At 36.0% G+C, this 236,939-nt stretch overlaps 6 protein-coding genes across 6 annotated transcripts; 4 read left to right on the forward strand and 2 right to left on the reverse strand.

The window, feature by feature from the left end:
- The first annotated feature begins 26,391 nt into the window (after window positions 1-26,391).
- LOC136974463 (U20-hexatoxin-Hi1a-like) lies at window positions 26,392-27,817 on the forward strand. Its single transcript, XM_067269372.1, has 4 exons — window positions 26,392-26,415; window positions 26,484-26,511; window positions 27,337-27,561; window positions 27,635-27,817. Exons 1-4 carry the CDS (start codon window positions 26,392-26,394, stop codon window positions 27,793-27,795), a joined length of 438 nt encoding a protein of 145 aa, XP_067125473.1. The 3' UTR covers window positions 27,796-27,817.
- A 600-nt stretch (window positions 27,818-28,417) lies between these two features.
- Window positions 28,418-29,602, reverse strand: LOC136974489 (uncharacterized). Its single transcript, XM_067269399.1, has one exon. It carries the CDS (start codon window positions 29,600-29,602, stop codon window positions 28,418-28,420), a length of 1,185 nt encoding a protein of 394 aa, XP_067125500.1.
- A 1,304-nt stretch (window positions 29,603-30,906) lies between these two features.
- On the forward strand, window positions 30,907-39,622 carry LOC136974490 (U20-hexatoxin-Hi1a-like). Its single transcript, XM_067269401.1, has 5 exons — window positions 30,907-30,917; window positions 38,020-38,185; window positions 38,281-38,314; window positions 39,101-39,352; window positions 39,428-39,622. The coding sequence occupies exons 1-5, from the start codon at window positions 30,907-30,909 to the stop codon at window positions 39,577-39,579; spliced, it is 615 nt and encodes a 204-aa protein (XP_067125502.1). The 3' UTR covers window positions 39,580-39,622.
- A 9,579-nt stretch (window positions 39,623-49,201) lies between these two features.
- r (carbamoyl-phosphate synthetase 2, aspartate transcarbamylase, and dihydroorotase rudimentary) lies at window positions 49,202-235,413 on the forward strand. The gene is made up of 45 exons (XM_067269235.1): window positions 49,202-49,335; window positions 70,684-70,774; window positions 88,676-88,945; window positions 89,020-89,078; window positions 92,687-92,770; window positions 101,656-101,797; window positions 114,343-114,514; window positions 117,278-117,463; window positions 117,530-117,631; window positions 117,710-117,869; window positions 117,960-118,091; window positions 123,175-123,408; window positions 123,483-123,704; window positions 128,698-128,886; window positions 128,958-129,191; window positions 139,692-139,829; window positions 140,339-140,506; window positions 142,801-142,883; window positions 146,039-146,285; window positions 158,224-158,322; window positions 158,386-158,487; window positions 176,406-176,528; window positions 189,465-189,647; window positions 190,645-190,863; window positions 191,007-191,177; window positions 191,253-191,435; window positions 192,816-192,920; window positions 193,033-193,275; window positions 197,865-198,113; window positions 198,795-198,959; window positions 200,395-200,526; window positions 200,598-200,796; window positions 206,500-206,615; window positions 208,782-208,997; window positions 209,084-209,185; window positions 214,113-214,209; window positions 214,867-215,063; window positions 215,252-215,329; window positions 215,407-215,548; window positions 220,734-220,804; window positions 232,538-232,663; window positions 233,478-233,633; window positions 233,703-233,804; window positions 234,979-235,073; window positions 235,152-235,413. The coding sequence occupies exons 2-45, from the start codon at window positions 70,690-70,692 to the stop codon at window positions 235,252-235,254; spliced, it is 6,681 nt and encodes a 2,226-aa protein (XP_067125336.1). The 5' UTR covers window positions 49,202-49,335; window positions 70,684-70,689; the 3' UTR covers window positions 235,255-235,413.
- On the reverse strand, window positions 66,347-67,387 carry LOC136974491 (uncharacterized). The gene has a single exon (XM_067269402.1). The coding sequence runs from the start codon at window positions 67,385-67,387 to the stop codon at window positions 66,347-66,349; it is 1,041 nt and encodes a 346-aa protein (XP_067125503.1).
- LOC136974492 (uncharacterized) lies at window positions 67,463-68,470 on the forward strand. Its single transcript, XM_067269403.1, has one exon. The coding sequence runs from the start codon at window positions 67,463-67,465 to the stop codon at window positions 68,468-68,470; it is 1,008 nt and encodes a 335-aa protein (XP_067125504.1).
- Window positions 235,414-236,939: the final 1,526 nt, after the last annotated feature.

A 236,939-nucleotide genomic window follows, 5' to 3' on the forward strand; every position in this document is an offset into this window, starting at 1 on the left:
AAAATTAGCCCATATTTAGATTACGGTCGTAAGTTTCCTTTTATTTCCTAATTCCTTTTATTTTAATAACAATTTTCTTTCGTTTGTGCGGGACGACTCGTAGGCCGTTTATACTTAAACGGACATTTTCTTTAGATCGAAAGGACCGGCGCTTTTATTAATCCGAATCCGGGTGCGGGTTAGCTCGGAAATTTCGCCGGTGGGATATATCTCGATACGGGCCCGTCCACCAATCCCAATTTCGTCCCTCGTCGCTCGAATACTCTTTTATTGTCGGCCGAATCGAATCCGTAATGCACTGGCGAAAAACAAATGCTTTTAGAGTTTTCTGTCGGGTCGAAAAAACTTTAAAACCGTCGCGATTCTAAGCTTTTGTTTACGCGAAAAGTTCGATTTCGTTGTCGGCGAGATATACGGCGACGAAACTGGCGGGTCTTCCGCCGAGAGAATTTTCTACGGGAAACCGGCCCTCGTTTAGGTGTGGAAAACGCCAAGACCGACGAAAATCCGAGTGCCGATCGATTTCGATTTTAGCGTAATTATCTTATCGCCGTGCCGAAACCGGTTTACGAGATCCGCGCGTATTTTTATTTATTTCCGGTTATTTACGACGGGACCCCGATTATTCGAGGTATCGCGGATAAAACGGATTAAAAATGACGAATACGAAAGACTCGTTCGCTCTCGTTACAAAAGAGACGCGAAAGAACTTATTTGGTGTCTCTTTTATATTTGGCGAATTTAATCGCCTATCGGAACGACAATTTTCTCGTCGTTTATCGTTCGGCTAATGCGTACCGTAAGAATAAAAATGTATATCGTCGTAGTTACATTTCGGTACGAACGGTTTGCCCGGCAACGACGAAAGGTAAGGGAAACGAATCGTTTCGTAATACGTACCATCGTTTTAAAATTGTTTTTCGATCGCGGTGTAAGAAACGGTTAATCGAGTCCGGGCTAATCGCGGGTCTACCGTATATAATCGTAGCGATTTACGTTATTTATTTTTAATTGTTAATTAAATTATTTTCGATCGTTCTTATCGCCCGTTACCAATTTGTTATTCTAATTATTCGGTTTTTATTCTAATCGTTATACGACCACGACGTCCGCACCGACGGCCGAAAACATTGAAAAAATAAGAATTTTCTCCCGATAAACGCTTATGGCTTCCCGGCCGTTATATCTAACGGATGGATTTTTGGACTCGGGACACCTCGAAAAGTCGAGAAATGCAATTCGGGTTCGGGGTTTTTTTCCGTACGTATGGAGGACAACTATAGCGGAATTAAAGTTATAAAACAGAACTATTCGGCGCAAAAATGGCGCGATTAGTTTGGGAAGAGCCCCGGAGGAGCCGTATTTCCAAATGTCCCGGTGGATAACTAAACTACGCTAAAAATTCTCGATTTTCTTCCGGGAGTCGAGGAGTAGACTAACGCGTCGAGAAGTCCGATCGGGCTGCCGCGCGTCCCGATTTATCGGAATTTGACCGGTTCCCTTAACGACGCGCTAATATATTTCTATATATCGGTGTTTTTCCGTCGTCGATCGAGTCGATAAAATTGTCGCTCTACCGATCCGAAGGATCCGAGTCTTAGCGTTTCGCCGCTAAGATTCGGATAATATCCGTTCTTACGAGAACGACTCGACGAAAGAGAGAAACGATACGATTCGTCGACCCTCTCTTTCGTCCGTCGGCCCGGTCGAATCTACCGAAGGCGTTTCAAAAAAGCACATCTTAGTGTCGGCGAGGTCGAAAACGTTAAGAAGAAAATCTACTTTTGTTCGACGGGTTTCCATTTAGTCGTTAATCCGCTACATCTACGCGCGTCGCCGTATTTTTCGACGTATGAGAAAGTATTAAAAGACCGGTCGAAAACGGGGCGAGTCTTATACTCCGGCAAAAACGTTAGTTTAACCGTCTCGCTATGTAGACATTTTACTCGTTTTATACACGAGACGCTTTTTCGACCACCCGTCTTTTTGCAAAATTATACGACCGACGTCGTATCGTCGTATCGATTCTTATAAATTAGAATTAAATCGATAAAGACCTAATATAATTTCCGGAGGGACGGACCGAACTCGCGGGGTTTCCCGCAGAGCCGTTTTACTTTTATGGCTTAATTTTACGGTCGTGGAAATAAAATTGCGTACGGACGAACGATTTTATTTAAAACTTTATCCGGAATAACGAAATCCCCGACCGTTTCCGACGATTTTACCCAACGACCGTGGCCGGCGACGACCGAACCGCGCGTCGTCGTCTCGGGTCCGGACGTAACGACGCGATCGTTAACCAAAAAACGATCTCGATCCGAACGAAAGCGTCCGAAATGTAAAAAATGGCGACGATTTAATTAGACGACGGTCGAAGGTCTTTCGTTAAAAGTTTTTCTTCGGCGAAGATAAGCTCGGCGCTTCGAAGCGAAATATATAAAACGACGATACGGCTAAAAAATGTGGCGCGCGCCTCTTCGAAGCGCCGAGCTTAACTTTATCGAAGGGAAATATTCGCCGTCGATCTTTTTACGATTCGCCCGTTTTTGTTCGCGCATTTAACGTTTTCCATCGTCCGCCGCGTACTCGATTATTTTTAAAACGCGGTGGATGACGGAAAACGTTGCCAGCCCGTCGGGTGTCCGGTCGGGCGTACGGTAGAAATTTTTCGAGTTCCGCCGAAAATTTCCCGGGATTTTTCGACCCGTCCGCCGTCGATTCCGGGTCCCGAGAGAGACGAACTATCGCTTAACCACTCGGCCGTGGCGTTCGAACGTTATTACGACAGGCGGGGCCGGATTTACGTAAGGGCGTTTGGGGCCGGTGCCCGGGCCCCCGCAAAACTACGTTTAAACATAATTTTTTTCTATTATTGCCTCGGCCTAGTTACGGCCTAATCGCGAGAGCCACGGGCGGAGAAAGCCAAATCCGGAAAAAAACCTACGAAACGTATCGGAAAATTTCGGGAAAAAATTTTACGCGGGTGTTTTTCAATTAAATTAAAATAATTAGTTTTACGCAATAAAATATATTCGTTTACGATAACCTTATTTTCGAATGAAATTTACAAGTTCCTAGTCGAAACCTAGTCGAACGTACGGTTTTTGTGTAAATTTTCTAAATCGTCAAATTTGCCCACTCTTAAAGGGGCCCCCGCCGTATTTGCGCCCGCGGGCCTCCGATTGTTAAATCCGGCCCTGCCGATACGCGTTAACGTTCTTTTAAAATGTGACGTATACGACGCGAAAGAGCCGAAACCCGAAGGCGATAAGCGACGACGGCGATCTTTTTAATGGTCGAACGGCGCAAAAAGCGACGGTGTCGACTCGAAACCATTTACGATATAAGGGACAACGAAAAAAGACAGAAAATTTATTATTTTTTGAATACGATCGATACGTTTAAAAGTAATCGAGGGTAATAATTGTAACCGTTCGATTAAGTGTACGTCTTAAATTAAAAACGTAATAAAAAATACTTACTTTCCTTCCAAACATAAAATGGGTAGAACGAGAAAATACTACTCTACTTAAGGCTAAGTTTTGATTTCCGAAAACAATCCGCCTAACCTTTTCTGCCGTTTTACGAAGCGTGACGGTCGATATACTCGTGTGAGGTTGCCGAATTCGAGATTTCCAAATGTCAGGACTTATCGTATGTGGGGTGAAAGAAAGTGAGGTAAATAGCTGCAGTGACAAACAAACCCGTTTATTTACACTAAGTCTTACAATCTAGTGTGTCTTGCGTGTCTTGTCTTCTGGTGGCTCTTGATGGTTCGGTTGTTGGCCCCGGGGCAGACAGTTGATGCTCGACCGTGGGAGGTTGTGACGAATGGTGAAAGCCCGAAGTTCAATCGGATGGTGTCCACTTGTAGAGGCAGGGAAAAGTCTGGACAGTTGATTATAGTTGTTAGCTGGGGAAAGTCTGAACAGTGGTTGACACGGACAGAAGCTGGGAGAAGTCTTCACAAGGGGAGGCAGAGAAAAGTCTTCACAAGGGGAGGCAGAGACAAGTCTCCTTTGCCCTTGAGATCCAGGTTTTTATAAGATCTTTCTCCCCTGGATCTCCAGCTCCTGATTGGTCGGTTTCCTGTCTCTAGGCAGACGACCGACCATTTCGAGCTATCAAAGGTTTAAATTCGACACTGTGTTTTATTCCGATCAAGGGAATTTAATCGCAACTTGAAACCTCTGCTCGTATTCAATTGTTTCGAATTCTTATAAGTCTGATACATAATATCAGCGCTGCATCTCCTTTTAAGGTTAAAAAAAGAACATTTTTCTCTCGATTAATAGCTTTAATATTTCCCGATTTAAAGTATCCTTCCAATTTCTACGAGCATCAGAATCAAAAGCTTGTTCCCTTGATTTGACATTTTTATGATATCAAAAACACATGAGCTCGAGTATCGCTCGGGCTTCACACTCGCGCCTAGCGAGTATATCGACTGTAATTCTATTTTGTTAAAAAATAGAATTTACGAAATAAACATTAAATTAGTTGGCCACGCAAATTCGCTTTTGCACGGTCGATTAAAGTTGCATCTCGGATACGTAACGCTTAGCTCGTAAGATCGACGGGACAATATCTACGTAACGAGACCTACCAAACAGAGCCTACGTAAAATTGCCCAACTAAGCTCTCGACAACGCGCGATGGGAAGCCTCGGAAGCGGGGCCGGATTTACCAATCCGGGGGCCCCGGGCGCAAATTCGGTGGGGCCCCCCTTTAAGAGTAGGCAAATTCGACGATTTAGAAAATTTACACAAAATACTGTAATTTCGACTAGATTTCAACTAGAAAGTTGTAAATTTCATTTAAGAAAGGTTATCGTAAGCGTACATATATTTTACTGTGTAAAACTAATTATTTTAATTTGATTGAAAAATACCTACGTAAAATTTTTTCCCGAAATTTTCCGATGTTTAATAGGTATTTTCTCGGGTTTGGTTTTTTTTGCGTGTGGCCCTCGCGATTAGGCCACACTGGGCTGTCGCGGCAGTAGGAAAAAAAAATTACGTTTAAACATAGTTTTGCGGGGGCCCCGGGCACCGGCCCCAAATGTCCTTACGTAAATCCGGCTCCGCTCGGAAGTTTAAGAACCGTGTTTTAAACATTCGTATTAATACCGTAGTTTAATAATTAACAGTATTTCGTGTTATTTCCAGACTTATTACATTAAACACGGGGCAAAAACATTCGATCGGAGAAAAACGAGAAATTAATAATGTCCTCGATATAATAAGTCCGCAAAGAGAATCGTCTTCGAATTAAGTGCGGCGGATTAATAAACGAAAGACTTATCTAGACAATACGCGATATTAGAAATTACTATCGATTTTGGTTTATTTTCGCGCGGTATTAGAAAAAAAACTGGAAAAGTTTTATTTTCCTTTTACTTACATTCGTGTTTTGCCGAAAATTTTCGTACGGAGGCCTCAAAATTATATTTATGCCGACGAAAAGTCGGCCTCGTTTACCTCCTTATTTTATTTACGGTATATAGGAGAAGGTGGTATTACGGAACCCCATTTACATTATAGTCGATCGTAAACGAGGTATCGTAACTACGCCCACATTTTTTGCGCGAAAAGTACCGGTAACTATTAAACTAAAAATTACTAATTGGATTTTTCGCTAGGGTAACTATACGTACGGTTTTTAAGGCTCGTATAAAAAAAGTCGAAAAAAATACGGAACCCCATCGTACGTTTTCAAAAAAATTCTTTCGCGTATTCAAAAACAAATAGAAAAGTACAAAGAAAATTAATTAATTACAAAATCACTTACTCCGACGTATTTTATCGAAAAAATGCTTTAATAATAAAAGATACGACCTCCGTCGACGATATACCGGGTATACCGTAATCCACCGGCTCTCTACGAAGAATTGGCTTTCTACCCGGCGTCTTTTTCGCCAATCGCTCCGGACGAACGTCCGCCGGCAAAGAGAGAGTCGGCGAAGTAGTTTTTGGCACCCGGTAACGTTTCGCGGCTTTCTTCGGCTCCGTTTTCTCGTCCCTTACCGTACTCGCCGCCTCCGCCATTTTCTCCCGGCTCCGCGTTTGTCTCTTCGGGTTTTTCTTCGGCTCGTTCGGCCACGTTCCGAGCATCCGAAAATTAAGAAGAAATTAATTCGAAAAAATCAGTTTAAAACAACACTTATCTGCCCAGAACAGTTTTTTTAACCAAAATAACTTCAAAATTTAACTAGATCTACTTATTTATGGTTTCGGGTATCCGTTTCTAATTTTTTCATTCGTCCACCGCATACTTTAACAAAAATTATTCCGTCGTTCGAATCGGTGGGCGATACGGAACCCCGGAAGAGTCGGGTTCCGTATTAAAAGCACCGACGGGGTCCGTATTTCGCGCGTCGCCGTCTCGGGTTAACTTAACTTTCGTCGACACCGAACTTTAAAAACGTCGACGTCGGACGGAGTAAGACGTACACTACCGTACTTTTAGGCCTCTAGAACGGGACGCGCGCACCCGGGAACCTACGACTACGCGATTTATATTTTAGAAGTAATTAAATTCGCTCGGCATTCGATTCGGAACGGCCGAGAGCCTTCGAACTCGTCGGTCTCGACGGCGTCCGCTATTCGGAGATTACGCCGTAATTAGTTTCCGGTTACGAAGGCCTTGCGAGTTACGATACGTACTCGTAAATATTTACTTTAGTATTTTGTTTAATAACGCGCGTTAATTCGACTTTAAAACGTATCGTTCGCATTCGATTTTCGCGAGTAGAGCGCGATTCGCTATACTAATAGTATATTTTTAACTGGTATATCGCGCCACCTTACGACTTTACGCCTTAAGTTACGAGCCGGTCGTTCCGACTTAACAAAACGGTAGAAAACGTCTCGTAGTTTGTTTCGGAAAACGCGTATTAAATCTTAAAACGGGCCGACTCGGGCCGACGTAAGCCATCGCGGCTAAAGTATTAAACGATAATTATAAATGCCGAAGATAAAATAAATGTAAGGCGACGGAATTTTTCGAATCGAATATCGATTTCGTTTACGGAAAAAATACATGGAAACAATTTCGAATACGTTTACTTTTATAGTTACTTTTTATACCGGATTTAGCCGTAATCCATAAAAAGGAAACGGCGAACGCATTCGTGTTCGTATCTCTCTAAAATAATTACTAATGCGTCTAGTTTCGGTTTTTTAAATCGAACTTTTAAACCGTCGGCCGCGATCGCCCGCCACGGCCCGAAGTAAGAAGTAACGAAGAGACCGCGGAAACGGTCGGTTTTCGATCGTTTTCCGTATTATCGGAACGATTTATCGCGTTAAAACGGCGCGGCGATATCTTTAGAAATAACGCCCGAAAGTAGGGCGACGCGATACGTCGTCGGTGGTAAACGACGATACGGGCCGCGGTCGAAGCCGTCAGATCCGGTAGCGCGTCGCGACCGGAAGCTAGTTCTCGCCTCGACGCGGCCGGAACGACTTTACGAAATAAAATTAACGGGAGGTCGGACGGCTTCGACCGCGGAAGAGGAAAAAATCGTTAGTCGCCGTCTCGTTACGGTGTCGCAATTCGGATTTTTATTTCGAATCGTAAAGAAACAAAAATCTTTCGTCTCGGAGATACGACTTTAAAACGGAATTTTTACCATCGCGACCGGCGATTATTTATCGCCATATCGTCGTAATTCCGGGCCGCAATTTTCGATCACATTTTTATCGTATTTAATTTAAAATGTATCCTCTCCGCTCCCGTACGTCGAACTTTTACGTTAGCGACGGGGTCGCTTCGGTCGTCTATCTAAATCGGTTCCGGGAAGAAATCGAATTAAAATAACGCCGCTTCTAGTCCGAAGCGGAAGTTCGTATACGTTTAATCGGGCCTCCCGCCCCTAAGGCTTCCGTATCTCGTCTCGGCTTTCGTTCTCGAGATTAAGGAAAGACGGTCGGACGGACGACGATTTATAGGTCTACGACTTTTTCGAATTGCGGCCCGACGAGCGGATAGCTATTCGGACGTCCGCTAGTATCGCGGCGGGAAGAGGCCCAATTTCTACCGAAACTATAGAAGAGTTTTACCAGAATTCGACGGATACGTCGGACGGCATCGAAGCGGATCGAATTATTAGCGCGAACGATCTAACGGGGTTCGAACTCTCCGGGAAAAATATCGAGAGTAAACTCTAAAAATGCCCTAGTTACCGCGACGATAACTAGCGGTTCTTATCGGAAGCGGCCTACTAAGGAAGCTATATCCTACGAAAATAGAAATATAATTCGGGTTATACGAGAACCGAAGCTCTAAAAGGCGAGGGACGTTTTCGATCCCCGAAAAGAAAAAGCATTCGCCAACGACGTATCCATCTATTTTAAATTTTTGTAATTTTGTAATAAAACTTTTTGCCAAACAATTTCGACAAAAAATATCGCTTACGATAATTTTCGACGATAATAGTAACGTCGTCTTTACCGCCACGACGCTTCCGTTAACGTTACGAGAAGAACCATCTCGGTAATATCTGTGTCGTCGAAACGCGCGCGATACTTTTTATCGGGAACCGTATTTTTAGGTTTCGCGTATCTTTTCTGCGCCGCGGCCTGGCGTCGAAAGTTCCGAATTGGCGATTATTTTATCGACGCGGGTATCCGAGGCCGAATTACGAAAACCTCAAAATGCGTATTTGAGAATATTTTGGTATAAAGAACCTAAATTCGGCGTATTTCGCCAATTTCCTAAAAACTTCCCTAGCCGATCCGCCCTCTTCGACCCCCGGGGATCGCGTCCCCCTTTTCGAACCGGCTCTCGTCGGTCCGTTTCGCGATCGAACGATTAACGTCCCGCGGCCACCCGCGGAAAAATACCGGAAGGTATTTAACCGCCAACTTGGCTATCTAGGCCGCGCCTCTCCTTCTTCCTAAAAACTATTTATAGGGCGGGGTCGCTTTCGTTTCGTTAGTCGGCGACGAGCGGCTAAAGACTCGAGTCGGGTCTACGTTATCGGACATAGATGGAAAATGCCGAAAGTACCGTCTCGGAAATCGTCTCTTCGGCCGTCTTACGTCGCCGAATTCGGAAAGTCCGAAATGTTTAGCGCCGACGGGAAGTTCCGCGCCGTAACGCGCGTATCGTCCGCGACGGGAAATCTCGAATTCGACGGCGAGTGCGAACGGCCAAAGGCAAAAACGAGGCGAAACCCGAAGAAAACGCCGAGCGCGAGCGTAAACGATTATTTATATGGCGACGGCGGAAAAACGGGATCGATTCCGCGCCAAACGATAACTTCGATTTCGAATTTTGTCGGGCGATGCGCGAAGCGGGAATTCCATTTTCCGAACTATCGCGCCCGACACTTAGATCGTTGGCGGAGAAATACCGGCGTAGGACGATTCCCGACGCGTCGCCGTTAAGAAAGTCCTACGAGGAAGACGCGTTTCCGACAAAGCCGGGAAAGTTACGAAACGAGTTTTAAAACGAACGGATATACTCGGCGGCGGGCGAGACCGCGGACGAGCGACGAAATACGGTTACCGCCGTTCTACTCGCGGCTCTTGGCCGAGACGAATGTAAGGCGCTTAAACTACCGAATACGGAAATACTCGAAACGATAACGGCCGGTGCTTAATTAGTTTTCGTACGCGCGAAACATTGGCGTATTACGATAAATCGACGAGGCGGCGGTAAAGCGAAGGCGTATTTTGAGATTTTAGACCGTATAATACGCGCTTAAAATGCGATTTTTAGCACCCGCTTATTACGCGATACTATTTCTAATATCGTTTTGTTTCCCGTCTCGTTTTACGTAGTTCTTAACGGTTTATAAAGTCTCGAACTTTAAAAGCGCGACGTAAACGAATGGCTTTAAAAATATTTTCGCCGTCGTATTCGACTTATAGAACGTTTAGCGTAAAATGCGCTTTAGAAAGTCGGGTCGTACTCGTCCGCCGTAAAGGTTTTCGAAAATACTCCGGCACGTAATTTTTAAGAAACGAAAATGTTTCCGCTTTTCTATCCGAGATACCGTCGAGTCGCTAATATTATTATTAACGTATTCGTCGTAATTCTACGTATATTAGTTTTAATCTCATTTTTCTGAAAAATGAGATTAAAACCCGAGTCATCCGTTTTACGGTAGCGTAATTCTAACCGGTTTGGCGCTTTCGACGAAATACGAAGACAAATTTAAGTGGAAGTTTGGATCGTTTTTAATTTAATTTAAGACGTAGACTTAAATACCGTGAGAATGGCGGTTAATTAGGCGCTTCCCGATCGGATAATAAAAAACTCGAGATTCGCGTAAGAGCGAACGTAACTTAATTTTATACTTTTTGTAAGCGAAATTTACGATTTTTCGTAGATTTACTTTCCGCTCCGGCATGCCGTTCGAAAAGTCACAAATTAGCGTCGGCCGTCGAAACTCGGTCGTCGATCTTCGTACGACCGGCCGTTCCTACCGTCGAATCGGAAAATCGACGGAAATTTCCTATCGAACCGTTTTCTCCCTCGTTAAAAACGTAAAATGACCCGTTCGGTCGTCGGTTCGCCGGGACGCGGCACCGGCGCCCGCGATCGAGCCGTCGTTCAGAAGGCGAGGAAAAATCGATACTTATTTGCCCCGCCACCGGCGATCGAGCCGAAAGAGAAATTCGCCAGCGATTCGAAATCGCATTCGACGAGCTGGATTTGGAGACGCGTGGCGAGGAAGGAGCCTTTCTTCGGCGACTGTCTTATAGCGGGTCGATCGGCATTCGCAAAAAATCCAACGACCAGTCGCTTAATTTAACCCGGAAACGTTTAAAATCGAGTTTGTGGCGCGATCCGTTACGATATTTTATCATTAAAAAATTTTTCGTTTCGAGTTTTGTAAAATGGCGAGAAGCTTAATTTTTGGGTACGGATGGTTTATAAAAAACCGTAAATGCTAATAACCGGGAAAATCGTCGTTAACTCGCGTCCTACTCGAGATATAACGCGCGACTCCCTTTATCTCCCCACCCTATCGACCTTTAACCGCCAAAATTTAACGACGTTAATCGTCCTAATACGTAAACTTCCCCGCGTAAAACCTTTCGGAAATTCTCGATAGAAAGCGCGGGAGTTATTAAGCTTCGAAGTAGATCGGTGGTTCCCAAAGTGGGCGCTACCGCCCCCCGTGGGCGGTGAGTAAATCTAGGGGGCGCTGGAGGCGGAGTACCGAACGGCGACCGAAGGCAAAAGTCGGGGGCGCCGACGGCCGTTTCCTTTCCTCCGTTAAATGGATGAGAGGAAGCGTCGCGTTTAATGGTTTCGAGATGTCGAGAACGATGTACGGTAAGGGCGCGGTGTGAGATTCGTAGAAAAGTTTTCCTAAGAATATTTCCAATCCTTTCTCGCGCGAGAGAAAATGGGTTATACTTAACGTGACCAGACGTCCCGTTTTGAACGGGGCTGTCCCTTTTTAGAGTTACGAGTCCCGGTGTCCCCGAAATGAACTCTGGGACGCAAAATTGTCCCGTTTTCTGAAACCGCGCGAAAATTTGAGTAGTCGAGCCGGCCGGACGGCCGTCGCGCCGGCGGCCGAACGCGATCGGTGCGCGAGAGCAAACCGCGTCGTCGGTTGACGCGACCATAGCCGAGAGTGGCGAAGACGTCATGGCTCGCGCTTTGTTGACTAATTGTTTGGCAGATTTTTCGTTAGCCCACTTCTCGACATTTGTTTTGTTGTTGTTTGATGCTCGTGTACCTAGTAAATAACTTAAACTTCTTTTGTTTTGGAATCGTAAGTTAAAATGCCGAAACGCGAGTGTACGTTCGATGTTAACTTACGAGCAAAATATCCGTTTATCGAGCAAATAAATACTCCCTCGGATGTCAGATGTGAAAAGTGTCGTACAGAATTTAGCGTTTCCCGTGGTGGTGCCAGTGATATCGAACAGCATTTAAAGTCTGAAAAACATAAAAATGCCGATCGTACCGCCGCTTCGAGTTCTTCGATGTTAACCTTTTTCAAGAAATCGGACGCACCAACTTTGAAGGATTTGGATATCGCCGCGGCAGAAGGCGTCTGGGCTTATCACACGATACAAGAAAACCACAGTTTTCGCTCTAATGATTGTGCGTCGAAATTAATTCAATCGTGTTTTGATTCCAAATTTACATGCGCGCGTACGAAATCGGAAGCTATTGTAGTAAACGTTTTGACGCCTACGGCAATGAAAGAATTAAAAGATGATCTTGATAAGTCCAATTGTATTACAATACTAAACGACGCTTCAAACCGCGGTAACAAGAAAATATGCCCTATTCTACTGCGCTTTTTTCAACCTTACGTAGGTGCGCAAGTAAAAATTTTAGATCTCCAAGACCAACCGGGTGAGACTTCTGACATCATTTTCGATTATTTAAACCAAGTGTCGACAGATAATAATTTGACAGCAAAAGTCGTGGCATTTTGCGGAGACAATGCCAACGTCAATTTCGGAGGTGCGGCTAGGCGAGAAACTAACAATGTGTTAACGAAATTGCAATCATCACTGAAAAAGCCATTGATAGGTATTGGATGTGGAGCCCATGTAATTCACAATGCAATAAAATCTGCTGCAGACAGGCTACCCTTAGATTACGAAAGCATTATTGTGAAGATATATTCATTTTTTTATATTTACACGATTCGAGTTGAAGCTCTAAAGGAGTTTTGCGCCGAAACTGAAACGGAATATCAACAAATGCTCGGCTATAGCAAAACCAGATGGCTCGCTCTTATGCCTGCCTTGGAAAGGGTTTTAAAAATGTATCAGCCATTTAAAAAAAACTACTTTTTGAGTATTGAAAAATGTCCCCCGTTACTAAAAAACTTTTTTGAAGATCCCACATCCGAATTGTGGCTTTATTTTTTACACGCTCTGTCGGCAAGTTTTCATCAAGCTGTATTGAAACTGGAAGGTCAGACTGTATCGGCAATTGAAGCTGCAAAAGAAATCAATCAACTAAAAGACAATTTGACTCAGAAACGGACCAATCAGTTTCTTCCATTTATGGTCCGTCAATTAATAGTGAAATCGAAAGATAATGTTACTGACATAGATGAAGAGTTTGTGAAAGGGCGGCTACAGAATTTTATCAAACAAGCCGTGAATATCTGGAGCAGTGGACTTGCTTTCTCACCAAAGAAATGGAGATATTTTATTGGGCAGATTTAAAAAAGGTCCCCGCATGGGAAGACGTTCAAAAATCTCTGGATGTATTAATTGAAAAGGAATATATTGACTGTAATAAAGATGCAGAAGTTTTTGACGAATTTTCGTTAATTTGTAACTACATTACATCGGATAAAGTAACCGAATGGAATAAGCTAAATGTTTCCACGGAACTCGTTGGGTGGAAGTATTCAAACACTTTCGAGCCAACAATCTTCGGTATGAAAACTTTTCTATTTTAATTGAATATATTTTATGTTTGCCCGCTACAAATGCTCCAGTAGAAAGAGTATTTTCTATGATGAACAAATTGTGGCCATCTGAGAAGACCGTTACAAATTTCAGTTCTAAAGGCGATGTTGATAATTAAGGTGAATATAAAAAAAAACGTGCCAAGAGTTTCATTCTTACTTAAAATCATCACCAGCTATATTAAAGCAAATTTGTTCCTCTGATAAATATAAACATAACTAAACGTTTCGGGTATATATATTTTTTAATTCGTAACTTTTAAGCTAACTGACTTTTTCTGAATAAATAACTTTAAAAAAGTGTTTTTTTTATTGACTACCTGTTAATTAACCTAAATAAACCAATGTCCCGTTTTGAGTCAAAAAATAAATGGTCACGTTAGTTATACTACGTTCTCACACAATCCTCGACTAACTTCGATCTCGATTTACCTACAATCTGGATTGTGACTGTCGCTATTCAAACGTCGTGCCGTTCGCACGGGTAACTCGCTTGAAAATAACCCGGCTATTGTAAGCGATGATAAAACTGGCATAACTACTCGGTAAGTCACAAACACCAACACACAAAATGGAAGTTTTGATTAGAAATAAATACTTTATCTTGCCATATATCTAATAATAGACAGATGTCATCGTCTCTCCAAACATCTTTTTTATTTCTTTGCCGATAGCCCGACACGTGTTCTGTAGCCATCTTGTATTTTCTCACGCGCGTGGGATTGTGGGATCTCTCTTATGGCTGGATCTAGTTTCGAGAACTCTCTCCAGTCAGTCGCGATTGAACGTCGTTTCGGTCGAGATTGAAACGGTCGAGGGTGTTCGCACCAAGGCATAGTTGCTGACCTTGGTCACAATCTAGATTGAAATGCTCGGTGCGAACGGGGTATTTTTTTTTAACTCTTTCCGCCCTGTGGGCACTAAGAGGGCCTCTTATAGACGGCCCATTGTGGGTTCGGCCAGGCCCACAATGGGGCGACCGGGTGGTGAGGGACGGGGCCCGACATATCCGAACGGACCACCCCCGAAAAATTCCTGGGGATTATTCGACCCGTTCGGATTCGATCCCGGGTCCCCAGAGCGGTAGGCTGCCACCTTGACCGCTCGGCCATCCGGCCACGCGAACGGGGTATTAGGAGGCGTTGGTTATAACTTTACAAAGGGGGCGGTGGATCGAAAAAGTTTGGAAATCACCGAAGTAGACGAACAAAGTTGTGCCCTCCCCCCCACACACTACACTAACATCCATACATACAAAAAACCTCCCAATTTTTTTTTTTTTCATTTCTTGACGTTTCAAAGTGCTCCGAATCCAGAAATGTAAAAATCTTGGGAATCGATTTTGCCATAATTTCCCTCTGTTATATATAACAGAGCCGAAAAAGTAAAAAGTACGTCAACACGCCCGACGCTTTTTGGGAGGAAGTTTCGTGCTCCGACGAATCCAAATTTTCGACCTACGTTAAGACGGACCCGAGAAAGTCTGAAGGAAGCCCGGGGAAGAGTTTTATTTGGCACATACGCGTGGTACCGCCAGATACGGTGGTGGTAACGTCGTGGATCGAGACTCCGCGGTAGCCAGGGTGTTGGGTAGTTTGAATTTATCGAGTCATTGCGAACACCTAAGTGTATCGTCGATCCTCGACAAAATCCTCTTCGTTTCCGAGGCAAAAGTAAGCGTGGACGTTATTTCGTCTTTCGGCAAAATAGCGACCCCGAGCACACTATCCCGCATTGCAAAGAATTTCTTTTTAAATCGAGTCGACGTTTCGACTGGAATCTTATCGAGCATCTACGGGCTATTTTAGACAAGCCGCTGCGGACAAAAGATTCGAGACGAAAGAAGATAAGAAAAGGGTGTTATTCTCATGTAATGTGTTATTTAATACGCATCGATGTAGAGATGGCGCATGCAATTCTCTTTAGAATATTTTTAAAAACGTTCCAAAGTTTGTTCGCTTTTGCAAATTTTCGATGTGTTCGATTTTTTCTTTTGGATATTTTCCTGAAGAAGGTCGTTTAACACGACCGAAAACGTTCGTACCGAATAAACACGGCTGCATTTTATAAGGTGGCATATGTGTAGCTTTTTTTAATTTTTAACAGTTGTGAAATTTAACACATTATTGCTAATATAAGATTGTATTTTTTTAAGCTTATTTTAAACTTTTTACTTCATATTTGTTTGAATAAAATCAAGTCGAAATATCATTCGATAACGCATATCTTTTTTTTTAAACTCTTTCCGCCCTGTGGGCACTAAGAGGGCCTCTTTTAGTAGACCCATTATGGATTCGGCCAGGCCCACGATGGGGCGACCGGGTGGTGAGGGACGGGGCCCGACATATCCGAACGGACCACCCCCCGAAAAAGTCCCTGGGGATTATTCGACCCGTTCGGATTCGATCCCGGGTCCCCCAGAGCGGTAGGCTGCCACCTTTACCGCTCGGCCATCCGGCCTCGATAACGCATATCGGGTATATTATTCTTTATGAGTTTCGGAAAGGATATAAAGCCGTACAAACAATTTAAAAAATTGTAATCTTTATGAAGACAATGCTCCTAAACTTCCAATATGCAAAATATGCTTTAAAAAGTTCCGTGGTCCGAGAGTGTCCGCGAAGAAAAGCTGCAAAAGAAATTGTTAAAAATTGACGAACACACAATACAGTCAAACCTGTTTTTGTGCGGTCTTTTTCTGTGCGATTTGTTTTGTGCGATTTTTTTTGTGCTGTATATGAAAATTTCAATCAAATTGGAACATAATTGACTCCTGTAAAATTTTTGAAAACTCTATTGGTTGTTCTCTATGACATCAGCAGGTTTTTTCATTTTTTATTCAGTAAAATTTTTTTCTCAGGTTTATTTCGGTCCCCTCATATTTTAATAGCGTAAAAACCATAAATATTATGTTATATTTGAACAGATGTCGTAAGTTAGCTCCCCTCCGGCTTTAGACTGCGGGTGTGAAATTTCACGCCTTGTTAAATGAAATAACACTTCCTGCAGCTATATTATCAAATAAAATCATTATTTAACGATTATTTTTAACTTTTTAATGTTAGATTCGTATTTAAGTGGAAATAATTAATTAATATAAAAATTAAAATTCTTAGAGGATTTTTTCCCCATTAGGTGTTGCAGAAAAAGGCCCGAGGAGTTAAAAAGCAATTCCTGGTTATTTCGTACGGTTTCGAGTTATTTTCTACGTGAGACTTTTTTATGCGGTCCCTATTCACCGCATAAAAAAATATTTTTTTAATTGTGTTGCGAAAACTATTTTTTATAGCCACTCGTAAAGTTTCGCGCGATTTTTTTATGCGGTCCCTATCCCCCGCATAAAAACAGGTTTGACTGTATATATAACCAAACAGGTCAAAAATAGAGGGTAAAAAAGCACTGAAAACATACGTTTCGAGTGCATTTGTTCACTGCGCGCGCAGTTCGAATTCCGAAGCGAATTTTTCCAAATTTAGCATTGGAGCTCTTGTTTGAAGTACGAGTTACCACTGTATTTAAATAAAATTGAGATTAGAGAGACAAGCTTGGGAAATGAAATAAGTGTATGCAGGATATGTTTTCGCTATGAAATTGCATTGCAACGTAATTCTTCTCCGATTTATAACATAATTATATTAATAAACAAGTAAAATTATAGAAAACTGTATTGTTAAATTTTTATGTATAAAAATTTGAATTTTTAAAATTTAATAAGTTTTTAATATAATTTTAGGAAAAGACATTTACTGTGTTTCTTGTGAGTCAGTTATGTACTAAATTTAAATGACAATTATTATTATTGGAATAAAGGTATAAAATACATAATCTTAAACAATTTATAATTTTTTTTAATTTTTAAATATGCAAATATGATTTTCGTGAATCTTGCAAAGCGTATTGCATGTGCTGAAATCTTTCTAATCTTTTTTTTATTTTTTGGAATTTTGGGATCGTTTTATTACAAGAAAGTAAATAATTTGTTCCTGTATTTATCTTAACAACAATTGCTTTCTTTTTCGGAATTTACTTTTACTCGAAAATTCTAGCAGCCTGTCAAATGGCGAGAGAGATAGCGTTAGAAAAGCAAATATTGTCAGAAATTATGCCAGAATGTGATAAAGACTGTAATTATGAAACCAAACAATGTACTCTCGAGGCATGAGTGTCGATGTATCAAGGAGGAGAAGTGTCATCCTTGGGATGTCTGTTGACATCGTAGCTTAGAGATCGTGATCTTGACCTCGGTAAGTATATTTTGTAATATTTTGCATTTACCTTTAATTACTATTAAAATGAATAACATTTATTTATAGATATAAGCGCAATTTTTATACCCGATTGCAAAGAGGATGGTACAGTATCTATAGTATCAAATCGTGCTGAGAATTTATCGGTAACTGCTGGTGCGTGGGTGAATAGGCTACAGAAGCACTGTAGTAGCAGTTATTCTAGATTGTTATTTATTGAAATCGTGTTCCAACATTATCAGTTTATATACTGTTTTATTCGAACTAACAGAATTAATAGATATACGTACTTAACACCTTACACTTGCCGAGAAAAAATATATTTATTTGCAACAAACACGCAAAAGTTTTCAGCCTGATTCACAGGCCATCTTCAGGCTTGGAATACATTTGAAATTTCAAATGTATTCCAAGCCTGAAGATGGCCTGTGAATCAGGCTGAAAACTTTTGCGTGTTTGTTGCAAATAAATATATTTTTTCTCGGCAAGTGTAAGGTGTTAAGTACGTATATCTATAATGATTTGCTGAGTGCTTTATAATATTAACAGAATTAATACCAATCTTACCAATATTTTCATTGTAATTAAAATAGCAATATATAAATGTGAGAATCTGAAGAGAAGGGGCAAGTAAGTTAATTATTAATTTAATGAATTAAAATAATATTTCAACTCGATTCTAACCTCCCGCTCCCCAAGAAGAGACGACGAAGCAAAAACAACCAAAACCCACACACATTCTCTTTCCTTTTTAAATTCCTACTGTTAAATCGTTCTAAAGTTCTAGTGCACGGATTTTTTGACTCGACTGATAGAGGAGTGTATTGCTTTCGCTTACACTCCGGAAGAACAGGAGGATGATCGCGCAGCGACCGAAGAGTCGGCCTTATAGAAGACGGCCAATCCGGGAAGACGGAAGAGAGGTCACGGACGCGACCAAAGCCGGCCTTATAGGAGACGGCCACCGCGAGAAGTGGGGATAGAACTGCCTTCAGGGAGAACTTGGGGGAAGCTGGCCCCTATTCAGGCGTCATTGGCAAGGAGGAAAACCCGGAAAAACTTCCGCTGCCAGCTCGTCCGAGTGAGGCGCGAACCCCCGATCGAACTCCGATGTTTAGGGTCTGGTCACTATTAGTTCACACTCTCCCTATATATATATATATATATCTTGTTCAAATTTTCAATCGTTAATAAAATACTTTTTATTCATCCACTCAAGTTCAAATACATTAAATATATAGAAGTCTCTGTAATCCGAACAAGATAGTCTACCGATTTACAAGTATATCTTTCAGCCAAACTGCTAATAACTTCTTTTATTTAGTATGGTAAATGCATTTCGGTCCTATTTTACATCATGGACCCTCTTCAATACCTTCATACTCCCGGATCTTATATGCGCTTCTACTGCACTAATACAGCTAATATACATGTAAATATTCACCCAGTTGTTGACTGTGGTGCTAAAAACGGTTAAAAGATTACATTTAATGTACAACACTAATTTGTTATAATTATATGTTATAAAACCGAATTTAAAAAATTGAAAAAAATACAAAATTACATACGTTTTTGGTGACCGTGGAATCAATTCCGTACAATATATATATATATACCAATAAAACATCACTGCGGTATACAATTTTCAGTGGTAATACGTCACATAACCAACCCGTACAAATTTACACACTGTAACAATCGTTATACAGCACTATCTCACTGCGCCATCTATCAGAGGGTACCATCTCTGATCAATTTGCATACCGTTAGAAATGTTGATCAAATTATTATTTTTACTATTGTTGTATTTTATTATTTCTATGTGTTCTTTAAATTTGCGTTTATAAATATCCCGTTCATTATGTAAAATTTGTACACTATTTCTATCAATTTGACAATTATTATTAACAACATGAGGGTACCAAGGAGAAATATTAGTTTTCAAACGCATAGCTGCTTCATGTTCTTTAATTCGTTTTTCCAATGTACGACCTGTTTCCCCGATATAAACATTCGGATTCTGACAGTTGCAATTAATTTTATACACAGTACCAATCTTTTTTTCCCTATCAATTTTAATTGGGTTAGTTTTTACTTTAATATTATTTAATATTTTATTGGTCAAGGACGGGGCCAACACAATTTCATCATTTTTTAAAAAATTTTTACACTTATTATATATAATATCCACATAAGGGAAACTATTATAGAGATGTTTTTTATTCTGCTTAATATTAAATTTATTTCTTTCATAATTAGTATGCCATTTCTTTAATATGTATTGTGGGTAACCATTAAGAATAAATTTTAAATTTAATTTATTATATGCTATGATTTGTTCGTTATTATTAGTGATTCTTGTGTATATTTTCCTCAGTTCCATTATGTAAACATTCTTTTTAAAACTTATTGGTGCACTTGAGTAATAGTTCATTGTTTTTTGTACATTGGGGGATTTTGTATAAGTAGTAAATGAATATTTATCATTTTCTTTGATTATTGTTATATCTAGAAAATTAATTTTATTATTTTGTTCTAACTCTATATCGAATTTTATATGCTGACTTATGTTATTTACAATCTTTAAAATCTCTTTTTCATTTATGATTTTGTTGTTAAAAATTAATAAGTAATCATCTACGTACCTTCTTACTATTTTTACCCCAGGTATATTTTGTATTTTAACGTCAATATTCTTCATTACTAACTCGGCAAGTTTTGGCCCCATCCTTGACCCCATACCAATACCGTCAATTTGTCTATAATAATCGTTATAAACTTCAAAATAATTGTTTTTATAAGCAAACTTGATTAATTCAATTAGTACTGGATTGATATTATTTTCAATTAAACTATGTTCTACTAATTCCCATTTAATGTTAGGGTACATATTTTTTATGTCTAAACTCATGAGGGTATCTGTGTTCTCTCTTTTAATTTTAAGGATAGTGTTGATAAATTCATCCGCATTTCTAATGCTATTACTAGAATTATCAATATGTTTTAGTTGTTCTTTTATGTAACTTTCTAAATTATACAAAATAGAGTAACGAAAGTCTACTAAGGGTCTGTATTGTTCTATTTCTTTGTGTGTTTTTAACCGAATGTTTAATTTCGGGGTTCTATTATTTTTAAAATATAATATCTTATTTTTATTTATTTCACTAATATCATTATTTGAATAATTATTTTTAATTAATTTAGTAAGGTCTTTTTTAATTTTTTCGTATGGATTGTTATTGAGTTTTATATATAGATTTTCATTTTTTACTTGTTCTTTAACATTATTTTCTAAGTCATAATTGTCTATTAATATGAGTTGTTTAGTTTTATCCGCTTTAATTATAGTTAAATTATTTTGTTTTAAAAAATTTATTGTTATATTTAAACTGTTTTTATACTTTTGTACTTTATATTTATTCATTCTATATCTCAATTTTATATCATGGGTAGCGATATCTATAAGATTATTTTTTCTTTCTTTTTTGATAGGTAAATCTTTAATGTTCTTATCTATGTTAGCGATAATATCTAACGTTATTTTATCAATAGGAATGTTAAATTGACTTCCTAAAGCTAAGAAATGTATTATGGGTTCAGGGATTTGAATATTAGTGTTGTTAACAATTAAGTTATTCTCCCATATATCTTTTTCCTTATTAGTTGGATAATTGAAAAGTTTTCTTAATTTTTCTTCTTTTTTATGCTTATAAGTATGTGCTATTCCTATATAAGGGTTTGTAATACAATTTTGTTTTCTTAATTCTTTCCTTAGTTGATAAGTTAAATTACTCTTCTGTTTAATTTTACTTCTAATGACAGATTTTATAATTTTTCTTTCAATCTTCCATATCGTGTGTTCATATCTTCCATATCGTCCACATTTTTTAAAACTTGTAGTGGATGACACTTGATGTTAATACAGTTTTTTCAAATATTGATTTATTAACTAATTAAATTTAAACTGTAGCACCCATCAGCAACATGCCGATTCAGACCGATACAGGGCGCGAGGAGAAAAAAAGCAAACTTTGTAATTATTTAATAAAAAGTAACTAAAATAAAATTTTTCTTCGTTAACCTAAGCAGGAATTGACTTTATAATTTATATATATATATATATCTTGTTTTTTGATAGATAAAACAGTTGAATATCAACAATTATTACTAAGGGTGCAAGACAAATCTTGACTTTAGTCACCTATAGCTATTAATTCACTTGTTTGACACTTGTTATCAATTTTATGAAATAGAATGAGTAATAATACCAAATGGAAAAAGTCACAAATTTTCTGACATTCAATTTCTGACAGTTACCGTACTTTACGGACTATAAGACACACTTTTTTCTTCGAAAAATTGCCTCCAAAATTCAGGTGCGTCTTATACTCTGTAGCATCTTATAGGTATTTTTTTAAAAAAATTGATTAAAAATTAAGGTGCGTCTTATAGTCTGTAGCTTCTTATAGTCCATAAAATACGGTAATATAAACAAACTCTAGACCTAAAATCAAACTTAGAACACATTACATCATCCGATGTATTAGTCAGCTCCCCGAAAACGGGTATAAAATGGAGTTGGACACAATCCTCTGGGCAGACCATCCAGAAGAAGCCAGGATGCAGGCTCTGTCCGTCACCCCTCCCGACTCCCCAGCCGACCTTGTATGAACGAGATCTCTGAGGTAATGAAGTAGATCTATGTGACTCTCTCTCTCTGTGTCTAGATTTAGCAACCCTGCATATTGGGTGGCATACGAAATCTTTGTCGCGCAGGTTATATCTTCGTATCGTTCCATCGCGTATAACCACCATCTTTAGCCATAACTTTGTAAACTCCTGTATCTTAGTTTAGAGATATTAAATTGTTGTTGTGTTTATGTTAAACCTGTCTCTTCCCTGAGTATGGCTGACACCTTATCCTGACCTTGCTCACTCTCCCACTAGATTTTTCCCTCCTACAGCCATCCATTGACTTGGTGACAGTCTTTACCAGACCGTGCTGGTAAGCAGGGTCAAGGTCATTGCTTAACCCCCTTGGTTCTCACAAAGTGGTGTCAGGATTGGGATAAAGCCAACTTTTTGGCTGTGGATAGGTATCGGCAATAGACGGGTTTACTGTCTTAACCAGGTTCTAGTTTGTAGATTAATCGCTTCCTTACGCTAGGTACCTATAATACAGGGCATAAATAGATTTCTCATAATTATAATGGAAGGTGAAAATCCACACGCTACACTCAAAGGACTAACTGGCTTGGTCCCCTTGCTGCCTTCGTTTACGGGCAAGCCAGAGGATCCTTGCATAAGCGAGTTTTTCAACTTAACGGATATAGCAAAATTAGCTAGCTGGACCAAAGTGCAGACATTAGCAGCTGCTAGACTGAAACTTGCAGGGATAGTAAGGGAATTTGTTCGTAAAGACAAACGATTAAAGGATGTGGAGAATTTTGACACCTTTAAAGAAATCCTGATAGAACGATTTGAACGTGTTTTGTATCAATTTAGATTGAACAAATTTTATGCCTGCACACAGAAAAAGAACAAGGACATGCAAACTTTCGCGACCAGGTTACAATCCCTTGCTGTGAAATTGAAATTGAACAGGTCAGAGAAAATAAGGCAGAATCAGAAATAATTCAGAGAGTACAAGATCGCGAATTAGATGGCCGATTACAGGCCCAATTTCTGAATGGCTTAGACATGAGAATAAGGCAGATGGTCGTGTCTCGCAAACCGGATACCTTTGACAAAGCGTTGCAGGCAGCAGTTAGCGAGGAGGAGATAGAAAATCTCACTACCCACCCTCACGGGATTATGAGGACAGTTACGGAGGTTTCCCATCCAGTGGAGGACCCTTAGGATAAATAAGAACAAGTGGCAACTGCGTTAAAAAAGCTAAAATTACAAGTGGATGATTTAACGAGGAAAGCATCTCGAGGTCGAGAAAGATCAGAATGTTGGACAAAATAATAGACCCAATCTAAATGTCCGACCAGCAACGATTGGCTGACAGCACCTGATCATCGAGTGAATAGATCAATTGTTCCGATCAATCAGAACTGGCGCTTCCTCCCGAGGCCGCCAATAAATAGAAATGATCGTTTGAACCAAGCAAGAAATATTTCTCCCGTAAGGCCAAATGTTAGAAAGGATCGAGGCAATGAGCAAAATAGAGTCCAATTTAGACAAGAGCCTGATATGAAATGGCAAGGCAGAGTAAGCACAGTCTGAACCAACCATAATCCTGTAATTCTCGTTTACATAAATAATCTTCCAGTCAAATTTACCATAGATCCAGAGCTAAGTGACATGTTGTTGTTGCCAATCAGATAAAAGGGAAAGCACCCGTTAAATTTGGAACAGAAGATAAGGAAGGCTGATGGAGGAGAAGCAATCCAGACCATAGGCATGACAGTGCCTATGTTCAAGTTGCGTGGATACAAATTTGCCAGATCATGTAAAATCGTCTAATCAAATAGTATCGCCCCCTACGAAGGAGTGATTCAGGGTCAAGCTCGCTCGGGCCGGAGGGTCCCGTGACCGCCGATGTCCACCGAGGAGCGATTGGAAAGACACTTTTAGAGCGATAAAAATTAATGCTCAATCGAGGCAAGGGGCAAATTATTTTACCAAATGGTAAACATTTGGTAACATTTGGTTAGTCATTTTTGTTCGTGAAGGTAGCTTAAAAAGACAAGATATAGAAGAAAGGCAACAGCCACAGGACAGAAGACGATACAAACATACTCCGCTTCACGAAATCAATTCCTCCACAAAATCAAAGGGAAGATCAACACTCGGCAGCCAAGGTCAACACAAAACAGACTCAAGATCCACAAATGATCCAAATTATCCGATCAAGAATCCCGGTAAGGGACAGAAGACCTGACCGAGGAAATAATGTCAAAAAGGAAATAAAATTGGTCAATGTAGAAACAGGGGAAACCGAACCTCATTCAGAACAACCTTCCGAGTCCCAAGAGGATACACCGAAAGAAGTAGGTCAAGGTGAAGTCGTCGTACATCGGGAGACAACACTTCAAACCAACTCAAACATTCTAGCAAAATGGATTCGAACCTTGTTAATCATCATTTTCTTGATAGGAGGACCATGCATGTCCATAAAAGATAAACCGGGACGAACCGTATCACTAAACCGACGTCGAAGTCGCATACCCGTTAGATGTTATACAGAAACAGATATCCCTAAAGGAGGATTCAGGATCGTTGAAAAAACCAATCCGTGACTGAGTTCACAACTCCATCTCAGGTGTTGCATCCTGCTCCCCGAATCAAATAAGGTGCCGCGTGTTAGTAAGAGTTAATTTGTAAACTTCGTTCAAACACCGAGAAGGAACATTAACACCCTCGGTTTTCACATAAAAATACTAAATAGCCTGATAGTTTCTTTACACGGCATGTTTGGAATTTTCCAATATGCGTTTCTGCAGAAAAACTATCTTTGTTAACATAGATATGTTTTTCTCGGCAAATAAAGTGTTAGTGAGTTTGCTGATTTCGTCTATTAAAATAAAAATATTCGTCATTAACCGAAAATTTGTTCGGTCGAGTACCGAGATATCTCTGAATCTGAGGCGGTAGCATCCAGGGATTAATTAACCGCATTAATCAAAAGACATCTGTATTGTGACTAAAAGTAACATTTATTTATTATTTACATAACTATTAACAGACGTCTTGGTTTTAACAACATAAAAGTTAAAATTTAAATACAATTAACATTAAAGAAGCAAGCTCGAGAAATGAAATAAATATTAAAGGTTATGGTTTAGCTATAAAATTGTATAATAACGCGATTTCTCTCGGATTTACAACATAATTATATTAATAACCAGTAAACATAGAAAACTTCATTCTTAAATTTTTATACACGTACGATATAAAACATCGAATTATAAAAGTTAACACTTATATCTATCTACAGATAATTCCACCATTGGTTGGGATAATAAGTGCACTCTTCTTCACAATCAGACATATAATTTCCTGTTAGATCTATAAATAAATGTTATTTATTTTAACAACAATCAAATATAATTACAAATATTATTTACTTTTTTCGGATAAAACGGTCCCGTCCCTAAATTAGTGTCAAAACAGTAAAACATTAGAATTTTAAAAGAATTTTAGCATATGCAAGATTGCCAATTCAAAGGAATCACACATTTATATTTACTTGCGAAAAGTGCAATTTATGTATATATATAAATCAGTTTAAACTCACATATTTTATACTTTTTCATAATATTAATTGATATTTAAATCTTGCAAACAATTGACTTACAAGAAAACGAGCCATTAGAGACACCGTATGGCTTGACCAATCTGCGAATTTTTCTACAGAATTCTATTTGTGTATGCTTTTGTAATTAAAAAGTCCTCGACATTATCGTTGTAAAAACACTGTGTTGTGGAATTATTAAACAGAATTCGAGTTTCTCTAGATAAAGTGCGAAACAACTTTTATCAATAAAAGATAAATTAACACGTGAGAATGCACAAATGTAAAGAGATACGAAATTATAAAACGGTGGTGAAAATCAACATCGAATTACAACTGTGTCGGATCTGGTAAGTTAAATTATTTTTCTATTCCATTCAATATTGATCTATTTTAAATCCGAAAAATCGTTGCGCTTAATTTAAAATTCAAATTTGTTCGTCTATAAGCGCCTTCTTATATCGTTTTTGATATATCTCAGGCCTTAAAAAATGAAGTCTGTAACTGCTCTCGGGGTAAGTATTTTTATAACATTTTTATTGCAGTGCATTCGAATTTTATAGCTATTTAATTTGTTTTTCAGATTATCATCTTTATTATTTACGTAAAAGGTGAGTTTATTATTATTTACAACTTAACATCAGTTTATAATTAAACAATACAACAGGGTCCTTACCGGCTATAATATGACTAATTAATTATTACGATGTTAATTCATTTAGACTAACAATTGGCGATAAAGCCGTCATCTTGTGTTAAAATTTAATTGTGAGACGGCGGCTTAATCCTCTGTCTATAGTCCAAATTACTTAGTATCCTAATTAATTAGGCATATTATAACCCGTTAAGAATCCAGCTGCATCGTCTCGACTAAGTTGTTAGTAATGTAGACGACACGACGTCACAAGGATCACCGTGATAGATGGACTACCGAAGAACGCCAGTACGTCGTACTTGCATACAATATACTGTAGTTCGCACTTGTACTATATATTTACCGCGTGTAATTATTCACAGCAAGAAACACGACAATGTTTTGTTTATTTTAAAATTATTGGCGTACGAAAACTAAAAACAAATACACAATAATAAAAATTCAAATAATAAGGGGGCGAATTCGGTTCTGTTTAATATTGCGGAATGCGAAATATTGTTCACCAAACACAAGAAAGGCAAGCCATCAAACAGTGGCAAGAAACAGATTGTTTTGAATATTTATAACATTTTCTGTGTTGTGAATAATTTCAAAATGTAAGGACTCCCCTAGATATAACTATATTCTGTGCTAGTATATTGGCGTTCTACGGAAATTCGCTTATCCCGGTGATTTTTGTGACGCCGTGTCGTCTACGTCACAATCAAACTTGGTTAAAACACTATAGTAATGTTTTAAACAAATTTTGTATTCGTAAATACAATACGAATATTTTGTAAAGGTGAGACTGAATGTGAAAAACATCGAAAGAGAGAACAGAGTCACGATGCTGTAGGATTAGTGGTCCCAGAATGCGACAAAAATGGCGATTACAAAGGACTTCAGTGTCACAAAGATCATTCTTTTTGTCAATGTTGGAACAAAAAAGGCATTCCGCTGACTGCACCATCCAAAAAAATCAAAGCTTGCGAATGTCCCAGAGATAAAGCTTCTGCCGAAAAAGATGGTAAGAATCTTACGCACTTTTTATACGTATGCCTCATTCCGAGTGTTTAGGATTTACTACGTTTTCTTAATAGTTCTATTAGGCTCTTACATTCCTCAATGTAAAGAAGACGGTACATACGAACGAACGCAATGTTGGGCCAGCACGGGAACTTGTTGGTGTGTCGATAAACGTGGTAATAAAGTTTCGGAGCCGAGCACGGATGAAATCGAATGTGACGAAGAATGGTTTTAATAAAGAATTTTAAGAAAATGTTTATCTAGATTATAGAAAATAATCTCGAATGATAGAGCCGAGTTAACTATAGTGCTATAACCTGGCTAATTAATTATACAGATGTTACATAATTTTGATCAATGTTGCCATCTGTACGACAGATGGAAGCGCTCCAGGCCGGATGGCCGAGCGGTCAAGGTTAGCAGCCTGCCGCCCCGGAGGACCCGGGATCGAATCCGGACGGTTCGAAAAATCCCCAGGAATTTTTCGGGGGGTGGTCCTCATAAAGCAAACTCTTGCCCTGCCCCGCCTATTGGCACTACAGGGTTCAAAGAGACTATGCCTTAATCATAGGCTTTGGTCTCATACCATTAGGTAGTCTTTGACTCTTTTAGTTGGGCCACCAGGTACTTCTTTCGGGCTCCCATCCGTTCCTTTAGGCCCAACGCTCTAACTCTGGCATAACTTTTGTGTGTATATATGCAGCTTGCGCCGCATTTTAACTTTGCTCTGTCATTATTTTATATTATAATTCGTACAGACACTTAGATTTATAATTCGTACAGACACTTAGATATTAAGATATGGGGCACTTCTCCCTACAGGAAGAGAGCACCCCGCCCAGTGTGGCTGCTGGGTTCTATAGATCAAGTAGATCTATTACTTTAACCATCAATTCCTTTAGTCTCTTTAGGTTTCCTTTACTAGCTGCTAGCGTTCTAAGTACTTGTTCAGGGGGCATTCTCCAGTTAACCTGGTCGGCCCCTAGGCGGAAGTCCTCAGTGAGAGGACAGTCAAGCACATAGTGCCTCGCGTCTCCGCGAGGACACCCACAGGAGCAGCTACCATCTCCTTGTCCAAATTTGGACTTGAAATGGGGAAACCTCCCGTGTCCGGTCAATATTTGCGTCGTATACCAACACAAACTCACTGGAGTAAGGCCAACATCAGGCACGAAGGCATAGGTTGGCCTACCTACTGCACTCTGAGTCCAGCTCTCTTGCCAGCATGTCATCGATCGTCGCAGCAAAGTACCTTTTATGTAAGTTTCCGAGGGTTCTACCGTCCTCGTTACAAATGGGCCTCTGGCCCCCGCCTTAGCCAGATGATCGGCACGTTCGTTACCCAGGATCCCGGTGTGGCCTCGGACCCATCTCAGAGCAACGTGTCGCTCGTGCCTCGCCCTCAGTACCTTGCCTCTGATCTCCTTTACCAACGGGTCTTTGTGGTATCCATCGCTCAAAGCCTGAAGCGCGGACTGGCTATCTGAGTAAACCGTGACCGGCTCTGGACCTGGATGTAGTAAGATCCACTGGGACGCCCCCACCAGGGCCACCAGTTCTGCCTGGAACACGGACGCTTCCTCGTTCAGTCTGACCGACTGACAGTGCACTTCTACTCCGTCAGAGAAGACGCAGTACGCAGCTCCTACTAAGCTACCGTCTTTCGAGCCATCGGTGTATATTTCAACGCCGATATGAGTCGGTTCACCGACATCCCAGTCAAGTCCAATCCGATAGGCCGGATGGACCCTCAGTACGTCTGTCCGACGTCTAAGTCTGACCGGGTACATCTGATTACAATGCTTTGCCTCAACGCCCTCCACAGTTGTCCTATAGAAGGCTGCCTCTTGACTTACGACCAAGGGCAACGGGAGCAGCCCGGCCAAGACCAGGGCCGCCTCCGTTGACACAGTTCTGTATGCTCTGGTGATCCGCAGGGCAGCGGGTCTCTGTATGGTTAGCAATGTTCTGCTCTGTTTGACGTTGGCGGAATCTTTCCACCAAACCCCACAGGCATAGCAGATAACGCGCTCTACACTCATCTTGTAGATGGATCGAAGCGCTTCTCCACTTAGCCCGTAGTCCTGTCTAGCTAGTCTCGATAGTGCCGCTATCGTCTGGTTTGTTCTTTCACGAACACTCCTGAGATGTGGCGTCCAACATAGTGTCTGGTCGATGATTACACCAAGGTACTTTAACTCGTTCACCCTTCTGATGGGGTTGCCCCGTATCCGGTATATCGGTCGGCGAGCCAATACACCGGTCCGGGCCACCGTCAGGGCCTCTGATTTCTCAGGGCTGAAGGATATCTTGTGCAGCTGTCCCCAGCGAACGAGTCATTCTATTGCTTCGTTGCCACGGGTCTCCATCCCGCTACGACTGTAACCGGCAACTACTAGCAACAGATCGTCAGCATATGCTTGCAGCTGGACGTCGTCCGGTAGGACTAGTCGCAGCGCCGTGTCTGCTAGAACGTTCCATAGTAGGGGTCCAATACAGGACCCCTGCGGACAGCCCCTTTCCAGTATCCTCTCATACTTGTTGCTCTGTGTTTGATAAACGACGCAGCGGTTGCTCAGGAAGCTCCTGGTAAGTGCAATGAGGGTGGTCGGCAGGTTCGCCTTCCGCAGCTCACCCACAATGGACGGCCACCAGACATTGTCGAATGCCCCCTCGACGTCCATCGAAACGAGAGACGTGTGGAGGCCCTGCGAGCGATTCTGGTGAACCAGATTGATCGCTCGATGTAGTGCACGGCAGGTCGACGTGTCCGGGCGGAATCCATATTGTTGCGGGTGTAGCATCCCTCCCCGCTTCAGATGGTAATATATTCTGTCACTGAGGATTCTGTCGAGAACCTTCCCCAGGACTGGCAACAAGCTGATCGGTCTGTAGGACCTAGGTTCGTTCTTCAGGCGCCTACTCTTATGAATAAACACAAGACGCGCCCGCTTCCACTGCACTGGGAAGTGACCCAGGAGTAGACACTTCTGGTACAGTACACGGAGCAAGCCAGGACGTTCATATTGCAGAACTTGTACCATTTCGACCGTGATTCCGTCATCGCCAGGTGCCTTCCTCTTTCTTAGGTTGCCGATGGTGTGGGCTACCTCAGAGTCAGTTACCGGCTCTGTCGACACGGCCTCAGGAACGGGCAACTCCGCATCGCTACGAAGCCGCCTCTGTTCCTCGGTGTCCTCAGACTGCTCATCACACGGAAAGTGCGAGCGGAGCAGTACCTCTATGGACTCCTCCTGTGTGGAGGGGGGGGGGTGGTCGGTCCGGATATGTCGATCTCCTTCCCTCACCACCCGGCCGCCCTATTGTGGGCCCGGCCGAACCCATAATGGCCTTGCTGTAAGAGGCCCTCTTAGTGCCCACTGGGCAGAAAGAGTTACAAAAAAAAAAGATGGAAGCGCTTATCGTACTTTTACGATTATTTCGTGCGCCATACAATATACGATCATTTCAGAAATGCGCTTTATCCCAAAATAATCGTTAATTATTGAAAAAGTCCAATTAGCAATCACCATTTTTGCATGTAGCGCTTTCTCGTTGATATTTCGTGTTTTTTTTCCACTAGAGGGCTACTAAATTTTTGGAAGTTTTTACTTAGATTGGTTATATTTTCGATTATAAGGCGCATCTCTTTTATACTTTTCGAGACTGCTAACTGCTATACTTTTAGACGGACCAATAAAATTCTCAGATTGATACGCAAACAAAATCTGTACAAATAAAACGTTCTGTCAAAATTCCATTACGCTTCTACTTATACAAAATATGGGTACTGTACAATATTAATACGCTCAATTACAGAGTAGTTTCCATCTAGTGAGCTGTCTAGAACTTTTTTGACATAGGGCAGCATTTCTTAACTAGGGGGTTGCCACCATTCTTGTCTGGAATAAAATTTTAGACGGTAGCGAAAGCTTGGAGAAACTAAGGCATATGAAATAAATACGATACATAAAGAAACGAATGTGTCGCATAAATCTTTTGTTAATCTATATATATAAATGAGGATGTTTGCTTGTTTGTTCGCTACGGCCGTTCGACCAATTGCTACGAAACTCGGAAATTACTTTTACGTATCCCTAACTTAGATCTTGTCGCGCTTCTCGTATTAAAATATTGACGAATTTCCACATATCAATTAATTTGTTGACATTCGATTTTCGGCTTTACGTGTAGCGTCGTCTATTGGCAAAAAATTTAACAAAATAATAAACTGAATATAATTCTTTCGGAAAGGGATAACATTTTAAATACATACAGTATATATATTATATTCACTTAATTACTTTGACAATGATATAGTGCGAGATAGACGCGCTATTACGCGCCATTATGCCTTTACTGCCACGGGTACACGTAGCACTTGCCCGGGTAAAGCGGTGTTTTGCCCCTGTACATCATACTTTTCCCGTTAGCAATTGAGTCGTGCGGTTATACATCTAACTCCGTTCGGGGCGAAAATTTTCAATCGAAATAACGTGACTTTCGGTTTCTATCGGAAGTTCGGATATGGTTAATTAATCTGGCCTCTTTCTTTCTCTTACGATTTCTATATCTGATCTCGAGTTTCATCTATCTAACTCCGTTCTCTAGGTTAAGGACAGACACATGACGACATTCGGAATTCATAGGTTAACATTTTTTTCAAACTACAGTCAAATAAGCACTCTCCAGTAACCGATTGAGTAAAACCGCCGGACACCGGTAGTCGGTCGTGAGATCGCGCGTGGCCAACCAACTTGCCACGTGCAGTTTTCTGGGTTTTCTCCACGTTAGTAACATCGAAATTGGGGTCGGCTTTACGTAAGTTTTAGAGATGCATCCTTCCTGGCAGATCGCTCATCTGTCGCGTTGCCGTAACCAAATAAACCGAACCAATTTTAATAATTTTTCTGTAAACGCGATATTCACGCGGACATACTTAACTCCCACAAAACAGGATACCCCGCCCCGATTTCATCTTCTCTTATTAAGTCGTAAGTCCATCGCCTCAAACTTCCTTCACTGGTACTGCTTAAAGATGTTCTAACGTTCGGCCAAATTAATGTACAGTACGTACAACCGTTTTAAGGCATAAAGCGCGAAGTCTCTTCCTGTGTCGAGGTTTATTTTTCCTATTTATTATCGTGGCGACATTGCATCATTCATAATTTCCTGTAGTTGTAGTTTGTGTCGTGCGCATTTTATTCACACGTTGAATCTTACTGTCAAATCTGCTTCCGGTATGCTTATGCCACAACTTTCGAGAGTTTCCTTTACTTCGACGTTTTTGCCGAGCTTTACTTTTTCAACTTGGATTCGTTAGTTATTTTACGGGATCACATAAAAACAATTATTCTCGCATTTTTACGAGATATTTTTATTCTAACGAGACGTACGAAGTCTTTCGAACGTTAAGGTTAGCAACTTGGGTCACTTGCAGGGCCGTCACAACCTATCCGAGACGGATCACTTTTCAAATATTAAATAAATGAGCATGATCTGTATATTATAAAGAGAAGTCGTGAGAACTTCATTGTAAAATTGGGGTGTAAACATTTTTTGTTGTAAGAAGGGGTTGGAGATTAAAAGTTTAAGAGATTCTAACTTTATTGATAATTAACTCAACAACTATTGCAGTCGAGTCTTGTAAGTAATCACCATCGATACAAATCATCTCGTCAGTATAGAATGACTGGGGTTGTTCTTTGAAGAAAGTCTCGAGCATCGGGTAAAGTCATTAAATTATATATCAACTTAGGAGATTTCCCTCTATATTTACGGAAAATGCAGTTTGCCCGTATTGGTTAGTGGAATTTCACCAATATTTTTTCGATGTACCGCGCATCGCGCCTGGAACCAAATTACAATATTTAGGAGAAACGTGTTTCACTTTTAAGAGATCTCTATTAGCTTTAGAGAAAATTTCGGGTCGATTTGGGGGGTTTTCACCACAGATGGTTGACAATCTTATCTTAACGTGTTATATAACCTGCAGCAGTTTGGTGTTAGTTCGTGCTTTGTTTGCTGTAAAAATTTAACTGTAAATAATAAAAATACTAAAGTTATACGTACAATATTTAACCTTTTAAATACAATCGCCCACCCGTCGCATTGCCGTATACAAACGAATCGTGCCACGCTAATTTTCAATAAAATCTTCATTAAGTCCGATCCCACACAAGATATGACACGTGACACCCTCGACCTTTAACCCCAAAATTTCGTAGCCTCGATGTTCCTCGTATTCGAGCTACCTTGCCAAATTTCCTTTTTTAATCATTACGCCATCCCGAGTGACTAAACGAAACAGATGCCAACACCTGCGTACGCAAGCACGTATATATACATGTTGGTGGAATCTTTTTGACTTTTTGGGTTCGGGTCTCAAAACGTGGAGATTGGCGAAAAGAGCCGGAGAGTCAAATTTGACACGATTCCAATAATTCCCCTTGCCGTGTACACGTAACAGCCAGGAAAGTAAAACTCGGTAAAGTAAAAAAGCTTTTATCTATTCTGTTCCTCGATGGCTCGTTCCGATCGATCTCGTTTTTTCATCGTCGAGTGATGTTTACTCGTTCTTGGGTGTAACTCGACTAATATGGGAATCCGACCCAGACGGTCCATCTCTAAACATATTGTTTATTCAACCTTATTGTGTTTATTTTACAAAAATATTTCTATCTCAAATTTTTACTCTTTCCGCTTTGTTATAAATAACAGAGAGAAAGTATAACGATTGGTAAAAACGAACCCCAAAGACATTTACATTTTTTAAACTCGGGGACGTCGAAACGTCGAGATTCCAAAAAATTTCGGGATTTTTTTCCCGTATGTATGGATTTAGTGTGTGTACGAGTGAAACACAACTTTGTTCGCCCTCTTTGAACTTTAATAACTCGTGTGTCTTTTGTCGAAAATAACTGATATTTTTCAGGGAGGTTCGTTTATTAGGGGGATCGATGCTATTAAATTTTGGTGATTAAAGGTCGAGGGGATGGGAAGATAAAGGGGATAATGTGTATCCCCAGTAGGATAGGGCTTAATAACGATTTTACTCGTTATTAGCATTTACAATTTTTTATAATACCTTCAAAATTATGCTTTTTTGCCGTTTTATAATTTAAATTTTTTTTTTAATTTTTAAAATAAAATATAACAGATGGCGCCACCAAATGTCGCGAAGAAAGTTAAGCAACTCGTCGCTGGATTTTTTCTTTTATAAAAGAATTTTAAAAGAGACTTTATCGAAGGTCGGGACACCGTTCGGAGCCGCACATAACGGATTTCGCAAACAACGAACAAAATCAACTCGTTATAAGGCATTATTGGTCCTATTAGTCCATTATATCCACGGTCAACAATGTATACAGTTCTATAAAATAGAACTGTATATATTGTTGACCGTGGATATAATGGACTAATAGGACCAATAATGCCTTATAACGAGTTGATTTTGTTCGTTGTTTGCGAAATCCGTTATGTTATTACACTACATTTACACACATAAATGCAGATTTTTAACGTTACTTTTCGTTTATACGTATAAAAGACATTTCTGATGCAACGCTGGTTGGTTGTTGCGCCATCAACAATTGCGAATGTGCCACTAGCTCAAAAAGATCGAGCGCTACCGCACTAAGGATAAGTGAAATTTATCGTCGACACATAAAATGCGACACGTTATCTGTTTTTCGTCGCGTGTTTAGATTCCGATAACCATGCCGATTAAAAACGTACGAACAACAATACGCAAGCTCGCATTATCACTCGGATTATATTTACGGAATAGCGTCGCTTGTGGCAATACAGTATTACGGAATTATTCGGGAATGCGCGTAATGATCTTCTAGAGTTCGTGACCCGCTAATTGATAAATGTTTAATCATCTCGACGCGTTAATTATGTTTACAAGCTTACTTTAATGATATTAGGTCGATCGAGTTTAATAGGCAGATGGTATATTTCACAATATAAAAGTATAGAAGAAACTAAATCGTCTTCAAACTTCCATTATGTTAAATCACCGAGAAGAAAACAGTCTTCGCTGGGCAGAGACGACCTTTTATTAGAGGCTACATCTCCGCAAAATTGCGTAAAACAGAAAGTTCACCGATTATAAGCCAAAAACCTCCAAGTATATATACATAATTTTTCAGGAGCGTAACCTTTCGTAGAAGGGTCGTGGCTGCAAAGTGGATTATTTTGTTCCGGGTGATTGGAAACGAAGGAAGTTCGAAGACGATATAGTTTTTTCTATATTTTTATATTAGGTCGATTGATCGATTTTACATTAACGCCAAGCATCGGTACGCTCGTTCGCGATAAGGACAATATGGCTATCTACAATCGTGTTTCTTAGAGGTCGATCCACCCCGATAAGACCAATCGGCGCGATACGGACGAAAAACGACGTTAGCGGTGTTAATTTTTGGCCCGTATAGTGCGCCGTCGTTACGCGACAATGTTTAAACGGCGACGTCGTTGGCTCCCCCGGCACCACCCCGGAAGGATTTAAGTGGAGACAACATAATTAGTCAAATCTTTTTTAGACAAGCCATATTTTATATCAAAACCTAGAGATTTCGTGCAAATAACGAAGCGGAATGCTTTAAAAAATAATTTCTAACGCCGTTGTTTATATCGATAAAACTCGATTACACGAATGACATTTGTTCCGAAGGATGGAAAAATGCTTCTACGGATAAAGCTACAGTTGGGCTTCGTACGTTACTTATACGAATACATTAATGGATAAATATTAGGCGATGTATTAACGAGAGTGTTTTAGAAATTGGAAACTTTGGAAAAAATGCAAACGAGATCCTTATAAATATTCTTATTTCGTAGTTTATTCAAAACGTTCGTCGGTTCGACGGATGTTTAAGGAGGTACTATACTTCGCGGGATCTGTTCGGATACGCTTACCGGTCGGTTGGTCGGTAGCAGTCGATGATGCGAAGGCCCGAATATAAGAATAACGATATTCGATTTAAATTTTTTATTTTATTTACCAACCGATTTTCGAAAGTTAGGGTTAAATCAAACACAGAAACAAAACACGGAAAAACACCCGACAAATTTTCTCGTAAAAATTTGTCATAAACCATCGTTCCCACGGTAATACTTCCTTGTAGAAGACGAGTTAACTGTCGAAAAATAATTATATCGTGTAATTCACCATTGGTCAAAAGGGACTTCCACCCTTGACGCGCATCGTGAAATCTCGAACCCTAGATCCCAAAAATAAAAGGAAAACGAACGATGACGCAGAGAGAGAAAAAGTTTCGACAACTGTCAAGTGTGTGTGTGCCGTGGATTATCATTCCCCGCCGTCGAAGCCGTCCATCCCATCTATCTACAGTCCATTGACTCTTATTTTCGAGCGAACTCTCGTTCCTCGGACTTTGCAAATCTCAGGATCACTAAGGTATTTATCCTACTCGCGATGTTTTGTAAACTCTCTCTCTCCAATCGATCGAGACGCGGTTTAATAATTCGATTCGATGATATAAATATTCCAAATATGTTAATTGATGTATTCCCTATCAATCTCAAAATAAACGGGTATTTTTGTTTAAAGAAGAGTGTGCGTTTCTTCCTCCATTGCCATCGTCATCGGCATCTTATGATTCCGAAAAACGCGTATCTATCCGCGAGAAATTGATAGATCGGTGTCAGTTCCCGACGTGAACAGGATCCTACGATCCTCGTCCATAAATAAACTCTAACCGCTCGAGCCCTAATCATCTTTTCGACAACCGAGGTCGGACCTCGAGGTCTTGTGCCGTTAAGAGGTAGAGAAGATAGGATTCGTCTTTTATCTCCTACTCTCGGTTAACCTCGCAATAACGTCGTCCACAGTCTGTCAGTCACTCCCTAACCTGCACTAGATGGGTTAATCACCGAAAACTTTATAGGCGACGCCCGGTCGAACCGATAAGCATTTCCATACGGATCCCTAATAGCTTTCTCTCCGAACAGATATAAGGTAATGCCTACCCAACAACTGGTCGAAAAGTGGTTTAGTCTGCTCCGACCACTACCGACTTATCTCGGAAGGGCAAAGTGTACCATAAAATAGACAAACCGTTTTGCATTTTGTAAATTAAGCGAGTTTTAATTTATCTAAACGCATCGAAAAATAACAAATATTGCAAGTTTTATAATTACAAAGCGCTTATCGAAAGACGGAACAGAAAAAATGTGTTTACTAAAATAACTTTGAGAGAAAAATTTCTGCCGAATGTGTCATAAATTTGCGATAAATTTGCAATTTTTTTTATTTAATAAACTATAAATTGAGAGAAATTGCCTTTAATCGTCGTTAGAAGGAATGAATTACAAATTTGTCGCGCTGAGTTGCTGTTTTTTCCTTTCCGCAGCCAGGTACAGTACATCTTTAGTCGGCTGCATCTTAAAAAATTATTTTCAAATTGAATTAATTATGTTGTTTTTCAAGAAATATCGACGTCTGGCCGGGGGGAGAGTATCTCGACGACAGTGTAGACGTGATTATAGAGGATGACAACGACAAATTCGAAATCAAAGACAAGGATGGAGGACGCATAGATAAAATAAGAGCCACGGGATTTTTGCTGAATGAAATGAAATTTAATAATATGAAAGTTAGTACTCGATTTTAATATTTTAAAGCGTTTTATACGATCTCTAGCCCGAGAACGAAACGTCAATATTTTTATTTGCGTTATTCTAATTTCAGATATTAGTTATCGCCGTTCGTTCTCGGCCAAAAGGTAATTAATTTTTAAGTTTTTCGACCGACGACTCGTCTTCTTCGCGGTATTCGCAAACTATCCGGTAATAATGTCGTAATACCGCAATTTACCAATCTTTAATCGCGGGATCAAAATTTCCTAAACGATGTTACGGTTTCGTAAAATATGATTTAAATACAGCGTACGAGGCTCGTGGAGCTAATATTAAAATCACTTTTTTGTACTTTTCACCCTGCGGACACCGAGAGGAACTACGTATACGGGACAGGGATCGAAAGGGATTCGGCGACTTAACATCTAGGAGATCCGCGAAGAGGGGTGTTTCCCGGGAGGACTATCCGTAGAAAACTGGCGCTTATTTAGGTGTTAGGCGCGTGAATAAAACCTGGAAAACTCCGCGCGGCCGGCTAGTTGGTCGGGCGCGATCCCGCTACCGACTACGGGTGTTTTATCTACGCAACCATCGGTGGGCAGATACTCTTCCGGATTCGATCCCGGTTTTCCAGAGCGATAGGCCGACTCCCTAACCGTTTCGGCCACGGCGAAATTTAAACTTCGTACGGTTCTAAACTATAACGCGAAAGAAGCCCTCTTCCTTCGTCAAATAATAATAAATTTACAATCGAAAGGCTCGAAATTGTATTTTCTTTAGAGTAGGTGAAAATCCGGTAGGTCGTCGGCGATATTTCGGTCTCTGCGGTTTCACGGTACGTCGTGTCGTTTAGAAATTGCGAAACGTTTATTTAAATTAACATAAGTTTAATATTACTATTCGATTAATCGAGAAACATTATTTTTCCGTAGGTTTAGCTTGGGCCGACACTAACGCTCTAACCGATTGTTTGAGGCGGAGAGAAGAAGCTCTGAAAAACCCTTTTCCGCAACTAATTCCGGAATGCGACGCAAACGGAGATTATAACGAACGCCAATGTCTCTACAGCGATAAGGAACAATGTCAGTGTTGGAGCGAGGACGGAAGACCTCTCTCCGATACCTTTCGCAAGATGGAAGATTGCAAATGCCAGAGAGAAAGAGATAAGGCTAAGCAAAAAGGACGTAAGTACTATTATAATACGAAAGATTATTACGTCGTTAGAACGCATTCTAATGCCAACGCGTACAATTTTTCAGTGATAGGAAACTTCGTACCGCAATGTAACGAAGACGGAACGTACACACCCAAACAATGTTGGTCCAGCCCCGGTCTATGTTGGTGCGTAGCTGCCGACGGACGTCAAATTTCTCGGCCTACTAGAGAAAACGTTCGTTGCTCTTATTTGTAGCGCCTAATACACAATACGCAATAAAACAAAAGCACTTTTCAAATATTGCGCGGACCAAATCTTTGCGGATGTCGAAAGTTAGAGTAACTATCTCCAAAAACATACCCGTAAACATTACGGGTACAGAAACTGCCGTATATCGATTGTTTTCAAATTATTACCGTTTTACCTTAGATGTATACGAAATATAGTAAAATACGAAACCTTCGTTCGACGACTACGTTTTACATTCGTAATTATTTGGCTACGGAAAGTTCCGACGTCAAAACCGCGACGGCGACGTCGAGAACTTTTATTAAATAGCGAAGCTGCGGAGTGGCGTAAAAATCTACCGACCGGGGGACCTATTCCGAGAAGTATCGTTAAGCTAACGAATACGATAAAAACCGGTTTCTATCGGAAGCGCGCGATTGGCGTTTAATCAACGGCGAAAAGGCTATTCCGAGCCGGACGTTTCGTTTTTCGGTGCCGATAGCCACGCGCGATAACTAAGCTTCCGTTATCTGTCACTCCGGAGCTGCCGTTAGGAACGTAACGAAAGCGGCGTCTTTTGGTGCAAGAATGATTTTACTTCACGAGCAATTGGAGAGAGAGGAAATAAACTACGTTGTCGTATCGCTTAAAAATAATTACCTTATCTGTTTACGAATATTGTACCAACGACGTAATCGCTTTCTTGTTCAAATTTCAAGTAAGTAGCTATAGCGCCAACATCGTTTCTGAAATAGGTTTCGTTCGCATACGTTTAAATTAAAACCATAGTCATATATTTGTATTGTATTTAAAGCTATCATTTACTTTTCGCCATCTTTCCGGATCTTTTTGCGGCACGATTTCTGGCCATCTTTTACGGTAAAGGACATTAATTTAGGTTGGCTCCACAAAATTAACCAGCGTCTCGAACTGGCCACTCGTAGTTCGCCGGCTTCGTTCTCCTTTCTTCGACATTTTTAAAACAAAACTATTTCGCTAGCGCCGATACGCGACGATGCTAAAACCGCGCGCTTCGCTTAGAAAATAGCGGGGAGCAGTCGCGTGACAAAAATACGACGTTAACCAAGCCGCGATCGGTCGAAGCGTAATAACTATCGATAACGTGAAACCCGGACGCGTCTCGACCGACCACCCCTAGCGAAACCCGCTTAACGCGGAGCGGAGAATGGCGATTGTCTTATAAGGTTCGTTAACTGCCTTTCGCTAAGGGAACTTATCGAATGTCCGGTGTATCGCCGTCGTCGAGTTAGCGGACGAGCTCGGAATAGGTCCCCGGGGCGGACTCGTTACCAAAATAGGCCCGGGAATTCCGATGTCGTCGCGTGACCACAGAATAAGATTCGATAAATAGTGCCGATAAAAACCTTTTTTACTCCAAAGATAAAAGACTCCTCTAAGTAATGACGCGGTCGATATATAAATATGTTCTGTATTCGATAATTTTACTTTCCCGGCTGTTATATATGACGGAGGGGTAGAGTAGCCATCGGTCAAAAAATGACCTCCTCCAATTTTTACCTTTTTTGACTCGAGACGCGAAAGGATTCGGTTTCTTTTCTGTATTCCGGATGTTAGACTGCGCGTGTGGGGCACGGCTTTGTTCACTCGTTCGAAGCTTAATAACTTCTGTGATTTTTAAATCGGAGTCGGACGGTTTATTAAGTTTCAAAGTGGTCGAACTAAATCGCATTCTAACATCTCGGGCGAGAACGTCTTAGCGGGTTTTACCGTACTATTATAAAATGACAAAATGCTTAATTTTGAAAGTAAAGACGAGATTTATAAAAAAAATTGTGAACGCTAATAACGAGTGAAATAGTCGTTAAGTCCGGCCGCGCTGCAGTACGACGCACGACTCTTCCTATCTTTCCGTCCCGTCTACCTTCGATTAAGGACCGAAATTTAATAGCATTAATGTCCCCTCTATACGCGAGCTACTGTGCCAAATTTCGTTTCTTCGACTTTACCCATTCTAAGATATTGTTTAATATCTCGGAACGGAGAATAAAGAAATTAAACAAATTACACGCCAACACAAACGCGAATTTTCTCCTTTATTTGACATTTTTCGAGTTCGAGAGGTCTTCGAAAGTGTAGATTTGCAAAAAACTCGGAGGATCAAATGCGACACGATTCCAATACTTTACCGTTTTATATAGGTAAGTGGGGAAGTAAAAGAGAGTCGAAGTCGACGGATTTTCGATGACTTCGCAGCGCCGTTATATAGTTTTGGTATCGGTGCCAATGTCGTTTTTAATAAAACAATATTTGGGTTTGCAAACGCGCAATCGACGGTGCAATTTTTAACCATCGCAGTTCCTTTCGCCGTTGCTTTAAAGTGTACGATGCGATAATAATTCTTTCAAACTGTTTATAACGAAATAAACTTTGGTATAATTAGCGACGAAATAAAGTTGTAACGCGCCGCCAATTCCAGTATAGTAATACCGGGACTCGGGGAAAAATATAGACTTCCACGAAATCCGAACGCCTCGCTCTCCTTCCGATACGAACTCCTCCACACTGCGGTTTGTTCGTTTAGTTAAGTTACGGCAACGCGACACTTGGCCGATCCGTCTAGGGGATGCCTTCCGGGAAATCTCGCGTTCTCAAAAATTCTTTACTAGATAAGTGGTTAAGGGGGTTAAGGTGGCAGCCTACCGCTCCGGGGGACCGAATCCGGACGGGTGGAAAAATCCCCGGGAATTTTTCGGGGGCCGAGTACGTCGTCCCCCGTCCCTCGCCACCGGCCGCCCCATCGCGGGCCGGGCCGAACCCGTAACGGGCCCGCTAAACGAAACCCTTTTAATGTCCGCGGGACGAAAAGAGTTTAAAAAAAGAAAAACTGGTCCGTACCGACAACCGTTCGTCGTCGACGTACTGTACTATACCGGGAAGCTTCACCCACTCGTTTCCAATATACACTATTAGAAAAATACTTAGGCGATTATTAAACCCCTGGCGAGGAACAAACCGACCCCTATTCGCTTCGTTCTCTTCCGTCGACCTCCCGCAGTGTCGGCCACCCAACCTTCTACCCCGCTCGCTTCGCGCAATCGAATCACCTTCGGCTTTACTCGATCGCACTCGTTAGCTTCCTCTTCGGACCGACATATTTTTCATTTCTCTTACTCGTTCAAAAATTTCGTGATTATTCGTCGATTCTCGGTGTCGCCGTTTTTATTTTTTCCCCGCGACCGAATAAAAGGTCTCGGCCATTTTAAGCTAAATATTTTGTATAGAGAGAGTAAATATGTCTGCCGCGTACAGCGCGTATTAGTAATGTCATGGTGGAATAAAGAAGCGCGTTTCGGGGTTGGCAATTTCGCGGGACTGGCGTGAGACGAATGTTCGGATCGAGCGATGGGCGAACATTGGCGCCGCAACTCTTTAGCGAATCGGCTAGCTAAAGCGGCCTTCTAATCTTACGCGACGTTACTCTTCGGCTCTTTCTCGAAGCAGTTCCTCCATTGTTCGAACGAATATTTACTCCGCTCGGAAAAAGCGCTTACGGCGTAATGTCACGTAAGACTGGTTTAGCTAGCCCGGTCTCTAAAGCGCCGCAGCGCCGCTATTTGCCGAATACATCGGTAAAGGGTAAATAGGGCTAGACGAGTTTAAATTTTTCCTCGTCGTATAACGAAAATAATAATTGTTGCCTACATTTAAGAATGTATTAATTTATCGTCCAAGTTTTTATCGTTTGGAGAGAGAAGAAACTTGGCTTTATTTACTATCTCGTCGCGGCTCCTTAGATAATATTTTGTACTTTTTAACATAAACTCTTCGTATCCGATTATTAGCATTTATGCAAATGCAATTGCTAACCGATCGGATCGTTGTCGTTAGTTTCGTAATCTAAGGAAATTTCGTATAAAATTCTCATCGCAGCACTAATATTATTACGTCGGTCGCTTACACCGAAAAAGTTAAATAACTACAACATATTACTAAATACGGTAGCTTCTAGTTGATTTTCGAGTAAAAGTAATGAATATAGGAAAAAAAACTTCTATTTATTATTTTTACTGGCAACTGTATTTTATGCGAAGATGGCGATAGCACCGGAGGACGTTTTAGCGTATTTGCGTTTTATTGCGGAGGCGGTAGCCTCCGAAGAAGAGTCGCCTCCGGGCTTGCGAAATTACGGAGTGTCGACTGGAGCCAACGACGGACGAATAACGGAAGCAAAGTATTTCGTTAAGCGTTGCAATTTTATATTTATATTTATACAATCGAGTGTAATGAAATTCTAGTTGATCGATCGATCGATAGATCGATCGGTTAACGCCAGGCAAGAGGGTATTGTATTGGATCGAACAATTATTCCCGTAAAGGCGAGCCCGATCCTTTGTGGCAGCGTTTTCCAATCTGTAGAGCGCGAGGCCGTGGCGAGGGGGCGCGCAGCTTTTACCAAATTAGGCCTATCATTATTTTAAACACAAACAGAGTCGAATCGATGTTGAAAAAATGAACCGACGAAACGATTATGCCTAATTCAAAAACCCTCGTCCGAACGACTCGAGTACGAATGCTAAAAATCCATCCACACTTGCCGAAACGTCTCGACGAGAATCGAACCCCCGACCAACTTTATTTAATAAAGTATGTTGTTTTGTAGGCGATTAAATAAATTATAAGGATAGTATTTATGAAATTAGATTGTTACGAAAATTGAGGGGGGCAATAATTTCCTTCTGATAAAGAGAGGGCGGAGGCGCAGAAAGTTTGGAAACCGCCGCTTTATTAACTAACGCGTGTAAATGATGAAAAACGATACCCCGACAATTACGTAATCAATTTTGGAGTTTGGATTCGGTTCGCTCCTGGATTTTTCGTGGTAATGCGGCCTCGTTCGTCGTGACAAATCAAAAAATTTAAATAAATTCCGAATCCATTAAGACCCTTACAAAATATTCACACGATCGATTCTCGCTAACTCGTTAATACGAAGGAATTTGTTGGTTAAAATTTCGAATTGGGAATACGGACCGAGCATTGTATCAATTTGTGTCGAGCCACTTCGTCGCCAGACTGGCGTGACGACGACGAGTAATTATCTATCGGTTTAATTTGGTTCGTCGGAAATACGGCAAAACAACAGTAGGCGATCTTCCGAGTGGGTACGGTACAGTACGTCTACCGGTAGCCGAGTGGATAAAACCATTAAACACTGGCAGGCCCGACGTAAGCGGGCGTGCGAGGCGTGCTCCGCACGCGGGCGCCACGTCCAGGGGGCGGCATATAGAGCGCTCGATCACGTAGTATTCAAAGTCGTTGTCGTAATACCCACTCCATCTATAGGATAAGAAATGTCTTCCCGACGGAGAAAAAATTAACAGAGAATGGCTCGTTTACTCTATTTCGGAAGATTCGGTCTATTGTTTTTATTGTAAAATATTTAATAAAACTGTAAGTAGTTTGTCCGCTTTGAACGGTTTTTCTGATTGGCAGCATTTATCGTTAACATCGAAAATGTCAAGTCCCAAAAACGAGTTAACAGTAATTATTTATATTAGAAGATTGTTAAAACGAATGTAGAAAATCGTCCATTGTTACAAGGGACAAAAACCGATCGAAGATCGGATTTGACGCGTTAGTCACTTGAAACCGCGACGCATAAAAAAAAGGAGAAAGATGTCGAAAGACAAAAAAACCTAATGTAAAATGAAATGCAATAATTGTAATGAGTAATGATTGTAGACGAATGTCCTCCAGTATAGATGGACCTTTGACAAGTCGCTCGTATACGAAATTTAGATCAATTAATATTCGAAAAAGGGAAAAGTTTTCAATAAAAAGGAACTTCGTATCAAAGCATTGAATTTCAAAAATCTCTCAGACTAGACGACAATAGGGAAAATATGAGCGCAAGTTTCAAAGTTCCATCAATTCTTTCCATCCTGAGTAAACGGAGGGTGTCAAGTAGATTTGTATAGGCGGTTCTTTCTCGTGACTCGAACAGGGGTCGTTTTTCGCTTGGAAACAAGCGAGGGACCAGTCGAGAAGAGAGAAAGGAAGGACGTGGAGCCAATCAACACGAACAATACGAAAAAGAGAGATAGAAGTAATCGCCGAATTGGAAGGACAAGAGACTTTTCCGAGAGGTTTCCAGGGAGACAAGAGGTGTTCCAAGGTGTCCATCGAAAGGTCCGCCGACACCAACCGACGAGTCGCTGCACCTGCCGCTGCCCCGGGGCCTTCTATCGAGCGACGATAGGAAACACATCGGCACAAAAACGTTCGAACGTTCACCTTTGTAACGATCTGTGCATAGTGTGAGTTGTTTTATGTTTAAATAAACGGGTTTCTTTGTGAGACACTTATTGTCTGTGTCATCTCCCTCACACCCACACGCGAACGACCCTAGACCATCCTGTCGCGGGATTAACGACTCCACCCCTAAAGGTCGGCGAAGTTACAAAAAGACACGAACAAGCGCTTCCCACAGTGAAAATGTGAAATCGCGGGCACAATTGAATAATACGTTAAAAAATAAAACTACCGTAAATCAAATGCAACCGAGACTATTAGAATTAGAAAAAAAACAATGGTGCGATGTATTACAAAGAATCGTAGCCGTTATCGAGTTTTTATGTCATCGGTGTCTGGCTTTTCGGGGATGGTCGAAAACATCATACGAGCACGATTACGGTAATTTTCTAAAAACAATAGAAACGATAGCATCCTTCGATTCAGTCGCGCGGGAACATATTCACAGAATTCAATCCTCGAAATCCGATTCGAGTCGTACGACTCACTATTTAGAAGATCAAATTCGGAATGAAATCATTGATTTACTCGGCACGACCGTAAAAAAATTATGTACTGGACAAAGTCAGAGAATCAAAATATTTCTTCGCCATATTGGATTGCGCAGCAGATGTAAGTCACACAGAACAAATTACAGTTGTACTCGGACAAGTTCGTTTAAACAACGAAACTAAAAATATTGCGATATGCGAAAATTTCGTCGGTTTCTGTCCAATCACCAGCACGGGCGAAGGTCTATTAAATTTTGTTTTGGATTTATTTTCACAATTAAATCTCGACATTCAAATCTTACGCGGCAATGTTAGCACAATGGTTCTAATACGCGTGGAAAACACAATAGATTGCGAAAAAGAATTTTGGAAATCGATAATCGCGCATTTTACGTTCCACGCTCGGCTCATAGTCTCGATTTAGTAATCAACGATGCAGCAAATATTACTGGCGAAACTGCGAATTTTTTAAATGTAATTCGAGAAATTTACGTTTTCTTCGTCTACAAAAAGATAGTCGATAATTGGCAAACATTTACCGGATTTCGAATTAAAAGCTTTAAGTGCCACGCGACGGTCTAGCGGAATCGATGCGGTCAAACAATTACGGTATCACCCGAAAAAAATATTCGACGCTTTGCCGGAAATATCAGATAATTCGTCGGAATGGGATTATACTACGTCTCGCAAAGCTCGTTCGCTCGCTTCGAACATTCAAAATTATAGATTTACCGGTATTTGCTCGGTCGTAATTTGGTTCGATACTTTAAACGAAACGATGCGAAGTCCCACAATAAATGCTCAAATCCGCATAAATTTGTTAAATAAGTCGATCGATAAGTTGACAGAATATAGCGCGGACGAACGCTTCGAAAGGGTGTTAGAAGCTACCGATGTGGCTCACGAAGTGGACGTAGAAACAGATTTCCCACCAATAAACACAATTCGTCCAGGAAGAGAACCGACACAAATTCAATACGAACGTAGCGACCAAGTTTTACTAGACCCCGAAATCGAATACAAAGTAGAGTTTTTTTACAATTGTAGATTAGACATTAACTTCTTTAAAGGATAGATTCGAAGAGTTAAAAACATTTACCGACCTATTTGGCTTTTTCGGCAATAACTTATTTAATTACTCCGACGAAGAATTAATAAAACGTTGTAAATATTTAAATCCGAAGACGATTCGAGTAGTGAAATAGACATCGACGGCATCGATTCGTTTAACGAAATCGACGCTTTAAAGTCGCATTTTGCAGAAAATCAATCTAACCATCCGCAAACCCTATTACGATATCTTTTTACTAACCACTTAATTTCGACATTTCCGAATACGGCGATAGCGCTACGAATATTACTTACGTTGCCGGTTTGGGTCGCATTTTTTTTTTTTTTTTTTAACTCTTTCCGCCCCGTGGGCACTAAGAGGGCCTCTTTTAGAAGGCCCATTATGGGTTCGGCCAGGCCCACAATGGGGCGACCGGGTGATGAGGGACGGGGCCCGACATATCCGAACGGACCACCCCCCGAAAAATTCCTGGGGATTATTCCACCCGTTCGGATTCGATCCCGGGTCCCCCGGAGCGGTAGGCTGCCACCTTGACCGCTCGGCCATCCGGCCGTCTATGGGTCGCATTCGGTGAAAGGTCCTTTTCAAAGTTACAAATTATTAAAAACTATTTAAGATCGACCGTGCACCGGCACTAAGTAAGTAATTTAGCTATAGTTTCGATTGAACGCGAAATCTTAGACAGCTCGGATACAAGAAAATCGATAGCGGATTTCGCAAACATAAAAGCGAGAAGAGTTCAATTTCTGTAGATAAATATTTATGTCGTTTTACACTTAAGTAAACAAAAATAAATAGTTTTTCTTTATAAAGTATTTCTTTTCTTTTTTCACAGCCGTATGAGACGACGCTAAACAGCTTTTCTGGCAAGCTCGGTGTAGGTAGTCGTAGTTAAACGGGGGCGGCATAATCGATATCGCACGCGGGCATTCGAACAGCTAGCGGCGCCGCCGAACACTGGGAGTTCGGTCGTGGGTTCGCGCTTCGCCGGTGCGGGCTGGTCACGTGGAGTTTTCCGGGTTTTCTCCGAGTCTGTAACGCCTAAATAGGGGCCAGTTTCCCTTAAAAAGACCTCCCGGAAGTCACCTCCCTAGACAGATCGCCCGAGTGTCGCGTTGCCATAACTAAACATTCGAAAAACTGATAATTGCGACGACTCGTAAGAAATAGACTGACAAAGATACTGATTACGGCGCGATCGTCTGGAAGCCGATGGCCATCGTTGCTATGACGGGCAAAAGCGCATTTTTTAACTCTCCGCCCGGCGAGCACTAAGAGGGCCTCTTTTAGTAAGCCCATTACGAGTTCGGCCAGGTGGTGAGGGACGGGTGCGAGTCCGTATTCGGGCTTCTGCTCGCGGAACGTCATTCCCCCTGATTTAGTATAACTTTCCTGTGGAAGGTAACGTATAGATAGTTCGTAAATACTTGTCCGAAAAGAAATCTTGGCTAAGCCACGGCCGTGTCGGTCTCTATGGCTTCTCCTAAGGTGAAAAAACCCGCGGTCGAGTAGGTCGTCACGTCTTGCATCGACCCTGGCCAATTTAGCCTACCGGACGATCGGAACACCGTCCCTAGAACGAAAACCGAGGGTGAGAACGATAGCGGCTCTCCAACCGGTTTATTAAGTAACCGTGCAGTGGGTGACTACATTCGTTCGTACATTAGCGCGCAATTTACCACAAATATTCATAAAAACTGATTAGTCCGTAATTAAAATACATTAAAACTATATGAAAATGTTTTGAATATTAATATTTAATTAAAAGTAAATATTAAAAAAAAGGGCTCCTGAAATGTAGAGGGAAGTACCGTCGTCCACGTGGTAAATATGAACTTTGTGCGGGAGAGTAACGTTGTAGTTTAATTTCGTCTCTTTTTAAGTTTACGAATAAATATTTTATAAAGTTCGCAACTCAATTAACAGGTAATTTTGTTTTCTTAAAATATAAATCGTATTAATTTATAAAGATTATAATCGGCGTTGTTGTTAACAAAAATATTCTATATGTAAATCGGGGCCGGATCATCGCGTAGACAAATGAGACAAATGTCTAGGGCCCGGTCAAACTGTCTATTTCGAAAAGATTTGTAAATAAGATAGTTCACTTTTTTGTTGGACAACTGTATATAATAAATATATATTGCTTCTTATATGGTTATTGTGAATTCTAAAATCTAAAGAACGTGTGGGTTAATGTTACCCTAGGTATCGAGATGGCGGCTCGTCTCCGATTCCGGAAAAACGGAAGCGAGGAAACGGTGGGGACGCACGTTCTAACCCAACCTAACATATTCTAATAAATTACCGTAATTATTAGAATAGGTTAGGTTAGAACGTGCGTCCCCGCTGTTTTCTTTCTTCCGGTCGTTGGGATCGGAGACGAGCCGCCGTCTCGATACCTAGGGTGACGTTAACCGATGTAAGTAACGAAGATTACGTGAGGGGTACGATTCGAGCTCCGGACGAGTTGGTCGAGACTTTAATGTCGGAGCCGTAGAGCGTACCCGTGGGAGCAAAAATGTTAAAGGAACCGTACCTCTACCGGTGACCTTTCGCGAGATACGGCCCCGAAATCGGGTCGCTCGAGATCGCGAGTTGCGTTGCCGCGATGCGACTCGTGTTTAACCGTTTGGCCCGTGCGACCGTGCCGGTTTCGAGTGGCCCGCGTTATGTAGTTTTGGGGGACGTGGGGGCTCGGCGTCGAGTGCGCGACTACGCGTGGAGCGTCGGTCGAGGCGAGCGGTAGAATGGACGGTATACCGATATGTGTTAAAAACTGGACTTTAGAGGCGAATGTCTCGCAAAGGGTTGTGTATATAGGTGTGATTCTTTTGACTTTTTGTTTGTACGGGGGGTGTAAAACCCCTCGTTCGGAGTTCGAATCTTACCAGTTAGGCCTATATTTATCTTGGTATATATTTTTATATTAAAGTAACAAAACCGATTGCTTTGGTGTCGGTGAGGTGCGTCGTAAGGACCTCTCGATATGCTCCCGAGAGAACGCGATATAATACGATTTATCTGTCGGTTCGTGGGAACGCGTGTTTACCGTGACGATATATTTGATGCGATTCGAAATTTTGTGACGTCGGATTTAATTTTTTTCCGAGGTTTTATATAACGATTAAACTGTATCGGTCGACGAGGAGGTTAATTTTGTGCGAGTCTAGATGTGTTTTTATATTGCTGAGGATTTTTATGTTTAAAATTGTTTACAATCTATTAGATTAGATTACTTATATATGTAGATAAAAAATTGTATTGTGAATAATGTAAGATTTGTATCAATTGTATTTATGAGTCAGCTTGCTTTAATCTGTGTGACCTTAATTTTTTACTTCAAATTACATTATACTTTAACCCGAGGAAGGACACGGAAGGCGTCCGAAAACGTTTGTTAATTTGAATTGATTATTTTCACGTCGGTCACGGGCTTGAGTAAGTTTTGCAGTTATCTAATATACACCCCGGCGTGTGTGAGGAAGATACATTATACTTTCTATTAGTGATGCACCAGTAAGCATTTTCACTGAGTATCTGTTTACTGATTATTCAGCAGTTAAAAATCTGCCAACTTATGATATAAATAATTAATATATGTTATTAGAAAAGTTGTCTGCAAGTAAATGTTTCATAAAAGTAAAATAAATTTTTTAATCGGGCAATAGAAAGTAAGAGATTAAGTCACACGACTTCCTACCATTATTCTTTTAATAGTATCTCTATTACAAATACTCTGACTTCAGTTAGCAAATGCATTCATCTGTTTATAGAATGAGTGCAAGTAGTCATTTAACAATTAATGTCAAACTATTTTTAATTTGAAATTTGAGTGGAATTTCTAGTAAATCATAGCTATTGATTTTGTAAAGAATCTGATTTACAGATTAAATTTTTTAATTAATAATTAACATTGTTTTAATTTTTCAAAATCAATAAATTGTTAAAAGGTATTTTCCAATTATAAGCCATACCTGTAAGCTTGGTAAACAGTTAAAATATTTAATTATTTATTAATGAATAATCTATTTTTAAAAACTACACAGGAATTTATTAGGAAATGTTTTGTACAACTATGTGAAATGATACGGTAAACAGGAAATTTGCATTTACGATACATGTTTTAAGCTATATTTTTGTCATGTAATCTAAAATGATAATTATAATTTATTAACAACAAATGATGTACATGTAGATTTGCTAGTTACACATATTTTACATTTACTGTGTTGGTTTACAGAGATGTGAAAAAATTTTCTATTGAGACATTATTAATCCAACAATACAGTTATTCAATACTGATTCTGTTATTAACAATTAATACTGGAGTTAACACTGAATAACTTTGGAGAATAACAAATCACGCAGTAAAGGCATTGTTTATATATACGTATACAGGTATCCCTCATATAACGTGGTAGTTACGTACCAAAAAAGTGCCATGTTATGCAAATCTTTGCTATACGAAACAAAGGACTAATACAAAACATAGGATTACATTCCAGAAGTTAGCAGAAGTATACTATTTTTTTCATTACTAAGAGAAATTTGTTTATTAAAGCAATCAATAATTTAATTTCCAACAAGTAGGCTAGTTAACTAACAATCACAATTAAAAGTACCGTATTACACGTTAATATTAATTTTAGTTAAATGAGGGCATTTCTTTTTACAAACTATCATTGTCATCTCGGCTATTTTGTTGATCAGAAGTATCAGCTACATTTTCATATTCTTTATTTTTATCATAAACAATTTTTATGGATGATGAAAATAAAAATGTTATTAATGGAAAATTTGTTCTAGCAGGTTGTGTTTGTTTAGTCGAATACCAAGCAACTTTTTTCCCAGAATCTGTGTTCGAGTAGCAAATCGTTTGAGTACCGAGATACCACCGTATTTCTTTCATCATTTTATGAATGCTTACTTACCTACAGTTAAAAAAGTTTAATAGCACTAAAAATGTTTAAATAAACTTTACTAAATACAAAGATTAATCTATAAAAACAAAATACAGTTGGTCTTAAAGGCTAAAATCTGAAAGCAACAGCAATGACACTGACACCTGGTTAATAGGAAAGCTAGAACAAGGAAGGAAAAATTCTATCAATTTTCATTAAAGTAAATATGGCAAAAGGCACAAAACAAATTGAAAATTTCAATATTCTGATTCATATTCAATTAATATAAATATTTTGCTCATTTTCAGTTCCATTTAACATTATTTTCAATATACAGTAGAGCGTCATTTATCCGAATCAATTGGAGACTGGGGTTGTTCGGATAACCGATTATGTACGAAAAAATATATTAACCTATCCCACGTTGAAATTTTTTTTCGTTGCGTGTCGCTTTGCGTTGAATTTTCGTCGATTTTAAGCCAAACGAAAATTTTTATAATAATAATCGAGGCTATTGTATCGTTAAAAATTATTTCTTTATTTTGTACAAACAAAATAAATATATTGAAAAATATAAAAACAAAAAAATTATACTTTAGAAGTTAATCTAGTATCAAAAACGTTCGATTTGGCACGACACGGTCCGACCGGAAAGCTTTCGGTTAACCGGCTTTGAGATAAACGACGCTCTACTGTACTTTACAATAGGCCTATTCTTTTTGTAAATTATGGTTGACACTAGTATTTTTTTTTGTTTTCTTGTTCATATATCAATTTATATTCTAGATATTTTTTCAATGTTTTATCCTCTTATGGTTGTGGTATACTATAAGCCATAATGTATAAAAAGAATTTAAAGGTTATATTATATTATATGGAAAATCCAATAATAAGTTGCTTAACTTTCCTGGCAACATTTTGGTGGCATCTCTGTTATCATATTTTATTTAAAAATCATTTTATATTTTTAATTATTATAAAGTAGCAAAATGCTTAATTTTGAGGGTAGGGATAAGTTTTATTAGAAAAAATTGTAAAAGCTAATTTACATAAATAAAAATGAAATGTTCGTTTGTTCCTAATCTCAAATTTCTGAAAGTTCTTTACCGATTGCTTTGAAATTTTGACACGACGTTGCTTTCGAATATGTGCATGTTTTAATATAACATAGATGTTGAAATTTTTTCGCATGGGGAGGGGGACAAAATTAAAGCTTACCGTGAAGAACTCTGCTTATATTATACTATTTTAGATGCGGTTTTTCGCGTTTTTGATTGCGTTTTAATAGGGTACGTCGAGAGAATGTACACTAAGAAGGAATTTTTCGAAATTTCCCTCGCGGGGAAGTGTTATACATTTATAATAGATACATTTTGAGCCACGGCAATGCATGGCTGGGTCTTCTAGTAATGAATAAAATTCTTATTAAGTCCAACTGTACACAAGATATGACACATGACTCCTTTATTTCCATCTTGTTGACCTTTAACCACCAAAATTTAATTGCAGCAATCCCCCTAATGCACAAACCTCCCTGCAAAATTTCAGAAAATTTTGACAAAAAGCACAGAGTTATTAATCTTCAAAAAGGTGAACAAAATCGTGCCACACACACACAAACATCCATATATACAGAAAAAACCCAAAATGTTTTTTGCATTTCTTGAGATTTAAGGGTCCAAAAGTTTAAAAATCTAGGGTGTCATTTTTCGACCAATTGCTGTACTTTACCTTTGTTACTTATAACTACAATCCACTTTTACTTCTTTGGCTCTGAGGGACAAAAAGTGCCTGAAATGAATATTTTCTGACTAAAAGAGACTCTTCCTGTTGGATTGTGACTTTCTGAAGGAAGAAACTACTATTGGGTTGTTCAGAAAGTAATTTTGTTTTGTTTTTTTTATGAAAAAAATTTTCTTATAATATATAAATATTTTATTGAATTATATATTGGTCATTTTGGTCCAATACACCGCAAGCATGTACTTGAGCTCACGCATCTAATGTGCTACAATTCGCTGTTTAGGTTCGGCAGTACCACATATCTACAAAAGAGGGGGTACCCATGGGGAGCCCAATTTCGGGCGACCTATGCGAATTAGTATTACGGCGGTTAGAGAGAGAGAAGTCATTTCCAAGTTCACACCTGATATTATTTTGTACCGTAGGTACGTGGATGACGTGATTATCATATGGAAGAGCGAGCCGAAGGTTGATGATTTTTTGCACAGCGTAAAAGACAACCCGTATGGCCTAACGCTCAAGCTTGATCAACTATCAGACACCAGAGTGCACTTTTTAGACGTTACCATTCAACTCAATATGAACAATATTGAGACGCGGGTGTACTACAAACCCGGCTACCTACCTATGTACAGTACATATCCGCTGGGTCTGAAGATCCATATACATACAAGATTGCGGCGTTCAGGGCGTTAGTAAGTAGGGCATTCACCCATAATTCTAAATAGAGAAGATATGATCACGGAGCTTAAACACATTGAAGACATTGCCGCTAGTCATGGATACGTAGGTAACCTTATCCGTAGTTTAGCCCGTAATTTCCTTGATACAAGTACAGCGCGACACGCCTCCACGGTGCGGAGTGAGTCTAATTTGAATCCCGACCAACACCAACGCACTGTTGTACAATACAACAAACGTCTGCATTCCTTATACAAGGAAATAGCGCTAAGGAAGGGCACCGAGTTAGCATACTCGAGGACGCGATCTATCTACTCGCTTCTCAGAAACGCTAAAGACAAATCAGATATGTTAAGGGCACCAGGGGTGTATAGTATCCCGATAAGAGATCACAGGTTCCAAAGGGACCAGGTATACATTGGGTCTACCAAGAGATCTGTTCAAAAAAGGGTTTCTGAGCATAGATATGATGTGGCCAAAAAAAGACACACCACCGCCCTGTCGACGTACGCCACGGACCCCGATATAAGAGCAGACTTCGATAACACCAGACTCATTAAGAGGTCGTTTAAGATGGACCACATCAGGGCTTTGGAGACTCTTGAGATTTACAAGGCTACCAAATCGGGGAAATGTATTAATTTCAAGGAAAGTAACGTATTATCGTGCGCGTGGCGATATGCCTCTGAGATGCATCCGCAGTGGTAATCATGTTTTACTCCTGTCTATTAAATTTACGTTGTTTCATTCGTCATTCATTCGTCATCTTGTGGAAGACGGAACCGAATATAGATCAATTCATTAAAGCGATGAACAAAAATCCGTACGGTCTGGTAATTGAGGTGGAGCAGCATAGTAACTCTAAAATCCATTTCTTGGATATAGATATCGCTTTGGAAGGGCCAAACATACACACTTCGCTGTATCACAAAACTGATACTGCCTCCATGTATATTCTGATAGGATCCTGTGACCCATTTCAGTATAAAATAGCGGCCTTTAGAGCATTGGTTAGGAGGGCCTTTACGCACTCCTCCTCTCACCAGGCACTAAATCAGGAGATCAAACATATAAACGAAATAGCGGTAGAACACGGATACACCAACCTGATAAGGGGACTATGTAGAAAGTACAGAAAGAGCCAGAAACAGTGTAACAATCAGACAGAAAGGCACTTAAATATTCAAGAAAACAATACTGAAAGGATCCCTATCACTTTTAACCCACGATTAAAATCGATATATGCTACGATATCCAAAAAACGTCAGGTCCGTATAGCCTACAGAAGATGCCAGACCATTTTCCAAATACTCCGTAACGGAAAAGATCCTCCGAACCCAATCAGACTACCGGGAATATACTCCATCCCCCTCAGAGACCACAGATTTGACAGAGATATGGTCTACATTGGCTCCACCAAACGTACAATGGGAATAAGGATTAAAGAACATAAGGCAGACATAGCACACAAAAGGCTCACAACAGCTCTCTCAACATATGCCACCGATCAAGAAGTCACGGCGGACTTTACCGCGGCTCGCATTATCCTCACCACTAAACCACCCGGAACATCTCAAATTATTGGAAGCTATGAAAATATACAGAGCAGGATGTAACACCACATGCATCAATTTTAAAGACGAGTTGGCCCTTTCAGCAGCGTGGCAGTTCCTGCTGGAAGATAATTTTTAAACATTAACATCATCGCCGCTTCGAGGCGCATGCGCACTACACAGAACGGCGATCGTTTCATTTAAAAATATGTTGGAACGTTTTCACGTGACGGAATTCGAAACTCGGTTCTTTCAAAATGGAATATATTCGAATTTATTACTACTAAGCCTGAAGAAGAGCCTAGAAGAGGCTACGAAAACGTTTGCGTCCCGAATACTAACCACTCCGGTTATCTGGCTTTACGTAAGTGTATTTTTTGATTAAATTCTCTAACCTAAAAGAACTGGCAATGAGCATTACAGCTGCAATGGGATCCATCTATCTCTGTGAACCTTTATTCTCAAAATTGAAGATTGTTAAATGTAAAAGTCATAGTAGATTGACTGATGAAAATGTAAAAAACTGACTATGTTGTACAATGTCGAAAATACCTGTTGATATTAAAAAATTAAATGAAAAAATTGAAAAACAAGTTACACATTAAAATACATACAAAATACTGTATAATTGTAAATGTTTTGTTGTATTTGTTGTTTGTTAAACTCTATAGGGTTCAGATACACGGACACTTGGCAATGTTCATCTTAAATTTATTTTAGTCGAATTGTTTTGTTGTAAACAAACATGTGAAGCCCACAGTGTATTTTTATTTTTGGTTTTGGCCCAGTAAATAATTTTGGATGGAACCACTGCTTTAAAGCATCAAACAGCTGATTTGGAGAGTTTCCAGAAGAGCAATTCAATTGCTTTTAAGAACATGTCAGTGAATCAGCATATGTTCCAGAAGAGACAGTAGCAGTAAGGACTGAGACTAAAGGCTCTGATGCACTCAGAAGAGTTGCTGGCAACAATTATATCTTGCTTTCAAAAAGCAATATTTTTATGTAATGATGAGCAGGAGGAGGCAGCTGAAATTAGCAATGAAGAAACTCTGCAGGAAAATCTACTAGAGTTGCAAATCACACCTAAACTCAAATTTTCCAGCAAATAAACGTAAAAAACTTAAAGATTGAATGTTTGTGGCCAAAAATGTTTGATCTGTAAGTTTTTGTTTATTTGCTGGAAAATTTGAGTTTAGGTGTGATTTGCGACTCTGTATGTACGGTTCCAGTTTTTGACGAAGCTATATTTAGGAAAATCTAAATCATGTTAACTTTGCAAATATCCATGCTGAAGATTACATAAGTATTGACAGCAAAGTTGAAACTGAAAATGATTTAGAGAACATAGTGCATTTTGTGAATGATCATTAGCATCAAGAAGATAAAGATGAAGATGAGGAGTCTGATGTTAATGTGGTTCCTTGCACAGAATCAAGTCTTCAGTTTCACAACACAGAGCTTCAGCACTTTGCTCTTATTTGAAATGACTCAGTGCTTCTTTATTTGGATGGTAAAGCAAAAATGTTATCAGAAGAATGTGATTGTAAGGGAAGTTCAATGCAAACTAGTTTACTTCACTACTATTCCAAAACCTAAATGTCCTATTTTGTTACGAGTAATGTACTGTACAACATTGTGTTAAGCAGAATAAAGCAGTGGTTAGTTAATATGCCTTTGTGTCCTTATCTTAATTTAAACTTATCTCGTCTACTAGTACTTTATCAATTAACAGGACTTATTATATTGGACTTATGGATGCAGCAATTAGGTCTTACAGATCAGAAATAATATTGAATAAATATTGTTTATTTAAATAACTTGATAAAGTAAATATGTAATTACCAAAAACACCAGCAATAATTTACTCCCAAACGAACGTTTTCTACTGTTTTAAACGGTCGTCATCGGGTTCGATTCCAAAAAATTCAAAAATTGCATCTTGAAGTAATGCATTGCCCAACGTAGCCCTTTTGTTAAAGAGCTATGTCGGGCATGCGCATTAGGTGTGATTTGCGTTATTACAAATTAGTTCCGTAAGTGAAAATACTTTTTTCGCGCAGTTGCCAACGAGTCCGTTTCTTTGAAATCGATGGCCATTCCCTTCTCGAACGCTTTAAATATCTCCAGCTGTTTGAGATATTTTAGGCTGCCCCGGTGCTCACACCATTGTATTAATCGTGCATTATCAAAGTTCACCCTAACGTTGTCATCAAAAGAAGCCAATGCCGTAGTGGAAAGGCATTTTTGAATAGAGTATTTGTGCTCCTTGATCCTTGATGATTGTATTAAATCACCTGTAACGGACAAGAAATAATGAAAATTGAAGACATCACAGTATTCACGGAACATTTATTATTGAGATTTCCAGAAGAAGAGAGAGAACAAATAAGAACAGGTATGCAAAAAATAATAAAAAATAAAAAACTAAACAAAAAATGCAGAATAAAGTTAAAAATTATAAGAGAAATTTAAATAATGTTAAAACATTTTTAATTAATAATAATTTGGAAATACAGTAGAGCATCGATAAGTGGAACCAATTGGGGACTGGGGTCCTTCCAGTTAATGATTTGTTCCAGTTTCCGACTTTGTACGAAAAAATACATTAACCTGTCCGATGTTCAAATTTTTCTCCGTTGCGTATCGCTTCCTGTTGAATTTTTCTCCGTTGCGTGTCGCTTCGTGTTGAATTTTCGTCGATTTTAAGCCTAACGAAAATTTTTATAATAATCATAGAGGCTATCGTATCGTTAAAAATTATTTCTGCATTTTGTATAAACAAAATAAATATATTAAAGAATATAAAACATGAAAATTATACTTTAGAAGTAAATTTAGTATCAAAAACATTCGATTCAGCACGACAGTCCGACTGAAAATCGTTCCACTTTCCGACCATTCCACTTACCGACGTTCCACTTATCGACGCTCTACTGTACTTCAAGGTGACTAAACCAAACAAATAATAATTATGAAAAAAGAACAGAAAATAGAAGTCATCAAGGAATTGATCGACAGGTGATTTAAATAAACAATATTATTTCTGATCTGTAAGACCTAATTGCTGCATCCATAAATCCAGTACAATAGGTCCTGTTAGTTGATAAAGTACTAGTAGACGAGATAAGTTAAAATTAGAATAAAGCAGTGTTTTGCATGTCTTTCCTGAAGTAATTGAACCTTTAGTTCAATTACTTCAAGGACCTATTCAATTTATTTGCAAGACATTTTACTTGTAGTAGGTAATCTGTATACAATGGAAACCTATCTTCTTTCTTCCACAAAAACCTTGACAATCCAGTGTTAGGTGTTTATACAACTGCTAACGTTTTCAACCCCGTCGGGGTCTTCATCAGGCACAGCACAAAGGTAGTTTCAAATGGCAGTGAATGGAATCAAGAAATCGAAGCGAATTCTATTCCAATTTTTGAAATCATGGAATTGAAAGATAAGATGGAACATTATGCTCGAGCTAGGATGTTATCTACACATGCGTGCAATTACGCTCGCCGATCGTTGGATGTAAAACAAATTAATGCAATATTAAGTTATCTGTGGGTGTGCACTTCCCTCATAGCAATATTTCCAGGCTTGCGAGATGCAACGATACATCGATGACACTGACTGTGAAAACACGGATGATAGATACCTCCAAAGGCTGCAGGCAAGGGTGAAGCGCTTCACACAAACCAAGTTAGCTGGGGAGTGGGGCTTGCGTAGGGCGGTTGTGGCATCCCCCGACGTGCCAAGGCTGTTTGCCTTTGCCAAAACTCATAAGGACCCACCCTCTCTCAGACCAGTCCTAGATAAGGCCAGATCCCCCACCAGGGCTTTGGAATCTGCCATACACAAACTGGTGTGTGACCAAATGAAGGCGTACCTTTGGGTTATCAGGAACCCGATCGAACTGGTGGAGTCCTTGAGGTTTCTCAACACTACCGAATCAGCTTGTATCATCGTTCTTGATTTTGTATCACTGTTCCCGTCCATCAAAATACAACCGTGTTTTTGCGAGATCAGGGATGTATTACTAGCCCGACCCCACGCCTATCCACACCGCAGGCAGATCCTAGAATTGGCGCACATCCTCTGTTACTCATTCTTTTTCCGGTTCAATAACAAAACATATGTACAAAAACGAGGTGTCCCCGTGGGCAGCCCACTATCGGGTGACTTATGCGAACTAGTGATCAGGAGACTTGAACAACAAATCATCCCTTCATTCCTTACCAACATCCTCCTTTACAGGAGGTATGTAGATGACATCCTTATCATATGGAAGGCAGAACCGGACATCAATAGGTTTATTAACGCAATGAACAGCAATGGGTATGGGCTAAGTGTTAAATTGGAACAAAAAAGCAACATCTCCGCACATTTCCTCGACTTGGACATTCAAATAAGGGACAATAGACCACCCATAAGGTATTTTACAAAAAATGCCATGTACCTCTGTTCATCCCAGCTTTCTCTGAGGATCCATATTTGTATAAGATAGCGGCTTTTAGGGCACTAATTAAGCGTGCGTTCACGCACAACTCGAAATATGAAGACACGGTGGCCGAGCTTAGCCGTATCCAGGAAGTGGCATCGCAACACGGTTATGATAGAAACATAGTGTACAACATAGCACGCAAGTACACATGGGGAAATACTCGTAACAACCCACAAGCTGGGATAAGATCCTTTGATAATAGTTGTAGAAAAATGTGAAATTTCTAGTGTCTAGAAAAATAGTTGAGTATAACTACCACTTAGATGCGATATACAGAGAAATCGCATCCAGCACTCGAAACAAAATAGCTTACAGGAGGCCGCGGTCAGTATACAGCTTACTTCAAAATGAGAAGGACAATTTGGACATGAAACACGCACTGGGCGTATACACGGTTCCCTTGTGGGACGACAGATTTAATAGAAGTCTGGTTTATGTGGGTTCTACCAAACGCTCCCTCCATCAGCGCCTCCGGGAACACAGGTACGACATTGCCAACAATAAACTATCTACCACACTGGCAACGTATGCCACACAGCAGGGAATCACTGCCGACCTCCAAAATGCTCGTATAATTAGAATGTCGCACCACACGCACCAACTCAGAATGCTTGAGACCCTAGAGATATATAAAGCGGGTTTGCACAACACATGCATCAACTATAAGGATGCAATCAACATCTTGCAAGCCTGGAAATATTGCTATGAGGGAAGTGCGCATTCACAAATAACTTAATATTGCATTAATTCGTTTTACATCCAACGATTGGCAGGCGTAATTGTACACATGTGTAGATAACATCCTAGCTCGAGCATAATGTTCTATCTTATCTTTCAATTCCATGATTTCAAAAATTGGAATAGAATTTGCTTCAGTTTCTTGGTTCCATTCACTGCCATTTGAAACTACCTTTGTGCTGTGCCTGATGAAGACCCTGATGGGGTTGAAAACGTTAGCAGTTGTATAAACACCTAACACTGGATTGTCAAGGTTTTTGTGGAAGAAAGAATTATAATTCATCCAGTTTACAGTAAGAAGTATAGTTGGAAACCTATCTACTACAAAAAATTGCTTGGTCCTGTGGGATTCTGTTATAGACAGGTTTGACTTGTAATTTAATTTCTGTCGCTGCCTTATATTGAAAACTGACAATATTTTGATTTAACATGTTATGAAATTAATAAAACAAGAAAATATTAAATGTATAATATCAAAGTTTGTATATTATCATCCATAGATGAATTAAAGAATTTCATCAAATATTTGATTTGAAAATTTAACAATATATTTAAAATAGATTTTAATACAGTATGATTTAATGACTCCTTGCTGATCTATCCTGCACAGGGCCGGATTATCGAATAGGCAAAGTAGAGAAATGTCTAGGGCTCGTAATTCAAAGGGGCCCGGCTTCAGGGCAGAAGATTTCTCTGTTCCAAAACAAGTTAAAAATTATTTAAGAAATTCGACAGGACAGAAAAGGCTGTATTAAACAATTCCTACTAAGCTCCGCTCAACTAGCCGTAACCTAAAAAAAAAAAAAAAAAAAAAAGTCAACAGCCACCTGTGCATCAGAAGTGATGTACACCATGAGATCCTCGCACCATCTAGAAATATTTCTAGGACCGCCTCTCGTGGTAGTACTGATGTATGGATGGGTATGATTTGATTTCTAAATCTAAACTTATACGTCGCAACATCGCATATTCGATGTAGCGTTCAAGTTGCTTGAGTGCAAAGATATTACAATTCAATAGTGTTTTATAAAAGAGTTAAAAAGGGTGACACTACGGTGTGACTTGGGGTGACACCACGATATCTACACCGGGTGTCACCCATGCTAGCTACGCTAATGTCACATTATATATTTGTTTAAAAGCAACTTATTTAAATGGGGCCCCAATTTAAATTTTGTCTAGGGCCCGCTAGAGGCTTAATCCGGCGCTGATCCTGCACATTTCTTATCACACTTTTTTTCCATCAACAAGTAAAGAATAGATGCAGTGGTGATATTCAATGGGTTTGCACAGGTTTGGCCAAACTCGTTGGTAAAATTTTCAGTTTCCCGAACCTTGTTAAACACACTTAACATTTCTCAGTGGTTTTGTTTCTTTTAAAAAATATATTAAAATATACGTATTATACTCTGTAACACTACTAAACTAGAGCCTTATACCTACCCATTCGCACCGAGCATTTTAATCTAGATTGTGAGCAAGGTCGGGGACTATGCCTTGGTGCAATCTCTCTCGACCGAAACGAGGATTAATCGTGATCGATTCAAGAGAGTTCTTGAAACTAGATTCAGTCATAAGAGAGATCCCACAATGTCATGCGTGCAAGATAATACAAGATGGCTGTGAAACGTGTTGGGCTATGGACAGCGAAATAAAAAGGATATTGTATTTCGATAGACAATGACATTTGTCTATTATCAGCAGTGCCATTCGGGGTGAAAAATTTCTCTGCCTAAAAAGAAGGGGGAAAAAAAGGTCGACAGCACTAATATACTATTGTTACCTGGTCTTTGCCCAGGGCCCCTTACGTTTCAAATACACCATTGATTATTTGATATATCGCAAGAAAAGGTATTGTATTTATTTTTAGCCAAAACTTCCATTTTGTTTGTCGGTGATTCTTAGGGAAAAATTTTCTGCTAGCGAACCCTTTGTTAAATATTTCGAACATCACCACTGAATAGATGGTATGTTGGTTGTAAATTGGTATTTGTTGGTTGTTCAAGATCGGCAAGTTGAGTTTACCCCGTGTTGGCACGGAGCACGTACCGTTGGGGTCGAGGTTCTGAGTACGACCACAACCAAATTAGTTCTTACAATTACTTACAAATGCTAGAGCTGCTTCAGCTAGATAGCTAAATTCAGAATAATAGAAAGTAGAATATTATTAGGAACGGAAAAGACGCTCCAGATAAAAACAGACTTCCGGGAATATACTCTATACCCATCGCCGACCACAGAGATAACAGCGAAGCCATCTACATCGGATCCACCAAACGCAACATACAGACGAGGATCAAAGAGCACAAAGCGGACATATTACACCATAGACAAAACACCGCCCTAGCAGTCTATTCATCCGATCCAGAAATAGAGCCTCTTTTCACCCGTGCCGCAATCATTCACCCCACGTTTCGACAAGATCACCTCAAATGGCTTGAAGCTATATACATCTTACTCAACACCCGCAGTAACACGCACTGCATCAATTTTAAAAAGGAGATCATCTTATCATTGGCTTGGGAAGCCTTTCTCAACAGATCCCTGACGTAGCGCTATACTCACATCGCGCAAGTCTAATATGACGACATCGGCTACACGCGACAGCGTTCCAGAATGCAAATTTTTTTCTAAAATTTTGTCGAACAGAATTCCGTTACGCCTGACGAAGAACCAACGAGGTTCGAAAACGTTTGCGTTTTACAGAGAAAGAAGAGAGAAGCACACCGGTCAAAGGCACTAAAGTTGTTGGTTTTCATTTATTTTCACTCCGGTGTTGTTCCTTTATATATTTTGTCTAATTAGCGATGCCGGCTAGCAACTACCAACGTACGCTCATCACCCTAACTAGGGCCAGAGCCAGATTGGAATTCCTATCCCAATGTAAAAGAAATAATTTGCTTCCGATGTCGATATTCAAAATCAAGTTACCACCCGGAAACGAACCCTTACTTCAGAAAGTCCAGAGTATGTGCTTAAACAGAGCCATTAGAACAACCAGAAAACTCATCTTTTCTGCATTGGCACAATTGATACGTATAGAAGACGCTCTATACGACCGCAGCAAGGATTCTTTAAAAAAAGAAAATGCTAGACTCGTTGGAATATTATTAGATTGAAAACATTTGTCAAACTTAAACTAAAGATTGCTGGATTTAGATATTAAGGTTAATAGTTGTAATAAGTAAACTAGCTACTGGAAAATAAACTATTAAAAAACAAAAACCTTAAATTTCCAGCAATAAAAACATTTAATAATAATGTTTTCGACTGTTTTAAACAGCCATCATCAGTTAAAACGAACTAAAAAACAAAAGAATGCAGAAAAAAGAACCCAAGCATTACAAATATTTAAAATTCAAAATAATTCCAAAGCAAAAATGCCGTTGTATATTAGAAACTAACAAACAGCGCATGTGCTAAATATTGTAGTAATAATAAAAAATAAAAATAACAAAAAATACTGCTGCAAAAATATTTCTATTACAAGAAAGAACGTTATGCATTTCGGTAAAACGACTTCCATGCCGTGGATAAACCGTCTGCGTCTCTATGGTTAATGCAACCCATGTTAATGTGGGCTTTGTAGATTTCGAGCTTTTCTAGATGTTTCGGCATTTGTTTGTTGGTCGTGGCCCTAATAATAGACGCTTTGTCCCAATGAACGTCGACCTGCTGATGCTTAGCGAAAGCTGCTAGCACAGTAGTATCCAAGCTTTTATTGAGTATCGATGCTCCTTAAGCCTCTGTTTAACGGTTGGGGTTATTACGTCATCACAGCATGTTTCTACACCTATAATAGTTATTGCAATATTAATATGTATAAGGAATTCCATCCACGTGCTTTACGTAATTTAAATAGTCTGTTAAAAAGCTAACTGTTCAAAAATTACAGTATTCAATTTTTGCCTGAAGATGGCAGCTGTAAGCTGTTGAAAGTGCTTGCGAGTACATGTGAAGTTTTACAAATTACCGTTTGTAACGCTACAACATCGGTGTGTCAATCATTCATTACTGTACATTCGCATGAAGTGTAATAATATTACTATCACTTCAAAACGAACCTGTTACTGGTGTTCCTTGTGAAAATTGTCTCAGGAGCGTCTCACTAACGTTTTCGAACTTATAACAGTTCTTCTTCAGGTGAAGATGGAAGATTTGAAAAAGTAGAATAGAATGTTTCAAACCGAACCGCTTCGTCGAATTCCGTCATGGCTGACATGCGCTGTAGTGTCCGGGTGTTGGTTATCGTCTATGCGCGTCTAAAAGGACTTGCCAGGCCGATGAAATGTTGTTCTCTTCTTTTTGGTTGATGCAGATATTATTAAAGCTCATTTTATATATAGCGAATGCTTCTAACCATTTTATATGTTCCGGGTGGGGCGTCGTTACGATGATTTTAGCCTTATCTAGTTCTGCCTTGATATCTTGATCAGATGCGTATATACTTAGCGCCGTGTTGAGTTTCCGGTGTTGTAGGTCAGCTTGGTGTTCTTTTAACCTGGTCTTTAGCGAGCGCTTAGTGGAACCGATGTAAACGAGCTCTCTTTGCCATCTGTTGTCCATTAGAGGGATAGAGTACACTCCATACATTCTGTTGGGATCCGAAGGGTCTTTGCAATTTCTTAGGATTTCGGCTATTGTGGGGCCTCTCCGATACGCTATCTGCATTTGCTGTTTTTTGGCTATTTTTCCATATACTCCTCTAACGTATGGGTTGTATGTGATAGGAAGCCTTGTTAAATCTTTTTTGTTAGCGCTGCCTTTTGCTTGTCCAGCGGATGCGTTTCCTTGGTGATGTTGCCTGGTTATACGCTGTATTAGGGAAGGTATCCGTTGTCTGTTGCGACCTTTTTAAGATAAGCCAGTTCTTTGTCCAGAGCTTTCTTAGTGGAGGAGTAAGAGGTTGCTCTTCTTACTAAGGTTTTGAAAGCGGCCGCTTTATATGAGAACGGGTGGCAGGATCCCTTAGGTATGTATATTGGAGTTGCCGTCGGTTTTCGGTAGACAGACGTTTGGATCGTAGATGCTTCTATTTTGATGGCGATGTCCAGAAAATGGGCCTCCGTGCTGCTTATCTGCTCCACATCTATGACCAAGCCATATGGGTTGTTGTTGACAGTTTGTACAAAGGCCGCTATATCAGGCTCCGTCTTCCATAAAATGAGTACGTCGTCAACGTATCTCTTATAGAGCAAAAAATCCGGAAGATACCGTGGGATGACTTTACTTTCCATCTGCCTCACCACCATCTCACATAGGTTCCCTGATACTGGGCTACCCATGGGGACGCCTTTTGTCTGTTTATAAATTGTACTTTCGAAAGCAAAGATCGATTTGTAACAGACCAGATGGGCCATTTCTAGTATATGTTGGTGGAATGCTTGATCTTGAACGTATGTTATTAAGAAATCTCTGAGGGAGCAAAAAACTGCAGGGAGCTTCACCGATGGGTATAGTGATTTAAAATCAAGGACTGTGATAAGTTTCAGACACTCAGGTAGATTTTTCAGTAGGCCTATGAGGTTTTCTGGGTTTGCAATGGTGTAAGGGTAATCTTCTAAGGTTGGCGAAAGGAGTTGGTGGGTAGCCTTCTCTAGTTTTCTTGTAGGTGCTCTTGCTTTGTCTACTATTGGACGAAGTTGCTGGCCTTCTTTATGAGTTTTAGCGTACGCAAAGAGCTTAGGAGTGTCCGGTGAGTCTACTATTAAGTCCTGTAAGGCTAGACGTTTTGCTAACTTCGAGGCCACGAAGCGTTTCACCCTATTCTGCAGTTTATCTACAACGTCATCGTTTTCTTGTTCACATTGGGTGATATTGATGTAGTCATGCAGTCCTCGTTGGTATGTGCTCCGTTTCATAATAACCAAAGATTTTGATTTATCAGCTCTGGTGAGGATAATATCGTTCCTTTTCATCCATTTGCTGGCTAGCCGATGGTGGTGAGGCAGATGGAAAGTAAAGTCATCCCACGGTATCTTCCGGATTTTTTGCTCTATAAGAGATACGTTGACGACGTACTCATTTTATGGAAGACGGAGCCTGATATAGCGGCCTTTGTACAAACTGTCAACAACAACCCATATGGCTTGGTCATAGATGTGGAGCAGATAAGCAGCACGGAGGCCCATTTTCTGGACATCGCCATCAAAATAGAAGCATCTACGATCCAAACGTCTGTCTACCGAAAACCGACGGCAACTCCAATATACATACCTAAGGGATCCTGCCACCCGTTCTCATATAAAGCGGCCGCTTTCAAAACCTTAGTAAGAAGAGCAACCTCTTACTCCTCCACTAAGAAAGCTCTGGACAAAGAACTGGCTTATCTTAAAAAGTTTGCAACAGACAATGGATACCCTTCCCTAATACAGCGTATAACCAGGCAACATCACCAAGGAAACGCATCCGCTGGACAAGCAAAAGGCAGCGCTAACAAAAAAGATTTAACAAGGCTTCCTATCACATACAACCCATACGTTAGAGGAGTATATGGAAAAATAGCCAAAAAACAGCAAATGCAGATAGCGTATCGGAGAGGCCCCACAATAGCCGAAATCCTAAGAAATTGCAAAGACCCTTCGGATCCCAACAGAATGTATGGAGTGTACTCTATCCCTCTAATGGACAACAGATGGCAAAGAGAGCTCGTTTACATCGGTTCCACTAAGCGCTCGCTAAAGACCAGGTTAAAAGAACACCAAGCTGACCTACAACACCGGAAACTCAACACGGCGCTAAGTATATACGCATCTGATCAAGATATCAAGGCAGAACTAGATAAGGCTAAAATCATCGTAACGACGCCCCACCCGGAACATATAAAATGGTTAGAAGCGGTCGCTATATATAAAATGAGCTTTAATAATATCTGCATCAACCAAAAAGAAGAGATCAACATTTCATCGGCCTGGCAAGTCTTTTTAGACGCGCACAGACGATAACCAACACCCGGACACTACAGCGTATGTCAGCCATGACGGAATTCGACGAAGCGGTTCGATTTGAAACATTCTATTCTATCTTTTCAAATCTTCCATCTTCACCTGAAGAAGAACTGTTATAAGTTTGAAAACGTTAGTGAGACGCTCCTGAGACGATTTTTGCAAGGAACACCGGTAACAGGTTCGTTTTGAAGTGATAGTTATAGTACCCGGTGTTAGTAGTGAGTAGAGCAGTACTGTAATAATATTATTCTTTTAATATGTTGTTCCATAGGTTTTTAAAAAATAATTTGTTAATATTGTTCTTTGCATTTCAAGTTCAAACCTTACTGGTTTTAAAAACCTGAGGAAGACCGGGGTATGGTTGAAAATGTTACTTTTTCATTAAAGTGTTATTACTGGACTCCCAAGTGTAGAGTATACATTCCAGTAATTGTGTAAGAAGTTGTTTTAATGAGATAAAAGATGACGAAGAAAGAAAAAAGATCAGGAAGACTAATTAAGTGTCCACTCCATTTTGGTGAAGAATTTGGTTATTACTGTATAAATGTTAATTACTGTGATGTTATGGTTCCAGGAAATTTTCAGGAGGCGATGACATGTGATGAATCAAAGAAATGGAAAGCAGTAATGAATTCTGAGATAGACAGTCTTGTGAAAACAATACATGGACACTTGTAAGCAAGCCTCCCAAGTACAAAAAGGTAATTGATGCAAAGTGGATACACAGAAAGAAGAGTGAAAGTGAATATAAAGCCAGATTAGCAGTTAGAGGTTTTCAACAAACTGATTGTATCGATGACATTTACTTCCCTGTTGCCAAAATGCCGACTTTAAAGTTGTTATTATCTTACTGTTGTCAAAATTCTTTAAATATTCATCAAACGGATGTAGAAACAGCATTTTTAAATGGTAAAGTTTGTCTCAAGTTTATATAAAACAGCCAATTGGTTACGAAGATGGTACCGATAGAGTTTATAAATGAAATAAATCATTATACGGATTAAAAGAAAGTCCTCGTGCATGGTATCAATGTTTTAATGACTTTCTGAATACTCTTGATTTTTGCAGAAGTGAATATGATTATTGTCTGTATGTTAAAATAGAGAATGACTTGACAGTTTACATTTTATTATTTGTTGATGATCTTTTGGTTTGCAGTAAAGATAGACAAGTTATGTTGACATTAAAAACAAGTTATCAGATAAGTTTAGAATGAAAGATTTAGGTAGAGTAAAAAACTACATTGGTATTGATAATGAATATGAATATGAACAAGATATTTTAACTTTGAGTCAGAAATCTTTTATACAGAGGTTCTAGCTTATTGCACATAGGATTAAAGAGTATCTATCAAACTGGATTAAAAATGTTACTGTATTCATTAAAGTTTACTTACTGAGTGATATAAAGTGTTGATTTGTTTAACTTTTTCTCCAGTTTCTGCTGCTATTCATTATATCAGATTTTCTACAAAAAAAAAAAGATATCCTGAAATATGGGATAAGCAATTTAAAAAAAATTCTTGAAGTAGAGATAGTAAATATTGTCATTGGCTCATTTTTTTCCACCCATTCAAGCAAAAGGGAAAAATTCATGCTATTGCATGACAAGATCAGTTAGAATGAGAAAGCAAGAAACATCATAAGGTGACATTATATCCACTCACTCGCTAAGATCCCATGATAGAAAAATTCGGTCACTTGCATTTGCATTGTCATAGTCTTAGTCTGCTGACCAGCCAGTAATAGCATATTTTGTTAGTTTTACAATCAGCTTTTATACTCCTTAGTGATATATTAATTTATATAATATTTTATCATCATATTTATGGTTTTTAAGTTACTTTAAAAAGGTTGTTTTTGAATAAGAATGGTAGTAATTTTAATATAGTAAAAAACAAACTTTTTAGAATTTATATATAATCTATGATAATTTTCTAATATTAATTAATTTATTTATTTATTTACACTTCACTGTTTTTTTTTGTTATTATTATTATTATTTTTAGACCAAAATCAAAATATTTCTCTTAAATTTGAATACTTTCAGGCCTTCCAAAGTGCTAAGGTTTAAGAATTAAGCCCAAAAGTACTAGGATTTTAATAGAAATTTTTTATTTTAATTGCCAAGTAAACAGAGAGGTGTACTTGTTAAAGTTGTCGGAGAAAGAAATAAAATTAGATTAATTAAATTGATATTTATGTTTACAGTGCACGATGTTGGCTCATCTGATTCTTGAAGATGGAATGAAATTCACGGGCTCCTTATTTGGATCCGAAAGAAATGTCGCCGGAGAAGTTGGTATGTTCGTTTAAATATATTTGAAATGTATGCTAAAGAATAGCTTAAGATGATGAATTAATTGTAATGTAACAAAGAAACTTTTTATACAAGAAAAAATTATAAAATAATTCCAGCAACACTTTAATTTGATACAGGAATGTGTTCAGTCTTCTTAATAGGCTTGCTTCAGGTCTTATACACTCAGTGTATAAAAAATTTATGTTCAGTTTAAAGAATGCACATTAAATGATGTTTGGTTGTAAGTTTAAAAAATATTTTTTTAAATGTTAAATTTGCTTAACATATGATTTGGAACACATGCATTCCTTAAATCAAATATCGATTGTTTTTTATAGACTAAGTATGTAAGATCTAAAGCAAGTTATTAAGAAGGCTGAAAATGTTTGTATACTGAAGTAAAGTGTTGCTGGAATTAATTTATAGTTTATTCTTGTCATCTATTGATTCCTGTTCCAGCTGAAAAGTACAGTCAAAAAGATTTAAGTAAAGTTTTAACACGTTAACTGCCAATTACGATATAACTTGTAGTTTGCATTATTGCCTAGGATGCCAACTACGAGTTATATTGTAGTTTCTTTCCTTGCCATATTTGTGCAGCTATGATACAATTTGTAGTATATCCGTGTAAATATGAATAGATAACCTCGGGGGCAAGAACAAAAAATCAAATTGGCTTACATGAACAGAACATTTATTAATAAATGAACAGAAAATTTAATCATAAAAAGTTTATTCAAAATCAAAAGCAAAAGAATATTTTTATTGTTTGTGATAATTTTTAAAACAATATTCCACGCAAAGGGCTGGCTTCTCTGGACAGATTGGACGGAAATAACGCGTTTTTCGGCATTTTTTAGCTTTGGTACAAATTCGACGTGGCTTTGTCCGATGCTGTTTATTTTTGGTAGATGAGATACTCTGTAAATAATGAAGCTCTTGCAATCTAAGTTTTTTTTTAACTGGTTGAATCTCTTCTCCAATCAACGCCTCGACGAATGCTTCTCTAAACTTTATAAGTTTTATTTTAGAAGTTGCTTTTTGAAACAGTTTTTGTGCATTGTGTATATATATATATATATATATATATATATATATATGTATATGTATAATTTGATTATAAAAATAATTAAATTAAAACACATTCAAGAAAGCCGTAAATGTGATGCACTCGACTCTATATCTGATTTACTGTATTACTAACGAATTTAGACGCATATCTCTGACTTGGCTGTAGCGAAACAACAAATCAAATCGTGTCTGTGCACGAATTAACTGATAGTTTGGCTTTAGCAAAGAGCCTTCTTTTACATAAGCCAACTACAAGATAATTTGTAAGATAATTTTTATTAAAAAAAACATATTCTATATGCTTTTTGATTATTACTATGTACTCTAATTAGAGTTTTTAATAATATAATATAATTAAATTAAGTTGGCATTTTACATTGGAATCTCGAAAAGTAACGTGGTAATCAACGTGTTAATAAAAGTGAAGTATTTTGTGTGATATTGCAGTTTCTCCTACAGTAAGTGCCAGAAATGTTTCCTTATTGGCTCCAAAATCTGTGGGACCGAGACCCCGAGACCTAGGGAGCCAGATTCTATGTGAGATTATGCAATTGCAAAGAAGTATTCCAAAAAGTGTAGTCCAAAAACAAAAATATCTGTGAGGGATAACACCATCTGCTGCAAAGTGGAAACATGAGACACAGACATACAGGTCTCATATGCATCCTTACAGATTTCTCACTGCACAGTAACTTTTTGGACACCCTATATCAAAATGTACTATTTACAAAAAACTGTGGAATAAATCAAAAGAGAATAACAACTATAAAATATAGTTGACATTGGGTAATGCAACAGAGAAGATGAGAGGAGCAATACCACAGAGCATATTATTTACAGACAACATTTTTCTATTCAGAGTACAAGAAAAACTAGAAAGTTGGAATAAACAGCTGAAAGAAAAAGGTCTGAAAGTTAGCAAAAGTGGGAGAGGATATATGGCTATAATGGGGGGAAAAAAAGAAACAATCAGAATCTAACTGTAGAAGGAAACAGATTGAAGGAAATGCACAGCTTTAGATTATCTTACCTTAGCTCAATGGTCAACAAAGGTGTCGAACAAGAAATGAATGGTTGAATTCAAGCAATAGAAAGATATCACTTAAATTGAAGGGGAAGTATATGAGAAAGTCATGCAACCATTCATAACTTACAGTACAAAAACTTTAACACTAAAGAAAGCTAACTTAAGAAGAATACAAGTAGCAGAAATGAAAGTGCTAATATATGGGTTAATGAAAGCTGAAGACAAAATTATTGATACTGTCAAAAAAATACAATAAGGAAGGCTGTAATAAGTTAGTATGGGCATGCCATAAAAATGGATGAAAGTTGTGTCAGAAGACAAGTCATAGACAGAGGAAAGTAAAGTAGAGAAGTCCAAAGAAGAGATGAATGGATATGGTTGAAATGGAAATTAAAGAAATTGGGGTTGAGGAAAGATGACTGCAAATCAGATACAGTGGAAGAAACTCATTAATTAAATACAATTGACTCCACATAAAATGGGATAAGATATAGAAGAAAATATGTAATTGCTTAGATTGTCTACATAAGTATAGACTCTTATGAATAATCTCTTATATTTTGATGAGTTTGAATTGCTGATCAGCCAAATTATATTTATAAATACATCATTTTATGAATTAAATATTTCTGATAAGGTAAGTGTAGAATCAATCAAATTTAATATTTGGAGTTTGCTTGACCTTGAAATATGGGATCAACTTTTAATTTATAACAGTTTAGAAGTAATAAATCAAATATCCAAAAATAAAAAAGCAGAGTATTCGTTACTACTGTATAATGGAAAAATTATCATTTATTTAGCTGTATGGTCAAACAGTAAAGATATTTTTTTTATTTTCCTGGCTGTTATACATAACAGAGAGAAAGTATGACAATCAGTCAAAAAATTACCCCCTCCCCAAGATTTTTACATTTTTGGACTTGGGAGACTGAAACGTCAAGAAATGCAAAAAGTTTCAATTTGTAGCTCGAAGAAGGACCCGGGAGGGATCTGAAAACGTTTGCTCGGACAAATTTTTGTACTTCACGCCGGTTACGGGTTTATGTGAGATTTATTGCAAAATTCAGAGGTTTTTACTTTCCTGGCTGTTATGTATACATAACAAGGGAAAGTATTGGAATCATATCAACCTTGACCTTCTGAGTTTTTTGCAATCTCCATGTTTTCAGATCTCCTGAACCGAAAAAAGTAAAAAAAAAAAAAAAACAAAAGAATTGTGTGTGGTGTGTTTTGGAGTCTTATTTGTTTAATAACTCAGGATGAGATGAAGATAAAGAAACAGTTTGACATGGCAGCTTGTGTATAAGGGCTTGATGCTATTAAATTTTGGTGGTAAAAGGTCTAGGGATGGGGAGATAGAGAAGGGTCATAGGTCATGTCTCTGGTGGAGTTAGACTTAATGAAGATTTTATTTGTTATTAACATTTACACTTTTTTATAAAATTCATCCCTACCCACAAAATTAAGCTTATTGCCATTTATAGTAATTAAAAATATAAAAAGTTTTTATAACAAAATCTCATAACAGCCAGGAAAGTAATGCAATTCTCGTTGCTGGATTTTTTCTGTATTCATCGATGTTAGTGTGTGTGTGGGCACAATTTTGTTCACCCTCTTTGAAGCTTAATAACTCCTGTCAAAATTTTCTGAAATTTTGCAGGGAAGTTAGTGTATTAGGGGATTGATGCAATTAAATTTTGGTGGTTAAAGGCTGATGGGATGGGATGATAAAGGGAGTCATGTCATATCTCAAGTAGGGTCTGACTTAATGACAATTTATTGGTACAATTTTTTATAAAACCACAAACTTATATACACAGGTTCTAGCTTATTGCATGTAGAATTAAAGAACCATCCATCAAACTGGATCAAAAATGTTACTGGATTCATTAAAGTTTACTTACTGAGTGATATAAAGTGTTGATTTGTTTATTAACTTTTTCTCTAGTTTCTGCTGCTATTCATTATATCAGATTTCAGAATCAGAAGGACCTTTTTAGAACCTTCCAAAAAACACCTTACCAACATTGAGCTGGAGGCTATTTGCGCTGCGGTATGTGCAGCAGGATATGGTATCGCCAAATACAGTCATATCCAAAACAGAGTTAAAAAGTCCCTTTTTCCTGCCACCACCTTGCACAGTCCAAGGGACTTGACAGTACTCTGTCCTCTTCTATTTTGTGGCTACCTCACAGTCTGGATTTGCTGGATAGAGTTCTTTACCTCAACACCAGAGTAAAATTCTCACTTCCGTAACCTGTTACTGGTGCATTACATATAAAAAATACAGTGGATGACAAACGTTTTCAAACTATTGCAAAGTTCTTCTTCAGGTCAAATAGTTTTAGAATGCTTCAAAACTATTTGACCTGAAGAAGAACTTTGCAATAGTTCAAAAATGTTTGTCATCCACTGTATTTTTTGCCGGATATTTAGGCAAAATGCATTTCTCTTAACCATTGCCTCACACCCAAGTCTGAGAAAACACTTATGTAATGACAGAGATGCGGTTTTAATCCTGGAAAAACCAGGTGTATATTCCATTCCCTTGGGAAACCCAATATTTGGGTTATACACCCATTATATAGGCACAACCACCAAAATGCTGGTCAACTGCATATCTGAGCACTAGCATTCTGTTGCAGTGGGGCATTGTGATACCAAACTGTCCAAGTTGGTTGTGCAGCACCTCACACTCCACTTTGGAATGATAATGATACTCAGGCCCTGTAAGGAAGGCTGGTATATATTTGGGAGGCCTTCTTTACCATGCTGCTGTCTCCTTGCAACTCCCCTACCTTCCAATTGCCCAGAAGAATTTGAATTAATTTATACAAATGGTTGAAACATCAACATTAGCTCCGTATCTACCCCCTTCTCTGCAAATTAAGGCACATCCGCATCGACATTACTTGTTTTTCAAATTAATATTTTAAATTTTCTTATTCTTAAAGTTGTTATGTTATGTTCCAAACAGTTAATGCTGTTATCGTTTTAATTTTAAAAATCTGTTTAAAATCTGTTTGATTTTATTACTGCCTGAGGACAATGTACACATCATCAATGTACATGATTACTATGTCAAAAGTGCTTGCAAAAAAATAAAACGTTCTTTAACACCTTTTGTGGGAATTTTTCTCTTGAGTTGGAACAATTGTTGGCGCGACATCCACCATACGTATATAAAACTCACTCCTCCAAATGTTGCCAGGAAAATTAAGCAATTTGTTTCTGGATTTTCTTAATTTTATTTATTTAACTCTGCCCTGATTATGCTAAGAGGGCTTTTTTTAGCAAGCCAATTATGGTTTAGCCAGGCCCACATTGGAACACATTGGAGTGGTGAGGGATGGTGTCTGACATCCAGATTGTAAAGTATTGGCCTTTTAGCAGAGAGGGAACAAAAGAAGCATGACCTTGTCAATTGGATCCACCTGCAGTCAGGTAATATACCACTTGTAAGGTGTTGACTTGTAAACAGGAAAACAGAGAGGGAAAACAAAGGAAGTGCCAACTTTGTCAATCGGTCCCACCTGTGGTCAGATGATAGGCTGTTTGCCATATAAAAAAAACTACTAAATGTAAACAAGTGGCAGATGTTAATGTAAGCTCCACTCTCGTTGGATAACAGCAGACCTAAGTGTAAGCTGTTCACGAAAGAATGGTTTGTGATTGGTTGTAAGTTTCTGTCCAAAAAAACCTTAAATTGTGGACCAAATGGGAGAAGAGGGGGAGAAGGGCAAGAGACTGGTACACGGTAGTTTCAGGCACTTGGGAAGCCCACTGAGTGTAGAGAGAGTATTCTCCTTTGGTAAACATCTCAGGGACGGGTTAGTGGCGGAGACTGCGCTGATCATGCAGTTGAGCCAACTCCACAAGTTGACTGAGGCCTCTCCAGAGTTTAATAGTTCCTGGAAGCCAATCCAATATGTGAGACACGACACTTTGTTGTCCTGTATATATTATGTTGTCGAACTTGTACATTCTACGTATTTTGTTCTGTAAATAAACTGTAAATATTCTCTGAATTGAGTGTGGAGGTGTACTTTCCATCAAATCTGGATCACTATTGAATCGTGATACATGCAGAAACCAACTCAACGAGACGGAGTTTAGAAAAGAAGTTCACTAGATCTTCACTCAGATGGACCACCCCTGAAAAATTCTTGGGTTTCAATCTGTCTGCTCACCATGTGGATTGTGGATGTGATAAGCATCTGTGTTGTAAGCAGACAGGTAGTAAATCCCAGGTACATGGGAGTTGCAGATTCAATCTCACTCCAGGCCAATTCTTTACTTTCAGAATATTTTAAATTAATTCATAAATATTTAATGCCAATGCTTACCTGTATTTCCAAATTACTTAATAAGTTAATCATTAACATAGCATTTTATTAGTCTGATTAATTATGGCAATAATTTGGTTTAGAAATTGCAGACCCAGTTTCAGGCTATAAAGACCAGCAACTGACTTATACCGAAAATGCTGTCAGTGACCATTCCTGGTAACTGAACTTTCAAAAAATGTAGAAAATGCCTCAGAGATTATAGATAGCTGAATATCACCATATCCTATAGTTGCACTACCTTGCTTTGTTGATACAGCTGCCATGCATATTGAGTCATATATTGCTGGATAGTACTTGACATGAGTACCATCCAGCAATGTGTGACATGATGGATGCAGAAACATCTATGAGCATGCCAAAGAGTGAATGGATTGCACTGGCGCATGACAGAGTTCACAGACCAGCAGATCCACCAAAATGCCCATCAGGACCCATTCATCACAGCACATGACATCTGCAGCCACTTGTTGCCATCAATAGGTGCATCCATGTCCACTCAACAGGTTGCATGAAGTTGGGTACACAGCAACCAGCAATAGGGGTACCATTATCTGCTCAACATAGAGTTATACACCTAGCTTGCTGTCGTGGATCACTGAATGGCATCATAAAGGCCTCTAAAGAAAGGTCTGCCCTATTTTACAAAGAAATCTTATATTTTTAATTGTGAAGGGATTGTCACCTGTGGACATTTTAGACTGTTTTACATAATTTGGCAGAGGCGTAGCCTCTAAAGAAAGGTTGTCTCTGCTGTGGAGAATAGTTTGTTTCTGGTGATTGGACATGGTGAGTAAAGAAGATATTTTTATTATCTGTTTACGTGTTTTTACATTAATACTGTATTTCTGCCAGCCCTATTTTACAAAGGCATCAAGTATTGTTTATGGATGAATTCCACTTCTTTCTGCGGAGAAATGACGGCTATAGACGGGTGTTGCAGTAACTCAGGGAATGCTACATTCCAGCCCTTTTTGTCATGCATCATACCAACCCCACACCAGGCATCATATTTAATCAGTGGACAGCTTTGATGTACATTGGTTTCGGTGTCTGCGGTTTGGCCACTGGAGCAAGCAGCACCCAACATGGTGTTACGGCAAGAAAATGCCTAACTTCACATCACACTGCAGACTCTCAGCAGTCTGAATGGAATTCACATTTTTCCCTACCTGGCAGCCTCAGAAGATCTCCCCCATCAAACACATGTGGGATCTTGTCCAATGTGAGATGATGCACCTGGGACCACCACCACATACCATAGACAACATGTGTGCCACAGCTTGGCAAGGGATATCTCAGACAATCATTAATTACTTCTTTGATAGTATACCTTGCCATATAATGGGCTGTATAGCTGCTTGTGGGGACCATATTTGTTATTGAGTAAACATGTGTCTGTTGCATATCTTTGTTCATTCTTTTAGTTATTTGTATATATCAGTCATTTTTACCAGTTCTGCAATGTGCATGTGGCTATGCACATTTCTTCATGGTGTTGCAATTTCACTTTTGAGAAGGGTAGTTATGTGAATGACAACTGGATTCTTAAATAATGTACTAAAAATTAAATAAAAGATATAAAATTTAAATAAACTAAATAGCCTAAAAATTAAATAACAAAGGAATACCTGTAAAATATAAAATGTAAAAATACATATAAAATTGGTAAAAATAAAAATGTAAACATAATATTAAAATCATTAAAATAATAATAATAATAATCAGTCGTAGAGAAACCGTGTTGTGCTAGATTGCTTATTCGAATTGTTAAACACAAGATCGTGTTATTAACTCAATCACTTGGCTTTTGACTCCACCTTTATTTAGTTGATATGGTAACTAATTTTATACGTTTCGGGCTTTTGCCCCTCATCAGTCAACTAAAAACAAGAATAGGACATACAACATTAAAATTACTTTAACAAATAAATTGCGTAAATAATTTAAAATACACATTATATATTTTACACATACCAGTTTTTTGCCCCCCGATATGGCACTTGTACACGCTTAAGTCTGTACATCACAAACTTGAAGAATAAGGTGGTTATAGAACCATTATAAAATTCTTTTATATCTGTTTAAAATGGTAAAGCGATGTATCAAAATACACAAAGTAGAACAAAAACTTACAGTTGGTTGTATTCTATTCTCTTATCGGAGACAATGAATGTGTATTTTCTAGGCTCGTTAAGTTCACTATAAAGTTCTTTCGGGTAAATTTCTTCTCAACTGTTTGGTATAATTGGACATTGCAGAATGAAGTGATATTTCTTATTGTTCGTTATACTCAACATTTGCATAATCACATAGAGTGGTTTTGAGATGAATCAAAGCCCTCTGGTGGTATTTTGATAGAAAAATTAAACTATAATATATTCAACCAGTTTTTACTTATATTTACACTTAGATTTTTGTTTATGCAATTTTTTTAGTTTATTATTGCTAAGCTTTCTTTGAATTTTCTGTTATATGTGTCTTTTTCTTTGAATAGAATTTTTACGGTTTTTGTCAATGTTGCAATTATTTATAACACAGTGATCACGAAAAACTGATTGCATTCGATGGTAATAATAATAATAATAATAATAATAATAATAATAATAATAATAATAATAATAATAATAATAATAAACAAGAAACATCACAATTACATAAAGCAGTAACTCTAGCAGACTCAAATAACACATCATTAAACTTACACTCACATCATATGGACACAACACAACATGTAAAAAGCATAGACACCATTAAGCAATCGTGGGCTCGAAAGGCACTCCATGGCAGGCATCCTTATGATCTGGCCCAGGATTTTGTTGACAAAACTGCGTCAAACAGCCGGTTAGCTCGGGGATGCCTCTTTGGGGAGACGGAAGGATTCATGATCGCCATACAGGATCAGGTCATAAATACTAAAAACTACAGAAAACACATACTCAAAGATGCAACACTCACAAATGACACATGCAGAAAATGTCACGTCATGCCAGAAACTATACAACACATCACCTCTGGTTGCAAGCTCTTGGCACAAACAGATTATTTACACAGACATAATCAAGTCGCAAATATAATACACCAAGAGCTTGCAAACAAACACAAATTAGTAGACATTCACGAACCATACTACAAATACATTCCACAGACAGTATTGGAAAACAACACGCACAAAATGTACTACGACAGAGCCATAATCACGGATAAAACAATTTACCACAACAGACCAGACATCACACTCATTGACAAACACAATAAAATCACATACATTATAACGTCCAGAAATTTATTAATGGGCCTCACTCATACTTATAGCCCAGAAATAAGAAAAGGAAAAACGGAGGAAAGTTTGAAGAGTTAAGGTGAAGGTGAAGGGATAGGGGGATAGGAAAGAATGAAAGATAGTTGTGGACCATGGAGTTCCATGGCGTTTACATCGTATCTACAGTGCTAGGTAATACTACATAACAATAGAACGAGGAACATAAAAATTGTTGAAATACAAATTTAAGCGCGTGGAGTGAACAAGGCGTGACTATTTACATATGTACAACAAAAGGCTATTAACATAGTTAATACCAAATTTCTGTAAGCGCAACGTATATCGACTGACTATATTGTTATTATCACTAAGTAGGAGAATTCAGTTTAGGATGTAAATACTTTTTGCGAACTCTTTAAAGGCTGCATATATTTTCTTGTTATTAAATAACTTCTTCAGTTCGCATGGCCAAAGTTCATTTTCATCATTTACCTTTTTCCTTAGAATTTTCCTTTGGTTCGTAAAGTTTGGACAGAGATAAATGATATGTTGTGGCGTGTCTGCTTCTTGCAGAGGGCATTGGCACATACCATCTGTCTTTTTAATAAACCTCCTGAGGTAATTCCGAAAGTTCCCATGTCCTGTCAACAGTTGGGTTATGTTGAAGTTGGGTATTAAATGTTCGAATTTATTACGTTGCTTGACGTCTGGAATGTATTCGTGTGTTATTCTTCCAGTCGTGCCCTCATCCCATCTCTTCTGCCACCTTTGCCAGATGAATTCCTTGATATTTTTTTTTAACCAAGTTATGGGAGTGTAACTATAATTGTAGTTATTTGTCCAATTCGGAGCCGAGCGAGCCAAAAGATCCGCCCTCTCGTTACCTCGAGTACCTGCGTGCCCTTTTATCCAATTTAGATTAATTCTAATTTTACTTCTTAGGTGTTTAAGTATGTTAATGCTTTCTCTAACCGCAATCAGCTTGATGTTCATGTTTTTAATCTGATGCAATGCCACTCTGCTATCGCTGTAGATCGTTACCCGATTGAATTTGTGGTGTTGTCTGTTTTCATTTATCCAATTGAGAGCCCTGTAGATTGCATATGATTCTGCTTGATTTGCTGTGCAGTGGTTCTGAAGTTTATATCTAGCCTGGTAGATGTTTTTGTCTTTGTTTTTCACGACTATGGAACTTCCCACTCCCGCTCCTGACTTTGATCCGTCTGTAAAGATACATAATCCGTTTGCTATAGCGCTTTCGTTCAAATTGATGTGTTCGTCGATCGTGAAGCTAGGATGGTATGCGTAGTCCTGCGGTTCCTTATCCAGTTTGTACTTCTGTATGTGGTCAGCTGTATTTTTTGCTTCTTCTTTGACCCCTATTTTTTCTGTTTCTCTGTTGTATGTTTCCCTATTGATGCGTCCCGATGATAGTTTTAGTTGTAGAAATTGCCAGACCTTTCCTATGATGATGAGGTCAATTGGTGGGAGGTTTGCAATGACAAGGGTGGAGTCAGTAGGGGCTGTCCTGTAAGATTTTGTAATCGAAATTGCAGACTTCCTTTGTGCTGAAAGAAGTTTTCTTTTAATGCGTGTTTTTGTAACCGCTTCCCCCCAGATCTCACATCCATAGGTGATCATTGGTTCAATTACCGCCGTGTAGAGTAACCTGCATGCCTTACTATCGTAGCCCCATTTGTTCCTTGCAATCGATGCTAGAGAGTGTATAGTATTGACAGTCTTATCGTATATGTAATATACATGGTTCTTCCAAGTCATCTTGTTGTCTAGTACGATACCTAGATATTTAATCTCTGTGCTGTTCCTGATTCTTTGATCATCCATTTTAATTATTAGTGCTTTCTTAAGCGGAGTGGATTTTGGGAATACTATGCACTGACATTTCCCGTAGTTAATTTTCAGTTTCATCATTTTACTCCACTGCGAGATTTTCTCAAGAATTTCGTTCGCCCTGTTCTGAAGAACTTTTTGGTTACTATGTGTAATTGCTAATAGCGTGTCATCTGCATAACCCTGGAGTTTACAGTTAAACTCCTTTGGTATTGTACCTTCAATTTTCAGTAGACTGTTATATATGAGATTCCATAGGAAGGGACCAGATCTGGACCCCTGGGGGCAGCCCCTTTTTATTTCCTTGTTAAGATAAGTTTTACCATTATTGATTATGAAAATTTCTCTTTTCTTTAAATAGTTCTCGACCATCTTAAAAATATTCTTAGGACATTTTGTATGTTTAATCGCTTCCAGGATGGCGGGCCACCATGCGTGGTCGAACGCCCCTTTGAAGTCAATAGTAATTAATAGAGTATGCTCCCCTTTTTTCTTAGCTGTTTTGATGTATGTGACCAGTGAGTCTAGAGCACTTATTGTATTTTTCCCTTTGCGGAATCCAAACTGATTTTTATCTATGTAATTGTTACTCTCGCAATGGTATTGTAATCTATTCACCATTAAGCCATCCAGTATTTTTCCTATAACTGATAATAAGGATATAGGTCTATAGTCCGATGGTTTAGTTGGATTTGCAGTCTTTGGGATGAATTTGATATTGGCTCTCTTCCAAATGGTGGGGAAGAATCCGAATTCCAAACATTTATTAAAAATGATTGTAAATGTGACTGGTATAGCCTCGTATGCCATTTTTGCCATAATTGGTGTAATACAATCAGGACCGGGTGCCTTGTTCAGTTTAAGATTTTTAAATTCTTTGTAAATTTCTTGTCCGGTGAAAGGGGTGTCGTCTGCAGAGAGGTTCTCAGTGTTGTTATTTTGTCTAATTTCTTGGTGTGTACTTTCGTCTAATAATGGATCATCTTCTGGGAAGAGTTCACTAGTAATGATTTCGTACGTTTTTTGTATTGAGTTTTCATTGTTGTTAATTTTGGTAAGTAAGTTATCCGGAATCCTAGCTTGTTTTGTCTTTTTCCTTGCAATATAGTATGGAATTGACCATATTTGATCTTTTCCTAGGCTTGTGCAAAACCTCCTCCAGGACTCAGTTCTTGTCTTGTTAATATTTGTTTTATATTCCCTGAATTGTTTCAGGTACTCCTGCCTAAGGGTTTCTTTCCTGTTTGTGTTAACTTCTCTTCTAAATTTATTTCTCGTTTTCCTGAGTGTTCTCCGCTGTGCCGTAAGATCTGCCGTCCACCATGGAGTAGTATGTTTTACTGTCCTAACCGTTGTGGCATGATGGTAAGCTGAATATATGATTTTATGTAATTCTTCCACTTTGTTGTCTAGTTCCGCAGTATTTCGTATGTTGACTATGTTCTCACAGTTCCAGTTTCTCTTAATGTGATTTTTGTATTTATCCCAATTGGTGTTTTGTTTAATTGTATAGCTCTTTTGTATCCCAGTTACCATAATATTAATGTCTATATAGTTATGATCACTTGCCGTGTGATCATCCAGTGTGTTGCACTGAATGTTGAAACTATTAAGATGGCTATTGGCTAGACATACATCTATCCAACTCTCTCCTGTAGTTGACGTAAAGGTTGGGAGTGTACTTGTGTTTAATGACACCATGTTGAGGCTATTCATTAGTTCTACCAATTTAGTTCCTCTTGGATCTTCTTTTGGACTGTGCCAAATCGAGGACTTGGCATTAAAATCCCCTGTTATCAATATTGGAAAGTTTTTCAGATGTTGTACAGTTTTGTTGAGTTCTTCTAGTGAATCTGAGATTTCTTCAGATGGGGAACAGTAGAATGAAATCATAATTATCGATATATTTTGGTGATTTATCATGATGGTGGTAAAATTCCTATTAGTGTGATTACTCAATTTTTGAGCATTGAGATTTTTATTTAGAATAACAAAGCCAGATTTTGGGTTTTCGCTTGGATCAATGTTGTTTATCACCTGTAGTTTCCCGTACATTGCTATTCTCTTGTCGTAGCAATATGGCTCTTGAAGAGCTAATATATCCGCTTGATACTTGTTTGCGACGAACAGTGCTTCAGAGGTGGCAGCCTTGCTATGTTGAGTGTTAATTTGTATCACTTTAATTTTACTCTGTGTATTTGTATTTGACTGAGTACTATTATTATTTAGATTACTCCCCATAGTTTGTTAACTGTACTTTCCTTGTTTTAAATCTCTGTAATATTTCACAACTTTTATGAAATGCATAGTGATTTGTTGGGATTTCACGATTTGGAGGTTGGTTTCTGTTGTATTTGCAACAATTTATGCAACAGGGTGTGCTGTTTTTATTCTGGCACTCTGTATGTTTGTGAGCCTTTGTACAGTGGCTGCATCTTGTGTCCTCTTGGCATTCACTTGCAAAGTGATTAAACCTGCAGCAGCGGAAGCATCTTATAATCGGAATGAAGTCGTCGACTTTAATGTTGGCCCATGAGATTGAGAGGTATTGTGTGTTTATTATTTTTCTTCTTAGTTCCGGTGTTACTGATAATACATAATGCTTACAATTTTCTCTTAGTTTGCCTCTACTAATAACAGTGCTTATTTTACAACTATCTGAAAAGTCTTCTTTCCCAATTTTATCCCAAATGTCGTTTTGTCTGTATAGGGTTTCTATAAGTTGATCCTCCTGCACCGATTGAGGTACGTTTAGCAAGATTATTCTTGGTCTGCGTCCCCCAGCCACATGACATTTGATCTTTGTGTTGATTTGTGGAATTTGTTCGATGGCATTCCTTAGTTTCTCACCATCCTTGTTTTTCACTCTTATGCATAAGCCTCTTCTATTTATTCTTCTCACTCCCTTGACTCTCACCCCTAGCTCCTGTGGCTTTATTTCAGTCAAGATCTTTTCTTCTATGTCTTCAGTGTTTATGTTTTCATTTGATTCCTCTCATTTTCGGATAAACCAACACCGCGTAACTTCCTCTCGTCTTCCTCGTTTTGAACTTTTGTGTTTATAGTTTGGGTAATCGAGTTTGTCGTATCACTTGGTTTTGGTCTGTTGCTCAAAACCTGAGCATAGGTCTTCTGAGTAGGTGTTTTTTGTGTAATATTTCCTGTTATCAGTTCCTGTTTATTCTTTTGTCTCAGTTCCTTCAACATACCATGCATTTGGTTCAGTACGGCGTACATTTTCATTGTTCTCTCCCGTACCTCCACTCTTTCGTGAACCCTCATTGCGGTGTTTCCTGATTGTGGGCAGAGTACCATTATTCTGCCCAAGCAAGTGCTTGCTTCCTGTAGCATTTCCTCCTCTGTACACCATGCTGTCCATTCCTCAACCTCGGCTAAATATCCGCCTGGGGTGCCTGGGTTCGGTACCGGAGACCCTCTGTTCCTTGTATCTTGTGATTCCATTGTGTTATCCAAACGTCAAAATAACCAATATGCGTATAGATTCACAGAACAATATAGTACCCGAAATAAATAATATAAGACTAAATTGAAAAAAATTTAAATATCTTCTAAAACCGATAACCGGTGCGAACTATTTTTCTAAATGGCGAACGTTTTCATTGCCCCTCCTGGGCTCTTCCTCAGGCCAATTCTCAAGAGCCCAGGAGGGGCAATGAAAACGTTCGCCATTTAGAAAAATAGTTCGCACCGGTTATCGGTTTTAGAAGGTATTTAAATTTTTTTCTGTTTATACAACCCGGTGTGGGAGAAGTGTTAAGACTAAATTAATACTAGAAGGTGTGTCTGTTGGAAAGAGGCACTGTGCCCAGCAATTCTGTGCTGCCAATTAAATCAGCTGCACAGAATGAAAAATAGCTTAATTTTAACTTATTGCTACAACTATAATTATTCTATTAGTAATTATTACAAAATTATTACAGATGGACAGATGCTCATTACAGTATTCAGGTCAAGAAAGTTCGTAATCAAAAACCGTTGCTGACGACCGTTGAAAAGTCTGTTGCTGTAGCTTGAGGTCAACGACCGTTAAAGTTTAAATATCTGTTGCATGTTCAGTGAGAAAATACAGAAAATTATTCCTGCTCTAATTTGAAAACTATTTGTCATATTATTACGCAGTTTGGACAGAACATCACAACAGTGGTCCTCTTCCCAATGGCACCATCAAAAGTCTTAGATGGCTAAAATTAAACCCGATGTGGCCCGATTTGCTTCCAGATCAAAAGTTAAATATCTCCCCCGAGAATAGTTCAAAGGTCGCCAAAATTTTACACAGTACTCACTGTTGAAGTGTCCTTTGAAATCCGTTCTTCAATCCGGTTGATCGAGCATACCTGTCCGGAAATCGTATCCGAGGGTTCCACATTTAGGTTTAAATATCACAAAATTGGGTGGTCCAAATTTTTTAAATCCGACGTCTTTCGACACTACTAGTTATCCTCTTTCGAATAATATATGACACTAAACACTATCACAAAAATTCACCAAAAAATCAAAAGAAAATACGGAGCCCACTTTTACCACATCTTCTCCTGCTAACGACTCAACGCCCTCTTCTCACATACATTATAGACATATCCATTCCAAACACTCACAATATACAAAACGCATGCACTGAAAAAATTAGCAAGTACACAGAACTCGCCCAAGAAATAAGCCGTCTGTGGAGGATGGATAGGGTGCTTATTGTACCTGTTGTTCTCTCCTCTACAGGTGTCATACCACACACACTACACAAAAGCCTGGGCACATTACAATTGAATAGAAACACATACATCACACTACAGAAGGCCACTATATTGAATACATGTCATATTGTGAGAAAATTCTTGAATACAGACACTCACACTGATACATTTCTTTAATTTCTGTTTTGGTTACTATGCCTTGACTTTGGTTTGGCATAGTACACAGCCACCGGTGTTATTATAATAATAATAATAACAATGAAGGAGGAGGAGGGGCTGCTTGCTTTTACAAACTTAGCCCACTAGGAAGAGAAAAAGGGGTGAAGAAAAGGTTGAAGGAAGGGTTCTGAAGAGAGAGGTATAATGTAAAAGGGGGAAAAGTAAAGGTGAAAAAAGATCTTAGGATCTCAGAGCACTGCATCGGAAATTATTAATAACCATAACTACAAAAGTTGACAATACCGTTATTCAATATTAACAATTACAAGAAATGGCCCGGTTACAGTAAAATACAAGATCCATCACATATGGGTAGGCAGAAAGTAACCTCAAACACTGCAGTGTTACAATAATATTAAAAACTGGTTACAATTTTAATATTCGGAAAGAATGAAAATATCAGCTTACTATGATATAATATAATAATACCGAATACATGGTACGTGAGGACTAGATACATATTAATGGGAATATAAATGGAATATAAATTTTTTTATTTTTAATCTAGAATCTAAAACTAAACTATGTACAGAAGAATTTTACACGGCCGATTCCGTTGTTTCACTGTCTTCCCGGTCGTCTTGTTTGTTAGTGTTTTCATTCTCAGAAATTTTTTCTTTCCTATAGAAGTCTGGCTGAAGAGCCCTGGTGCTTTCAATGAACCTTTCAAAACACTTCCACAGATTTTTAAAAATCATTAAAATACTAAAAGTTTAAAACACCACTGCGCGATTAGCAAAACTGAAAGATGCAAGGTACAATGTAATGATAAAGTAAAAAGAAGCTGGAGAGGAGAAGTATATCTTAAAATGGACTCTTCTCAAAGCTCTAAAGTAGTGACTGCCAAATCCCACTAACGGCAGTGTGTGTTTGAGTTCAATCTGTTTTCTGTAGTTTGAAAAATTTTCTTTTGATGATAATTATTCTTTTTAAGAATTTTGACACTGAAGTGAGATTTTGCAACTGGCATCATTGCTGTGCATTCTGACTGCTGAATTTGGGATAATTATATTTAACAACTCTTAAGTACTCTCTAATTTTAATTTTCAATGTTCTGCTATTCTCATCTACATGATAATCATATGTCATTGCCAACCAAAATATTATTACTTAGGTGAAACTAGCAGAACATTAAAAATTAGAATTAGATAGCATTTTGGACATGTAGTCCAAAATGTGTTTACTTTGTAGTCAATAAGGCCTGTATAATCTATTATTGTTTTGTTCCTGTGTGATTAGTTCTCCTAGGCAATTTTATGCTTATTGACAATTAGAAATATATATAACTTTAAAGATTTATTAATTATAATTCATCCAGAGTAAATCGGAGTAAGAAGTGCCAACAATGACCGACATTTAATATTTAAGGTGCCGGATTATCTAATTTCTTAAAAAATTATATTTTTTTTTTAGTATTTCAGACCGGAATGGTTGGTTATCCCGAATCCTTAACGGATCCATCTTATTATTGTCAGATTTTGGTGTTAACATATCCTTTAATTGGAAATTATGGAATAGCATCAGATGAAGAAGATGAATATGGAATTCCCAAATGGTTTGAGTCTAAGAGAATCTGGATTGAAGCTCTTATTGTAGGTGAATTAAGTGATTATTGTAGTCACTGGTTATCAACAAGATCTTTATCGGAATGGATGAAAGAGCATAATGTTCCTGGAATTCAAGGTAACGGGGCAGAAATGCATTTGATTTGCCCATTTCAAAAATAAGATTTTACATTTTAAAATTCTATTTTGAAGGTATTGATACCAGAGAACTCACTAAGAGAATTCGGAGCAATGGAACTATGCTTGGAAAAGTAAAATTTTTAATATTTAATGTATCTTTAAGTTTTTAATAAATCGTTATAAAATCATGCAACAATTTACATTTATTTTGTTTTTATAATTAGCAATTTTTGATTATAGCTATATAAAGTCGACGATGTGTAGATATGACTCCAAATGACTTTATTTATGTTTTGGTGTTCTAATTAAAGTTATAAATTCAAAAATTTTTTCAGTTGGAATAAAATTACGTATACAAGATGTATCTAAAAGATGTTAACACTAATATGGGAGTAATTTCTTATGCCTTATTTCCTTTGCCTAATTTTCCATTATGTACAAGAAGTCACAACATAGTTGTGGAGTTCTCAAAAAAAGTACATCTCTACTACTACTGCCACAATGACTGCCACCTTCTCCATATAAATGTTAACATTTTTTGAAGTACCTTGTATAAAGGTTTAAATATTTTTAGGATAATTAGAAAAATGTTCTATATTAACCCAAAAGATTTGTACTTATTTTACACCACTAAATCAACTTTTTGAATTTATATTTATATATTTGAATGTCAATAGTTTTAAAAAGTTATTCACGTACTCCAAACCGATTACAGTGTGCACATAAACAAAACAAAAACAAAAAACAAATGTTTTGAACGCCGCTCGAGTTCTTCGTCGGGTTTTGTAACAATTACCCGATGGATCTTTGTAAAAGCTTTTGGAATAAAAATTCAAACAAGCATTCAAATATAAGCTCAAAAAATTAAAAACCATATCACGCCTTCACATTCAGTTGCATTACCCTTCTTTAAAAAGTTATACTTTAACAGTATTTTTCACAAATGTTTATTGAAATATCACAATTTATTACACATTAAAAGTTGTTATTATAATTTATAAGATTTATTTCTTTGAAAAATATTATTGTATTTTAAGAAAACTGTCATTAATCATGAAAATATATTGTTTACTTCTATAGGAACTACATTTGTAATACTACCAACACTAAAACCATTAAAATACAGTAAAATTTCTTTATTTGCTATCATTTTCAGTTGTCTTTTATCAATCTCACATAAATTAATATAGTGAAACCTCTATTAACTATTAACTCCTGAATAGCGAACACCTCTACTTAACAGACATTTTTACGATCCCCAGACCCTTTAAATAGGACATCTATTATATTTACCTCTAAATAGCAGACACTCTAAATAATGGACACTGTCATCCATAACCAACCTTATAAAAATGGGTTAATGTTACCTGTGGTTCCAAGATGGCAGCGCTTCCGGTTGCCATCTTGACTTAGAATCGAAACTGCACTGTAACCGGTTATTTGATTGGAGATCATGTGACTCCAAAACTAAATTAAACAAAATATTACTCACATTAATCCGTCTGTTTTTTTATCCTTCCTACATTTCTTTCCGACTTTGTTATTTTCTTCTTTACTAGTTATTGTGAAGCAGCCTAACTAAAACCAGTCCAGCTGACTTCAGATACCCCCATCACCTGCTTCAAACATCTAAATACAAACACATGCACACTTATAGGATGCGTAAACATGAAAGTGAGCAACTATTTAAAAAATACATACACATATAATTATTTTTTTTTTAAATTAAATTCATGCACGGATAATCTGCACACGGATAATCGGGAGTTTACTGTATTTCTCATTACTTGAAGTGACTAGCAAATCACTTTTTTAACTCAACATTCAAACAAGATTCAATTAAAATGAGTTTTTACAGCTGAAAAAATAAATAATATATTGTATGTATATATACCATACAATATATATATATATATTAATTATATATTCTACATATACTTTTGGTATATTCACATTCCTAACACAAATTTGATATTTTTTATATTCGTGGTATTCTTCATTTTATAATAATCTGGTTTAAATACAATATGGTTGCCGGCATGTGCCTCCGAATAGCGGACACCTATAAATAATGGACAAACTTCTCGGTCTCGACAGTGTACAGAGATTATACTGTATACATATTAATTTATTTTAAGGTTAGTAAAAGATAACAGTTCCTATAGAAGTAAACAATATATTTTCATGATTAATGACAGTTTTCTTAAAATACAATAATATTTTTCAAAGAAATAAATCTTATAAATTATAATAAAAACTTTAAATGTGCAAAAATTAGTGATATTTAAATAAACATTTGTGAAAGACGTCATTAAAGTGTAACTTTAAAACTGTTTGAATTCAAAATATCTAAACAAATTCAAAAAGTGGATTTAGTAGTGTAAAATAAGTGTAAAATGTTTGGTTTATATATCAAAAAAATTTGGTTTATATATTTATATATCAAAACTTTTAGTTTATATATATATATATATTAGCATTTTACCATTGACAATTATAAAATCAAAATATTAGTCAGCTCTGAAAAATGTTGAAGATATGCCCGCCATCTTGCAGTATCAAATATTTAGTCGAGATTTAATTTTTCATGTGAAAATAAACAAGCACATCTACCTCGTCGGTATGCAAATTTGACAGCCGGACGGCCGAGCGGTCGAGGTATTAGCCTACCACTCTGGAGGACCCGGGATCGAATCCGGACGGGTCAAAAATCCCCAGGAATTTTTTGAGGTGGTCCGTCCAGATATGTCGGGTCCCTTCCCTCATCACTCGGTTGCCCCAGGTTGTGGGCCTGGCCAAGCCCATAATGGGCCTGCTAAAAAGGAGGCCCTCTTAGTGCCCACAGGGCAGAAAGTGTTAAAAACAAAAGAAGTGTGCAAATTTGCTTTTGTTTTTAATAAATGGGAACAAATTGTTTCATGATTTATCATCATTAAGTGATTTTATTTGTATACCTATTTTATATACTTATATACTGGAATGTAAAATTTTCTCAGGTAAAAGGGGATCACAAATGGAAAAAGTTTAAAAAGCTCTAAACTATATGAATCTGTCATTTGCTACTAAATTTTTATCAACAAATTCTGTATTTGAGATATTAAATGAAGAAAGCAGAAAACTGACAAAATCAGATTAAGCTGTAAGATAGATGTTTCGAAATTCCTCGTTCTCCAAAGTCCATTTAAAACTAAATTTTTAACAATATTTAAAGTATAAATTTACTGTTATATTTAATAAAGAATTGTTTATTTTATAAATTAGCTAAGAAATTTTTAAAAATTAGTCTCTTGTATTCATAATGTCTATAATATAACTTTTAGACATGGTTTTTTATAATGGATATAATAAAAAGTAAAGCTTTTCATATGTATATAATCTGTTTAATATTAAACCTTTCTTAAGTAAGAGGGTGTTGGCCAACACAACAGGCTCAAAAGCAGAAATGGATAGAACAAAATAACATTATTCATATAGGACAAAGACAAAATCCCTTTAGCTCTCTTTGTATACAGATTAGTATCCAGGGGTGATGATACAACATAAGGAATGGAATTGGGGATAAGAGTTGACAATAATAGCAGAGAGGAGTGAATTTGCATGTGCTTGCTCTCCTTTGTCTTCTATTCTTGCAAAGTTTAAACAATAATTGAATTCTTAAAATTATACTCATTTCTTTTAAGTGTAGAATTTATGAATTTTCATAAAAGAAATTTTTAAAATAAATATTTTATATTTTTAGATAGTGTTAGAGAATGTGTCGCCTACGTCGATTCCATTTTCTGATCCCAATAAAAGAAATCTCATTTGTGATGTATCCATAAAGGTATTAAATATATTTACTTTATATTGAATGAAATAACTTTTAATTAATTAATTTTAAAATATTTATATATTGATACCTATAGGAAGTATGCCAAATGTCTGCTTTCTAAGTGCATAATAATTTCAACCTATGCTATTAATGATTTGACTGTAGTCATTGCAAAGTTCTGTTCGGTTTTACGATTTTTTCTTCTAGTTTGTTTCACGTAACGCATTAAACAGTTGTATGTATATTTTGTTTATATTCTAATTCTGTATATATCTTCTAAAGGATGATTTTTCACTCGATTCAAGAGAATTAATGCTGTTGCAGAGGGTGATTGAATTTTATTAGATGCACGCTAATCAGTCATATAATTGTAGTCTTTTTGTGTGTATATTCTGTTTCTCCCGGGCTTTAATTATCATCCTGTATTATTGTTTCCAATCTCAAAATTATTGTTATCATTCTTAAGATCAAATGCTTATTTGATCTAATCTTGAGAAATTGTTTCCATTGAGATCTTGAGAAATTCTATTTTCATTTACAAGATGCACGGTGGAAAAGAAAAGGGAATGAGAAGGTCAAAAGTTAGAAATATTTTCATTTCCTCGAAAAAAATCCTTCAAAGGAAAAATAAAGCATAAAAGCTGATGGAATAAAATGCAAGAAAGAATGTGATGCTGGTCGACAACTTGACCTCATGTTCCCAAAACCATCAACTTTTACATATTTTCTGTCGTCTTCAAAGTTAACTACATCAGAGGAAAACACAGAATGCCTTGAGTGTCAGGAGAGTCACAATGAAGACTTGGTCTGGCATGGAATGTGTTTATCTTGATGGTATGAGATATATTCACATTATGATAGTTTTAGAGCGTTTGTATGCAGTTATTGCTCATATAAACTCTTTTGTAATTAATATTAATGTTTATTTCTTTTTATTCATCTCACATTCATGTCATAAATTTTGAAAAATAATTTGCTTCTACAAATAGAATACCAAAGTAAAGTTCTTTGGTGTATTAAAAAGCTCTAAATATTTATTTTTTCTCTCTTCCTAAAATGTCCTGCTCCAGTCTTGGTCTCTCCATACACAGCAAAATGTCTTTGATGTGAATTCGGCTGTTTATTTTTGCACACATTTAGCCTCCTATATGCTTACTATCATGTGCCGTTTTAAAATCTTAAACTTCATTTTCATATTATCTTTGAATTCTTAATGTATGAATTAAGAATCTTTGAATTCATAAATTCATAATCATTATACTCCTGAGATTCATTAACCAATGTTTCAGAATTTTGTCTCTGTTAAATTAGTTCTAACCACGAAAATTCACTCAATGGACACACCTATCCTTTGTTACTTTATATGTAAGATTCACAAAAGCTATACATTTCTGAGTATGAGAAACCTGTTTTATGTACACTGAGGTGACATGTCTAAACAATTTTTAATTTTCAGAATATCAGCATATTAAATTATTGACTTATTAAACACTAATTTTATAGTGTATTTTGAAGAAACATGGCAAGTTTTCATCAGTTATCTTTATTTAGTTGATACGGTACGTATTTTTTGTACGTGTTTTGGGCCGATTTTGCCCCTCCTCGGCCATCTATAATATAATGCATATTGATTACTTATAACGATAGAAAGAACGTACGTAAGAACTAATGAGTACGTAAGTGATACATAAAACATACTTTTAAGTTACGAGTTGTATAAATTAAAATCTTGTAAAATCCAGTTGTACAATTAATTTATATAAATATCTGTTTAAAATTTCCTGTGAATAGATGGTTTATACGTTACGATCACAGAAGTATTAACGTATAGATGAACTTTTTCCGTCCCCTTCCCTTGACATTCCTCTGGTGTTGCCACGTATGACGGTTGGCCACCTTGTGGCGAAAGCTAATTTTTTGTATTGTAAATTATTTTTTATAAGGAAATTTTTAAATTTTATGTTTATAATATATTAAGCCAGTTTTTGTTTATTTTTAGACTTAGGTTTTTATTTATACTTTCTTTAAACATCCTATTATATGTTGCTTTTTCTTTATGTAGTATTTTTACATTATCTTTGTCTATATTGCATCTGTTTAGAGTACAATGTTCGTAAAATGCCGAGTTTATTCTGTTGTATTTTAGGTCGGCTATATGTTCTTTTAGTCTGATTTTTAACTTTCTCTTTGTTTCTCCTACGTAATGTTTGTTGTTGTTTTCACAGGTACAAGGAATTTTGTATACGACGCTCTGGACTTCAGTCAGTATCTGCCTTTTTTTTTCTCTGAGTTTAGGGTTTGCAGTCTAGTTGACATTTTTTGATATGATGGTGCTAGTTTGTAGTTTATTTTTTCTATTTCAGTATCAATTTGTTCGTATAGACCTCTAGTATAAGGAAACTTGATATATTTTATATTACTTGTTTGTCTGTTTTTATATGGCTTTTTCGAATGATTAAGTTTGGTTTCCCATCTTTTTAGCAGTCTCTGTGGAAAGCCTGCTAAAAGAAATTTCTGTCTTAGGTCAGTTAGGTCTTTGTTTATCGCTTGTTCTGTTTATTATTTTAGTATATTCCATTCCATTTTAAATATATTATACTTGACATATAATGACATTCTAGATTGATATCTTGTTGTTATTTGGTTGGAGGCTGGTTTTTTAAAAGTTCTATATTCCAAATGTTGTTTTGATCTTATTATTGTAATATCGAGATAATTAATTTTTTGTCTTGTCATATCTTCTGTTTCTATTTTAAATTTTATTGCCTTGTGTACACTATTGGTTTGTTTGTTAATTTCATCTATTGTAATTTCTGTTTCGTTATATATTATTAAAATATCGTCGACGTATCTTCTATAGAATTTTATTCCCGGTATGTTACTTATTCTATTGTCTACCGTAATTAGTTCAGCTAGTTTTGGGCCTATAACTGATCCTATACTTATTCCATTTATCTGAATATAATAGTCGTCATTAGTTTCGAAATAATTACTTCTGTATGTGAAATCTATTAGACCTATTATTCCTTTGTTGACTTCTAAGTTGTCGAGTTTGTCTTCTATTAAGTCCCAAGTTATCGACGGATACGTATCTAAGATATCGAGGCTAGCTATTTTAAATTTGTTTCTATGTTAATTTTTTTTTAGTTCGTTTACGAGTTTGTCCGCATTCTTAATTGCAAGGTGTGAATTTTGATATTGTTTAAGTTTTTGTTTTAAGAATTTTTCAAGGTTGTATAGCGTTGAATATTTAAAGTCTATTATCGGTCTCACTTTTTCTCCTGTCTTGTGGGTTTTTAATTTTGTGTTTAGTTTTGGTGTACGGTTATTTTCTTCATTAAGGATGAACCATTTTTCTGTTTTATTGATCTTATTAAGTTTTTCTAGTTTATTAATCCTTTTTTTGAGTTCTAGATATATAACGTCTTTAGGGTCGATAGGTAGTTTTTAAAATTTATTATTAGTTATTATTTCTTGTTTTTTATTTTTGTTCTATTCTTGGCTAACTATTACAATTTGCTTTGATTTGTCAGCTTTAACGATTTGTAATCTGTTCTCTCTTAAGAAGATATTCAGTGCATGGATTTGGTTTATATATTGAAAGTAATTTTGTTCTTTAATTATTGTTTTCCTTCTTTCTTAAGTTAGATATGTTTTAATTTTATTACTCAGTTTCATTTTCATCATAGTTGATTCTATTTCTGGTAAATCATTACACATTTTATCCAGATTCGGTATTATGTTTAAGACGTTCCATTTATTTGGGCCATTCAAATCTAATCCTTTATATAGTATTTCTTTGATATTAGTTGGAATGTTAGTTTCTGCTTTGTTTAATATGAGGTGCTATTTCCAGTTTGTTAGTTTCGTTTTGGTTGGATATTAGAATTTTTTAATTAGTCTTTTATATTTGTTTTCCTCATATTGTTGGTTATGTTCTATCTGTTCTTCGGTATTTTGCAATGATCCCGTCTTGTTTTTTACTTTAAGTTTCTTTAGGGTTTTTTTTTAGTCTTCTGATTTTTATATATTTATATTGTATTGCTGCTCTAAGAATTTTAAAGTTAATATAATTTCTGTCTCTCGTAGGTATAGCTTCTGCAATTGATTTTTGCAGGGATAGTGTCTTAAGATGTGTTCATTCATTAAGGTGTGTCTTAAGGTACTTCAGGTCTATAAAAAGTCTATCTATCTCACCTTGTACTTTCTTTTTGTGTCTGCAATCTTGATGTTGACTTCTTTGCATTTTATTTGTCTTGCCGTTCCTGATTTTTTTTTATTAATTTGTTTTATTTTGTGAAACCGTGTCTTTTTTGTATTCTTGACTTGTTAAACACTAATTCTTTAGTGTATTTTGAAGACACATGGCAAGTTTTCAAAAAGCGAACAGTTTTGAACATTATGGATGCCCCGGACGTACCTAAACTGTTCGCTTTTGCCAAAACACACAAGCAAGGGCAACAGTTTAGACCTATAATGGACAAAGGAAGAGCTTCCATCCTTAAACTTGAAAAATTAGTACATAATATGCTATCCGCTCACCTAAAAGATTACCTATTCAAAGTTTCAAGTCCACAGGAGCTTATACAAAAACTCAAGGAGATAAACACACCCAGTTACGCCATGGTATGAGATACTAAACTCCATCTCATCACCGGAAAATAATAATAACTATCTCTTAACCTGTTACCGGTGTGTAATCCCTCTTCATCAAACTCATAACTCAAAAAATAGGTGTATACAAATGTTTTCGAACTACAAACGTCAGTTCTTCCTCAGGCAATATGAATTTCGTTGGAACTGCCATTCGAATCACTTCAAATTCGTCGAAATCATGCTCGAATTCATGTTTTCTGTTTACCTAATGCGCATGCCTCAGTATTACGTAAACGGGAAACGTGAATTTGAGCATGATTTCGACAAATTTGAAGTGATTCGAATGGCAGTTCCAACGAAATTTGTATTGCCTGAGGAAGAACCGACGTTTGTGGTTCGAAAATGTTTGTATACACCTATTTTTTGAGTTACGAGTTTGATGAAGAGGGATTACACACCGGTAACAGGTTAAGAAGTAGTTATTATGGTATGAGATTTTAGATCCTTATACCCATCAATAAAAATTCAACCATGTTTTTGTGCCCTTAGGGATTTCCTTATTTCAAAAGTAGAAGATACCACACTGCACCAAAACATACTCAAATTGGCACATTTAGCCTGTTACAGTTCCATATTCCAATTCGGAGACACTATACACTCACAAGAAAGAGGTGTACCGATGGGAAGTTCGTCGTCTGGAGATTTATGCAAAATGGTGATCAGGACTTTGGAAAGCAAGACCCTCCCCTCCTTTCTCCCAAATATTCTCTTATACGGAAGATATATCGACGATATCATCATCCTTTGGAAAACGGAACCAGATCTAGAACAGTTTAAGGAAGCAATGAACAACAATCCTTATGGCTTATGGGTGGAACTGGAGCAGCATAGTAAAGAAAAAAATCCATTTCTTGGATATAGACATAGAAATTAAAGAAAACATAGTACAGACATATGTCTATAGAAAGCCTTGTGACCCATTCCTTATAAATAGCGGTGTTCAGAGCATTAGAAAGAGCCTATACGCATTCTTCTACCACCCAAACCCTACACCAAGAATTATCTTACATTACAAACATTGCTAAGGAGCATGGTTACGGCAACATTATAAATAAATTATGTAATCAGCACCTTTGTCTACAAAGTACTATGGAGGATGAGAAGGAAGTTCAGGAAGTTAGTAATGAAGAAAGCATAAAGTCCCAGTAACATACAACTCACAGCTAAAAACAGTATATACACTGGGAAAGAAAAGAGGAATTAAGATTGCATACAGAAGAGGCCCTTCCATATACAGTTTATTAAGGAACGGAAAAGACAACCCTAACCCGAACAGACTTCCGTGAGTATACAGCATTTCATTGAAGGATGACAGATGGGATAGGCAATTAATTTTCATCGGTTCCACCAAGCGTTCATTAGCTACTAGAATAAAAGAGCATAAGTCTGACATCACCATAATAAATGAACGACAGCCTTGTCTACATATGCGACAAACCCAGACGTAACACCAATTTTTAAAGAAGTGCATGTTATCTACACCACCCAGCATCAAGAGCAACTAAGAACTTTGGAAGCAATTGAAATTTTTAAGGCCGATCGCAAATCCACGTGCATTAATTTTAAGGATGAAATGAATCTCTCTACGGCGTGGCAATTTTTATTAGACAATGAATCTTAAATTAATTAATAATATATTCATAATTAAGTGATTAATTTAATTATTATAACTGGCACATATTATATCCCCATTGGTCAAAAAATTATTCGAAACGGCTCGTGGATTCCTTCCGTGTTCGGAATTTCGGAAGCAGGGCACATTCCAAATTTTAAAAACCTTTGAATTAAAGAATCCGGTTCCAATGGAAGAAACAAATTAAGCCTGATGAAGAGCCCAGGAGGGGCATCAAAAACGTTTGCCGTTTTTGGATATTTCACACTGGTTATTGGTTATCGGTTGTGAGTATTGTATTTATACAGCCTGGTGTGGTAAGAAAGTACATTAATTTTTTAATTAGTCCAATAATATGAGGAAAACAAATATAAAATATTTGTTTTCCTCATATTGTTGGTTATGTTCTATCTGTTCTTCGGTATTTTGCGACGATCCCGTCTTGTTTTTTACTTTAAGTTTCTTTAGGGTTCTTTTTAGTCTTCTGATTTTATAGTTGGCTGAGGAGGGGCAAAAACAGCCCTAAATGTGTACAAAAAAGATGTACCGTATCAACTAAATAAAGATAACTGATGAAAACTTGCCACGTGTCTTCAAAATACACTATAAAATAGGTGTTTAACAAGTCAAGAATATGAAAAGGACACGGTTTCACAAAATAAAACATTAAATTATTATAGGACAATTCCAGATTATTGTCCTCTTTTCAGATAATGACAGACAGACTTCTTTTCAATTTGATTATCATTTTTTATCAGTCACAAAAAATATATATAAGCTTAATATAACATGAACATACTTATAATACAGATCAAATCTAAGGCTGTTTCTTAAGCTGCAATCACATCGAGTTTTTTTTTATGAATATAAAAATACAGCATTTTCACAAAGATGAAATCCTTTGCTTCTGTTTTTCTTTTCATCATTTCACACCAGCAACAGTCCATAAAAGTTCATAAGTACAGAGACGTTTGCATTTTATCATGGAGACAGTAGCCCGCAAAAGAAAGGTCACCTCCGAACTTGTGAATTTTTATGGACTGTCGCTGGTGTGAAATGACAGAAAGCGAAACAGAAGCAAAGGACTTTGTGAAAATTTTATATATTTCTTATATTTATGTAAATACCATCGGCCATGTTTTTTACTATTTTTTACTTTAACAGGTTTTTTTTAGTTTTTTGGTTGTTATATATACAGTAGAATCTCGCTTTAATGGATTGCTTGAATAAAAAATAACCCCCCCTAAGATTTTTTCATTTTTGGACTAAGGATCTTGAAATGTCAAGAAATGCAAAAAAAAAAAAAAACAAGGAATTTTCTATATATATGTGTGTTTGTGTATGGAGCACTATTTTGCTCACTCACTTTGAAACTTAATAACTCCTGCAATTTTTGGAAATATCTGAAATTTTGCTGGGAGGTTTGTGTATTAGGGAGATTGGTGTTATTAAATTTTATTGGTTAAAGGTCAAGGGCATGGGGAGATAAAGGAGATCATGTATTAAATCTCAAATGGTTGAACTTAATGAAGATTTTACTTATTAATATTAGCAATCTTTTTATAAAACTTGTCTTTACCCCTTTTTGCCATTTTATAATAATTAATAATAGAGTTTTTTAATAAAATATTGTAACAGATGACACTATATGCAATTGTAAATATTTTATCTGGGAAAGTTCCACAACTTGTTGTTGTATTTTTTACAGATTGCATGCATAAGGCAGTGATTTTTCATGCATAATTATGCTGCACTTATTTGCCATTCCTGAAATTTGAGTTTTGAAAAATCCAGTAATGTGTCTTTTCTGCAAGTACCAAGTTTCATTGTCATATGTTGTTTTGTTTACAAAACAATGTTCATCCTTGACTGAGTTTCCATAGGAAGCCCTTTAAAATTTGCAATAGCATGGACTAATAACAGTAGGGCTGTGTTTCTCAGAAGGACCAGAAAATTTTTTATAAATTTTTCTGAATTTTTCAATCATTAAATATACCTGCAAAAACATTTAAATTATGGTCATATTCCACAGGCTATCTTACAGAGGCAAGTATTCAAGATCATAGCATCTTACAGACCACACATATTGTTATGCGTAACTAATAAACATCCACGATGTTATGCCAACCACTCGTAGCAGTCGTGAGAATTTCCACGACATCATTTAAAGTGAATGCGGTATGATCTGACCCGACATCAGTTTTCCACACTGTGACCTGACATCGTTGAAAATGATATCAGGTCACAGTGTGGAAAATTGTCACATTGCATATGTGATTGCATGACAATAAGGGAGAATTGTTCATGATTGCATGCAAAAGGTAGTTTTTAGTATCTGTGATAAGCAAAAAATATTTTTTGATCAAAATTTTTACATAGATGGGTAGTGCACAGTGTGATGATATGATGGAAACAGAGCTAAGTAATTCAATTTAGTGAAAAATGCCTATCAAAAACAAGGTGTGAAAAATTGCTGCTACCGTACAATGATCGCAGATTTAAATTGTTTTAACAAAATATAAAATTATCAAATTGGAAAACGTTACATAGAATTACTCAATGTAGTAATGTTTTTTTATAAGGAAAGACTAGATCAAACATTTTCATTCTTATTTTGCATTAATTTCAGGAAAAGAAAATATATAATCCAAATGGACATCCACGTATAACAGTAGTTGATATTGGTTTAAAATATAATCAACTTAGATGTTTACTGAAACGAGGAGCAAGAGTGGAAGTTGTACCTTGGAATCATTCATTGAATCCTGATGGTAAGATATTTTTAATAAGATATTATGTAATGATCAATAATTGTAAATCACTCCTGGCCAGATGTCTGAGGCAATTAAAGTGTCAGCCTACTGCTTGGGAAATCAGGATTAAATATTAGATGTTGAAAACCCAGAAATTTTTTGTTTCTTGGATATGGATATGTTGAACTCCATCCCTCACTACCTGACTGCCCCATTGTGAGCCTATCCAAACTCAAGATGGGCCCAAAAAAGGCCCTCTTAGTCTTAGTACTCAGAGGGCAGAAAGAGTCACAAAAAGAAAAAAATATTGTACAAGTAAATTACTATAAATAATTTTCAATAAGAAGTTCAACATCACCTTGACACCGGGGGAGTGAAATCAACACTATATCTGGAACCTGTTACCCGTGTGTTTCGTGAAAAAAGCAGTCTATCATAAACGTTTTTGAACTTTTGAATAGGTCTTCTTCAGGTAAAATCTGATGGAACATTTTAAAATAGAACATAATTATTTAAAAAACAAATCGAATGCCTGTTGACAAAATTCATTGCTATGTGCATGTGCATTTTTGCGTTGATGGTGGTAATTAAAAGCTCGTTGTCCATAAGGGCCTGCCAGGTTATTGATAGATTAAGTTCCTCCTTCCAGTTGATGCAGGTGGTCATGTGGCTAGCTTTGTAAATGGATATGGCTTCCATCCATTTTAGATGCTCTAAGTGGGGTGTGGTGATGACGGCCTCGGCTTTGTCAAACTCTGCTTCGATGTTATGAATAATTTTCATTAAAATATTTATAATTAAGAAACTACTCTCTTAAACATAATTTGTTTGTATTTTTGACACATTTATTGTCAAGCATTTTGGTATGACTGCATTTGAATTTTTGTCTGGATTGAATATCTAGTTTTATGAAATCTGTAAACACCTAATTAATTATACAGAATCTTTTTATACCAGTTGAAAATTTAATATCAGTAGACTAATTTTTTCTATCACAAAGTGGATCTTTGTCAGATGAATTACAATTCCAAAATTTACCAATGTCTGGGGCACATACTCACTATGTAGGGGCAACTGCCAGGATGCTATTCAGCCACAAATCAGAGAACCAACGTTCTGTCGCAGGGGGCAGTTGTGGCACCGAACTATCCAAAATGGTTGTACAGCATCACCACATTCCACTTTGGGACTGTGTCGGGATGCTCGGGTGCTGCGAGGAACAGAATTTGGTGTACATTTGGGAGGCCCTCTTCACCACACTGCTATCTCCTTGTAACTCTCCCACCCTTGAGTTGCCTGGGATCAGTCTATACAAACAGTTAAAAACACCTGCATTAGCTCCGTTTATATACCCCTGCCTTCTCTGCACAGTAAGGTGCATGCGTGATGATGTTACACATATTTTAAATTCTAATACTTTATTTTTAAACTTGTTATGCTCTAAGCAGCTAAGGCCGTTTTTGTTCCAAGTTTTGAAAAATCTGTTCGAAAAGCTATTTTATTCCAGTTCTGCCTGAAGATGACGTTTATAAATATGTTGAAAGTGCTCGCAGAATATTAAAACATTTCATAAAATGTTTTTTAATGCCTTTTTATGTGAATTTTTTTCTTGAATCAACAAAAAGTGTAACTCTGACAAATTTGCAATGTGTGACTTCAACTTTAACCTTATCCTTTTTTAAAAATGCCACACAATGATTCCTTTTATAAGAAAGATACCACTGAGTATTTGAATATTTTTATGTAAAATTTATCTATAAAAAGTCATACTAAAATTGATGGTGAGAATCAAAAATAGATATAACGAATTTACCTTGGAAAATCTTTCCAGTACATAAAGAAACATCTTAATAGCCAAAAGAAATCTACTTTTATTAGTTAACTATGAGAAATTGATTTATATTTAATTATTTTCAAGAAAAAAATTAAATACAATAAAATGCAAAAAATAACAATTTGATGAATGATATAATAAATTGGTTTGTTACTAAGGGCGCGTTTTTTTATGCAGCGCTCGAGAAGCGCTTTACAGCTAATCCTCTGAAACCCGTTTCTAAACGGCCAATGCTGCTCGTGACGTCATTTCGCTACACTTTAGCTGCATAAAAAAATGCAGTTTAATTACGTTAAAAGTATGAAAACTCTATATTAAATTTGTAATGTTTACTAAAAGTGTTGATCAGGATTAATAGCAATCAAATATTGTACTATTTTATAGTAGTTTAACACAAATATGAAAATTTTTAGTAGTGAAAGGGTCGCGGAGGAAGATAACGAAAACCGAGGTATTACTGTGACTTTGGTTTTCGTCATTTTTTGCAAAAAATTTGCCCCGGATTTCGTCGGCGTGCCACATGATCTCGTTGCTAATTTTGCGAAAACAAAGAGCGACCCACGCATTTTTCTGCTCACAAGTCATCGTGGCGGTGTTTCTTGCTGTATGAGCATTACTCCGCGCGTCTAGCCAAACAATTCCATTGCTTCCATTCTTTTTAGTTCCATCGTGGGACCAAAGAAAGTTTCCAGAGCCAATAGCCTTTCAAACAAGGCCAGGAACACGATCGAGTTGAAGGAAATCATTAAAAAATACGTGACCGGCATTAAGATTGCTGAAATCGGTCGCATGTACTGTACGGGAAGTCGGCATCCACGATAAGTTTCGTTGTGGCGAAAAAGGAAGCAAAACGGAGGCTAATGTAGCAAAAGGTGTAAATGTGCTAATGAAACGGAGACCGCAAACAATTGAAGAGGCCGAACAGTTATTATTAATTTCGATCAATCAAAAACAGTTAGATGACGATTCTGTTTCGGAGACCATTGTATTAGTTTTTTATACTCATTTTATATTAATTTTTTAATTTTTTTTAGTATTAAACACTACGAAAACAGAGGTATCACTGTATTACATTTACAGAGTAGAAGAAGGAATAACTCAAATAGGAAACTCAATAAGGAAACTAAAATAAATATTATAAAAGATTAGATATATATACTAGTTTAACAATGACATTTAATATAAAAGTATTGATAGAATAAATATAAAAAAAACAATCGAAACGTAATAAATAAATACATTTTAATAGATATATTTAAAAGTTATTATATTCACAAATTATTAGATGGGCAACTATTTACATGATATTTTTCAACAAAGCAAAATAAACAAAGAATCTGTTGGCATCGTGCACATTTAACAAATCGAAGATTTTCGCAATTACTCTCGACACAATTTAAACTGTCGGTGTTTAAAAAAGAAAAACAAACTTGTTTTACATTTAAGAATTGACACTTTTCATTTACGAGTCCAGAAGCGAACCGTGCATGTTTAATCAAATTATTAAATATTGGCGCAGATAATTGATGATGAAGAATCGAATGTAATTTTATAATGCCATTTCTAGTTGTCCAAAACAATTTCATCGAAGAATCATTACAGAATAATTGTATAGCATTTAAAATTTCTTTAGCTAAAAGTTTTAATTGTCTACGAAATCCGACATCTAAAGGTTGGCATATAGACGTACACTTTGGTGGAATAATTAATATTTCGCATGAATTTTGATTTGTAGATGTTTGAAATACTGTATTATAAATATTAATATTTGTTTGTCCACTCCACGAGTCAATTATTAATAAAGAGTTTTCTGTTATATTTGGAGATAATACGTCTTTTACATAGTTTGTAATAATTGCTGTAGATAATTTGCCAGATGAGCTAGCTGTAACAGTTACGTTTGGGGCATCGAACAGCGACGCTTGAACTCTAGGTCCAAAGGTTCCACGAGCCTCTTGTAAGCAAATAAATACATTACCTACAACTTGTCCGTTAGCATTAACTAAATATTGAACAGTGTAGGAATGCGTAACTTTATTACTTGGAGAATGTGCAAATCCAATAATGTTTTTTTTTCCTTTATATGAAAGTGTTCTTGGTGAAATCATTTCGTATGAAAAACCACACTGATTCGTATTGAATATGAAGTAACGCGAATAAGATGGCAAAATATTTTTTACTGTTGTTTGAAATTGCGCAGCTTTTACTAAAATATCCTTTTCATTCACTATTTCTGTTTTATTTACAAGTTTTGTAATCTTTCGAGATACTAATCTATATTCTTTTTTAAATTTTGCAACCCAAGAATCACTAGCTGTAAATTTAATTGAACTATTCAGTTGAAGAAATTTCTGTAATGCCCATATTTTTAATTGATTTCCTTTAACAATTTTATAGCTGCCTCGAGCTTCGTCAAACATTTGTTTAGTATGTTCTTTAATGATTTTTAACGTTTCAATTCTATGCTTTTGAGATTTAAATTGTTTTTCCCATTTATATAAATCACTAAAACGTTTTAATTCTTTAGCTCCTTTCAGCTGTAATGTGTGTAATTTCCATTTTGGGTGTTTCTTATGCGAATTAAGAATTTCTTCTTTTCGTTTTGTTGAGATTATATTCTTATCGAATTTTTCATCATCTGAATATCCCGATTCACAGTCAGTGTCTGCGTTATCAATTTCTTTCTCTAGAAGCAGACGTGTTATTTTATTATCTGAAATAGGCTTATCTATAATCAAATTATTATTTTCCATCTGACAAAACTCTTCGTCATCTCTACTTACATAACTACTAAAAATATCGCTAAATGCATTAAAAAGCAGTTTGGCTACCTGTTTATCAACGTCTGAAATATTAGGCCTACAAATATTTTCTGTAGGCCAAACATTATCACATAAACGTTTAAATTCTGCTATAATATTTTGAATATTTACATTTAATGCTCCCATTTTCGAAAACTAGAATTCATTCATAAATGTAATAGTGCCGTCTTCCTCCGCGACCGTTTCACTACTAAAAATTTGCATATTTGTGTTAACACTTTTGGTAAACATTACAAATTTGATATAGAGTTTGTATACTTTTAACGTAATTAAACTAAATTTTATTAATTCTTCTCCCATTTTCGAAAATTCCAGAATTTATTCTAAATGTAATATCGCCGTCTTCCTCCGCGACCCTTTCGCTTCTAAAAATTTGCATATTTGTGTTAAACCACTATAAAATAGTACGACATTTGATTGCTAATAACTCTGATTAACACTTTTAGTGAATACTACAAATTTGTCATAGAGTTTGTATAGTTTTAACATAATTATTAACTAAATTTTATTAAAATCTATTAGATGACACTCCGACAGTTCCCTTGTTAGTCAAAAAAATCAATTGATATCCAAACTAAAACATTTGTAATGTAAAAGAATAATGCATCAAGTAAAACTAATAGCACTCAAAATGAAAGTCTAATTTTTTCTTGGTAAAGATATAAGTTTGATGATTCAAAACAATATCATAAGCATTTACTTTCTAGGCACGAACTCGTGACTGACTGTAAGTGTTCAGTGGTTTTACCACTTGGCCACTGATGGGTCTTAAATTAATAAAATCTATATTCTGAAAGTATAGGGCATGTCGCATGAGATACACACAACACTTTGCTATAAAACAGCCTTTACGGGTTAATAATTTTTCAATACTAGGGTAGAACAAACATACACAATATAATAATACCAGCGAAATTGAAATTAAGAAATATATACTAATGTTTTCATCCATTTATAACAGACATCATCAAGCACAAAACACAGAACAAAATGACTACATTAATTTATTTAACTTTTTTTGTAAATGATTACAAAATTTATTTTAAACTAAGTATGTAATTTTTATGGAAAATAATTTAACTGCATTTAGTAAATTATTCAAAAATATTTTAAAACTATGTATGTATATTTTGTTTGAAATATAATTTTAAAACATTTAGATTCATATTTCATAAATAATTTTAAACTACACACATACTTTGTTCCAGAGACGATTTTAATTTGAACTTGTAAATCATTCGTAAAATGCATTCGATTTTAATGTAGCTATTTTGTTCTGTGTTTTGTGCCTGATGATGTCTGTTATAAACAGATGAAAGCATTAGTATTTCTTAATTTCAATTTTGCTGGTATTGATATATTGTGTATGTTTTCTTTACTGGTTAATATCATTTAGATATTTAAATGTATTGAAGTGTCTGTTTCTATGAAATTTCTTGAGATACTAATTAATTAAAAGGTATTTTTCATACTTCACATTTTACCGACTCCAACTCTGCCCAAAAATGTCCGACTCTGATGACTCCAACTCCACAACGTTGCCCCATATGCATGAATAGAAAGTGAGAAATGCTAACTTGCATGTTATGCACAGAAAGGTGCATAATGTTTATTAAAATGTTCTCATTCATTTCTTCTGTGTTTATTTATAACATGTGTATGTATATCTCACTTTTTTATGTCTTTATGCTGCATTTATTACTATGTATTCATTACATGTGTGACTAATAGAGAATTTATGTATACTATTGCTCACACATGTCAGTGTATAAGGACTTTACTATGCGTATTGTACACCATTGACACATACCAATATATCCAAGGTAGCTTCAAAAAGTTCCTGGAATTATGATGGTTGAGTCAATTAAAGGCAATGAAAAAGGAAACTGTAATGCGTGTCTTAGCTAAATATGTCAAGAATAGAGAAATGTGATCAAACAAATCCGTACTTCCTGCAAAGAAGACAATAGTTACCATTCACTGAAGGTTCTATTAGTGAGATGTCGGGAAACAGAGTCTGGTGAAAATGTCTATGGAAGAACAATATGCAAGTATCAAATTTTGTGTTATTGGAGAAAAAACCCTATAAGACCTTGAAAATGCTTCAGGACGCCTATGTTAAATCTGCCACGAAGCATTCTCGAGTTTGACTGGCAAAAATGCTTTCATGAAGGATAAGAGTGTATTGCTGGTGATTTGCGAAATGGTTGTCCGTCAGCGTCTGAGGAGAAAGTGTCAGTTGTACACAAGGTCGTGAGTTCAGACAACAGCAGTCAATTGAGCAGATTGCCAAGACAGCAGGAATTTCAGTTGGAAGTTGTCATTCCATCTTACATGGTCAATTGAACATGCACTGTGTTTGCCAACACATGATGCCACGAATGCTCATAGCAGACTTCATGCAATTTATGCCTCTTTCCCTGGTTGAAAGATGCCATCAAGGGACACCAATTTAAGAATGCGAATGAGGTTGTGCAGAGTGTGACATTTGTGTTGCATAAAATTAGTGGAGCTAATGAATTGGCTTGTAAATCGAATGTTTTCTTAACCCCTTCTAGATTCTTATTCAGGCATCTTTTAATTGTAAACTAGCCAGATCTTCTAAAACAAATACGAATATAAAATTTGAAAATACAGTAGTGTCGTTTATCTGAAGGCTGGTTAACCGAAAGCTTTCCAGTTGGACTGTGTCGTGCCGAATCGAACATTTTTGGTACTAGATTAACTTCTAAAGTATAATTTTTTTGTTTTTATATTTTTCAATATATTTATTTTGTTTGTACAAAATAAAGAAATAATTTTTAACGATACAATAGCCTCGATTATTATTATAAAAATTTTCGTTATGCTTAAAATCGACGAAAATTCAACGCAAAGCAACACGCAACGGAAAAATTCAACACGGAGTGACACGCAACGGAGAAAAATTTCAACATGGGATAGGTTAATATATTTTTTTGTACATAATTGGTTATCCGAACAAGCCCAGTCTCCAATTGATTCGGATAAACGACGCTCTACTGTATTTGAATGGAGCGATGGAAATTTCATATGTCAAGCTTCACTGCGCATGCATTCTTGTGATATGTTTAAATATGTTTGAACATAACGATAGTTGTTGTAAAATGGCTTTAATATCAAGTTGGAACTCAAAATAAATGTGTATGTAGATGAGTTTGAATAATGAGAACTTATGCACATGTGTTCCCATGTTTCCATAAGTAAGATTGGACGTTAACTATTGGTATCAAGTGTAGTCTGCCATGCCATTGATAGATACATCTTATTCTTAAAGTTAATTCACATGGATGTGCCACAAATTTTTAAAGCTTGTGGCACATTCATTTAACCCCCATTTGAAATCATTGTACACCACTATTGCAAAGAGACGTCAGATCAGTATTGCCTACAGGAGATGCCCCACCATTTTCAATCTACTACATAACAGAGTACTTATATCGTTACAAGAAATCTGAAACCAACACCTGCAACTGCGACGGAGAAATGGTGGGAGACACCACCCACTACCTATTCCACTGTGAGAAGTACAAACAGACTGAACTTCATGGGGAAATGCCTGACAACAAGTGTCAACTGACCGCCAAAATTCTCAAAATCCTGGAAAGCCGAACGAGATGAATGGCAATGAAAACTTATAAAACAAAACTTTTACAGATAGGCAACCCAACTAACAAAAATGAAGGTACAGAGCTGCAAGAAGACAGCAGGTAAATCGCCAAAAGATTGTAAACTCAGAAAATGACCAACAAGAAACAGTACAGCATGTAACAGCAATGTCAAAGAATGTAATATAGCTGGGATCAAATCTGGCCAAGCTGGCCATGACCTATAAATCTTGTTAAAATCAGTATTACGGTTAACTACAGCTACCCATCGTAGGGTAGGTTACCAGGATAAAATTGTTATGCACAGCATTGTAAAAAATTGTAAATAGTATGTAACAAAGTATGTTCATTAATTTCAAAGCAGATGCTCTATGATCCCATGCTTCTTTCTCACTTTTCTATCTCAGTTTACTTCTTCCCTCTACCCTCTTTTCTAAAACCCTTCTTTCCAACTTCCTAGGGCAGATGTCTATGTAAACACAGACGGCACCTCTAATCTTTAAATAAATATGTAATGGAAAAGACCCCTTCAACCTCAACAGACTACTAAGCATTTATAGTGTCCTATCACAGACAACTGATGTGATAGTGAAATGGTGTACATCAGCTTCACTAAACGTTCAATGGGGATCAGAATATGGGAGCATAAATCAGATATACATCATAATAAGAGTACCACCATATGCAACGGACTCTGACATTGTGGCAGACTTCACAGGAGCACAAATCATCCTCACCACCCCACACCTGGAACACCTCAAATGGTTAGAGGCAATTGAGATTTTTAAAGCTTGCAGCACATCATGTGCATTAATTTTAGGGACAAGATGTGTCTATCACATGGCAGGCTATACTTGATACCAATAGTTAACGTTCAGTCTTATTTACGGAAACATGGGAACACATGCACATAAGTTCTCGTTATTTAAACTCATCTATGTGCACATTTATTTTGAGTCCCAACTTGATATTAAAGTTGTTTTACAACAACCATCGTTATGTTTGAACATATTTAAACATATCACAAGAACTCATACACAGTGGAGCTTGACATATGAAATTTCCATTGCTCCATTCAAATATTTTCAAATTATATATTCGTATTCATTTTAGAAGATCTGGCTACTTTACAATTAAAAGATGCCTGAAGAAGAAAGGGTTAAGAAAACGTTTGATTTACCAGATTTAATCATAATACACACCGGTTAAAAGTTCAAGTGAGTCTAATTTTATATTCATCCTGGTGTGCGGTCCAGATTTGTATTTGTGTTGCAGATGCTGTCGTGAGATGGCTTCCAAGAGTGTTTTCAGCAGCTATTCCAGTGTGGTGTGTGATTGCCAAAAGAACAATACTTTGAAGGACATGTTGTTTGATTTATCAATTGTACCCCTACTTTTGAGTAATAAACCAATTCTGGAAACTTTTTGGAGATATTTTGTATATGCACTTGTAGTACACACGTGTGTGTGTGTGCGTGCGTGTGCGCACGTGTTAAGTGATAAATATCGATTTTCTTTATCTTTTGTCAGTAGTAGAGATGTCAACCTACCACTGTGATAGAATTGGATTCAAGTTTGAGACTTAACATCAAAAATTTTTATAATTAATTTGATTCAGATATGTAGGTCCTGTCCTTACCACCCAGCCATTTATTACAAGTATAGATGTACCAAAAGTTTAAAAGCAGTAATATATTTAATTATATAATCAACTTGCATTAATATGAATCACTAAAGGAACAGTAGTGAGTTTGCGTTATCAAAAATTTGTATTAATGATTTTTGGGATTAATAAACAAAAAAATTTAAATACCTTCTAAAACCGATGAACCGGTGCGAACTATTTTCGAAATGGCGAACGTTTTCGCTGCCCCTCCTGGGCTCTTCTTCAGGCCAAATCTGGATTTGATAATCGAACAGCATAAATAAATGGAACGTGTTCTGTAATTTAAACGATCGAGTACGTTGGGCAACCGCGTGCCGTTCCAAATATTTAAATTTCCTCTTATTCCGTTTGGGAAAACGATGTGCGCCTCCTATGATAAATACGCGTGACGTCAACCGATTTACGACCTTTCTTCCAATAAAAACTGCCAAGCAGTGGAGAGATTCCTTTCTTCTTTGAAATTAATACATGTTGTTGTGTGATCGGCTTTATAAATTTCAATCTCCTCCAGAGTTCTCAGATGTTCTTTATAAAGCCGATCGCACAACAACATGTATTAATTTCAAAGAAGAAAGGAATCTCTCCACTGCTTGGCAGTTTTTATTGGAAGAAAGGTCGTAAATCGGTTGACGTCACGCGTATTTATCATAGGAGGCGCACATCGTTTTCCCAAACGGAATAAGAGGAAATTTAAATATTTGGAACGGCACGCGGTTGCCCAACGTACTCGATCGTTTAAATTACGGAACACGTTCCATTTATTTATGCTGTTTGATTATCAAATCCAGAATTGGCCTGAGGAAGAGCCCAGGAGGGGCAGCGAAAACGTTCGCCATTTCGAAAATAGTTCACACCGGTTATCGGTTTTAGAAGGTATTTAAATTTTTTTGTTTATACAACCCGGTGTGGGAGAAGTGTTAGTTTATTTGGGATTAATGTCGAGGTTGTATAATTTTGGGAGTTAAGACTTAATAGGCAATCAAAATCTCTAAATTATGATATATTGAATTAATTTACTAAATAAAGTTAAATAAAATAAAATTTATTTACAAAAACAAATTAATACAGTGTTTGTCCAATAAGTATCAGGACTGAAGTCATAAAAAATATATTGAAGATATATGTACAGTGAATTAATAATCTTCAAAATATGACCCTCCTATATCAATACATCACTGTCAGCATTTTTTCCATTTTTCATATGCCCCCTCAAAGTCAGCAACTGCAAGGTTGTTCAGGTATCCCTTTGAAGCTGCTTGGACCACCTCAATCATCCCAAAATGATGTCCTTTCAGGTTCATTTTTGATCCAAGGAACAAAAATAGAAGTTGAGGGCGCAACATCTAGACTGTAGGATGGTTGGGGCAGACTGTTGTATTTGGCCAGTGCCTCCCTCACAAATAGCAATGTGTGAATGGGCGCATTGTTGTGATGGAGCATCCAGGTATTGGCAATCTCCCTTTGGATGTGATGGACTTAATCCTCAAACGTTTGAGCACTTCTGTCAAATGAATACTTAACTGGCAATCAGAGTTCAAAGGTTCTCACCTTTTAGCCACAGTTTCATCAGTTCAGGTTGCTGTCAGAAATCCAGCACATTGTTCGTCTTCAACGTCTGCCCAGCTATCTTTGAATTTTTTATGCTACTCATAAACACGCATTCTGGACATGACTTCATTCTTATAAACCTCACAGATCATATCAAAAGTCTCTGTAATGGATTTGTTCAATTTAATAGAAAATTTGATGGCAAAGCATTGCTCAATGGTTTGCTGCATCTTGACTCTCGACACGAACACTACACTCAAACCTGTTTTTGTGCGATTTTTTATTTGTGTGATTTGTTTTGTGCAATTTTTTTTGTGTGGTATAACAATTTGATTTAAATTCATATATTGCACAAAAAAATCTCACAAAACAAATCACACAAAAAAAATCGCACAAAAAAAGACCGCACAAAAACAGGTTTGAGTGTAAACACACTTTCACTTTGAGTGCAGTCTACACACTCCAAAGACTAAGAGACAACTGAGTCGGTCTCGTAGCTTACATGACATCCCTACCACCGATCCCACTCATAGAGACTGCTTTCCACCCTTCCCATTGGCAGGAAAAAATCAGTTCGATACTTATTGGACAAACTCTGTATTCTAAATGATTTTCAAATCAAAGAAAATGAGGAGGAGATAGTATTCACTTCTGAAGTGTGGAGTGGTATATCAGAGGGGTTAACCCCCTATTTTCTGAGTACAGTAGAATGGTCTGCTAAAATCAGATGTTTGAATTTGCTTACAATCAGAAGTCAAACCCATCTTTGCTTACTAGGAGAAGAAAATCTATTCAACTTAAAATGGAATATGTATCACAGTACCACTTTTTATTGTTTACATCAAAAAGTGTAAAAAGCTCCTATTTTTGGAATAATTTCTTGGGGTTGTGAAGGTAATTTACAGTTCAGTTTAATGAATTCTGGTAAAATTTTTTTTTACTTTATCACATGAAAATTAACATTATCAATAGTCTTTTTCAAGGCAACTGCAAACTTGTCATTGTTCATTTTAAGGCAATCTGACTGCAATTATATATATTTAATTTTTATATTTATTTTTATATAGAATTTGATGGGTTATTTTTAAGTAATGGTCCAGGAGATCCAGTGTTTTGCAAGCAGACTATCTCCAACATTGCTGAGGTGCTAAATTTTTCTAAGCCAAAACCTGTTTTTGGAATTTGTTTAGGACATCAATTGTTAGCTCTTGCTATTGGAGCAAAAACATATAAAATGAAGTAAGTGATTTTTATATATTATTTAATTTAAATTTTCATATACTATAATTGTGAACTAATGGCTTTGCAATTTTTCTCAAATGCATTGAAGTTGTAAACTCATAATGAGATTATGAGTGAATCATAGCTATATATTAAGGGGATTGAACTAGTGCTTTACAATTGCAGTCTAATATCTTTTTGACAGGCTACTTTGGTTTCATTTCAACAATCAGTATCTTTTACATGGTATTATGAAAGGTGGATAATCGCATAATTATTCTGAACCAATTACGATGTGTAGATGACAAAAACAAACAAATATGAATGTTTTCGAACTCCTTCTGAGTCCTTCATCGGGTTTTCTAATGATTCCTCGATGAATCTTCATTTTGGAATAAAATTCAAACAAGAGTTTGAATAGAAGTTTGAAAAATCATTAAAACCACATTGTTCCCGCGTAGAGAGTTGCCCACCCGGGACTCAATGAACGGCTAATCTGTGCTGTCAATTGATTCCTGCCAGGCCATTGACAAAACCATTTCCTCTTTATTATTTATGCATGTAGATGTAAAACTGGATTTAAAAATGTGCACAGCCTCCAACCGTCTGAGATGTTCTATGGGGGCTGCAGGGAGGATGACTTTGACCTGGTTAATTTAAAGTCCGCTACAATGTCCAGATCTGTTGCATACGTACCAAGGGTGGTTCTCGCATGATGTTTATCAGCCTGATGTTCTTGTAATCTGATCCCTATGGAGCACTTATTTCACCCTAAGGTCTCTATTGTATCTGTTGTCCCTTGCAGGGACACTATATATGCCAGGGAGTCTGTTCGGGTTTGTAGAGTCTTTCCCATTACATAGCATGTTAAAAATAGTCGGGTACCTCCTGTAAACGAGACACACCCAGCATTTCCTGGCAATTTTGGCACATCTTAAGTACGGGTTAAAGGTGATACATTGTTGGATTGGTTATCGCTCTGCATGTCAACTATGGGAGTGTGTCCTGAGTGCATTCACAGATAACATTCTATCAGCCCATGTGTAACTTTGCAATAATCGTGTGCTGCAGCTATGTGCTCTATAAATGCTAATTTGGCATCAAGAGCCTGGGGATTGGAAGAATATGTAAAGGCTCTTCTGATTAATGCCTTGTATGCTACAATCTGGTACAAAAAAAAATCACATGACCCCACGGGTATGTGTAATAACATGGATCCTGGTTTACGATAAACTGATATGTGGATACCAGATCCTTTTACTCTAATATTTTCATCCAAGAAGTGAACCTCCAAGGGGCTAGATTGTTCTACTTCCAGGATCAATCTGTAGGGATTATTATTATTAATATTGACAAAAGCAGTCAGATCTGAAACAGTCTTTCAAAAATTAATGATGTCATCGATATACCTCCTATATAACAGTGTGGGAATCCGGTGGGTAAGAAATGATTTTTCTTACTCATTTGGCCTTAGATCAGGAAGATCTGCCCAGAGGGTCACTAGGATGGGTTTTAATAGTATTTGATGTTGGAGGCAGACCTGCTATAAGCTGGCATGCAAGGTGTGCTCCGCACGCGGGCGGCACGTCCAGGGGGCGGCAAATAGAGTGATCGATCACGTAATATTCAAAGTCATTGTCATGATACCCACTCCACCCAGGGCTGGATTTACATAAGGACATTTGGGGCCGGTGTCCAGGGCCCCCACAAAACTATGTTTAAACATAATTTTTTTTTTATTACTGCGACAGCCTAGTGTGGCCTAATCATGAGGACCACAGACAAAGAAAAATTAAATTTTTCTTTGCCTGTGGCCCTCATTAATACTACATCTCACAAAGCTCAAACCCAGGAAAAAACCTATGAAACATCGAAAAATTTTACATAGGTATTTTTGAATTAAATTAAAATAGTTTTACACAATAAAATATATGTATGTTTACAATAACCGTATTTTTAAATGAAATTTACAACTTCCTAGTTGAAATCTAGTTGAAAGTACAGTATTTTGTGTAAATTTTCTAAATCATCAAATTTGCCTACTCTTAAAGGGGGGCCCCCACCGAATTTGTGCCCAGGGCTCCTGGATTGGTGAATCCGGCCCTGACTCCACCTATAGGATAAGAAATCTTCCCAATGGAGAAAAAATTAACAGAGAATACAAATGTGCTTTACTTAAATCTGGCAAAACCATCAAAAAAATGAATAAGCAAATACTTTTTTGTTCTTGTTTACCTAGAAGTGGGTTTACTTGACATGACTATCATAAACATTTTGTCACGGTCAAAAAACATATTGACAAGATTTGCAAGTCCTTCTGAGCACATGTGAGAGTATTTGTTTTGCTCGAATGCGGTAATAACACGATCTAACGTGATTTCAATCATATCACTGATTGGTTTGACTATGTGCAACAAAAAATTGACCAAGTTTTCCAAAATAGTTGTGACTTGCCAAGCTTAGATATACAGTAAAACCTGCATTGTATGCTGGCTTACCTGGGTTTTACTTATGTTTTTTTGAAAACTAAAAGTTGCTATAATGGATTAAATATTTAACATTTTACATTTTGTTGGATAAAATTAGAAAATAAACTCTATTTTTATCATCATTTTTAATTTTTTAAACTAAACACACCCTGAATGCTTTTGTAGCAACTAAGTCTTTTCAGCAAGCTTCACCAGTGAAGTTCCAGCTTAGACTATTATTGATTTAATTTTTTATTATATTTTAATAAATAATTTATATTTAAGAAGTTCCCTCGTGATTATAATATTGTAGGTATGGTAATCGTGGTCATAATCAACCTGCTGTTCATTTAAGAACAAAAAGATGCTGCATTACATCACAAAATCATGGCTTTGCAGTTAGTACCGAGTCTCTACCCTTAGGATGGTCTATGTTATTTCAGAATGCAAATGATCATACAAACGAAGGAATTGTTCATGACTCTTTACCATATTTCAGGTAAGTAGCCTATTTTTAAAACTTACTTGTGCAAATTTTATTATAAAATGATTTCTTTAATGTAAGCGTTCAGTTCCATCCTGAACATAAGGCTGGACCAGAAGATTTAGAAGTTTTATTTGATGTATTCTTCAAATCTGTTGAAAATCATTTGAAGGAAACTACAAAGTATGCCTTTAAGTACATTATTAAAATTTAATTTTGTAAATTATTGATGATATATTAAAAAGTGAATTAATATTTTAGATTATGCTTAAAAGATTTAATTGATTATTACATGCAACCGAGAATACCGGAGTCCATTAACTTGAAACCGGTTTTGAAACGTGTAAATAAAGTTCTTATTCTTGGTTCTGGAGGTTTATCCATTGGTCAGGCTGGAGAATTTGATTATTCTGGTTCACAAGTTTGTATTAATTCTGAATATACAGAATAAATTTGGAATGTTTGGATATTTTCTTCAATTTTACAAATTTTCTTGAATCTTCTCTTATAGGCCATTAAAGCTTTAAAGGAAGAAAAAATAAAAAGCGTGCTGATTAATCCAAACATTGCTACTGTGCAAACATCTCCCGATCTTGCCGATAAAGTGTATTTTCTTCCTATCACCATAGAATATGTCACTCAAGTTAGTAATTTTGTTGAAATAATCCCTACTAATAATAGTTTGTGTATTAATAATTTATATAAGAAATGCTCTAAACCTATCAATTTTGACACATTTTGTTGTAGTAATTTGTAATCTATTACATAATTTTAATGAAGTAATGATAGTTTTTGTTTCACTTTATTCAACAATTTTTATAGGTGTAGGTATAAATAATCAACACTTACTGGAATTGATTCTATAAAGTAAAATAACCTTTTTCTGTTCCAGCATAAATTTAACTATTTAAAAACGTTTTCAACTGCTTTTAGCAGTCTTCGTCAGTTAATCGTACAATGAAAAGAACGAAGAATTCTAATTTACAAAATATAAGAATGATGAATTCTATCTCTTGATGATCAATAGGGTGATTCCCACGCCAAGTATTGTATTCTAAGCTGAAGAAAAACACTGGGATTAGCGTTATACTTAGTGTGTTCTTTTATTGCAAGCACTTTTGATGCACTTATGGACGTTGTCATAAGGCAAAAACGAAACTTAGTGAGAAATCAAGCAGAAATTATCCAACAAAAACAGAATGCTTAACAGTTTGAATTAAAAACTTCTTTCCAAATCGTTAGGAACATGCATCAAATGTTCAAAAGTGTTCAAACTTGAACGAATGGCAAAACTCCGTGATAGGTGAAGCGGTGCATGCGTGGATCTAGGCTCATGCTACACATTTGCTGTAGGATGTTTATCGTTGTTTAATCGCTTGTACAGCATGACCCGTACACTGGGTAGGTCGAGTGTGGGAGAGTTGCATGCCTCCAAAGTGGTGGTTAGTTGAGTCTCCCATATGAAAACGATTTTCCGATTATTACAGTTTCTGAGCATAACTGACTGAGACCACAGCAGGTTGTAACTCTGCTCTAGCACCTTTCTTGATAGCTCTGTAGTGTGTCTTCTCCTCATAACATCATCCTGGTGCTCCACAAGCTGGCTGGCAAGCATTCTGGTAGTAGCCCCGATATACTGCGTGTTTTCTCCCGTGGTACGATTCTCCATTGGAATGGCATAGACGCCCAACTTTTCGAGAATGAAAAACTTGTCTCTATCATTGCAAATGAGTTTGCGTGGATTTGGAAGTGGGGATAGTGATAGGACAAGGTTGTTCTGCTTGAAAATGTGGCAGATTTGGATGGAAAAGGGTCCAAGGTATGGCAATGATGTTTGGGCCACAGATAATTCCCTCTTGCTGTATAGTGTAGCACTTGGGAACAGAGATTTTTTTACCATACTGAGCACATACATAAACTTGCCATGTGGAAAACCTGCAGTGCATACCACCAAACAGGTGTTGTCTATCAGCACTTGTGAAGATGATATTAAGAATGTCCTTCTGATGAGGGCAGCAATGGCGGCATTGACATATCGTGAGGGCTGGAAAGCCTCTGCTGGGATAATATGTGGTGCTAAATTAGATTTGTGATGCACCGAGAATGGTGACTATTCAGGAGCTTTACGTATGTGTAAATCTAAGAACGTTATTGCAGTGTCATTTTTTTTCTCCCACATAAAGTTTCCACATTTTTATGCAGCAACTCTTGAGAGTTGCTGCATAAAAATGAGGAAAGTCTTGTCCGTGTCTTCCCACACTATCAGAATGTCGTCAACATAACGTAAATAGAGCCGCGGGTAGTGTATAGCAAGCGGGGAATTGAACGTTCTCTGCTCAATCTCTCTCATGACGAATTCCTCTAGGATAGCAGATAAAGTGGAACCCATAGGGACCCCTTGTTTTTGTAAATAGATTTTCTGATTAAAACGGAAGTAATTAGTCTCCATTACAAAGGTGAGCGCTTCTTGTATATTGAGAACTTGTTGGATGTTGAAGCCCTTTTTTAGAAGCAGAGAGTTAGCTAGCATTACAGCCTTGAAGGTGGGCACTGAAGGATATAAGGATATCACATACAGTTTGTAGAATGTGTAGGTGTTAGGCTGTAGGTCACCAATGCTGGCCTTGATGGTGGATTTAGCAACTACCGAAGAAGGAGTAACATATGGAGAATCCGGAAAAAGTGCATGAAAGAATTTAGCCAGCGCTTTTTCTAAATAATAAGTGGGATGAGATCTTTTGTTCACAAGCGGACGTAATGGCCAGTTTTCCTTATGCATTTTTGGTTGGAAGAACAGTCTGGGACATGCAACGTTGGAGGGGGAATCAAGGGATTCAATTAGGGTTGCTGAAACACCTGGTAGGGCAATTATTCTTCTTGCCTTCCTTAAGATCGTTGGTGTAGGGTCTTCACTCAACACCGAGGATTGCGATTGCGTTAGAAATTCATTGGCCCTGAGAAGAAAATAGTTTTCTCTGCACAGCGTAAACTTTCTGTCCTTGTCGGAGACTAAAAGTCTCAAGCTGGCTCTGGTAAGGAAGCGTCCTACTGTTCGGTAATCCACAATGACATTAGGCTTGCCAGATGCTTGTTTTGCCATAGCAAGTTTTGTGATTATGGACAGTTCCATTTGTGGATATGTAGTGGCTGTCTGGCAGGACTTGAGTGCTGCTAACGTGGCCGGGATCAACTGGGAAAGATTGGTGTTGGCAGGGGGAATATACTTTGGTTCTCGTTGTAGGATTTTATGCACTGCGTCAGGCACGTTTTCATCTGTGTAGTTGTAATACGGAATATTTACCTCCACTTTGCTCCACTTGTATGATGAGTGTACTAACCACTGGAGCTTCTTGCTCAATTTCTTTTGTAGCACCTGGGTAGTGTAGGAAGCTATACTGTGTATTTTACCCAGCTGTTCGTAAAGTTGAGAAGGATCACACACTTTTGTGAACCGTAGGTGCGTTGTGTAGAGGTTGATTTCTGCATCTGCGAGTTCCTTTTGTTTGCTCCTAATCAGCTTATGTTAATTCCAACCTGGTATATGTCGGCGCTACGATGAGGAGCTTAAAACAAAGAATAAATGAACATAAACATTCTGTGAACATGAGTGTTGATTCTACAGTACTGGTGGCTTTTGCAAAGCAACAAGGGGTATCAGTATTCTGAGATAAAGCCTCTATCATTGGGGCCACAAGATCAAGACAAGCGGTTAAGCACATTGAAAAAATGGAAATACATAGAGCTCATTTAACTACGCACTGCATCAACCATAGAGATGCGGACAGTTCGGCATCAGCCTGGAAATCCTTTTTTAATAACTTAAATTAACAGAACATCACTATGGACAGCATTATCGTTTCATTTAATTTATCTTAATATTTATTTTAAATTTGCATATGTGTTTATTTTTATCATTTTATGTATTGTACGTTTGGTATAACGCGCAAGTGCGTTACCGTTAAAGCGCACAACTGCTATAGATGTTTGTTTTTATATTTCATAAATTAGAATTCTTCGTTCTTTTCATTGTATGATTAACTGACAAAGACTGCTAAAAGCAGTTGAAAACATTTTAAAATAATTAAATTTATGTTGGAACAGAAAAAGGTTGTTATTTTATGATGTAGATATAGAATTATACTTTGAATATTTGTTGAATTATATAGAGATGTTGGTGTAAGTGTCATTAATAATTGTTGGTTTTTATTTGGACATTGAAACAATAGAATATTAAGTCGGATCTACTTCTGTATGATATATAAAACATTAGCATTTTTGGCATGAATGTCTATGGGCATACTTGGTAATTACAGTGTAATGCTCTCTAACTTCTTAGCAAATTGGTCATAAAAAAATGATTTAGGTATCATTATTAAGAGAATGAAAAAAATAAAGAATGTTTTTTCGAAACATTGAATAGTTTCAGATATACAGTAGAGCGTCATTTATCCAAATCAGTTGGGGACTGGGATTGTTCGGATAACCGATTATGTACGAAAAAATATATTAACCTATCCAATGTTGAAATTTTTTTCTGTTGCATGTTGCTTCGTGTTGAATTTTTGTCGATTTTAAGCCTAACGAAAATTTTTATAATAATAATCGAGGCTATTGTTTCGTTAAAAGTTATTTCTTTATTTCGTACAAACAAAATAAATATATTGAAAAATATAAAAATAAAAAAAATTATACTTTAGAAGTTAATCTAGTATCAAAAACGTTTGATTCGGCACGACGCGGTCCGACCGGAAAGCTTTCGGTTAACCGGCTTTCGGATAAATGATGCTCTACTGTATTGCATTTTAAAGTTTATGTGCATACAATAATGCAGCAGCAGATGATGAGTCATCAAATACTTGGCAGTACTCTGCAACATACACAACGAATCATTAGCATAAGAGTTATAGTGATTAATTATGATAACGCAATAGAAAATGCATTACTTTGACATTGGTCATACTATAAATAAGATGAATTATACTACATCTAACCAACCGTTCGTAGCTGTAAGCAATTAAGTGATGGTTATTGTAAATTAAATAAACTGAGTGATTCTCAAATTTTCATTTTATTTCTTTCAAAACATGTACAAAAATCAGATAGTGTGTCCATAGACCTACTGTGACTATTTTCAAATGATCGTTCAGATTTCTGTAAGTTATAATATTGAATTGTATATTGGAGTACTGTTGTTTATTGAAATAGGATCAGCTGCTGTGATTAGTATTTTATTTGCATGTCATGCAGAAATGAAGAATCTGTTCACTTTTAAAGTTTCACTAATCATTTTAAGCTATAATAAGAAAGATTAAACAACTAGTAACTATCTTGTATGAATATTAATAATTATGTAATTAAACTAATTTAATACATAATTATAAAAATTTTGAAAGAAAAGGTTGGCCAAGTGAGGTGACTCAAAAATACATCATCTATCTGCCTGATGTGCAGATGCATTGCCTGTTATATTACTAGAATCCTCATCTTTTCTCCAGGCTTATTTATATAATTTAGATGTATAATACAATTGTACAAGCTAATTATTGCTGTAATAATTGAGAACATTGTTATCTATACCCCTTCATTGCACTCAACTAGTCATAATATGAGCAATTAAGCTTTGGTTTAGTTGTCAATGTAATAATGTTTACTTATAATAATAAGTTTAATTATTTTGAATATATTTATTATAAAGTAAATTAATAATTATTCTATATTACTGAAAGGTTATCAAATCTGAGAGACCAGATGGTATTCTTCTGACATTTGGAGGTCAGACAGCTTTAAATTGTGGAGTTGAATTGGAAAAAGCTGGAATTTTTGACCAATATAAAATTCAAGTTCTTGGCACTCCCATAACATCTATAATTAGCTCTGAAGACAGAAAATTATTTGCCGAGAAAGTTGCAGAAATTAACGAAAGTGTTGTTCCAAGTGCTGCTGCATATTCTGTTCCAGAGGTAATGGCTTAATGATTAAGTAAAATAAATCAAGTATTAATATTCAATTATTGATTTAAATAATTCATTAATAGGCTTTAGAAGTCGCAGAGTCATTAGGTTATCCAATCTTAGTTAGATCAGCCTATGCACTTGGTGGATTGGGATCCGGATTTGCAAACAATCAAGAAGAATTGAAAACTTTAGTAACTCAAGCATTGGTTCGTTCTTCTCAAGTTCTATTAGATAAGAGTTTAAAAGGCTGGAAAGAAGTAGAATATGAAGTTGTAAGAGATGCTTATGATAATTGTATTACGGTAAGAGCTTTTGATTTAAATTTATTGTATCTAGTATAATTTAGAAAGAACAGTTACACAAGAAATTGTAATTTTTGAAGTTCAGTAATGGTTTTTCTCAGACAAGATGGAAAGGAAATGTATCCTTCACCAAGCTCTTTAGCTTTAAGCTGTTTGTGGGTGGAGTGAATAAGGGAGGAAGGAATGGAGTTGGTATTGTAATTGACAAAGTTCGAAAAGACAGTGCCTGTGAGGTTAAATGAAAGTGTGATAGAATTATGAGCATTAAGTTGGACATTGGTGGAATTTTCATTACGATTGTGTGTTTGTTTGCTTCTCAACCAGGTAGTGGAGAAGAAGGAAAGACAAACTTTTGGACAGATCTTGACCAAGTTATAATGTGTGTTCCTATAAACAAGAAATTAATCTGTGGGGGCGATTTAAATAGTCATGTTGGGAAGAGGAAGAATGCGAAAAGAAGAGTTCTTGGGAGGTGGAGTATGGGAGAAAGGAATGGAGAGGGAGAAAGACTAGTCAATCGTGCTGTGGCTTTTGACCTTGTGCTAGTTAATGCTTACTTTGAGAAGAAAGCGAACCAACTGGTTACATACATGAGTGGATGTAGATTCAACCAAATTGATTTTTTCTTGTGCCGCAGGAGACATCTGACAAGTGAGAGAAGTGAGAAACAGTAAGGTGTTAAATGGAGAAAGTGTTATTGCACAACATAGTCCTCCTGGTGGATTGCGACTTTCTTATGGGCCATTGTAAGAATTTTGTTAGCAAGATTGAACAAAAGATCAAATGGTGGAGATTGAAAGAGGAGAATTAAGGAAAGAGAAGATAAAGAAACTTACCATTTGGCAAATAAAATAAGTAAAAAGGCAGTGGCTATTGCAAAAGCAAATGCTTTAGAAGAGGCTTATAAAGTTTTCAAAAGGAAAGTTTTTTGGTGAAAGAGAGTTGATGAGAATTGTCAAAGCAAGAGATAAGGCATCAAAAGATTTTACCTTTATTAAACTGATTAAAGATGATAAAGGAGTGGTATTACAAGATTACGAAAGAGTCAAGGAAATATGTCACTCACCAAACCATCATCAGTTCATGACATGAAAGAAGAAGAAAACTTCTTACAAACATTTTTGTCTATATGAAATAGACATCTTCAGGTCTCAACAATATCGAACCAAAGGCTAGTAAAATAGAACGCTTTCAAAAGATCGGGTTGATATCAAACGAATGATATCAACCCGATCTTTTGAATATTGTTGGTTCGATATTTGAGACCTGAAGATGTCTATTTCGTATAGACGAAAACGTTTGTAAGAAGTTTTCTTTTTTCATGTCGTGAACTGGTGATGGTTCGACGAGTGATATATTTACAATAACTCAGGGTCAAGGATAGATGGAAAGTATATTTTAGGAATTTATTGAATGAAGAAAACCCCAGAACTTTATAGGAGAATGCACAGGCAAATGAAGGAATGGTACAAGATATTAGCAAAGAAGAAGTGGAAAGTGTGCGTAGGAAAATGAAGATGGCAAAAGCAGTAGGCACTGATCGGATTCTGGTTGAGGCTTTGAGAGGTTTGGGTAAGGAGGGAATTGATATTCTCTGGGAACTTATGAAGAAACTCTGGCAGCAGGAGAAGATCCCAGATGAATGGAGGAAGAGCAGTCTTGTGCCAATCTATAAAGGTAAATGGGATGTACAGAATTATGGAAATTACAGAGGTATAAAGTTATTGTCCCATACTACGAAGATTTGGGAGAAAATTGTAGAAAGTAGGATTAGGCAGGAATCTGAGATTGGAGATGAACAGTTTGGCTTTTTGCTGGGAAGGAGTACGACTGATGCTATCGTTGCTCTAAAACAGCTGACGGAAAGGCACAGGGAAATGCAGGAAGCTTTGCACATGGTGTTCATAGATCTAGAAAAGGCGTATGATAGGGTACCAAGGCAAGAGGTATGGAGATGTTTGATGGAAAAGAATGTTCCAGAAAAATATGTTAGGCTCGTCAAGGAAATGTACGAGGGAGCAGAGACCCAAGTTAAGAGTAGTGTGGACACTACAGAAGGGTTCTTCGTTAATGTTGGTTTATGTCAGGGATCGGCCATAGCCCTTATTTGTTTGACCTGATAATGGATGTGTTAGTGTGTGACATGAAGTATGAGGCTCTGTGCAGTATGCTGTTTGCAGGTGATATTGTGCTATGTGAACTTTCCCAAAACAAGGCTGAGAAGAAACAGGAAGATTGAAGGAAAGTTTTTGAAGAAAGGGGCATAAAGATTAGCAGAACTAAAACAGCTTATATGACTCTGAATGGTAAAGAAGAGTGTAATATTAAAATCCAAAATGTGCCACTTCCTTTGGTTCCGAGTTTTAAATATCTTGGGACATTTGTTGAGATGGGAGGAGGATTGGACTCTGAGGTGCAGCATAGAATTCAATGTGGATGAATGAACTGGAGGAAGCTGAGTGGTGTGTTATGCAACAAGAAAGTTAGCTGCAGTCTCAAAGGAAAATTGTATAAATCGGTTGTTAGACCTGCAATGTTTTATGGAGCGGAGACACGGGCAATAACAAGAGCCCAAGAAAGAAAGATGGAGGTGGCGGAGATGAGAATGTCAAGATGGATGTGTAGAGTGTCAAGGAAGGATAAAATAAGGAATGATTTTATTAGAGATTCTGTTAAGGTGGGCCCCTTGAGCAAAAAGATGCAAGAATGTAGGTTGAGGTAGTTTGGCCATGTAGAGTGAAGAAGTGATAATTATGTTGGAAAGATGATCAGAAAACTGGTATTAAAAGGAAAGAGGAAGACCAAAGATGCATTGGAAAGATAAGGTGGAAGAAGACTTGAAACAGAGGGGACTTAAGAGAGAAGAAGCCCTTAATAGGAAGAAAGGGAAGAAACATATTAGAGAAAGAAATGCCGACCCCATATAAACATGGGAAAAGACGAAGATGAAGAAATATTTTTTCTGAGAAAATCCTTTATAAACTGGAAACACAACCAATTAAAAAAAAATTTAACAAAGATTATAAAAAAATGTACTTACAATTATGAAGTACAATTTATTAGAATAATAGCACTTTGTCCTTTGTTACCATTAAAGGTATAGGAAACTTTGGATGATCAATCAAAAAATTTTTCTTACAAAGAATAAATACAGCAATGTTGTAAGTTAGCTGTTCTTATTAACAAGTTACAAGAAGAACTTAAATCTTGAACATTTATCTATTATAAAATTGGGGAATAACATTTGAAACTCTAAATAAATAAATCTGGTTCCCAGCTAAGTCTACTCCTTGCAAATAAATGTTTATTTGATCATCCAATATAAATCAAAGTATTCTGTTCTGTAATAAGTTCATCTTGATTTTGATAATGCATTTATCTTTAGTGTTATCTGTGTACAAAATCATTCAGCTCACATCATCATCCTGTATGAAATCCAAACATTTTATTACATATCAATACTTAAAGTTTTTGATATGAAATATTATGTTGATATATTTCAAAAACTTCAAAAATGTTTGAGCTTTACACAAATCTATAAAGAAACCTGTGTTGGAGTCAGAAGTCAATATATAATGTACAGTGTGTTGAACATCCCTAGCTTTGAGGATTAATTTTGGGAAAAGAAACGTGAGTATAATACTGTAGATAATAGTAATAGAAAGTGTATTTGAGAAGGTTAACTACTTCATTAAATTAATACATTTCCACATTTGCTCCTCACAATTTCTGGTCTGTATTTGATTTTGGTTGATGTGCGAGCAAGCATGTTAAGTGTCACACTGTTAATGGCTCTCACGATTCTTATAAGTGAGGCTCAAGTGCCTGGCACTTTTATAGCAAACACAGAATTCTTAACATGCACACAAAGAAAAAAGTTTAAAGAAATGATGTCAGATGATTGGATAGATCAAGAATTGGGGTTAGTGATCTAGACTGAGGAGCAGCAGCAGTCCTTTCAAGCATATGTACTGTACATACGTACTCAAGGTCAAGCTGCATAGTGCCATAAATTGCCACTTGGCAATTTTTTATTAAAGTGGGAGTAAAACCTCTAGTCTGCTTATTTCAACATTCAATGTGAAATTGAATCACAGAGCACACTTTACAAAAAACAGCAGAATGTTGATCTCCTGTGCAATGGAAGTCTCGTGCACCACACACCTAGCAATGTCATAACATCATATGGCAAGTTCAAGCAGGAAAGCAGGAAGGAACTGAAGGCAGTTTTCAATCAATGCCATCAAGTATTTCCAGTTTGGAGATTTTTTATTGACTGACAGAAAACTTGGGAAATTTTTGGGGTGACATTTTTTTTCCACCTTGATCTTTTTTTTAGTAGACTAAAGCAAAAAATGTTTGACCTGACAGACTATCTGAAATATTGTGTAAGCATTGTGATCAAGTGTGTTATTCTGAATTCATTAAAAAATTATTAAAAAATGATTCCTATTTCTGAGTAACAGTTTAACATGTTACTTTTGCTTTCCAGACTCTTAAACTGGTAAGGCTATCAGTATCTGCATTACTTAGTAAGTAAAACTGGTAGCAATAAATAATTTTAAGTGGCAAAAAAATTTAAAGCTGACAAAATGGTTGGCAATTTTTTAAAATTTCCAAGTGGTCCTTGGAAACTTGGAGTGTTAACCAACATTCTACAATACATTTTATTCATGTATTTCAACAAATGAATTTTATGGACAGTTTAAACTAGGTATGTTCAAGGAAAACATTATGTACTCTCAAGTACCTTAAGACTTGTTTTTCAAAGATAGATTTCATAACTCAAAAATAGTTAGAAACATGTGGTATGTTGATTTCAGAATAAAATAAAATAGGCTTTTGAGAGAAGTTATTGATATATTTCTAAATCTCAAGATATTGGCATTTTATTTTTATAATTTAAGATTTCTTTTTCAGCATACCACACATATACAAGTATTAATTTGTAAATTTGAATTTTAAATTAATTTTGTATTACTTTATTTTGTAGGTATGCAATATGGAAAATGTCGATCCTCTAGGAATCCATACTGGTGAATCAATAGTTGTAGCTCCAAGTCAGACTCTCACAAATGAAGAATATAATCGTCTACGCACAACTGCTATTAAAGTGATAAGACATCTTGGAGTGGTCGGAGAATGTAATATTCAGTATGCCCTAAATCCAAATTCCGAAGAGGTTAAATTACTTTTCTTTCTTTAATTAAAAGTGAAATATAATTAAACTTATTAATTCTATCAACAATTTAGTTTCATATTGTGGAAGTAAATGCCAGATTGTCTAGGAGTTCAGCACTTGCCAGCAAAGCCACTGGTTATCCTTTGGCTTACATTGCTGCAAAACTCGCACTGGGCATATCCTTACCAGAACTGTGTAATTCGGTAACAGGTTCGACCACGGCATGTTTTGAGCCCAGTTTAGATTATTGTGTTGTGAAAATACCAAGATGGGATTTAGGAAAATTTGCAGGTGTCAGTAATAAGGTATTGTCAAATTCATTTGCATAATATATTATTATTAAATTAGATGAATAATCAATTAGAAAACATAATTTCTTCAATAATTATTTATTTATATTGTTTATATAAAATATTAATATGATGTATATAATTGCATAATTTTTTTTAATTGAATGTGTTGCTGTGGAATCAAAAACACTGCAATACTTCAGTTAATGTGTGCTTGTCTCCATGGCAACAATGTTCAAACAAACATGTGTTTATAAGCATCTCTGATGGTCAGTGTGAAGGATTATCTGGATCCATATAATAATAAATAAATAAATTTTACTGTTATTTCATTAAACATTTAATGAAATAACAGTAAAATTTATTTATTTATTATTATACGGATTATTATTTATTATTATATTATACAGTAGAGCATCGATTATCCGACTTAATTGGGGACTGGAGTTGGTCGGATAACTGAAAAGTCGGATAACCAAAAAGTATGAAAAAATACATTATTAGTATAGTGTATTAGGCCCGGTTTAAATACTAGCCTCCCTTTCGTGGTCGAGCCAGTGCTGCCAGCTAAAACGTGCAAAAATTTAACAAAAATAATATTAAAGTAGCCAAGACATAACCAAATATTGTAGCGCCACATCACTGGCGGACATTTGAATTTGCCGACTAGAACGCGGTCGGTTAACCGATAAGTCGGTTAATTGGGGGTCGGATAATCGATGATCTACTGTATTATTATTGTCATTAATTTGCATAATCTGTTGCTTAAGCAGCATATTTCTTAAAGGAAAACTGATTTCAGTAAATTTAAGGCCAATTCAAACTTGTGAGAATTGCAATTAGAATGACCGTAAGTTGCTTGAGCAATGGCTCAAGCAGCTTATGGTCATTCTTGCATATATGTTGCAATATCATCATTAAAGTCCAAAACTGTATGCAATCAGAAGTCCAATGGTGCCAGATCTTAGATGTAAGGAGATGTGGAATAACCTGTAATGTTGGGTTCATAAGCATCTTTGTCACATCATTATTAGTGTCATCTCATGTTATTGTAATTCAAGGGGGGAAAATGATTTTTTACATCTTTATTCTAAGTACTCATAAGGTTTCACAATACTCCCTTTCTCTCTTTGCATGCAATCTTCCAATGTCAAAAATCCAGTTGTTGATTACTACTTTACAAAATGAGGACAAATTTAAACTTTACTGTTACCACAACAATGCAATACAATGTACTAAGAGACTTCATATGTGCAGACCAGACACTTGTGGCTACTAAACATTAGTGATTGTGTGTGAGGGTCACAAGCAATGTTTCCTCTAAGCTGCGTGGCTGCGCACTGCTCAAATTGTTGCCGTGCTCAAGAATTTATGTGCCGCGCAAGTGAGCATGCACACTAATTTGAATTGTTGTTTACTTATTTCTCACTCTGTCTGCAACGTGATTATTGCTAGGTATATTTCGATTAAATACATTAAATCATTGATAAAAGATAATATTTTGTATGGAAGTACGTTTTAAAATGAATTTTAGTCTCTATTTTATAATTAATTATTTTAATTTTTATAGGAAAAAATAAGATTTTATATATGTATGCTCAAAAATTTTTTGCTCAGAATCTGCTCAGCAAAAATTTATTTTTTCAGAGAAGTATATGTTCCACTCATCTACAAAAAAAATTAGAGGGAACATTGGTCACAAGACTGGAAATGGGGTCATCACATGATGATAGTTCATGTGATGTGATCAAGTTTTCCTGACACCACCTAGGTTTTTGTTTATGCCTAAGTCATGAATATCCATATAGGGAATTAGAGTAAGAGAATGGAGGAAGAATTTGGGAGGCAACACAAAAGTAAATCACTCAGATACATTATTAGATAACAATGAAAATTCTGCACGAAAAGAATCAGCCTGGATAGGACTCAAACTTGCAACTACCACTTACCATGAGGATGCTTTGCCAGTTACACTGCCCAAACATTTATGCAAAGGATCAGATAAAAGTCTAGGTAGCGTAATTGGCAATGCATCCACATGGTAACAACAAAAAAATTTATTTAAATATGAAATGATTAAACAAGTAAATAACAAACTGAGAGATTTACCAATAGTTCTTCACTAAAGTCACGTCTAATTTTGCAATTTGAGAGAAAAAGAAAAGAAAGAGAGTTTACAATTCACACCACATGATATTTACCTGAGGTCTAAATTGGCACAGTCTTTGATAGTTGTCTTAGGAGATCTTAGTCTTTGTTGGTGTAAAATGTTCTTTTAACTCCTCAAAGTTAATTTTCCACAAAAAAAAAAAAAAAAGTATTATACAATCCTCTGGCAAATGAGAGATGAGAAAGAGAACTTCCCATGCTGTATTAAGAAAGTGTGAGGGACACACTAAGACAGACAAGAGAGTGTGTTGAGACTAAGGAGAGATCGAACCTTCCTCCCTCTTCTGTTTCTTTTTTATATATTTTCTTTTGTCAAGCATTGGCACCTGACCAAATTTGGTCATCGTGTTTCCTAACAATTGTCCATTGTTCAATTAATATTTCAAACAATACTTCCCTGGAAGCATAGTTATCTTGGGAAGATGTATCATCTTTGAAAGAAGTTAGAAATTAATAAAAATTTATTAAATTCCTGATTGAAATTTGCAATCTTAGGTTTGGTTAAATTTTTAACAAATTTTAAACATTAATAGTACCTGAATATTAAATAATTTAATTTGAATTTGACAATAATGATCAAAACAAGTGACGTAACTATTAATGTACTTGTCCGACTTGTATCCTTGCAGATTTGAGTCTCGCTCGTGGTTAAATTTTCTTTTTACCAGATATTTCTAAATTATTATTAATTAATTAATTTCTAATTATTAAAGTTGTTACAAAGTAGTGATGCCATCTATGATATAATACATAAAGAAAACATATGTTTGATCTTGACTTGTAATAAAGAATAAACAATCATCATCTTAGTTCTGTGGCAGAGAATGAAATAAAAGCATAAGAAACACTAAAAGCAATAAGAAGCAATAAAACTTGATAATTAATAGAATATGTAAAAGTTTACATCACACCTTTCACCTTGTGATGGCACACCGGTTGCGAAACACTGGCCAATAACTCTATCCTGCACTTAAACAACACTCTGCCTCCTGGCTGCCTTATACAGGGCTATGCGAATGTGTTAGGGTTAATCATATTTGTCAATTGTTCACGATAGGAGGCGCCTTTTCGTGTAAGATCAAAGTTGGATGTGTACGAGTTAATAAATGTTCTTGTTACTTTCGTCTCGCCCTGTTTTTGATTCGTTCGCGGTTATAAGAAATCACCACAGGTTATGGGCCCAGGTCCCGTGAACGAATCTCAACAGTCGAATTTGTCTGAAAGAAAGGAAATAGCATAAATTGAGAACCCCCGCAAGTTGCGTCAAGACACGTGTCAGCCACATCTTTGTTCATCGTCTGCAATCGCCATCTTTGACGAACTTCACTTGTCGGTCAACCTCGTCAGTGTTCACAAGTGATTGTGCATTGCCTCCCGTTATCACGGTAAGTGTATTTAGATAAGACACAAAACTAATTAAGTAAATTATTTAGTCTGTCAATATGGATATCGTGAAATCTCAAATGGAAACTTTGTCAGAAGACTCGCAGGGAAATATTAATTATATCTCATGGAAGTTTAAGCTAAATCTTACGTTGAGATCGAAGGACTTGTACGACGTTGCGAACGGAATCATTCTTAAACCTGAAGATGCAAATAATGCGGCAGATGTCGCAGTGTGGATTAGAAAGGATTTAGACGCTCAAACTTGTATAGGTCTAAATGTGAGCAGTAATATCGCAAAGAAAATTGCAAATTGCACCTCTGCGTACAGTATGATACACAAATTAGAAACCTTGTATGGTAAAAGGTCCGATCTCACAATTGAAGGACTACAGAGAAATTTTTTTAATTATAAGTATGATTCAAGTAAGTCTGTAGCAGAGAATTGCTTATCAGTTCAACAATATGCAGAAGACTTAAAAGCTGAAGGAGAAACAATTAAGGAAAGCTGGATTATAACAAGAATGCTCGGAATACTGCCACCGAAACTATATCACTTCAGGACGTCATGGGATAACGCTAATCCAACAGACAAGAACATCGACACTTTAATTGAGCGACTTCGACTGGAAGAAGACAGACTGAAGGAAGACGACAAGAAGGAACCAATCGCACAGAATGCCCTCATTTCAAAACAGAAAACGCAAGGTAACAAGGACAGAAGTCAGCAGAAAAATTCAGGAGTCGAATGTTTTAAATGTGGACAAAAGGGACATATAAAGAAATATTGCAAGAGTAAGTCGTGTCAGAAATATTTCGAATATTGCAGGAAAACCTACAATTGTAACAACTGCAATCAAAAGGGCCATTTTGCAAGGGAATGTAAAAATGAGAAGTCAGACGAATCAAACAAAGGAGATAAGACCAAAGGACAACGACGAGCTCTTGTCACTGTAGGATTGACGTCTACGAAAATAAATGACAAGAACTCAAGACGAAACCGACAGGATATTTGGTATCAAGATAGTGCTGCCACACAGCACATGACCTTCAGGAAAGAATGGCTGACAAACTACAAAGCGCTGGAGGAGTATACGAAGGTGATACTCGGGAACAACACAGAAATCAATGGAATCAGAGTAGGTGACGTCGAACTCGAGGCCTTTAATGGAAGGGAATGGTATCCAGCAACCGTGAAAGACGTTTTATATGTTCCTAATATATCATTCAATCTATTTTCGGTTACCCAAATGTTGGATAAAGGGTTTATTCAGACTGCCAATGCCAACACGTCAGTTATCGAAACGGCCGATAGAAAAGAGCAAATAGCAGTAGCACAACGACTCGAAGGATTATATCAAATGATGTTCCGCAGAGAGGTCACAGGAATGTGCATGATGGCCAACTCAATCAAAGTCTAGCACGAAAGACTGGCACATCAGAATGTGAAGTACTGCAAGAGTATTTTGGACAGAAACAATATAAGATATATTGATGACTGGGACAACAACGTTTGTATTGGCTGTGTCTACAGCAAACAACATCATATCTCTCACCCAAGAAATAACAAGGTAGCGAAGGAAGTATTGGATCTGATACATGTTGACTTAGGTGAAATGGATACCTTATCTCTGGGAAGGGCAAGATATTTTCTCTTATTCAAGGACGACTTTTCTCATTTTAGAACTGTGTATTTTTTACGAATTAAGAACGAAGCCCCTCCAGCATTGAATAAATACATGAAACTAGTTGAAAATCAATTTGGAAGAAAAGTGAAAAGCCTAAGGTCTGACAACGGGACAGAAATCAAAAATTCGACTACCAGAGAGTTATTGGAGGAGCTTGGAGTTTTACATACCAGAACAAACACATATACACCACAGCAGAATGGACGAATAGAAAGGGAGATGCGCACCATAGTAGAGTCAGCTCGATTTGTTTTACATGCCAGGAATTTAAGCGAGAATCTTTGGGCTGAAGCTATTAACTACACTGTATTCACCATTAATCAAACAGGAAAGAGCTCTGTAGATGACAAAAGTCCTGCCGAACTTTGGTTTGGACGTATGGTAAACATCTCAAAATTAAAAAGTTTTGGCTGTGAGTGTTACGTGTTGATTGAGGATCATAAAAGGAGAAAGATGGAGAGAAAGTCTATGAAAGGAATCTTCGTCGGATATGATCGCGATTCACCCTGTTATAGAATCTACTTACCAGATGAAAAGGAGGTTGTCTGCTCTGACAATGTGATTTTCAATGAAAAGTCTGAAACTAAAGGAAGCACTGCCAAAGTCGAGACCTGCATGAAAGAAAAAGGAACAGGAGAGAAGATAGAAGAGCCTGAAACTGAAGACGAAACCGTGGAGGATTTGGATGATAGATGTTCACAGAATCATTCACGATACATCACTCTAGAAGAAACCGATGACGGACCAGAACCGCCAGAGGAAACTCAACGAAGTTTACGAGATCGCCGAAAACTAAAGGTTCCAACCAGATTCAACGATTATGAGATGGGACTTATTCACAACTATGCCATGATAGGAGAAACCGAGGATATTTCAGTTAAGAAGGCTTTGAAGGACAAAGGACGGTATAAGGCTATGCAGAACGAGTACGACAGCCTGATCAAACTGAAGACTTGGAGCTTGGTGGAACCTCCAAGATATGCAAAACCTCTTACATGCAGATGGGTGTTATGTCGTAAGCAGGACGGCAGGATGAAAGCCAGACTTGTTGTGAGAGGATTCGAGCAAAGACAAGGCATCGATTATTCAGACACCTTCAGTCCCGTGGCCAGACATGCATCTATCAGACTCGTGCTCAGTCACGCAGCATCCAGTAAAATGAAAGTAACAGTTTTTGATGTCAAGACAGCTTACCTACATGCCAATCTCAAAGAAGAGATATATATGAACCAGCCGGAAGGATTCTCTGATGGGACAGAAAAAGTTTGCAAGCTTGAAAAGAGTCTGTACGGTTTAAAGCAAGCCGCCAAAGATTGGAACGACGAAATCTCTGACTTTTTTCTCACGATAGGATTCGCTAATACCGACGACGATCCGTGCGTTTATTATAACAACGACAGAAGTGTGATAATAATATTAGTTGTAGACGACGGGTTCATTGCCGCCCAAAATGAGAAGGACATTTTCAAGATTCTGAAGTTACTGAATGACAAGTTTGAAATTACTTATAAAAGGACTTTACAATCACACATGACATACCTAGGTATGAAGATCAAAGTGTCGTCTGAGGGAATTTTTGTGAGTCAACCTGATTACACAGAAAGAATATTAAAACGATTTGGGTATGATCAAGTGAACGCCGTGAATACACCGATGGAGCCAGGAATGAAAACGAATTCTGAAAATCTTGTCAATGACCAACCACTAGAAAAACAAAATCGTTACCTCGAAGCCGTCGGAAGCTTACTTTATTTAGCAACAATTTCCCGCCCAGATATAAGCTACGCCGTCAATTATCTGAGCAGATTCAGTAATCGACCTATGAAAAGTCACTGGAAGATGATTAAAAGAATTTTTCAGTATTTAAGAGGAACTACACATTTTGGAATATTTTTTAACCGAGATCCGAAATTGATAGCATATACAGATGCGGATTACGGAGGAGACGCCAATAGTCTACATTCCACAAGTGGAGTTCTTATCATGAGAGGAGGTCCAATTGTATGGTATTCAAGAAAGCAGCGTCTCGTGGCGAACTCAACAGCTGAAGCCGAGTACCGTGCAGCAGTTTTATCTATCGACGATATCTGCTGGGTACGAAGAATAGGAATTGAACTGAGATTATTAAAGAATGATAAACCCACCCCGTTACTTGTCGACAATCAGTCGGCAATTCACATGCTTAAAAACGCTCACCAAGGAAAGATAACCAAGGGTAAAAAGCATATTGAGATTCAGAGAAAATTTATTCAGCAGCATATTGGCACGACTGTTGAACTGCAACATATTAAAAGCGTCGATCAGCTTGCTGACATATTAACAAAACCTTTGAATCGTGTAATATTCGAAAGGTTACGCTGTAATATGATTAAGGAGGAGTGTTAGGGTTAATCATATTTGTCAATTGTTCACGATAGGAGGCGACTTTTTCGTGTAAGATCCAAGTTGGATGTGTACGAGTTAATAAATGTTCTTGTTACTTTCGTCTCGCCCTGTTTTTGATTCGTTCGCGGTTATAAGAAATCACCACAGAATGACAAAATTATCCTAGCTTCACACATGAACAGAGAACACTTACAGGACATATGCAGCAACGTTCTCAATAACATTCACCAGTAGAGTATCAAGCATAGGCAACCCATTAACACACACAAATACGAAAGCGTGATAGTTAGTAGGAACATGCCACTTGTCAGAAAGCTTAACTCTTCGAATAGGTGCTCACAGAATAAAGCAAACAATGGAAATTAAACATTTAGGTGTTATTCTTGATGAGAGACTTAACTTTACATCCCACATCAAACACATCACTTAAGCTAAAAAGATGGTCAATGCCCTCATTAGTGTTGCTAGGAACACATGGGGCCTTGGCCCTAACGCTACTAAGCTTATTTACAGGGGTACAATTCAGCCAACACTCCTCTATGCCATACAAATCTGGGGCCATGTGGCCTCCAAAGTCCATAACTGCAAAAAACTGTTATCTGTTTAAAGGATTGCAGCTATCTGCATTTATAATGCTTTAGGACCACCCTTTTGGTAATGTCAGGATTGACCCCTGTCGACTTAAAAATTAAATGCATTATTTGGCAGGAAAATATCATCATCTTACCCTGGCGAGGTTATAGAGACTCGGATGTCGACAAGATGATTAGTGTAGGTAAGATTTCCCCCAGTTTCACCTTGATCGATGATATCAAAAAATTCAGCATCGACAAAAATACCCTCCCGACATACGATTACCACCCCTCCCATCAGCTTGCCCTGACGTTTACTGTGTAGATCCAGCTGATCATTTCATGTTTAGGATTTACACTGACGGTTCCAAGATTCGTGACGATTTGGGTGCTGTTTTTGTAGTTTACTCTGACATAGGCTGTGAGCTTCACAATGCATGCTTCCATCTAGGTTCACACTGCTCAACAGCACAGGTGGAAACTTTAGCTATTTATATGAGCTTAATTCACATTAGGCATAGGAAGGACAAAAGACACTACTTATACTATCGCATTTATTCTGACAGTAGGGTAGCTTTACACGGGATTGCAAAGTCTGATAGCCGCAAAACTCGTCCAACTCATACACCATATTCTCAGACACTTAGACAACAACATTAGAATAGATTTCCAATGGGTCCCGAGTCACGCAGGGGTTCTCGGCAAGGAGGTCGCTGACCGTCTTGCCAAACAATCTGCAAAGTCTTCAGTCACTAGTACTTTCAGTTACATTCCTACCTTGTACATCAACAATCACGTCAAGAAGCAAATCTTCATTCTCTGGCAAGACAGCTGGGACCATGACACCACTGGTTGATTCACCTACACTTTCATCCCCAAGGTTGACACTACTGCAATTCTTTGCCACTTTTACCCTAGTTACACCCTCACTCAGCTACTTACAGGACATGGCAACTTTAAGCAATACTTGCATAGATTTAACCTTGGGGTCACAATCCACAATGCAATTGTGGTATTCAGGAGGACCAAACACCATTTCACTTAGTTTTTCACTGCAATAGGTACAATCACATTAGGGATAGTTTAATGAGAGCTGCTATTCTTGAAGGATACAATTGGCCTTACAACCTGCACCAACTCATTCATACACGTACAATGTTCCATCATCAACTTGCATTCGTATCCCTTGGTGGGGCTCTTGAGAGTACTCACTCCAGAGGTGCAGATGGCAATTAGCTTTCCCTTGCTTTGTTTCAACTGTTGGTATACAGCTGTCTTTGCACCTTGTATTTTAGTTATTTTCCATTTTTTTCAGTATAAATTTGGTTAGTTTAAGTTAGTCCTAGTTGTAAGTTAGATTAGGGACTCTTAGCTTGGTTTCCGGTTAGATTTTGATAGGTTAGGTTAAATTAGATTAGGGTTTGTTAGCTTTAGTTGTCTGGTTAAGTTTGTCCTAAGTTATGGTAGGTTAGTTTAGTTAGTGAGTAAGTTAACGTTTAAAATAATAATAATAATAATAAATATATAAAAAAAATTAATAATCTTTTTTTAGGTCTTGCTCGTTTGTCTTCTGTCGGTCCGTTCGTCTCGTCTAGTTTGTTATTGTGTTTGCTTTCGTGCTGTCTGTCTAGCTGTTAAGTAGTATTAAGATTCGTGATTGCGTTCAGTTTTATTAGTATTAAGTAGATATAGGTCTTCCTACTAACAGCCACGTGGCACTAACCTCTACACTTAGCTATTCGTGGCGGTACTCGATTATTGATGTTCCTTACACTCGGGTTTTCTTTTAGACCCTTTGGGAGACTATGGCCTTGCAGCATAATAACTGCACGCCAACATCAAACATAGAGGGGACTGTAGCCTTATGTACACCATTCAGAGGGATTCTACCTTTCTCTACTCTCTATCTCCTCTCCCTTTTTTCTTCCCTCCCCTTTCTCTTACTCTGTTTTCTACTGGCTAAACACTTCGTGTACTTGCCGATGTTTTCTTGTATGTATGTAAATGTATCAAATGATATATATATACACAAATACAAACAACTCGATTCTTAGATTAATACCAAATGATTGCTGATTAGGTTATATTACTAATTAAATGAAGAGTAATTTACTTTAAATTTAATTAATAATTAGTAAATAATTTTATTAATAGCATTAATATAGCCCAATGTAATCCTGCAGTCATTTGGCACTAATGTATCAAATGAGATATCCATAACATTTTATTACTAGTTTGACTCTAACCATGATTTTAGCAATTTTCTTATTCAGATTTTGATTTCTTTTCTTTATTAACAGATTTTTTAAATATTCCAGATTGGTAGCTCGATGAAGAGTGTCGGAGAAGTAATGGCAATTGGTCGTAACTTTGAAGAAGCATTCCAGAAAGCCCTTAGAATGGTCGATGAAAATATTGCCGGATTTGATCCTTATATCAAACAAGTAAATGATGAGGTAAGACCTTAGTTAAGACCAAAATTTCTTATATTAAAAAACTGATGTAAAGCAAAATTTGTGAACATTGATAAAATAGCACCTCAGATAAAACTGCCAAACACTATTAGTTGGTTGATGGTTTGCTTCTCATCAACAGGCTGACCATGTGGAGTTTTCTAAATTTTATTCATATGTCTAAATAGGAGCAATTTTCTCGTAGAAAATCTCCCAGGAGGTACCTTTTTCATGCCCATGTGTTGCTTTGCCATATCCTATCAAAATAAACCAAACTTCAATAATATTTAAGTTTAAGAACTTTAATAAGATTTGCTTTAGAAATAAAAATCTTATTTTCTCAAAGTTTAAATTTTTCTGTAAATAATTAAATTCTAACAATTTTTTATTTTCTACATTATTTCCTACAATCTTTTATTATTCTCTACATTTGGTTTTCACTTTATTTTAATATTATTTTTTTTTTTGTATATTTGTGAATAAAGAATCACATATTTTCTCTTCATTTTCAGGAATTAGAATGTCCAACAGACAAGAGAATGTTTGTGGTTGCAGCGGCATTGAAAGCTGGTTATTCTATTGAATGTTTACATAAATTGACAAGAATTGATCCTTGGTTTCTTTCAAAATTACAAAATATAATTAATTATCACAGTTACTTAGAAAGTTTTCAATCAAAGGTAAGTTTTAATATATTCAATTACTAAGTTTGTAATGAATTCATGAACTAAAGTCACCAAGAAATTAATATTCTTGAATGAGAATGTTAATTTCGTAATTTGTCCTACAAATTGTATCAATATTTTTATCTTTTTAATTTCTCTATAACGAAGTTTCCATTATGTTGAATATTAAAAGATTTCCTTTGGCAAGCCTAATAGTTGTTGAGTAGATGACATTGCCAAACACTTGTAGTCAGTCACAGGCTAGCTGCATGTTTGGCTGGAGTTTTCTAGATTTTCTTTGGGTAACACCTAAATAGAGGCCCAGCTTCCTATAAAATCCTCTCAGAAGGCACTCTCCTTGACAGATCACCCACATTTCTTGGTCAGACCAGCATTTTTCATTGTTAATAGTATTCCTAATTAGAATTTTTCTGAGATGATCCATCCCAGATATGTTGAGATTCATCCTTGGCACTTGGCCACTCTCATTGCAAGCCTGGCCAAACCCATGACAAATGCAATTAAAAGGTTCTTTTGGTATTCACAGGACAGAAAGAATCAACAATAAAAAGATAATTGTTTCATAATTGAAATGAACTATTTTGAAAATTATTAAATTAGAGGATTATGCATCAGAAAATATAGCAGGGGTTATAATAGATAAAGTAGATCAACTTGCTGTTCTTACAAATAAAATGATCATTCAGAACTAACTTATAACAGAGTGTCAGTTATATGCAGTGTACAAGCACTCATCAGGAAAAAATGCCTTTTACATCCATTATTATATTCATCAGTTTAACATAATACTTGAAAATACAGCATCTTGCATTAGAAATATTAAGAATATTTTTGTCAAAATACAGTATTTTGCTTTATTTTTTCTCAATCAACAAAAAGAACATCAGGTTTGGATGAAATTGCAAAATGGTGGCTTCCAAAGATTGTTATAATGAGACAGAATTTCAAAACAAGAATGATTAATGCTCTGTATGACAAAAACAATCAATTTTCAAATGTTTGGAAACACTTCTAGATACAAAGAAGGTCTTAAAACAATATCAGAAACAAATGGTCTTCCAGTTTAATTGTTTTCTAGAAATAATTTACTACCATCCCACTCCATTGAAATATTTTTTAAACAAGTCTAGTCTTGTGAAGTTGGCAGCATGTACGTTCAGAATTGTTTTAAAAATTTTGAATTTTTGATCACCAAAGTAAGATGACAAGTTTAATGCAATCAAACTATGTGAAGTTGTCCTAGCTCAAAGTGCCATAGCAAATTTGTCCAAAATTAATCAAGTTGTGGCTGAAGAATATTATAATGTCATAATGACTGAAATATGAGACCAATTTGATTTTACCAGGTGAACTATTTTTTTTGAATGTGTTTCCCACTTACAAAGAAAGCTTTCCTGAATGAACTTTTGCTAACATCATTGAAACAAAGAAAAATTAAGAACAGAATTGAAAATATTTCATCAGAGGGATGATATGTGCTGTGACAGTACGTGACTTCTTTCATGTGGTTTTGGAAATAAAGAATAATTATCTTTGGTTGGTTAACTTTTATACTACTATTTTAAGATTCTGATTGTACAGCCCTCTATAAAATAAAGTACAGGATGCCACCAGCCAGATCCTTGGAAATTTTCTTGGATTCAGTCACTTGGCCCAGCCTCAGCATGGTTCCAAGTGAGGTTGTGATGTACAGGAAACAAGATTCTCTTAATGTTCATAGGACAGAAAGAGTTAAAATAAAAAATGTAGATTTTCAATTGTTATTGCTGCAAATCAATGAATCCAAACAACTTAATTTTCTAGCTCTTAGAAACTGAAATTAAACTTTTCAAATTTATTTTTACTAATTTCTTATCACAAGATAATATGACATAACTGGAGAAGTAACGAAAAGAAAGAAGCAGTACATCTTGTTTAACTCCAGTAATTAACCAAAAACATTCTTATATCTCTTCTACAGTATTTTAACAAATGCCCTATTGATTTAAAACATTCTTCCCATTCTTTTGAATTTAAGTTATTTTTATTGTGTTTAATATATTTTTCAAATGTTTTTTTTGTGTTCTTTTTTTAAGTTTTATGTTCCATAAATAAGGCACATAGAAGTAGATCTAAAATGTTTTTGGCTAATTAAATATATTTCTGGAGTTATATGAAGTGTATTGCTTCTTTTGTTTAATTTCTTATTTACTATTATATTTAAACTGTCTTTCTGATCAATGTAAAGCTTAAATTTATCTTTGATTACCTTGTAAATAGAGATTTAAAGTACAAATTTATATTTTTAGCCTTCTGGTTTAACAAAGGAAGTGATCCTGAAAGCTAAACAACTTGGGTTTTCTGATAAACAAATTGCACAGTGTATTGAGAGGTATGTTCTAAATTTTTACATCTGCATATTAATTTTAAATTTAATTTTATGAGCATATTGTTTGTCACTTTGAATGTTTTTATAAATGGAAAAAGGACCATTCTATTTCAATAGAATTAGAGTTGCTATTTGTATAAAATTAAAATATTATGTATATACAGATGCATGTCATTTAATGACAGAAATACACTTTGAGAAATAATTTTGTTACACAACTGTGTTAAATGTTGTTAAACAACTTTGTTGTTAAGTGAATGTCATACTGTGTTCTTTGACAAATCTATATGGTATAGTCTACTATTTTTATAAGCTATATGTAACACAATGACAAGTATTTAGGTATGAAAACATACCTAAACATAGAAAAGGTATGGACATCTTTGAATTTTACAGGGCCTCTGCCATATACAAGGTCCGCCATTAAATGGTGCAAACCTATGTTTTAATTTACCTTTTCTGCTTATTGATTTAAACGATTTAAGCATAATATAGTATTACCTTGAAATGTGTACCATAATCAAAGTAGTAAAGGTCTCAGCCTTCTGCTCTGGGGATCTGGGTTCCAAGTTCAAATCAGAACATTGGGAATTTTTGTGATGTAATTTGCATCCAAATATATTGGATCCCTTCCTTCATTGCTTAGCTGCTTCTGTTTTAGGCTAGTCAAACCTATTATGAGCATGCAGAAAAGGCTTTCTTAGTAATTGCAAAATTAAAAGAATTAATCATTAACTATATCTGTCATCAAATGATATTGCTGGATTTGTCAGATCAAATTTCACTAATTAAATCTTATATATAAAATTCTCGTGTCACAATGTTAGTTACCGTACTCCTCCGAAACGGCTTTACCGATTTTTACCAAATTTGATATGCATATTCAGTAGGTCTGAGAATCGGCTACTATCTATTTTTCATACCCCTACACCATCTCCCCCCTTTCAAAAATATATTTATATATAAATTAAGGCTTTTATGTCCAACAGATGGCGCTACCTTCCGACGAACTAAGTTTGCTTTTCTGTCAGGCATTATGCTTTTCTGTGAGAATGGACTGAAGCAGATCATTTTCTATCTATCTATATAAATAATATATAACGTTCGTTTGTTCTTTTCTATGTTGTTTATATTAGTTTTAGTTTACGTTGTTTAGCATCGCGCGTGAGTTCTTTTGTATTTTATTTAAATTTGAAATTGGTTATTCGGAACAGTATTCGAATGTTGTTAGCCTGACGATGGCCATGGAATGGGCCGAAAACGTTTGTTTATGATTAAAGTTAAAGGTTCTCAGCATCAAGGTGTTGTTGTCTTACAGTGTAATAGAGTCTGAGTGAGGTTAGGAGAATAACTATTAATTATTCCTATTTTATTAAAATTATTACTTAATATAAATATTAATATAAATAAAATATAACGTTCGTTTGTTCCTACCGATTCCTTTGAAATTTTGACACAACGTTGCATTCGAATACGCACGTGTTTTTATATAATATACATGTCGAAATTCCCCCCAGTGGGGGGAGATGGACGGGATTAAGGCTTACCGTGAAGAACTCGGCTTCTATTATACTATTTTACATGCGTTTTTTTGCGTTTTTAATTGCGTTTTAATAGGTTACGTCAACAGAATATACACTAAAAAGGGATTTTTCGATATTCCCCAGCGGGAAAAGTGACGGGATTAAGGCTTACTGTGAAGAACTCGGCTTTTATTATACTATTTTAGATGCGTTTTTGATTGCGTTTTAATAGGGTACGTCAAGAGAATATACACTAAGAAGGAATTTTTTGAAATTTCCCCCACGGGGGAAGTGTTACACATTTATAATAGATACATTTTGAGCCACAACAACGCGTGGCCGGGTCAGCTAGTATATAGATATAAAATAACGTGAAGTAAAGGTGGGAATTAATTTGCAATCTTATGTTAAATTACTCAATCTTTTCTTCCATAATACAGTATGACCCCACTTAATGCTGATTCAATATAACACAGTCTGCTTGACACCTAAAAAATGCTCAAAATTTACGCTGATTCAAATTAACATGATATTTCATTGATTCATATATAATATGATTATTCCCAAACACGAACCAATCAGCAAAAGATAGCAATTTGTCATAGTGCTGTACTTCCCTTAAATCTATGTTTGTTTTGTGCAATTTTGGAAAAAATATAACATCATGGATGCCATAGGAAATAGCGACTTCTCATGGCAAGAATTAACTGATAAATGCATGAATGAAATGTGGAAGAAGTTATGGCTGGAGGTATCCAAGAATTCTCATTGAGAAGAGTCTGTCGCTGTATCGTTAGGTTGAGAAAATTGTTAACTTAATCGACACAGGAGACGAGCAGGATATTGGAGAGTTACTGCAGGTTTCTGGTAAGAAACTTACCAACAACGACTTTAAGAACTGGAAGAACAAGGAATTCATGTAGAACTGGAAAATAGAGATTCTGAAAATGAAGAACCCAAAAAATTTCTCTACAGTTTTCCTTAGTGAAAGTTTGGTAACAATAACCGAAATTGTTGATCAAATTGTAGCGAATGATCCAGATTTTGATAGGAGTGCCAAAGCAACACGAGGCATTTTGGATACGGTCTGCTACAGACATTTGCTTAAGGAAAGAAAAAGAAAGTGACCAATGAAACTATATCACTTTATCACAAAACACAAGAATTTCAGAAGAGCCAGGACCTTCGTCACAAAAAATTAACTTTACATTTCTGTGCACATATGTTTATGTGTTATTTAACATATATTATTATGCAAAACTTTATATAAAAATAACTTAAAATTATAGTAAAATTGCTTATTTTTTGGTCACGTGTTTCCCTATCCCTATTTACTTTATGTTAAAATGGTCTCGTTTAACGCTGTTTCGCTTAGTGCTTTGTCGTGTAGGAATGCATCCTCCACGTTAAGCGGGGTCTTACTGTATTCTAAATTGATTTGGAATGAGACTCAAACTTGCAACTCCCACTTGTCATGCAGTTGTGTCACACAATTCCAGCATTATCATTTGATTAAATTATAATTTCAGGCTTAGTTTACTGTATAATTATATCCATTATTTAATAAGTTAAAATTTGAAATTATTTAAGAATTTTAACATATCGTTACATGATTTTCATTTTGTTAATTTTCAGTACCGAACTAGTAGTTAGAAAGATCCGTCAGACAATGCACATAACTCCTAAAATCAAACAGATTGACACTGTTGCAGCAGAATGGCCTGCTAAGACAAATTATCTGTACTTAACTTACAATGGAATTTCCCATGATCTTCAGTTTCCTGGAGGAGCTATCATGGTCTTGGGGTCTGGAGTTTATAGAATTGGTAGTTCTGTCGAGTTTGATTGGTGTGCCGTTAGTTGTGTTACAAAATTAAGAAAAGTAAGTTTTTTCTAATTTGAGGTTGTATATATTTTACATTCACTTTAAATGAAATGCTGTTTGATGTTTTCCTGCTGTTTTTACCAGTTTTCAAATGTTGTTGCAGTTTTTTTCCTGTCTCAAATATTCACTAATAACACTCAACTGTTCTATAGTATTATTCACTATGATCAAAAATCTCTTTAATTCATTTTAAAATATACAAGAAAATCAAATACAGAAGTTATAGAGGGAAAAAAAATTAATGACTCATACATTGAAGTTATAGAAAAATATTGTATATAATAGGATTAGAAACAGGATTGGTATAAGCCAGAATTGATGTGAATTTACATCAGGTAGATTGATGATGGAACTAGTATTTTCAGTCTGGCAGATAGTAGAAAAATATACAAATGCTAAGACAGACATAAATATTGTATTCATAATTTAGAAAAAGTTTGACAGGGTTTCTAGAAGTTTTATATTGCAAGTACTTAGGACAAAGGAAATACAAGAAGAATGTATGAGAGTAGTATTGGAGTAGTAGTCAAATTAATACATGACACAGAGATACATTCATGCATACATACAAGAAAGACGTCAGCCATACACGAAGTGTTTAGTGTTTAGGGGGAAGAAGAGAGAGAGTAGAGAAAGGTAGAATCCCTCTGAATGGTGTACATAAGGCTACAGTCCCCTCTATGTTTGATGTTGGCGTGCAGTTATTATGCTGCAAGGCCATAGTCTCCCAAAGGGTCTAAAAGAAAACCCGAGTGTAAGGAACATCAATAATCGAGTACCGCCACGAATAGCTAAGTGTAGAGGTTAGTGCCACGTGGCTGTTAGTAGGAAGACCTATATCTACTTAATACTAATAAAACTGAACGCAATCACGAATCTTAATACTACTTAACAGCTAGACAGACAGCACGAAAGCAAACACAATAACAAACTAGACGAGACGAACGGACTGACAGAAGACAAACGAGCAAGACCTAAAAAAAGATTATTAATTTTTTTTATATATTTATTATTATTATTATTATTTTAAACGTTAACTTACTCACTAACTAAACTAACCTACCATAACTTAGGACAAACTTAACCAGACAACTAAAGCTAACAAACCCTAATCTAATTTAACCTAACCTATCAAAATTAACCGGAAACCAAGCTAAGAGTCCCTAATCTAACTTACAACTAGGACTAACTTAAACTAACCAAATTTATACTGAAAAAAATGGAAAATAACTAAAATACAAGGTGCAAAGACAGCTGTATACCAACAGTTGAAACAAAGCAAGGGAAAGCTAATTGCCATCTGCACCTCTGGAGTGAGTACTCTCAAGAGCCCCACCAAGGGATACGAATGCAAGTTGATGATGGAACATTGTACGTGTATGAATGAGTTGGTGCAGGTTGTAAGGCCAATTGTATCCTTCAAGAATAGCAGCTCTCATTAAACTATCCCTAATGTGATTGTACCTATTGCAGTGAAAAACTAAGTGAAATGGTGTTTGGTCCTCCTGAATACCACAATTGCATTGTGGATTGTGACCCCAAGGTTAAATCTATGCAAGTATTGCTTAAAGTTGCCATGTCCTGTAAGTAGCTGAGTGAGGGTGTAACTAGGGTAAAAGTGGCAAAGAATTGCAGTAGTGTCAACCTTGGGGATGAAAGTGTAGGTGAATCAACCAGTGGTGTCATGGTCCCAGCTGTCTTGCCAGAGAATGAAGATTTGCTTCTTGACGTGATTGTTGATGTACAAGGTAGGAATGTAACTGAAAGTACTAGTGACTGAAGACTTTGCAGATTGTTTGGCAAGACGGTCAGCGACCTCCTTGTCGAGAACCCCTGCGTGACTCGGGACCCATTGAAAATCTATTCTAATGTTGTTGTCTAAGTGTCTGAGAATATGGTGTATGAGTTGGACGAGTTTTGCGGCTATCAGACTTTGCAATCCCGTGTAAAGCTACCCTACTGTCAGAATAAATGCGATAGTATAAGTAGTGTCTTTTGTCCTTCCTATGCCTAATGTGAATTAAGCTCATATAAATAGCTAAAGTTTCCACCTGTGCTGTTGAGCAGTGTGAACCTAGATGGAAGCATGCATTGTGAAGCTCACAGCCTATGTCAGAGTAAACTACAAAAACAGCACCCAAATCGTCACGAATCTTGGAACCGTCAGTGTAAATCCTAAACATGAAATGATCAGCTGGATCTACACAGTAAACGTCAGGGCAAGCTGATGGGAGGGGTGGTAATCGTATGTCGGGAGGGTATTTTTGTCGATGCTGAATTTTTTGATATCATCGATCAAGGTGAAACTGGGGGAAATCTTACCTACACTAATCATCTTGTCGACATCCGAGTCTCTATAACCTCGCCAGGGTAAGATGATGATATTTTCCTGCCAAATAATGCATTTAATTTTTAAGTCGACAGGGGTCAATCCTGACATTACCGAAAGGGTGGTCCTAAAGCATTATAAATGCAGATAGCTGCAATCCTTTAAACAGATAACAGTTTTTTGCAGTTATGGACTTTGGAGGCCACATGGCCCCAGATTTGTATGGCATAGAGGAGTGTTGGCTGAATTGTACCCCTGTAAATAAGCTTAGTAGCGTTAGGGCCAAGGCCCCATGTGTTCCTAGCAACACTAATGAGGGCATTGACCATCTTTTTAGCTTAAGTGATGTGTTTGATGTGGGATGTAAAGTTAAGTCTCTCATCAAGAATAACACCTAAATGTTTAATTTCCATTGTTTGCTTTATTCTGTGAGCACCTATTCGAAGAGTTAAGCTTTCTGACAAGTGGCATGCCTACGAAAGCTTAACCCTGGATCCACGAGGACATGATGGGTATGATTATGTTATTTTGTGTTGTATAAACACCTACACTCCTGTTGCTAAGATAGGACTGCAGAAGTTTGTAAAGATTTTGAGGGCAGTCATGAACATGTAATGTGTGCGGAATAAAAGGCCACCAGGCATGATCGCAGGTGCCTCTAAAGTTAATAGTGATAATTGTGGCATGCTGATTGTTTTGTTTATCCTGGTGGATATTGTTAATGACCTGATGGATGGCATCTACTGTACCTTTGTCTTTAGAGAAGCTGAACCGATCTGATGCAGAGCTATATGCTTGCATAGATGCGATGTGATCCTATTAATCATTAGACCATCTAACACTTTTCCCAGAGTTTGGAGATTGCAGATTGACCTGTATTTTTGTAAGTGTTAGCATTGGTAGGTTTGGAAATTAATTTGACACTAGCCTTTTTCCACTAAGTAGGAAAAAGGCCAGTGTTCAAATAGATATTGAAGAGAATTACAAATGCTGTAGGATTGGCCTCAAACACATGTTTTATCATCCTAGTGGTTATGCTGTCAAGACATGGGGCTTTGTTATCTGTGAGCGAACATATGGCATTCGAAACCTCAATGTAGATGAAGTTGTGGTTATTGTCTGTATTAGGTGGAGTGAGTGTAGAACTCCGGATGACTGCTTGTGTATATTCATCCTGCTGTGGATCATCCAAAGGGTAAAGGCTGGTGAGGATGAGCGTGATTTTTCCTCCGTGCTGTTGGTGTAGCGACCATCTGGGAACTGGATAGTGGAGGGGGTTTAAAGCTGGCATTTTTTCTTACAAGCTAAGTAGTACGATTCAGATCAGGGGTTGCGACTGCAGGTGTTGGTACAGAAATCCTTCCAAGTGTCCTTGTTTTATTTATAAGGGTTTTGTAACCATTGTGTTTGTGCCTGTACTGGTCATTAATTGTGACTTTAAGGTTCGTGTCCTGTTCATTCCTAAATTGCCTCCTTAATCTCCTAACAGCTTTTTCTTTGTTTTCTAGCTGAGTGGTCCACCAAGGAACCTTTTTGTGTTTACAATGTTTGACCTCTGAGACAATAACATAAGAGTTAGTGATTGTATTTGTAAGCCTGGTGACAAGATTGTCTAATGTGTCCTGAGTATAGTGACTGTGGTGAGGGGTACCAGCCCAAATGTTATTGAAGGTGTCGTGGAATAATTGCAATTGCCAGTTAGTGCGAATATAGTGAAAACTATGATTATTAGTATTACTAGTAGTGTTCAGTTGGGAGAAGATATACCTATGGTCACTGGCAGAATCTGTCGATAGTGTAACAGTGGCCAACCCTAGGGGTGATGTGACTGTTTCCTATTGTTAGGTCGATCCAACTTTTCCCGGTGGTACAGGAGTAGGTCGGAAGGGTGCTGGTGTGTGTTCAAGTGAGTAAGGTTGTGTTGGGCCATGGTTTCGTTAACTATGTTACGCTGAGGGTTATCTTTTGGACTATGCCAGGTCACAGACTTGGCATTGAAGTCTCCTCCTATTAGCATAGGTTTATCTTTCTATGAGTTCAGGAGGTTGTCTTCAATGGTTGTCTCGATGTTAGTGGTGACTGGAATGTAGACGGAACATATGTAAAGGTGAGTGTTATTGTCTGTAACACAGATGGTGGTAATGTATTCTGTGGTGTGTTGGGGGACAAGGCAGGCAGTAATGTTTTTGTTCCTGATGATAATACCAGCCTTGATGCGATAGCCAGGGTTCTGAGCTGGATAGACTTTCCAGTCATTGTACCTGACTATCATATTGTTAATAGTGTAGGGCTCTTGGATCATGATGATGTCTATATTGTGTACATTGGAAGTGTGAATGAGGAGGGAGCAGGCAGCTTTGCATTTCTATGCATTAATCTATATGAGTTATAGCTGCCTGTGTTTGTATTGTGTATGGATGTATTATTCATAGCTGACCCTACTGGCATCTTGTGTTTTCATGCGTTTGGTTTTGGGGCACTGTTGATAGAATGCGTTATGTGCAGTCTTATGTTTGCTCCCTTCTGGTAGAATGTTATTGACCTTCGCACAATTAACACAGCATGGTTCCTGATTGTGGACATGACGTGGCAAACCTTGTATCTGTGGTTGCCCATGCAGTGATGGTGTTTTTCTGTTCATTTGCTAGAAAGATGGCCATAACCACAGCATTTGTAACAGTGTGTGAGAGGAATATAGTCATCTACAGCTATGGTTTCCCATTGCACACTAACATACTGCTATTGAATTAACATGTTTCTGATACTAGGAGTTACCCGAAGGACATGTAATCTAGAAGTGTCTGTCATGTTGCGATTTGGTTTGGTTAGAACACAGCAAGAGTTTTGAAATTCCTGGAGTGTGTGTGTGTGTAGTATTTAATGCAGTGTTTTGGATGTGGACTTCCTCTATGAAGGCGCTGGTGACAGTGTCACCCGGGACATTGAACAGAATAACCTTAGATTGTTTGGCTGCTGAGTATCTGATTTCTAACCTATCCGTTAATGTTTTTACTGAGTTTATGGCTGCAACCATTTTGTCACTGTCACCTGTTGTATTTAACTGAATGCAAACTCCATTATTCCTAATTTTCCTGTGTGCTTTAATTGAGATTCCTAACTGATTAGGTTTTATGTTTGTACTGAGTGTTTGTCTTATTTTGTCCTGAGTGATATTAATGTTTTCTTTTGAAAAATGAGAACTGTTTGTGTGCCAACACTGGACTGTGTATGTTTTTGGACTGTTTTCTGGATAATTTTGGTGTTTGTTGTGTTAGCCCTTGCAGCAACACCAGTGTAGGAGGAGGTTGGTAAACTAGTCGGAATAGTGTTTTTCGCAGTGTCCAATATTTTGTTGACTTTGCTATCAATGAGAGAGCCAACCTTCTCGGAAACCTCCTGCTGAATGTGACAGACACTATCAGCTAGGGATTTTGAAACTGCTTCGCTAATTAAACTATTCAACATATCAACATCATTGTTGGGACGATGAACCGATGTTTTCTTGCTTGCAGGCGGGACGCCTGCAAGCAAGAAAAGATCATTTGCAGCTTTACAAATTTTTCTGTTCTCTTTCCAAACAGCAGAGCTGTATCCTTCTGGACAGTTTCCCAAAATAATGTCCAAAAGCTCCCTAAGCTTTTTACAGACTGATGAGACATCTGAGTATGGGTTCCTGGTCCCAGTGTTTTCAGAACTAGATGGACATGCCGTCTAGAAAGACTCTTAATCTACCTTAAAACTAATAACTTATAACTTAAATCAAGGAAAAAAACAGGAGAACTGAATACTCAAATACTGCAAAGCAGTATAACCAAAATTCTCGAAAACAGTGTGGCCCAGAAAGACAGAACAAACAGGGGGAACAAAGAACCTACTAAGGAAATGAATTAGAAAGGGAAAACTAACTACAAAAAACATGAGCCATGAAATGCCAAAATACTAACTAACGCCGAAAAAACTATGAAAATGGCTAGGCAGTTGAAACTGGCCTAGTTAAGCCTAACTGTGGACTTACAACTGAAAAGGCTGAAGAACAACTCAGAAAAACCAGAAAACTCAAAAACTATTTGACTGAGAAAAATCAAAATTATAGGGGAAGCTAAATACCTGAAGACCTAACTAACTACAAAAAGAGAACTATCTAACTTAGGCCTAAACTAAGATAAGACTAACTAAAAATACACTTACGTAAAGCCAGATAACCGGATACTAACCACTCCGGTTATCTGGCTTTACGTAAGTGTATTTTTTGATTGAATCACCGGTGTGTAAGGAAGATTGAGTATAAGACTAACTAACTGAAAAACTGAAAATTTACAAAAGCCAGCCAAAAACAAGAAGGTGGCCGAGTGTAAGTTGAAAAGGAACTCAATTAAAAATCAAAGAAAGTAACTGTTTCTGCCCGGCAAAGCCAAAACAGAAACTGAGCCAGCTAAGCCTAACAAATGAAAAACACATAAAAAAGAAAAATCTAGCCTATTGAGAATGAAAAACTGACTCAAAATCTCAGCAGTAACACAAATACTAACTAAAATGACCAAAAAAAAGCTGGAAAAATCACTCAATAGAGCCCAAGAAACACAAAAGTAGACCTCAGCAAAAAGCTCACCAATACAGCCAAGAAGCAGGCAGAGGAATTTGGTATGGAGATACAGGAAGCTTTAGAATAAAAGTAGATGTCCAAGATTAAGTCCATATGTTTTTATCTTAATGTTAGACAAAGGGTTAGAAATAAATACAGTCAAAGAGAAACTATGGTATGTGTTATTTGCAGATGATATAGTTCTAGTAAATGAAGATAAGAAAGAATTGTTAGTATAGATAGAAAAGCTTAGAAATAAATTAGAAGTGGAAGGATTAAAGATTAGCAGAGTTCATACACTTTGACTTTAGTAGTAAGAGACAGAATGCACTGTACATTAGTTATTGGATATAGGAATAAAAAAAAAATTGAGAAATTTAAGTACTTAAGATCAATGTTAGATTACTGAATAAATAAAACTATATTTCCTTACTGAAGAGACAATATAAAATAAAATAATCAACCATTCCAACTTCAGCAAAAATTCTTTAATCCTAAGAACGTTTTCAAACGCATTAAGCGTCCATCTTCAGTTACATCTTTAAATTAAATATTAAATTCGAACAAATATTACGTAAATTAACGGTACGATTACAATAAATAAATAAATACATAAAAAATAAAAATAAAATATAAATAAACAGGATTATCGTAATTTACAAAATTATGCCAATATTTCATAAACAAATAAAAATAAAAATAAAACAAAAAATAAAAACGAAACAAAAAACCAACGTGCGGTTTAAACCAATCACGGATTATCGCAGTATTTCTTTACAATTGCCTTCATCCGTCATTAAAGATTTAAAACAATATCAGCTCTAGGATTATCGTACTTCTATGTTTAGCCCAAATCATCGCACAAAGATTTCCAAGCTGTGGAAAGCCCATCAGCGTCCCTATAATTAATGCATTGCGTACTTCTCTGCGCTCTGTGGATTTCCAATTTTTCGAAAAACTTTATTGCGTGTCTCGATCTAGTAGACCTGATGATAGAGGCTTGGTCCCAAAAGACCGTGATGCCTTGCTGCTTAGCATAACTGGCCAGGACGGTACTATCAACTGATTTTTCCACCGATCGCTTGTGTTCATTAATCCTCTTTTTTAAATTTCTCAAAGTTGCCCCTATATATACTAATTTAGAATCGAACCTATGATCCCTTAATGGTATCGAATAAATTCCTGTTAGTGAGTTACGCTCATACTTCATCTTATCATTCCTTAAAAGCTTGTATATGGTCGGATTACGTCGATAAATAACCTGCAAATTCCTACTCCTGGAAATCCTTTTAACTAACGGCTTAAGAAAAGGAATGTAATCGAGGATCACTTTTTCTCTTGGTTGGTTTCTACTCCTCCCACGTGTTCGGTTATGGTCTTTCTTGATGAGAGCATCTATTTTTTCTGTTCTGTAGCCATGTTACAAAGCCATTGTTCGGATGTATTGTAGCTCTTTAATTGTATCTAAAACATCTGTGCAGTGTGTGTGTGCTCTCTGTATCCACGAGTGAAATACTGCCATCTTGATATGCCCAGAGTCTGCGGAGTTCCTAGGGATAACGCTTGGGAATGATGTCGGTTTGCGATAGACATTCGTGCGGATTTCCCCTCCTACACATGTTATAGTGAGATCCAAGAAATTAACGCTGTTATAACTTTGCTGATCCAACTCTAGAGTTAAACCATAGGGGTTTTGATTCATTAAATCTATAAACTTTTTGATGTTGCGATTGTCCTTCCACGCGATAAAGATGTCGTCCACGTATCTCACGTATAATAAAATATCATCCCCTACTATCGGGAGAATACTGCTTTCTAGCTTGCGGAGTACCAATTCGCAGAGTATATAAGACATAGGGCTACCCATCGGTACTCCTCGCCCCTGTATATAAGTTTTGTCCTCGAAGCCAAAGAAAGATGTGTGACATATCAAGTCTGCTAATTCCAAGATCTGGGTGTGGTACTTTGCAGCGTTCTTAATATTGGCAAATAAAAAGTCCTGCAAGGCACAAAAGCAAGGAGGCAGCTTGATGGAGGGGTATAATGCCTTGTAATCCAATACCGTCAAACACTCCTCATTCATGAGCGTAACATCCTCAAGTTTTTGGATCAATTCTATCGAGTTTTTGATCGAAAACGGCGAAACTTGCATATTACTTTGTATAAATTTAAGAAGTAGTTTTTCTATCTTGAACGTCGGAGCATTACACTTTTCCACTACAGGGCGTAATTGAGAACCCGTTTTATGCGTTTTTCCGAAAGCAAACATTCTCGGAGTCCTGGGAGCTTGTAAAGTGGCAGCATCCATATGTAGCAATTTCGCTAGAGGAGTTAGGGTGAATCTTATCACTCTTTGTTGCAATGCTTCCAAGTAATTATTCAAAACCATATCCGACCATATACAAGCTTTTAAGGAATGATAAGATGAAGTATGAGCGTAATTCACTAACAGGAATTTATTCGATACCATTAAGAGATCATAGGTTTGATTCTAAATTAGTATATATAGGGGCAACTTTGAGAAATTTAAAAAAGAGGATTAATGAACACAAGCGATCGGTGGAAAAATCAGTTGATAGTACCGTCCTGGCCAGTTATGCTAAGCAGCAAGGCATCACGGTCTTTTGGGACCAAGCCTCTATCATCAGGTCTACTAGATCGAGACACGCAATAAAGTTTTTCGAAAAATTGGAAATCCACAGAGCGCAGAGAAGTACGCAATGCATTAATTATAGGGACGCTGATGGGCTTTCCACAGCTTGGAAATCTTTGTGCGATGACTTGGGCTAAACATAGAAGTACGATAATCCTAGAGCTGATATTGTTTTAAATCTTTAATGACGGATGAAGGCAATTGTAAAGAAATACTGCGATAATCCGTGATTGGTTTAAACCGCACATTGGTTTTTTGTTTCGTTTTTATTTTTTGTTTTATTTTTATTTTTATTTGTTTATGAAATATTGGCATAATTTTGTAAATTACAATAATCCTGTTTATTTTATTTTATTTTATTTTTATTTTTTATGTATTTATTTATTTATTGTAATCGTACCATTAATTTACGTAATATTTGTTCGAATTTAATATTTAATTTAAAGATGTAACTGAAGATGGACGCTTAATGCGTTTGAAAACATTCTTAGGATTAAAGAATTTTTGCTGAAGTTGGAATGGTTGATTATTTAATTTAATGTTAGATTACTTTCTTTCTCTCTTTCTCTCTTTGTGGAAAATTAAGAAAGTTCTTTTCTACCCAACACAAGTTTAGCTTAGCCCACAATGGAACAGCATTGCGCATTTAGGCCCATGGGGTAGAGGGTAGAAAGAGTTTAAACGTGAGGGGATGGTTAGAATGGTTTCTAATCATCCTTTTTTTTTTTTTTTTTTTTTTTGTGAAATGGAACTTGATTTATCTTGATCAAATTGTCTGTGAAAATTTTTGGGAACTGACTTGGATTTGAACCCAGGTTATCCAGACTGACAGGTATATATTCTAGGCAGTTTAGCCATATACAGTACCAGATCAAATATCCAGCTCTTAGAAAACTGGATATTTTTAAAACTGGCTAGTTTTGAATATAAGCCATTTTGTTTTGTTTTCCGTATCATATGCATTGTTCAATGCCAGTTCCTGTGTGATTACTGGCATATGGTGTGCTAAAAACTTTTGTTTTCTACTATTCATTATAATTTAAGTATATATTTAGCCTGTGTCCAGGAAAATTGGAAAATCCAGAAATTTGGACCATCTCTTGTTCCAAGCTTGCCAGATATTTGGTCTAATATCTTTTGAATTGTATTGTTATTTTGCTAATATTATGAAATTTTTGTTTATTTAATGGCTTTATACATTGTCGTAAATAACTTCTCTTGAATTCTTAAACTGTGAATTGTAGATTTTTATTGTTTCAATAACAAAATAGCAATATGAATATAAAATTATTTAAGTAAAATGAGCTGTATTTGTGTGCACTTGATTAGTTATTTGTTTTGACCTAGAAAAGAATTTTGGATCTGGCATTTAGCAAATTATAGAGCAATAGCTCTTAACCTGGAGCACATAGGGTCAAATTTTTGAAATTTTTTCTATTGAGAGCTAAGTAACATCATAAATCACTAATTTTTCACAGCCAAGACATTAAAAGCATTGGTCCAACCACTTTTGAGAATTTTAGGTATTTTTAGGGGCTGTCCTTCCCAGATATGTCAAGTTTTGCTCCCTGTTTATCCCTCTGTTGCCATTGCAGGCTGAATCAAACCCACAATAGGCACAGAAGAAAGGCTTTTTAATGCCTACAGGATAGAAACAGTTAAAAATCCCCTTACCTAGACTTAATTTTTAAATTGATGTGAATGGGCACAGATAAGTTTACTTTTTAATTGTCTAAGCTTTCTAAAGGAGGATAAATATTCTTGATAAAATAGTACAACCCTAGTCCCTTAAATTAAGATACTTAATGAATTTTTTATAGAAGTTTAAGAGAATATTTTAAAAATTCAAAGGCTGTGGGCACTGGAAAAGTTAAGAGCCACTTTACTTGAGTAAAGTATTTGTTTTTGGTAAGGTTTACTGTTTAGCCTGAGCAAGAGATCAGAACAGAAACAGGTAATGAAATGTGTGGTGATTGGACCTATAAAAATACTATACAGTTAAGTGTATTTAAAACTAAAATTTATTTTCTTTTTTGTCAAATGTACTTTATTGATCAACTATTTTTTTCAGAAAAACCTTCCTCGATTTTAACTTTCATCTTAATTTGAATCAGTTTGTCTACTTGCTTCTTTCAGTGCACGTGCCTGCACCTTTCTTTCCTTATCTCTCTCTTCCTCTTTGCAAATACAGAGTTTAACAAGAGGGAAAGCTGAGGAGACAATAAAAGAATAGAAGCAGCAGGAAGAAAAGTCAAAATTTATTTTTGATGATAATTAATAAGAAAAATAAATACCAATTTTTATTATACTTTTGTATATTTTCTTTAACATCATCTCCATTATGAATGATTAATTTTAGCAACTCTTTCAGATGGGAAGAAAAACTATAATGATAAATTACAATCCAGAAACTGTCAGCACTGATTACGACATGTGTGACAGATTATATTTTGATGAAATATCTTTTGAGGTGAGACAGTAATATATATTAATAAAAGAATCTACATTGTTAAATATTACATAAAAATTTCAGACTGTGATGGATATCTACACATTAGAGCAACCAGAAGGAATAATTCTTTGTGTTGGAGGCCAGTTGCCAAATAACATAGCATTAGATCTTCATTTACAAAAGGTATTTAAATTCATTTTTTATTTTGTATTTAAATTACAAAACAAAAAAATAGCATTAAAGTATGGAATAGTGAAGAGATTACCTGGTTATTTTTATATACCCTATATAACTATATAGTAACAAATTTTTCTATTAATATTGAGGATCTGAGATCAAATCCAAATGCCATAATTTTTGAATGGATTTTGATTGGGGATATTGTTCTCTATCCCTTGTCCATGTTCATCAAATTTAAAAAAATTAAAGTCTAACAGTTCTTAATGTACTGGCACCTCGTGGAACAAATTTGTAATGAATTATAAGCTGGCTCCACACTATCATTACCATTTGGCTTAGGACATCTGTATATTCCAATCCAAACTCAAGAGCCTAGGATTGACTCATTGATCTTGTATTTTACTGATTCATCAATGCTAATGTCTTTTTATTCACTTTTAATTTTATGTTAGGTAGTATTACTCTTCTTACTCATTAAAATCACCATTTGATTTATCTGTGAACATTGATTCTTTGACTACCTTTTTGCTGTAGTGCAGTGGTTCCTAACATTCTTTGACTTGCATACACTTTGGCAGCCCATTTTCCTAAGTTTCATTTCTCATTTTTGCTAAGTTTTATTTTGCATGTTCGTCAAACAGTCGCACCTTGGTCAATTATAACACTTATTTCACAATTATTTCAGCACTGTACAATTACATGTAAAAAACGTCTGTTTTTTTTTTTTTTTTTTCTTCTTTCAAAAAAGCATTGGAGGAAGGACATAGACAATCAAAATATACTGTATCTACTTGCATATAAGACGATCTCACATATAGGACGAGGTGTGACTTTAGAGATCAAAATAAAGAAAATTAAATTTATTTCATTTAATCACAAATAAAATATTATCAAATACACGTATTAGTACAAACAACCATATTTGCCTTAATATGTGATGAATGGAAAACAAAACCAAAACATTATAATACATGTCATATAAGTCACTGGATATGTGCAAGAGAAGGGTGTACCCAAGGGAAGTCTGTTATTCGGTGACTTATGTGAAATGGTAATTAGAACATTGGAAACCAAAACCCTACCATCCTTTTTCTCAAACATAATTCTATACAAAAGGTATATAGACGATATTATAATCCTCTGGAAAACTACACCAGACCTAAAGCAATTTAAAATAGCCGTGAACAACAACCCTTATGGCTTATGCTTGGAAATGGAGCAGCATGATGACGAAAAAATCCACTTCTTGGATATAAAAATAGAAATTAGAGATAGGATAATACAGACTACAGAAAACTCACAGCTATACCAATGTACAGTACATACCCTTTAATTCTCGTGGCCCATACTTTTATAAAATAGCAGCCTTCGGGGCTTTAGTAAAAGGGGCCTATACTCACTCTTCCACAACCAAAGCTCTACAACAAGAATTATCGTATATTAGAAACATCGCAAGAGCACATGGTTATGGCAGCATTGTAAACAAGTTATGTAATCAGCACCTTTGTATAAACAGTAATATGGATGAAGGAAGCGTATTAGGAAGAGTTACTAAAGAAGAAAACATAGAAAGGATCCTGGTAATGTACAACCCACAACTAAAAACAATATATAATGCAATTGCAAAGAAAAAAGGAATTAGAATTGCATACAGAAGAAACCCTTCCATATACAATTTACTGAGAAACGGAAAAGATGGCCATAACCCGAACAGACTTCTGGAAATATATAGTATTCCTTTGAAAGACAACAGATGGCAGAGGCAATTAATTTACATAGGGTCCACTAAATGTTCACTTACCACTAGAGTAAAGGAACATAAATCAGATATCACCCACAATAAGTGTACGACGGCATTGTCTACATATGCGACAAACCCGGACATAACACCAAATTTTGATGAGGCATGGGTTATCCGCACCACCCAACATCAAAAACATTTAAGAACTTTGGAAGTGATGGAAATTTTCAAGGCCGATCACAAATTATCTTGCATCAATTTTAAGGAGGAAATGAATCTCTCAACAGCTTGGCAATTTTTATTAGAAAATAATTCCATAAATTGTTAAACGATACACGGAGTTACTATAGGATGCACACATCGTCTCCCCATGGATAAAAAAGAATATTAAAGTTTGAAACGGCACACGGTTTCCTTACATATTCGATCTTTAGGAAGCTCAGCACATTCTTATTTAAAAGTGTTCGATTGTAAGAATCCAGTTACAGCAAATTTGGCCTGGAGGAAGAGCCCAGGAGGGACATCAAAAATGTTTGCCAGTTTTTGAATATTACACGCCGGATATTGGTTATAGAGGGTATATATTTTTGTTTTATACAATCAGTGTGGGAGAAACTTTAGACAAAAAAAGGGCTGGCTGCATGAAGATGGTGTCATCACCACTTCATATTTTTGTTTTTGTAAATTAGTACTTTTGAAGCTTCTGCACAAACTGGATTTCAATAGTCTTTTGTACAGCCAGAATAATACAATTGCAAGAATTGTCACCTGTTTTGAGTCTTAATTCTGAATCTTCACAAAGCTGGTTATAAACAATTAAATAACTCCACAAAACCTTCAAAAGCATCAGCACAATTATATATTTAAAATAAATACATTGAGACAATGTTTTCGATCCAATTAGGATCTGCTTCAGGTCATTAATGTTCAAACAAATTAGAATGCAGGACGTTTGAATTAAATATTTTACAATTGTCAGAACCATAAAGCCTTATAAACTGTATACACAAAAACTCGCACCTAGTTGTTAACATTAACATTAAAACTAAAATAAAAATTAATGAATACATTTTTAAATCGCATGCAAAATTAATTGATTTCCTATTTTTTAATTTTGTCGGAATCATCGAAAAAGGATTGCCAGGCATGCGAGATATTCGCCTCCTCCTTAACCCTTTCTTTACGAGGATACCGACCAATCGGTACTCTCCATTGTTAAGCGAAACCTCGAGGGTACCTATTTGTAGGCACCCTAGTAACAATCGATTTTTAAAAAATTTATCGACAACAGATGTCAGCACTTGACGGCAGCATCTTGTCTATTGTCTGTTTCACATATTTTTGTCCAGATGGTGTTTTGTTGACTTAAAAAATTTTAATTAATGCTTTTTTTCTTAATGTATTTTTTCCTGATAATTTTTTATTTCATTTTTAGCATATTCATGCAATAATATTACTATAATAAGTCAACATGTTATAAATATTAAAGTTGTGACATTTTATATATTTTTTATTTTTTATTTTAATCTAAAATATCAGCAAATGTTACATGTATTACTAATGGTAATCCTATGTTTATTACAAAAATTTATATTCTTGTTCAATACAAAGTGAATAAAGTATATTAGTTGATAACAGAATAAAGTTTTGATTTCAAACAAATGTTTGATATAATGTGCGATAATTTTACAACAAATAAACACACGTGCATAAGTGTTATATAGGGTAAATCTAAGGTAAAACTACCCTGTGTTCTGGTGCTATTACTCATCGCACCACAAGTTTTGCTGGAAAAAGTTTTAGCCTAGAAACCATTCTGTTTTTCCCTATAACTGGAGGGTTTTAGGATAGGACAACAGAAGCTAAAAAAATAATGCAGATTGATGCCAGGTACTATACATGGGTGTACACTGCACAGTTATACCTCGGTTTTTGTCGATAATCCGATCAAAAACAATCGGCAAAATCTGAAACCGGCGATAACCGAGGTATTACTGTATATTACACCCGAGTAGGATTTCGCTTTTCTCAACCTCCGTGCATTGAGCCATTGGCACTCTCCATATCAAATGTAAATTAATACCTCTGATAAAGCCTAAAAATCCTAAGACATATTACTTATTAAAATTTTTAAAAACAATGAATTAAGAATTACTCTGATTATTATTTCACAATAATAGTACAGGGATCTGAGTCATAGAATCGTTCGTCTTATTTGTTTTATTTATAATTTTTATTATTATTATTCGAGCTCGAGCTCGGAGCGTTTTATCAATTTAGGGTAATTTTCTGCAGTTGAAATTGGTTCGAATGTTTTAGTTAGGGTGCCTTATGTTGATAGAAGACGTGCAGCTCCCAGAAATGTTTTAGCTGTTGTTATGATCATTAATCCATCAGATCTCTATCAGTTAAGAAACAAGGGTCTTCTTGGTCGACTTTATGCTCGTAATGAATTTATAATTTCTGAGAGTAACTTTATTAACATTCAGGATGTACCCTGAACTTCATTAACACTTTGCTCAACATCCATGTTAACATCTGGAAGTAAGCAAGAGTTTATATTGTGTTACTGTAAAAGATACTGTATTGATAAAAATTGCCATTGTAACTCAAAGAACAAAATGCAACTCAAAATGTCACAGTGATAGTTCTTGTAAAGATAAATAACTCTGCAGCATTTTCGATTCTCATAAAAAAGATGATTTATTTATAAAAGTTTCCGACAAAGTAATTATTTTTAGTAAATTAGTTATTAGAAAACATTGGCATATCGAGCACTGCAACAGATTTTCACAAATGATTACATGTTGTTGAAAAGTAACCAAGTTACATTTCTGCACGTGGTGAATAATTTTGTTACCTACTTATATAAGATGAATGAAGATAAATAAATCATAATGAAAAAGAAAGTTTTATTTTTTTATTATCACCTCGTTATTAGTTAACATCTAGAATGTGTGGTGGCTTTTAACCATAATAAATCCGTTGCACAGTGGTTTTTAACTTTAGCTGCTGATTATTGTTTCATTGTGTATAGCAGGGGTGGCCAACAAGTCGATCGCCAAGCCAATTTTGGTCGATCGCTAGCGATGTAAACTGTACAGATGCGAACGCAACTGTAGGCATTCAGTTATGACTCAACTCATAAGCAGTGAGTGCACTTCGTACTGAAACAGTGTATAAACATAGTCTGTATTTCACACTTCCCCCTCCCCACTTAGACTATGCCTATGACAACAAGTTGATCGCGACGCATTTTTACGATAAAAAGTAGATCTTATGTGCACAAAAGTTGGCCACCCCTGGTGTATAGTATATCAAGCACCTACAAGTATATGTAGTTAGACCTTTAGCACTTTTTAGCAAAACAAATGTGTATTTTTCTCTGTGCATTTTATTTCTTTGAAATGTTTTTAAGTATGAAAATTAAATTTCTAGGAAAACTTGTAGAACCAACGTTGTTCAGCATCAAAAATTCTAAATAAAAAGGTTTCGAGGCTAGAATCTATATTTTAAAGTTACAAACCACTGTGCATCGTATGATCCTCTATCGTGGTTGCATCAGCTAACGTTCAGAACGCATTATAGCTTTTCTTAATCACCACAACACGTCGTGGTCAAATATGATGAAAGCCACAATGCAAATTTTGCTTTGTGATCATTTTTACAAATGCCACGATACGATACGAATTTTGTTTCGTACGGAGTGTGGTCGTTTTTTTCACTCGGTGAGTGATTTTGGTCTTTGAGCCTAACATATGTAATAATAAAAATACATTTATACACAGTCTTGCATTTTTATCAGTCATGTTCTTTCTGTTTGTGGTGGGTTACAGAATCTGTCCAATGTCAATTGCTTTTCTCTCTTCTTCAGGATTTTTTGGAAGTAATTAATTGCATTGTCGTTGTAAAGATCCCTAAGCCTATTAACCTCAACCTGGTTTGGATGACATTCTAAGACCATTGTTCTGCCATCTTCCCACTTCTTCAAAACATTTTTAATAGCAGATGTCAACATTAATCCTTTTTTTTTAGAAGAAAACATATCTCGCTGAGATTCTTGGCATTCTTCTGCTGTCAGATCCATTTCGGGTTCCATTATGAGCTCTTCGATGTTCTTTATTTCTCAGATGTGATTTTCGTTACTCCTTTAGCTGCTTGAGTTTTCTTAATTATACTGTATCTTTCTTTGATAAGATTGAACTGCAGCCTACTGTAGACCTGTTCAAGCCATACTGCCCAGCAACATCAGACATTTTCTGCCCACTCTTGCTATTATACTCTCACCTTTCGGAAATAAAAACCCACGCAATACTTAACGAGTGCCCGCTCGACAGTCTCTTGAATACTATAAAAACAATTGTTTCTGTCAGAAAAATAAAAGGCTGGAATTACAGGGGAGAGTTTCAAAGTTTAGAGGAATACTATCCAATCAGTATATACTGGGTTGAGCATCGATGTCAACATCTCCCGTGCTCTGAAAAGTTTTGAATTATTGCCCGAAGACAAGGGAAGACCAATCGGTATTCATTATTTTACATCACTTCTTCTTGTGTTTGTTCTGCGAGGTGTTTGTTATCCGAATGTGTGTCCGTTGTCCACACACAAAAATCTTTCACAAAAGTGTTCATTATCCAATTTGTTTGTAGTCCAAAGTGTTTGTTAACCAATCATCCACTGTATTTAAATTATCTGCTGTCTCAATTTTGACATTCTCAATTTACTATTTTTTCTTCTTAGATTATGGAACACTGTTATGAAAAACCATTATCTTGTTTTTTTGCATTAGTTAATAACACTGTATTATAATTACTGTCTATTGGTTCTTGTATATTAATGTCTCTTCAATCCAAAACTTGTTCGGTAGACTATCTCACAGCATTACGGTTAGAAACATCTTTATTTTAAAAAAATTGGATTACAAATGCATTTCGGGTTGGTATACATTCCCAACCCCTCTTCAGTGTTATATGGAAGAAACAATAATATAAATAGAGCCCAACATTATCTAGATATCACGAAGAGAGGGATTTTTTACATAACATAACCATTTACATATCATAAAACAGCATAAAATTTCTTTCTCAATACTTATATCATCCATACACATACATAACATTCCAGTATTTTACATAAAGACTTTTCACTTGTAAATCATGACGGATTAACATATTTAGTTATATAAAAAACACAAAATACATAACTATTTAAAAAACTTACAATTTCTATACACTTAAAGTGGGTAGATATCAGTATACTTTAGTGAAATTCTATGGATGTTAATATATTGTGATATAACAACTGTAATTTAAAAAATAAGTTAGTTTACAAATAAAACTTTTTACATTAATGACACACAAATACATACCACCAATAGGTTTTATCTAGTATTTCTAATCTATTCTGACAAACCATACAATGTATTTTGGATTGAGGTTTTTTTACAATACACAATGTGCTGTGGCACCTTCTATTAAATTATACCTCTGAGGGTCTATTTGCATACTGTCAGAAATATTAACTAGATTTTTCTTTGGGTGTTTTCTTATTTCAATATATTCCTTGAATTTCCTTTTATAGGTATCTTTTTCTGTGTGTAGAATTTTTGTATGTGTATATACCAAGGGGAACTATTGTACTCAAGTCGAATGGCTGCTTCGTGTTCTTTTATCCTTTGTTCTAATGTTCGGCCAGTTTCACCTATGTAAACTTTTGGGTATTGACAACTACATTCTATCTTATAAACTACACCTGTTTTTTTAAAATTACTTATATTGTTATATTGTTTTCTGATATTACCATAAATATTATGCAAAATTTTATTGGTCAAAGATGGGGCCAAAACAATGTTATCCGTTTTAAGGACTTTATTACAATTATCAAAAATATTATTGATGTATGGGGAAGGCTTTGTATTTTTTTATCTACTTTGTATTTTGCATTGTATCTATTTTTGCAATTTAATTCTAGGGTAGTCGTTAAGAATATACTTTGATTCAAGTTCTTTTAATTTGATATAATTATTATTATCATTAGATATTCTCATATGTATATTCTTTAAGTCCATAATATAAACATTCTTTTTCGTGGTATCAGGAATGTAAGGCCGTGACTCCACTAGCGTAAAAACGGGCGTAGAAACCCTTGCCGTAAAAACTTTTAATTACGTGACCTATTTGCGTTTGCAATGGAGGTCCAGCTAGTGAAGTTTTTACGGTGACGGTACTATTACGGCTGTATACGTGATATATCGATATAAAGACAATGATTATATTCTACGAGTTTTTTCTGTACTATAATTACAAATGTAGTAAAAATAATATCTTTACTTTCGTATATTAACTTTTATTATTGTGTTATTAAGATAATATATAGCACTTATAATCTTAGCTTTTTTATTATATACTCCTCTAAATGAAGGATTTTCCTTTGGTAATCCATATCTCGTGTTTTAGGCATCCATTATTATAATTGGGATACCTCTTGTCGTAGATATATGAATACTTTCGGATGTTTTTGATAATTCTTTCTGGATCTATTCTAGTTCTTTTCTAAGTAGCCACGAGAGAACGTACACAAAAGCTTGTTTTCTGCCATTTTCACAACATGTCACAATAACCTAGATTCCACTGACTTCTGATTGGTCGACAGTACCATTTTATGACCATACTTGTGTCGAAAGTCAAATCCTGCTCAACTCACTTTTATGCTGGTTTTACGACCTGCTCGGGCATAAAATTTTATGGTCGTGTGATTAAAAGTTTTTATGGCAAAGGGTTTTATGTCCATTTTTACGCTAGTGGAGTCTTGGCCTAAGAGTGGTAGTTAATTGTTTTGTCGACATTGCATGGTTTTTTTATATATTACAAAGGTGAATTTATCTAAGTTACCGTATATCTCGGCGGATAAGACGACCTTCAGATAAGACGAGGTATAAATTTTCGTCAAAGTTTTATAGTTTTAGCATATATCTGTCCTCAGTGCCGTAACTAGGATTTTGGACGCCTATGGCCAAGAATAAAAATGGCGCGCTTTTTTAATTTTTGTTATTAAATAAAAATAAAAAATGGTGGTTTATTTCTGAAATATATGTTCATAAAAATTACAGATAATAAATACTATATAAATATAATTATAGAAGTTTTTTTGTGTTATTAATTTTGAATACATATTATTCCAAAACCTTCTCGTTGGCGCCTTTATTAAATCGGCGCCTATGGCGGGAGCCACGTTGCCCACATCCTAGTTACGGCTCTGTCTGTCCTATAAGATGACCCCCAAACTATCAGTGGCCTATGAATTTAGTTTAGATCAACAATCATCATCTGGCTAATAACACTGTATAGCGTATACAGAATTATATCCTATTCGTAATTTTTTGAACAGAGTAAAAGAAAAAAACATCTGGCAACACCAAAAAGCAGAAGCTTCGATGGCAACACTGAAACAAGTTTTGAAAAGGACCGTGTGTGAATGACAAAAATAAAAAGGCAGGAAAAGAAAATCATGGAACCAACGAAAAGAAGGAAATATGAAACAAGCTTCAAGTTAAAAGTCATAAAACAGGCTAAAGAATCGAACAACTGTGCTGCAGCAAGGGCTTTCGATATAACAGAGAAGATGGTAAGAGATTGGAGAAAAAATGATGTTGCTATTAAAAAAATCCAATGAAAAAATATTCTATGAGGAGAGGACTAGCTTGCTGGCCAGAAATCCAGAACAAGGCAAAGAATTTAAAGCAACAGTAGGTTGGTGCAATCGTTTCATGAACAGAAAAAATCTGGTAATACAACAGAAAACAAAAATTTCACAGAAATTACCACAAGACCTTGAACATAAAGTCACAGGTTTTCACAAGTTTGTTATTTGTATGAAGCAAAAATACAACTTTCCATTATCTAATATTGGAAATATGGATGTAACACCGAAGAACTTCGACATGATAAACAATGGAACTGTGGAAACAAAAGGCATAAAAACTGTTCAAGTTAGAAGTACAGGCCATGAAAAAGACTAGGTTTACAGTAGTATTAACGTGCATGGTAGATGGAACAAAGTTAAAACCCACGGTCATTTTCAAGAGGAAAACTACTACTAAAATAAAATTCTCGCCAGGCATTTTCGTACATTTTCACGAAAAGGGGTGGATGAATGAAAATGGTGTAAAATTGTGGATGGAAAATGTGTGGCAGAGGTGACCAGGTGCTCTACGAAATCGGCACAGTTTGTTGGCGTGGGATATGTTTCGCAGTCACGTAACTGAGAACACTAAAAATTGCTTAGCACGGAACAATACTAAGATTGCTGTTATACCTAGTGGTTTAACTTTGATGCTACAACCTTTAGATGTTTCTCTGATTAAACCATTCAAAGATCACATGCGTAAACATTGGAATAACTGGATGATGAGTGGTGAAAAGTCGTATACGAAAGGTGGAGCTTTGCGGGCTGCGTCGCTTGATGTGCCGTGTGATCTCATGATCAAATCATGGGAAAAAGTGAAAGTGGAAACAGTGATCAAATCCTTCAAAAAGTATGGAATTTCTAATGCCATGGATTGCACTGAGGACGATTTGTTATGGGATACTGATGACGAAACGGAAAACGACTCGCTAGGTACAGAATTAGACCCATACGACGAGCTTCTTAACAACGAAAGTGAGGATGTACCTGAGGAGCTATTTGCCTTAGATGATAAATGTGAGGATTTTGCAAAATTTTAAATACATTGATGAGTAATTTGCTTTATTTTATAATGGTTTAAATTTATATAAATTTCAATCTAATTTTTTTTTTGTTGTTGTATCTGTCCTATAAGATGACCCCGGATTTTCGGGGCCTTTTTTTATGATTCAACTATTGTCTTATCTGCCAAGATATACGGTATTCATTTTCGTTATATCTAAATAATTTATTTGTGTATTTTTTTTCTTCTTCTATATCAAATTGAATGTCTACATTAATATTGTTTATGATGTTAAGGATAATTTTATCATCAGTTATTTTATTATTATATATCAGTAAATAATTGTCCATGTATCATTACAATTTTTATGGCAGGGATATTATTTATTTTATCATCAATGTTTTTCATGACTAATTCTGCTAATTTTGGCCCCATTTTTGACCCCACACTAATACCATCTATTTGTCTATAAAACTCATCATAAACTTCAAAATAATTCCTTGTATAAGCAAAATTTATCAGATCTATTAATGATTTATAGATAGATGTCAATATCCAAAAGTTTATATAGGTGAAACTGGCCGAATGTTAGAACAAAGAATAAAAGAACACGAAGCAGCCATTCGACTTGAGTACAATAGTTCCCCTTGGTATACACATACAAAAAATATTAAATGTCAAATTATTAGAAACAATATAAAAAACCTTCCTTTCACAAACATTTTCGAACTGTTGAGATAGTTCTTCTTTAGGCAGAGAAAATTCCGACAGAATGCTTCGAAAAAATGGAAGATAGATATTTAAATAAAAACCGAATACTCGCATAATGGAAATCGTAGAGATGGTCATGTGCATTCGTGCATGGTTGTTGATATTTAAAGATCGCCATTTATAAGGGCCTGCCACGCTAGAGAAAGATTAAGTTCATCTTTCCGATTTATACATGTGGTCACGCGGTTAGCCTTGTAGATGGATACGGCTCCTAACCATTTTAGATGTTCTAGATGGGGCGCAGTGTCGGTGACGTCAGCTTTGTCGAATTCCGGTTCAATATCAGGATCAGAAACAAAGGTGGCCAGGGCCATGGTGTATTGTTCGTGTTGAAGGTCCGCTTGGTGTTCACGTATTCTGGTACTTAAAGACCACTTGGTTGAGCCGATGTATATGAGGCTCGTCACATCTGTTATCTTTGAGTGGGATAGAGTACACATCGGGAAGCCTCCTATGAACTGGATAGTCCTTTCCATTTCTGAGGATGTCGAAGATTGTTGGATATCTTTTATGGGCTGTTTGTAATTGATGTTTTCCGGCGATCTCAGCGTATATTGCTTTAACATATGGGTTAAAGGTGACTGGGAGGCGTGTAGGATCTTCCTGGTCAGTGCTGGCCCTCGTATGCGTAGCGGGTGCGTATTTTGAGTGTTGATGTCTCTCAATTAGATGGCATGTTAGACCATGATAACCATGTTTGGCTGCTATCCTCTTAACAGGATAACAGCCAAACAGCCATAATTCAATTCGGTGATAAGGGTTTGCATGGTGGATGAGTGGGAAAATGCCTTTCTAACCAGAGTATTAAATGCTGCAGCCTTGTAGGTGAAGGGGTCGCACAAACCCACCGGTATGTACGTAGAGGCAGCATAAGGTTTATGGTATACCGACGTGAGGATGGCAGATCCTTCTACTTTAATGTTTATATCCAAAAAATGGACTTCAGTATTGCTAGATTGCTCCACTTCTAGCGTTAAGCCGTAGTGATTATTGTTAATGGCTTGTACAAAAGCCGAGATATCAGGTAGTGTCTTCTACATGATGAGAATGTTGTCTAAATACCTCCTATAGAGCAAGATGTTTGGGAGGAACGGTGGAAGTATCTTTCGTTCAAGCTGCTTAACGACCATTTCACATAGGTCTCTGGACACTGGGCTACCCTTGGGGACTCCTCTTTTTTGCTTGTAAACAGCTCCATCAAATGCAAAGATAGAATTATAACAGATCAGATGGGCTAACTCAAGTACTTGTTGGTGTAATGTTTGTTCTTGAGTCAAAGTAATGTATATTTATTATACCCATTAATTAGACAAATTAACTCAAACATTTTTTTTCTTTTTTTTTTTTGTTACAAATGGAAATGAAATGACAAAAAGTAGAATAACAGTTTGACCATAACAAAAAATTAGAATATTAGCAAAAACAGCCAAACAAACATCCATAAAAAATATATTGTAATGCGAATTTTCATATTGCTGAGTAGAGCAGTATAACAGTACAACATGGGGCATAAGTACAACATCAATGACAAACCTAAAGATATTATCATAGCTTTGTACAAATTAGGAAAGAAACAAAAATAAATTGTGAATTATGTAAAATGCTTGCAGCCAACAGTCTCTAGAGTACTGAAACAACAAAACCATGTTTAAATTTTAACTGATAAGTGCCAGAAATGTAGAATGTAAACAAGCAACAACTGCAAGGAATGGGAGAAACTTAAAAAGGATTGTCGTGAAAAACCGCTTTAAGATCATTAAACACTTGCATGCACAATGGAGAGCAACTGGAGTGAACGTTAGTAGCTGAACCACATGTCAAGACTTGCACTTCAACATCCGTGTTCCCAAGACGAAGCCATCTCTAACGAAAAAGCAACGACAAGCGAGTGTTAGATGGTACAGATAGAGGCTCATGTGGGACAAGACGATTGGAATAATGTTCTTTTCAGTGATGAATCACTGTTTTGTCTCTCCTGTGATGACCAAGGCCCACATGTATAGAGAACAACCAAACAGGCCTTCAAAAAGGACTGTATAAAAAGATCTTCAAAGTTTGCATCTGTCATGATCTGGGGATGCATGAATGCTGTGGCATAGGACAACTGTGCATTCTTCGGGAACTTGTCAATGCACAGACTTATCAAGACATCTTAGAGACATTTATGATACCATCGACAGAGGATTTAATTGAGAAAACATTTCTATTTCAACAAGATGGAACATCCTCTCATACCATGAAGTCAATGATATGTTGGTTATAAGAATGACAGATTGCATCCTGCCTTGCCCAAGCAATTCCTTAGACTTAAAGAACCCCATTGAAATTTTATGGGTAGTCCTGAAATGATGACTTAATGAACAATGATCAACTTCAAACTAGTGACGTGCATTTGACACATTTAGAACTGCATCACCAGAAACGAATGCGAGGCATTAATCTGCACCATGCCTGACAGATTGCAAGCACTGATTATGGCAAAAGGCGATGTCACAAAATATTAAATTTATTTTGTTGTATTTCCTACATTTAGCTAATATTCTAATTTTTTGTCATTTCATTTCCATTTGTAACAAGAAAACGTTTAATTTGTTTGTTTAATGGGTGTAATAAATATACACAGACATTGTTTATGTAGGGTCAAAAAAAGTTTCGTATTCTGTGTTATGAGAAAATGTACACTAAACTTTCAGTTAGGTGAATATTTTTTTTTTGTCTAGGAGTTGTAGTTCTAATAAAGATAGAACATAGAAATTTTTTTATTCCAAAGATAAAAGACTTCTCTAAGTAATGACATAGTCAATATATAAATATGTATTCAATAATTTTGACTTACTTGATTGTTATATATTCTATGTATTGCAGTGCCATCTCTGGCAATTTTTATACATATATAGTTGGTAGTGCGCCTGCGCACCACATTCAGTTCTGTACTGCTTCTTGTTCAATAAAGACGTGCTTGTTACTTGTTCATAAAAATTTGTCTCCATCCTTCTTAATCTAATTTCGACGACCATACATACCAATATATATGTGGAAGTATGCCATATTTTGTATATTCTTGTATATATTCTTAGTATTTATTTCATTTTCTTCTCCTTTGCTTTGGTTCTTTTGTCTATCATCTTCTAGAAATTTCTTCCCTAACCCTTCCCTGTTTAGGTGGTGGTGACCTAATTACAAGACAAAAGAAAAGGAGTAGCCCTGAGGGCTAAGTGTAGGACAAGTTTTTTTTTTTTTTTTTTTTTATTTTGGCTTGAACATTGGAGAGCTAGAACGTGTTGTGAGGACCTGTTCTAGCATTGACTGGAGTACGAAAGAAATGATAAGCCTAAGCTATCATTCAAGAGGAGCTCGAAATACAGTCGAGTCCGCATAAGTCGTCACCCGGATAACTCGACACCATCGGTTAAGTAGTCAGTTTTCTGTGGTCCTGGGCAACTTACATAGGGATTAATGTTAAAAAACTCTGGTTTACTCGACACTGTTTAACTCGTCACCACTGGATAAGTTGACATACTTTTGCTGTCGTCACCCTCTCTTGAAAAAATGAGTTCACTCCACGCGTGTGGTGCAAACTCATTTTTTTCAGGAGGGGGAGTTGATTTATTTATTAATATATTTAATAATATATTAATATTATTAATATATATATACAGAGTGGGCCAACGAAAACGAAACGGCAGAGTGTTCGTGTTCGTCCAAGCAAATCGCTCAGACTGGTCGATTTTATTCTCGAGGGGACATCTTAGGCAATAAAGTTTTTGCGAATCTGAATATTAACTAAACAAACATTTTTTTTGAAATAAATGTTTGTTTAGTTAATACAAAATAAATGAGTTTTTAAAATTTTTTGTTGTCTGTTGTATTCAGAATCGCAAAAACTTTATTGCAAAAGATGTCCCCTCGAGAATAAAATCGACCTGTCCAAGCGATTTGCTTGGACGAACACGAACACGCTGCCGTTTCGTTTTTGTTGGCCCACCATGTATATATATATATTAATAATATTAATATATTATTAAATATATTAATAAATAAATCAACTCCCCCTCCTGAAAAAAAATGAGTTTGCACCACACGCGTGGAGTGAATTCATTTTTTCAAGAGAGGGTGACGACAGCAAAAGTATGTCAACTTATCCAGTGGTGACGAGTTAAACAGTGTCGAGTAAACCAGAGTTTTTTAACATTAATCCCTATGTTAGTTGGCCAGGACCACAGAAAACTGACTACTATTAATAAAAATTCCTTAACTTTTTATGTATTTTTACATATAAAATAATAACAGATAAACAAAAAGAAAATATACAATCTACATCAACGTCACACTGGAATCCAATTTTGCATTTTCTTATGCCAGAGGCGTTAAGAATCCTTAGACGTTACTTGCCGACAATTGACAATTGCGAAGATGATGTTTTCAAGGCGTTCGTGATGGTTGAAAAAGAAATTTGCGACAGTTAAGTGCTCAAAACAAACAACACTAAACAAATTTTTCACTTTTTCATCTATAGAGTAATTGTAAATGGAGGACACAATGTATTGTAAGCCTATACTACTGTATAACGCACTACTGTATTTTATTAATTGTAGTTTTGTGGTTTTTTTTCCCAACTTCACTTTAGTCGTCACATCGGATAACTTGACATATTTCCACTTCTCCTCGGGGTGTTGACTTATGCAGAGTCGACTGTATATCTCAATATGAGAACCTTCGGGAGCCTATTGAAAGAACCCGATAGTTCTACAATCATTAATTCCTACAATTCGGAGAGTTAATAATTCAGCAGTCACCACCATCACCCCCACGATCATTAAAACCTTAGGTATCCATTCTTTTCTATCACTATACGTGGTATATCCATCCATCCTGTTGTCTATCCTTTCTTCCTCTCTTTTCTTTGTATAAGTAGTTTTAAGTATTTAATCGTAGTCCTGTTTTTTGTACTGCGGTGAATATTTTTGGTTGTTTTTTGTCGCAAGATTATACTTAACGATTCTGTCCAAGTATCTGCAGAAATTGTGTATAAAAGAACAAAAACAAGGAGTGTCGGATCTATAAAAGAATCCTGTAAAGAAAATAAACACAGATGAAGAACATATGTGTATGTTATATGTTTATTCTCTTGTTGGATTACACTCACCCCATGCATATCTTACATATAACAGAGGGAAAGTGTAGCAATCAGTCTAAAACTGAATCCCCCAAATTTTTACATTTTTGGACTCGACACTGAAATATCGAGATACGAAGATTTAGGGGGTTTTTTTTCTGTATGTATGAATGTTATAATATGTGTGTGTGTGACATGATTTTGTTTACTCTGTTTGAAGCTTATTAACTTATATGCTTTTTGATTGGAGTTGAATGGTTAACACAAGAGTTATTAACCCATTTCATGCTGAAAACCTTTAGCATTAAGTAAATAGGTGGAATTCGTTATGCGGCACATTTTTGCGTTTTTCGGGTAATTTTTTAAATCGCGATATTTTGCTTCAATATCGCGCTATACTCAATCTGTTTTTTGTGTTTGATTAAAAACATATTACAGTTCACAATTGTTTAATTTTTAGTTTTATACATATTTAAAATAATAATAAGTTTACGAACAAAAGAAAAAAATTTCATTTACAGGGAATCGCTGAACTTTGTACATCTATTAGATAGAAACATCTATCCTCTTTTAAACAAAACAAACCACAGCTCTCTACCTAGAACAGGGGAGAAGTTATTGCCATTATTCACACTATGTCTCTAATTACTTATCTGGGAGAGTAGTCAATTGTTATCGTGAAGCGACACCGATTAGTCAGCTATACGACTGGCACGGCTTTGTTCTTATTTTTGTAAAATAATTAAATGTATTCAAAATATATATAAATTCATTTGACAAAAATTTTAAAGCCAATTAACAGCACGAACATATTCCATACACTTACTGTAGGAAGATGGAGTTTTCTGGGAATATTTATCGCTAGATAGTTTTAAAAACATATTTACTCACCTAAATATTGTTGAATTAGCTAATTTAATGTCTAAGTGCATTAAATTAGTTAATTAGAGCTAAAAATCAGATTTAAAAAGCGAATTTACTGTGATTGTTTACATTTTACTTCGAAGATTGGAGGCGGGGCTTTTCACAGCAATTTTTTTCCTTTCACAAGTCTGTGATTAGTTAAAGTAATGTTAACAAAGACAGAAGATACCAATAAAACCTTAGAAGGAGTTTCCCTTTGATTATTTTCAGCCAACTGTGTAGTTAACTGCAAAGATTTACTGTAAAATAGTAGGGGAATGTATTTACTGAAATATTTATGGCCCAGGGGTGGTAACAAAACACTTATTGGCTTAAACAAAGTTAATCAACCTACAGAAGAGCGAATGAAAGCTAAGATCGCTGGAAAACTCGAATATAATGCAAATTAATCAAATTTTTTGATTAATTTTTTAATTTTTACCGATCGGCACGTTTCGCATCACCGATAAACGAAGAAGTCACGTGATACATACCGATCGGTGGCTAACCGCATGGAAAAGGTTAATACCACATTATTATATTTTTCCACTAATAAATAGTCCACTAGATAATCAATATATAGAGACTTAATTTTTGTTTAAATTCAACTGCATATAATTTCAATCTTGTCTTTGTGTATTGCTATTAATAGCATACGGTATATTAAGATTACAGTAATAATATTATTTGTAATTTATTGATAGGCCAGAATTTTGGGAACATCGCCCGAGTCTATCGATGGCGCAGAGAACAGATTCAAGTTTTCTCGTTTACTAGACACGATTGGAATTTCACAACCACAGTGGAAGGAATTGACAAATCTAGAGGTTTGATAATTTAGATATGAAGTTTATTCTTTTTCTAATTAAATTAATAAAATTTTAAAAAAAGATGAATTTGAAAAATTAGGAAATCTTCATTTAATAACAACAATAGTAAATAAAATGTTTTTCAATCCTATTTATGAGCCCTCATCAGGTACTCTATCTTTCCATTTTAGAATAACTCAAATTCTCCAAATGTTTTCAAGTCAAATTTTTTGAAACTAAAGACATAACCATCGACGGCTATTACAGCGCCGACTGGGAACACCTCCGTGCCCACGGCCAGAAACATCCACTCGAGGCACTCGTCGGCCATCGCAACCCCAGCAAGGTATATATATATGCAAATAAACATCGTACTAAACCCGATAATATTAAGCCAATACATTGCCAACTGCCGTAAATAATCGAGTTAACTTTTGGATATAAACGACGGGGGCATGGAGGTGTCCCCAGTCGGCGCCGTAATAGCCGTCGATGGTTATGCTTTTGAAACTACAGTGGAACCTCAGTATACGACCTTAATCAGTTCCTGATGTGTGGACTTATACCAAATAGGACGTATACCAAATCAACCTTTCCATAAGAAGTAATGTAAAAAGATTAATCCGTTCTCGTGTTTAAAAAACCCCTCTTGATATGGTATATTAATGAGGTTGTAAAATAATTTAAACACTGTTTGAGCACATTAATAAAAAAATAAATTTTATTGTAGATTTTTAAAGTTATTACAGTATATTGTATTATATTATTTAAATCATTAAATCAAAATCAAATCAAACTCTCTTTAATACTAAAATACAAAAACAGAAAAATTTTCTATTGTATGGTAGAAGAGTCCCATTCTGGGTTTTTTACTTTTCCACCTTCTGTCTCTTTTCACTAGGATCAGCAACTTGTATTAAAAATCTGTCCAAAGAACTTTGTGTCTGTCTTCTTCTCAGGATGTCTGTAAAGTGTGACATTGTCTGATCTTCCCAAGTGATGCTATTTTGATTTGTTTGAACTTTGTTAGGGTGGTATTTTTCTGAAAAATTTCACGTCCATCTATTTGAAGAAGGAGCTTCTTCTATCTCTTCCTCCTCTGAGTCAGAAGAGAGTCTATCCATTCTAGTTTGATGCTCATTGTTCTCCAGTTCCTGTAATTCCTCAATGGTCAGTTCTTGATTATCTTCTTCCACATCATCATCACATACACCCAGTTCCATGGATCTGGCCCGAGAAACAATATCCTCTGCTATAGAGGCCCTAGATTTGACGTCCCTTTCGGTTACTGCTTGTGGCCACAAATTTCTCCAAGCGGAGTTCATTGTTCTGTGGGAAACTTCCTGCCAAGCTTTGTCAATGAGCGATATAGAATGTATGATATCAAAGTGATTTTTCCAGAACTCTCTCAGAGTTAATTCTGTCTCAGAGGTTACTTGAAAGCACCTCTGGAATAAGACTTTAGTATAAAGTTTCTTGAAATTACTTATGACCTTCTGATCCATAGGCTGAATGAGAGGAGTCGTATTAAGTGAGAGAAACTTTATAGTAATGAAGTCGAACTCAGGCAAGACGTAATCCTTCAAGCTTGGTGGATGAGCGGGTGCATTATCCATTAGGAGAAGAGTCTTCAAAGGTAGTATGTTCTTTTCTAAATAACGTTTTACTCTTGGTCCAAACACAACATCAATAGAAAACCTTCTTACTTGAACCAAATAACCAGGGTAAATTGTTTCTTAGGTGCAAATGTTTTCAATGCCTCTTCTGGGCTCTTACTCAAGCATTCCAAATCCATTGCTAGCTGTTCTTCAAATTTTAAAGCTTCTTTAGAACGTATTCTATTCCATATTCTTAATACACATGCATTCCAAATATATTCAAATATCATGAGCAACTGTGTTGTTCAAAATGCGTACAGGTCACATTTCCAATGAATATAAACATGTATAAAATAAATATAAAATAATTTAAATATTATCGTCCATTAGAACCTGCCATGTGGTGGAAAGTGTTAGTTCTTCTTTATAATTAATACTTTTGGATTTTCCTTCCACTTTGAATATTTCTATTGCTTCTAATATTTTAAGGTGATCCTTTGTGCCACAATTTTCAATGGAAGATGCAATAAAATCATTCGTCCCAGACTTAGAAATCATTATGAAAGGACTATCTCAAAACCAGAAGAAATACTATAGATGGTTGGCAACCTTTAGGATTAGAAGAACTAAGGAAACGCAGGAGATTAGAGACCTCAGAGAAAAATTGAAAAGAACTACAACGTGGATAAAGTACAAAGACATTATCTTGGTCAGGGCTGACAAGGCCAAGCTCATGGTTATGATGAAATGGGAAACATATGACAAACATCTAAATGAATACCTTACCGCAACACAATGCATACAAGTTGAACCCAACTGGGTGGATAAGATGCAGCGCCGGATTAAGCCTCTAGTGGGCCCTAGACAAAATTTAAATTGGGGCCCCATTTAAATAAGTTGCTTCTAAACAAATATTATATAATGTGACATTAGCGTAGCTAGCATGGGTGACACCCGGTGCGGATATCGTGGTGTCACCCCAAGTCACATCGTAGTGTCACCCTTTTTTTTTAACTCTTTTATAAAACACTATTGAATTGTAATATCTTCACACTCGAGCAACTTGAACGCTATATTGAATATGTGATGTCGTGACGTATAAGTTTAGATTTAGAAAATAAATCATAACCATACATCAGTACTACCACGAGAGGCGGCCCTAGGAATATTTCTAGATGGTGGAGGAATAGAGATCTCATGGCATACATTACTTCTGACGCACGGTTGGGCTGTTGACTTTTTTTTTTTTTTTTTTAAGGTAATGGCTACTCGAGCGGAGCTTCCTAGGAATTGTTAAATACAGCCTTTTCTGTCCTGTCGAATTTCTTAAACGATTTTTAACTCGTTTTGAAACAGAAAAATTTTCTGCACTGAAGCCGGGCCCCTCCGAATTACGGGCCCTAGACATTTGTATACTTTGCCTATTTGATAATCCGGCCCTGATAAGATGCATTTAAGGATTAAAAGATTTGCCAATACAAGGCTAGCCAACAAGCTGGGTATGAGGAACATAATTATGGAGGCCCCGGACGTTCTGAATTATTTGCATTTGGTAAGACGCATAAAGATGGGCAACAGCTACGCCCGATGGTGGACGAGGCAAGAGCGCCTACACGGAAATTGGAGAAGTCCTTACATGACATACTTGCCACACACTTGAACAATTATCAATGCACAATATCCAACCCGGTAAGCCTATTGGAACAACTTAAGCAGATCGCCACACCCAAATATGCAACGGTAATAGACTTCAGATCCTTATACCCATCCATAAAGCTCCCACCATGTTTTTGTGCAATAAGGAACTTATTGTTTGAAATAATAGGAGATAGAACAATGCACCAAGATGTATTGGAACTAGCTCACTTAGCATGTTACAATTCAGTGTTCCAATTTAAAGGGAAGATGTATGCACAGGGTAGAGGTGGGCAGTCTGTTATCGGGGGACCTCTGTGAATTGGTGGTAACAAATTTGGAAAGCAAAGCCCTACCTAAGTTCCTCCCAGATACTATTCTATATAGATGATATAACCATCTTTTGGAGAGGAGAGCTGGATCTTAAAAGCTTTATACATGCAATGAACAGCAATCCTTATGGACTTTCAGTTGAAATTGAGCAACACAACCAAAACAAAGTCCATTTTCTAGACATAGACATAATTATTGGAGGATCAGCCATACAAACAGTGGTGTACAGAAAACCAACGACGGTCACAACATACATTTTAATCAGGTCTTGTGATCCCTTCTCATATAAGATAGCAGCTTTCAGAGCATTGGTAATGAGAGCTAGTACACATTTTTCCACTGCACAAGCCTTATCACAGGAAATAAGAAGCATTGAAAAGATAGCTAGTGAATGTGGACACACCAACATTGTACGCAAGTTATGCGAAAACCAAGAACTTAAGCAAGTAGGGCAATTGGGTCTAAATGAAAGACATAATAGAGAGAATGAAGACAACAAAACAATAATTCCCGTCACATATAACCCAGTGTTAAAATCAATATATAATAGCATTGCCAAAAAACAAGGAATCAAAATAGCATACAGGAGATGCCAATCCATTTACGACTTACTAAGAAATGGAAAAGACCAACCGAATCCAAACAGATTACCAGGCATCTATGAAGTCCCTATAAAAGATGACAGATTCGATGGAGAAATGGTATATATTGGTGCAACTAAAAGATTGTTGGAGGTATAGTTAAAGAAGAACTAACACTTTCCACCACATGGCAGGTTCTAATGGACGATAATATTTAAATTATTTTATATTTATTTTATACACATTTATATTTATTGGAAATGTGACCTGTATGCATTTTGAACAACACAGTTGCTCACGATATTTGAATATATTTGGAATGCATGTGCATTAAGAATATGGAATAGAATACGTTCTAAAGAAGCTTTAAAATTTGAAGAACAGCTAGCAATGGATTTGGAATGCTTGAGGAAGAGTCCAGAAGGGGCATCGAAAACATTCGCACCTAAGAAACAATTTACCCTGGTTATTTGGTTCAAGTAAGAAGGTTTTCTATATATATATACAACCTGGTGTATTCAGTAGTTGAACACAACATTAAACCATTCAGTGAAATATTGCCTCGTTACCCAAGCTTTGCTATTTGATCTCCACATAACAGGCAGCTGACACTTCTGGACTTTATATTTTTTAAATGCCCTCGGGTTTTCAGAGTGGTAGATCAGTAAAGGCTTCATTTTGCAATCCCCACTAGCATTGCCTTAGAACAAGAGTTAGTCTGTCCTTCATTGGCTTGTGCCCTGTCAATGACTTTTCTTCTTGTGTGATATAGGACCTGTTTGGCATTTTTTTCCAAAACAGATCAGTTTCATCACAATTGAAAACTTGTTGGGGAATAAAATGCTCACTTTCCACAAACTCTCCAAAATCTTTAACAAATTCACATGCGGCAACTTTATCTGTACTAGTTCCTTCCCCATGTCGTACAACATTGTGAATACCGGTCCTTTGTTTGAAATTTGCAAACCAACCATGGCTAGCTTTAAACACCTTGCTTTCCTGGCTAGTTCCTGCTTGATTTTTCATGAGATCAGCATGTATCTTTTTAGCTTTCTTGCAAATAATTGCTTCTGATACGCTGTCGCTAGCACACTGTTTTTGAGTTATCCAAAGCAAAAGCAATTTCTCAACATGATCTAATGTCTTCGATCTCTGTTTAGAAATTGATTTAATTCCTTTTACAATGTTAGCAGATTTAATAATGTCTTTATTTTTCATGATTGTCGATATCGTCGTTCTCGGAATACGGTACGCAACAGTTAAATCTCGAACATGCATGCCACCTTCATATTTCTCAACAATCTCTTTTTTCAGTTCCATTGTGGTTCTAATCATTTTTTTAGTTTTCTGTTGCTTTTCATTTGCCTTTTTGCAATTCATGATTAATAAAAATAATTTTATTTGCAAATTAAAATCAGAAGAAATTTAACAAAGTTATAGACCGTGGCATCGTGAACGTCTAGTCTGGTCTAGTACACCAATAGTGCTACTTGTTTGTAGATGGCACGTATAATTGAATTAAGTTGTATACCGAGCAAAATTTGTTTCGTCCAAACAGGATGTATTCCGATTTGGACATATTCTAAAGCAGACATATACCAAGGTTACACTGTATTGAATTTTTAAATCAAATCATGTATTATAGTTGCATTTTCTTTTAATTTATTCTAATTCCTTTTTTAATGGCTCATTTCCAATCTGTCAGGAAAGTTTCCACATCTCTGGTGTTTATGCATTCATTTCTAATCTTGTGTTTAAATTTCTCCCTGTTTATCAGCATTGTGGGGAGTGGATGTCTTATGATTTTGGATTCATCTCATTTGACTGTTGTTCCTTGTATATTCACAGCAATTGTGTATATACAAGAAACAAGAATGCAAAAAAGAAATATTGAGGATGTTTATTATCTATATATATAAAAACGAATGTATGTGTGTCTGTGTGTGTGTTTGTCCTTCATGCATTACCACACCATTTATCCAATTGCCATGAAACTTCGGGAAGTTGTTTTAATACACTCCCGCGACAGTTTCTGGCATATGTGAAGACCACCATTTTCCCCCTTTCAAAAATATTTATATATGGATTAAGGCTTTTATGTCCAACAGATGGCGCTAACTTCCGACGACCTAAGTTTGCTTTTCTGTGAGGCATTATGCTTTTCTGTGAGAATGGACTGAAGCAGATCATTTTCTATCTATCTATATAAATAAAATATAACGTTCATTTGTTCCTACCGATTCCTTTGAAATTTTGACACAACATTGCATTCGAATACGCACGTGTTTTTATATAATATACATGTCAAAATTCCCCCCACTGGGGGGAGGTGGACAGGATTATGGCTTACCGTGAACAACTTGGCTTCTATTATACTATTTTAGATGCAGTTTTTTGCGTTTTTAATTGCGTTTTAATACGTTACGTCAACAGAATATACACTAAAAAGGGATTTTTTGATATTTTCCAGTGGGGGAGGGACAGGATTAAGGCTTATTGTGAAGAACTCTGCTTTTATTATACTATTTTAGATGCGTTTTTGATTGCGTTTTAATAGGGTATGTCAACAGAATATACACTAAAAAGGGATTTTTCGATATTCCCCAGCGGGGAGAGGACAGGATTAAGGCTTACTGTGAAGAACTTGGCTTCTATTTATACTATTTTACGTGCGGTTTTTTGCGTTTTTAATTGCGTTTTAATACGTTACGTCAACAGAATATACACTAAAAAGGGATTTTTTGATATTTTCCAGTGGGGGAGGGACAGGATTAAGGCTTATTGTGAAGAACTCTGCTTTTATTATACTATTTTAGATGCGTTTTTGATTGCGTTTTAATAGGGTATGTCAACAGAATATACACTAAAAAGGGATTTTTCGATATTCCCCAGCGGGGAGAGGACAGGATTAAGGCTTACTGTGAAGAACTTGGCTTCTATTATACTATTTTACGATGCGGTTTTTTGCGTTTTTAATTGCGTTTTAATAGGTTACGTCAACAGAATATACACTAAAAAGGGATTTTTCGATATTCCTCAGCGGGGAGAGGGACAGGATTAAGGCTTACTGTGAAGAACTCAGCTGTTGTTATACTATTTTAGATGTGTTTTTGATTGCTTTTTTATAGGGTATGTCAAGAGAATGTACTGTACAACAACAACAACAACAACAATTCTTTATTAAGCACGTTTGGTGCATTCTCAGTACCGTATGATACATAGCTGAGAATTTTTACACAGTATTTCATTTTGTTATACAGTATTTGTACATGAACATAAGATGTTAACAGAAAATATAATATAATATTTATAACAGAATAAACAGTAAATAAAATTTAACTATGTTACATAGCTGTAAATTTGTAGCACAATATTACAGTTCGTTACACATTATTTCTACATGTACATAATTTGTTAACAGAAAATTATAGCAGAATAAACAGTAAACAAATTAACTAACAAATATACTAAAGCTAAAATTAAACTAATACTAAACTAAACTATAACTAAACTAAAACTAGACTAAAACTAGACTAAAGCTAGACTAGATCTAGACTAAAACTAGTCTAATCCTATGTTAAAAATAAAGTAAACTATATAATATCTAATGTAGTAACATTTAAAGAATTAATATATTCGCTTGATAACCTGAATGAAGTGCAAAAGTTCCGATGCTCCTGTGGATCAAGTTGTGATGATAATTAAACATATTTTGAACTTTAACACTCCAGTGTAGATAATTGATGATTAACACAGTTGATTGATGGTATTCACTTTGAATCTGGAAGGCCGTGTTAATTGGTGGCAAATCTTAGGTGCCACAACAGACGAAGAGCACGGGAGGCGAATCTGGTGGTTATCACAAAGAGTTTGATGTGCAGTATAGTGAGCTCCACAATAGTAGAATCACAGTCCGGTAGCTAAAGTTCGTTCGGCTGGAAGTGGACACTCACTAAAGTGCACCAACAATGGAGCCGACCTAGATGCGGAAAAAAATGTCCTTCCGACAACAGATCCAAAACATTACACTTCCACAAAATTAAGGTTCCTTAATGCTGATATGTTTCTTCTCGTAGCAAAAAACGCTGTGTGAAGCAGTCCATTAATGTGCGTCACTATTAGGCAATAATGTGTCTTTATTTGATCGGTAGTTGGCACTTTCTTCAGTACGAAACAATTGTTGTAATAAAAACGTATCAGAAACGTGTTTAATGAAACTTAAAATAGCAAAGGTCACAATCAGAGTCAAAGAACAAAATTCAAATGCCAGAAAACAGACAAAAAGGGCCTGGACACAGAACAGAAGGACCAACAATGCAATTAATGAAGTTGTAGTAGCGAAAAGAATCAAGGAACTAGATTAGTCCTTGGTAGCGTGAATTGCAATGGTTTCATAACGTTTGACTAATTGGGAAAAAGCAAAGAAGATTTCTCTGTTTCTTATGAGATCTTCATGTTTGCATGGCCAAGCGAGGTTATTTTTGTTGGCTAAAATTTTTATGGCCAATCGTTCAGCTTCCAAAGAGATGCAGCTGAAGAGATAATGGTCAACGTCATCCGGGTGATTGCAGATGGCACATAAAGGGTTTTCTTTATTAGCGAATCGTTGAAGATATGTTGAAAATTTACCGTGTCCGGTAAGGAATTGAGTAAGAGAGGAATTCGGAGTTACCCATTTATATTTATCGTGAAAGTCCTTAATATTAGGTATAAAGTTAAAAGTTATGGCATTATGTTTGTGTTCCCATTCTAGTTGCCAGTCGATGGAGCAGATCTTCGTATAATAATTTTCTAATCCCTTTTCGACTAATTTTATTGTATATGATGTCCAGTGACTCATCCATAGCAGCCTCCTTAGCCAACTGGTCCGCTCGTTCATTGCCCATTGTGTTCTGATGACCTCTAGTCCAGGAAATGGTATATGTGTTACAGGAAGTATAGATTAGATTGCGGATGGTGGTGGCAATCGGATGAAGTTGTTTGCTGCATAGTAGTTGTATAGCAGAAAAACAATCACTCATAATGTGAACGTTCGTGTGGATAAAACCTTGCTCAATCCAGTGAGTGGCCGTATGGATTGCAAGTAACTCCGCCTGGAATACAGTGCAATTTTTGTGTAATTTTCCTTTCTGGTTGTAGATTTCAACACCGTTAACATAGGCCACAAAAGCACATCCAATAGAGTTGTCAATGCCAGAGCCGTCAGTATAGACTACAAGGTCCGAGTAAGTTGGTGGTACAGTACTGAATATGTTGCTAATATTGGGAGGCAGACTGCTGGCAACGGGACTTAGGTGTTCATAGTTGCTGGAGCTGAAGGAGAAGGAGGGAGTACAGATGTCAGTTCCCAGTTTAAGATGAAACAAATTATACTCCATTTCAATAATCTCAGTTATTGGAGGTTTTTTAGAGATCACCTGTAAACTGCAGGTTGGGGTAGTCCGGTAAGCCCTGGTAATTAAAAGAAGCGCCTTCCGTTGAGAGGATATGAGTTTTCTGCGAGGATGTACTTTTTGTACAGCACTGCCCCAACAGCAACAGCCATATGTGATAATGGGGATATAGATTTTGTCATATATGATACTGATGGCCTGAGAGGAAAGTCTCCAATGTTTACGTGCTATTTCCGAAAAGGCTTGAAAAATTAACGATGTTCTATTAGCTACATATTTTATTTGCTCGTCCCAACCGAGTCGAAAATCTAGCCAAACTCCTAGGTATTTAATGCATTTATCAATTTTGATGGAGTATTTATTCATTTTTATTGTTGGTGAACGAAGATATAGATTTGGATTTCTTGGCTTATTAAAGACAATACCAACAATTTTTGTTGGGTTAAATTGTAATTTATGTTCTGTTCCCCATTGATAAATCAGTTGTAAAGTATCGTTCCCACGTTTTTCTAGCACTGCACGGGACCTGCCGCCAATCATGATTAGGACATCGTCCGCGTAAGCTGTCATTGCATCTTGCCCAAAGTTGTTTGTACTGTACACTAAGAAGGAATTTTTTGAAATTCACCCCACGGGGGTAATGTTATACATTTATAATAGATGCATTTTGAGCCACAACAACGCGTGGCCGAGTCAGCTAGTATGTTTATAAATCTGTTAGCATATCTTTGACATAAGTTCTCTGTTTAAGAAAAAGTTTTCATCTGTAATAAATTCAGCAAAATACAGTCGAGTCCACGTAAGTCGTCATAGGTATAACTAGACACTGTCAGTTAAGTAGTCAGTTTTCTGTGGTCCTGGCCGACTTACATAGGCATTAATGTTAAAAAACTTTGGTTTACTCGACACCATTTAACTCATCATCACTGGATAAATCGACATATTTTTTATTTCCCACACTCATTTAGACATCTGATAAGTCAACTCCCCTCCTCAAAAAAATGAGTTCACACCACACAGCTTAACATCACAGCAGAATTTGATTTTGCATTTTTTCGCCCTTCATTCATGCATTATTTGCAGCAAGTGTTCCAAAACCCAACAATGCTTACTCTGAAGGAAAAATACAAGCTTGTATCTGATTTTTAAAGTAATAAAATTTTGCAAGCCAAATTCGCAAAACAAAAAAACCTTCCAAGAACAACATTGGTGGGAATTCTGAAGAAAAAAGAGGAAATTAAGAAACTTTCTCTTGGGTCTTTGTCTCGGCTGTCTCGAAAACACCATAGAAAGTCGCCGTACAAAGTTGTCGAAGATGCTCTGCTACATTGGCTAAAGTAAGTTTGTTCATTGAATCTTCCTATTTCGGGGCTAATACTGAAACAAAAAGTGATGGAAATCACTGGGGTACTTGGAGTAGAAATCAACTTTAGTGCCAGTGATGGATGGTCAGAGAGATGCATGTACTATATAAAGCACTACAGTATTTTCCTAATTGTAGTTTTGTGATTTTTTCAACTTTGTTTTAGTTGTCATATTGAATTACTTGATGCATTTCTACTTCCTCTTGGGGTGTTGACTTATGCAGACTCAACTGTATATATAAATCATAACAACATGGATTGAGAGCACCTTGGATAATGTAATGCAATATTATAAAATTTAAGTTTTGTAACAATTACAGTTAAAATTTCTGTTGTCACAAAAAGTCACCAGAACAAATTCTCTTTAAAACTTTGAGCTCTTTTCAAGTACTATGCATTATTTGGCACAGATTTATGAAATAAATCAGCATCATACTATACCATGTTCTCTTGTATTTGTTGGTAAATACTCTTCTCTAGTTCACTTCTGATAATGCAATTATTCAGGACTCTGCCATATTTTTAAGTATGACTTCATAATGGACTTCTTTGCTATAGAATTTTTATAAGATTCTTACTCCATAAAGACTTCTAAAAGCAATTTTGCTTATTTATTGCTTTGTACTAGCTTAAAATGAAGCCAGGAAAAACCTATAAAGAAATGTCAGTTCTGCTAGTATTTAATTGTGTTCCAACCATGTTGAGAATAATGATGAAGTTTTATATATTTTTATACTTTTTATTTGTACTGTATACACACCATTCATAGGAAATATGAATAATAAAATAAAATATTAGTGACAGTTTTTTAATCTGCAGTTTACTCTGTCAAATAATAAGTACATAATATTTGTTATAAATAGCTTATTAGTAAGGCGATCTTGTCTAGAATAGACATAGCCTAAATTTTTCTTTATTTTTATATTTAGAGACTTAAAGATTATTGTGTAGATTGACTTAGATCAGTCAAAAACATTGAGTTATAAAAGTCATTGGGATATGCTATTTTGATATCTCTAAATATAAGAAATGTGTAAAGTTTAGTTCTACACTAAGGAATAAAAGCACAGACAAAGAATAAAGCATTTTATAAATACAGTGGAACCTCGCATAACGAGTATTTTACATAACAATCAAAACAAATTGTAAAAAAGCGACTCACTTAACGAGTGACATTTTGCATAATGAGTGACGAGAAGAGGGGAAGTCCCAGATTGTGCACATGCGCCATCAGTCTGTGTTTATCACTCATTCTGCTAGCATCTTAGTGTCGCTTGTGATCAAATATTTTTCCAAACTTGCGTTCACACATATTACGTATAAACATTAACAACCATCGCCCATTATATAATAAACACGCAAAATGATATGCCAAATTTTTGGGCTATGTAAAGACTACAATTAAATATTAGAAATTAATTAATTTGACTAGAGGTAGGGAGTTACGCTGCTATCTTGCATTAAATTTAATGACCAATTCCAGATTAAATTTTTAAATTGTCTAAATTAAAAATTAATCATTTCTAATTATTAAATTTAATACAAGATGCAGCATAACTGCCTGCCTCTAATCAAATTAATTATATTTAATTGAATTTGCATTCCAGGTGGGTTCATTCCATGCTAGAAGAATAGATGATGATGATTCACGCTTCTTAACAATGTATATTGTATCCTAATTTTCTTTAAATAAGCGTTACATACATAAAATATTTGAGATTTTTTTTTTCAGCATGGAACACGTTATCGTATCTTACATTGATTTATATGGGAAAAATTGTTTTGCTTAACAGGTGTCTCGCATCACAAGTTAGATTCTGGAACGAATTATGCTTGTTAAGTGAGGTTCCACTGTAAATTATTTTTTGTTTGTGCTCTCATTTCTTAGTAAATGTATCATTAACTCTATCCTTTTGTGTCTTAATTGTTCCCTAGAAACAGTTGTTAAGTGATCTGTTCTATTTAGTTCAATAAAAGTTTAATTTGCTAAAGAAATAAGTACTTTTTATTTTAGTAGACTTAAGTTATTAATAATTTTTGTCCTCTTCAGACGGCAAAGCAGTTTTGCGAAGAAGTTGGATATCCCTGTCTTGTTCGTCCCTCTTATGTTCTGAGCGGTGCTGCCATGAACGTGGCTCATTCTCACCATGATTTGGAAATGTATTTGACAGAAGCTTCTGCAGTTTCTAAGGAACATCCTGTTGTCATCACCAAATATCTTATTGAAGCAAAGGTAACAAGATGATAATTTCTTTTTTACATAAAAACAATATAAAAATTATTTAAATTCACCAAAACATTTAAAATTCTCTTTTTCAATGTAAAAAAGAAAATACTGTTCCTTCCAGTCTGATTGATTTTTAGCTTTATAAATTTTATACAAGGTGTCCCACTCACTGAACCCAATACAAATGAATTTAAGCAAATGGCACTCTTTAGAAACTTTATTTTAACATTATTTAAATATAAATAAACTTACAGAAGAAGCTGAAAGTGGTGTTTGTGGGCATCTATGCATGTTTGTGTATGTGTAATCACATTTAGACTGAGCTTATATTGATAGCTTTGATACTTCAGCAAATGCTTTCCTTCATTCTTCATATAGTTCTGGGATTGGTCTCATATACTTTTTTAAATATCTCCTATAATATTTACATCAATAAAGTTTTATCACCTCATTTTGGCCAATTTTAAATAGGACATCATGTATAAATATTTGCATATACTGTACATGTACTGTACAGTATATACCTTTATACAAATAAGGTAGGTCTATATTGAATCTACATTTTTAACCTGGATACAGAAAAAGTAATTAATACTTTCTGTGTTTACCCAAAAGTTTAAAAGACTATTAACAGATTCAAATTGTCAACCTTTGGATATGTGTTCTGACTTCTGTTCATTGGACATACTATTCAGTACCAGATATCTTAGTATAAAAATCAGTTAGCTTCTCTGACCAAAGATTTAAAAGAGAGGTGATGGTTCATTTATGGAAGTACACTTAAGATCTGTATATTTTACATCATCTTCTGTAGATGATGTAAAATATGCAAAAATGATTGTGTTTCTTCTATGATTGTAATCCTGCTTGAGAATTGTACTGAGTGTAATTCTTGAGCAAGACGATGAGGAAATGAGTAATCGGTTACGAACATTGCCTAGTCGTAGCTTAAATTTCATAGTATATAGTCAAATTTCTTACAAAATAAACCTCTACTTTTCAGGAAATTGACATTGATGCAATTGCAATGGAAGGAGAACTATTATGCATGGCTGTTTCTGAACATGTAGAAAATGCTGGTGTTCATTCGGGTGATGCAACTCTGGTTACACCACCGCAGGATCTTAATTCTCAAACATTATCTAAAATCAGAGCTATTTGTCATGCAATTGGAAGAGCACTGGAAGTGAATGGTCCTTATAATATTCAGTTGATTGCAAAGGTTAGTATATAGTTAATGAAAAGATAAAATATATATTGAAGCATAATAGTCATATAAGCATAATATTTATAGTCATATAAAGCTTTGTAATGCTGTTCTTGGGACTGTTTTTTAAAAATTTAATTTTTTTTATGATATTGCAGGATAATCAATTGAAAGTTATTGAATGCAATCTCAGGGTGTCAAGATCTTTTCCTTTCGTGTCTAAAACACTGAATTGTGACTTCATTGCCCTTGCCACTCAAGTTATAATGGGAGAAAAGCCTGAAATCATGCCAGATGTTATGCTTGGTTGCGGAAGAGTGGGCGTAAAAGTCGGTAACATTTAAATTTTTAAAACAAATAAAAGCGTGATAAATATTTAAATTTGTTTTGATTTAAAATATCAGGTACCGGTATTTTCTTTTTCTCGTCTTGCCGGAGCCGACGTTACTCTGGGCGTGGAAATGGCCAGCACGGGAGAGGTAGCCTGTTTTGGAGAAAATTGTTACGAAGCCTATCTTAAATCAATGATCAGTACTGGTTTTTGCATTCCCCGTCACACTATATTACTTTCCATTGGAAGTTATAAGGTATTGGAAGTTTTTCAATAAACAATTAAACTTATTCTGCAAATTATATTAGCATATGTTTCAACTACATATATTTAAATAATAAAAGTATTTCTTAGATGCAGTCCTTTTGAGTTTGTATAATAGCAAACAAACCAAATATCAAGTACTAGTGTCTTGCTCTGTTGTTGAAAATTCAAATTTCATTGCAGTCTGACTTTTCAAGGAATTTTAATGCTCAAATTAATTATTAATTTCAATTATCAGAACTGTAAATTGATTTGTTTTCATACTCAATACTGTCTACTTCATAAGAGGAAATTGGCAGCACCATGTTATCATCTTATTCTCGTCCTTTTCGTCGAGTTACATCTATCGTGTTACTTGTTTTCAAGAATGCACTTCTCGGATACTTGCTCAATTCTTTCGAGAATCGAATGAGTTTCCGAGTTCTTGATTATTAAAAGTATTTAATTTTGACAAGTACTAATATTAAGAAAGATCTTGTGTCCATATGTCCTCTTAACACATGACTTTCATTTCTCTGAAAGGTTTCATGCTATGTGATAACCATTAAACATGCAGAAGACTTCACTTATGTGTCTACAAGGGATATATTATTTTTCCATTTACTTTGGTTAAGTTACTTGTTTGTACCTAACAACCTCTTCTGTTTTCATATTAGATGTTTCTGTCATAATAATAAAATTTCGTATAGAAAATTGTCTCATTCTGAAGTTTTTTCTGTTTAGGCAGGTTTCTGTATATTTGGATTTTATGGTATTAAAGTTACGGTATTAAGAATTTCATTTGGGTCAAAGTTTAGTTATCCAATAAGAAAAAATGAAAGTATTTTTCTTTTACGATAGTCTGGTTTTACATAAATTTGTTGACTTGTCTCTTTCATTATCTGTATGTATTGTTTAAAGGTAACTATCTCCATTTGGCCAACTAGTTCTTTGTTCTGGTGTACTTTTATTGTCTTTTCAACATGTTTCTTGTTTTGACTGTCATTATGAATTCATGACTGCCCTTTATTTTATTCTCGACTTTTTATAAACTAATCGTCTGTTAAAGTGTATTTTCTTTTGGCTACTTTATCTTGCTTATCCTCTCCAAGTTACATAGTGATTTCATCAGATTATATATGTGTTATATAAGATACATGCAAAGATATTTATGTAATAATTTTTTGGATAAACAAGCATAAATTTTTAATATAGATTATGTAGAATATGCAGCAATAAAATATTTCTTTCTTCATTTGAATATTTTTAATGGCATATCTTGTTAAATATTGAGTACTAAGTGAACAATTTATCTTTATTAAACTATGTTATTTTTATGTGAATAATTTGTATTGATTAAAAATAAAATTTATTCTGGATTTTTTTTCTTTAGCATAAAGCAGAATTGTTGGCAAGCGTTCGAACATTGCAAAAGATGGGATACAAATTGTACGCCAGCATTGGAACGGCAGATTTTTATAACGAACATGGAATTCAGGTAAACAGTGAGAAAAATATATATAAATATATCTTTTAAACTTTATTTTTTAATTTTTTTATTTTTTTATTTTTTTTTTTTAAATTTATAAATAAATAAAACTACTTTACAGGTTGAAGGTGTTGAATTACCATTTGGTGACATTAACCAGACAACAACCAAAGACCAACTCACAAGCATTGCTGATTATCTGTCTCAAAAAGAATTTGATCTTGTGATTAATTTACCCATGCATGGTAGTGGTGCTCGTAGAGTTTCCTCGTTCATCACCCAAGGTTACAGAACACGAAGAATGGCCGTGGACTATGCCGTTCCACTCATTACTGATGTAAAATGTGCCAAGTTATTAGTTGAAGTATGACATTCGTTTGAAATTTTTTATATTTTTAACATTTTTAGTTAATAATTTGTCTTGTTCTCTCTTGTTGATTTTATAAATAATACATAACTATAAATTGTCAGCTATGTTCTTGAAGTTCATTATTTTGCATATATACTGGCAGCATCATTTCTAGGTTGTTGCACAGTTATCTTATTTGTATATTGCATTCATGTTTATTATTTTTTGTGCTTGTCTTGCTCTAGAGTGTTATTATTTTAACTTTTGCATTGTTTTTAGGCTTTAGTATGTCCCAGTAAGTGAAAAAGGCTGCAGATTTGCTTTATAGCAGTGATCTGGAACCTAGTTCACCATATTAGTGGGATACTTATACATGCTAACTTTATCCAGCTATTATCATCTAATTTGTGTACTAGTTTTTTTTGTACTTCTAATATTTAAGTTGTTCTGACAATTACTACAGTAGAGAGTCGTAATCCAAATCAATCGGGGACTGGGGTTGTTCGGATTAGTGATTTGTTCGGATAATCGATTATGTACGAAAAAATATATTAACCTGTTTGATGTTCAAATTTTTCTCCATTCTCCATTTTCTCATCGTCGCTTTGTGTTGAATTTTTCTCCGTTACGTGTCGCTTTGTGTTGAATTTTCGTCAATTTTAAGCCTAAGGAAAATTTTTATAATAATAATCGAGGCTATTGTATCATTAAAAATTATTTCTTTATTGTGTACAAACAATAAATATATTGAAGAATATAAAAACGTGAAAATTATACTTTAGAAGTAAATTTAGTATCAAAAACGTTTGATTTGGCACGACACAGTCCGACTGAAAATCGTTCGGACCAACGACTCTCTACTGTACTTGTAAATTATTAGTTGATATGCAGTAGCATAATGCATCAAAAAAAATTACAATGACCAGTTTACAGTCTATATGCAGTGAGGTGCTTCAGAAGTTCACATAGTTTCAATAAGTTTGTTCTACTAGATACCACTAACTCTAACATTTTTGTAAGCTGATTTCCAATATCAAAGATATTTAGATATAATATATATGTTATGGACAAAGTGATTAATACGGGCATTATGAATAATGACCAACAAAATCGGGCATTGTAATAAATTTCAATAATTTATCAAATTGACCAGTCATTATGAATACTGCTATCACCTAGTCGGGCAAAGTGATAGTAATAAGTTGAGGAGTGATCGTACGACATACGCTAGCCAAGCGGCACTCGGTTGCGCGTGCGTATTGCGTTTAGTACCGAATGTGGCGGCAGTCGCGACTGTTTGTGCTCTCGACAGATTCCCACCCGGAGGGGAGCCGCCGGCAGGCGCCGATTGTTTAACGTCACTAGTTATTTATTCACGGTAGTTCTTGAACACGCGTATCAATAACTAGTGTGTATCAATATCTAGTGACGTTAAACGATTGGCGGCCTGCCGGCGGCTCCCCTCCGGGTGGGAATCTGTCGAGAGCACAAACAGTCGCGACTGCCGCCAAGATGGTGCACATAAGTAAAATTTTGCCATTTAATTAATATAGTTAATAGTACTTAGTTTTAAAAGATTACATGTTCTTTTTAAAATACTTTGAAATAATTCACAAAAAATAAATATTTCTAAATGAAATAAGTTGGAGGTTTTTAATCAAATTTTTAATTCGGTACTAAACACAATACGCACACGCAACCGAGTGCCGATTAGCTAGCGTACGTCGGACGATCATTCCTCGACTTATTATCATCACTTTGCCCGACTAGGTGATAGCAGTATTCATAATGATCAGTCAATTTGATAAATTAACCAATATTTATCACACTGCTTGCCCTTTTCGGTCATTATTCATAATGCTCGATTAATTACTTTGTCCATAACATATACATAATAAAGTCTCAACTAAACCATCACTTAACTGTGTTGCTTCATCTTGTCCTATTTACAATACGAATTCTGTTTTTGCAGTTCAGTAGAGTTTACATATAATTTAATTTCTATTTTTATAACATACTGTAACACTAAGATCAAACAGTTATTCTTCTTCACTAGTGATACTTAATAATGGCATCAGTATCATGTGTTAATAATGAATAAAATCTTTTTCAAGGTTCTGTTGTAAAATGTCTCAATGCAAATGTCACTCAAAAGTAGCCACTGTATAGCCAATATTTTTTAAATTAAAATTTAACTATAAATACAAATAGTCACTATTTGTATGAAGTTAATGCATGTATGAATTTATACATATAATATCCTTTGTGAAAATTCCACTATTTGAATTAGCATCGTTGCTATGCCACGAAACTTTTCATTTTTGGTAACTTGTCATCTTCACAGTCCTCATTGTCAAGTTTGTAGGACTATTCTGTACAGCTTAAAAATTGAATAATATCGAGCATTGAAATTTGATGATGACACTATACTTTTACTATAAATCACAATGCCAAATCCTAAATTCCAGCAGTGGTTAACAATCTTCAAATATCATGTCAGAGTTGGTTTATAAACATGTCTTATTTATGGGAACAGTCTGATGGCAATTTAGACAGTACACCAGTATGAGATCTCACACTTACCTGGGCTCCATGGATAGCCCTGTATTAGTTGCATCAAATGGATGAACACATTTAGATTAGCAACTCACAGATGCCAGTTTTTATTCTAAAATTGTGAAATTATGGGCATTGCATCAAAAAGTACAATTATATCTTAATTTCTGCATTTCATTTTGTCTTTTTTCTAATGACGTAAAATACTTGCAGAATAAAGAAAATGTGTTCAATTTTATATAATTTGATCTAAAAACTCAGAAAAATAAACATATCAAATTTAAATTTACTGTAAATTATCTCAAGTTTCACAGATTAACATTGGGTTTGCTTGTAATTGGAGAATGATAAGTTTTCTTTCAAGGTCAGAATAGAAAAACTTTATTACTTTCATAAGAAAATGTCAGTAGAGCTAGGAGTCGACCCCACTTCTAATGTAAACAAACTGCAAACTGTTTTTTACCTATAAAAAATCATTTTTTATATACCCTATAAAATGTTCCCTCCTAGTTAGCAGTCAATCAAATTACAATGTTATTGTTTTGTTGTACTTGCAAAAATATTGTCTTTAAAACTAAACAACTAGTTTTGTCAGATCTGATTATTTTAATTTTATTTTTGCTTTCATGTGATATAGTTGTGCAGTTGTCAAAAATGAATTATCTAAATTCAAAATTAATATTGTATGAAATATTACAGAAAATATTAAAATTTTTCTGATTGTTAACACAAGAATATTTTCTATAAGAGAAATGAAGCAATTGAAGAAATAATGTCTGGATCATCAAAAATTCAGCAATTTATGACATGATGTTGAATTGATTACTTAAACTAACTTAATAACTTAAAAAATACTCATAATATAATCAAATAAAAGCATATCTCACAAGGCCTGAATAACATTGTTATGAAATAAACAAAAATTTTACAAGTTGCAATCTTTGCATTGTCAAAATTATTTTTCATATTTTTTTGTGACAAAGTAACACAAGAAAAATCACGTCAAAAATAAATCGATCAGTCCGTTTGAAATGACTTGAAATTGGTCCAGGTATGAAGGAAGAACAAAGAATAGAAAATAGTATTTTTGTAAAGACATGTATATACAGTCAAACCTGTTTTTATGCGGGGGATAGGGACCGCATTAAAAAAACGCATTAAAAAAAATCTCACGAAACTTCACGAATGGCTGTAAATAATAGTTTTCGCAACACAATTAAAAAATATTTTTTTTATGCGGTCAACGGGGACCGCATAAAAAAAGTCTCACATAGAAAATAACTCAAAACCGTACGAAATAGAATTTATTGACAACAGATGTCGGCACTCGACTGCATCGTCTGGTCTATCGTCTGTTTTACATATTTTTGTCCGGGTGGTGTTTTGTTGACTTAAATAGTAAATTATTTCATTTTTTGCATATTCATGCAATAATATTACTATAATAAGTGCATTTATGCTATAATAAGTTTATTTAGCTATAATAAGTCAACGTGAGACATGACGAATCGCACGAGACTAGTCGCCAACTATACCGCACAAATTAAAAATTCGCATTAAAAAAATCGCACATAAAAAGAGCGCATAAAAACAGGTTTGACTGTATTTTAAATTACTATTGTGTCGAATCGTACTTGTTACGTGCGACACTCTCGAGAGTTAGGCTCGTGTAATTTTTACGTACGAGTTTAGTCGTGCAGTGTCCGTAAAAGACTTCGAGAGAGGAGGATGGTAGTCTGAGACAATGGGTCGGGATTTTGTTTAACAACACCAATTAACAATAAAGTACAAATTAATAAATATAAATCTTTACTGATTTATATTTGCAGTTAATTAAAGCAGTTAATAAAAGAACTTAATGTATAACACTTTTCTAAACTCATGATCAGAAAGTAGTGTGGATCATAGAACAGTTCACCACAAAAGAATCATTAGTGCAGACAGTAATAAATGGCACCTTTCAAACTTTATATTATATAGGTTAAACTTAATGACAAAATTAATATTTAAATGTTTTTAAGCATTGATTTAATAAAATATTATTTTAGGCTCTTAGGTTAATAGGTTGTTCTCCACCGATCAAAACTCATATTGACTGCATGACATCGCATCAGATTGTTAGATTACCGGGATTGATAGACGTTCACGTTCATCTTAGAGAACCGGGTGCCACTCACAAGGAGGACTTTACTTCTGGTACATCTGCAGCTCTGGCAGGTGGTTTCACCATTATCTGTGCCATGCCAAACACCAATCCTCCCATTACTGACCAGACAACTTTGCAATTAGTACAGGAGGTATGTATAAAATTTTTATTGTCTTGACATCAATTAATTTTTAAATGAAATGTAATTATTATTATTATTATTATTAACTGTCGGATAAGCCCGGCATTGCTCGAACAAAAAGTAACAATAGCGAAGGTTAAGATTATTACGTTACAGCCAATCTTATCCATTTTTACAGAATGCAAGAATTAGGTTCCTCTTGTTTCCAGACTAATTAGAGAATTTTTAGATGGGTCTAAAAATATGTTCAATTTCCTGCAAAAATGCAAAACACCGCATCTGCGCCTGTAAATCTTGCACACCGCTTTCTCTGACACTTCCATTGTTAACAGTTCAATTGTAACACTTCCATTGTTAAGGAATACACTTCTTTCATCCCCAGGTGGTACCCTACTAAAATGCAGTTAAAAATAAAAAGTTGCATCTAAAATAGTACAGTAGAAGCTGAGTTCTTTGAGATAAGCCTTAATCCTTTCCCTCTCCCTCACGGGGGAAATTTTGTGTGACATCTATATAATAGTAGGTATATAAAAACACGCGTATTCGAATGCAACGTCGTGTCAAAATTTCAAAGCAATCGGCGAAGAACTTTCGGAGATTTAAGATTTTGAACAAACAAACATTTACATTTTTATTTATATAGATTGAAAATTTATTAATTTCATATTTCATTTTTATCAATTACAAAAGCTTGCCAAATCCGGAGCCTGTTGTGACTATGCAATATTTGCCGGAGCTTCATCCCATAATACGGAAAGTGTAAAGGATTTAGGACGTTTTGTCGTCGGATTAAAAATGTATTTGAACGATACTTACGGACCTTTACGAATTCATTCTTTTAACGATTGGATGAAGGTAACTTTTAAATTTAAAATAATGGTTACAAAAATCTTATTTCTACTAAAATAGAATAGTTCTTTAAAATGTTATACACATTTAATATACATATATTTTGCAACTGTTTTAGCTTTTATTTTTTCATCTTAATAATAAACTTAAATTTTATCAGTTTTGCATTTAATAGAGATTAAGTATTTTTTGCTTTATTTATTCCAAATATATAATTTAAATTGCTTTTCTCAGAGTGAAACCATTTTGGAAACAGAACTAGACTCTTTAGTAGTGAATGATTATGTTTAAACAAATGGTTATAATCATATTACATATTTATTTGTATTCTGTAATGTAATTTAAACTATTTATGATTCAATTTTTCACAACACATTCAGTGGAGGATTGGAGTTTCTAGAATATTAGTAATTACAATAAAAGTAATAAGTTTATTAAAATTAGATGATAAAAGCTACATTAAACTAGTATACGATAAACTTCATAAATTGTGTTCGTTGACGAATGATTACACACATAATTGGGCATCGGTGTTGAAAAATCTGTTGGATTGACTTGGTTTTTTATGGCTATCTCAAGATCCTTGTTTGATCAAATGTTATCGATCGTTAATTATAAGACTGTGCTGTGAACAAAGCATACAAGAAGATTGGTTTCTGTTAGAAAAGAATAAGTACTTTCAATTATATTGTAGCATTAAAACTATGTCTATATATGAAGATTATTCACTTATGGATATAAATTATTATGTTAAATGATTAATTCTTCATTTGAGATGCAGTCAAAATTATATCTTTTTTCACTGTGTAAAATTAAAAATTAGTAAGGACAAATATTTAATAAGGTTTAAGTCTTGGAAAGATATTATGTTGTGTTTTTCAAAAACTGATTATTACTCTATATTTTATTTTGTGTTATTTTGTACTAAATTATTACTATTTTTTTTTTTTACCCCCTTATAACAAACTAAGATTCATACAATAAAGAATTGAATATATAGATAATCCTTTCTTTTTTCTTACGAAAGTACCTTGCTGTCTGTCAAATGTGTAATAAGATGGAATTTCCTAATAATTAACGATACTCTTATGGTTATTTCTCATTAATTTGCTGTGTCGACTAGAGACGACTCCAAGTCTGTAGTCTTCTGTGGCACTCTGCCAACTTAATCAGAGTAGAAGCCACATGGCTTTTACTCTGATTTGGTATTTATAATCACATATAAAACCAAGCTCAAATTATATCTAATTTGGACTTAGTTTTCTATATGAATTCTGATTACAATAAATGAAGTTTTTATACTGCTTTTTAACTTATGTTTTGGGATATACTAATTAATATGGCATTACATCATTCATAAAAATACCTGTAATTACAATATATGGATTCATTATCTAGGATTTCTAAATGTAATTTTAATATTAAATTATATTTTTTCCAGCATTTTCAAAATTGGCCTCGAAATATTCCTCTCTGTGTCCATGCAGAAGGAAGTACCGTTGCTGCGGCTATTCTTCTGGCTAATCTTTATCAGCGTTCCGTTCACATTTGCCACGTTTCGAAGGAGGAGGAGGTCGGAAGCATTTTTTTCTCAAATTTAATATAAAGAAATTTATATTAATGATAATAATTGTTTACACATAGCTTTTAGTCATTCGGGCAGCAAAAGAAAAGGGTATTTCGGTCACGTGCGAAGTCTGTCCGCATCATTTATTTTTAAGTACGGATGATATAGAATCTCTAGGATCTAAAGGTAACGTCAAACCACCTCTGGCTGCGCCACAAGACCAGAAAGTTTTATGGCAAAATATGGATGTTATTGATTGTTTTGCCACTGATCACGGTAAGAAATTAAATTTAGATTATCATATTGTTCGTATTGTTTATATAACTAAAAATTATGAAATTTCTTATGATTATATTATCTTCACATAGAAAGTAGATCCATATAAGAGTTATCTGTGAAAAATAAAAGAAAATACAAATACATGATCTGCAATCATAAGTTTCTTTGGTGTTATAGAGCATTATAAATATAACATATTTTACAATATCAAATTTCATTTTTCAGTTAATCAAATATATAAGACTAAGAGCACAATGACAGTGCTTCCAACACAATGTCAGGTAAGATATTTGTAATCACATGACTGTTTTCACTTGACAATTTTGTGATGTTGCAGCTTGTGATATTGTTCATGATTAGTTCTAAAGAATCAATGAACATTTCCTCTACTCCCTCTACAAACTATTGCTTGCAAGAGTTTATGATTGCATATTTTTGTTAATTTGTAAACAGTGTGTTGCTTATAGCTTTATGCTTCCAACTCTTGTGTGTTCTTTTATTGGAAACAATTAATTAATGATCAAAGCAAGTGGTGTAAATATTTCACTGTGTATGAGTGTCTTGTGATTGCCGCACAAGAAATCTGTCATGATGGATTAGCATGTTGTCAATTGACATGACATCAAATCAATGGCTATATGATCAATGATCAAATATATGATAATTGTGCAAATTTAGTTTGATGTTGCATCCAATAATTTTCACTTAGTCCAAGAGAGATAATTACCATATTTACTCGCATATAAGACGAGGTTTTTTATTCATTTTTCATTGCTTCAAAAACCTAAGTCGTGCTATATGCGCAAGCGAAGGATTCTTTGCATTTTTGCAGTAATTTTTGTGAACGGTGTGTGTGCATTTTTTACCAGATGCTCATTCTTTGGTGTTTAAAAACAGAAGTATTGCGGCTTTGAGATGCTTCCAGGAAATCACAACCAAGGATGACATTATGACTGCAATGCTGCAAAACTACAAACTCAAATGGTTGGTACCTCCCATTTATACTGATTTGCGCTACACATTTTCCGGCTGGATGTACGAAATTTCCATCCGCTACCTTCAGTATGACGTCCGTTGTGTCGGTGAACATGGTCTTCTGCGGTTGCCGACGATATGCTTTGGAGAGTACAGAAAAAGACGCTCCAGAATTGACGAGGGCACGCATGGGTTGGTTATCTATACTAATGTCCACGTAATTTCTTGTCATCCGGGCAACAGTTGTCGAAGGAGGATTTTCTTTGCAAGCGGCCTCACCCCCAAGAAAGATTGCATCGCTTAGTTTTCCTCTGCTCTGCGACAGGGAGATCGACTAAGACGGCGGTATGGTGATGGCGATCTAATGTGTCGGCGAGTTGGCGAATGTCCTCTTTCTTCCCCAGCATACGGCAAAAAACTTTGAGACCCTGATGGACGAGCGTAGTTTTCGGAGAAAGGTTGGCGGGACTGCTGCTCATCCTGTGTTTCTCTATTTGTGCGATAAGCATCAAACATTTGCCTCCGCTCTCGGCAATAACGTACAACATGTCCTGGACATCTGCAATGGAAACAAACTGGGCGATTATCTTCTGTTTGCCACAAGTCGGTTTTTCTTCTTGGTGGTTCGGCAGCTGGAAGTTGTCGCCGGGTAGTGGCAGCATAGATAGGGTGCCGTTTCGGCTGAGTTGTCGTCCAAGATGACACAGACTGACCTATTGGGGCTAGGGTTCTCTCGACCTCCTCTGTAACAAACGAATCGAGTGGAGAGCCTTTCGGATCGGCATCTTCTAACTGGGAACTCAGGATATGTTGAACTCCTCTCTTACAATTTGCCGGATGAAAGTGACCATATCGGGTTGTTCTTCCAAGGAAGCCACAGATACGACATTCGGTAGATGGTCAAATTTCTGTTGTCCGACTCTTTTCTGTCGCATGTCCTCGATGTAGTGACACGACACCAGTTGACGAACTCGGTTGTGATGGTGAGTTCTTTTGTGAGCAAGGCCTGATACACATCTTCAGCAACACCTTTCATCAAATGAGACGCCTTATCGGCTTCCTTCATATGCGGATTCACTTTGTTGCACAAACGTAATATATCCTGAATGTATGATTGAGTACTCTCCCCATGCTTTTGTGCCCTGTATTTTAAAAGTTCTTCTGCTCACCGGGATTGCTGCCTCTCATCTTCAAATACCTTCTGGATTTCGGTCTTGAATTTTTGCCATGAACCAAGACCTGCCTCATTATTTTCGTACCACTGTCGAGCTGTACCAGTTAGGAAGAAGTAGGCATTGGAGAGGCATGCCATGTCGTCCCAGCGGTTAAATATCGTTATTCGATCGTATTCCCGCAGCCATTCTTCTGGGTCATCAGTAGCGTCACCAGCAAACATAGAAGGATTCCTACAGTGCTGTATCACAGAAGGGACGGAGGTTACCGCCGATGTCTTTTCGCGGTCTTGGGCCATTGGTTTTGGTCGTGTTCGTCCAGGAAGTGAATACAGCCCGTATTTTGGCGGTAACCCTTGGAGACGTAGACTTCGTCGAGGACTGGATGGTATCTCCACTATGATGATGGGAAGTGAAAGGCAATACTCGGCGTCTCCACCAAACTGTCGCGGAGACAAACGGCAATCAGTCGTTAGGAGTACAAAGTGGTGTTTATTCACTCAGAGAATGTACAACTGCTGCAGCTTGCAATGCTGGAACAATAATCGCCCTCAACCTGAGAGCTCATAATTATATACTGTGAGGACATGGTTAGAATATGTAAATGATAACAAATTACCAAGTGTTCTCAGATCAAAAGAACATACATGCAAAAAAAATCATCAAAGGGGTTCAAAACAGGAACCTCCTTCTGACAGGCAAAGACGCTAACCCCTGCACCATGAATGACACGGTAAAGAAGGTGAGCCGCGGCAATATTTTAAGAAATAACTAGCCTTATTGTATCCTAATAAGAATCTGGCTGTTTTTTTTTTTTTTTTATTAGTAAAAGTGCATTGGGTCATTTGTCTATGTTATTATACAGGATGATTTTGTGAACAGGAAACCAAAATATTCCTTAATAACGTTTTTATTCTTTTATGGTTTCCTGTAAAAATTTACATTTGCTTAACTTCTTGCAAAACAAGATCTTCCTAAAACAGATGTTGAAAATGTCCCTCTGCAGCATCCAAGAAGTTTTGTAAGCAAGTTATTAAGGAATGTTTGGGTTTCCTAGCAAGAGAATCACTCTCTATAATAAGAATGGTTAATGGACCAATTTATACTGTACTTTTGTAGATAGTCTGGCATGTCGATCTATCTGGGGAGACCACAAAATCAGATATCTCTGTATGGTAAAAACCAGTATACTGGTTTAAGTGAGATTATACATTCCTCTCTAGAGGGCACATTAAAAAAAGAACACGTTTTTATTTTAAAACTGTCAGCATTACATCAAAAACAGCAATTATAAGTTTAATTTCTTCATTTTGTCTTTCTAATAATGTAAAATGCTTGTGGAATGCTGAAAGTGCCTTCTTTATGTCTATTTTATTGTAATTTGGTCCAAAAATGCAAAAATAAATATATAAAATTTCAGAAATTTGCTGTAAATTATCTTGAGTTATGAATAATTCTACGGTAATACAAATGAACTGGGTCTAATTACAATAAACATCCACAAAATTTTTTTATTAGTGACTAACATTTTTGATCTTAAACAGATTATCTTCAGGTCTGAATACAGAACTGAATAAGAATGTAAAATAGAATATATTAGTGAAATTATTACAAGGATTGCTTTTAGCCCTTTGTATAATTAAATAAAATAAAATATCTACTAACGTGAGGTAGATAATGGTAAGGGCTTATCATACCAGTGATAATAGACACAAACACTCAGGAATCACTGTAGAACATTTAATAAAACAAAAAGGGTATACAGTAAAAACGACTACATGAGTATGAGTAATTTAACCGTTTGTATTAGTAATACCCTAATTTTTAACTCTGTATTAGTACCCTTTACGTCAAGCAACATCATGAAGCTGTTTTATGCCCGTCTCCTTTGATGTTTACTGCTAATACCATTATAGCAGTGTGTTTATCTTGTATAGTTTTAAGCATAACAACCCTTTTAAATTAATATCAACTAAGAGGGACTATTTCCATTAGTTCGAAATGCATTTGGTTATTTTATGTTCATTACTCATACTCATGTAGTCATTTTTACTGTTTACCCCTTTTTGTTTTATTAAATGTTCTACATTGATTCCTGACTGTTTGTGCCTATTATCACTGGTGTGATAAGCCCTTATTATTATCTACGTTCAAGTCAGTAGATATTTTATTTAATTTCAGAATATACTAGTTTAAAAAATTGGAAAACCAGTAAATGAATACATAACGCAATATAAGAGAACGCAATATAATACGATTTATCTGGCCGAGCGCAAACCCACGACCGAACTCCCGATGTTCGGGGAACAAACATTGGCCAATGGTGGGCCATTGGGGTAATGCTCGCAGAACGAGAAATAATGCCACACCGGAAAACACGTGGGTCACCCTTTGTTTTCACAAAATTAGCAGCGAGGTCACTCGGGCATGCCAACGAAATTCGAGGCAGTCGACAAAAACCGAGACAAATTTTTTGCGAAAGAAATCGACTATAACCAAAGTCAACAAAACCGAGGTATTACTGTACTTCCATTGGGATTTGTTACAAATATATATGCTAAATTTGTATGTTAATTTTAATTTTATTTTATTTTAATGTTATTGTTCATTTTTATTTTTCCTGTTAATATTAACATACGAATGTGACTTTTATACTTGTTGGGATATTTAATCATTAACACATACATGGGAATTTTTGTATTTGCTTGAATATTTAATTGTTCCAACAATCTTAAAATTTAAAATTGCTCTTTAAGCATTCCAAATTTTTGTATAGAACATTTTGATCTAAAGCGGATCCCAATTAGGATCGAAAGCACTCGTCAAAGTATATTAAAAATATATTCGCCGATTTAATTCATCAGCGAGCATAAACAATGAAAGTATTGAAAAAGTGAGAGAAAAAATTTACAAAGATTGATGTCAAACAATTGATGATATTGAAAATGCTGTTGGAATCTCCCCCTGATCTGTTCATTACCATTTGACAGACATTTTGAACAAAAAGCACATTGCTGCCAAATTCATTCCTTAACTTTTCACAAACAAACAAAATAAATATACCTGACCAGAAATATACCAGTCAAGACTAAAGAAAGCCTCCAAAATGACCAAAATTTTTTAAAGAACGTGATTACAGGAGACGAAACATGGATTTACAGCTATGATCCTGAGACCAAACAATAATTGAGTCAGTGGAAAAATCAAAGCATACCCCAACCAAAGAAAGCTCACCAAGTGAGGTGCAATCTCAAGAGCATGCTCATTGCTTTTTCAATAGGGAGAGAATTATTCTTTGAGAATTTGTTCCACAAGGTCAAACTGTGAATCAAAATACATAGATGTTTTGAGGTGCCTGTGTGAAAATATCAGACAAAAAAGTCCTGATTCATATCAATTGCAGTTTTGAATCAGCTGACTCCCAGGAGTTCAAATTGATATGAATCTCTGAACTAATCTAAATAATAGTAAAAATTAATTAATATGTAGATAAAACTTTTATGACATTAATTAATACTTTAAGTAATTTCCCGAATTATAAATTTGTTAATAGCCCCACATACTTTGGAAGAAAAATGTAGCAATGACTCTCCTCCCGGATTTCCTGGTCTAGAAAGTATTGTTCCTTTATTATTAACGGCAGTTAATGACGGAAAGATATCAATAGAGGTAAGAGTAAATAAATTCGGTGCCAATCTAATTGTTACGGTAATTTACATTTCCAATAAATAAATTCAATTTATTAAAAAGATAAAATATCAGACAGGAAATAAAATCAAAGTCCAAAAACAGATTTATTTTAATTTGGGATAAAATGATTTTCGGGGCCTCTATTCTCATCATTATTTAAAACAAGCAGGATCCAATGTTGTAAGAGCATTCTAAAGCCATTTGAAACATAAAATAAAATAAAATAAGCACTTTGTATATTTGTTTGAATTTCTGTTAAATATTCAGACTAAACAATGGTAGTATAATGTACATAAGACTCAAAAAAATAAATAGCATAATGGTTGATGTAAACCAGTTTTTAAAAATGTCAGATTAATATCAATAATTCAACAATTGAAGCTACTTAGGTTTTTAGAAACAAGTTTTAACTATGTCCATGGATTGCCAGTTTCTTTCCTTCCATTTAGAAGTAATTGGTAGTGATAGTGATAAGCAGTTTCTTCACGACTCACGGGACACAATTTTTCATATCAGATATGATGACCTTGGCTTCTGTCTGGGTGAGGCATTTTTGTTTCTGATTAGTTTTCTCATCTGTGCGTTTTTAAGGTATTCTTTGTGTTATACTGATGCCATCCACCCATTACTAAACAGAAGAAAAGAAAGCTGTGAGCTTGACCTGTGGGTCCAGTTATCCATAAACTTTTGAATTATTGATTAGTTGATTAGTATAACCCTAATGCTGACACAAGACTAAATATAACAGGGATTCAGGAATTTTCTTAGTTCTCTGAGAGGGTCATTCATGACACCATGATTTATTAATTGCCCAGGTGACACCAAGCCCACAGCATGATACCTCCCCTCTTGGCTTCAGCAATCACCACCATATCCTTAGCTTCCCCAAATCAAGCCTCAATATAGTAATCCCCAAGACCGGCCCCAGGAATTTTTATGGGAAATCTGTTCCCAATGTAGGCCCAGCCAAATCTGAGACGAATGTAGTTAAAAGGCTCTCTTATCATGCACACGGCAGAAAGAGTCAAAAATAAAAAAGACAAACTATAATAAATACAAATACAAATTAGTTAATTAATAATTAAATTAGTAGCCCAAACATATTGCAATTAGATATTTAATTTAATATTAATAAATTGAGCTAAACAATTAGTTATGTTTTTTTTTATATTTCAGCTGCTAGAAAGTATAATATAATTTCCATATTGAACTTGGATTAAATACATTGTTTAATATACATTCAAAAGAACAAAACAATTTTAAGTTTGAATCTTTGCTTGATGAGGATTCAACATTTGATTTGTAAAACCAACACTTTACAACCTTAACACTTTCATTAGAAACTCTAATAAATTGTAAGAATTTTCTCGAGTTGTGAGTTTTTGATATGTTTTCATCTGGTTTCAATCAAATCTTTATTCTGATAAAGCAAATTTTGATTTTTTTCACTATGCAAAGAAATCAAACTACACATTAATTTATTCATTGTAATCACTGAATATATCAGTAAATAAGTTCACAAGCTTAGCATAACAAGCTTGCTATTGGCATCAGAATACAACATCTTCCCCAAAGTAAAGGATGGAAAATGTAAATCTCTTACCAGATGATAGATGATCTCATCATTACTATAATAATAAATAGTTTGTTCTTTTTTTAGGGAAAGCATAGTCCTTAAGGAGAGGTGGTGGTAGTGTTATGATGTAAATATCTGTTATTTTCTTAGTTCTCTTAACTGTTTTTCTATTATTTATTATGAAACTAGACATTCACATAGCCAAATCAAGCCTTTTTATGAAGAACCATTTTTGGCACTAAAAGTAGAATTATGATTCTTCTGATGATGATTATTTAATTTTTATTAACAACTTTCCAAAAAGTAAACCTGGATTTATTTTATGTCAGTTAATTTTCATAATTAAACCCTGAGATTTTCAATTGAAAAATATCTGGTAATAAATAACTTACACAATAATTTTTACTATATTTTTTTATGGGAGGATTCGTTAATTATTGATAATTTTAGTAATAGTTTTTTATGTTTAGTTAATAAAATTACATGCTTAAAAGTTATTATTTATTATAAGTATTATGTAACTGGTAATGTCAACTATGTATCTTAAATTTTTGTTATTATTTATGCAGGATCTAGTAAATAAACTGTATTATAATCCAAAAAAGATTTTTGGTCTACCTGACCAACCAAACACATACATAGAAGTTGATCTAAAAGAAGAGTGGACCATTCCCAAGAACCAGGCTTTCAGTAAAGCCAAGTGGACACCCTACGCCGGAAGAAAGGTGAAGGGTCGTGTCAGACGTGTCGTATTACGTGGAGAAGTGGCTTTCGTCGACGGAAGAGTACGAAATCAATGTTTTTAATTATTAAATATATTTTTTTCTTATTTTGTTATGTACTCTTATATTTTAATACATTTTAATTTCAGGTGCTCGTAGAACCGGGTTACGGAAAAGATATTATAAATACGCAGTCGGACGATATCCGCCAATCCGGTTTCCAGCCCGTTTCTAGCGTGTCGGATTCGAGCGTAAGTGTATCGAAGCAGTCGTATTAGTTGAAACCTTATACCATTATCAGAGATTTCAAAAATAATACAAGTTATGCATTTTGTAATATTTTGAAAATCATTAATAATTTTTAGTTAAATAAAATTGTACCATACAAAGACAGTAAAAGCATTAGCCTGCCACTCTGATAGATCCAGATTCAAATCTAGATTGGAATCTGGCTATATAAGACTTCATCTCTCACCATCCAACTACACTCAAACCTGTTTTTGTGCGATTTGTGTGATTTTTTGTGCGCGATATATGAATTTCAATCAAATTGGTATACTGCACAAAAATAATTGCACAAAACACATTGCACGTATAAAAAGACCGCACAAAAACAGGTTTGAGTGTACTTCATTAGTGAGTATGAAAAAGACCCCAAGTCATAGAGATTTAAGAAAAATAACTGTCATATGAAGTAGGCACTCAATTTATTGGACAATAATTTCCATCCTAAAGGAAAAATTTATAATTTTTTCTTTTTAATTTCTGAACAGCGAACACTAAAAGATTGGGTCAATGAGTATAAATTACTCAATGTACCGTACATTCTAACATTTTGATACATCCTGTATGTTGTAAGTTCGTTATTAATATAAGATTTTAAAATACGGTCGAGTTCGCATAAGTCGACACCCCGAGGGGAAGTGGAAATGTGTCGAGTTATTTGATGTGACGACTAAAGTGAAGTTGCAAAAAAAAAAGAAACCACAAAACTACAATTAGGAAAATACTGTAGTGCATTATACAGTAGTATAGGCTTACAATACATTGTGTTGTTTGTTTTGAGCACTCAACTGTCGAGACTTTCTTTTTCAACCATCACGAACGCCTTGAAAACATCATCTTCACAATTGTCAATTGTTGGCAAGTAACGTCTAAGGATTCTTAATGCCTCTGGCGTGAGAAAATGCAAAATTGGATTCTGGTGTGACATTGATGTAGATTGTATATTTTCTTTTTGTTTATTTGTTATTATTTTATACATAAAAATACATAAAATGTTAAGGCATTTTTATTAATATGTGTGTGTATGTATGTATATATATATGTGTTATGGACAAAGTGATTAATCGGGCATTATGCATAATTAAGGGAGGGGGTGACGACTTATCGAGTGTGGGACGGCAAAAGTATGTCGACTTATCCAGTGGTGACGAGTTAAACGGTGTCGAGTAAACCGGAGTTTTTTAACATTAATGCCTACGTAAGTCGGCCGGGACCACAGTTTTCTGTGGTCTCGGCCGACTTACGTAGGCATTAATGTTAAAAAACAGATGACGTATGTGGAGTCGACTGTACATGTAATTTAATGAACTTTTGTTAACAGTGGATACTGCTTATTCCTAATTAGTACACTAAATGAAATCTATTGTATTTTAATTTTATTATTGGGCTGAAATTTGAAAAAATTGTAGATATAACTTCCCACTGTTGTCCATCTGTTTGTCTGTCTTTCCTTAATCTTGAGAATGGAGTTAGATAGATGAAATTCAAGACCAGATATGGAAACCTTAGGGGCAGGAGACCCTGATTAACTATATATGAACTTCTGATGCAAACTGGATGTCATATTATTTCAATTCAATTTTCCCCTGAAAGGAGTTAAATAAATGACTGGCAAAACTCTATTGCTAATGGAAAAATATGATGTACAGGGACAAGACACTACTGTACTAATTTGAGGTGGAGAGCATATATTAAATTAAAAATATTATTCAAAATTGCAGCCTGGCATTGTGATGATGTCACAATAAATAATTGCTTATTGTGTAAGTAAATTCTTAGTGTGCTCCTTGACATTTTTATTAATTTAATGCTTTTAAATAAATCATTTTATTTTATATAAAAAAATCAAATTAAACAGTTTTCATTAAAGATAGGATAAGGTGTATCTTTCACTTCTTACTTCTTTTCATCACGTCGTTTACTAGTTAAAACAAACATTTTCAGCCACTTAAGTGGCCTCATTAGCTATAAATAAGCTATTTATGCCTGATGAGGATACTTAAGCAGCTGAAAACATTTGTTTTAAGTAGTAAACTACATAGAAAGAAGTAGGAAGCAAAATTCCTTGTTCAATGCTGTCTGGAGGAATATTTAGCAGTTCAAATGGAACTAAATATGCTATGGTGACATTTTAAACATGCAGAAGACATTTCTGTAAAATAAAATTAATATACCTCAATGCTATGGCACTTTTCTTGCTGCAAGCAAAGAAAATTTGGTTCTTTGCATAAACATGTATTGCAGTCAAATTTTGGATGTAAAAATGGCCATAGCTGTTAAATGGCATTCTTATCAGTTACAATGACCATCAACTTGCTGGAATGCACATTTCTTGAGAAGCTATTTTATGAAAACAACAGTTATGCTGCCACTGCATTTCAGAATTTACATTGATGAGCAGTGGCTCCACAAGCACTCACAAGAATGATTGTTCAATTTGAGAAATCTGGACATTTGGGAGTTCAATTCAATCAAGAGCACAAACCTATCACTTTGCAACAACAGTTATTGTTGAACAGCCAATGAATGAAACATATTAACATTCAGCAGGAATAAAACATGGACAATAGGTAGGCCTGTGATAAACCCATATTTCAACCATATCATTTTTTAACATGATGCAGAGATGACAGGTTGAAACATGGGTTTATCACAAGCCTACTTATTGTCCATGTTTTATTCCGACTGCTTCCGGTGACTCACACTGCTATAAGCTGGCTGGGTTTAGAGCCTTCACACACTGCTCCAACGCTAAAGACACTAAAATAGAATTGGAGCATATTAACCTATCCCATGTTGAAATTTTTCTCTGTTGTGTGTGGCCACCATGTTGAATTTTTATCGATGTTAAGCCTAACGTTGCCTGCATTGTGTTCACAAAACAATGTTAGCTTTTCTCCATTGTCAGTCATATAAGCAGAGGACGCATGATCACTAGTCACAGTCTCGAATCCTCGACGATCACCGCCCGATTGGGCATTGAAGTCTCCAATCAGTACCTTCGGGTCACGATTCAGAATACCATCAAAGATGTCTTGGAGCTGCTCATAAAATTCATGTTTTATTGTGACCTCCACATTGTTGGTTGGTGCATAAACCTGCACTACAGTCGCTTTGGCATGTCCATGGGTAAAGCGAGGTGTGGTCCTCCTTCGACGCCTGCAGATTGTTCTCGGTCGGCACTTGTGGAGGAAGCAAGCTGGGTATCTCTGTGGAAGATCGTGCAGCAAGCAGATCTTCTCCCTTCAAAATATCATCGAACAATGCATTGAGTATCGACACCCATTAGCTATCAATTTTATTTTCCATTGGCTTCATTGATTTCAAGAAGGCTTTTGAACATTGTCAAAACAATGTTCAACACGAGTCCCTCTGGCAGATCTTGCAATTATATGGTGCCGACAAACTTTGTCGCCATTTTCAAGGCCTTATACCTGCATTCAAGTTGTTGCATCAAGACTGAAGGTGGTCATACAGACTTCTTTGAAATTATGACAAGAGTCATTCAGGGTTGTGTCCTGTCCCCTTTCCTCTTCCTCATCACCCTTGATTATGTCATGTGGTGGGCAGAAGAGTCTGGTGCATGCTTTGGGACTGGCATCCACTGGTTTAACCAGGACCATCTTGGAGATTTGTTTTTGCTATCAGTATCACCCTATTAGAGGAAAGCGAGACAATGCTACAGCACACCACAGCCGCATTGGGTCGGGAGGCGCACAAAATGGCCTCGGGATAAACGTCACGAAGTCGAAAATTATGCACATATGTAACACTGCCCAAACACGAGGAGTAATTGTCAGAGCATTGACGGAGCAACGATTGGAGGATGTGGAGTGATTTACCTACTTGGGTAGTGTTATTTTTCAAAATGGTGATGCAGAAATAGACGTGAAGTGCTGCATCAGAAAAGCAGTGACAGTCTTCTGGCAGATGAACAAAATCTGGTCCTCATCATCCATCTCTTTGAGAATCAAATTTTGCCTGTTTACTTCCATTATGATTCCAATAGCTGTTTATGCTAGCGAGTCCTGGAAGACATCAGGAAACATCAATAGAAGGCTCGACGTCTTCCAACAGAGATGCCTAGAACAAATCCTAAAGATCCAATATTTAGATCATATCACCAATGAAGAGTGCAAACTTCTCCAAAGGTATGTGCAAACTTCATAACATTGTCACCCATAGAAGAGTCTGACTGGCCAGCCACATTTTTCATATGGAGAACAACAGGAACCCTAAGACAGCCACGAAATGGGTTCTCCCTGGTGCTAAACAACCACGAGGATGCCCCAGGAATACTTGGCATAGAACTTTTCTTCAAGATTTGAAGATGCTCAATATGACTTGGGAGGAAGCCGAAGCCTTCGCCCACGATCAAAATCAATGAAAGATAATTGCTGCCCGGTATGCTCTCTAGCATTGGAGGAACTACTACTACTACTACTACTACTACTACTACTACTACTACTACAACATATTATTTGTTGAAAGACCATGTATGGTGTTTAGTTTGAATTTAAAATATAGTAATATTTTAAACTTAGTACAAGCATAAGTGCATTTTTTTTTCCATTCTTTAGAAATACGAATGCCAATGAAAAGAGGACAGTTAAAAATATGAAAATTTAACTTTTAAGGCCAGATAATATTTTTAACTGTTGTATTATAAAGGCCTTTCATTGATTTATCTAACTTTCTTTCCCCAGAAATTCAGATAGTTTATCTATCTGATTTTCTGGGGAAAGAAAGTTAGATTAATCAACAAAATGTAATAGTAGGACTCATAATTTTGTAATTACTAGCAATATGATGTTCAAACAAATTATATAAAAATTATAAATTTTCAGAATTTAAAAAATATCAAAAATTCTTAATATTTAAAAATTTTTTTAGAACTTAGATGACTCTACAAACAAAATCCAAACAAAACCCAATTTTCCAGTCAGCTTGGACAAGAAGAGAAAAGAAAGTTTCAAAGTTCTTGCAACAGGTAAAATTAACTTGTGTCATTTCTTATAAAAGAGTTAAGAATAAAGAAAATTCTGTCATCTGAGCAAATGGAAATTATTATTAAAAATACCGTATTTTATACAGTTTAAGCATATGAACTTCACAAAGTAAATGCTTTTGCAATGCTTAAAACATATATTTCAAGTAAGACAAATAAACTGATTTATTAATAATTTAATAACAACAATTACAGAAAATTAGATGTATTGAGTATGGCACAACAATAATTCTAATAAATCAACTCATTTTTTTTTTTTTTTTTTTCTAATTTACCACACTATAGTTTGGTGTATAAAATTTGAACAGATAATTAACTTGCAATCACTTTACAATTGATAGGTTGGTTTTTACATTTAATCTATCTGCTGGAACTAATACAGAAAGTGTCTGTGAGTATTCAATAATCACCATTGTTTGAACGTGCAAATATATTTCTATCAAACTCAAAATGCCATTCTATGCTCAAAAATTCTTCTGTTTTCTCTAAATACTTAATATTCACACAAAGCATATTGGTTTGAAACTTGCATTTTTCGATATTAATTAATTGAATTTTGCATAAATGAGAGTTACCTATTTGTTATTTTAAAATCTTATTGTAAGAATTTTATATATGTATATATATTATACTTAATAGAAATGTATAGTCAAATGTTTCAAGAACTGGGCATAAAGAATTCCACCCCGACGAAGATTTCGGAAAATAATGTCGGCACCGCACTGTCGCCTCTATCTCATCCTGCCGTCACCTCGATCAATCATCCGTTTTCGCAGATTAATAGCGGACTGCAAGGACAACATATATTATCTGTGGAATGTTTCACGAGAGATCAAGTATATATTTTGTGTGTCTTTTTCTGTAATTGTATAATATTTTTATAAAAGCTGTAGATTGATCAAATTAACATTTAAAAATTACTAAACTAAAAAACTTTAATTGAAAATTTTATTATGAATTTATAAATCACATAATCTTTAACTAGCTCACTTTGACTGTTAAGAGTAAATTATAAATTTTCCAGTTACATGGACTTTTCAATTTGGCACACGTATTCAAATTATGGGTCCAAAAAGATAGGTTGTTGGATCATATTCTGAAGGTATAACCGTTTATTGAATATTAAATTTTCCTCTTGAACTCCTTCAATTACTGATTTTGTAATTTATTGTATCTCAGGGAAAAGTGATGGCTTCCATCTTCTACGAAGTGAGCACCCGCACCAGTTGCTCCTTCTCTGCGGCCATGCAACGACTCGGCGGTCACGTCGTCCAGATGGACGAATCCACATCCTCTGTGAAGAAAGGAGAAACCTTGGAAGGTAATTTGAACGTTATGAAAACAATTCTCAAAATAAATATTTCCCCCTTTATAAAAAAAGAAGTATTTAAAGGCTATTAAAGAATGTTGCCTTGATCTTGATCTATAAACAGCATTTAAGTTGAAAACATATAGAAATAGTCCATTGTATATATTTAAAATGTTTCTGATAAATGAGTCTTTGTCATTTAATTTTTATTCATTTACATTAAAAATTTAATCTTATTACATCTTCAAAGATGTAATAAGATAGAAAAATTGGGTTAATCGCAATTTAAAAGTGGATATGGGTTATCTTTTGATTTTAAACTGTAGTTATGAACTCATCAAACAACCTTTCCTTTGTCTACTAACCTAGAAGTTCTTTAAAAAATCACGAGAAATACTTTATACACTATACATAGTCATTTGTCTTTATAATTTTTCCAGAAATCACGTAAATATATGGGTAAATATATGTATGCCTTCTCAACTATTTTCTATACATCAAACCTCATTTTAATTGAACGTTGATTATAAAACAGGTATATGAAGCATTTTGTGTTCTGTTGTATAGCTTATGCAATAATTATAATACATATACCAAATTTTGTCTGTAGGGTCCTCTCACGTCAGCAATTCTTCTAGAAAATATTCACATATTTAGAGACATTTTTAGTGCAAGAAAAGAGTGTGCAAACATTAGGGTTTATGTTTTGTATTGACACACACGAGATACAATGCAATTATCTTTCATTTTTGACAAAAATACAATGGCTCTCTGGAACATATCACTAATTAGCAAAGTGAATATCTTCTTCCCTAAGTTTTCTGATATTTAATACTAAGAAAAACTCTCTTGCCTACTGCCAAATATAATCAAGCATTTTGCAGAGGTCATTATGTTTTTGGTAGAAATTGGAATATTGTTTGGCCACTTTACTAGGACATCTGAGCATTTGGGAAAGGATGTCTCCTCCTCTTTTTGTTACGCTACTAACTTTTCATCAACGGGCAAATACTGGTTACTTGGAAAATATAACAATGGCTCTGATCTGTCAAACTTTAGCATTCTGCAGTTCTGCAGATCAACTTTTTCCTTTTGCACAGATAACTTTCTATTTGTTCAATGCTTGAAATCTCCAAATGACATTTCATGCATACGAAAAGGCTTTTGGCTTCACGTTTCTTTGTTAAATTTATCCGATCGGAGACCATAAAGACAAACTGTGAGATAATTGGCCGAATTATGAAACTATAATAAGGCTAAGTTAATAATTAGATATGAATTAATTTGTCTAGAGATAGGCAGTTAAGTTGCCATTTCATGATAATTTTAATAATTATAATAAATTAATATTTGATTTATTATAATTATTTATGGAAGAAAAGAATTGGCTAGAGCAGAACTCAAGTCTGCTGTGCAAATGTGTTGCCAGCTACACTACCTAGACCTCCATCTGATTTTTGCTTCTGGAATAATTTAGGATATAATCATACAGGTTGATTATTACAGCCCAATAATTTGGCAGATCTGGTTTTAATCAAAAATTGGGTTTATGATGATGATGTCTATTTGATTCTAAGGCATGGATAAGTACTAAATAGAAAAATGTTACAAATGTCCAAAATATTACTATATTAAAGATTTTATTTTGTCCTCTATTGGAATCTGAGAAGGCAACTAAATGTTTGTATCCTGATCACAATTTCTTTGAATCTCTTCCAAAGCATGACATAACATCGTACGAGCCTCCAGTAGCTGTACTCTCGGGCCATACACACAGACACGGCATCATCAGTGTTACAAACTTACAATTGTCTTAAATAGAACACACTTTCTATAGGAATTAGAAGAATGTAGCCTACTTCTAGCACAAAATTACTTAGAATTTAATTATTAACAGTAGAAGTAAAATAATTTGATCAATATAGCAATTGTTTGGCTTATTATTAAAAAACATCAAGCTTTGAGGTGTTTGTAGATGAATTTTCTTGAATTTCTGGAGCAATCCTACCTAGTGTTCCTTAATGTTGCACATGCCCCTATCACTTGAATGTCTTAACACAAATTACAAAATTTTCAATATATAAGTAAAGGTATGCAAGAATAATGTTATACACTTAAAGTGGTGTATCCAAAATATGATGACACATACTCTGAAGATGCAAAAATTGGCTTTGGTTGAAAATTCAAATTTTGTTGCATTTGCTTCTTTTACAGTCAGCCCTTCAAATGATATTATTACACACTTCTATTTGAACTTATATCTTGAAAGCTAACAAATTCCTGATAATTTTTCTCTTTTTATATATATATATATGTAGAGAACTATTTAGAAGCCAACCATCAATTTTAGTGTATTAAGTTCTCTACTGTGAATAAGGGCTAAGTGATCATCTCTCAAGCCCATGTCATTGAATATTGTAGAGTCTACTGGCAACTTTCTTAATCAAAAATTATTTGCATTAACACAATCATTGACCACTTCTTTAGTTGACATCTGGTAGGGTAATTATTCCTGCTGAGAGTCATCATACTAGCTATGTTGTCTCATCAACCCTAGATAGCTTTCCAAACATCCAGTTTACTACAGATACTATTTATGTCAAAATTTAAATACTACTATTGTAACTGGAGAAACACTAAAGTTATGTAATACACCCAAACTCCAGCAACTAAAGTGAAATATTTACAATGTGGAATGAATGATTAAAACATTCTTCACAAACATTGTTCTACATTCAAAAGACTATAGAACCTGAATAGCGAGGCTTAAGACCACCGAAAACATTTGTTCAACATTGTAAATATTTCGCTTTACTGCTGGAGTTGGGTATATTATGTAAGTTTGTTAAAAATTTTTTTCAGTTTATTTTAGCATTATTAACCAAATGATGATTCCAGGTTAACTTTTGATCTAGAACTTGGCTAATTAATATAATTAACACTGTATAATTTGATTTGTTTAATGGGATACAGCAACACGATATGTGGGTGGTGCCTTCTGGCAGGATTCTCTATGGGAAACTGGCCTCTATTTGATGTTACAAATGTGAAAAAAAAATTCAGAAATCTCCATGTGACCTGCCATTTTGTGAGGTGCAAACCTGTAACCAACTGCCAACGTTTGAAGGTTTTATCCAACCAGTGGGCCTACATAATTTGGACTATAGTTTATTTAAGATTATTTAAAGTACATGGCAAAAGATTGTGACAAATGCAATGCCTCTTTACATGTTTATTTCTCAATTAAATCACAAAATTTGTTCACAGTCACAAACTACAAACTTGATATTTATGATTAGTTGTGAAAATTAGCACTTAATCATTGTTCCATTCTTGACAATACTTCTCAAGTCAATGGATGAGTCATGCTGCTCACAAGTGACTCCACTAGCTCAGCATTGATCATGTTTCAAACCTCTTGCACTTTGAATAAAGAACTCTTCACAATGAAGTTTTCTTTTTTGGATCTTAAAGCTCCAGCTATTTCTTGATAGCCCACAGGTTTCAATTGGGTTAATATCAGGGGTTAAGGCTGGCCAGTCCGGGACATTGATGTTGTGGGTCCACAAACCATTTGGGCACACCGTTTTGCTGCTCTGTCCAGAAGGTTGCACTATTTATGTATCTTTCTGAACAGAGTAAATCCATTGTCTCCAAAAGACATTCATGCAAGATGTTTTGATATTGTTCAGCATTAATGGATAGAAATAAGCTAAATAGTGTAAACAAAACAAAGAAATGGAGACTAAAAACAAAGAGCCAATTAATTGGAATGTCTAGAATTGTCAGTCTTGTTGCACTCATGATTAGAATGTTTTGTTTTTGTTGTTTTTAATATTTTATCTCTTAAATCTAGAAAAAAGAAAAAACAAGTACTTGTATACCAGGATTACACTGTAAATTTTTACATAACATTTTCTAACAGTAATTAGATTAACAAAACAGAATTTTGGCATTGTATTGGATGGCCTAATCATTGTAGTTCACCATACTTTCATATAACCAATATAATCCATTTGTGGAACAGATAGGTTCTGTTTCAAATAGTCAATTTTTTCCATTTTGCTTAATTCATAATTACATATACTACAATGAATTGCTAACAGAAATAAAATGAAAACAGCAGGGGATGACAGAATGTTTGAGATGTCTTCTAAACTATTGCTAAGTGACAAATTTTCAGCAGTAACTCAGAAGTGTGGATTATGTGTTGTTTTTATTTTTGTTCTGGCAGTTTGCTCTGAGTTATACACAGATAATTACTGTAAATTCAAACAGAAATTTAATAATGACCTAAAACATAGATTAAATATCTAGATTATCCAGAATGACAAAATTTTAATGTGTTTGTTCTTTATTTAACAAACAATTCAATCCTTAAACCTTATAAAATGAGCCTGTTATTTCCATTAATTCAAAACTGACACGCACATAAACTGGAACTGTAATGTTCAAACACCTAAAAGCAATTTCCAGCAAACAACAAGTAACAATTTACTGGTCAAACATTTTTGGCCACAATTTATCAGCCCTCATCAGGAACGAATACAAAAAAAAGTTTTATCATTCGAACATTGCCACATTCCAATTTTTAAATATTCACAAAGATTTTCAACTGAGACAGTGACACACCATTTACATCATAAATAAAAGAAGCAATTTTTACAAGGGGTAATATTATAAAATGAATTTATTAATAATAATGACTTTTGTGGCAGTCTAAATAATAATTCCAGGCTTGTGGAACTGGAATACAGTCTGAGTTGATACAATTTCCATTCCTGTCAGCTATATAAATTTCTAAGGCCTCTAACGATTGTATGTCGTGTCGGTCAAAGACCGTGTGTAAAGATGGTCTCGTCCCAACGGGGAACCTCCGGTTTGGTGGCATAATGGGCAAGAGCTGTGTTTTCCATTAATTCTTAGAAAACATTCTCTGTACCTCCTCAAACATGAAAAAACATAAAAGTCTATGGATATATTTCTTCAAGAATTTGGAATGCCATGTGGAATTTTCAATATGTAGCAACAATGCTTTAATCAAAATCCCATAATATTATACTCATTAAGTAGAAACAGATGTAGTTAAGAGATCTGTTGTTAAACAGTATGCCAAGGATATTTATCTTAGGTTTACTCCTTAATGATACTTTATCAATATATGATTGTTTATATATATATATTTTTTCTTTTACAGATACAATTACAGTTATGTCGGGTTATAGTGACGTTGTTGTTTTGAGGCATCCCGAGCCAGGTGCAGTTTTGGTAAGTTTATGGATATATTGATAACAACAATAATAATTGTTGTTTTCCATTACTGTTTGTGGAATTTACACTCAAACCTGTTTTTGTGCGGTCTATTTTTGTGCGATTTGTTTTGTGTGATTTTTTGTGTGCAATATATGAATTTCAATCAAATTGGTATACTGCACAAAAATAATTGCACAAAACACATTGCACGTATAAAAAATCGCACAAAAAAAGACCACACAAAAACAGGTTTGAGTGTATTTGTAGTATGGTTGGTTTGTGGATGTCTAATTATTTGTATTTCTTTGCAAGCTCTTGGTGTATTATATTTGCTACTTGATTATGTCTGTGTAAATAATATGTCTGGGCCAAGAGCCTGCAATCGGAAGTGATGTGTTGTATAGTTTCTGGCATGATGTGACATTTGTGAGTGTTGTATCTCTGAGTATGTGTTTTCTGTAGTTTTAGTATTTATGACCTGATCCTGTATGGCAATCATGAATCCTTCCGTCTCCCCAAAGAGGCATCCCCGAGCTAACCAGCTGTTTGACGCAGTTTTGTCAACAAAATCCTGGGCCAGATCATAAAAATGCCTGCCATGGAGTGCTTTTCGAGTCCACGATTGCTTAATGGTCTATGCTTTTTATGTGTTGTGTCGTGTCCATATGATGTGAGTGTAGGTTTAATGGTGTGTTATTCGAGTCTGATAGAATTACTGCTTTATGTAACTGTTATGTTTCTTGTTTTTTGTAGAAAAACTCTCGCAGTGACTGTATTTGTTTGTAGTGAAGGTTAATTATGTCAATCAGGCCACATCCACATGGAAGGGTTAACCTTTCTGTGGCAGATTTAGGATGATGATGTTTTTGCTTAGTGAGTGTTGTTCTTGTTTTCCTTTGGAGTTGCTTAAGATCTGTGTGAGTCCAATGTATAACTCCAAAAGACTATGTGAATACTGGGATGACAAATGTGTTTATTGCTTTAACTGTGTTCTGAGAATAGCATTTAACCTACTTTGGTATTCTTTAATTAATCTTTGCTTTATTTGTGTATGTTCTGTTAGTTTGGCCTGTTAGAATCCTAAATACTTGTCGCCTTTCTTCCATGGAAGAAGGCAACAAGTATTCTACATGCCTTCTTCCATGGATTCAGTAACATCTCCATTTCCAAATGCAAAATCTTCTTTCTTCAGGATTCTTTTTTCTATGTGAAGTGTTTTGCATTTGTCTAGGCCAAATTCCATTTGTATGTCCTTGGTGTATGAATGTGTGATTTGTAGGAGTTGATGAAGTTGTTTTTGTGTGGATGCATAAAGTTTTATGTCGTCCATGTATGTGAGATGTGACATTGTAAACTGTGTTGTTTTTTCGTGTCTGATATTGTAACCATATTGCGTGTTGTTTAACATGTTGGATAATGGGTTTAGGGCTAAGCAGAACCAGAGAGGACTCAAGGAATCTCCTTGAAAAATGCCTCACCTAATAAATATTTGGTTTGTTTGTATGGAAGTGTTATGAACCCTGAGACGTAGTGTTGTTCTCCAGTGCTGCATAGTGTTTTGAAAGAATGCAATGAGTTATGGATGTATTTTGTACATGTGTAGAATATGTAGCAGCCAACTGTGTAGAATGCTGTCAAATACTTTTCTGTAGTCTATATATCCCATGTGTTGTTTGTGTGCTTGCCGTAGAGTGACTGCATCTATGAGTAACTGTTTTTTGCATTCTCTGTGATTCCTACGACAACCTTTTTGTTTTTCCGTAAGAATGTTGTGTTCTTCAACATGTTTGTATATTTGTTTGCGATACAGGATGTCAATAATTTGTAGAGTGTTGGAAAACATGTAACTGGTCTGTATTGTTGTTTTTAGGTTTCATGTAGGTGATGCCCCGAGTAAGAAATTTTTGCATGTCTTGTGGATTTATGATAATGTGTGTTAGATGTTTAGCTAGTTCTTGGTGTAGTGATGTAAATTTTTTGTACCAGAAATTGTGAATGTTGTCTACACCAGGTGTTCACAGCATAGCGAATGTCTTGTATGTTTATTTCAGCATAGGGCATAGTTGGTATGTTGTGCAAGTTTCTGTTCTCCTCCTCCATCCAGCCTGCATCAGCATTGTGTGTGACTAAATAAAACTATACTTGCTTACTGAAGAGACAATATCATAAAATAAAATAAACAACCATTCAAACCTGCAGCAAAAATTCTTTAATCTTAAGAACGTTTTCAAACGCATTAAGCATCCATCTTCAGTTACTTCTTTAAATCAAATATGAAATTCGAACAAATATTATGTAAATTAACGGTACGATTACAATAAATAAATAAATAAAATAAAATAAAGTACAGGATTATCGTAATTTACAAAATTATGCCAATATTTCATAAACAAATAAAAATAAAATAAAATAAAAATAAAACAAAAAATAAAAACGAAACAAAAAAAAACCAACATGAGGTTTAAGTCAATCACGGATTATCGCAGTATTTTTTTACAATTACTCTCATCCGTCATTAAGACTTCTAAGGGCTAGAAAGCCCAACAACATAAAACAAGACCAACATCAGCTCTAGGATTATCGTACTTCTATGATTAGTCCAAATCATCGCACAAAGATTTCCAAGCTGTGGAAAGCCCATCATCGTCCCTATAATTAATGCATTGCGTACTTCTCTGCGTTCTGTGGATTTCCAATTTTCAAAAAAAAAACTTTATTGCGTGTTTCGATCTAGTAGACCTGATTATAGAGGCTTGGACCCAAAAGACCGTGATGCCCTGCTGCTTAGCATAATTGGCCAGGACCGTACTATCAACCGATTTTTCCACCGACCGCATGTGTTCATTAATCCTCTTTTTTAAATTTCTCAATGTTGCCCCTATATGTACTAATTTAGAATTGAACCTATGATCCCGTAATGGTATCGAATAAATTCCTGTTAGTGAGTTACACTCATACTTCATCTTATCATTCCTTAAAAGCTTGTATATAGTCGGATTGCGTTGATAAATAATTTGCAAATTCCTACTCCTGGAAATCCTCTTAACTAATGGCTTAAGAATAAGAATGTAATCGAGGATCACTTTTTCTCTTGGTTGGTTACTATTCGTCCCACGTGTTTGGTTATGGTCCTTCTTGATGAGAGCATCTATTTTTTCTGTTCTGTAGCCATGTTGCAAAGCCGTTGTTTGGATGTACTATAGTTTTTTAATTGTATCCAAAACATCTGTGCAGTGTGTGTGTGCTCTCTGTATCCACGAGTGAAATACTGCCATCTTGATATGCCCAGAGTCTGCGGAGTTCCTAGGGATAACGCTTGGGAATGATGTCGGTTTGCGATAGACATTTGTGCGGATTTCCCCTCCTACACATGTTATAGTGAGATCCAAGAAATTAACGCTGTTATAACTTTGCTGATCCAACTCTAGAGTTAAACCATAGGGGTTTTGATTCATTAAATCTATAAACTTTTTGATGTTGCGATTGTCCTTCCACACAATAAAGATGTCATCCACGTATCTCACGTATAATAAAATATCATGCTCTACTATCGGGAGAATACTGCTTTCTAGATTGCGGAGTACCAATTCGCAGAGTATATAAGACATAGGGCTACCCATCGGTACTCCTCGCCCCTGTATGTAAGTTTTGTCCTCGAAGCCAAAGAAAGATGTGTGACATATCAAGTCCTCTAATTCCAAGATCTGGGTGTGGTACTTTGCAGCGTTCTTAATATTGGCGAATAAAAAGTCCCGTAAGGCACAAAAGCAAGGAGGCAGCTTGATTGAGGGGTATAACATCTTATAATCCAATACTGTCAAACACTCCTCATTCATGAGCGCAACATCCTCAAGTTTTTGGATCAATTCTATCGAGTTTTTGATTGAAAACGGCAAAACCTGCATATTACTTTGTATAAATTTAGGAAGTAGTTTTTCTATCTTGAACGTCGGAGCATTACACTTTTCCACTACAGGGCGTAATTGAGAACCCATTTTATGCGTTTTTCCGAAAGCAAATATTCTCGGAGTCCTGGGAGCTTGTAAAGTGGCAGCACCCATATGTAGCAGTTTCGCTAGAGGAGTTATGGTGAATCTTACCGCTCTTTGTTGCAATGCTTCCAAGTAATTATTCGGGGTAAGATGACATTCCGTGCTATCGATGTATTCATTTAACTTTTCCCTATACGAGCTTCGTTTGATGAGTACAAGACCTTTCGATTTGTCGCCTATAAGAGAACCACATCGTTTTTTTGGAGCCATTCCTTTGTTTCTTTAATGCGCTGTTGGAAAACTATATTTGTTGAGCTGTTACGTTTTACTTTTTTGGCATATATTCTCGTTTTCCATCTGTAATAATCCTGTGTGGTTAAGTTCATACCCTTTATGAGATTTTCAACATTTGGTATAATACTTTCCGGGCGTATTAGAGGTGTCGGAGGAAAAGAAGGGCTGTGCTCCAAGGCGTCAATCAAACACTGCGGTGGAATAATGTTGTCCCAAGCGGTTAGAAATATATCTTTTTTTACCCTCGGTTTAATATTTTGGCATTTAAAAAGCCATTTTAGCTTTTCAACGTATGTGCGTTTCAGCCTTGTTTTCGAGGAAAACTCCAAATCAATCACCCTACTGTTGACCTCTTCAAGGATAGCTTGATCTTTCACATATAAATCATTTTCCAAATTTATGGTGGCACGTAACAACCCATAATAACACCTTCTTGCAATTCTAATTGCCTTATTGAGGCATAAGAACTTCAATTTTGGTAACAAACTGCGACAATCCAAAGGAAGGTTGATGCGATGAATTGACATTGGAAAAACTCTGTTTAAACGGCACTGTATAAGAAATTCGAATTTCATTCTTGCTTTGCATAATTTCAGAACGCCCTTTCTATAAGTTTTGCCCGGCGGAGCCATTAACTGAATAAATAAAACTATACTTGCTTACTGAAGAGACAATATCATAAAATAAAATAAATAGGTATATATAATATATAAATAAGTAAGTTCTAAATTAGTATATATAGGGGCAACATTGAGAAATTTAAAAAAGAGGATTAATGAACACAAGTGGTCGGTGGAAAAATCGGTTGATAGTACGGTCCTGGCCAATTATGCTAAGCAGCAGGGCATCACGGTCTTTTGGGACCAAGCCTCTATCATCACTAGATCTACTTGCACGTGTACCCGCCTCCGCTCACATCACGACAATCAACCTGAAGATGAGACATGGATCCCCGTCTACTAGATCGAAACATGCAATAGTTTTTTTTTGAAAAATTGGAAATCCACAGAGCGCAGAGAAGTACGCAATGCATTAATTATAGGGACGCCGATGGGCTTTCCACAGCTTGGAAATCTTTGTGCGATGATTTGGACTAATCATAGAAGTACGATAATCCTAGAGCTGATGTTGGTCTTGTTCTATGTTGTTGGACTTTCTAGCCCTTAGAAGTCTTTAATGACGGATGAGAGTAATTGTAAAAAAATACTGCGATAATCCGTGATTGATTTAAACCTCATGTTGGTTTTTTTTTGTTTTGTTTTTATTTTTTGTTTTTTGTTTTATTTTTATTTTATTTTTATTTGTTTATGAATTATTGGATAATTTTGTAAATTACAATAATCCTGTACTTTATTTTATTTTATTTATTTATTTATTTATTGTAATCGTACCGTTAATTTACGTAATATTTGTTCGAATTTCATATTTGATTTAAAGAAGTAACTGAAGATGGACGCTTAATGTGTTTGAAAACGTTCTTAAGATTAAAGAATTTTTGCTGAAGTTTGAATGGTGGTTTATTTTATTTTATGATATTGTGTGTGACAGCACTGGACCAAAAAGAAGACCAATATGTTGTGAGTTGTTCTTCTGTTGGTGTGCCACTGTGCTGTGTATCAGTGTTTGTTTTGTTACCAGTAAACAAAACCACAAAGGGACACACCGTACAATATAAGACTGACTTCTAACTCAAAACCAAAAACGCTACATAATTTGACAAAAAAACGTCCTTCACTAATGTTTTCGAACCCAGTGGTTCTTCTTCAGGTGAAAACAGACAAAATTAAACAACATTCGATGGAATGAATCATTTTTTTGAACAAATTCTGTAATCGAATTTTCGTGGAAGCCCGTGCAATCTTCGTCGTTGTTTGCACCTAAGCTGTTGAGTATAACCCTTGCTTCTACATTCACGGAACATCGGGGATGTAAACCACACATACAGGAACCACTTACAGGTGTTGAAAACGAAAAACGATAAAACGTTGTTAACGTTTTCGTACTTTGGAAGTTCTTCTTCAGACGATAAAAAACGATGAACGCAGATCCAAACATAGAATGAATATTTTTAAACGAAATCGAATACTTCATGTTACAGCTGGTTGATCAGACATGCGCATTTGGTGCGGGTAGATGACAATTAAAGGTCCGTGTCGATGAGGGCCTGCCAGGCGACGGACAAATTGAGCTCTTCTTTATAGTTTACACAGGTGGTGGCGCGGCTAGATTTGTAAAGGAGATAGCCTCCAACCACCTTAGGTGTTCAGGGTGAGATGAGGTGATGATGAGCCTCGCTTGGTTGAGGGCCGCCTCAATGTCAGGATTGGCCGCGTTGGTTGAGAGAGCCGTAGAGTTCCTCCCATGTAGAATATCTGCATTGTGCTCACGTATTCTGATTCCCAATGATCATTTAGTTGAACCAATATAAACAAGGTTTCTGTCACACCTCTGATCTTTAAGAGGTATAGAGTAAACGCTCGGAAGTCTGTTGGGATCGGAGGGAATCCTTCCTGTTATAGAGGATGTCCAAGATGGTGGGACATCTTCTGTACGTGATCTTAATACAGTGTTTGTTGGCAATCCCCTTATATAACGAAGCCATGTATGGATTATATGTGACGGGGATCCATGTCTCATCTTCAGGTTGATTGTCGTGATGTGAGCGGAGGCGGGTACACATGCGGAGCGACGGTGACGATTAATCAATCTATTAATTAGCTTGTGGTACCCATGGATGGTTGCTAGGTGTTTGATATGTTCCAATTTGGTGGCCAGTGCTGCTGGAGTGGACGAATGCGAAAACACCCTCTTAATTAATGTGTTGAATGCGGCGGTCTTGTATTGGAAAGGGTCACATGACCCAACCAATATGTAAAGGGAGGCCATACCTGGTTTACAGTAGACCGAAGTGTGTATAGACAATCCTTCAGTGATGATGTTTAGATCCAAGAAGTGGACCCCGTATTGTTAGCCTGTTCTAATTCTATGGTCAAGCCATAAGGGTTGTCATTAACTGATTCTACAAATACCGTCACATCCGGTACATTTCTCCATAAGATGATTATGTCGTCAACATATCTTTTATACAAGATGATGTTAGGAAGATACTGCAGTAGGACCTTTTGCTCCAATTGCCTGATGACCATCTCGCATAAGTCTACAGCTACTGGGCTCCCCATAGGGACTCCTCTTTTTTGTGTGTAAACTGCTCCATTGAACATAAAAAACGAGTTATAGCACAACGTGTGGGCCATCTCCAGCACTTGTTTGTGCAAAGTGTGATCTCCAACAATTTTGAAGAGGAGGTCCCTGAGAGCGCAAAATGCTGGGGGGAGTTCCAGTGATGGGTATAAAGATTTAAAATCCAAAATGGTGATAAATCTTGGAGGAGAGGGAAGATCCTTAAGGAGAGAAATGAGGTCTACCAAGTTAGCGATGTTGTGCGAGTAGTCTTCCAAGAGGGGGGCTATCAATGAGTGGGTGCCCCTCTCCAGTTTGTGAGTAGGGGCTCTAGCTTTATCCACCACCGGTCGTAGTTGCCAACCTCGTTTATGGGTATTGGCGAATGCGAGAGGCTGGGGGTGTTGGGGGAATCAACAACGTTACTCAATTCCAGGCGTTTAATTAGTTTCGAACAGACTAATCTCTTGACACTGGATTGTAGTTTGTCAACCATATCATCTTATACCTTGTTGCACTGTGTGAGATTAAAGTATTCCGTTAAATTTCGCTCATAAGTGGTATGTTTCATAAGGACCAATGATTTAGATTTATCCGCTCTGACCATAGTTATGTTGTTAAGTCGCATCCACCTGGTTGTGTGCCATAGTTTGTTTCTCAACTCTGCCACTTCAGAGGGTTCCTTAGCCTCTTTGATTTTGAGTGTGGCCATCCACCTATAGTATTCTTTTTGCTTGTTGGGCAGGCCTTTAATTAGGTTTTCTAAGTCAGGAATGAGGCTCCATGATCCGGTTTCAGGAAGTGGAGGTGCAAAAGACGGTCCCTACTTCAGAATGTCTACAACAAAATCGGGAGGATGTAGGTCATCCCACACGATGAACAGAAATGTCGGGTGATCGTGATACCTGGCACCTGGAAGCGTAATATCTATTGTAGTTTCTTGGCGTACTTTCTCCTGAGGTTGGTATTTAATCGATCTTGGATGGACACCAGACAGGCATTCTTCCATGTTAACTCTTCCAGGTCCCGTAGGAACAACAAATCCTCAATCTCCACGAGATGTGCTAATTTAGAAAACGCTTTCTAGTAGACCGGGTGGCCCTGTTAAGGCACATTAATTGGACCTTATTGAGTAAAGGCTTGCTACCGGGAGGTAGTCGAATGTGATAAAAGGACATGGGAAGTGTTCGATTCTTCTTACATTCCGTCAGAAATTGCAATCGAGCTCTGGCTTTAGTTAGAGCAACGAGCGTTTTATGATAATTTCTAGCTGACATTGCTATATGGTAAGCTTCTACATTCATGGAACACCGGGGATGTAAACCACACGTACAGGAACTACTTACCAGTGTTGGAGCTCTTCTTTATAGTTTATGCAGGTGGTGGCACAGCTAGATTTGTAAATGGAGATAGCCTCCAACCACCTCAGGTGTTCAGGGTGAGGTGAGGTGAGGTGATGATGAGCCTTGCTTGGTTGAGGGCCACCTCGATGTCAGGATCGGCAGCGTAAGTTTTTGTTTTTTTGTTTCCAACACCGGTAAGTGGTTCCTGTACATGCGGTTTATAACCCTTGCCTTGTCATGCATCATATATGAGAGTTTGCCACGCTATCGATAAGGATATTTCATCTTTACTGTTGATATAATTTTCATTATTATCTGTACTACCGCATTGGCACAATATGCCACAGACACTGATATACAACCATTATTCAATGAGGCAAAGATAATATACACCATGCAGCAGCCACTCCATTTGTGCTGGATGGAAGCAATTTATATACATAAAACAGACAAAAATGAAAATTGTATCAATAGTAAAGATGAAATATCCTTATCAACAGCTTGGCAAACTCTCATATATGATACATGACAAGGCAAGGGTTATACTCAACAGCGCAGGCGCAAACGACGACAAAGATCGCACGGGCTTCCGCGGAAATTCAATTGCAGAATTTGTTCAAAAAAATGATTTGTTCCATCGAATGTTGTTTAGTTTTGTCCGTTTTCATCTGAAGAAGAACCACTGGGTTCGAAAACGTTAGTGAAGGACGTATTTTGTCGAATTATGCAGCGTTTTTGGCTTTGAGTTAGAAGTAAGTTTTGTTACCAATTTGTCTGTAAAAGAGTTTTTCATTGTTTGTAAGTTTATTATTATGTGTTGGGTTAAGTGAGATATACTCGGTTAGCGCCGGTGGCTGTGTACTGTGCCGGACCAAAGTCAAGGCATAGTAACCAAAACAGAAATTAAAGAAGCGTATCAGTGTGTGTGTCTGTATTCAGGAATTTTCTCACAATATGACATGTATTCAATATAGTGGCCTTCTGTAGTGTGATGTATGTGTTTCTATTCAATTGTAATGTGCCCAGGCTTTTGTGTAGTGTGTGTGGTATGACACCTGTAGAGGAGAGAACAACAGGTTCAATAAGCACCCTATCCATCCTCCACAGACGCCTTATTTCCTGGGCGAATTCTGTGTACTTGCTAATTTTTTCAGTGCATGAGTTTTGTATATTGTGAGTGTTTGGAATGGATATGTGTATAATGTATGTGATTTTATTGTGTTTGTCAATGAGTGTGATGTCTGGTCTGTCGTGGTAAAGTGTTTTATCTGTGATTATGGCTCTGTCGTAGTACATTTTGTGCGTGTTGTTTTCCAATACTGTCAGTGGAATGTATTTGTAGTACGGTTCGTGAATGTCTACTAATTTGTGTTTCTTTGCAAGCTCTTGGTGTATTATATTTGCTACTTGATTATGTCTGTGTAAATAATCTGTTTGTGCCAAGAGCTTGCAACCAGAAGTGATGTGTTGTATAGTTTCTGGCATGACGTGACATTTTTTGCATGTGTCATTTGTGAGTGTTGATTATTATTATTATTCTGGGTGTGCATGAAGTCTAAACCAATGGAAAAAATGAACAAGAAATGAAAGGAAAAAACATTAACATTAATGAGCAATAACTATACAAACATGTTCAACTTGTCTACCATCATTGTTTACATTTTGCTGAAGCATTTGACTATGGTCTCCTGAATTCTGTGCAACATTTCCAGATGCAAGGACTTAAACTCAAAGTTGATGCAAATTTCTGATTTTCACTGCATACATCTGCACCTTGAAAATTTTCCAAAGGGAATTTCTCCAGCATGTCAAGCTTGCAGTGACCACAGAGTCCATTACCCGACTTTCCATTTGGTTTCAGACTTTACACACACCCTGAATGTTTAGTCTGTTAAATTTAAAATGATAGGTATTAACTTAATTATGTAATTGTTTATGTTCTTTACACACATCATGCCTTCATCATTTTACATTAATTTCAGTCATATTTGCAAAAACTTCAAATTATTATTAAATACATACAAAAAACTGAACCCCAGTTATTTTAATGATAAGATAGCCAAGTTCTAGCCTGATAGTTAATCCTAATTAATTTACAATATTCTGAGAAAAAGATGACCTGAATATAATTATATTTTGTAAATTAATTGGTCTGGAAGTAAAGATTGGACAGAAGTCCAGTAGCATAATTGTTAATGCATCCTCATCATCAAGCAGAAGTTACAGATTCAAGTCCGACTCTGGTTTGATCTTTCTTACAAAATAGTCTAAATTAAATACAAATGCGTCGCACTAACATTATATAGCCTTGCAGATAATATTTAGAACGTAACACTAACGTTTTTGACCCGTTTCTAGGATCATTTTCGGGTGTTCTATAAATTTTTCCGGTGCAATATGAGTTTGATTCCGATTTTTAAACGTTCCAGTCTCCAATGCTTCTATCTTCGAAATTTATTTTTTTAAAATTCCAAAATTTAAATCTCCAAAAGACGTGCACCGTGCCGGCCGTTATAGCGTCGCGCCGGAATCGAACTCGTATCACACCGGAAAAATTTATAGAACAATCGAAGAAGACCCTAGAAATGGGTCAAAAACATTAGTGTTACATTCTAAGTATTATCTGCAGGGCTATATAAGGTCTGTGTGACGTATTTGTATTTATTATCGCTTTGTTCGTTGGATGGATTTGATAGTCTAAACTAATTTATTTATTTCTGATTATGAAATTTAATACAAGATTGCAGTATAACCATCTACTTTTAGTCCAAATTATGTAATATCTATCTAATTAATTAGCCATATTCACACCTGATAGTTAATCAGATTTTATCATTTGATTCTGCAAATATTTTTTTTTTTTTTTTGAGCTCTAGAGAATCAGCAAATTAATTCCAAAAATTTCCATCAATATAATAAATATTCATTTTTATTTACAGAAAGTTGCTAATGTGTGTCAGAAACCAGTCATTAATGCGGGTGATGGAACAGGAGAGCATCCAACTCAAGCACTTTTGGATGTTTTTACAATACGAGAAGAGATCGGAACTGTTAACGGGCTAATTGTAAGTAATGTATTAAAGTGGTTTTTTAAAAAATTACACTATTTGATTCGTTATTCCTTGTTAAATTACTGGTAATATGTTTATTGAAACAAACATTTTGTTAGAAGTCTTTATTTTTTCTAAAATTTTTAGAACTTTAATAAAAACATTAGCATAAATCAGATTTATAAGTATATTGAACTCTATTAGGATGGCCATATTTTGAGGTACCCAAGTTAAAATCCAGTCTAGATTTTTGCTTTCTCTTGAATAGTTTGGGTCTGATGTGTTGTTCCCCTTCCCACTCTGTGCTGGTCAATTCTGTTTTGTATATATCTATTCATAACAAGCAAATGCACCAATGGCTGAGCAAATAAAACTACCAAATGTTGGTAGTTGATCCCAGATTTGCACGAAAACAACAAGCTGGCCATGTGGAGTTTTCCGGCTTTTCTTTATTTGTGTAATGCCCGAATAGGGGCCGTTTTCCATAGAAGAGTACCCCTTCCACGGAGGATCCCGTCGAGCCGTAACAATCATTATCACAATTACTTATACCGTACGTAGTCTGCAGTGTGACTTTCTTGGTAATCAATCGGCCATATCAAATTCTAGCAGTTACGAAGTTCTTGTGGTCCAGTTTTGTTTTTGCTAAACTTTTTTACAATAGATTTTAAAAGTCAACCATTTCTTATTGATTATTAATTTATGAGACAGAAGAATAATTGCAGCTTCCTTTTAACTATGAAATACTTTCTAGAGTTTAAATTGTATTGATTTATACTCTTAAATAGAAGCATCAGAGCAGTATGCAAATTTTAAATTGCTTTTACAGATAACGTTGGTCGGAGATCTAAAACACGGAAGAACGGTCCATTCCCTGGCTCGTCTCTTAACCCATTACAAGGTGCAGTTGAGATACGTTTCACCCGATAATTTGAAAATGCCAGAAAATGTAGTAAATTATGTTTCTTCAAAAGGAATTTCTCAAGTAGGTTAAGTTATTTTTTGATTAATTTTTTAGTTTTAGCATTAATTTAAATGTATTTGTATTTAATAGGAAGAATTTTTCTCGTTGGAAGCTGCAATCCCAGAAACGGACGTCTTATACATGACTAGAATCCAGAAAGAGAGATTTACGTCATTAGACGAGTTTAATAAGGTAATTAGCATAATTCGAATGATTTTCTTGTACAAATTTAAGCCGAATATATAGTAATAAGTCTATTCTTCCACTCTATAACACTCTCGAACCGATCGAAAAACAAGCAAATTTGTAAAACTTTGTTCTCGGCACCTCGAAATTTACCCGGTAAAACCACACGCGGACCAAAATTAGAGCACGGCGTTTTCGCCAAAAAATTTACACGCTCGGGGAGCGGCTCGAGGCACTCCGTCTGCAGGTTCGTCCGGCGTTCGAGAATAAACTCCGACACGGCAGCTCGGAGCAAAACTACAAGTCGAAGAGCCATTCTAGAATCGTCTGCAAACTATCCACAGACCACGTTACGTATTAAACCAATTCTCGAACTTAGGTCCGTACACAGTTTAAGAATGTTGTTAGTGCTTTGTTGTTAGTGCTTTATTGTTAGAGAAAGGGAAGGTGGTTGTTGTTATTTTATGCTTGTAGCAACCTCCGTCTTTTGGAAGTAATATATACAAAAGCCAAGTAATGGGGCATTGTGTATTATAAAGAGGAATTCTTTTCCCAGTCTGCTAGAAAGAAACAGTAAAAAATGCCTTCAGGCAGAAGAGATTGCGTTAGAATGCTAAAACAGATGATAAAAATAATTTTTGCAAATTATTTTCATCTTGTGGAAAGCACCACCCCAGCTTGAAGTTTTTATTTGCCAATTGAAAATGCACAAAAGTGAAAAGTGATTCGAGGATATTAAAGTACAAAAGATCGAGTCGTCCAAAAGTCCCGGACTATCTGCGATTAGTCCCGATTTCAGTTTGGAAGCATACCAGTTAGTGATTATATGACCGACTTGTATAATTTTACTAACGACAATAACTTAGTCAAAACTAGTAAAATGGTAGAGGAAGACTCTACCATTTTCTCGGGCATTGGCATTTGTAGGTATAAAACAAGGGTCTCGTACAGCAGGGTTTTACTCGAATCCGAACCGGTGGATATTGTTAAAGACGGACCACATTTCTTCCAACTCATTAGCTGTAGATCAAGCCCATTCGTAACGGACAAATAGACTATTTGTACAGCCCGTAGCATACCAATGCTTGGTGTCGACAAATCAATTGATACACGAGATGCAAGATATTTCAGTTAAATGATAAACTGTGGAAAAAATAATATTTAATTTGTTTATACGTAGGCTTGCGGTCATTTCGTGGTGACTCCCGAATTAATGACAAAGGCCAAGAAGAGAATGATTGTCATGCATCCTTTACCTCGAGTTTTTGAAATCAGGTACATCATTATTACATTATACCTCGTTATTAAAATAGAATTTTGTTATCATTCGTAATCTTTTTACTTTGTTTTCAGTCCCGAATTTGATACAGATCCTCGTGCTGCCTATTTCCGTCAGGCGGAAGCGGGAATGTACGTTCGAATGGCACTCCTGGCCGTCGTTCTCGGTCGTTCTTAAACCATTCCGTCTTTTTAACACTTGTATAGTTACGCATTCCGAGTTGCTTGTAAATTTTACAATTTTTTTATAATTGGGTACCCATTTGTAGCAAAAGTAATTTTCTATTGGATTTGTTACGAAACTTTTGTATTGAAATAAAATATTTTGTCATTTTTATTACTTTATATTTACTGTCTTTAAATACAATGGGTGATCGGTTAACGAACACAATCCGTTTCAATACTTTGTTCGTTAACCGATTATCGATTTACCATAGGTGTTTATGGGAACTCGATTAATTCGTTCCGGAGACCCCAAAAAATAAAAAGCATATACTTTCTTACTACGTTTATTTATACGTAATAATAAAAATACACGTATACACACACTTGCATTTTTATTAGTCGTGTTTTTTGTTTGTGGGGGTTTAAAAATCTGTCTAATGTCGATTGCTTTCTCTCTCCGGGATTTTCAGAAGTAATTAATAGCATCGTAATCGTAGAGATCCCCGAGCCTATTAACCCGGTTTGTATGCCATTTTAAGAGCGTCGATCCGACATCCTCCTCCTTTTCAAAAGATCTTTAATTAATAGCAGATCTCGGCATTAATCCTCTTTTTGAGAAGAAAACATCTCGCCGAGTTTTTCGGTGTTCTTCATTCGAGAGTTCTCGGCGTTCTTCCGCTGTCAGATCCGTTTCGGGTTCCATTACGAGCTCTTCGACGTTCTTTATTTCTCAGATGTGATTTTTGTTACTCCTTCGGCTGCTCGAGTCTTCTCGATTACGCAGTACCTTTCTTAGATAAGATCGAACTGCGGCCTACTGTAGATTTGTTCGAGCCATACTGCCCGGCAACATCGGACATCTGCCCACTCTCTACCTTCGCTATTATACTCACCTTTCGAAAATAAAAGCCGACGCAAAACTTAACGAGTGCCCGCCCGACAGTCTGGCGAATACTATAAAAGAATTGTTTCTGTCGGAAAAATAAAAGGCTGGAATTACGAGGGAGTATTTCAAAGTTCGAGGAATACTCTCCGATCGGTATATATCGGATCGAGCGTCGACGTCGACGTCTCCCGCGCTCCGAAAAGTTCCGAATCGTTGCCCGAAGACGAGGAAAAATCAATCGGTATTTGCTATTTCCGTCGCTTCTTTTTGTGTTTGTTCGGCGAAGCGTTCGTCGTCCGATCGTAAAAATCTTTCGCAGAAGCGTTCGTTAACCGATCACCCACCGTACTATGTTTTCCACGTCGCAATTGCCAGCCGAATAACAGACATACGCCACGGCCGGACGGACGAAGATCGCGCTATCTGTCGGGAACGCGTGGGTCGCATTCCCGGTCACTCGACCCCACCCCCGCGTCGTGCCAGTCCCGTCTATAACGGATAAAATCCGAGACTAGTCACGCGATCCCTAGTACAAATAATTTGAGTATCTTAGGCCGAGACTCCACTAACGTAAAAACTTTTAATCACGCGATCTATTTGCGTTTGCGGCGGAGATCCGGCTAGCGAACTTTTTACGGCGACGGTGCCGTCGAAGTTACGCCTTTACGGTCGTATACGCGATATATCGACATAAAGATAACGCTTATATCGTACGGGTTTTTTCCGTACTATAATTACAAATGTAGTAAAAATAATATCTTTACTTTCGTATACAGTCAAACCTGTTTTTATGCGGTGGCTAGGGACCGCGT

This window comes from Centruroides vittatus, unplaced genomic scaffold (genome assembly GCF_030686945.1).
Source record: "Centruroides vittatus isolate TY-2023 unplaced genomic scaffold, ASM3068694v2 contig_349, whole genome shotgun sequence".
NCBI lineage: Eukaryota > Metazoa > Arthropoda > Arachnida > Scorpiones > Buthidae > Centruroides > Centruroides vittatus.

Coding starts and splice junctions, on each gene's coding strand:
- LOC136974463 (XM_067269372.1), top strand. CDS start 26,392: ATGAAGTCTGTAACTGCTCTCGGG. Junction 26,416..26,483: donor AGTCTGTAACTGCTCTCGGG/GTAAGTATTTTT, acceptor TTTGTTTTTCAG/ATTATCATCTTTATTATTTA. Junction 27,562..27,634: donor AGCTTCTGCCGAAAAAGATG/GTAAGAATCTTA, acceptor TTTTCTTAATAG/TTCTATTAGGCTCTTACATT.
- LOC136974489 (XM_067269399.1), bottom strand. CDS start 29,602: ATGAGTGTAGAGCGCGTTATCTGCTATGCCTGTGGGGTTTGGTGGAAA.
- LOC136974490 (XM_067269401.1), top strand. Junction 38,315..39,100: donor CGTTCGTTCTCGGCCAAAAG/GTAATTAATTTT, acceptor ATTTTTCCGTAG/GTTTAGCTTGGGCCGACACT. Junction 39,353..39,427: donor TAAGGCTAAGCAAAAAGGAC/GTAAGTACTATT, acceptor ACAATTTTTCAG/TGATAGGAAACTTCGTACCG.
- LOC136974491 (XM_067269402.1), bottom strand. CDS start 67,387: ATGAAACGGAGCACATACCAACGAGGACTGCATGACTACATCAATATC.
- LOC136974492 (XM_067269403.1), top strand. CDS start 67,463: ATGGTGGTGAGGCAGATGGAAAGTAAAGTCATCCCACGGTATCTTCCG.
- r (XM_067269235.1), top strand. CDS start 70,690: ATGTTGGCTCATCTGATTCTTGAAGATGGAATGAAATTCACGGGCTCC. Junction 189,648..190,644: donor AATATCTTATTGAAGCAAAG/GTAACAAGATGA, acceptor TCTACTTTTCAG/GAAATTGACATTGATGCAAT. Junction 220,805..232,537: donor CCGAGCCAGGTGCAGTTTTG/GTAAGTTTATGG, acceptor TTTTATTTACAG/AAAGTTGCTAATGTGTGTCA.